The 288,358-nt window shown below is 44.2% G+C and overlaps 2 protein-coding genes, 2 long non-coding RNA genes, 1 other non-coding gene and 2 pseudogenes across 7 annotated transcripts; 1 reads left to right on the forward strand and 6 right to left on the reverse strand.

The window, feature by feature from the left end:
- The first annotated feature begins 690 nt into the window (after window positions 1-690).
- Window positions 691-992, forward strand: LOC125091866 (60S ribosomal protein L37-like; annotated as a pseudogene).
- A 21,887-nt stretch (window positions 993-22,879) lies between these two features.
- LOC125091865 (actin-related protein 2/3 complex subunit 3) lies at window positions 22,880-23,728 on the reverse strand. The gene has a single exon (XM_047715954.1). The coding sequence runs from the start codon at window positions 23,679-23,681 to the stop codon at window positions 23,145-23,147; it is 537 nt and encodes a 178-aa protein (XP_047571910.1). The 5' UTR covers window positions 23,682-23,728; the 3' UTR covers window positions 22,880-23,144.
- Window positions 23,729-25,405: 1,677 nt separating this feature from the next.
- Window positions 25,406-101,346, reverse strand: LOC125091869 (uncharacterized). Its single transcript, XR_007124775.1, has 3 exons — window positions 101,157-101,346; window positions 53,808-53,912; window positions 25,406-28,181 (listed from the first exon to the last, which is right to left on the reverse strand). It is a non-coding gene; the product is annotated as an uncharacterized LOC125091869 (long non-coding RNA).
- Window positions 101,347-115,876: 14,530 nt separating this feature from the next.
- LOC125092216 (uncharacterized) lies at window positions 115,877-122,256 on the reverse strand. Its single transcript, XR_007124848.1, has 4 exons — window positions 122,209-122,256; window positions 122,006-122,111; window positions 117,632-117,736; window positions 115,877-116,063 (listed from the first exon to the last, which is right to left on the reverse strand). It is a non-coding gene; the product is annotated as an uncharacterized LOC125092216 (long non-coding RNA).
- A 4,682-nt stretch (window positions 122,257-126,938) lies between these two features.
- Window positions 126,939-127,067, reverse strand: LOC125092545 (small nucleolar RNA SNORA65). The gene has a single exon (XR_007124999.1). It is a non-coding gene; the product is annotated as a small nucleolar RNA SNORA65 (small nucleolar RNA).
- Window positions 127,068-143,705: 16,638 nt separating this feature from the next.
- PLS3 (plastin 3) lies at window positions 143,706-229,085 on the reverse strand. Of its 3 annotated transcripts, none has more exons than XM_047716004.1 (17): window positions 228,990-229,085; window positions 185,273-185,356; window positions 182,115-182,195; window positions 169,494-169,657; window positions 162,490-162,619; window positions 161,643-161,775; window positions 159,987-160,068; window positions 158,680-158,845; window positions 155,986-156,128; window positions 153,414-153,509; window positions 149,355-149,550; window positions 148,105-148,183; window positions 147,208-147,322; window positions 146,845-146,978; window positions 146,372-146,495; window positions 146,029-146,153; window positions 143,706-144,926 (listed from the first exon to the last, which is right to left on the reverse strand). In XM_047716004.1, the coding sequence occupies exons 3-17, from the start codon at window positions 182,185-182,187 to the stop codon at window positions 144,794-144,796; spliced, it is 1,893 nt and encodes a 630-aa protein (XP_047571960.1). In that variant the 5' UTR covers window positions 182,188-182,195; window positions 185,273-185,356; window positions 228,990-229,085; the 3' UTR covers window positions 143,706-144,793. The 3 variants fall into 3 exon arrangements, with proteins under 3 accessions (XP_047571960.1, XP_047571962.1, XP_047571961.1); XM_047716006.1 differs by lacking the exon at window positions 228,990-229,085 and adding an exon at window positions 213,764-213,827; XM_047716005.1 differs by lacking the exon at window positions 228,990-229,085 and adding an exon at window positions 198,972-199,081.
- Window positions 229,086-237,448: 8,363 nt separating this feature from the next.
- On the reverse strand, window positions 237,449-237,926 carry LOC125092088 (60S ribosomal protein L27a-like; annotated as a pseudogene).
- Between the last annotated feature and the right edge of the window lie 50,432 nt (window positions 237,927-288,358).

A 288,358-nucleotide genomic window follows, 5' to 3' on the forward strand; every position in this document is an offset into this window, starting at 1 on the left:
TGGATCTCTAAGGTCTCAACCCCACTCTTGCCCCTAAAGCTGGAGAATCAAGAGGTCTGAAGATGGTGCTTAAAGCTCACAGCTGTTGGGTTGAGACACCCCCCCTCCCCCATATCCATCATAGATCATCGTTTCTGTCTCTCAAAGGAACAAGGCACATACTCCTGGGCATACAGCAATTCATTTTCGGCTTCAACTGTTCTGATAGCCTACTTCTGGAAGAACCTCTGGGATAGCTCATACTCTTTGCCTATCTTTTACCTTCTGAGGAGGGTGTTCTGGGAGCAAGTTTCCAGGCTCAGCTCTTCCCTCCACATGTACTCCCTGATTTCACCCCTCCTGGAAGGGTGTTGGGAAATCCACTCTCTGCCCCTTCATTTTATACCTGTGGACTTACGTAAGCATAGCCTTTTGGGGTTGAACTTTTTCCTGAGCTCCCAGGGCCAGGTCCTGACCACATGGTCTGATTGTTCCCTGGACCAAGGTGGTCTCGGTGTATCCCTCTGGCCACCTACAGAAAATGGACCCTGTACAGGAAATCCCACGAGAGTCCCCAGACAAGAGGACCCAGGCCATATACTCATACACTGAGAGGAAAGTTGAAGAATTGGGTGCTTCTGAGCTGTGACGTTCCCAACCAGTAGTGCAGAAAACAGACCTGGGCTCTTTGGGGTCTGCCGCAGAAACGAGATGACGAAGGAGACGTCATTGTTTGGAAAGCATTGCAATAAGATGTACACGTGTTGCTGCTGTGACTCGAAGGCCTGCCACCTTCAGAAGTCCACCGTGGCAAATGTGGCTATCCTGCCAAGCACAAGAGAAAGTATAACTGGAGTGCCAAGGCTAAAAGAAGAAAAACCACTGGGACCGGTCGAATGAGGCACTTAAAAATTGTATACCGCAGATTAAGACATGGATTCCATGAAGGAACAACACCTAAGCCCGAGAGGGTAGCTCTTGCAGCATCCAGTTCATCTTAAGGATTTCAGCGATTAGTCTCCCAATAAATGTCTGTTTTTCTTTTTGTTTTTAAAAACAACAACAACAAAACAACAAAGAAACCAGATCTGGGTCCCTTCATTCTGGAGGAGGATGTCCATCTCAGTATATTGATCCCATCCTGTTTCATCCTCTATCTACACCCTCTGTTGGATGAAATAAGTAGGGCTTTCTGGGATACTTTGGGCCTTGAAACCCAGATTCTCTTTATAGAGGGAGCAAAGTAAACAAAACACATTTCCAACTCAAACCTGCAGTTTACCTGCATTACTCTTTGTCTGGGTCTAGTACCAAATAATCAGGAAAATTTCCATCCTGTCTGCAAGATGCTTGCCCCCACCAAGGGGTGGCACCTGAGCTTGGGAGCCTCTGGTTCTGGGTTCCTCATGGCTCTGAGACCCCAGGGACCTTGCCAGCTGAGCTTGTCCTGAACCAAGGGCAAGGATCCATAGGCCAGATGCCCTGGAATGGAGCTTCAGCTCCTGGTTCTATAATATGGCCGCTGCTTAGGCCACGCCCCCATAGCGGGGGAGGGGAGAGGCCTGCATCCTGGCAGCCCAGTGCTGCTTGACGGTCAAGTCTGTCTCTATCCACCCTGTGTTGTTTCCCCACTGAATCTGGGGGTGTTCTGGGTCTGACCCAGAATCTTGTGGGTGTATCAGTCCCACCCTTTGTCCCCTCACATGCCTTCCTCCCCAGAAGAGAGGAAGGTTCTGCAGGCTTTGCTCAAAAAGTGTCCACCTGATGGCACTGTTGCTCCAGAAATGCTATGTATGCCTGCTTATGAGGTTTCTCTCTCTGCCCTTAAGGATCAAAAAAGGTTCCTGAAGATTCTAAGGCCAACGAAGTCCCCAAACGGGGTTAACTGTACTGGGATGTTGGGGGAAGTGGTATCTTAAATCTGGCTTCTTGATGGCAGTGGGAATATACCTATAATAACATCTGAAGGAATATATACATCTGTGGATTCATCCCACATCTAAGAGTTTTAAATGTGGCTATCCTGGGAACTGGGACGTTGTTTTCTCTGCACGCTTTTGTATGAATACCCATTTGGTTCTTGTAAGGTTTTATAGGCGAGATAAACATGACACCAGGCAAAGTGGGTGCAAGGCAAGATTTATTAAAGGCACTCTCCGGTGAAGTTTCAGGGCTCAGGAGAAGGGGAGCCAGGAAAGTTGCGCCGGGAGGAGGTGGGCACCCTCTGGCGAGGTTCCTTGACTCCGGAAAGAGGAGTGGGGGGAGTCGCACTGGGAGGGAGTTGGCGGTGGGGGGGGGTGTGTCTTTTATCTGTTTCCTGCACCTACCTGGGCATACAACCTTTTGGCGGGAGAGTCAAGGGTGAAGGAAAGGCGGGGGAGGAGGCTGGAAGATGGCAGACCCGGTGGTCATTTCCATTGTCCCTCCTGCACTCCCGGAGCCCTCCAACCCAACAGTTCTTTTTGGGGCAGAATCCTCACTTTTTGAGGACATTGATTCCATAGCAGTAACTGTCACCAGGACCTGGATTTCCTGTCTTCTCTGGGAGTTATTGCTTCTTGTCTGCATTTATCCAGCTACTTCATCCAGCTTAAGGGCTCAGGGGTAGGCCATTGTGGAGGAAGTGATGGGGACCCTGTTAGGTATGCTCGCCTCCAGGAGCTTCAGTCACTCTGCCACTGAGTGCCCCAGGCGGGTTGTGTGGGTTGGGGGTATAAGGGGTGGAGTCCAGGGTCTTCATCCACACAGTCAGATGACCTGGGAGAGGGCCACTGTTTAGCAGCCCCTCCTAGGAAGTCATCCTTGGAGTGTCTCTGTATTTTACCCTCAGAATACCCACTCATTCATTCAGGATTCTTTTTCCTTCATAATAGACACATAAATATGTTTATGTGTCCTGCATGTGTGTGTGTATTTATAAAATTTCCCCTCTGTTATTTTTCCTGTAACTGCCTTGGAGATGCCATGTTGGATAGAAATTTTGTCCAAAGAAAAGCCCTTCGCATTGCTTGGTGACGGCTCCCAAGTTTTCTCTCTGCCTTCCAACTCTCTACCTGCAGTGGGAAACCACATGTAGTTTTTCTTCCTGTATGCTACAGGGATTGCATGCAAAAGAAATCTAACAGACAAAGAGGGCATGTACATTCTGTTCTCTGACCCCACATGTCCTACGTAGTACTTTATACACTTTCACATTTGGCTGCTGTCCCAGCACTTAGGTATCCTGGCTTTGGCGCATTTGTGTCAAGTGAATGTCCTGGCCTGCTCGATCCTCCCCATTTCTTTTCTCATAGCTACCCAGTGTAGGGTATCCTCATTTCTGCCAGAGGGCTAGAGCATAGGTTATTTTACTTGTCCCTTCTCTTCGGACACTGGGTTTCTCTACTTCTTGTCTCCTTCCGTCTTCAACCAGCATACTGAGTCATGGTTACTGAAGTGTGGGTGTTTGTGACCAGGATACATACTCTTGTGTTAATGTCCACGTAGAGGAAAGAGGCTGGTAAATTGTAACTTGCCACATCCTTAAGGGAAAATGTCCACATTCCTGGAAAGTCAGTGTGGTGGATCTCAGTACAGCCAGAGAGGAGATACCTGGTACCCCTTTGAGTCAAATGAGTTGCTGCTCAGTAGAGGAGCCATTACTCCACTCTGGAGGAGGATGCAGGCCTGCGAAGATACCCATCAATATCCCTTCGTAGTCATTCAGGTCCAGAACTGAGGGGGAGAGCTATGAGTATAAATGCGAAGGTGATGGCTGTGGCTCAGAAAAGAGATTGTGGAAGATATCTTCAGTTTTCACCTAATGCATTGTATATGAGCTGCTTTCTGACACCCCTGAATGACAATCCATACAATTTTTGAAGGATGAGTGAAATTGATGTATACACCCTGTTCAGAAGTTTTGGTTGATCCCAGAGGTGGTAGGAATAGTAACCAGAAACACTCGGTTGCTTGAGTTGGATGTACACAGCATCCTGTTACCCAGAACCATGGTGGTCCCATACTGAATGAGCTCTCTCTGTTGTTGCAGTGGGGACAGAGTGAAAGGAAAGAAAGAGAAATGAAAACGAAGAAGCTAATGCTGATGTACTGGGTGAGTGAGTGGTCTTTGTTTTCTTTCTCCTTTTTCAAGAGAGTTTATTTAACCATAGGAAAAACACAGTGATTGTGGTATTTCAGCAATGCTTAAGAAGGACAGGCTCCCCAGGCAGGTTCCTGACACCAAGACACTTGTGTACTATATGTACCTGAGTTTCAGCCATGGTAAAAAAGGCTCTCAAGTCAGTTCCTGGTTGTGGAGCAGGAAAAAGGAGATGCATGCATGAGCATCTAGATCATCTCTGTATATTACTTACGGCAATCCATAGGAGGAATTCGAGCTCAGTGTCCTGCAGGACCAGGGAGAGTGGAAAGGGATTGGGCCCCAGTTCCTGTGAAGCCAGCTACTAGAGAACAGAACGTTTGGCTCCCCACTCCACTCATGGGAAGGAGCAGTCCCAGCGCCATGTGGGGAGAGGTCACTGGAGAGCTTTTCAAGAGAGCCAGGCCTGTAATGCCTGTTGCCATCTTTGCTTTCAGTGGATCCTTCCATACCTGTTCTTCCCATCATATCCTGATTGCTCTTGGGTCTAGCTTGCTGCATGTCCTCCTGCCAGGTCAGGGAATACTTGGGAACAAATGCTTGCTAGAATATTAAGAGAGTACATGTGTTAGGGGTTGTGGGGTTTGGGGAGCATAGTAGGGCAGCCAAATATAGATTTCTCTATGAGCTCTAATTTTCTCTCTTGACAAACCAAGGAACTTGAAAGTGTGAAGTCTTAAAGAGGTGTACTTCCATTCCTCCAGGTGAAAATGTTGCGTGAAGGTATGGCCAGAAACCAGACATGTTTTCTTTCTTCTAACTCATGTGCCTTTATACAAATGCCATGAGGATGACACTTCTTACTGCAGCTCAAAATAATTGAAGGCTTCTACAGGTGGGCTAGGGAACTTGTAGCACCATGCTTAGGTAGGGTTAGACACTAGTCTGCTCAATGTTCCTGCCTTAGCAAAGGGCAGAGGTAGGGTCCAAGCAGCAAGGGCAAGGTGCCAATTTTGAGTGAGCTCTGCTTTGAAAAGGAACTTGTTTGGCAATCCTATGATCCTTTTACAGAACATCCTGGACAGAGCTGTGTGTTCAAGTCAAGTTCTTCTATCTTCTAGGAGGGAAGATGCCACCTGTAGTCTATAAAAGGAGCATTGGGCCATGACACCCCCCACCTTCCCCAGTATGACTTTCTGTACAACAGCTAAGGAACAGTGAACGATTATGCTCCCTGATAACGGCCATACGGGAAAAAGAGGTAATGAGAACCTTGGGTGTGATTCTGTGTGCAACTCCTATCGTATTGGAAGTGACAAAAATTAGGAGTGTCAAAAGTTGAGATTCAGGGAGGGAGAGGGCGATGGGTGGATCAGTCAGTTGGGCGTCCGATTTGTTTTTTTTCTTTTCTTTTTTTTTTTTTTAAGATTTTATGTATTTGACAGAGGGAGAGACAGCCAGAAAGGGAACACAAGCAGGGGGAGTGGGAAAAGGAGAAGCAGGAAGCCCAACTCAGGGCTCTGTCCCAGGACCCCAGGACCCCAGGATCACGATCTGAGCCAAAGGGAGATGGTTAACGACTGAGCCACCCAGGCACCCCTGAGTGTCTCATACTTGATACCAGCTTGGGTCATGATCTCAGGCACTCAGTGGGGAGTCTGCTTAAGATTCTGTCTCCCTCTAACCGCCCCTCCCTGCTTGCATGCGGGCATGCATTCTCTCTCTCTCTCTCTCAAATAAATAAATGACATCTTTAAAATAAAAAGTTGAGGTTTGAGGAGTACCATCGAACCTAAAGCCATGTGGAAGTGCATAGAACTCTGTGCCTGTGCATACATACGCTGGTGTGGGAACAGACAGAATGCCCCTGTGATGTGGACACACATTTCTCTTCGACCATGGGTCTTGAAGACCTCCACTTAGTCCTGGGGGTTCCTTAAATACTGCGTTTTGCAACTCACTATAAATGAAACTGTTCCAAAAACCAAGAGTATGACAATTTCAGAGAGAGAAACAGTTAAGTGCAAACTCAGAAAATAAGGAAAAAGAACAGAAGATAATGTCATTGTCATTTCTTTTCAACCTGGAGCATATGGTAAGCGCAGTGCTCCTGGAGGCAGACATGTAGTGCTCTGCAAGTCCTCTAACTCTTGTCCGCACTCACATCATTAGGATAGATATCCGTCACATGGTGTGTAGCTCAGAAGCGGCTTCTCTCCCTACCTCTTTGCCTGACAGCAAATGAAGCACTAAGGGACCAATTAATAACACTGACATAACTCCACATATATTTCCGGATTGACCACAGTGAAACAAAAGTCATTTCTAGGAGCTAACAGAAACAATTTAAGGTATAAACTAGGGAAGTCCCTGATAGCGTACCCACACGCAGCTGTATACCAACCCCAGATGGAATGACAAAGATTGACCCAGATCCTGGCATGAGGGAAATTGCCATCTCACAGGTGGCATATACCTACTATCCACACTAACTCCTGTGTGCCACGATTCACAATGAATCATAAGTAACCCCAGCAGTGCACACACTCAAAACACTCATGCTCTACTGAAAGTACATATACCTCATAATTCACATGATAGCTAATGCCTACTGACTGCCGCAAAACATTGTGATTGTCGGACAGAGGCTACCACATCATATGGCCATCTTTACGGACTTAATATAGAATGCCCAAATCATGATGTGCCCAAAGGGAAACCTAAAAACTGGGAGTGGTGGGAACTCAAGCGAAGAAATAGCTTGCCTACTCAGGCTTCCAAAGAACCAGCTTTGGTGCTGGGTTCCAAGCCATTGCCCAGAGACTCGGAGCCTATGTGATGCTCACTGGGTGTGGTGGCCCTCATCCTTCCTTTTGGGCAGACTATGAGGAGCCAGAGGAGACGAGGCTCCCTACACCACCCAACCCGAGAGGCGGGAGGTCTCCCCCGGGAGAGCGGCGGAGACCTGGGAGCCGCCATGTTGCAGCCAGGGTGGACAGGGCTTGGCCTTTTTTCTTCGGCGAAGGGCGGAGGGAGAGGCCCTGGGGGAAGGGCCACTTGGCATTCGTGGTGCAATACTGCCATCAAGCGGAACTCTTCTGCGATCCCGGGAGCCCCCGGCTGCGGCCTGCCTGGGATGGAAGTGGGCGTCCCAGGCGGGACAGAAGGGGCCCTGCGATCCCAAGGTGCCTGGCCCTTTGGGGAGGCGCCTCCACACCGGTCCTTTGATGACCAACCCCGAAGCAAGCGTGGCATTGGGACGCGGAGGCAGGAGCCAGCCGGACCCGTTCTCTTGTTCTCTTGTCGTTGCCCTGCCTGCTGGGGGGGAGGGAGGGGCTGTTGACGAAGGGGGCCCAGAACGGGAAGTGTGCACACTCCCGACTGGAAGGCCCTGGGCGGGCCCTGGGCGGGCGGCTCTGCCTGGACTTGGGTGGGGGAGCCCTGGGGCCAGGCCTCCGCGGGACGTCAGAGGCGGGGAAGCCACGGGTGATGGCACTGCAGCTGCCCCGTGTGTGTCCGGAACCGGCTTCCTGGGCCCAGATTCCCTTTTTTTGGGGGGGGGTGGAGTGGGGCGGGGGGGTTCCGCGGTGCGTGGGGAAGGATGCTGCTGCTGCTGCTGCTGCTGCTTCTTCCACTTTGGCTCATACCCGGTTGGGGGTCCTGTCCCTCTTGGACTCTGCTCCTCTGGGTCGGCGCCACCACCGTCTCCCCCGCCGCCTCCCGGGTCCAGCGCACCCTCCAGGTCCCTTGACACCGGGTGGCCTGGGGATCACACCTGATCCCCGGAAGCGGGCACGGGGACGTCAGGGTCCCGCCTCCGTCCCCACCGACAATGGCAGCAGCCGTCCAAGTTCCCGTGCTGGTGGTTGCCGGGGCTTGCAGGGCCCTGGGCCCACCGGACCCATCCTGCTCCAGCTCCTTGGGGATGGGTCCCGGCGGCCCCGGAAGGCCCGCCCCCGGTCCAAAGGCCTGGCGCCCCGGGCCGGCTGGGTGCTCCTTCCCGCTCCGGGCTGGCTTCCAGCCCTCTGGTCCCGCCCAGACATGGCGGCCACCGGGGTGCCCAGCATTGGCTTCCCGTGCCCGACCCGCAGGGCCCCGGGGCCTGGCGCTCTGTCGCGCTGCCCATCTCCGGAGCCTCCCAGGTTGCCCAGGGCGGGGGTCGGGGTGGGGGGGAATCCTTGCACCTCGGGGCCCGTTGCGGGGACAGGTGGACGGAGGGCCCGTCGCCCGTCCCGCCTGGGACTCCCACGTCACTCCTGGGCCTCCCCACTCGGGGAAGGCGCAGCAGCGCGGGTCTCCCGGGTCCGTTCCGCTTGATGGCAGTATTGCACCACGTATGCCAACCGCCCCTTCCCCCACAGCCTCTCCCTCCGCCCTTTGCCGAAGGAAAAAGGCCACGCCGGAATCGGGCAAGAAATAAAAACCAAAACAAAACAACGTGGCCAGGCCAGTGTCCATCCTCCCTGCGTCCAGCATGGTGGCCCGCCCTCCCCCCCCCCCCCCCCCCCCCGCCTCGGCCCCACTCTGACGGGGTGGCGGGGAGCATTCCGCGTTCTGAGGCTCCTGGGAGCTGAGCCTGGTCCCCTGGGCAGCGGGCCCAGCCACGTTGTCCCAGATGGACCCACGTTCAATCCCCGGTGTGCCACGGGCACGAAGGAGGCTCACGGTCTGCATCACTGGGACCGAGCTTAGCGGAGACCCCAGCCGTCCCAGTAGCCCACGTGCGGAAGAGGGCCCGGGATGGGTCATGCCTTCTCCTCCTCCACACGTGTCCCCAAGCATCCGCACACGTCCACCACCGGCACCCCGAGCGCGTGCTTGAAGGGGGGCTCGTGCCGCTTGTCCTCACAGGTGTCAGCTCCCAGACAGCCCCTCAGCATTTGTGTGTGTTGGCTGGGGGCGGGCGGGGGGTGGTTTGGGGTAGGGGAGAGCCAGTGGCTGTGCGGGCTCACCTCCTTGGTGGCCAGAGCCCCCGGGGCACGGGGGTGTTGACAACCTGGATCTCCTTGTCCCCCAGGCCTTGCCCCCGAGCCCGGCTGCACCCGCGCGGTTTGGGCCCCGGCGCCCACAGGGGCCCCCGCAGGGGCGTTGGGTCCCCGGAACCGTCGGCCACCCTGCTTGCCTTGCCGTCCCCTGGGGGGCCTACCCAGAGGGGAGCGAGTGGGTCACCCTGGGCCCGAGGCCGGGGAGCCGGGCCTCGCTGGCCTCGTCTTGACGGCAAGTGGGGTGGGTGGGTGTCGCGGCGGTGACACCGCGGGAGGAGGTCCTTGAGGGCTGGGGCAGTCCCCGGGCAGGGTACGTGTAGCCTCTGCGGCGGGTGCCGACAAGGGCGCCGCGGGGGACCGTGCCCGGACGGTGCTTGGCGAGCCGCCCGCCAACCCAACGCAGCTGACCCCCTACCCGCGCCCCCCCCCCCCCCGTCACGTTACCCTCTCCCTGGCGTCACCCCGACCGTCCGACCGTCCGACCGTCCGACCGTGCGGGCGTTTGACTGCTCTTGGAGCCAGGCCCTTCCTTCGCGGGGCGGCGCATCCCCGTTGGGGGGGTCTTCCCGGGGCTCTGGCCTGCGGCTCCGAGGGTGCTCAGGCCTTCACTTTGTGGGCAGGAGGGGGACCCCTGCGACGGGTGGCAGGCCCCGGAGAGTGGAGACTGGCGGTTTCAGCCGGGGCGCGGCGGAGTTGGGGGTGCCGGTGGGCAACTGTCGGTCAGCCCGCTTGGAAGGCCGGGCAGGTGAGGGTGTCCGGGATGAGCCCTGGGACTTGAGGGCGGCCCCGGGCCAGGCGCTGGTCAGGGGAGCAGCGCGCGGGCGCGGGCAACCCTTTGAGGGGGGCAGGCAGGCCGGCCGGCGGGCGTGCGTGCCCGGACCGGTGCCACGGGGCCACGACCGGCATGGCCCGTGCCCGGCCGACCTTGGGAGGACGTGTCTCCTTGCGGGGCCGCTTGGCACCGGGTTGAGAGAGCAGAGGCCGACGGGTGCGTCATCTTTCTCCCCCTATCCCCAGACCGGGCCTCGGGCCTCGGGCCTCGGGGCGTGAGTCTGTCAGGGGAGCGGGGGGGGGGGGGCTGGGGTGTGTGTCCAACAGGGTGTCCTTCAGCCGGCGTTCGGCGTTGGTTCGCAGGCCCGAAGCGAGGAAAGGGACCGGAAGGACCCCCTGGAGGTGGAGGTGGAGGTGGAGGTGGCCGGGGCGTGAGGGTGGGGGTGTTGCGAGTCAGGGCTTATGCCTACCACGGGAGGGACAGAGCGTCTGCTCCCTGCCCCGGGAAGAGTGAGGTGTTGGGCCTCTCGGGCCAGAGCCCCCGGAGAAGCAGCCTCTCCTGTTTGCGGGGCGGGAAGCAAAAATGTTCCCCGGGGGTTGAAGGCAGGCGAGTCTCGTGCCATTCTCGAGGAGGCAGAGGGCTCCGGGTGCGCACCCTGAAGGGAGCACCGTTAAAGGGCCTTGGGCGCAGGGACTGGGGTCGATTCGGACGTCTGTCCTTGACCGCCGCTACCGGCGCCTGCTGTGGGGCGCGTGGGCCACCAGCTGAGGTTTGGGAAAGGGTGACATCCGGCTGTGGTCTACCACGTTTTCCGGGGTCGGCGGCCTCTGTGAGCGGGTGCGCGTGCATGCGTGTGTTCGAGTGAATTGGCGCGAGCGTGGGTCTGTGTGAGTACAAGTGTGTTTTCGAGGGCGTACGTAGCGTGTGTGTGCGCGTGTCGGCACGTTTTCCCTTCTCTTGTGCCCCAGGTCCGAGAGGCCGGTCGTCAGGGTGCAGTGGATGTGACCGGGAGGTGTCCACCCTGGGATGCGGGCCGATGGACGGGACAGAGGAGCAGCAGCGTCGTGCGTTGGCCTGGTGTCCCGGTGGGCTGGGAACGGCCCCGGGCCCGGAGGCGCAGGGGCGCCCCTGGGGGTTGCCCCTCCCTGGCCTTCCCCTCCGGCGGGAGCTGTCCAGAGTTGGAGCCTGGGCCGGCAGGAGAGGCGGTGGCGAGGGTCCCGGTGCCCGGGACCCCTCCGTCCTCTGGCCGCGGGAGGTGGACCTCACTGTTGACCCCACGGCCGGTGCCCGCGGGCCGCCGCCGACCTTGGTGCCTGGGCCCTCGGAGGCCTCGGAGGCCTCGGAGGCCTCGGGGTCAGGCGGACCTCTCGGTGGGTGGGGGGAGGGTCCTGACTGAGGACCCGGCACCGGCCGTCGGGGCGTGGCGGGGTCTCCGGGCCCAGGACCAGAACCGCGTGTGTCCCCGGGTGTCCCACAGAGCGGCGCGGGCCAAGATGGAGCCCCGGATGGGTCCGTGGCCGGGGCCGGGAGCCTCGGCGACCCTCGCTGGGCCCCCTGAGCCTCGCGCTTGCTTTCGGGCAGGCTACGAGGAGCCAGAGGAGACGAGGCTCCCCGCTCCACCCAACCCGAGAGGCGGGAGGTCTCCCCCGGGAGAGCGGCGGAGACCTGGGAGCCGCCATGTTGCAGCCAGGGTGGACAGGGCTTGGCCTTTTTTCTTCGGCGAAGGGCGGAGGGAGAGGCCCTGGGGGAAGGGCCACTTGGCATTCGTGGTGCAATACTGCCATCAAGCGGAACTCTTCTGCGATCCCGGGAGCCCCCGGCTGCGGCCTGCCTGGGATGGAAGTGGGCGTCCCAGGCGGGACAGAAGGGGCCCTGCGATCCCAAGGTGCCTGGCCCTTTGGGGAGGCGCCTCCACACCGGTCCTTTGATGACCAACCCCGAAGCAAGCGTGGCATTGGGACGCGGAGGCAGGAGCCAGCCGGCCCCGTTCTCTTGTCGTTGCCCTGCCTGCTGGGGGGGAGGGAGGGGCTGTTGACGAAGGGGGCCCAGAACGGGAAGTGTGCACACTCCCGACTGGAAGGCCCTGGGCGGGCCCTGGGCGGGCGGCTCTGCCTGGACTTGGGTGGGGGAGCCCTGGGGCCAGGCCTCCGCGGGACGTCAGAGGCGGGGAAGCCACGGGTGATGGCACTGCAGCTGCCCCGTGTGTGTCCGGAACCGGCTTCCTGGGCCCAGATTCCCTTTTTTTGGGGGGGGGTGGAGTGGGGCGGGGGGGTTCCGCGGTGCGTGGGGAAGGATGCTGCTGCTGCTGCTGCTGCTGCTTCTTCCACTTTGGCTCATACCCGGTTGGGGGTCCTGTCCCTCTTGGACTCTGCTCCTCTGGGTCGGCGCCACCACCGTCTCCCCCGCCGCCTCCCGGGTCCAGCGCACCCTCCAGGTCCCTTGACACCGGGTGGCCTGGGGATCACACCTGATCCCCGGAAGCGGGCACGGGGACGTCAGGGTCCCGCCTCCGTCCCCACCGACAATGGCAGCAGCCGTCCAAGTTCCCGTGCTGGTGGTTGCCGGGGCTTGCAGGGCCCTGGGCCCACCGGACCCATCCTGCTCCAGCTCCTTGGGGATGGGTCCCGGCGGCCCCGGAAGGCCCGCCCCCGGTCCAAAGGCCTGGCGCCCCGGGCCGGCTGGGTGCTCCTTCCCGCTCCGGGCTGGCTTCCAGCCCTCTGGTCCCGCCCAGACATGGCGGCCACCGGGGTGCCCAGCATTGGCTTCCCGTGCCCGACCCGCAGGGCCCCGGGGCCTGGCGCTCTGTCGCGCTGCCCATCTCCGGAGCCTCCCAGGTTGCCCAGGGCGGGGGTCGGGGTGGGGGGGAATCCTTGCACCTCGGGGCCCGTTGCGGGGACAGGTGGACGGAGGGCCCGTCGCCCGTCCCGCCTGGGACTCCCACGTCACTCCTGGGCCTCCCCACTCGGGGAAGGCGCAGCAGCGCGGGGCTCCCGGGTCCGTTCCGCTTGATGGCAGTATTGCACCACGTATGCCAACCGCCCCTTCCCCCACAGCCTCTCCCTCCGCCCTTTGCCGAAGGAAAAAGGCCACGCCGGAATCGGGCAAGAAATAAAAACCAAAACAAAACAACGTGGCCAGGCCAGTGTCCATCCTCCCTGCGTCCAGCATGGTGGCCCGCCCTCCCCCCCCCCCCCCCCCCCCGCCTCGGCCCCACTCTGACGGGGTGGCGGGGAGCATTCCGCGTTCTGAGGCTCCTGGGAGCTGAGCCTGGTCCCCTGGGCAGCGGGCCCAGCCACGTTGTCCCAGATGGACCCACGTTCAATCCCCGGTGTGCCACGGGCACGAAGGAGGCTCACGGTCTGCATCACTGGGACCGAGCTTAGCGGAGACCCCAGCCGTCCCAGTAGCCCACGTGCGGAAGAGGGCCCGGGATGGGTCATGCCTTCTCCTCCTCCACACGTGTCCCCAAGCATCCGCACACGTCCACCACCGGCACCCCGAGCGCGTGCTTGAAGGGGGGCTCGTGCCGCTTGTCCTCACAGGTGTCAGCTCCCAGACAGCCCCTCAGCATTTGTGTGTGTTGGCTGGGGGCGGGCGGGGGGTGGTTTGGGGTAGGGGAGAGCCAGTGGCTGTGCGGGCTCACCTCCTTGGTGGCCAGAGCCCCCGGGGCACGGGGGTGTTGACAACCTGGATCTCCTTGTCCCCCAGGCCTTGCCCCCGAGCCCGGCTGCACCCGCGCGGTTTGGGCCCCGGCGCCCACAGGGGCCCCCGCAGGGGCGTTGGGTCCCCGGAACCGTCGGCCACCCTGCTTGCCTTGCCGTCCCCTGGGGGGCCTACCCAGAGGGGAGCGAGTGGGTCACCCTGGGCCCGAGGCCGGGGAGCCGGGCCTCGCTGGCCTCGTCTTGACGGCAAGTGGGGTGGGTGGGTGTCGCGGCGGTGACACCGCGGGAGGAGGTCCTTGAGGGCTGGGGCAGTCCCCGGGCAGGGTACGTGTAGCCTCTGCGGCGGGTGCCGACAAGGGCGCCGCGGGGGACCGTGCCCGGACGGTGCTTGGCGAGCCGCCCGCCAACCCAACGCAGCTGACCCCCTACCCGCGCCCCCCCCCCCCCCGTCACGTTACCCTCTCCCTGGCGTCACCCCGACCGTCCGACCGTCCGACCGTCCGACCGTGCGGGCGTTTGACTGCTCTTGGAGCCAGGCCCTTCCTTCGCGGGGCGGCGCATCCCCGTTGGGGGGGTCTTCCCGGGGCTCTGGCCTGCGGCTCCGAGGGTGCTCAGGCCTTCACTTTGTGGGCAGGAGGGGGACCCCTGCGACGGGTGGCAGGCCCCGGAGAGTGGAGACTGGCGGTTTCAGCCGGGGCGCGGCGGAGTTGGGGGTGCCGGTGGGCAACTGTCGGTCAGCCCGCTTGGAAGGCCGGGCAGGTGAGGGTGTCCGGGATGAGCCCTGGGACTTGAGGGCGGCCCCGGGCCAGGCGCTGGTCAGGGGAGCAGCGCGCGGGCGCGGGCAACCCTTTGAGGGGGGCAGGCAGGCCGGCCGGCGGGCGTGCGTGCCCGGACCGGTGCCACGGGGCCACGACCGGCATGGCCCGTGCCCGGCCGACCTTGGGAGGACGTGTCTCCTTGCGGGGCCGCTTGGCACCGGGTTGAGAGAGCAGAGGCCGACGGGTGCGTCATCTTTCTCCCCCTATCCCCAGACCGGGCCTCGGGCCTCGGGCCTCGGGGCGTGAGTCTGTCAGGGGAGCGGGGGGGGGGGGGGCTGGGGTGTGTGTCCAACAGGGTGTCCTTCAGCCGGCGTTCGGCGTTGGTTCGCAGGCCCGAAGCGAGGAAAGGGACCGGAAGGACCCCCTGGAGGTGGAGGTGGAGGTGGAGGTGGCCGGGGCGTGAGGGTGGGGGTGTTGCGAGTCAGGGCTTATGCCTACCACGGGAGGGACAGAGCGTCTGCTCCCTGCCCCGGGAAGAGTGAGGTGTTGGGCCTCTCGGGCCAGAGCCCCCGGAGAAGCAGCCTCTCCTGTTTGCGGGGCGGGAAGCAAAAATGTTCCCCGGGGGTTGAAGGCAGGCGAGTCTCGTGCCATTCTCGAGGAGGCAGAGGGCTCCGGGTGCGCACCCTGAAGGGAGCACCGTTAAAGGGCCTTGGGCGCAGGGACTGGGGTCGATTCGGACGTCTGTCCTTGACCGCCGCTACCGGCGCCTGCTGTGGGGCGCGTGGGCCACCAGCTGAGGTTTGGGAAAGGGTGACATCCGGCTGTGGTCTACCACGTTTTCCGGGGTCGGCGGCCTCTGTGAGCGGGTGCGCGTGCATGCGTGTGTTCGAGTGAATTGGCGCGAGCGTGGGTCTGTGTGAGTACAAGTGTGTTTTCGAGGGCGTACGTAGCGTGTGTGTGCGCGTGTCGGCACGTTTTCCCTTCTCTTGTGCCCCAGGTCCGAGAGGCCGGTCGTCAGGGTGCAGTGGATGTGACCGGGAGGTGTCCACCCTGGGATGCGGGCCGATGGACGGGACAGAGGAGCAGCAGCGTCGTGCGTTGGCCTGGTGTCCCGGTGGGCTGGGAACGGCCCCGGGCCCGGAGGCGCAGGGGCGCCCCTGGGGGTTGCCCCTCCCTGGCCTTCCCCTCCGGCGGGAGCTGTCCAGAGTTGGAGCCTGGGCCGGCAGGAGAGGCGGTGGCGAGGGTCCCGGTGCCCGGGACCCCTCCGTCCTCTGGCCGCGGGAGGTGGACCTCACTGTTGACCCCACGGCCGGTGCCCGCGGGCCGCCGCCGACCTTGGTGCCTGGGCCCTCGGAGGCCTCGGAGGCCTCGGAGGCCTCGGGGTCAGGCGGACCTCTCGGTGGGTGGGGGGAGGGTCCTGACTGAGGACCCGGCACCGGCCGTCGGGGCGTGGCGGGGTCTCCGGGCCCAGGACCAGAACCGCGTGTGTCCCCGGGTGTCCCACAGAGCGGCGCGGGCCAAGATGGAGCCCCGGATGGGTCCGTGGCCGGGGCCGGGAGCCTCGGCGACCCTCGCTGGGCCCCCTGAGCCTCGCGCTTGCTTTCGGGCAGGCTACGAGGAGCCAGAGGAGACGAGGCTCCCCGCTCCACCCAACCCGAGAGGCGGGAGGTCTCCCCCGGGAGAGCGGCGGAGACCTGGGAGCCGCCATGTTGCAGCCAGGGTGGACAGGGCTTGGCCTTTTTTCTTCGGCGAAGGGCGGAGGGAGAGGCCCTGGGGGAAGGGCCACTTGGCATTCGTGGTGCAATACTGCCATCAAGCGGAACTCTTCTGCGATCCCGGGAGCCCCCGGCTGCGGCCTGCCTGGGATGGAAGTGGGCGTCCCAGGCGGGACAGAAGGGGCCCTGCGATCCCAAGGTGCCTGGCCCTTTGGGGAGGCGCCTCCACACCGGTCCTTTGATGACCAACCCCGAAGCAAGCGTGGCATTGGGACGCGGAGGCAGGAGCCAGCCGGCCCCGTTCTCTTGTCGTTGCCCTGCCTGCTGGGGGGGGAGGGAGGGGCTGTTGACGAAGGGGGCCCAGAACGGGAAGTGTGCACACTCCTGACTGGAAGGGCCTGGGCGGGCGGCTCTGACTGGACTTGGGTGGGGGATCCTTTGGGTAGTGTAGACCAGAGGCTTCTAGGGCCCTGAAAGTCATCATAATCTTAAATAAAATCATATAGCATGGTTTCTTGGTGGTTCCCCATTGTCAACCAAGCATCTGGACCTTTGGCGCAGTTTTATCTTTGCTGACTTTTCCTTTGGAATTTCTCTCTGAAGGTGTTTTTTGCATCTTTGAGCACATTCACCTTTCCTTGGTGCAAAAGTATGTTTGCCCTTTTTATTTGCAGTGCTTTTGATGTTTCTTTTTGTACCCGAACTCCAAGGCAAAGACTACCAAGTGGTGCAGAGTAGGACTTATCTTTCTGTTACAGAAACCGGCTAAGTGATGAACCTCAGTTGTACTCAGGAATAGATATGGAGCCTAACTACCCAGTGACAAAGGGATCTGACACAGAATGAGACCCGTCAGAGTCCAGAAGAGAACTACCCTCAGGACAAAGAAGTCAGGTTAAAGGAGACCTTCTTCTGAGCCTGAAATAGATTTAGTAGCTGAGATGCCATCTCCTGGGGTCTCCAAGGATTCTGGCTCAGGTCTTTCTCCAGAGCTCCTAGAGCTAGTTCTCTAAGTGTAGAGGGCAGGAGAGGAGCAAATAATTGAGGACACCATGGCCAGTCATTTGCATTCTTTACCTTTTTTAGCCACCTTCCCCCCAAAATTCCTGAGACTTCCATCTGGAGAAGGCACGGCCCTGGCTTCCATTCACCCCTGGTTCTCCAGGCCTCAACCCCATGCTTGCCCCCACCACTGGGGAATCACCAAGAGGTCTGAAGACACTGCCTAAAACTCAGAGCTACTGGGTTGAGTTGGACCACAGATGAAGACTGTCTGTCAAGGACAGAATTCAGGTGCATCCTCCCAGGCACATAGCCTTTTCTTCTAGTCCCTGACAGTCCTTATTGTCCACTTCTGGAAAACCCTCTGGGGTGGCTCGTGCTCTTTGCCTAGCTCTTACCTGTTGTGTTTTAGTAGGGAAGCAAGTCTCCAGGCTCAGTTTCTCCTTTCACACACACCCCTTGTTTTCAGTCCTCCTTGTAGGGTGTTGAAACCTGCTCCCTGCCCCTTCATTTCATACTTGTGAGTCACTTAAATATGTGTATAGGTGTTCTTATGTGGGCTTGTGCTTTGGGGGGTCAACCTTCTTTGCCAAGCCTTGGATCCAGGTCCCAACATATGCTGACTGGTCCCAGTTCAATGTGGCCTTGGGGAACCTGGCTAGGTCTGTCAGTGGAACATGTGACTTTGGATTTCAGGGTTGTGAGTTCAAGCCCCACATTTGGTGGAGAGCTTTAAAAATATGGTCTTAGTGTGCTATTCTGTGCAGGCTGATAGCTGCACCCACGGAGCATGGACCATGTGTCTTCCCCAAAGAAGAGGACCTATGTCATATACCCTTACACTGGGAGGGAGACCAAGAAATAGGGTGTTTCTGGGCTACAACATTTCGGACAGCTAGTGCACAAAAGAGTCCTAGATCCACCCAGTCCGGAATCTGATGTAGTGAAACTTGTCCCATTTTCTGTTCTATCCCATCATATCCTGAGTGGGTATCTACACCTTGTGTCACATGTGACAAGTTAGGCCTTCTCAGATACTGTTGAGCATGGCACCCAGGCTTTTCTAAGTGGGAGACAAAATACAGAATATAAAAAATACAACTCTAGCACTAACCTGCAATCTGAATTGCTCTTCCTTGTGTTGGTCTAGTACCAAATAATCAAATTCTTCATCTTTCCTGAGAAGTGCTGCCCCAGAGAGGGTAACCACCTCCTACCCTTCCCCAGTTTATGTGGTTTTTGAGCCTGGATCTTCCAGGTTTGGGTTTCTCATGGCCCTGAGACCCCACACTGACCATGCTTGCCTCTTCTTCATCAGAGGCAGGTTTCCACAGGCCAGATGTCCTGGGAGTAGGAGCCTCAGCTCTTTGTTCCCTCAACGTGGTGGCTGCTGAGGCCACACCCATGCAGTGTGGGGAGGCTGGAGGCCTGTGGTAGGCAACCTGGTACACTGGTCTCCTTGTTGGGTGAGCCCAGCTCCATCCACCCTGTGTCACTTCCCTCTCCAATTCTGGAGGCATGCCCATTTCCTGTGTCCAGCCCAGAATCTTGTGGGTGCCCCAGACCCACCCTTCCTCCATCACAGGCCTTTCTGTGTGGCAGCAGAGACAGATCCTGCAAGCTTTGTTCAAAAAGGTTCCATTTGATGGCACCGTTGCTCCAGAAATGACATTCTTGGTTGCTGTGGGGCCTGCGCTCCTCCCTTTCGAGGAAAAAGGGCTCATGTAGGCCCCAAAGCCATGTAACCCCAAATAGGGTTGCTCTATTGGGGTGTTGGGAGGTAGTAGCTTTTCCTGTTGGGCTTCCTATTGGCAGTAGGAATGTACCTGTAATGACATCCATAGGAATCTATGCAAGTGTGGATCCAGTTCGACATCTAAGAGTTTTAAGCGCATGTTTCCTGGTAACAGGGACCCTGTGGTTTTTGTTGTTTTGGTATACTTGTGAATAGACGTCCATGTGGCAGTGTTTGGGCAGAATCTTTGCTTTTTGAGCACATGGGTTCAAGGCAATAGGTGGCACAAGTTCTTAATGTCTCCTTTTGTCCTTGAGGTATTGCCTGTCTTCTTCTGTGCTCCTCCAGCATCTTCATCCAGTTTAAGGGCTCAGGAACAGGCTCAAGAGGGTGTAGGCCTCTACAGCAGGAAGAAATGACAGAGCCCAGGTCTGGTTAGAAGAAGGGAGGTGGGTTGCACAGGCTCACCTCCAGGAGCCTCAGGCAGTCAAATCAAAGGAGAAATCCTTACCCTTGTGTGATGGCCACTCCCAAGTTGTCTTCCTCTTTGATCCTCTGCCCCACAGTGGGACAGTGGGGACCACGTAATTTTTGTCATGAGATTTTTTTGTGTTCGACAATAATGAAGTGCATAGATACAGAGGACAATCTCCATTTCCATTGCTCTGATCCCCTAAAGCTCCTGTAGTAATAATACTTTTTGTATTTGACTGTTCTCATAGCCTGGAAGTCCCCTGCTCTTGGCACATCTGTACAAAGCCAATGCCCTGTTGTCGTTTATATTTCCAGTGCGTTGGATTCTTCCTGGGGGCCAAGGCATAGGCTATTTCAATTCTTTCTCTTTGGACACTAGGTTCTCCTTTCTTTCTTGCTATTCTTCTCTCTTCAACCTGGGGCTTTGGCACCTGTGGTACAGTGTCAGGCTGCCCTCCCATCCGGCCTGCGTGTGTCACCGTCTACTCCAGAACCCGGGGGCCATCACTGAAGAACTAGGTCCTCAGGCCCTGTCCATTGTCTCTTGCTATGGGGTGGTTCATCTTCCTCTTGACTCCACTGTCAGTGACAGTGGGATGCTGCACACCTACGTGTCTGGCTGCTAGATGTCTCCCATTTAGGCTCTCTCTGTGGGTACCTGAGCAGCTGAATTGGTTAAGGGTCCATCTCTTGATTTTTGGTTTGAGTCATGATCTCAGGTCGTGAGATCGAGTCCCATGTTGGGCTCTCCTGGGTGTAGAACCTGCTTAATAAGATTCTCTCCTTCTTCTTTACCCCCCCAACCCGTTCCTGCTCTCTCTCATCTCTTTCTAGAAAAAGAATGATAATAAGTAAAAGATAATACAAAAATAAAGTTGTTTCTTTCTGCCTCTGCTCCAGGCCGATGGCTGCACTAGACCAGACATGGGAAAACCCAGGAGTCTCCACAAAGAGGATCCAGTTCATATACCTATATGTTGGGAGGTTGCCATGGAATATGGTGTTCTGGGCTGCAAAGTTCCTGAACTGTGTGAGGAGAATACCTGGATTCTCTCATTGTGGGACATGATGTCCACCTCAAGGTACTAATCCTGGTCACATTTGCTCCTGTTCCCTCCCCTTCTTAGTGCATAGCCACACCCTTTGTCTTATGGGGCAGGTAGGGCTATCTGGGATGCCATGGGGCCTGGGACTCAGATTCTTTTTAGTGGGAACCAAAGTATACAAAAAAAACTCTAGCTCTAACTTGTGGTGCTCCAGCATTACTCTTCCTTATCTGCATCTAGTACCAAAATCATCAGGAAATTCTTTATTCTGTCTGTAGAATGCTGCCCTGACAAGGTGGCTGTTGCCTCCCCTTTGTCTTGTTCCTATGGTGTCTTGGCCTCGACACACCAGTCCTAGGTTCCTTGTTGCCCTGAGACCCTAAGGACTCCACAGGCCGAACTTGCTTTGGACTGAAAGTGGGGATCCACAGGCCAGATGACCTGGAGTATGAGCTTCAGTGCCTGGGTTCCTAACATGGCGGCTGCTGAGGCCACGCCCCCACAGCCTCCTGAGCCCTGCATTCTTTGCAGCTGGAGCTGGGCTCTCTCTATCCTGTGTTCTCTCTCATATTGGAGGTTGCCAGGTTGCTGCATCTGATCCAGAATGTTCTGTGTGCCCCAGTCCCACCCTTCTTCCTGTCATAAGATTTCCTCAGGGGAGCCACAGACAGCATCTCCAAGCTTCGCTCAAAAAGTGTCCACTTGATGGCAATGTTGCTCCAGAAAAAGGGTGGGGGTGGGGCATGTTAAAAGCCATCCATGCTCTTTAAATGGGGTTGACTCTACTGGGCTGTTAAGGCGGTCCTGGTTTTTTCCTTTGGGTTTCTTGCTGGCAGTAGGAGTATACATAGAGACGCTCAAGGAATACATATATCACCACATCTCAGAGTTTTAAGCTTGCATTTCCTGGCAAAAGGGACTCTGTTTTCTCTGTATTCTTATTGAATGGAGATCCATGTGGATGTCCTGGGGCAGAATCCTAGTTTTCCAAGGACACTGATTTATAGCAATAGATGTCGTGATGACCCGGATGATCCCCTATTCTTGAGGTATTGCCTCTCTTCTGTGCTCAACCAGGTACTGTATCTGGCTTAAGGGCTCAGGAGCAGGCCCTAGAATGTGTAGGCCATTGTGGCAGCAGGAAGAAATGACAGGGTCCAGGTCTGGTTAGAAAAGGGGAGATGGGTTGCCCAGGCTCACCTCCAGGAGCCTCAGGCAGTCATTCGGCCGTTGTGTGCCCCCAGGATGGTTGTGGGTGGGTAGGGGTCCATGGGACAGTGGCCCTGTGGCTCCACAGTTTTGACCTTAGTAAGGATCATTTGTTCAGCAGCCTTTTCTAAGAAGCTGTTCTTTTTTTTTTTTTTTTTAAGATTTTATTTATTTATTTGACAGAGATCATAGGTAGGCAGAGAGGCAGGCAGAGAGAGAGGAGGAAGCAGGCTCCCTGCTGAGCAGAGAGCCCGACACGGGGCTCGATCCCAGGACCCTGGGAACATGACCTGAGCCGAAGGCAGAGGCTTTAACCCACTGAGCCACCCAGGCGCCCCTAAGAAGCTGTTCTTGAGAGAATGTATTCTACCATCAAACCCCTAGTCATTTGTTTATTTGTACATACACGTGGAAATATGTACATATATATGGAAATATGTATTTCCAAACTCCTCTATTTTCCGTCACTGCCCTAGAGAGGCTACCATGGGTAGAAATTTCTCCCAGTCAAAGCAAAAACTCTTAACATGGCTTGGTGACCATTCCCTATTTGTCCATCTGTGTTCTAATTCCCTTTCTGCATCGGGAACGTCTTGTCATTTTTCATCATGTATGTTTTAGCATTGAATGCCACGGACAACAATGAGACAAAGAGGGCCATCTACATTTCACCATTTTTTGTTCCCACAGTGCTCACAGAATAATAACATTCTTTTGTTTTTGGCTGCCGTTCTAGCATATAGGGAGTCTTGGCACATCTGTGCCAGAGTAAACGCCCTATTCTGCTTGAACCTGTCCTTTTCTTTTTAAAGAGAGCCAGAGTGAGCACAAGCTGGGGAAGCAGCAGGGGAAGAGGGAGAAGCAGACTCCCAGGGAGTCCGACCTGGGGCTGATCGCAGGACCCTGGGATCATAACCTGAACTGAAGGCAGACACTTCACTGACTGAGCCATTCAGGCACCCCCTGTTTGTTTCTTAGTTTCTAAGAAAAGAAAGAAACTACCTGGGTAGGATGCCTGTGGCGGGTAGGAACAGAAGTTATTTCATGTGTCTCTTCTCTTTGGACATTAGATTTCTCTTTTCTTCCTCTTCTATGACAGGAGTGGCTCTGAGGCTGCGTACAAGTATCTGTTTACCAGAGTTCAAGTGTGTGTGACCGGAATACATTTTCCAATGTCAGTGTCCACCCAGAAGAAATCAGTTTATCAAACCGTAAGTCAGCCACATCCTAGAGTAAATGCCTTTATCACCAGAAAGTCAATGTGGTGCGTCTGTTTGGGCCAGAGAGGAGAAAGTTGGTGCCCATTTCCCCACATGTCACATGAGCTGCTGGTCAGTTGAGGATTGATTTGTAGAGGAGGATCCTAAGGATACAGGACTCTGAATTCTTTGGGTCAGGGTATGCCATTGATAGGGGACTAGGGATGCAGGTCTTATTTTTTTTTTTTTTTTTTTTGACATGGAATGTTAGAAATTTCTTTATTCTTACTTAATTTTTATTAAGCACCAGCTTAATACTACAGAAAGTTCAAATCACCCTTCAACAACCCATTCTTCCCTCCCCCACCCAAATTCTTGATAAAGAGCTCTTCGAGTGAAGAAACTTCTCTTCACTTGGCTGTCTTCTCTCTTCTGTATAAAATTTTATCAAATAAAGGCAAAGAACTGTGTACATCTTGCTGTAAAATGCTGCTCACGACTGTGGAAAGTGTCTGCCCAGGCTCTTTTCACTGTCCAGGTCCTGAAAGACTCTTGTTCATGAACTGTCTCTTCACAAAGCAAGTCCACCACTTGCTAGGTTTATCATTCTGAGGGTCAAAAACTTTCTCACAAAGTCTCAGTCCAGTCTCTTGTCTCAACTGCTGTAAGTAGGCCCTCATCACCTCGTCTTCCTGTTTGTTTGCCGGTTTGGCATAAATCGCATTAAGTGGAAAACCAGGCTCTCCAGGAATGGGAAAATTAGTGATTCCCAGCGTATACATTTCCTTTTCACCTTGGCTTTTGGAATTGCACTTTTGCAGTTTCTTTAGACACTCGGAAATGTAGAGAGTTATATATATCAAGGTTCTATCAGCTTCATTCTTAATCTCATAGTTTTTGAAGAAGACATTGGCCTTGAAGTAATAGATGGCTTCATCCACAATATCTGTATCTTTTGTCTCTCTAGGGGCGGGTCCTTTGAACTGACTTCTGATAGGCAACAGTGCCATGTTTCCAATGAGTTTGGTGTCCGGATCCATGAGAGATGAGTGGTAAGCCGGCATCTTGAAGGCGCCCGGGTTTCAAGCTAGACGAGGAGGATCTGCAGGTCTTATTTTAAAGCTTATTAGGTAAGATAGGCAGAGAGAGTGGTACCTAGAAGAAAATATGCCTTCGGCTGATAGAGCTTGCAAGGCAGTTCCAAAGAAAAGTGGCCTTCATCATTGTGAGCCAGTGTTTAGGGCTTGAAATGTCCATGTCGTTTGGTGATAAAATTGGGCTGGTCTGGTGGGAAATGGGGAAACCTGGTAATGAGTTTGGGATGGAGGGGTCCTTTCTGTCATGATGAAAATGTTATAAAATTGATTTTGCTGATGTGTATACAACTCTGAATATGCTAAAAACCATTGAATTGTTCACTTGAAAGAAGTGAATTGTATGAACATGTATTTTTTAAAAAGAGGGGACCTTAAATCAACCTGCTGACTTCTAATCTTAAAAATCAGAATATCAGCAAACTAACACAAAGCAAAAGCAGAAATAAGGTAGGGATAAAGGAAATACAGAATAGGAGAAGGAAACTAAACATCAGTTTTTTGAAAAGACTGATTAAATTGATAGATCTTTAGACTGAATGGAGAAAATAGAAATAAATGAAGTTAAAAATGTAAGGCAGGGGGAAATTGTGGTCTGTCTATGCCAGAGAAATCAGATGGGTGATTGGATTGTATTATGAACAACTGTACCTAACAAATAATAAGGCGAAATTAGTAGAAACATATAGGTTATCCAAAACTGACTCAAGAAGGTATAGATGATCTTAATAGACCTGTAGCAGTTCCATATTTTGATTAAGCAGTTAAAAATCTCTTATCACATACCATTCCAGGACAAGATGTCATCACTGGGAAATTTTACCACTTAAAGAGGAATTGGCATTAATCCTCAAATCTTCTAATAAATCAGGAACACATCTGTATTAGTGTCCTTCAGAGAAATGAAGCCAGATAGAGAGGCAGAGAGATTTATTTTATGAGATTGGCTCATGTGGTAGTTGAGGCTGAGAAGTACAAAATCTGCATGGTAGGCTGGCATGCTTGAGATCCATGAGATAGGAGTGTTACAGCAGAGAGGAGGTAGAATTCTGTCTTCCTTGTGGGACTTCTGTCATTTTCCTTGTACGACCTTCAACTGATTGGATAAAGCCCACCTATCTTGTAGATAGTAATCTGATTTGATGACTGAAATATTAATCTCATCTAAAAATACCTTCACTTCATAATTTAGACTGGTACTGGACGAAATATCTAGGTGCCATGGCTTAGCCACATTAACATACAAGATTAATTGTCTTAATATCCTATGTCATTCTTTGAGACCAGCATTACCCTGGTACCAAAGCCAGGCAGAAATAACACAAGAGAACTACAGACCAATGTATTGTCTGACTATACACAAAAATCTTCAGCAAAATGCTAGCAAACATAGTCCAAGCATATTTAAAGATTATATACCAGGAACAAGTGAGTTTTACCCAGGAATGCAAGGGTGGATAGCATGAGGAAATTAATCAGTGTAATATACACATAAATAGAATGGAGGTGAAAACCCACATGATCATTTTTTTTTTATTTTTTTAAAAAAGATTTTATTTATTTATTTGACAGAGATAACAAGTAGAGAGGCAGGCAGAGAGAGAAGGGGAAGCAGGCTCCTTGCTGAGCAGAGAGCCCGATGCAGGGCTTGATCCCAGGACCCTGAGATCATGACCTGAGCCGAAGGCAGAGACCTAACCCACTGAGCCACCCAGGGGCCCCTGATCATTTCTATTGATGCAGAATAACTCCTTGACAAAATACCCTTTTATGAGAACAACAAAAATAGGAACTTCTGCAGCACAATAAAGGTCATATGTGAAAACCCCATAGCCAATGTCATACTCAGTGGTGAAAGACTAAAATCATTCCCATGAGGAAGAGAAGGATGCCCATGATTGCCCCTTCCAAATTCTAGCCATAGCAAAATTAGGTGAGAAAAATAAAAGCCATCTGAATTGGAATGTCTTTTTGCAGATAACATGAAGTATCCCAAGAATACATACACACACTAAATGAATTTGGCCAAGGTGCAGAATGTTAAGATCAATATGCAGACATCACTTGTGTTTGCCATCTCTGCTTATGGCAGAGGAAAGTGTACACATAGACATGAGGAAGAGAAGGCACTATGAAAACAGAACAGAGATATGTGGCCATGAACCAAGGGATACCAAAAGTTCTGGAAGGTAAAGCCAAGAAAAAAATGGTCTCCTGTAGCCTCTGTGGAATATAGCCCTACCAACATTTCGATTGTGGACTTTGGCCCCCCAAAACTGTGAGAGAGAAATTTTTGTTGTTACAAACCACTCAGTTTGTGGTAATTTGTTATGGCAACCCTAAGAAACTAATACAATTATCCTTATACCACTTTAATTCCCTTGTATCTTCTACATGAATTTCATATTCCCTATGGTGTTTCCAATTATTTAGATAAATAAGGTGGTGAGTTCACAAAGGAAAGGGGAAGAGTCAGCAGTCACATTCTTTTAACATTATACCATACTTGTGCACACCTATGCAGTTAATGTGCAAATAATGACAACCAGTGCCTAGAAGGTGCCCTTAGGTCATTTGACTCTGTGGGAAAACCTCTAGTCAGGGTTTTTGCCTTTGATTATTTGACTCTCCAGAGAATCTGTTGCTGCTGTTTTAAGAATCAGTTCATGGAGTTCAGGTTTATATATTTATTTCTGCTTCATTTCATAATTTAGAGCAGACAGTATGACTGTGGAGCAGGACATCCCTGAACAAAGGTGATGGTGGTGGGTATATTACAAGTTAGTAGAGGTAAAAGAGTTGGAAGAGGAGGAGCAATTCCTATGGGCAGAAGTGGTGCTAGGAGAGCTGGTGATGGGAGGGCCCTCTATCTGCCTATGGGTATAGTGGAGAGGTCCTGGAATTTATGAGCAACCTCCAAATCCAAGTCCATGTTCCTATATTATAAATAATTCAGTGTTTAAATACTTTTAATAGAATATGTAGCCCAGAGTGCATAGCAGTAAACAGTTGTGACTTTTTATAGATTATATACTGCATATTAATTTATCAGCATTCAGTGATGTCACAGTACTTGCAAAGGAGTTGTATAGATATTTGATGAGCACTTCAAACACTACACAATGACTAGTTCTGCTAGCACTCTGATACTGAGAGAGTTGGCCTCCTTATCAAAGACCTTGTGAAATAGTACTGCAAAATAATGAAAACCTAGATTTCATGATAAACCTATGCAAAGGAGAATCCTTGGACTGTTAGACTAGTTGGTTCACATATAGATAAAACAAGGTCATGGGCTGATCCTACGGGAGTGGAGCACCAAGAGTCTCTCTTAGAGCAGTGGGGACTGAGATGTTTTCTAATACCAGTAACATTATAATAAGTAACAATACAACTTATCAAAAATTTTTCCGCATTTTCGATCCTCGTTGGAACTCCATAATGTAGTTAGGAAAAGTAGTTTGAAATCAGAACTCTACTTACAGAAGAGTTACCAAACTCTAGAAATTTAAATGACTGATGAAATGTCTTGGATTTAATCAGTTTTAAAACTTAGATCTCTTAATAAAGATTTTTTAAGTGTAATGGGATATTTTGGCATAGATAACTTTACATACCAACCTATCTTTTCTTTTTGCAAGGAAATACCATGGACCCAATTTTTCAAATCATCATGACAATTTCCTCTCATCGGTTTTGCTTCTATAACATATTCTGTCACAATATCCAGGGCAACTTAATGAGCTTTTTCCCCACCTGAAAAAGATACGTTGTTTTGAAAAAACCTTATTTATAGAGTTACTGAAACTAAAATGCGTAATTGCCAGTAAGTCTGCTTGTGGTCACATTTTCCTTCTGACAAGATCGTTTTCTTTTTTAAAAAAAGATTTATTTATTTTGAGACAGAGAGTGTGCATGAGGGTGGGGGGAGGTGCAGCGGACAGGAACTAAGGGAGAAGAACCACCAGTAGACTCCCCACTGAGTGCAGAGCCCTGTGGGCCTTGATGCTACCACCCTGAGATTACGACCTGACCCAAAACCACGAGTCGGACAGTTAAATGACTGAGCTACCCCAGGCACCTCTAGATTATTTTCTACCATTGAACTCAATGTGACAAGACAAAAAGTCTACGTAGCTTCATTACTTTGGTCTGATGTTGCTGGAATTCTGTTCCAAGGCCTTTGAATTTTTTTTCCTTGCAGCTCATCTTGAACTTGCAGTCAGTTTCTGAATTCTTCACTTCTCTGCATTAACCACTATGAATGTACACATAGTTTCAGGAAGGCCTTAAATAATATTCCATGTTAAATAAATGGAGGATTTTTTGCTTGCTGAAGTCTCAGACGCTCAGAAGTTCAGAGTTCCTGATTATTTTCATGACAGTTCTCTGCGGAGGCAGGGCTGGTGGCCATCATGGTAGCAAGATGAACTGTGCCCCTAACTTCAGGTAGAAAAACACTTCTCACTTCTGGAAAATAAAAACGAAAAAATGAGAGGACAGAGTAGTTTTTCTTTATATAGCATGAACACATTTATTGTTCTGCTGTTGAAAATTGATTGTACTTAACTTTTAAGACTTAATTAGAAAGCAAATCCTCATAATAAGTCCTTAACACCAAATGCTGGTGAGGCTGTGGGACAGTAGGAACTCCTGTTCATTCCCAGTGGTGATGCTCAGTGCCACTTTAGAAGACAGTTCTCGTACAAAACCTTTTACAAAGGTTTTATTTTTTTATTTGAGAGAGAGCATGAGTTCGGGGAGGGCAGAGGGAGAAGCAGACTTCCCCCTCAGCAGAGAGCCTGATGTGGGGCTCGATCCCAGGACCCTGGGATCATGATCTGAGCCGAAGGCAGACGCTTAACTGACTGAGCCACCCAGGCATCCAAAAGTAAACATCCTTTTACCATAAGATCCAGCGATTGTACTTGTTGGTATTTACCCTAGGGAGTTGAAAACCTGTCTGCACAGAAGCCTGTACACAAATGTTTACAGCACCTTTATTCCTAATTGCCAAAACATGGAAGCAACCAAGATGTCCTTCAGTAGGTGAATGGATAAATGAATGGTGGTACCTCCAGACAATGGAATGTAAATGGAATAAAAGAAATGAACAATCAAGCTACAAAAAGATACAGAGATGGGGGCACTTGGGTGGCTCAGTCAGTTCGGTGTCTGACTTCAGCTTAAGTTTTTGATCCCAGGGTCCTGAGATTGAGTCCCACATAAGGCTCCCTGCTCAGCAGGGAGTCTGCTTCTCCCTCTCCACTCATGGAGTCTCTCTCAAATAAATATTTTTAAAAGACCAGTAGTTACGAGGGATTCCACAGGGGGGATGAGATGAATTGGTGGAAACAGGAATATTTTTTTTAGGGCAGTAGAACTCTGCTATATGATAACGTAATGGTGGATACATATCCTTACGTATTTGTGAAAATCCAAAGAAATACACCGCAAATGTTGAACTGCACTGTAAACTGTGGACTTCATTACCCCTTGTAACAAATGGACCACAGTAATGCAAACTGTTAGTAATAGAGGAAACTAGAAAGAGGGAGTAGGTGAGGGATTATCTGTGAACACTGCACTTTCTAGTAATTTCTTTATAAACCTAAAACTACTCAGAAAAATAGTCTATTAATTTTTTTAAAGAACTATTAAACAGTTCAATTTCTTTACTGTATAACCTTGAAAAGAGATTGTACTGATAGAATGCTTTTAAATGAATGGACATTAATGCAAATTAGAATCTTTCTACTTCAACCTTCATTGTCTAGCATCCAAAAAGAGGTGCTACTGTGTATAAAATAGTTATGTCTTCTGAGATGGCTGAGGCAAACCACTTGTATGAAATGTTATAAGAATAAAGGTGGGAGGTTAAAATACAGTACTAGGCCAGAGAGAGCATCTGATGGGGTTGACAGGTTCCAGAACAGGTTCCAGAATATACCACCCCAAAGTATGTCTCTTTGGAACAGGACTGTTCTAAGCTAAAGGCCGTTGAGAACCAGCCAACATAGGAAAGGTTCCAAAAATGACACAAGCTTTCTCTCATAAAGGAAATTTCTATTGGTAAAGAGTTTCTCTTCCCCTCACCAGGGAGAGGAAGGCTATTACTATTTAATTTTTTCCCCAGATTTACTGAGATGTAATTGACATGTAACGTGGTCTAAGTTTCAGGTGTACCATATGATTTGATATATGTACATCAGAGGTAAATGTACATCTAAGGATATGATTACCACAGTAGAGTTAGATAACATGCATCACCACTACGCAGTTACCTGTGTGTGTGTGTGGGGAGAACTTTTTAAGATCTCTTGGCAACTTTACAATCACCATGCTGTTCATTAGATCCCTAGAATAAATAATTTTATTATTATTTTGTAAATATTTTATTTGTCAGAGCGGGCACAAACAGGGGGAGTGGCAGAGAGAGAAGCAGGCTCTCCGCTGAGCAAGGAGCCCAATGTGGCACTCAATTCCAGGACCCTGGAAAATATCTCACTTTGGCTTATCCCAGTCTTTTCTAGTATGTTGAAATTTCAAACACTCCCCAAAGTCTTCATTGTCAGTGACCTTGATTCCGGCTTCACCGAGAAGATATGAGCTTGATCAGCAGCTTTACTGCTATCCAAGTTTAAATTTTTCTGAATCCAGGGCACCTGGGTGGCTCAGCAGGTTAAGTATCTGCCTTCAGCTTGGGTCGTGATCCCAGGGTCCTGGGATCAAGTCCTGCATTGGGCTCCTTGCTCATCTGGGAGCCTGCTTCTCTTTATCTCTCTCTGACAAATGAATAAACAAAATCTTAAAAAAAAAAAAAGATTTCTCTGAATCCATATTCCCATTTCCCCTCCTAAAATTAGCTCCTTGTGTGTGTGTGTGTGTGTGTTTTCTTTTTAAGATTTTATTTGACAGAGAGATCATAAGTAGGCAGAGAGGCAGGCAGAGACAGAGGAGGAAGTAGGCTCCCTGCTGAGCAGAAAGCCCAGGACCCTGAGATCATGACCTGAGCCGAAGACAGAGGCTTAACCCACTGAGCCACCCAGGCGCCCCTCCTGTATGCTTTTTGAGCATAGTGCCCAAATAAACACACTGTCCACAATTTCCTTCTGTAATGGTTTATTGCTACATTTGTGGAGAGGCACATAATCTACTTGTAATTTAAAAATTAACCATACAAGTCCTATGTGAACGGAAAGAGGTCTTTTAGAAGTCCACTAATCCTATCCTCTTTCCTTAGTGATGCAGCTAAGATCTAAGAAATATAAATGACTTAAAACCACAACCAATTGGTGGCAAAGCTAAACTCAGATTTTACAATGAATTCATATTATTTTATTACTACTTTATATCGCCTCTTAAAAGGACTCAGAATAAGAGAAGGAATACAGATAGTCACTGGAAGAATGTAAGTTCTTCCATTTGATTACAGAATAAAATGGAGTAAACATTGCTAAGAGGGTTATTTAAAATGGAGCCAGGAGGACACTGAAAAAGTGGGACTTATATTTTCTGTCTCAAACTCCCAGAACTGTCACTGACTTCAGCTAAAAGCCAAGGCGTCTGCTGCGTGTTCAAATTGAACATATATGGGGGCATGCTGGTGGTTCCTTTGGTTAAGTGTCTCGCTCTTGATTTTGGCTCAGGTCATGATCTCAGCGTCATGAGATCAAACCCTGCATTGGGGTCATGGAGCCTGCTTAAGATTCTCTCTCCCTCTGACCCTCCCACACCCTGCTCACACGTGGGCACATGCTCTCTCTAAAATAAATAAATAAATAAATAAATATAATCTTTAAAAAACACTTGAACATAAATGGACTTTCTTCCTGGCACTACTCTTAACAACCAGTCACATTTCATTCAAGACAACTTATGTAAATTCCCTCTTTCCTCCTTAAAAACCTTTAGCTTTGTCTCTCCAGAACACACATTAAAAAAAAAAAAAAAGATTTTATTTATTTAACAGAGAGAGAGAGGAAACGTAAGTAGGAGGAGTGGGAGAAGCAGACTTCCCACCAAGCAGGCGCCCGATGCAGGGCTTGATCCCCGGACCCTGGAATCATGACCTGAGCCAAAGGCAGACCTTAACGACTGAGCCACCCAGGTCCCCTGGAGCACAATTTTGATTTCAGTTAACTCTGTGTCTCCCAGATTGCAAACCCTAAGACCCCCAGTAAACGTACCAATTTTATTTTGCAGATTGCAGTTCTGCCTTTCAGTTATTACATGGCATCAGGAGTGACCAGTCACCATCTCCAGCACCGTTGTGGATTTGAGTGGGTACCTATAAGCGTCTATTTCACTTATCTCTTCAGTGGCTTTGGGTCATGGTGGTTAAGTCCTCTCCGTCCTGAACCTCCCTCCGGTTCAGGCCTTTAGCTGGGTGTTCTGTCTTGCTGGCTTCCATCCTCACTCATATTTTGAGGAGAGGATTCTGTCCTCATGTTTCCTAGTAGAAGATTCCTGTTTAGTAGTCTTCTGAGTACTACTTCATGGGAAATCCTGCTTCTAAGAAAGGCTTTTATGACCAACCCTCTTCTGGGACTCCTGCAGGTTTTATGTTTAAAGAATATTGTCCTTCCTACTGTAAATTTTTGTCCTGTTGGATTCTTATTACCTTGGGTGATTTTTAAAACTACACTGGCAGGGTGCCTGGAGGCTTAGATGGTTAAGGGTCTGCCTTCAGCTCGGACCATCATCTCCAGGTCCTGGGATAGAGTACCATGTCAGGCTTCCAGCTAGGCAGGGAGTCTGCTTCTCCTTCTCCCTCTGCCTCTCCAGCTGCTTGTGCTCTGCCTCTCTCTCTCTCTCAAATAAATAAAACTTTAAAAAAAAAAACTCCACTGGCTAAAGATGGAGTAAAAATTAGCTCACTTGCATGCACAATTAGAAAAAGGCTATAAAGCCAAAAAAACAAAGCCAGTAAAAAACTTCTTTTAATTGGTATCTAGAGGCCTTAAAATGAAAAACAGAAATTTGCTTCCCTCACAGGCAGTTAGCTTTCAATTCAGATCTTTCCAAGAGGCTTTCAAAATTAGAAAAATAGGCCAAATCCTCATAAACTCCTTCCTTCACACTCATGCACTATACCATCTCCTTTTCCTCTATATCCATCCTTAGCTCAACTCCGCTTCTATGCTGGAGACCCTCCTCACCCCTCTTCAGATCCTACAGGACCTAAAGCTCCCCTTTACCCCCTCCCTTTCTTGCTGCCCCATTTAAGGTTAAGCCTGGGGAAGCAGGAGTTGCCTAGACTTCCTTCCCTCCCTGGTCAAAAGCTGAATTATGGACCATGGCTAAAGAATTCCCCAAAGCCACTGAAGATCTTCATAAATTTGCTGAGGAATTTGCCATTGTGATCAAATATGAACCTGTTTTTTTTTCTGATTTATATCAACTAATCATAATGCTAGTTGATGGAGGACAGGCTAGGAGCTGCATGCATCTTGCCCATTGGGGTAACACTAGACGATTTCTCCAAATGGAGAGCCACTTGACAGAACAGAAGCCCTTAAACTGAGAAAGACTCTGAAACTATTCCTGAGGCTTTCCCAGAATCCATAGATTGGGGGGGGGGGGGGTTCAACAGTGTATTCAAAAACCTGAAGAATCTGTTCTCAATTATTGTAACCAACTAGAGAGGATCTTTGCCAACAACTCTGGCCTTTCTGCTATTGATCAAACCAATTACACCATTTTTAATCCCATCTTTGTTGATGGCTTAGTTGAAGAACTATTACCATTCCTCATAAAGAAAACTCATTTAAATTGGAAGACTATGCAAACTCCTAATCTCATTAATCTGCAAATCCACTATTGAACTTATTCAAAGACTAATAAAAAGAAAGCCACCTAGATTATGAGCCTTCAGTTCCAACAGTTAAGAGCTAACCAAAGTAAACCCCCACTTCAGGGTTGTGGCGCTATTCCAAAAGGTACTTGTCATTACTATAAAAAGCTGGAACATTTAAAAACAGATTGCCTAAAACTGAGAAGACTGACTCAAGGCAAGGTTAGTCAGCTTTCCCTGTTTCCATTTCAAGTACTCCTTTCACCAATCTCAACAGTAGAGCTGCTCTGAGGACTTACAGAAGCAGCTTTATTCCTTTCCCCCTCACCACAGTTACATCAGTTTCCCCCAAAATATTGGTTTGGAGGAGAGGAAAAATCCCCTGTCTCTATTAGGGCTTTACTTATCAGTTTTAGCTCCAACCATCTTTTCCCATCCCATTCTATCTAGCTGGGATCTATTCAGAAACATTATCCATTTCTCCCAACACCTTTGGCTCCCATTCACTCACTAGATCAGGATTATCTTGAAGCCCATCAGGCACCCATCTCCTTTTCACAAAAGGGGGAAATATTTTTAAATACGGAACCCTGAAATCCAAATTTTCAAGAAAATCCCAAAACCTTAATATCTGTCTCCGTTCTTGCTCGAAAACCCCTGCCCTAGAGCCTCACCTAGCTCTGTCGCTGAGATATGACCAGTATCATGTCCATTCATTCTGCACTGCCCATCAAAATGTAAATTGATGAAAAATATGCACTAAGGCCATCCAAGGAATTAAACCTACCATTGAGGACTGTTTACAGAAAGGATTAGTTGTTCCTAGTCCTGTAACACCCTCATCCTCCTTGTCCATAAACCACATGGAAGAGGATAGAATTTTATACAGGACCTCGGGGCAAGCAATAATAATGTTATTCCTCAGCCCTCACACCTTGCTCACAACCATTCCTCCTAACAGCAAAACTTTTACCAGGTTAGAACCTTGCAGTGCCTTCAGCATACCTGGTGATCCTGAAAGCCCGTTCTTATTTGCCTTCATCTGGGAAGGGCAGTATACATAAACATTTATGCCACAGGGTTACACCACTTATTTTTCCAAATGCTGAAAGCTGACTTTCTTTTTTTTTTAGATTTCTGTTTATTTGACAGAGCGGTGCACACGCAGGAGGCGCTTCAGGGGGAGAGAGAGAAGCAGGCTCTCTGCCAAATAGGGAGCCTGACATGGGGCTTGATCCCAGGACCCCCAGGATCGTGGCCTGAGTCAAAGGCAGATGTTTAACTGACTGAGCCACCCAGGTGCCCCGAGAGTAGACATTTTAGATCTAGAATTCTCTGAAGGCTCTTCCCTGTTACAATATGTGGATGACCTGTTCCTTTGTTCTCCTTCTCAAGAGGCTTGTACCAAAGATAGCCTTCATCTTCTAAAGGCCCTGGCTAAAAATGGGTAAAGGTGTCTAAAGAAAAACTGCGGTTTTGTTTGCCCCAGGTTAAATACTTGGGACACCTTATTTCAAATCCGGGATTACTCCTTGATCCAGACAGAGCCCAGGGACTGTTGTCCTGCCTACCGCCAAATACCAGCTGTGCAGACTTAGGGGCTTAGCTAGATACTGCAGAAATCGGATACCTAATTTCCAGCCCTGGCCCAACCGCTTTTCTCTCCTCAAGTCTGACCAACCTGACCCCCCCTTACTTGAGACCAAGAAAGTCAAGAAGCTCTCATAAAAATAAAGCATGGCCTCTTGACTCCTCCAGCCCTGGGACACCCAAACTATGACCTACCATTCTTTCTCTTCACACATGAAAGAGAAGGGAATGCCCATGGCATTCTAAGGCAGTGAGATGGGGACCAGTACAGGCCTCTTGGCTCCTATTGCCAACAGTTGGATTCCACAGCCAAGGACTGCCACCCTACGTGAGAGCTTACAACTGCCACTGCAAATTAGTTGAGAGCACTGAAGAAATGGTCATGGGTTCCATACTGACTATATATGTTCCCCTTCAGCACTAATTCTCCAGTAGATGAACCTCTCACCCCCAAATACTCTTACATGCTGTCATTCCTTAAATCCTACTGTCCTGGGGCGCCTGGATGGTGCAGTCGGTTAGGCATCCAACTCTTGATTTTGGCTTAAGTTGTGATGGTCATGGGATCGAGCCCTGTGTTGGGCTCCGCACTCAGTGGAAGTCTGCTCAAGATTCTCGCCCCCCTCCCACTCATGCTTGCTCTCTCTGAAATAAGTAAATCTTTTTTTTAAAGGTATTGATTTATCTGACAGAGAGAAGGAGAAAGATTACACAAGCAGAGGGAGCAGGAGAGGGAGAAGCAGGCGTCCCACTGAGCCAGGAGCCTGACAAGGGCCTCGATCCCAGGACCCTGAGATCATGACCTGAATTATTAGGCTGAATTACTTACCTCAACCTAAGTCCCTCCCCCTGCTGCCACCCTGACATTGGCAGGACAGATCACTAACATTTATGTTAACAGCCACTGTGCTTTTGGTATTAAATGTGATTTTGATATGCTTAGGAAACAAGGAGCATTTTTAACCTCTGTGACAACAGATTAAAAACAGTTACGTTTTGGAACTCTTGGCTCAGATTCTATACAAAACCGTAAGGCTTTAGCCATTATCAAAATTCCTGATCATTCAGTGGCAACCATGGAGGAAGCAAAAGGGAATGTGGCCACCCAACACGCTGCCTTTGGAAATTATAATCCACTTTTACCAGCTGACTTTACTAAAAGTTTGAAGAAACACATAGAGAGGCCCAAGAAATTGACTCAGGAAAGGATTAAAAATGGCCTCATCAAGGCTGTTGATTTGATCTTCAGTGAAATCTTTGGTATGGGTCAAAGAGCAGACCAGTCCTCCCTGATTGCCTCCGAGAACAAATTCTTAATTATATTCATGAACTTACCCATTCAAATATTGGCAAGATGGTCTTTTGGGGAAACAATATTTTTGGAAACCATCTCTAAAAATAGCCCCTCAAGGGGCACCTGGATGGCTTGGTCAGTTGAGCATCAGACTCTTGATTTCAGCTCAGATCATTATCTCAGGGTCATGAGATCGAGTCCTGCGTTGAACTCCATGCTCAGTGGGGAGTCCGCTGGAGATTCTCTCTCCCTCTTCCCCTAATTCACTGCTTACACTCTCTCTCAAAAAATTTTTTAAAAATAGCCACTCCGGGGGCGCCTGGGTGGCTCAGTGGGTTAAGCCTCTGCCTTCAGCTCAGGTCATGATCCCAGGGTTCTGGGATCGAGCCCCGCATCGGGCTTTCTGCTCAGGGGGAGCCTGCTTCCCCCCTCTCTCTGCCTGCCTCTCTGCCTACTTGTGATCTCTCTCTGTGTCAAATAAATAAATAAAACCTTAAAAAAAAAATAGCCGCTCAGGGGAACCTGGGTGGCTCAGTGGGTTAAAGCCTCTGCCTTCAGCTCAGGTCATGATCCCAGGGTCCTGGGATCAAGCCCCGCATTGGGCTCTCTGCTCAGTAGGGAGCCTGGTTCCCCCTCACTCTCTCTGCCTCCCTCTCTGCCTACTTGTGGTCTCTGTCAAATAAATAAAAATAAAAAAAAAAAATTAAAAAAAAATAGCCCCTCAAATTTATGAGAAATGTCAGATTTGCCCTAAAGATAACCCTGGAAACCCTTCATAGTTCTAGGGGTCATTTTTCCTTACCCTCTGGACCCTTTGTGAGATGTGGCAATTGGATTTCATCTAGCTGTCACCATTGCAAAGATAGAAATGTGTTTTAGTAATGGTTTGTATGTTTTCTCACTGGGTAGTAGCTTTCCCTTATCACAGATCTACACTATCAGCAATAGGAAAAATCCTATTAGAAAAGATTGTTCCCACCTGGAGATACCCTTGGAACTTCATAGCGAGCGAGTGACCTATTTCACTGGATAAATATTGCAGGCCATTTGCCACATTTAGCCAATTATGTAACATTTCTATATTGCCTCTCCATCCTCTATTCTCCAACATTTTAGAACGAGCCGGTGGCATTATAAAAACCCAACTAGGATTTTTCCCACTTGAATGGCCAAAAGCTCCTCCCTTGGTACGACTGAATCTTAGATCCACTAACCCTTTGAATAACTGGAAGACCAGTGAGGTTAGCTCATGGTACATATGAACCTAGCTTTTACTTAAAGGTAAGATGATGACTTCTTGTAAGGTATCAATATAAACTCTTCAAAGAAATGAGAGAGTGGTAGAACAGTCTTTTCACAGTGCACTCCTAGGAGATAAAGACCTCAAACATCAACAGGCTGAAGGCTGGAGACATTGTTTATTAGAAAAGACCACCATAAAGATTCCCTCCAGTCTGGCTACAGGAGACCCCAGCAGGTATTATTGGCCAGTCATTGTGCTGCTGATGGAGAAGGCATGTACTCGTCGGTTCATGTTTCTTATTTTAAAAAGGCTTCAACATCTAACTGGACCTCAGACTAACCCCTTCTTGGAAAAGGAAGCAGATGACATCTGTGTAGACTGCCCTCACAAGATGCGGGGTCAGGCCAATGTTATGTTCATAAGATAGGTCACACCAATTCTTGTGAGGCCTATTTCTCTTCCCTTTCATTTCAATGTCTGATTGGGAAAACAATGCTATAATTCAAATGTCCCAATTCCTTGGTACTTCTGGAGACCTTTGTGTTAGATTTGTCACCATGCTCCCCCGGGTCCTTTATTGATAATAATGATCCCATAATGTTACCTATGTACAGTTTTTCCATGGTCCCAAATATTTCCATTAGTTACAGCAAACCACCTCCCTCTGTCACTTTTCATGTCAAGATATTCTTGCCTTAAGAAAATCCTCCATGCTTTATGCTCCTTCCCCCTACATTTTTTTTAAAGATTGTATTTATTTATTTCAGAGAGCCAGCTAGAGAGAGCCCACTCACAGAGGGAGAGGAAGAGAGAGAAGTAGACTCCCTACTGAACAGGGAGCCCCAGGTGGGGCTCAATCCCAGGCCCCTGGCATCATGACCTGAGCTGAAGGTAGACACTTAACCAACTGAGCCATCTAGGTGCCCTTCACTCCCCCTATATTAAAGAGCACCTCCTGGGTCAATAGAATTTTGATTACCCAAAAAAAAAAAAGGTGGAAACCCACTCCTTCCCTTCCTATGATTTCCACTGTACAAATTGTGTATCTTCCACTTTTCTAACAGAAACCTTTTCAGCTGGTCATCGCCATTATGTCAGTCTTTTGGATATTCCTACTTGAATGTACCAACCCATTATGCACCAAACCTCATGCTATCTTTCAGCAGCTCAGTGGTACTCTTTTACAAGAAATATGTTCTTTTAACCAAACCATTGGACCTTCAAAGTTCTCTGATCCCTGGCTAGATGCTCTCCCCCTTCTCCTTTACAAAAATGAGACCTTGGCATTCCATGCACCCCCCACAGTATACATCTTTGTGCATATGCCAACACTCTTTGGTCATTTGATCATTTAAATAGCTGGAGAATTACTGGCCAAGGCCTTTTGGGCCTTATTTTCCCTCTCACAATTCTCAGATTCCATCTGATCTCCCATCACATGAAGAAAAGAGACTTATCCATAACAGATTATCTGATGAAGATCCTTCTGATTATGAAGATAATAGCAGTGATCCCCTGCAGGCTTCTCCATCAATTATCAGTGACTGTTGTCTCCTTTGAGGTTTCTTTTTCTGGCTGGAGGTTGGTACCTTCTAACATGAGATCACATTGTAGAATTTAACTAGAACAGGTCTACAAATTGTATTGTTGTTGTTTTAATTTGTAGCCAACATATTATTGCCAAATTATATTACGCTTTCCCATTGTCGTTCTACTCAAAATGTCAAAATAATGGTTGCTCAGAGATCTGAAAATATTCATCAGACCCACTCACGAACAATGACAAGTGAAACTTCAGTTGACATAGCCTAGGATCCACTTCCTTAAACATCCTTCTTGCTCAGACGGAGCCTTAAGACTCGCACAGCAGGCATGACAAATATCTACCAACCAGGAGACTCCCTCCACCCCCACCCCCGAGATTTGATGGACCTGGAGTAGGCTTTTGGCCAATCAGGCATCACAGTGGGACTACAAAGCCAAGGTTGATCATTGATGCTTTCTTACATAAAGGAAGATCTTAATCAGAAGAGGGAAATGATAATGGAGAGAATAAATTGGGAGTTGCTAAGAGGGGTATTTAAAAATGGAACCAGGAGGGGGACGCCTGGGTGGCTCAGTGGGTTAAGCTGCTGCCTTCGGCTCAGGTCATGATCTCAGGGTCCTGGGATCGAGTCCCGAGTTGGGCTCTCTGCTCAGCAGGGAGCCTGCTTCCCTTCCTCTCTCTCTGCCTGCCTCTCTGCCTGCTTGTGATCTCTCTCTGTCAAATAAATAAATAAAATCTTAAAAAAAAGAAAATGGAACCAGGAGGACATTGAGGAAGTAGAACTTAAGTCTCCTGTCTCAGATTCTCAGAGTTGTTGCTGACCTTAGCTAAAAGTCAAGGCATCTATGGCATTGGTAGAATGGTCCAAAAGGACTTTCTGCCTAGCACTAGTTATAACAACCAATCATGTACAGATTAGTCCAACTGTAGCTATACCAGCACCAGTCACATTTCATCCAAAATGGCTTCAAAACTTTTGCTTTAAAAACCCTAACCTTGGGGCGCCTGGGTGGCTCAGTAGGTTAAGTGTCTGCCTTCGCCTCAGGTCATGATGCCAGGGTCATGGGATCAAGCCCCACGTCAGGCTCTCTGCTCAGCGAGAGTCTGCTTCTCCCTCTCCTCCACTCCCCCCGCCCCGTGCTTGTTTTCTCTCAAATAAATAAAATCTTTTTTTTTTTTTTTAAGATTTTATTTATTTATTTGACAGAGAGAAATCACAAGTAAGCAGAGAGGCAGGCAGAGAGAGAGGAGGAAGCAGGCTCCCTGCTGAGCAGAAAGCCCGATGTGGGGCTCGAACCCAGGACCTGGGATCATGACCTGAGCCGAAGGCAGCGGCTTAACCCACTGAGCCACCCAGGCGCCCCAATAAATAAAATCTTTAAAAACAACCCTAACCACCCCCCCCCGCAAGGAAACACACACATTTTATTTTGCCGGTTGCGGTTTTGCCCTTCCTGATCAACACATTCTAAATGTTGGTGAGGAGAGTACTGAAATCTCTTGATTATTTTTAGTGCTGCTTTTGCCAAAATACACGTTTACAGGAAGCTTTGGTAGATAGATACGTACAAGTAGGTCACATTGTGATTATCTAGTGAAAATGTCAGCCCCAAATTAAGTGGATTCTGAATTATCAAAGGAAATTTTGAATGTGCTACTACTTAAAACAAGAATATTATAGCATTAGACATATACTTTATCACCAATGAAACTGACAGCTTCCCACAAACATTTTATGCTCAAGCTCTTAGAATCTATTCTAGTAACTGGAAGAGTGAAGACATTTCTTTAGAAGCCCTGAAGTAATTTCTGTAATGCTCTGTAATGTAAGGAGTGAGTAGGAAAGGTGATTATTCCATCTCCATGGAAAATCCATTTTGAAGAGTATTTAACTTCCTGTATGTAAGTATGTTAGTACTTTATCTTCCTTCCTATCAGAAGTCTGAAAACTAGTTTTGATTTGTGCTTCAATCCTTCATCCTTCCCAACAGGAAAGAAAGAACTATACCAAAGTTTTAAGGATTCTACAATGCAAAAGAATGGAACTCTGGGTAGCACCTTATGTAATTGCAGCTTATATGAAACAAGTGACAATCTAAATGTAAATAATATTATACTCAAAAAGCTGGCATTTCTTCAAAGACATTCATCTGAGACATTAACATGGTGTGAAAGGGCACCCTCAATTTCACCAAGCCTCTACAAAGTAGGAGTATCATTTTTACAAAAGTGAAGTAGAAAATTCAAAGAAGGGGCATTTGGGTGGTTCAGTGGGTTAAGCCCCTGCCTTCTGCTCAGGTCATGATCTCAGGGTTCTGGGATTGAGCCCCTCATCGGGTTCTCTGCTCAGCGGGGAGCCTGCTTTCTCCTTCCCCTCTGCCTGTCTCTCTACTTGTGATCTCTCTGTCAAATAAATAAAATCTTTAAAAAAATGGAGTCTATGAAGTATAGAACTAGGTGGCCACCCCACCGTTCTCCACCAAACTCCTGTTATTAGGAAGTGAAGACTGAAGGAAGGCAGTGGGGATTTTCTGAAGTTCATTGCTTCTAACCAGATCCTTCCTGCTGGTGTTTTTCTCCCATATATAGTAGAGGTGATGAGGAAGCAACGGGTAGATTATAGTAAGCTTATTGGGAAAAATATCAGTATTCAGAGTTGTGTTTGGGGTCCAGAAATAAAGTACTCTCTAATGGAAACAGTATTTCAAAGGTTTTGCAAAAGAGAAAGGAGAGGATGTGTGATTAAATTAAAGCTATTTTATCTAACATTTAATGAGCCTTGTCACTCCTGAAATTCCAACTGCTGTTTTTGCTTGCTTACTTTACCTTTTGCTTAGTCCGCGCAAGAACTGATTTAAATTAAACAAAGTGATTACTAATGATCCCATCAGATCCCACGCATTAGGTAGCTTCCATCCCTGTAATTCTGCTATGCAGGGTATTGTTTTATTGCAGCACAGTATACTGATGGGCCTTAAAACATGTCACCCCAAAATACAGAACCGTGGCATATTGAATATTTGAAGAGGAAGAAGTTTGAGAAAATGGCAGAAACAGGTTGGTCTCTGACCTCGCCAACATCCCTTGCCTTACTTTCCGGAAACAGGTCTCAAGAAGCATCGTTATCTCTAAGTTAGAAAGGCTGCCAAGAATTACCCCCCCCCCATTTATTTCAATTACCTCATGAGCCCTGACCTATCAGACCCAGCATAAAAATATACAACTCTACAATTCCTTACAGAATTCCTGTATCCTATAAAACTTAAATAAATCTGCAAAAAAGCTGTGTTAACATGTCTTTGTCAGTTTAATTTTCAGACCCAGCCAGGGACCCCAAGAAGGTTGAGGAAAGCTTTTTCCTTTCGTAAATATGTTAACATGAAATTTATAATTTTATAGGTCATCTCCTTTCTATGTTTATTGCTATTAAAGAGAAATTGAACTATACCACACACAAAGCATAAGTTAACATACTCTTTAATTAGCTGACTTCCTGAATACAACACTAGGCTTGTCGAGGACCATAACTAGCATCCACAGTATATATTTTGATCACATTCTTAACCACTTTAAAGGATTCCAAATGCTTAAACTTCTGCAATTTTTTAATTCTATAAAATTTCTTCTGTGATTTTTTTTTTTTATGGGTGCAAATGTGCCAAAGACATGATGATTAAGACTCAAAATACCCTTAATATTTGATCTGGAGGAGAAAGCACTAAACCCGTACATGCAAATACAACAGGTGCATGTTTTAAAAATACATATGAAATTGCCTTAATAAATTGCTAGTTAGGATGAAACAAATAACTAGAGATTCGCTTTGGAGTAACAGTGTAGTTTTCATTACTATGTATATTATACTGAGGGAACTTCCAGATGTGATGGATGTGTTCCTTATTTTGATGGTGGTGATCATTTCTCAGGTGCAATGTCAATATTTATTGATTGTACATTTAAAATAGAGCAGTTTGTGTTAAGAAAAAAGCCCCAAACCTGTATATCTGTGGCAAAGCAACCAAGGATGAAGGTGGTTAAGTGATCAGGGCGAAGACAAAAACAACTGGCTTACTTTCTGTGCCCCAGCACTACAGGGACTAGTGTGAGTTTGTGGCCTGTGGGCTCACTGAGGTTGCAGGCTCCCTGTCAACCAGATCTTGTTTGTTGCTGACTACGCTTGGGAGTTACTATGATTCTGATTTTAATGGGACATTATTGCAGAGTTTCAAGTAGGGGTCTATATGATTTGAGTGATGAAAGACAAAGTCAAAAGGAACCAAAGCCCTGATGAGACTAACCACAAATGGGAGGGACACCAAGCACAGAAGAGAGGATGGGACCTGCTCTGGGCACCCCAGGCCTGATGGACCCATGCTGGGAAGACAAGTCCTTAGAACATTTGGCTTTGAAAATCAGGAGGGGCTTAACTTGTCTTAATTTGTGTGTTTTAATTATTGGGCTTAGCTCAGGGAGAACCAGAAGACAACAGGAAACTGAGTCCCCACCCTCAAAGAGCCACCTTTAACAAATAACAGGGCCAAGACATAGCACAAAAGCAGGAGTGTGAGAAGCACCTGAGTATACGTGATGGATATTTATTTACTCATCTCAAAGCATGTGCTGGAGGGACAGGGAGCTTTAGGAGATGTCTTCAGGAACAAAACTGTTGGCAGGCACCATTTCTCTGCTCTTACCCCATCCTAGGTAGCAGGATGCTTTCAAACCAGCCCAAACACTCCACCTGTCTTGCTAGGACCACGAACCCTGTCCCTGTGCTCCCTTGCAGACCTACCCTGTAAGAGCAATGCAACTTCTCAGGCATCTTCCCAAATAGGCTGCTGCCTTGACACACCCCAAAGGGAGCCCCAGGTGGTGAGGACTGATGCCACCCAAAGTGACTCCTGCCCTGGGTTGGGTGGGGGCAGAGATAAGCACACAAGACAGCATGCTTAAGTCCCAGCAGCCAAGTCCTTTAGCTGGCAGCACAGGGAGAGTTGCCCTGCTGTCAGGTGCAACTGCGGGCCCCAGCAGAAAGACTGGGGGCAGACTTCCGGTCTGACTGCTGGCCACACCCACCAACGAAAGCCTCTCGGGAGCAGGGACAGCTCGGGGAGCACATTGCAGTTTGGTGTGCATGCAACTGTATCACATGGACTTTAAGTGTGGAGAGCGAGCATGAATGTTGACGCTGCCAAATCACCAGCTGGTGGTGGCCTCAGGCCCCTCGACAGCACAGGACAAGACAGGACAATCTTGCGAGGTGCATCCATAGCATTCAAACCTGCAAATTCAAACCTGCTATTTGCATGCAAAGCATGCAAATAGCAAATGTGGCTCAGACACAACAGTAGGGCACAGTCAACCCACATAGGAAAACACCAATGCAGCGCCCGGTTCTGATGACCATGGGGCATTGTGCTACAGAGCACCACAGGCCCTCTTCTCCATAAGGGCACTACTTTCAAGCTCAGGAGACATAGCTGACCTTCTTTTTCTTTTCTTTTTTTTTAAATTTTATTTATTTGACAGAGATCACAAGTAGGCAGAGAGGCAGGCTGGGGGGTGGGGGGTGGGGGAGGGAAGCAGACTCCCTGCTGAGCAGAGAGCCAGATCTGGGGCTTGATCCCAGGACCCTGGGATCATGACCTGAGCCAAAGGCAGAGGCTTAACCCACTGAGCCACCGAGGCACCCCAACTGACCTCCTTAATACCTAGAAACAAGTACATACAAAATAAGGAGACCGAAGAATAGGCCCCAAATGAAAGAAGATGACAGAACCCTGGCAGAAACTAAATTCTGAAATGGAGATAAGCAATATATCTGATGAAGAATTCCAAATAATGGTCATAAACATACTCACTGGACTTGAGAAGAGTGGGGATCTCAGACCTTAAAGAGACATAAAACACACTCTACCCGTCTCCCTTAAAAACCCAGATGGGAACAGGGCCCAGATGCCATAATGCGCAAGTCTGGTGCAGTGATTTTGTGACATCAGCAAGCTCAGGGTCACAAGCTCTCACCAGTCCCAGTCATGCTGGGACACACACAAAAAGCCATAGTTTAAAAGGCCTGGAGGGAGGGACGCCTGGGTGGCTCAGTTGGTTAAGCGGCTGCCTTCGACTCAGGTCATGATCCCAGCGTCCTGGGATCGAGTCCCACATCGGGCTCCTTGCTCAGTGGGAAGCCTGCTTCTCCCTCTGCTTCTGCCTACCACTCTGCCTGTGCTCATGCTCGCGCTCTCTCTCTCTCTCTCTCTCTAACAAAAAAAAAAAAAAAAAGCCTGGAGGGAGGAGCCTGGGTGGTTTAGCTGGTTAAGTGAATGCCTTTAGCTCTGGTCATGATCTCAAGGTTCTGGGATCGAGCCCCGCAGCAGGCTCCAGGGAGCCCTCTTCTCCCTCTGCTTGTGCTCTGTCAAATAAATAAGTAAAACCTTAAAAAATATAAATAAAAGGCCTGAAGAGCTTGCAGGGATACTTTCTTCCCCTTCACCTTAAACCCTCAGAACAGAACAGGATCTGGCTGACAGGGAGCTTGCAACCTTAGCAAGTCCATAGTTCACAAGCCCATACCAGCCCCTGTAATGCTGGGGCACAGCAAGTAAGCCACAGTTGTTTTAAACCTGTCTTGTTTTTATTTTTCTTCTTGTTTCGTTTTTATTCTTTTTTTTCCTTTTTCTCAAATTGTATTATTTTTCATTTTTCTTATTATTTTACTTTCTGTAAGAAGCTATGGTTTAAAGGTACAACTAGCATATACCGCCACAACTCCAGTCAGCCAGCAGAAGTCACCAGGCACAAAGTCTACATTTGGGACAGCAGACACAGGGCCATTCCCTTCAAGTTTAGGAGAAGTACCTGTTCCACCTAATCCATACAAACAAAAAAAGTCAAACAAAATGGGGAGACAGAGGAATATTCTCTAAAACAAAGAAAAAGGAAAACCTCAGAAAAAGAACTAAATGAAGCAGAGATAAGCAACATGCTTGATAAAAGAATTTAAAGTAGTGATTGTAAAGACACTGAGCTGGAGAAAAGAGTGGAAGAATGAAATGAGACTTTCAAAATGGGTAGAAAATACAAAAATGCACCCATCAGAGTTGAAGCATACAATAACAAACACTAGAAGGAATCAACAACAGAGTAGCTGCTGTAGAAGAATGTATCAGCCATCTGGAAGGTAGGCAATGGAAAGCACATAGTTGAACAGCAAAAAGGAAAACAAATTTTTAAATGAGGATAGGTTAAGAGATCTCTTAGACAACATAAAACAAATGTTTGCATTATAGGTGCCCCACAAGAAGAGAGGAAGGTGTTAAAAACTTAATTGAAGAAATAACTGAAAACCTCCCTAACCTAGGGAAGGAATTAGACATCCAAATCCAAGAATCACAGTTCTAAACAAGATGAGCCTAAGGAGGTCTGCATCATGACACATAATTAAATTGACAAAAACTAATGGTAAAGGGAGAATTTTAAAGCAGCAAGAAAAATAAGTTACATATAGGAGAAACCCCAGAATGCTGTCAGCTGATTTTTCACCAGAAACTGCAGACCAGCAGGCAATGGCAGGATATATTCAAAGTACGAAAAGGAAAAAACCTACAACCAGGAATATTCTACATTGCAAGGTAATCATTCAGATTTAAAGGAGAGTTTCCCAGACAAAGATAAACACCACTAAACCAGCTTTACAAGAGATGTTTTTTTTTTTAAATTTTATTTTTATTTATTTATTTATTTTAAAGATTTTATTTATCCATTTGACAGACAGAGATCACAAGTAGGCAGAGAGGCAGGCAGAGAGAGAGAGAGGAGGAAGCAGGCTCCCTGCAGAGCAGAGAGCCCGATGTGGGGCTCGATCCCAGGACCCTGAGATCATGACCTGAGCCGAAGGCAGAGGCTTTAACCCGCTGAGCCACCCAGGCGCCCCTTTACAAGAGATGTTAAAGGGACTTTTTAAAAAATGTTTCTTTCAATTTAATTTAATTAATATAGCATATTAATAGTTTCTAAGGTAGAATTTAGTGATTCATCAATTGCATATAATGCTCATTACATCAAGTGCCCTCCTTAAAGCCCATTACCCAGTTATCTCATCCCCCAACCACTCCCTCCAGCAACCCTGTTTGTTTCCTATAGTTAAGAGTCTCTTATGGTTTGTCTCCCTATTTTCACCGAAAATTATTTTTCTAAAGGGACTTCTTTAAGTGCAAAAGAAATGGCCATCATTAGACATAAGAAAATGTTGAATAAAAATACAAAATATGACAACATATAATGGAAGAGAACAGAAGGAGGGAAATAAAAGACTCTTTGGTTTAATTTTTTTTAAGAATGTGTTTGAACTTAAATGACCATCAAATTAATACAGACTGCAATGTATTTACGATGTTATATAGGAGCCTCATGGTAACCAGAAACCAAATTCTAGGATAGATACTCAAAAAATAAAATGAAGGCCAAACATAACACTATAGAACCCGTCAATCACAGAACAAGGGAAGAAGGAACAAATAACTACAAAAACAACCCCAAAAAAGGTAACACAATGGCAATAAGTACATAACTACCTTTAAATGAAATTACCTAAATACTCCAATGAAAACACATAGGGTGGTGGAATGGAAGAAAAAAAAACAGACCCATCTATGTACAGCCTATAAGAGACTCTCCTCAGACCTAAAGATGCATACAGACTGAAAGTCAGGGGATGGAAAAATACTCCTCAGGAAACAAAAAAGCTGGGTAGCAATACTTGTGTCAGACAAAATGTACCTTAAAACAAAGACTATAATAAGAGACAAAGAAGGGCATTACATAATGATAAAGGGGTCAACCCAACATGAGGATGTAAGTCAAAAATGTCTATACACCCAACAGTGGAACATTGAACTGCATAAAGCAAATATTAACTAATGGACATAAAGAGAAATTGATGGTAATACAAAAATAGTAGTTGCCTTTTAACTCCACTTACATCAATGGATAGATCATTCAGGCAAAAAAAAAAAAATCAACAATAACTATTAATGACACCTTAGACCAAATGAACCTAACAGACACATACAGAACATTCCATCCAAAAACAACAGAATACCCATTCTTTTCAAGTGCACATGGAACACACTCCAGAATAGATAGTGTCAGGCCACAGAACAGTCCTCAGTAAACTTAAGAAGATTGAAACCGTACCATGCATTTCTTTTCTGATCACAGCGGTATTGAAACTAGAATTAAATCAAAAGACAAAGACTGCAAGAAACAAACATATGGAGACTAAACAACATGATACTAAACAACCAGTGGGTCAGTGAGGCAATCAGAGAAATCAAACAAACATGGAGACAGATTAAAATGAAAAAAAAAAAAAAAACTGGTCCAAAATCTTTGGGACGAAGCATAAATGTTTTAAGAAGTATATAACAATACAGGCCTAACTCAAGAAACTGGAACAACTTCAAATAATCTAACTCTACACCTAAAGGAACTAGAAAAAACAATGAACAAAGTCCCAGGTAAGTGGAAGAAAGTAAATAATAATGATCACAACAGAAACAAATTACATTGAGACTAAAAATCAATAGGAAATAGCAATGAAACCAGGAGCTGGTTCTATGAAACAGTAAACAAAATTGACAAACCCTTATGCAGATTCACCAGGAAAGAAAGAGAAAGGACTCAAATAAGTAAAATCACAAAAAAAGAAAAGTACAGGCGAATATCTCTGATGAACATAGATGCAAAAATCCTCAACAAAATATTAGCAAATTACATACGATATATTCAAAGGATCATCCACCATGATCAATTGGAATTTAATTCAGGCATGCACAGATGGTTCAGTACTCACAAGTCAATCAGCATGATACAAATGAAGGCTGAAAATCCTATGATCATCTCAGTAGATGCAGGAAAAGCATCTGACAGAATTCATCATTCTTTCATGAAAAATCCAACTAACTGGGGTTAGAGGGATCATACTTTAATATGATAAAGAACATATAGGAAAAACCCACAGCTAACATCATACTGAATGGAGAAAACCTGAGAGCTTTTTCACTAATATCAGGAACAAAATGAGGATGTCCACTCTTGCCACTTTTATTCAATATAGTACTGGAAGTCCTAGCTGCAGCAACTGGGCAAGAAAAAGAAGTAGGCATCCATACTGGTAAGACAGAAAGTTAAAGTGCCGCGTTAACTTTGCACCATGTTGCAAACAACAATATACATAGAAAATCATGAAGACTCCTCCAAAAAACTACTCGAAGTATTAAATTGCCCAGATATAAGCCCATGCTTATGTGACCACATATGATAAAGGAGGCAAAATGGTGAAAACATAGTTTCTTCAAATTAATGTTCCTCAGACAAGGAAAATAAACAAAAATAAACTCTTGGGATTACACTTAAGATAAACTTTTGCATGACCAGGGAAACCATCAACAAAATGACAAGACAACCTATTGAATGGGAGAAGATATTTGCAAATGATTGATCTGATAAGGGGTTAGTATCTAAAATATATAAAGAAATTAAACTACACACACACAAAACCCTCTCAAGTAATCCAATTAAAGAGTGGGCAGAGGCTCTGAGAAGACACTTTTTCCAAAGAAGACATACAAATAGCCAACAGACACATGAAAAGATACTGAACATCACTCATCAGAGAAATACAAATCAAAATCACAGTGAAATATCACCCTACAGCTGTCAGAATGCCTGTGATCAAAAACATAGGAAATAACAAGTATTGTCGAGGATATGGAGAAAAAGGACCCTGTTGCAGTGTCGATGGAATGATAAGTGGTGTACCTGCTATGGAAAACAGTATGGAGTATTCTCAAAATTAAAAAATACAAATACCATGTGATCCAATACTGCCACTACAGGATATTTACCCAGAGAAAGCAAAAATGCTAATTCGAAAAGATAGACGCAATATGCTTATTGCAACATTATTTACAACAGCCCCAATAAGGATGCAAACCAAGTGTCCATCCATAGATGAAATAATAAAGATGTGGTGTGTGAGTTTATATGTGTTTGTGTGTGTGTGTATATATATAATGAATTACTACCCAGCCATTAAAAAGTGGGATCTTTCCATTGGCAGCAACACTGATGGACCTGGAGGACATTATGCTGAGATAAGAAAATCAAAGAAAGACACGAGTGCCTGCGTGGCTCAGTCGTTAAGCATTTGACTTCGGCTCAGGTCGTGATCCCGGGGTCCTGGGATCGAACCCTGCATTGGGCTCCCTGCTCAGTGGGAAGCCTTCTTCTCCATCTCCCACTCCCCCTGCTTGTGTTCCTCTCTCTTCATAAAATAAATAAAATCTTTCTTAAAAATTATTTTAAAAATCAGAGGAAGACAAATACCATATGATTTTAGTCATATGTATAATTTAAGAAAAAAATGAACAAAGAAAAACACTTTTTTTTTCTTAGATTTTATTTATTTATCAGAGAGAGAGAGAGGGAGAGAGAGCGAGCAAAGGCAGACAGAATGGCAGGCAGAGGCAGAGGGAGAAGCAGGCTCCCTGCAGAGCAAGGAGCCCGATGTGGGACTCAATCCCAGGACGCTGGGATCATGACCTGAGCCGAAGGCAGCTGCTTAACCAACTGAGCCACCCAGACGTCCCAAGAAAAACAGATTTTTATTTTATTTTTTGACAGAGACAGAGCAGGAGCACAAGCAGAGGGAGTGGGAGAGGGTTTCTCCCTCTCCCCACTCTCAGAGGCTTCCCGCTGAGCAGGGAGCCTGACATGGGGCTCAATCCCAGGACTCTGGGACCACGACCTGAACCAAAGGCACATGCTCAATGAGCCACCCAGGCGCCCCAGAAAACTAGACTTTTAAGTAAAGAGAACAAACTGGTGGTTGCCAGAAGGGAGTTGGGTGGGGAGTGGGAGAAAGATAAAGGGGATGAAGACTTCTAAATAAATAAGTCATGGAAATGAAAGTATAGCAGAGGGAATGTAGTCAATAAGAGTTAAATAATGTTTGGTAACACATGGTGAACTATACTTAATCATGCTGAGCACAGAGTAATGTATAAAATTGTTGAATCATTATATTGTGCACCTGAAGTTAATACAACACTGCATTTTAATTATACAATAAAAAAATTTCTAAAAGAAATCCAATTTTCTTTATACTTCCTGTGGTATCTGCTAACTTCTGCACATGTCCACTTTTAAAAATTAATTTCCACAATATACATCAGTGTCCTGGAAAGGTCCATGACCATGCATTTTTAAGAACTCTTCATTTAACTGCCCCACATATTAGTTGAAGATCAAAAAGTAAAGAAGTAAAGAGATTTGTTCAAAATCAGAGCTGGCAGGTTGAGGAGCTCACAGGGGGATTTGGGTCCTGCCTCCCCCCTCTCCCCATGTACTCTCCTCTCTCCCTGCTCCAGCTGCAGGTTCACAGAGCTTAGGAACTGACACACGGTACACGAAGCCGGTGTCTGCGGAACCCTGACTGCTCACCATGTCAGCAGGAGAGACTGCCTAGGGTATGGTCCGTAGGAGGTGACAAACCTGTAACACCATTAGAAAACAGTCTCTTAGGACTCCTTCATCAGACTTGTAGAACGAGGGGCACCTGGGCGACTCAGTGGGTTAAGCGTCTGCCTTTGGCTGAGGTTGTGATCCCGGGGTCCTGGGATGGAACCCTGCATCGGGCTCCCTGCTCAGCGGGGAGTCTGCTTCTCCTCCTGCCCCTTCCCCCTCCTTGTGCTCTCTTGCTCACTCACTCTCTCAAATAAATCAATCTTTTAAAAACTTGTATAACATTCTAAATCACCTACATGTGTGTTACTGTTAAAATCACAGAATATATCATCATCATAAGTTACTCATCTTTCGCTATTACTGTGAGCCTGCCCTGTGTCACAGATCAAAAGAAGAACATAGAATTGGCATTCACATGGGTAGCTTTCGTCTTAGAAAGAAATGACAAGCGAGTTCATGCTCCAGCAGACTACATTTCACAGGGGAAGTTTCAACTTCATCCTTTTGATCCCATAGAAGATGACAGAAGCTCTTTTCCTCAGCAGTCCAGGGAGACAAACAGTGTTAGGTCTGTTATTAAACGAAACGAGACTGAGACAAAGTGAAAGTTATAAAGCTTTATTTTATGCCAAGTATTAGAAGTCAGACTGATTAGGGACGCCTGGGTGGCTCAGTTGGTTAAGCAGCTGCCTTCGGCTCAGGTCATGATCCCGGCATCCTGGGATCGAGTCCCACATCGGGCTCCTTGCTTGGCAGGGAGCCTGCTTCTCCCTCTGCCTCTGCCTGCCACTCTGTCTGCCTGTGCTCACTCTTGCTTCTCTCTCTATGACAAATAAATAAATAAAATCTTAAAAAAAAAAAAAGTCAGACTGATTGGCCAGGGGAACGAGACTGAAACAAAGTTAAAGTTATGCAAAGCTTTATTCTATGCCAAGCATTAGAAGTCAAACTGATCAGCCAGGGCCGTCTCCGAAGAGAGCGACCACCCCAGCTTACAGGCTCAAGAATCAACTGACTGACCGGTCAGGGCCGCCTCCGAAGAGAGCAACTCCTCCCAGCCTCACAGACTAACTTTCATAGGGCACAAGCCTGGCCATACATAGGCGGCCAATGAGATTGTAACATTGCATAGTCATGTTAGGTCACACGCAGGTGGCCAGTTGAATTACAATTTACCCTAGAGTAGCTGTTTGAACTAACCTATCACTCTGGTCAGAATTGGTGCTCAAGTTTGGCGCCCAAAAGGTGGGGTTTACATTCTTTTGGTGGTTAGGGAGATTGTATGTGTGCTTTTTACTGATTGGATGTCTCCACCTGGCCTGACTCGTCCTTGTCTTCTGGGCTCTGTTATCAGGAACTCGCTCACCTGGCCTTGTATTCTGGGCTCTGTTATTAGGAACTGGCTGACCGTATTTTACTGGTTTCCCAGACTTGCTTCTAAGTAAGTTTCTGGGGGGGGGGCAGGGTCAGTTTAAGTTTTACTGCACAAACAACAAAATGGCTTTTTAACCAAGATGGAGTCGCTCTGGCTAAATAGGTTCTTACAACAGGATCACCTCAAATCTTCCCTACTTCTAGGGTTAATGCAAGTATTATCAGGCTACTCCGACACCTTTAGAAGGCCTCAAGTTACTGAAAGAACACTGCCTTTCTTTGTCCAACCTTGAGCACTAAAAACCGAGCTATAATATTAACTGAAGTCTGATGAACACCTGATTCCTCCAAGATGTCCATGGCATCAGGATAAACTGGATTAAAGCATTTTTCAGAAAGTCACGCTTATAAATATCAAGGGGATAAAACACAAGGTACAATTTACATTCCACGCCTGTCAGGTGCATGAAATCAGCTCTGGTCGAATCATGGCCTCTTCTGGGCTTTGAGTTTGGAATTTACCAGATGGGTTAATAGTTCCATTCTCCCAGGCTCGTGATCTCTCACGATCATCATAACGAACCATTAGAGAGACTGAGCATACGTGGACATGGTGCTAACCAGATATGAACAGAGGAAGATCAGTGAGAGGCCGACTTTGACAAAGAAGCATATGTGCAGAAGGACAGCACAGCATCGGAGTACAATTGAGCCAACTTACTTACCTACCAGAAGTGTGAGGTCAGCGTCTGCTCCTGGTCTAACCTGGAACTGCGCGGTCCACAGCTCGCAGTGTAGATCACACTCCGGTTTTCTTCTAAAACTGTGACCTGAAAAGGAAAGGATTTTTGATTATGCTTGCCGCAGATGCAAATCAACTTCTCCAACTAAAGATTCTGCATGAAAAAGATGAAAATAACACCAGTCTTTCACTAGCCCTATAACAGAAACCCTTCTAGCCACCACACACCCGTGGGAGAAATAAGCCTGGACCTAGAGATGGTCTGGGCTTGATACCCTGCGAGCCTTTTGTGCTGTCATCCACTGTGACCATTTCATGACTTCCCACTGTAATTTGCTGGGATTCAGGGGCCAAAGATACAAATAAGCCCCTCTGCTTATTTAAGCCACTGTCCTTGAGGTTAATGAAATACATATCCTGTTAGCCCCATATCCACGGATACAGAAATGGTCCCCACTCACTATTTAATGATTCCAGTGAGGGATGAATATCCTGGCACTAGGAGGGGACAGTTTGGATTTTGTACAGCACTGTCACACAAATAGCTGTAAACAGCTATTTTCCAATATAAAACTGGACTGAGGGACGCCTGGGTGGCTCAGTCGGTTAAGCATCTCCCTTGGCTCAGGTCATGATCCCAGGGTCCTGAGATCGAGTCCCACGTCAGGCTCCCTGCTCAGCGGGGAGCCTGCTTCTCCCTCTGCCTGCCGCTTCCCCTGCTTGTGCGCTTTCTCTCTGACAAAGAAATAAAAGCTTAAAAAAAAATAAAACTGAATTGAGTCACGTGAGATGTTAAGCAAGGAACAATTTATACACATTTTCAAGAAAGACCCAATTTATAGAAGCATACATGATCAGGGGCGAAAAGATCTAACAGAGTAAGAGCTACGGGATATTCCCTCCTGTTGCAGCTTTCATCCCCAGCTCTCCCCCAGGGCTCTCCCCCTACCCCCTTCACCCCTTATGTCACCTCAATGAGGCCTTTGCTGTCCCATCTACGGGAAGATGCAAATTCCCACGGCCTCCCCAAGCCCTAACACCCCCTGCCTTGGCTTGGTGCATAGGCTGGATTACTATCCATCATGATATAGACATGCATCTCAATGAACTTATCTTTTCATGCTCCTCCACTAGAATGTGAGCAGAGATAGTTTTTTTTCTCTTTAATGCCTGCGTTTCCATTCTTAAAAGTAGCATCTGGCACACATTAGATCAGCAAATGATTCAGCTTTGGCTATCAGCTGTAAAGTTCCTGCCATTGCAGACTTGACCCTGTTAATTGCATAGTGGGCACCTTTCAGGGTCTCCTACCACATAATTGCATTCTCCCACTAAAGCCCATTCAAAATAGATTCCATTCACTTCAGTTAAGATTTTGAATATTTCCTCAGTGTGTTAAACAAATATCACCTTTCTCCAGTCAGAATTAAAGACAGAAGCAATTACAACTCTTGGTTTTTGTATTTTCTCTCATAGTCCTCAGATAAGTAGTCAAACCATGATTTCTTTATCCATTTTGGTTGGGAATCTTGATCAAGATGTCAGCGTAAGATGATCCAGCACTTGCCTCTTCCCGTGGATACACAAGGCTACAACTACATACAGGGCATCTCCCTCAGAGAACCATCTGAGCAGGAGCAGAACTAATCACAGCTAAAGATACAAAGAAGCAGCCACGTCAGGAAGGGTGGGAGGGGCACTGAGAGGGAAATCACTCGTGCACATGTCCTCCCTGAAGAGCAAGGGTTTCAAGGTCCACATCAGGCACCCCACACACACACACACCCTGGGGACCTGGAACAAAAAGATGAGACTCCATAATACTGGTCCTTGAAATCAGCTGTGCTTAACTCCAGGGGTGGGACTTCACTCTGGGTGCGCCACCGGGTGGTGGGAAGACGTGACTCTGCTTTTAAAAAGACCCATGCACAAACTCACTTGCTCCGAGACCCAGCAGGGAGACAGCACTTTGAAAAGTGCCTGGGCCACATGTGAAGGAGATTTACTGACAACTTTGAGGGTATTTGTGGAAGGGACAGGGATCTGTAGATACTTTCACCACGAATGGGAGCATTGGTGGGTGCCATTGTTTTTGCCTCCCTGCCTAGCTGGCCCGAAATGGGTGGGCAGCACTCCATCTCCCTTGTTGGAACTGCACACCCTGCCCCAAAGCAGCACCTCCAAAGCAGCTCCTGCCCCATCAAACTCATCAGCAACCATGGCTGGGAGAGCAGCCCCCTCCACGCATCTGGTGGGCAGCCTTGCCTGGGACTGACAGCCCTCCGAAACACCTCCTATCCCGGGACAGTGGGGGGCAGCACTCACCACCAGTGTGTCCATGACTGGCATAGATGGGCCTCATGGCCCAGGACACCCCTAGCAGTCATGGCCACAGCAAATAGGTGCATTCAGCCCACGTGGGACACCCCCGGGACATCTGGTTCTGGTGCACAGGGAAGATTGTGCTTTTGGCCCCCACAGGATGCGTTCTACATAAGACCACTCCTTGAAGCCAGGAGACATAGTCAATCTGCCTAATACACATAAACAAACAGGAGAGGGGCCCCTGGCTGGCTCCGTCAGTGGAACATGTGACTTGATCTCAGGGTTGTGAATTCGAGCCCCACACTGGAGGTCGAGATTACTTAAACAAACAAACAACAAACACATGAGAGAGTCAGGCAAAAAAGGGCACAGAGGAACATGTTCTAAATGAAAGAACAAGACAAAACCTCAGAAAAAGAACTAAACAAAGTGGAGATAAGCAATCTACCTGATAATGAGTTCAAAATAATGGTTATAAAGATGCTGGAAGTGAGAGAAGAATGGATGAACTCAGTGAGAACTTCAACAGAGAAGATTAACAGCAGATTAGAGGATGCAGAACAGCTCAGGAATCTGGAAGCTACGGTAGCGGAAATCATCGAAGTTGAACAGTAAATTTCTTTTTTAAAGTAAGGATAGTTTATTTTTTCTTTTTAAAGAGACCTCTGGACATTATTAACATTCACTTTATTTGTAGGGGTTCCAGAAAAAAAAAAGAAAAGAGCATGAAACATATTTGAAGAAATAATAGCTTAAAACTTCCTTAACCTGGGACAGAAACAGGTGCAGGAAGCACAGAGGCCCCTAATATGATGAATCCAAAGTATGTACTCAACAAGATATAATAATTAAAATGTGAAAATTTAAAGATAAAAATCTTAAAAGCAGCAAGAGAATACAACTAGCTACAGACCAAGGAACTTCCATAAAGCTATCATCTGACCTTTCAGCAGAAATTTGGCAGGTCAGCAGATACTGGCTTGATTTTACCAGTTTGGGTTGGCATAGTTGTTCTTGTAATTATTGTTTACTCATTAATATGGATATTTAACGCAAACAGAACATAACAAAAATTCCCTTTACCTACTGTAAAAACACTTTCTTCTACCCTCGTATTTTCTGTGGCTGGCTTAAAACTCAAATTGGATTAAGAATAAGAAGAGTAGGGGTGCCTGGGTGGCTCAGTGGGTTAAAGCCTCTGCCTTCGGCTCAGGTCATGATCCCAGCGTCCTGGGATCGAGCCCCGCATCGGGCTCTTTGCTCAGCAGGGAGCCTGCTTCCTCCTCTCTCTCTCTGCCTGCCTTTCTGCCTACTTGTGATCTGTCAAATAAATAAATAAAATCTTTAAAAAAAAGAATAAGAAGAGTAAAACAATTTTAATTATGTATAGAGAGGAAGGGGAGTTTCACAATTCTCTAGGAGCAATGCTCTTAGCACAGATATTTTTATTAATGGAAATTCCCTTTTAAAATGTAAATTTCTTTTAGAAGAGGTAGAGTTTCTCTTGTGCCTAATAGTTTCTGATTGTCTTTAGCTCAAAATAATCCATATGCTGAACAGGCATATTTTGGGGTGCATATTCTGAATATCTTCACCACCAAGAAAGCAGCTTCAAAAATAATCCCCATTTTTCTGTTTCTGATGGTTTTTACTGTATTATTTCAAAGCATATTGATGTCACCCAAAAGTGCTAAATTATATATACTCCATATAATCTAATGTATCATACACTCTAACACAAAACGCTTTAAAAAATACCATGATTGGGGGTGCCTGGGTGGCTCAGTGGGTTAAAGCCTCTGCCTTCGGCTCGGGTCATGATCCCAGGGTCCTGGGATCGAGCCCCATGTCAGGCTCTCTGCTCAGCGGGGAGCCTGCTTCCTCCTCTCTCTCTCTCTGCCTGCCTTTCTGCCTACTTGTGATCTCTGTCTGTCAATTAAATAAATAAAATCTTTAAAAAAAATACCATGATTGGGGGCACCTGGATGGCTCAGTCATTAAACGTCTACCTTTGGCTCAGGTCATGATCCCAGGGTCCTGGGATCGAGCCCCGATCAGGCTCACTGCACAGCGGGAAGCCTGCTTCTCCCTCTCCCACTTCCCCTGCTTGTGTTCCCTCCCTTGCTGTTTCTCTCTCCATCAAATAAACAAAATATTTTTTTAAAAAATACCATCACTGCATCTTACAAATATTAGTTATTCCCTAATGTCACGTGAAAACATGTCTATTTAATTTTATTATAAGCATCCTAGTAGAAATGAAGTAGTATCTCCATGTACTTTTAACTTCTATTTCCCTAATGACTAAAAATATTGAGCATCTTTTCTTATATTTATTGGTGTTTATAAACTTACATTTATTAGTGTTTCAAGACACACTACCCTTGGCATACTGAATTTCTTTTTTTTTTTAAGATTTTATTTATTTATTTGACAGAGATCACAAGTAGGCAGAGAGGCAGGCAGAGAGAGAAGGGGGAAGCAGGCTCCCCGCTGAGCAGAGAGCCCGATGCGGGGCTTGATCCAAGGACCCTGGGATCATGACCCGAACTGAAGGCAGAGGCTTTAACCCACTGAGCCACCCACGTGCCCCCTGAATTTCTTAAGCTGAAGGAATTTGAGAAATTGCATATGCACAAAGGACTTTCTGACCTTTTGCTGAAACCCTTATATGAGAGGTGCCCTCCATACCTGGAGGAAAGGAGCATCCTTCTCTCTGAATTAGAAGGGACACAGAGAGGAACCTGAATATGAACAGGAATTGCTGTTTCCCCCATTATACTACACTTAATTATACTGTATCCTATGATAACTTTCTGTGACTTTCCGCTTTTCATCAGACATAGCATAAAAACACTGTGCTTTAATCATTCTTAAGGTTCTCATTTTCTCATGACAACACCCAAGTCATTTAAATTATTAAATAAATCTGATTTCTTTTCTCTCGCTCATCTATCTTTTGTTACTAGAGTCCCAGTGGAGAATTAAGCATACAGTAAAAAAGTATTTATCCTCCCCTAAAGAGTAATGGATATGCACCCCAGGAGCCCTGTGTGTGAGTCCATCCTTGTGGCACTCTGGTTCACCTTGGCAAAGCCACTTAATCTCCATGGACCTCCGTTACTTCACACAATGAATACTCACGAAATGTGTCTGGCCGTGGAATAGGGAAAGGGGAAACAAGCATGAACTTGGAGCTCTGCACGAGTGAAATATCCATGATTAGCTAAAGTGAAGGACGAGAGAAACAAGGAGGAATCCCGGGTGGGACAGTGGAGATTCATGGCTGCAGGCTGTGTCTTGTAATTCTACCTGGGGCGGAAGCGGAAGCGCTTTTCACTTTCCACTGTCCAGAAGGTGGGGACATCTAGCAGAGCTTCCCCTGTTGTTCCCCTGTTCCCCAATGGGCTCCCCGCCCCCGTTGAAGACAGCTTTGGAGGTTGTTTCTTTCTTTTTTTTTTTATCTTAAATTGCAGTATGGTCGACAAATTGGTTTCCAGTGTACAACATAGCAGTTCAACAATTATATACTTTATGAAATGCTCACCATGTTAAGTGTAGTTACCATCTGTCACCATACAAACTTACTAAAACTTTATGTACTATATATTCCCTATGTAGCACATGTCATCCGTGTGACTTATTTCATAACTGGAAGTTAGTATCTCTTATTTCCCCCATCACTATTTGGCCTGTGCCCTGCAAGCTCTCCCTTCTGGGAACCACTAGTTTGTTCACTATGAGTCTATTTACATTTTTTGGTTTATTAAGATTCTGCAAGGAAATGAAGTGATACAGTTTTTGTCTTTGTCGGACTTCTTTCTTTTTTTTTTTTTTTTAAAGATTTTATTTATTTATTTGACAGAGAGATCACAAGCAGGCAGAGAGGCAGGCAGAGAGAGGAGGAAGCAGGCTCCCCGCTGAGCAGAGAGCCCGATGCGGGGCTCGATCCCAGGACTCGGAGATCATGACCTGAGCCGAAGGCAGCTGCTTAACCCACTGAGCCACCCAGGCGCCCCTTGTTGGACTTATTTCACTTTGCAATACCCATCCATGTTGTTGTGTATGGTAACATTTCATTTTTTTAATAATAGTAATAGCCTACATCTTATTTATTCACTCATCTATCAGTGCATGCTGAGATTGCTTCCAAATGTTGACTGTTGTAAATAATGTGGCACTGAACATCTTTTTGAAGTAGTGTTTTCATTTTCTGTGGGTAAATACCCAGAAGTGGAATTGTTGAGTCATGTGGGTATTTGTGTTTTTAATGTTTTGAAGACCCACCATACTGTTTTCCATAGTGGCTGCATGACATCGCATTTCCACCAACAGTACACAGGGGTGCCCTTTTCTCTACATCCTCACCAACACTGGTTATTTCTTGTCTTTTTGATACTCTCCATTCTGACTGGTGAGGAGTAATATCTTATTGTGGTTTTGATTTACATTTTCTTGATGATGAGTGATGTGCATCTTTTCACACGTGCCTATTGGTCATTTGTATGTCTTCTTAGAAAGAAGTGTATTCAGGTCTTCTACCCCATTTTTCAGTTGGATTAGTTTTTTGCTATTGAGTTGTATGAGTTCTGTATATATTTTGGATATTACACCCTTATTGGATATATCATTGCAAATATCTTCTCCCATTTAGTAGGTTGTCTTTTTGTTTTGTTGATGATCATTTTTTTTTTTAATTTGACAGACAGAGATCACAAGGAGGCAGAGAGGCAGGCAGAGAGAGAGAGAGGAGGAAGCAGGCTCCCCGCCAAGCAGAGAGCCCGATGTGGGGCTCGATCCCAGGACCCTGGGATCATGACCTGAGCCGAAAGCAGAGGCTTTAACCCACTGAGCCACCCAGGTGCCCCTTGATGATCACTTTTGCTGTGCAAAAGCTTTTTGGTTTGATGTAGTACCAATTGTTTATTGTTCCTTTTGTTTCCCTTGCCTGGCGAGACAGATCTGGAAAACTATGGCAAAGGCCAATGTCCAAGAGTTTACAGTCCATGTTTTCATCTAGGAGTTTTTATGGTTTCAGTTTTTACATTTAGGCCTTTAATCCATTTTGAGTTTATTTTTGTGTATGGTATATGACAGTCTAGTTTCATGCTTTGTATGTAGCTGTCCAGTTTTCCCAGCACCATTTATCAAAGTCTGCTTTTTCCTCACTGTATATTCTTGCCTTATTGTCATGGATTAATTGACCATAAGTTTACTTCTGGGCTATCTGTTCTGTTTTATTGATCTATTTGTCTATTTCTGGGCAAGTACTATACTGTTTTCATTATGGTAACTTTGTAGTATAGTTTGAAATCTGGGGTTGTGTTTCTTCCAGCTCTGTGCTTTCTGAAGATTGCTTTGGCTATTTAGGATCTTTATCTTTCCATACAAGTTTTAGGATTATTTGTTCTATTTCTGTAAAAGGTACAGTTAGTATTATGATAGGGATTACATTAAATCTTTGCATTGCTTTGTGCAATGTGAGCATTTTAACAAAGATTTTCTAACCCATGAGCATGGTATATTATTCCATTTATTTGTGTCATCATTAATTCCTTTTATGTGTCTTACAGATTTCACAGTACAAATCTCTCCCTCTGTGGATAAATTCATTCCTAGGCATTTTATTTTTTTGATGCAATTGTAAATGGGGTTGTTTTCTTAATTTTTCATTCCACTAGTTCATTGTTAGCATATAGAAACACAACAGTGTTCTGTATATTGATTTTTGTATCCTGCAGCTTTACTGAATTAATACTAATATTTTTTGGTGGAGAGTTTATGGCCTCCTATATGTAGTGTCATGTCATCTGCAAATGAAAACGTTTTCTTTCTACCTTACCAGTTTGGGTGCCTTTCATTTTTCTTGTCTGAATGCTGTGGCTAGGACTTCCAGTCCTATGTTGAATAAAAGTGGTGAGGTTGGGCATCCTTGTCTTGTTCCCAATCTTTCAGCTTTTTACCATTGAGTATGATGGTAGTTGTGGGTAATAAATAGCTTTTATTATGTTGAGGTATGGTCCCTCTACACCCACTTTGTTGAGTTCTTTATCAGAAATGGGTGTTGAGGGACGCCTGGGTGGCTCAGTTGGTTAAGCAGCTGCCTTCGGCTCAGGTCATGATCCCAGCGTCCTGGGATCGAGTCCCGCATCGGGCTCCTTGCTCGGCAGGGAGCCTGCTTCTCCCTCTGCCTCTGCCTGCCATTCTGTCTGCTTGCACTCGCTCTCTCTCCCTCTCTCTCTCTGACAAATAAAAAAAAAAAAAAACTTAAAAAAAAAAGAAATGGGTGTTGAGGGATGCCTGGGTGTCTCAATCAGTTAAGGGTCTCTTTTTCTTTTTTAAGGTTTTATTTATTTCATTGAGACAGAGAGAGCACAAGCAGGGGGAGGGGCAAGTTAGAGGCAGAAGAAGACACCCCATTGACCAGGGAGCCTGATTTGCGGCTTGATGCCAGGACTCCAGGATCATGACCCGGGCTGAAGGCAGACGCTTAACTGACTGAGCCACCCAGGCGCCCCGACATCCATCTTTTAATTTCAGCTCTGGTCATGATCTCAGAGTCCTGAGATCAAGCCCTGCAACAGGCTCCATGGTGTGGAGTCTGCTTGTCCCTCTCCCTCTCTTCCTTCCCCCTCCACCAAAACTTGCTCTCTTTCTCTCTCTCTGAAATAAAATCTTTTTTAAAAAGAGGATTCCGGGGTGCCTGGGTGGCTCAGTGACTTAAGCCTCTGCCTTCGGCTCAGGTCATGATCTCAGGGTCCTGGGATCGAGCCCCGCATCTGGCTCTCTGCTCAGCAGGGAGCCTGTTTCCTCTCTCTCTGCCTGCTTCTCTGCCTACTTGTGATCTCTCTCTCTCTCTGTCAAATAAATAAATCAAATCTTAAAAAAAAAAACCACACACTTTAAAAAGAAAGAGGATTCTCTTACTCCACCCCTCGTCCTGCTCCCACTTTAAAAAAAAATTAATGGATGTTGAATATTGTCATGCTTTTTCTACTTCTAATAAGATGATAATATGATTTTTATTCTTTTTTAATGTGCTGAATCATGTTGATTGATTTATGGATACTAAGCCGTTCATTCATCCCTTGAATAAATCCCACTTGATTGTGATGAATGATCTCTTTAATGTATTGTTAAATTTGATTTGCTGACATTCTGCTGAGGATTTTTGCATCTAAGTTCATCAGGAATAGTGATCTATAATTTTGTTGTTTTTGTAGTGTCCTTCTCTGGTTTTATAGCCAGGGTAACACTGGCCTTGTAGAATGAAATTGGAAGTGCTCCTTCCTCTTTTATTTTTTGGAATAACTTAAGAAAGATATATCTTAACTCTTCTTTAAATATTTCATAAAATTCACCTGTGAAGCCATCTGTTCCTGGACTGTTGTGTGTTGGGAGCATTTTTATGACCAAATCAACATAATTAGTAGTTGGAAGTTTTCAGATTACTGATTCATTTTGGTTGGCAGTAATTGGTAATTTTGTTTGTGCTTGATTCAGTATTGGAAGATTGTGTGTTTCTAAGAATTTATCCCTTTCATCTAGGTTGTCCAATTTGTTGGCATAGAATTTTGAGTAGTAGTCTCCTAATCCTTTCTGTTTCTGTGCTGTCGCTTGTAACTTCTTTTATTTCCGATTTTATTTACTTGAGTGGTCTTTCGTTCTTTATAGGTCTGCTAAAGATTTATCAATTTTCCAGGGGCGCCTGGGTGGCTCAGTGGGTTAAGCCGCTGCCTTCGGCTCAGGTCATGATCTCAGGGTCCTGGGATCGAGCCCCGCATCGGGCTCTCTGCTCTGCAGGGAGCCTGCTTCCTCCTCTCTCTCTACCTGCCTCTCTGCCTGCTTGTGATCTCTCTCTGTCAAATAAATAAATAAAATCTTTTAAAAAGATTTATCAATTTTCTTCATCTTTTCAGAAGGTACCTGGGTTTTTTGAGATTCTCTGTGTTGACCTGAAATGGAAAATTGCAAGTGTGGCCAGGAAAAACCTCACAAGGTTCCAGTTTTGTTCTTTCCCTGCTGCCCTGGAAATTCCCCTCCACTTCTGCTCAAAAAGCAGGGAAATGGGTATATAAAAGGGCTGTGAATCAGAGCCAGAGCCAAGGCTAGGAGGAGCCCCATGTCACCAGTGATGGCGTGGGGTACCGAGCCTGTGCAGGTCCTCTGTAAGAGTGGAATGGAGGTAGGAGACTCAGTGACATTAGAGGTGGACAACAGGCCAATTGTGCTGCCCTGGGGTTCATGCAGTGTGTGCATTCCTTTTTCTTTTAAACTGAAGTATAATTAACATACACTGTTCTGTTAGTTTCCGGATACACTATAATGATTCAGCAATTTTATACATTACTCAGTGGTCATCAAGATAAGTGTACTCTTAATCCCTTCTTAAGTTTTGAAGTTTGAGGTGTACAATACAATGACTCAGCACCTCCATACAATACCTTGTGTTACCCACAGCAACTGCCCTCCTTAATCCCCATCCCCTATTTCCCCTGTCCCCCACACCCCTCCCCCTCTGGTTTGTTCTCTACAGTTAAGAGTCTGTTTCCTGGTTTGTCCCTCTTTTTTTCCCCATTGCTCATTTGCTTTGTTTCTTAAACTACATATGAGTGAAATTATATGGTATTTATCCCTCTCTTGATTTATTTCACTTAGCATAATCTTCTCTAGCTCCATCCATGTCTTTGCAAATGGAAAGATTTCATTAGTTTTATGGCTGAGTAATATTCTTTCATGTTTATATATGACTTATTCTTTATCCTTTCGTCAGTCAATGGACACTTGGGCTGTTTCCATAATTTTAGCTTTTGTAGATAATGCTGCTGTAAACATTGGGGTGTATGTACCCCTTTGAATTAGTATTTTTGTATTCTTTGGGTAAATACTAGTAGTGCAATTGTTAGATCAATCGTAGGGTAGTTTTATTTTTAACTTTTTGGACAACCTCCCTACCATTCTCCACAGTGGCTGCATCAGTCTGCCATCCTACCAGCAGTGCAAGAGGGTTCCCCCTTTTCCACATCGCTGCCAACACCTGTTTCTTGTGTTGTTGATTTTGGCCATTTTGACAGGTGTGAGGGGACACCTCATTGTAGTATTGATTTGCATTTCCCTGATGATGAGTGACGTTGAGCATCTTTTCATGTGTCTGTGGCCATCTGTGGGTCTCCTTTGGAAAAATGTCTATTCATGTCTTCTGCCCATTTTTTATTGGAATATTCATTTTCTGGGTGTCGAGTTTTATTTTTTTTAAAGATTTTACTTATTTATTTCACAGAGAGGGAGAACACAAGTAGGCAGAGAGAGAGAGAGGGAGGGAGCAGGCTCCCTGCTGAGCAGAGAGGCCCAATGCGGGGCTCGATCCCAGGACCCTGAGATCATGACCTGAGCTGAAGGCAGAGGCTTAACCCACTGAGCCACCCAGGGGCCCCTGGGTGTCGAGTTTTATTAGTTCTTTATGTATTTTGGAACCTAACCCTGTATCAGTTATGTCACTTGCAGTCATCTTTTTCCATTGTTTTTGGGGCAGTTGTAAATGATATTCATCACTTAATTGCTTTTTCTGCTGCTTCATTATCGGTGTATAGAAATGCAAGATTTCTATATATTGATTTGTATCCTGCAAATTTACTGAATTCATTTATAAGTTCTAGCAGTTTCTTGGTGGACTCCTTTGGGTTTTCTGTATATAGTACCAGGACATCTGCAAATAGTAAAAGGTTTACTCTGTCCTTGTCAGTTTGGATGCCTTTTATTTCTTTTGTTGTCTGATTGCCATTGCTAGGACCTCCTTTACTATGTTGAATAAAAGTGTTGAGAGTGGACATCCCTGTCTTATTCCTGACCATAAAGGAAAAGCTGTGTTTTTCCCCATTTAGCATGATAATAGCTGTGGGTTTTACATAGATGGTCTTTATGATGTTGAGGTATGTTCCCTCTAAACTTTGTTGAGGGTTTTTATCATCAATGAATATTGTACTTTGTGAAATGCTATTTCTGCATCTACTGAAGTGATCACGTGGTTCTTGTCATTTCTCTTATTGGTGTGATGTATCACATTGATTGATTTGCAAATATTGAATCACCCTTGCAACCCAGGAATAAATCCCACTTGATCATAGTGCATGTTTTTTTTTTTTAAGATTATTTATTTATTTGACAGAGAGAGAGAGAGGTCACAAGTAGGCAGAGAGGCAGGCAGAGAGAGAGGGGGAAGCAGGCTCCCCGCCAAGTGGAGAGCCTGATGCGGGGCTTGATCCCAGGACCCCGAGACCATGACCCGAGCTCAAGGCAGAGGCTTAAACCACTGAGCCACCCAGGTGCCCCTGTTTTTTTTTTTTTTTTTTTTTTAATCTACTGCTACATTTGGTGTGCTGGTATTTTATTGAGAATTTTTACATTTTTGTCACCAGAGCTATTGGCCTTGGTGTTCTTTCTCGCTCTTGCGCTCTCTCTCTCTTTTTTTTTTTGGTAGTATCTTTATCTGGTTTTGGGATCAGCATAATGCCTCATAGAATGGATTTAGACATTTTCTTTCATTTTCTATGTTTTGGAATGGTTTGAGAAGAATAGGTATTAACTTTTCTTTAAATGTTTGGTAGAGGGGCACCTGGGTGGCTCAGTGGGTTAAAGCCTTTGCCTTCGGCTCAGGTCATGATCCCAGTGTCCTGGGATCAGGCCCCCCGTCGAGCTTTCTACTCAGTGGGGAGCCTGCTTCTTCCTCTCTTTCTCTCTGCCTACTTGTGATCTGTGTCAAATAAAAATAAGTAAATAAATAAATGTTTGGTAAAAGGGAAAGATGAATGGGGAGAATCGGAGTGTGAACAAACCATGAGAGACTATGGACACTGGGAAACAAACTGAGGGTTTTAGAGGGGAGGGGGGAGGGGGATGGGTAAGCCTGGTGATGGGTATTATGGAGGGCACGGATTGCAAGGAGCACTGGGTGTTATACACAAACAGTGGATCATGGAACACTACAACAAAAGCTAATGATGTACTGTATGGTGGCTAACATAACACAATAAAAAAAAATGTTTGGTAGGATTTGCCTCTGAAGCCACCTGGCACTGGTCCTTTGTTTTTGGGAGTTTTTTGATTACTGATTCAATTTCTTTGCTGGTTATCAGTCTGTTTATGTTTTCTATTTCTTTGTGTTTCAGTTTTGGTAATTTATATATTTTTAGGAATTTACCCATTTCTTTTAGGTTGTCCAATTTGTCATACAGATTTTCATAATGTTCTCTTAGAGTTGGTTGTATTTCTGTGGTGTTGGTTGTTAATTTCTCCTCTCTTATCTGTCATCTTATTTATTTGGGTCCTTTTTCTTTTCTTCTGATAAGTCTGGCTGGAGGTTTCTCGATTTTATTAATTTTGTTCAAAGAACCAGCTCTTGGTTTCATTGACCTATTGTTTGTTTAATTTCTGTATCATTTATTTCTGCTCTAATCTTTATTATTTCCTTCCTTGTGCTGGTTTAAGCTTCATTTGTTCTTTTCTAGCTCCTTTATGTGGGTGATCAGGTTATTTGAGGTTTTTCTTGCTTCTTGATGTAGGGCTTGTATTGCTATGTACTCTCCTCTTAGGACTGCTTTTGCTGCATCCCAATGGTTTTTGGACCATTTTGTTTTCATTTTCAGTTGTTTCCATGTATCTTTAAAAATCTTTTTTTTTTAATTTCCTGGATAACCAATTCATTGTTTAATAGCATGTTGTTTAACCTCCATATGTTTGTGGTCTTTCCAGATTTTTGGGGTTGATTTCTAGTTTCATAGTGTTGTGGTCAGAAAAGGTACATGGTATGCTTTCAGTCTTTTTGTATTTGTTGATAACTGTTTTGTGACCTAATAAGTGATCTACTCTAGTGAATGATCCATGTGCACTTAAAAAGAATGTGTATTCTGCTGTTTTAGGATAGAATGTTCTCAGTCTATTTGTTAAGTCCATCTAGTCCAGTGTGTCATTCAAAGACATCGTTTCCTTTTTTATTTTGTTTACATTATCTTTCCATTGATGTAAGTGGGTTGTTAAAGTCCTCTACTATTATTGTATTATCCGTGAGTTCCTTCATGGTTATTACTGTTTTATATATTTATAATTGTTATATCTTCTTGTTGGACTGTCCCCTTTATTATTACATAGTGCCCTTCTTTGTCTCTTGCTCTGCAGTCTTTGTTTTAAAGTCTAGTTCGTCCCACATAAGCTTTGCTACTCTAGCTTTCTTCTGACATCCATTTGTATGACTCATATTTCTCCATGCCTTCACTTTCAATCTAAAGGTGTCTTTAATTCTAAATTGAGTCTCTTACAGGCAACATATACATGGGTCTCGTTTGTTTTATCTATTCTGACACCTTTTGTCTTTTGAGTGGAGCATTCAGTACATTTACATTCAATTTAATTATTGATATATACATATTTATTGCCTTTTTATTACTTGTTTTGTTTCTGGACATTTTCTCTGATCCTTTTTTGTGTTTCCTTCATGTCTTGCTGATTTTCCTTAGTGATCTATGTGGATTTTTTTTCTCTGTTCTTTGCATGTTTCTTGGTAGTTTTTGCTATATGGTTACCATTAGGTTTGTATAAAACCTTTTCTGCATCTAAGAGTCTTCATTAAGTTGATGGCTGTTTAAGTTTGAACCCGTTCTTTTCTTCTCTCCTCCTCATGTTTTAGGTATATATTTTTATGTCCTTTTTCTGTGAGTTCCTTGCCTTAATTTTTTATAGAAATATTCCTTTAAAAAAAGAAATATTCATTTTTACTTCTTTAGTATTTCCTACATTTATACTGTCACATTTGGTCTCCTTTCCACTCAGAGAGTCCTCTTTACTGTTTCTTGCAGGACTAGTTTAGTGATCATGAACTCCTTTAATTTTTGTTGCATCTGGGAAACTCCTTATCTGTCCTTTTATTCTCAGTGATAACCTTGCTGATATAGTATTCTTAGCTGCAGATTTTTCCCATCCAGCGCTTTAAATACATCATGGCACTGCTTGTTGGCTTGCAAAATTTGTTTGAAAAATCTCCTAGCTTCATGGGTTTTCCCTTGTAAGTTACTCACTTATTTCGTCTTCCTACTTTTAAGATTTTTTTCTTTATTAAAAAAAGATTTTTTGGGGTGCCTGGGTGGCTCAGTGGGTTAAAGCCTCTGCCTTCAGCTCAGGTAATGATCCCAGGGTCCTGGGATCGAGCCCCGCTTTGGGCTCTCTGCTCCGCAGGGAGCCTGCCTCCCCCTCTCTCTCTCTGCCTGCCTCTCTGCCTACTTGTGATCTCTGTCAAATAAATAAATAAAATCTTTAAAAAAAAAGGTTTTCTTCATCATTATATTTTGTGAATTTAATTACAATATGTCTTACTGTGGGCCTGCTTTTGTGGATTTTGTTGGGAGTTCTCTTTGCCTCCCGGATCAGGATGTCTTTTTCCTTCCCCAGGTTAGGGATGTTTTCAGCTATTATTTCTTCAACTTTTCTGCCTTCTTTTCTCTCTCTTCTTCTAGGACTCCTACAATACAACTGTTTTTACATTTGATGGAATCACTGAGTTCCCTAAGTCTAGTCTCATTTTGTATAATGCTTTTCCCCCCTTTTGTTCAGCTTCACTGCTTTCCATTAGGTTGTCTTCTGGGTCATTAATTTGTTCCTCTGCTTCTTCCAGCCTGCTGTTCATTGCATCAAGCCTGTTTCTAATCTCATTGATTGAACTCATCTGTGATTGATTGATTCTTAACTCTTTGGTCTCTATGGTAAGGGTCTCAATGATGTCTTCCATTTTTTTTTAAAGATTTTATTTATTTATTTGACAGACAGAGATCACAAGTAGGCAGAGAGGTAGGCAGAGAGAGAGGAGGAAGCAGGCTCCCTGCCGAACAGAGAGCCCAATGCGGGGCTCGATTCCAGGACCCTGGGATTATGACCTGAGCCGAAGGCAGAGGCTTTAACCCACTGAGCCACCCAGGTGCCCCTTGACGTTTTCCATTCTTTTATCAAGTTCAGTGAGCATCCTTATGATCATTGCTTTAAATTCTCCATCAGGCATATTACTTCTGTTTTGCTCAGATCTATAGCTGTGGCCTTATCTTGTTCTTTCATTTGGGATAAATTCCTCTTTTTTTCCTTTTTTTTTTTCCCCTAAGTCTCTGCATCCTTCTGTGTGTTAGAAAAGCCAGTCATGTCTCCTACTTCTGAAAGTAATAAGAAGAGGTCATGTCTTTCCCAGGTCCTGGTGCTCCAGGTAATAATATTTCCAGTGTGTTCTGCATGTGTTCTGCTGTTGTGTTCTTGCTAATCTGTTCTTCAGGCCAGTCATCTGCCGATGCTTTCCTTGCCTCCTGGTGGCAGTGTCTGGTTCCTGTCCTAAATGTGTCAAGTTTTAACTAGCTGTGCTCTGGTCTGCTTGTGAAATGAGGCCAGTCACCACCCCCACCAGAACGGAAGCCCTACGGAACTCTCTGGTCAGGAGACATAGTGTGGGGGGGCCTGTGCTGATCTTCCCACCAACAGTGCAGCAGGGTTCCTTTTTCTCCATATCCTTGACAGCACTTGTCATTTATTGTGTTTTGATTGCAGCCATTCTTGCAGGTGTATGGTGATATTTCACTGTAGCTTTGATTTGCATTTCCTTGCTGATGAGTGATGTTCATCTTTTCATTTGTCTGTTGGCCATTTGTATGTCTTTGGAAAAATGTCTATTCGGGTCTTGTGCCCATTGTTAATCAGATTATTTGGGGTTTTGGTGTTGAGTTGTATAAGTTCTTTATATATTTTAGATATCAACCCTTTATCAGATATATCACTTGAGAATATCTTCTTCCATTCAGCATGTTGCCTTGTTGTTTTGTTAGTTTCCTTTATTGCACAAAAGCTTTTTTAAGAGTTTTGTTTTTTGTTTTTTTTTTTTTTTTTAAGTAAACTTTACCCCAGCTTTGGGCTCAAACTCATGACACCAAGATCAAGTGCACGAGGTAATGTGATTCAAGAAGTGCCTATTTGGTTTTTTGGTTTTTTGAAGATTTTATTTTTTAATTTTATTTGAAAAAGCACATCCATGAGTCGGGGGAGGGGCAGGCAGAGGGAGAGGGAGAAGCAGGGAACCTGATGCAGGGCTCGATCCCAGGACCCTAAGATCATGACCTAAGATGAAGCCAGACATTAACCAACTGAGCCACCCAGGGGCCCAAGAAGTGCCTGTTCTTGGAAACCTGGTTCTCCCCTCTGGGAAGGGAGAAACTAAGGACGTCATAACATCAGGCTTATGAATGATACAAACTTACACTGTTTTTTGACACTACTTGTTTAAACTTCTTTCAGTTGTAAATAGTTTTGTAAATTGTCAGTATTAATTTTCCCACTTTATTATTCCATGACAGACATTATTTGCCCACTATCAGGAGGGAAAAATAATTTTCTTTTTACGAGTCTAAGTTCTTGCTGAGGCCGCTATAACAAAAGACAGATGAACAAGAGTAAACAAACAGGTTTATTAATCTTTGTATCCTCCCTATGACACCTGGGGGTCCCCAGAGGTGAGCAATACAAAGGCTTGGTTACAGCTTGAGTTTACATAGTATTTAGCAAAATTTTGGAGTAATTACATGATAATAGAAAAAGACCTTGAGTTTCCAGGACAATAAATTGTGAGAAGGCAAATATATCAGAAACTAATGGTAGATAAGGGTCTGCTGGTAAAATCCATTATGCAGATTTCTCTAGTGCCCTCTCTAGGCTAAGGGACTAATGTTTTCTCCAGGGAATAACTTTTCTCCTTCCCTGTAGAGATAGAGGAGAGGACATCTTCTTAAAATTTATGCCCTACTTTTAGGCAAATGGGGAGACGGCTGGGAGCTTTGCTTGTATAGGCTTCTGCTTAACTGCCTTCAACTCAATAGTCTTTATACCAAAGTGGCACATTTGGAGGTCGCGTATTCTGCCTCCCTTCAGTATAAATCCATGCTGTGTTTATTTGGTTACGTATGAGATAAAGTTCATGTTTGTTTCAAGCCCTGAGCAAATCTGAAGAAAGTGTAGATTATATCATTACATTTATACAAATAAAAGACAATATATGCACATATATTTGTTTCTTGTATGTATATCCAGATAGCTATGTCCTCTTAGTCATTTACACATGGTTTAAAAAAAAGGTTAAATGATCAGACTATGCATTATGTTTACTACTGGACAATAGGATTTCGAGGAAGTTCTTTCAGACAGATCTCTATACGGGGTTTTTTTTTTTTTGGTACACAAACAGGGAATTTTAATTATGACTTTTAAATGTAGCATTGTATTAAAAAAATGGTTGCCTAAGAGAACATAACACAGAAATGAATTTTTGAACAAAAATAATTATAGCTTCTTTCCCATGTGTAGCAACAACACATGGAAACCCTAGAATTCTCTGGGTCCTTCTGCAAGTGATAACAATAATAGTGGTTTATGTTTTCATCTTTTTACAGATCTGTGAAATAGGAGGATCTGAAATGAGGATGCCCTTTATCAACTAATGAAACAAAGAAGCTTGCTAAAGAAATTAAAATTTAGGCTAAAGGAAGACTCTATAAAGGAAATTATGAAGAGAATTCTATTTACAATACCATAAAAAAATACTAATGAATAAACCTAACCAAATAGGTGAAAAAGTTGAATACTTAAAACTACAAAATATTGATGAAAAACAGTAAAGAATACACAAATGTATGGAAAGACATACTGTGGGATAAGATGTCAGCAGTACCCAAGGCTATCTTCAGATTCAGTGCAATCCCCATTAAAATACCATGATGTGTTTTTGCAGAAATAGAAATCATCCTAAAATTCATAAAGGAATTTCAAGGGACTACCAAAGACTCAAAACAATCTTGAAAAAGAACAAAGAGGATTCACAGACCCTGATTTCAAAATTTGCTAGAAAATTGTTACGCAATAATCAAAACAGCATGGAACTGCCATGAAGACAGATATATAGAACAATGGAGAAGACCGTAGCCAGAAGCACAACATGATGTATATGAGCGAATCATTTTCAACAACAATACGAATACCTCCCAAGGGTGAAACACAGTCTCTTCAACAAGTAGTGTTTGGCCAACTGGATATCCACATATAAAAGAAAGAAGTTGGGACTCTTATACTACACTAGATATAAAAATTAATGCAAATTATGTTAAAGCCCTAAATATAAAAAGCAAAATTATAAAAGAGCTAGAAGAAAACATGATTAATATTTTATTGACATTTGGACTTGGCAGTGATTTCTTGGATATGACATAAAAAAGACAGGCAAAAAAGCAAAAATAGACAAATGAGACTACAAACTAAAAACTGTTTTAAGTCGAGGAACTCAAGAGTGAAAAGACAACGCATGGAATGGCAGAAAATACATGCAAAACAAATTATTGATAAGGTATTAATACCTAAAATATATAAAGAACTCCTACATCAAAGAAACAAAAAATAACCTGATGAGCTAATGTCTAAAATTTTCAAGGGACATTTCTCTCAAGATGATGTACAAATCACCAACTAGAATATAAAAAGATGCTTATCATCACTAAACTAGAGAGAAGAATAAATCAAAACCAAAATGAGATATTTACTACCTTATACACATTACCATGGCTATTCTTGAAAATAAAAAAAATCTTGGTGATTCCACATACATGTGGCAAAATAACGTGGATAACTTCACGGAAAAACAAAGCAGAACGACAGATGGCTATGGTTGAAGGGAGAGAAAACAGGGTTGTGTTGTATGAAGGATATAGACATAACTTGTGCAACATGGACAGATTCTTACTATCTATACTGGAACATTAAGAACATATTGAAAACTAATACTTAGTGCAGCAAAAACTGGTTATATACTAAGTTTTAAATTATGATTATTTTCAAGAAAAACAAAATTCTCAATGTAGACTACAATATTATAAAAAATGGTGGAAAAATAAAAAACATTTTTCAAGGTGAACTAAAAAGACTTCTGAAAAGAAATTCCAGAAAGGAGGAAAATGCAATAATGATACTTATTTCTAGATGACAAGATTACAGTACTGTGGGTACAAGAATAATCATTTTCTGTCTTTATTCACAGATAATGAGAATATTGATATTTCACCTAAAATTTAAAATAAAAATAGCATTTTTTTTTAAAGATTTTATTTATTTATTTATTTGACAGAGAGAGATCACAAGTAGATGGAGAGGCAGGCAGAGAGAGAGAGAGGGAAGCAGGATCTCCGCTGAGCAGAGAACCCGATGTGGGACTCGATCCCAGGACCCTGAGATCATGACCTGAGCCGAAGGCAGCGGCTTAACCCACTGAGCCACCCAGGCGCCCCTAAAAATAGCATTTTCTGTAGTGAAGCTTCAATAGCATGTTTACACAGTCAAGATATCAGCCTCATGAATTTTCAGGAAGCAAACAGTATAATAGAAACCACTGTAGGATGCCCAAGCAGCCTGGACTTGGGGCAAGACGCAAGAACAGAGGTTGAAGACTTAGTCTGGAGGCTGTCAAGGTAGGAAGATGGGTGCACTATGAAACTGTGACGAGTCCGTGTTATTGAAGAATGGATGTGACTCTGGGGAGAGGGCCTGGACATGGCTCACCAGAATCTCCTGATGCATGCTGGTAGACTGTGCCCTGAACCAAGCTGCATTGCTTTAGTTTATATACAAAACAGAAGAATGTGCTGGCTGAAGTGGACACCCCGACTTGAGTTCCAGGAAACACTGCTTTGTGACCTCATGGTTCAGCTCTTGCACAAATTCAGGAAGCAAACAGGTGATGACATGAAGTAGTTTTGAAGATAATTAAGAATCCAGAGTAAGATCATATACCATTTGAATGTATGAAATTGACACATCTTTTTCCATCCAAGTGATGTGTGAGAGTTGGTGCCCAGAAATGATTCTATTATTTTAGGGATGGGAGCACGCTGCCAAGACAATGTGGACTATTCACAGAAGATGGTGTCCATCAAAAACTAATAACCTATCTGCTGCCACCAAGTGTGCAAAAGTAAACACAACATAGTCAAGTATACTTCGCAATTTAACAGGAAAACCTTCTTCTAAAACAGACACACTATTCACATGGAATAATTTAAAGCAATTGTTAACTCACTGGTGGAAAAAACCATTCTTCAAAAAGACAATGCAGTTTTGGGAAAGCAAGACTACATTTACCCTATTTGGTTATCCTAAAAATGATATTCCAAAAATACAGTTTTTTAGCTTGAAAAATGAAGAAATAATGAACTCCGTTTCTCTGCAAATGCATATGTGTATTCTATAATATCTGCAGTATCTTCATAAAAAATACAACCTAAGAATGAAAATCAATTCACCCTCAATTAAAATGACCTCAATGAAAAATATATATATAAATATACTTTAATATTTTTATATTTCTCCTAAAATGTACAAATATTTTTGAATGTTGTTTATGATCATACCTTGTGATACATAAAACTACTGCAAAACTACATTGGATAATGGTTATGAAAATGAACTGAAACAAAGAAAATAGAGAGCAAGACAAATACCATACACACTTAAGTGCTTCTTATAAAAAAGAAATATAAAGCTTAAAAATGCCTATTTGACAACAACCACACTAACCATGAAATATTTAATGACTGGGAAAAAAAATGTCATTTACCAAGATACAGAAACCATCTTTCCCCAAAACAGAACGCGATGAGGACGATTCCTTTGTGCCCCTAGCATTCAATAGTTAACCGGAGTGAGACACAAGAGCTATAAACCTCAAGGAAACTGAGGGTAACATACAACCCCTAACTCTAGACACAACTGGAAAACTCCTCCGACAATTCAGCCATCCACTTAAGAAAGTCACAGCAATTCTAACTAGATCTACAATGACTTCTGCTTGATAGCAGTAGAGCACCACGTATGCCAAGTGGCCCTTCATCCAGGGCCTCTCCCTCCGCCCTTTGCCAAAAAAAAAGGCCAAGCCGTGTCCACCCTGGCTCCAACATGGCGGCCCCCATGTTTCTCCTCCTCTGGCTCCCGTGGATGTGGGCGGAGCTCCTGAGGTGACAGGGAGCGGGGAGCCTCGCTCCTCTCTGGCTCCCCTTGACCGGCCTGGCGTCCAACCCCAAGGCCTAGGCTCAGGAGCCCCAGCCAGGGTCACCGAGGCTCCCGGCAGTGGCTGCGAACCCATCCGGGGCTCCATCTTGGCCCGCGCGGGACACACGCTCCTCTGGTCCGGGGCCCAGAAGCCCAGCCACGCCCCGCCGGTCCATGCCCGAGCCTCAGCCAGGACTCCGCGAGAGGCCAGCCTCAGCCCGAGGCCTCCGAGCACCCCGACACCAAGGGTGGCGGCGCCAGAGGCACGGCCCGCGGGCACCTGCCGTGGAGTCAACAGCAAGGTCCACCTCCCGCCGCCGGAGGACAGAGGGGTCCCCGGGCACCGGGCCCTTCACCGCGGCCACGGTCTCTGGACAGCTCCCTACGGAGGGGCAACGCCCACGCGCGCCCCTGCGCTCCAGGACCCGGGCCGTTCCCAGGCCACGGGTACTGCAGGCCAACGCAAACACTGCAGCTCCCCTTTCCCGTCCATAGGCCCAGAGGCCACGGTGGACACCTCACGGTCACATCCACGGCACCCTGACGACCGGGCTCTCATGCCTGGGGCACTGGAGGAGCCAGAATTACCGCAAACACGAACACGAGCACACACGCACACACACTCACTCACTCATATTGTCTCTCTCACACGCACCACAAAGACGCTCGGAAACACCCTTAGCGTCTCGCAAAATGCACGCTCGCACTCCTTCCCATGATCACGCGCGCGCGTACACACACACACACACACACACACACACACGCGGCATCCCCCCCGGAAAGAAGGGACATCACTGCTGCATGTCACCCTTTCCGTCCTCAGGAGGTGGACTACACGCTCCACTCACCTGTGCAGGTGAATGATGGACGTCTGTCTCTACTGCCCTCTGATTGCCCAAGGGCAGAAAGGTGCACCTGTCATCCAGGCGGACCCGTCGCCCTGCTCTCAGTGCAGCTTCAACCCTTGGGGACCATTTTTGCTCTCTCCCCTGCAAACCGGACGGGCTGCCTCTCCCCAGAAGTCTGGCCTGAGAAGCTCACCACCTAATTCTTCCTAGGACAGTAGATATTCCGTCCCACCCGTGGAAAGCAACACCCCGCCCCCCTCGGAACAACTACCCCCCCCAAAACACACACCACTAGCACTACCACCACAGCCACCACGACCACCAAGGACACCAACCCTGCTCACGTGGGAGACTCACGCCCAAGGGCTAAGGGGGAGGAAGGACAGGCACCCGAGGGGCCCCGATCTTTGACCTTGGAGCCCAGCGTTCGGCAAAGGGATGTATCCTCCCCAAGACATCCCCGCACGGGCCCAGATGGACGGGTGGCACGGGCCCAGAAGGACGGGTGGCACCCGGTGGCACGTGTCCAGGCCCGCAGCTGCCCGCCGAACCCCGGCGCCGCCCACGCGAAAGGAACTACGGCGGCCGGCGGGCGCGTGAAGCCGCCGAGCGGCCGCGGCCTCTCTCGGGTGGGCCCGCGCCCGCGCGCTCGTCTCCTCCGACGCGAGCCTCACCCGGACTGGCCTCAAGTCCAGAGGGTCTTCCCGGACACTCTCCCCTGCCCGGCCCTGCAAGCGGGCTGGCAGACAGTTCGCCCGCCCCCGCTCCCCCCCACCAACGCCGCCACTCCGCCGGCCAGTCCTGCCCTGCCACCCCACCCCCCAACACCCCGGCTGGAAACCCCAGTCTCCACTCTCCGAGGTCGACCACCCACTCTAGGGATTCCCTCCTGGCCACAAAGTAAACGCCTGAGCACCCTCGGAGACACAGGCAGGAGCCACGCAAGACCGCCAAGGCGGGATGCGCCGCCTCGCCAAGGAAGGGCCTGGCTCCCAGAGTAGTCAGCTGCCCGCACGCTCCGACGGCCGGGGTGGCGCCAAGGGAGGGTAACGCGGGGGCCCCCTATCTCAGGGGGCTTGGCCCTGGGTTGGCGGTCCCTTTCCCTAACAGTGTCTGTGCACGGGCCCCACTGTATCCTGACGCCGCCCACGTCGGAAACGGCGACAGTGGCGATGGATACCCCTGGCCGCAGACCGCTCAGCCCTCAAGGACCTCTTCCTGCCGTGTCAGGCCCACTTTGCCCACCTAGAGTCAGGAGTAGGCCAGCGAAGCCCGGCCCCCCGGCCTCGGGCCAGGGTGACCCACTCGTTCCCCCTGCGGGGAGGCACCCCACGCGGCAAACAGGGCAGTCGACCGTGGACGAATCCCAAACTCCGCGGAGGTGGCAGTTGGCTCCCGGCTCTCACGCAAGACTCAAATCTCCGGGTCGAGACCGCGGTGGTGCAGGGGGTGGGGGGTTTGGGGGGTAAGGGGGTGGGGGTAAGGGGGTGGGGGGTGGAGTCTGCCGGCAAGGAGGTGAGCGAGTAGCCACGGAGGCCTCTAGAAACACTACCAACGCCCCAGCCCACCAGAACCACCCCACCCCACCAAACAGGGAGCGCACACAGCTTTCCGGACACTGACTTTGGTGTGAGCAGAAGGGCCAAGTGGCTGCCTTGGGCAGTTGCTGGGGGAATTGGGGGTAGCGGTGTGTGTAGGCCTGGGGCGGGGAGGGGGGCAGGGCGGGGCATGGCCGCCGGGGGTGGGTGGGTGCGGGGGGTGGGTTGGTGAGGGACCAGGGCGGAAGGTGAGGGACCAGGTGCCGGCCCTGGGGTGGGGGCGGGGAACGTGTGAGGTTGCCAGGAGCAGGCCAGGCTCGCGCCCCCCCCCCCCCCCCCCCCCCCGCCCCCAGGACCTTCTTCCACAGGTCTTGGGCTATTGGGAGAGCCTGGGTCTCCGCTAAAGTTGGCCCTGGAGATCAAGAGCCTGAGCCTCCTTTCGGGCATGGACAGGCAGGCACCTGACTGTGGGTGCACCGAGGCAAAGGGGGCTGGGCCCGCTGCCCGGCCCTTACTGCCGCCTCCTCAGGCCGTTCCGTTGATGCCCGGCTGCGAAGCGCGCGTGGCACTGGCACGCGGAGCCGGGGGCCGTTCCTCGTCATTGCCCTGAAGACTCTAGAGCCATGGTGGAGAAGGTGGCCCACAAAACGAGCTGCGCCGATGCAGAGGCTACACTTGCTTGGGGGAGCACTGGGGTAGGCCTCTCTGGCCAGGCTAGGGGAAGCCCCGGGAGACGGCACTGCAGCTGCCCTGTCTGTGTCACCGCAACAGCTTGGTGGGCCCCGGCCTGGCTCTGGTAGTGCAGGGGGTGGGCGGACGAGGGGGTGGGGCGGACGAGGCCACTGCTGTTGCTGCTTCCACTTGGGATTGACCCAGGACCGGCCTGTCCCTTCGGGACTGGGCTCCCCGCCGGACGAGCCCCACCCTCGCGGCCCCCGCCCCTCCTCCGGAGACCACCTCCAGGCCCCATGACACCGGGTGACCAAGCAGCACACCTGATCCCCGAACGGTTGACAGGGACATCGGGGTCCCGCCTCCACGCCCACCGCCAATGGCGGCGGCCTCCCAATGCCCCAGCCCATGCCCGGGCCGGTCTTGGCCGGGCTTGCAGGCCCCTGGGTCCGGACAAGCCGATGCTGCTCTTGCTCCTAGGGAAAGGGCCAGGCGGCCACAGGCCCAGTGCCCCCGGTCCCCCCTGGATGTTCCTTCCCCTTCGGGGTTGGCATCTCCCGCTCCGGTCCGCCCAAACATGGCGGCCGCCAGAGCCCGAGCCTTGGCTTCCCGTGCCCGACCCGCAGGGCATCCGGACGCCGCGCTGGGCCGCGCTGGGCCCCGCTGGGCCCGGCCAGCCGTCCCTGGAGCCTCCCAGGTGGTCGGGGCGGGTGGGGGCGGGGCACTACGCATCCGGGGCCTTTGGGGAGGCAGGAAGCAGCCCCCACCAGCTCCCATCCCGCCGGCGCCTCCCGGGGACGCCGCTTTGCGGGGCTCACGGGATCCCCAACGAGTTCCGCTTGATGGCAGTAGAGCACCACGTATGCCAAGCGGCCCTTCCACCCGGGTCTCTCCCTCCGCCCTTTGCCAAAGAAAAAAGGCCAAGCCGTGTCCACCACGGCTCCAACATGGCGGCCCCCATGTTTCTCCTCCTCTGGCTCCCGTGGGTGTGGGCGGAGCTCCTGAGGTGACAGGGAGCGGGGAGCCTCGCTCCTCTCTGGCTCCCCTTGACCGGCCTGGCGTCCAAACCCCAAGGGCTAGGCTCAGCGAGCCCCAGCCAGGGTCACCGAGGCTCCCGGCAGTGGCTGCGAACGCATCCGGGGCTCCATCTTGGCCCGCGCGGGACACGCGCTCCTCTGGTCCGGGGCCCAGAACCCCAGCCACGCCCCGCCGGTCCATGCCCGAGCCTCAGCCAGGACTCCGCGAGAGGCCAGCCTCAGCCCGAGGCCTCCGAGCGCCCCGACACCAAGGGTGGCGGCGCCAGAGGCGCGGCCCGCGGGCACCGGCCGTGGAGTCAACAGCAAGGTCCACCTCCCGCCGCCGGAGGACGGAGGGGTCCCCGGGCACCGGGCCCTTCACCGCGGCCACGGTCTCTGGACAGCTCCCGCCGGAGGGGCAACGCCCACGCGCGCCCCTGCGCTCCAGGACCCGGGCCGTTCCCAGGCCACTGGTACTGCAGGCCAACGCAAACACTGCAGCTCCCCTTTCCCGTCCATAGGCCCAGAGGCCACGGTGGACACCTCACGGTCACATCCACGGCACCCTGACGACCGGGCTCTCATGCCTGGGGCACTGGAGAAGCCAGAACTACCGCAAACACGCACACGAGACGCACGCACACACACTCACTCACTCTCATATTGTCTCTCTCACACGCACCACGCACGCACGCACGCACACTCACTCACTCTCATATTGTCTCTCTCACACGCACCACAAAGACGCTCGGAAACACCCTTAGCGTCTCGCAAAACGCACGCTCGCACTCCTTCCCATGATCACGCGCGCGCGTACACACACACACACACACGCGCGCGCGCGCGCGGCATCCCCCCCGGAAAGAAGGGACATCACTGCTCCATGTCACCCTTTCCGTCCTCAGGAGGTGGACTACACGCTCCACTCACCTTTGCAGGTGAATGATGGACGTCTGTCTCTACTGCCCTCTGATTGCCCAAGGGCAGAAAGGTGCACCTGTCATCCAGGCGGACCCGTCTCCCTGCTCTCAGTGCAGCTTCAACCCTTGGGGACCATTTTTGCTCTCTCCCCTGCAAACTGGACGGGCTGCCTCTCCCCAGAAGTCTGGCCTGAGACGCTCACCACCTAATTCTTCCTAGGACAGTAGATATTCCGTCCCACCCGAGGAAAGCAACACCCCGCCCCCCTCGGAACAACTCCCCCCCCCAAAACACACACCACCAGCACTACCACCACGACCACCACGACCACCAAGGACACCAACCCTGCTCACGTGGGAGACTCACGCCCAAGGGCTAAGGGCTGGGGCCCGCACCTGCAAGCAGGGGGAGGAAGGACAGGCACCCGAGGGGCCCCGATCTTTGACCTTGGAGCCCAGCGTTCGGCAAAGGGATGTATCCTCCCCAAGACATCCCCGCACGGGCCCAGATGGACGGGTGGCACGGGCCCAGAAGGACGGGTGGCACCCGGTGGCACGTGTCCAGGCCCGCAGCTGCCCGCCGAACCCCGGCGCCGCCCACGCGAAAGGAACTACGGCGGCCGGCGGGCGCGTGAAGCCGCCGAGCGGCCGCGGCCTCTCTCGGGTGGGCCCGCGCCCGCGCGCTCGTCTCCTCCGACGCGAGCCTCACCCGGACTGGCCTCAAGTCCAGAGGGTCTTCCCGGACACTCTCCCCTGCCCGGCCCTGCAAGCGGGCTGGCAGACAGTTCGCCCGCCCCCGCTCCCCCCCACCAACGCCGCCACTCCGCCGGCCAGTCCTGCCCTGCCACCCCACCCCCCAACACCCCGGCTGGAAACCCCAGTCTCCACTCTCCGAGGTCGACCACCCACTCTAGGGATTCCCTCCTGGCCACAAAGTAAACGCCTGAGCACCCTCGGAGACACAGGCAGGAGCCACGCAAGACCGCCAAGGCGGGATGCGCCGCCTCGCCAAGGAAGGGCCTGGCTCCCAGAGTAGTCAGCTGCCCGCACGCTCCGACGGCCGGGGTGGCGCCAAGGGAGGGTAACGCGGGGGCCCCCTATCTCAGGGGGCTTGGCCCTGGGTTGGCGGTCCCTTTCCCTAACAGTGTCTGTGCACGGGCCCCACTGTATCCTGACGCCGCCCACGTCGGAAACGGCGACAGTGGCGATGGATACCCCTGGCCGCAGACCGCTCAGCCCTCAAGGACCTCTTCCTGCCGTGTCAGGCCCACTTTGCCCACCTAGAGTCAGGAGTAGGCCAGCGAAGCCCGGCCCCCCGGCCTCGGGCCAGGGTGACCCACTCGTTCCCCCTGCGGGGAGGCACCCCACGCGGCAAACAGGGCAGTCGACCGTGGACGAATCCCAAACTCCGCGGAGGTGGCAGTTGGCTCCCGGCTCTCACGCAAGACTCAAATCTCCGGGTCGAGACCGCGGTGGTGCAGGGGGTGGGGGGTTTGGGGGGTAAGGGGGTGGGGGGTGGAGTCTGCCGGCAAGGAGGTGAGCGAGTAGCCACGGAGGCCTCTAGAAACACTACCAACGCCCCAGCCCACCAGAACCACCCCACCCCACCAAACAGGGAGCGCACACAGCTTTCCGGACACTGACTTTGGTGTGAGCAGAAGGGCCAAGTGGCTGCCTTGGGCAGTTGCTGGGGGAATTGGGGGTAGCGGTGTGTGTAGGCCTGGGGCGGGGAGGGGGGCAGGGCGGGGCATGGCCGCCGGGGGTGGGTGGGTGCGGGGGGTGGGTTGGTGAGGGACCAGGGCGGAAGGTGAGGGACCAGGTGCCGGCCCTGGGGTGGGGGCGGGGAACGTGTGAGGTTGCCAGGAGCAGGCCAGGCTCGCGCCCCCCCCCCCCCCCCCCCCCCCCCGCCCCCAGGACCTTCTTCCACAGGTCTTGGGCTATTGGGAGAGCCTGGGTCTCCGCTAAAGTTGGCCCTGGAGATCAAGAGCCTGAGCCTCCTTTCGGGCATGGACAGGCAGGCACCTGACTGTGGGTGCACCGAGGCAAAGGGGGCTGGGCCCGCTGCCCGGCCCTTACTGCCGCCTCCTCAGGCCGTTCCGTTGATGCCCGGCTGCGAAGCGCGCGTGGCACTGGCACGCGGAGCCGGGGGCCGTTCCTCGTCATTGCCCTGAAGACTCTAGAGCCATGGTGGAGAAGGTGGCCCACAAAACGAGCTGCGCCGATGCAGAGGCTACACTTGCTTGGGGGAGCACTGGGGTAGGCCTCTCTGGCCAGGCTAGGGGAAGCCCCGGGAGACGGCACTGCAGCTGCCCTGTCTGTGTCACCGCAACAGCTTGGTGGGCCCCGGCCTGGCTCTGGTAGTGCAGGGGGTGGGCGGACGAGGGGGTGGGGCGGACGAGGCCACTGCTGTTGCTGCTTCCACTTGGGATTGACCCAGGACCGGCCTGTCCCTTCGGGACTGGGCTCCCCGCCGGACGAGCCCCACCCTCGCGGCCCCCGCCCCTCCTCCGGAGACCACCTCCAGGCCCCATGACACCGGGTGACCAAGCAGCACACCTGATCCCCGAACGGTTGACAGGGACATCGGGGTCCCGCCTCCACGCCCACCGCCAATGGCGGCGGCCTCCCAATGCCCCAGCCCATGCCCGGGCCGGTCTTGGCCGGGCTTGCAGGCCCCTGGGTCCGGACAAGCCGATGCTGCTCTTGCTCCTAGGGAAAGGGCCAGGCGGCCACAGGCCCAGTGCCCCCGGTCCCCCCTGGATGTTCCTTCCCCTTCGGGGTTGGCATCTCCCGCTCCGGTCCGCCCAAACATGGCGGCCGCCAGAGCCCGAGCCTTGGCTTCCCGTGCCCGACCCGCAGGGCATCCGGACGCCGCGCTGGGCCGCGCTGTGCCCCGCTGGCCCGGCCAGCCGTCCCTGGAGCCTCCCAGGTGGTCGGGGCGGGTGGGGGCGGGGCACTACGCATCCGGGGCCTTTGGGGAGGCAGGAAGCAGCCCCCACCAGCTCCCATCCCGCCGGCGCCTCCCGGGGACGCCGCTTTGCGGGGCTCACGGGATCCCCAACGAGTTCCGCTTGATGGCAGTAGAGCACCACGTATGCCAAGCGGCCCTTCCACCCGGGTCTCTCCCTCCGCCCTTTGCCAAAGAAAAAAGGCCAAGCCGTGTCCACCACGGCTCCAACATGGCGGCCCCCATGTTTCTCCTCCTCTGGCTCCCGTGGGTGTGGGCGGAGCTCCTGAGGTGACAGGGAGCGGGGAGCCTCGCTCCTCTCTGGCTCCCCTTGACCGGCCTGGCGTCCAAACCCCAAGGGCTAGGCTCAGCGAGCCCCAGCCAGGGTCACCGAGGCTCCCGGCAGTGGCTGCGAACGCATCCGGGGCTCCATCTTGGCCCGCGCGGGACACGCGCTCCTCTGGTCCGGGGCCCAGAACCCCAGCCACGCCCCGCCGGTCCATGCCCGTGCCTCAGCCAGGACTCCGCCCGAGGCCAGCCTCAGCCCGAGGCCTCCGAGCGCCCCGACACCAAGGGTGGCGGCGCCAGAGGCGCGGCCCGCGGGCACCGGCCGTGGAGTCAACAGCAAGGTCCACCTCCCGCCGCCGGAGGACGGAGGGGTCCCCGGGCACCGGGCCCTTCACCGCTGCCACGGTCTCTGGACAGCTCCCGCCGGAGGGGCAACGCCCACGCGCGCCCCTGCGCTCCAGGACCCGGGCCGTTCCCAGGCCACGGGTACTGCAGGCCAACGCAAACACTGCAGTTCCCCTTTCCCGTCCATAGGCCCAGAGGCCACGGTGGACACCTCACGGTCACATCCACGGCACCCTGACGACCGGGCTCTCATGCCTGGGGCACTGGAGAAGCCAGAATTACCGCAAACACGCACACGAGACGCACGCACACACACTCACTCACTCTCATATTGTCTCTCTCACACGCACCACGCACGCACGCACGCACACTCACTCACTCTCATATTGTCTCTCTCACACGCACCACAAAGACGCTCGGAAACACCCTTAGCGTCTCGCAAAACGCACGCTCGCACTCCTTCCCATGATCACGCGCGCGCGTACACACACACACACACACGCGCGCGCGCGCGCGGCATCCCCCCCGGAAAGAAGGGACATCACTGCTCCATGTCACCCTTTCCGTCCTCAGGAGGTGGACTACACGCTCCACTCACCTTTGCAGGTGAATGATGGACGTCTGTCTCTACTGCCCTCTGATTGCCCAAGGGCAGAAAGGTGCACCTGTCATCCAGGCGGACCCGTCTCCCTGCTCTCAGTGCAGCTTCAACCCTTGGGGACCATTTTTGCTCTCTCCCCTGCAAACTGGACGGGCTGCCTCTCCCCAGAAGTCTGGCCTGAGACGCTCACCACCTAATTCTTCCTAGGACAGTAGATATTCCGTCCCACCCGAGGAAAGCAACACCCCGCCCCCCTCGGAACAACTACCCCCCCCAAAACACACACCACCAGCACTACCACCACGACCACCACGACCACCAAGGACACCAACCCTGCTCACGTGGGAGACTCACGCCCAAGGGCTAAGGGCTGGGGCCCGCACCTGCAAGCAGGGGGAGGAAGGACAGGCACCCGAGGGGCCCCGATCTTTGACCTTGGAGCCCAGCGTTCGGCAAAGGGATGTATCCTCCCCAAGACATCCCCGCACGGGCCCAGATGGACGGGTGGCACGGGCCCAGAAGGACGGGTGGCACCCGGTGGCACGTGTCCAGGCCCGCAGCTGCCCGCCGAACCCCGGCGCCGCCCACGCGAAAGGAACTACGGCGGCCGGCGGGCGCGTGAAGCCGCCGAGCGGCCGCGGCCTCTCTCGGGTGGGCCCGCGCCCGCGCGCTCGTCTCCTCCGACGCGAGCCTCACCCGGACTGGCCTCAAGTCCAGAGGGTCTTCCCGGACACTCTCCCCTGCCCGGCCCTGCAAGCGGGCTGGCAGACAGTTCGCCCGCCCCCGCTCCCCCCCACCAACGCCGCCACTCCGCCGGCCAGTCCTGCCCTGCCACCCCACCCCCCAACACCCCGGCTGGAAACCCCAGTCTCCACTCTCCGAGGTCGACCACCCACTCTAGGGATTCCCTCCTGGCCACAAAGTAAACGCCTGAGCACCCTCGGAGACACAGGCAGGAGCCACGCAAGACCGCCAAGGCGGGATGCGCCGCCTCGCCAAGGAAGGGCCTGGCTCCCAGAGTAGTCAGCTGCCCGCACGCTCCGACGGCCGGGGTGGCGCCAAGGGAGGGTAACGCGGGGGCCCCCTATCTCAGGGGGCTTGGCCCTGGGTTGGCGGTCCCTTTCCCTAACAGTGTCTGTGCACGGGCCCCACTGTATCCTGACGCCGCCCACGTCGGAAACGGCGACAGTGGCGATGGATACCCCTGGCCGCAGACCGCTCAGCCCTCAAGGACCTCTTCCTGCCGTGTCAGGCCCACTTTGCCCACCTAGAGTCAGGAGTAGGCCAGCGAAGCCCGGCCCCCCGGCCTCGGGCCAGGGTGACCCACTCGTTCCCCCTGCGGGGAGGCACCCCACGCGGCAAACAGGGCAGTCGACCGTGGACGAATCCCAAACTCCGCGGAGGTGGCAGTTGGCTCCCGGCTCTCACGCAAGACTCAAATCTCCGGGTCGAGACCGCGGTGGTGCAGGGGGTGGGGGGTTTGGGGGGTAAGGGGGTGGGGGGTGGAGTCTGCCGGCAAGGAGGTGAGCGAGTAGCCACGGAGGCCTCTAGAAACACTACCAACGCCCCAGCCCACCAGAACCACCCCACCCCACCAAACAGGGAGCGCACACAGCTTTCCGGACACTGACTTTGGTGTGAGCAGAAGGGCCAAGTGGCTGCCTTGGGCAGTTGCTGGGGGAATTGGGGGTAGCGGTGTGTGTAGGCCTGGGGCGGGGAGGGGGGCAGGGCGGGGCATGGCCGCCGGGGGTGGGTGGGTGCGGGGGGTGGGTTGGTGAGGGACCAGGGCGGAAGGTGAGGGACCAGGTGCCGGCCCTGGGGTGGGGGCGGGGAACGTGTGAGGTTGCCAGGAGCAGGCCAGGCTCGCGCCCCCCCCCCCCCCCCCCCCCCCCCCCCCGCCCCCAGGACCTTCTTCCACAGGTCTTGGGCTATTGGGAGAGCCTGGGTCTCCGCTAAAGTTGGCCCTGGAGATCAAGAGCCTGAGCCTCCTTTCGGGCATGGACAGGCAGGCACCTGACTGTGGGTGCACCGAGGCAAAGGGGGCTGGGCCCGCTGCCCGGCCCTTACTGCCGCCTCCTCAGGCCGTTCCGTTGATGCCCGGCTGCGAAGCGCGCGTGGCACTGGCACGCGGAGCCGGGGGCCGTTCCTCGTCATTGCCCTGAAGACTCTAGAGCCATGGTGGAGAAGGTGGCCCACAAAACGAGCTGCGCCGATGCAGAGGCTACACTTGCTTGGGGGAGCACTGGGGTAGGCCTCTCTGGCCAGGCTAGGGGAAGCCCCGGGAGACGGCACTGCAGCTGCCCTGTCTGTGTCACCGCAACAGCTTGGTGGGCCCCGGCCTGGCTCTGGTAGTGCAGGGGGTGGGCGGACGAGGGGGTGGGGCGGACGAGGCCACTGCTGTTGCTGCTTCCACTTGGGATTGACCCAGGACCGGCCTGTCCCTTCGGGACTGGGCTCCCCGCCGGACGAGCCCCACCCTCGCGGCCCCCGCCCCTCCTCCGGAGACCACCTCCAGGCCCCATGACACCGGGTGACCAAGCAGCACACCTGATCCCCGAACGGTTGACAGGGACATCGGGGTCCCGCCTCCACGCCCACCGCCAATGGCGGCGGCCTCCCAATGCCCCAGCCCATGCCCGGGCCGGTCTTGGCCGGGCTTGCAGGCCCCTGGGTCCGGACAAGCCGATGCTGCTCTTGCTCCTAGGGAAAGGGCCAGGCGGCCACAGGCCCAGTGCCCCCGGTCCCCCCTGGATGTTCCTTCCCCTTCGGGGTTGGCATCTCCCGCTCCGGTCCGCCCAAACATGGCGGCCGCCAGAGCCCGAGCCTTGGCTTCCCGTGCCCGACCCGCAGGGCATCCGGACGCCGCGCTGGGCCGCGCTGGGCCCCGCTGGGCCCGGCCAGCCGTCCCTGGAGCCTCCCAGGTGGTCGGGGCGGGTGGGGGCGGGGCACTACGCATCCGGGGCCTTTGGGGAGGCAGGAAGCAGCCCCCACCAGCTCCCATCCCGCCGGCGCCTCCCGGGGACGCCGCTTTGCGGGGCTCACGGGATCCCCAACGAGTTCCGCTTGATGGCAGTAGAGCACCACGTATGCCAAGCGGCCCTTCCACCCGGGTCTCTCCCTCCGCCCTTTGCCAAAGAAAAAAGGCCAAGCCGTGTCCACCACGGCTCCAACATGGCGGCCCCCATGTTTCTCCTCCTCTGGCTCCCGTGGGTGTGGGCGGAGCTCCTGAGGTGACAGGGAGCGGGGAGCCTCGCTCCTCTCTGGCTCCCCTTGACCGGCCTGGCGTCCAAACCCCAAGGGCTAGGCTCAGCGAGCCCCAGCCAGGGTCACCGAGGCTCCCGGCAGTGGCTGCGAACGCATCCGGGGCTCCATCTTGGCCCGCGCGGGACACGCGCTCCTCTGGTCCGGGGCCCAGAACCCCAGCCACGCCCCGCCGGTCCATGCCCGAGCCTCAGCCAGGACTCCGCGAGAGGCCAGCCTCAGCCCGAGGCCTCCGAGCGCCCCGACACCAAGGGTGGCGGCGCCAGAGGCGCGGCCCGCGGGCACCGGCCGTGGAGTCAACAGCAAGGTCCACCTCCCGCCGCCGGAGGACGGAGGGGTCCCCGGGCACCGGGCCCTTCACCGCGGCCACGGTCTCTGGACAGCTCCCGCCGGAGGGGCAACGCCCACGCGCGCCCCTGCGCTCCAGGACCCGGGCCATTCCCAGGCCACGGGTACTGCAGGCCAACGCAAACACTGCAGTTCCCCTTTCCCTTCCATAGGCCCAGAGGCCACGGTGGACACCTCACGGTCACATCCACGGCACCCTGACGACCGGGCTCTCATGCCTGGGGCACTGGAGAAGCCAGAACTACCGCAAACACGCACACGAGACGCACGCACACACACTCACTCACTCTCATATTGTCTCTCTCACACGCACCACGCACGCACGCACACTCACTCACTCTCATATTGTCTCTCTCACACGCACCACAAAGACGCTCGGAAACACCCTTAGCGTCTCGCAAAACGCACGCTCGCACTCCTTCCCATGATCACGCGCGCGCGTACACACACACACACACACGCGCGCGCGCGCGCGGCATCCCCCCCGGAAAGAAGGGACATCACTGCTCCATGTCACCCTTTCCGTCCTCAGGAGGTGGACTACACGCTCCACTCACCTTTGCAGGTGAATGATGGACGTCTGTCTCTACTGCCCTCTGATTGCCCAAGGGCAGAAAGGTGCACCTGTCATCCAGGCGGACCCGTCTCCCTGCTCTCAGTGCAGCTTCAACCCTTGGGGACCATTTTTGCTCTCTCCCCTGCAAACTGGACGGGCTGCCTCTCCCCAGAAGTCTGGCCTGAGACGCTCACCACCTAATTCTTCCTAGGACAGTAGATATTCCGTCCCACCCGAGGAAAGCAACACCCCGCCCCCCTCGGAACAACTACCCCCCCCCAAAACACACACCACCAGCACTACCACCACGACCACCACGACCACCAAGGACACCAACCCTGCTCACGTGGGAGACTCACGCCCAAGGGCTAAGGGCTGGGGCCCGCACCTGCAAGCAGGGGGAGGAAGGACAGGCACCCGAGGGGCCCCGATCTTTGACCTTGGAGCCCAGCGTTCGGCAAAGGGATGTATCCTCCCCAAGACATCCCCGCACGGGCCCAGATGGACGGGTGGCACGGGCCCAGAAGGACGGGTGGCACCCGGTGGCACGTGTCCAGGCCCGCAGCTGCCCGCCGAACCCCGGCGCCGCCCACGCGAAAGGAACTACGGCGGCCGGCGGGCGCGTGAAGCCGCCGAGCGGCCGCGGCCTCTCTCGGGTGGGCCCGCGCCCGCGCGCTCGTCTCCTCCGACGCGAGCCTCACCCGGACTGGCCTCAAGTCCAGAGGGTCTTCCCGGACACTCTCCCCTGCCCGGCCCTGCAAGCGGGCTGGCAGACAGTTCGCCCGCCCCCGCTCCCCCCCACCAACGCCGCCACTCCGCCGGCCAGTCCTGCCCTGCCACCCCACCCCCCAACACCCCGGCTGGAAACCCCAGTCTCCACTCTCCGAGGTCGACCACCCACTCTAGGGATTCCCTCCTGGCCACAAAGTAAACGCCTGAGCACCCTCGGAGACACAGGCAGGAGCCACGCAAGACCGCCAAGGCGGGATGCGCCGCCTCGCCAAGGAAGGGCCTGGCTCCCAGAGTAGTCAGCTGCCCGCACGCTCCGACGGCCGGGGTGGCGCCAAGGGAGGGTAACGCGGGGGCCCCCTATCTCAGGGGGCTTGGCCCTGGGTTGGCGGTCCCTTTCCCTAACAGTGTCTGTGCACGGGCCCCACTGTATCCTGACGCCGCCCACGTCGGAAACGGCGACAGTGGCGATGGATACCCCTGGCCGCAGACCGCTCAGCCCTCAAGGACCTCTTCCTGCCGTGTCAGGCCCACTTTGCCCACCTAGAGTCAGGAGTAGGCCAGCGAAGCCCGGCCCCCCGGCCTCGGGCCAGGGTGACCCACTCGTTCCCCCTGCGGGGAGGCACCCCACGCGGCAAACAGGGCAGTCGACCGTGGACGAATCCCAAACTCCGCGGAGGTGGCAGTTGGCTCCCGGCTCTCACGCAAGACTCAAATCTCCGGGTCGAGACCGCGGTGGTGCAGGGGGTGGGGGGTTTGGGGGGTAAGGGGGTGGGGGGTGGAGTCTGCCGGCAAGGAGGTGAGCGAGTAGCCACGGAGGCCTCTAGAAACACTACCAACGCCCCAGCCCACCAGAACCACCCCACCCCACCAAACAGGGAGCGCACACAGCTTTCCGGACACTGACTTTGGTGTGAGCAGAAGGGCCAAGTGGCTGCCTTGGGCAGTTGCTGGGGGAATTGGGGGTAGCGGTGTGTGTAGGCCTGGGGCGGGGAGGGGGGCAGGGCGGGGCATGGCCGCCGGGGGTGGGTGGGTGCGGGGGGTGGGTTGGTGAGGGACCAGGGCGGAAGGTGAGGGACCAGGTGCCGGCCCTGGGGTGGGGGCGGGGAACGTGTGAGGTTGCCAGGAGCAGGCCAGGCTCGCGCCCCCCCCCCCCCCCCCCCCCCCGCCCCCAGGACCTTCTTCCACAGGTCTTGGGCTATTGGGAGAGCCTGGGTCTCCGCTAAAGTTGGCCCTGGAGATCAAGAGCCTGAGCCTCCTTTCGGGCATGGACAGGCAGGCACCTGACTGTGGGTGCACCGAGGCAAAGGGGGCTGGGCCCGCTGCCCGGCCCTTACTGCCGCCTCCTCAGGCCGTTCCGTTGATGCCCGGCTGCGAAGCGCGCGTGGCACTGGCACGCGGAGCCGGGGGCCGTTCCTCGTCATTGCCCTGAAGACTCTAGAGCCATGGTGGAGAAGGTGGCCCACAAAACGAGCTGCGCCGATGCAGAGGCTACACTTGCTTGGGGGAGCACTGGGGTAGGCCTCTCTGGCCAGGCTAGGGGAAGCCCCGGGAGACGGCACTGCAGCTGCCCTGTCTGTGTCACCGCAACAGCTTGGTGGGCCCCGGCCTGGCTCTGGTAGTGCAGGGGGTGGGCGGACGAGGGGGTGGGGCGGACGAGGCCACTGCTGTTGCTGCTTCCACTTGGGATTGACCCAGGACCGGCCTGTCCCTTCGGGACTGGGCTCCCCGCCGGACGAGCCCCACCCTCGCGGCCCCCGCCCCTCCTCCGGAGACCACCTCCAGGCCCCATGACACCGGGTGACCAAGCAGCACACCTGATCCCCGAACGGTTGACAGGGACATCGGGGTCCCGCCTCCACGCCCACCGCCAATGGCGGCGGCCTCCCAATGCCCCAGCCCATGCCCGGGCCGGTCTTGGCCGGGCTTGCAGGCCCCTGGGTCCGGACAAGCCGATGCTGCTCTTGCTCCTAGGGAAAGGGCCAGGCGGCCACAGGCCCAGTGCCCCCGGTCCCCCCTGGATGTTCCTTCCCCTTCGGGGTTGGCATCTCCCGCTCCGGTCCGCCCAAACATGGCGGCCGCCAGAGCCCGAGCCTTGGCTTCCCGTGCCCGACCCGCAGGGCATCCGGACGCCGCGCTGGGCCGCGCTGGGCCCCGCTGGGCCCGGCCAGCCGTCCCTGGAGCCTCCCAGGTGGTCGGGGCGGGTGGGGGCGGGGCACTACGCATCCGGGGCCTTTGGGGAGGCAGGAAGCAGCCCCCACCAGCTCCCATCCCGCCGGCGCCTCCCGGGGACGCCGCTTTGCGGGGCTCACGGGATCCCCAACGAGTTCCGCTTGATGGCAGTAGAGCACCACGTATGCCAAGCGGCCCTTCCACCCGGGTCTCTCCCTCCGCCCTTTGCCAAAGAAAAAAGGCCAAGCCGTGTCCACCACGGCTCCAACATGGCGGCCCCCATGTTTCTCCTCCTCTGGCTCCCGTGGGTGTGGGCGGAGCTCCTGAGGTGACAGGGAGCGGGGAGCCTCGCTCCTCTCTGGCTCCCCTTGACCGGCCTGGCGTCCAAACCCCAAGGGCTAGGCTCAGCGAGCCCCAGCCAGGGTCACCGAGGCTCCCGGCAGTGGCTGCGAACGCATCCGGGGCTCCATCTTGGCCCGCGCGGGACACGCGCTCCTCTGGTCCGGGGCCCAGAACCCCAGCCACGCCCCGCCGGTCCATGCCCGAGCCTCAGCCAGGACTCCGCGAGAGGCCAGCCTCAGCCCGAGGCCTCCGAGCGCCCCGACACCAAGGGTGGCGGCGCCAGAGGCGCGGCCCGCGGGCACCGGCCGTGGAGTCAACAGCAAGGTCCACCTCCCGCCGCCGGAGGACGGAGGGGTCCCCGGGCACCGGGCCCTTCACCGCGGCCACGGTCTCTGGACAGCTCCCGCCGGAGGGGCAACGCCCACGCGCGCCCCTGCGCTCCAGGACCCGGGCCATTCCCAGGCCACGGGTACTGCAGGCCAACGCAAACACTGCAGTTCCCCTTTCCCTTCCATAGGCCCAGAGGCCACGGTGGACACCTCACGGTCACATCCACGGCACCCTGACGACCGGGCTCTCATGCCTGGGGCACTGGAGAAGCCAGAACTACCGCAAACACGCACACGAGACGCACGCACACACACTCACTCACTCTCATATTGTCTCTCTCACACGCACCACGCACGCACGCACACTCACTCACTCTCATATTGTCTCTCTCACACGCACCACAAAGACGCTCGGAAACACCCTTAGCGTCTCGCAAAACGCACGCTCGCACTCCTTCCCATGATCACGCGCGCGCGTACACACACACACACACACACGCGCGCGCGCGGCATCCCCCCCGGAAAGAAGGGACATCACTGCTCCATGTCACCCTTTCCGTCCTCAGGAGGTGGACTACACGCTCCACTCACCTTTGCAGGTGAATGATGGACGTCTGTCTCTACTGCCCTCTGATTGCCCAAGGGCAGAAAGGTGCACCTGTCATCCAGGCGGACCCGTCTCCCTGCTCTCAGTGCAGCTTCAACCCTTGGGGACCATTTTTGCTCTCTCCCCTGCAAACTGGACGGGCTGCCTCTCCCCAGAAGTCTGGCCTGAGACGCTCACCACCTAATTCTTCCTAGGACAGTAGATATTCCGTCCCACCCGTGGTAAGCAACACCCCGCCACCCTCGGAACAACTACCCCCTGTCAAACACACACAACCAGCACCACCACCACGACCACCACGACCACCAAGGACACCAACCCTGCTCATGTGGGAGACTCACGCCCAAGGATTAAGGGCTGGGGCCGCGCCTGCAAGCAGGGCGAGAGAGTACAGGCATTCAAGTGGCCCCGATCTTTGACCTTGGAGCCCAGTGTTCGGCAAAGGGAAGTATCCTCCCCAAGACATCCCCGCACAGACCCTGAAGGATGTGTTCCTATGGCACGGGTCCAGGCCCGCAGCTGCCGGCCTCCCCTGGCGCCCTCACGAAAGGAACTAGGGTGGCCGGCGGGCGCGTGAAGGTGCTGACCGGCCGCTGCCCCTCTTGGGTGGGCCCGCGCCCATGGATTTGTCTCCTCTGACAGGAGCCTCACCTGGATAGGCCTCAAGTCCAAAGGGTCTTGTAGGGTACTCCTGGCCTTGCTTGTGGGCTTGCAGACAGTTTGCCCCACCCCCTTGCCTCGCCCCATCCTCCCCCCCCCCCCCCCCCCCCCCCCCCCACCTGGAAACCCCCAGTCTCTATTCTTGGAGGTCTGCCAAGCACTCTGGGGATTTCCTCTGGACCACAAAGTAAAGCCCTGAACACCACGCCATCCATAGTAACTGAGCACCAAGGAGCTCCATAAGGTAAGCCAGATCAATGTTCCTGCCAGTGGCCATGAACTTATCAGAGGCTACATATTTTAGAAGTGACTTCTGCAGAAATCACCTTGCAGGTTAAGTTGATGCCACCACCCCGGTTTGTGGTGTTGGTAGTGAATCTTCTTTTCAGGGTTTTGGATGGCTCCCTGATAGTAATTTTGAAGTCTGTAGGGAGAGTTTTTGTCAGGAATCATCTGGTATATATCATAGTCATATTGGGATTTATTAGTGGTTTAGGGTCATTTTCATTTCCTTATTTTACTCAAGGTCTGAATTAAGTACATTCACCTCTTTTTTCAGTGTAAAAAAGCCCAATTTTTATACAATAGTAAATGTGCATGTCCCCTTTAAATGTTATAGGTAGGACGCCTGTGTGACTTAGTCAGTGAAGCATCTGCCTTCTGCTCAGGTCTTGATCCAAGGGTCCTGGGATCCAGTGTGCATCAGACTTCCCTCTCAATGGCTAGTCTGTTTTTCTGTCTGCCACTCCCCCTGCTTGCCTGTGCTCTCTCTCTCCCTCTGCCAAATAAGTAAAATCTTAAAAGAAAATATGTCTGTGTGTATATATATAATTGTAAAAATTTTATCAAATAGTTTTAATACTATTTAACTATTTAAAATCATAGAGCCAATAATACCGTTTGAAAACTTTGACATAGCGTGTGTTTTATCAGTGGTTACTTTAAAAAAAAATATATATATATATATATATTTTAAAGAGTTTATTTATTTACTTGAGAGAGAGAGAGAGCATGAGAGGGGAGAAGTTCAGAGGGAGAAACTGACTCCCCGTGTAGCTGGGATCCTGATGAAGTAGAACTAGATCCCAGATCCTGGGATCATAACCTGAGCTGAAGGCAGTTGCTTAACCAACTGAGCCACCCACAGGGCCCCTTAGGATTTTATTTATTTGACAGAGAGAAAGCGCAAGCAGGGGGAGAGGCAGAGGGAGAAGAAGATCCCCATGGAGCATGGAGCCTAGAGGCTGATGCGGGGCTGGTTCCCAGGATGCTGCGATCATGACCCCAACCAAAGGTAGATACTTCACCGACTAAGCATCCAGGCTCCCATGTTACCTCCTATTTAGCAGCGAATATATCTCTTTCACTAGTCCAGGAAATATAAGCGCAATAGAAGTATATTAAGGTTTGGGGATTTTTTTTTTTATCCCCTTTAATGTCTAGGTCATAGGTTCCAGTTAAAATCCCTCTTGTTATGTATTAATAAGGGGATCTGCATTTTTTCAGTATGAACTGATATATTCAACTCCTGAAGTCAAATCAAATTCTGTTAACCACATTACTTTTCCATCATAATCTATTTGGTCCCCTTTTCTGTCATTCTAGTCTATTCTAAATTCCTCCTGTTTACGAATTTACCTGGGACCTCAAGCATGGTCTACATTGTCCTTCTTCATCATATCCTGCTGTTAATTTTGGTGAAAATGACATACTGAGAACATCTTGCTCAGCATTGGTAGGGACCATGAGTTCATTTCCAATAGGAACTTGTTGCTAATTTAATAAATAAGTTCATAGCACTTTTCCCTACTTTATATTAACTTTCAAAATTTTTACAGTCATCAAAGTGTATAAAATGAGAGATTTAGTTTTCAGTCCACCTCCAATGAAGTGTTAAAAAATGTAGTGAGGGGCACCTGGGTGGCTCAGTGGGTTAAAGCCTCTGCCTTCAGCTCAGGCCATGGTCTCAGGGTCCTGGGATCAAGCCCGGCATTGGGCTTTCTGCTCAGCAGGGAGCCTGCTTCCTCCTCTCTATCTGCCTGCCTCTCTGCCAACTTGTGATCTCTGTCTGTCAAATGAATAAATAAAAAAAACTTAAAAAAAATGTAGTGACATTTCAACTGTGCAAGAATGAATATTATAATCTTCAAAACCAAAAGACAACTGACAGATTGGGGGAAGGTATTTATAAATGACTCATCAGATAAAGGGCTAGTATCCAAAAATCTATAACGAACTTATCAAACTCAACACCCAAAGAACAAATAATCCAATCTGAAAGGTGCAGAAGACATGAACAGATATTTCTCCAAAGATGACATCCAAATGGCCAACAGACACATGCAAAAAAGCTCAACATCACTTGGTCTCATGGAAGCACAAATCAAAACCACAATGAGATGCCACCTCACACCATTCAGATGGCTAAATTAACAAGTCAGGAAATGACAGATGCTGGCGAGGATGCGGAGAAAGGGGAACCCTCCTACACTGTTGGTGGAAATGCAAGCTGGTACAACCACTCTGGTATGGAGGTTCCTCAAAAAGTTGAAAATAGAGCTACCCTACAGCCCAGCAATCACACTACTAGTTATTTACCCCAAAGATACAAATGTAGTGAGTGATCCAAAGGCGCACTTGCACACCGATGTTTATAGGAGCAATGTCCACGAACAGCCAAACTATGGAAAGAGCCTAGATGTCCATCGACAGATGGATAAAGATATACAATGCAATATTACACAGCCATCCCCCCCCCAAAGAGAGAGAGAGAGAGAAAGAAATCTTGCCATCTGCATGACGTAGATAGAACTAGAGGGTACTATGCTAAGCGAAATAATCAGAAAAACATCATTATCATATGATCTCACTGATATGTGGAATTTAAGAAACAAGGCAGAGGATCATAGGGGAAGAGAGGAAAAAATGAAACAACATGAAGTCAGACAGGGAGGCAAACCAGAAGAGACTTTTAATTACAGGAAACAAACTAAGGGTTGCTGGGTGGGAGGGAGGTAGAGGGATGGGGTAACTGGGCTATGGACATTGGGGAAGGTATGTGTAATAATGAGCACTGGTATTTTATAAGACTGATGAATCACAGCCCTGTACCCCTAAAACAAATAAATACAAGTAATACATTATATGTTTTAGTTGAAATTAAATAAAATTTTAAAAATAGAATAAATATTATAAGGCCAAACATTTGAAAGACATTAATATATAACTTTTTTTATAAATGACTTTTTTTTATTTTTTTAAAGATTTTATTTTTATTTAACAGAGAGAGATCACAAGTAGGCAGAGAGGCAGGCAGAGAGAAAGGAGGAAGCAGGCTCCCCGAGCAGAAGAGCCCGATGTGGGGCTCGATCCCAGGACCCTGAGAACATGACCTGAGCCAAAGGCAGAGGCTCAACCCACTGAGCCACCCAGGCGCCCCAATATATAACTTTTTTTTAAAACTTTTTTTATTTATTTGACAGAGATCACAAATAGGCAGAGAGGCAGGTAGAGAGAGAGAGGGGGAAAGCAGGCTCCCTGTTGAACAGAAAGCCCATTGCGGGGCTCGATCCTAGGACCCTGAGATCTGACCTGAGCCGAAGACAGATGCTTAATCCACTGAGCCATCCAGGTGCCCTAATTTATAAACCCCCCCCCAACTTTACCCAACCAGTGCTAAAAAATCTGATCCTCAGAGGGGTATGCTTCAAAAGTTTTAACCTTTTGAAGGGTTGATTATATTATGGAGAATATACCATTCCCTGATATTGAGAAAGTTAACAACTATCTTGGTTACCAAAGCTTTACTGATTTGTAAAACCCAATTCCATGAATAAATGGCTAGTTAAAAATAAAGTTGAAAGGATTTTAACATACCAATAATCAAAGATTACATGCTTAGGCATAAACTAAAAGTTACATGAAAATCTACTCAAGGGTAACCTTAAAATTCCTGAATGATGGAAAACTAGATTTTAAGAAGAGTAAAGTTGTACCGTATTTTTGAATAAGGAGACTTTGCCTGATGAACATTTCAATTTTTCATCAGTAAACTCATCAATCTATTCTTCTTTTAAAAGAGATTATTTATTTATTTGACTGAGAGAGAGAGAGAAAGAGCAGGAGAAGGGACAGAGGGAGAGGGAGAAGCAGGCTCCCCGCTGAGCAGGAAGCCTGATGCAGGGTTCATTCCAGGACCCTGGGATCAGGACCTTAGCCAAAGGCTTAATGGACTGAGTTACCCAGGCACCAGTCATCAATCTATTCTAATGCTAAGAAAAATACAAAAGACTTTTAAATGTTCTGTTGTTTGTTTTCATTGTTTGTAAGGGAAAATAAACAGGCAAGAATATTTTGGAGAGTTATGACAATTGACAGTCATGTCAATTTTGAGAACTGGTCTTGCCACATGTGAAACTATACAGTAGAACACAAAATCCACGAACTGACCTGAAGTCACACAAGAATTTAGAATATAAGGCAGCCTCCCAAATCAGTAAGAGTGGTGTGCCTTGGGATAAAGGGGTAGCCATCTACAATAGGCTGTTGGTTTCACAACACAATAAACCAGGATAAACTTTACATGGAACTCCAGAAGTCCTAGAGGAAATAATGTGCACCTTCCCTTATAACCCTGGAGCAGGAAAAGACTTTGGTACCTTTGACTTAAAAGTCCACTGAAAGGGGCATCTGGGTGGCTCAGTGGGTTAAACCTCTGCCTTCAGCTCAGATCATGATCTCAGGGTCCTGGAACCGAGCTGCACATGGGCTCTCTGCTCAGCGGGGAGCCTGCTCCCCCCCCCCCCCCCCGCCTGCCTCTCTGCCTACTTGTGATCTCTCTGTTAAATAAATAAATAATAAATAAATAATTTTTTTTTTTAAAGTTCATTGAAAAAAATGGGTAAATGTGAATACACAATGTTAAAGAAAAACCATAATCAAAATTAGAAAAGCAGGGCACCTGGGTGGCTCAGTCGTTAAGCGTCTGCCTTTGGTTCTGGTCATGATCCCAGAGTTTTGGGATGGAGTCCCACATGGGGCTCCTTGCTCAGTGGGAAGCCTGCTTCTCCCTCTCCCACTCCCCCTGCTTGTGTTCTCTCTCTCTCTGTCTCTCTGTCAAATAAATAAAATCTTAAAAAATTAGAAAAGCTGTGCGAGTAGTCTTCCTAATATACAGCATGAACTTCTGCTATCATTTAAGAGGAAGATTAACAACTAGCAAACAGGAAATGACATTAACAGTTCTCAAAAATAAACAAGACTCCTAAATTTACAAAATAATTCCTCAGGCACTCCTATAAGGGCAACAGAAACAGAAACTACACTTCTGTATAATTTCGTACATATTTTTTTTTAAGATTTTATTTATTTGACAGAGAGAGAGAGAGAGATCACAAGTAGGCAGAGAGGCAGGCAGAGAGAGAGAGGGGAGGAAGCAGGCTCCCTGCTGAGCAGAGAGCCCGATGCGGGGCTCCATCCCAGGACCTGGGATCATGACCTGAGCTTAAGGCAGAGGCCTTAACCCACTGAGCCACCCAGGCGCCCCTAATTTCGTACATATTTTTAATTCCCAACCAAGACCTGCCCATCTGAGAGGACTAGTATTTAATTACCTGCCATTTCCAGATCTCCCTTGGGTCTGCATTGTTTCAAGGGCCCCCAAAGTCCCCTTTACCCATGAAATGGTCAACATGTAGACAACATGCTGCCCTTTGTATGAAAATCCCTGATTTATCTCGACTGCCTTCCCTTGTCATCCCAATTTCTCTGCAGAAGTCATTCGAATTTTTCAATTTTGGAAATAAGGCCAATCCTCAGCCGCACCATCAGCAACAAGCAAACAGTGTGTACCGGCCACCCCCTGCCCCAGCCTTATCGGTGGGGTCTAAAAGTAACTACATGAATTGTTTTCCTTCTGGCCTTTTAAAATCCACCTGTGATTTGTTTACCTCACTCATACTTTGTATTACCATTACCTTTTATTATCTTTACTAACCTGACACTATTTCTTTCATTAGTAGACGGCATCCTCCTTTCGGATAACCCCCATTTCACAAAACTGTAACTCGATTAAAACAGTAAACTACCAGCATTTCCATCACTCGGGGAGAGTCCCTGAAGATTTGGGGGCGTTTTTCTTCCACGTGGCTAAATGCACACGTGGAAATGGAACTATAGTTTTGTTTGTTTGGTTTTTTAGGTCAAAAATTCATTCAAGGAAATACTACTTCTCTCGGGGTACATTCGGAGGAGCCCTCCATCCAAACCAACCAAGCGGAACCTCCTGCGGCCACGCAGATCGGGAGGAAGGGCAGGGGAGTGAGGGGAAGGAGGAACCCTGGAATCCGCGGGCCCACCCGCAGCCACAGGGAGACGCTCCCGGGCCCACTGGCCGGCCGCGGAGGCCCCAGCGGCGCTGCGCCGACGCTCGCCCTCCTCCCTGCGCCCGGGCACAGAACTGAGGCGGCGGTACCATCCCGGCGCTCACGCACGACCAGCCTCGCCCCAAAGCCGCACCCCGGCCCGCCTCGGGCACCCGCGCCTGCCTCCCCAAGCCGCCCGGGCTGCCAGCCAACGCCGGCCCAGGTCGCACACCGGGCACGGGCTGCCTACACGCTGGGGGACAAGGATGGTCCTCCGGCCTGGAAGGGCCACCCAAACCCGGCCCCCAGCCCCGGGTCCCCTCCCGGCCGAGAAAGGAAAGGAAAGAAGACAAAGGCCAAGGGGCCCACCTGGCGGAGGCAGCACGCCGTCGGCAAAGACCCAGTTGTACCCCGTACGGCAGTCTTGGGGCACCTCGGGGCCACCGTCGCATCTCTAGTCCCGAATAGGAAGCCACCACTTGCGCTCAAACTTGAGCTTCCCTTCATTGTTCCTGGGAGCCGGTGAGAGTTGAGATACTCCTGCAGCGCGCGCGGGGAGCCAGAGAAATCTAACGTCCACCCTGCCAGCCCCGCCCAGCCTCGAGGTGGGGCGTCTTCCGCAGGTCCCGCGTACTAGAGGGGGCGGGCAGAGGCGCGCGTGAGAAAGTCGGAGGAGAGGCCCGCCTAATGCCATTTGCAAAGGAGATCTAATTTTGACCCCTTGCAGAGTCCCTGCCAGCTAGAAAGTAAGTAAATGTAGAATGTGCTAGTACAAAGAACCAGGAATTTACCGTTCAGCAGTCGCAAAACTGCTTAGAGGGAAAAGAAATTTAAATAAATACACTTCCAGACGATGTTACAAGTTTGCACCATTCATCTCTCCAGGTGAGAGTCGGGATCTGAAAAGCTGGCACTCCTTCCGCCCCGTCATCTCCCTCCCGCCCTTTGCCAAGGACCTGCTAGGGAGCCAGCGCTCCTTACGTGGGTAGGGTGTGTGTGGTGTGGTGGTGTCCACACGGCCTAGGTGGATGGGGATGTGCTGGGTCTGAAGGAATCACAGCGACTGGCAGGTTTCTTCTGCCTGACCGATGTCTTGGTTCATTTCTTCCTAAGTATTGAAGGGGGAACAGGTGGCTCTTGCAAAAGAATGCTCCCTTAATGGGGACGCGTGTAGATGACCAGCAGAAAAGGAACCGAACAGGTGATGCTGCCCCTCAGAGATGAGGGCTGTTACTTTGGTGCGTGAATCCTCCAGCAGGCAGTTCCTTAAGGACAGAGGGAGGCCAGGAAGCGAGAGAGAAGGAGATGCATATAAAAATCTTTTAAAACAGTCGTCTAAGGAGCTCCCTAGGCCCATGGGTAAACTCAGCTATTGGGTTAATAAACAATGGACTGTGAAAATATGTGTTGACTCTTTTTTTCATTGACAAATGCAATCCTTGCTCCATTACTTTTTTTTTTTTTTTTTTAAGAAAACATCATCATGACTACACGTGTTTCAAGGGAGATCTGAAGTCACCCCTGCCCACATCTGCATTGCCCCCTCAAGACCACCTGCTGTCTGGCTGCTCCCAGCCTGGCTCAAGCTCTGACTCACAGCCCCGTTTTTCTCCCCCATTCCCTAGTTGTTTGAGCTGAGGAAAGGAATACAAAGAGGACCCTGAGGGGTTTCGTCCTGGTCTGGCAGCTGCCTTTTTGCATTTCAGGTCAACACTGGAAATCTCTCGCAAACCCCTGCTGCTTTCCACTCCCAGGGGTTGGAGAGAGGGGCTAATGCTCTGCCACACCTTCCCCACCAAGTAGGGTGGAAAGTGAAAGAGCTTCCCCCTCTTCCCTCTCCCCATCACCCCACCCCCCACCCCCCAACATGCCCACCCCGCCTCCCCAGGTGGATCCCTAGGCTCTGGATCTCACCTGCCCCTCTGGATTCCTCCCTGGGTTTCCTGTCCTTCACTTTAGGGAGTAGGGGTCATTTCCTCAGGCAGATATGCAAATCAAAGCCTTTCCTTCTGTCCCCATTTCCTGGACAGACACAAATTCAGTAACTACTCACCACTCATTGTACCAGGAGACCGAGATCTAGATGGCTTTGCCTTCCTGAACCGGGGTTGTGCAGGACGGGTTCATACTCACGGGGCTCTCATGCTGCAAATCCATTGCTCTCTCCTCGCAAATGACCAAAAAGCACAGGAAAAGATTCTCAACATCATTAGAGAAATCAAAATCACAAGAGAGACCACTTCACACCCACCAGGACAGATATAATGAAAAAATGGAAAATACCATGTGTGATAAGGATGTGGAGAAACTGGAACCCTCATACACTGCTGGTAAGAATATAAAATTGTATAGAGACTGTGGAAAGCACGTCCAGCAAAAGTTACACTTAGAGTGAACACATGACCAGCAATTCCACTCCTGGGTATATTTAACAGAGAACTGAAAACAAATATTCAAACAAAAACTTGTACATGACTGTTTATGGCAGCATTTTTCATAAAACCAAAAGGGGGAAACAGCCCAAATGTCCATCAACTGATGAATGTTTAAACAAAATGTGCTATCCCATACCATGGATTTTTTAAAAGATTTTTTTATTAACTTATTTTGGGGGGGGTAGAGAGAGGAGCAGAGGGAAAGGGAGAAGCAGGGTCCCCGATGCGGGGCTCGTTCCCAGGACCCTGAGATCATGACCTGAGCCGAAGGCAGATGCTCAACCTACTGAGCCACCCAGGCATCCCCATACCATAGATTTTTATTTAGCCATAACATGAAATGAAGTACTGATTCTAGATAAAACACGGATGAACCTTGAAAACATTATGATACATGAAAAAAGACACCAAACAACCCACATTATAAGACCTCATTCACTAGAACAGGCAAATCTATAGAGATAGAAAGTCATCATTGCCAAGGGCTAATGGGAAGGAGATGTTGGGAGAAAATCTTTTCCTCTATCATTTAAATTCAGTTACTGGGGTCTGCAAATTAATTACCAGTAAATTAACAAAAGAAGAGTTTATTATGCTGGAGCTTTTTAATGAAGAGGTTCCCTAAAGAGCTTGAGATAGGGGTTTATATACCAACTTCACAAGAGTGCACTTCAAAGGATGGAACTTTCTTATGAGGTTTGCTTATGCAATCTTTCGAATATTCTAAGACTCAAGATCAGGCCTCCCTGATTAGAGACCCCATCCGCTGAATGGGGGTGGGTACGTTGTGGCAGCCCTCTCTCATAAAACTCTGCTGGAGCACCTGGATGCCTCAGTTGGTTGAGCACCTGCCTTTGGCTCAGATCATGATCTCAGGGTCCTAGGATTGAGCCCCACATCCGGCTCTCTGCTCAGCAGGAAGTCTGCTTCTCCCTCTCCCTCTGTGCTCTCCCTCTCTCAAATACATGAATAAGACTTAAAACAAAAAAACCAAAAACCCTGTTTTAGCCAGATATAAGGAATTCAGACAAAGCTTCTGCCACACTTGTTATCTCAGGTGTTTTCACTTTGAAGCTATCGTTACACAATTCAGGTGGGTTATCAGTCCCATCAAGAGAATGGGGAATGACTAATAATAAATATGGACTTTCTTTTTGGGGTGATGAAAATGTCCTAAAATTTATTATGATGATTGCTGCACAATTTTCTTTGTATTCCAAAAAAAACAGTGACTGGTGTACTTTAATGTGGTGAGTTACATGTTACTCGAATGGCGTTATCAATTTAAAAAAAAAATGTAACCAGCATATCAATTCAATAAAATTTAGGTAAAACATTTTTAGAAAATTGTACAGTGTGAGTGAATCAAGGTAAGAATACTGCAATCCACTGATCGGTGTTTACATCACCAAAAATGTGAGCAACAGATGTCAGGTACATTCTGATATAATATAATCAGAGTACAAAGTGTCGACAATAAAATGTTCTGGCTAAAGTAATAGATCTTAAGTGTAACCAAGTTCATAGATGTCACTTCAGGAAATTCTGTTTCTCATGCAACATGGCCAGCACGAGAATACATACAGAGAAATCTAGAATGTCAGTAATTCTACAGGACAAATAATTCAGTCTTTTCATCAAAGTTGTGGCAAGAAAAAAAACAGGGTGGGCATGATTATCAATGAAAAGAGGATTATGTCATATTTCAGCCAATGCTATCTATGATCCTCATCCTCGTTTGCATCCCAGTAAGAATAAATCAAATTTAAAAGACACATTCAAGGGGCGCCTGGGTGGCTCAGGGGGTTAAAGCCTCTGCCTTCGGCTTGGGTCATGATCCCAGGGTCCTGGGACGGAGCCCCGCATCGCAAAGTGGGCTCTCTGCTCAGCAGGAAGCCTGCTTCCTCCTCTCTCTCTCTCTGCCTGCTTCTCTGCCTACTTGTGATCTCTGTCAAATAAATAAATAAAATCCTAAAAAAAAAAAAAAAGACATTCAAGTCCAACAGGTTCATTATACATGGATGTTTTCATGTGGTATCAGGGAATAATTGTAATTTTTGTTAGATGTAATGGTCATATTTTGATTTTTTAAAGCCCTATTTGTTAGAGTTTATGGTACAGTAGAGTACATGGAGGAAATACCTTCCTTGAATTTATGCATGAGGATATATGATATCTGGAATATGCTTTGAAATGTGCAAGCAAAAAATTAAATAAATGAAACATAATTGGCAAAATATTGGTCCTTGTTGAAGCTCGTTGGTACATAGAATATTTGTTATATTTTTATATCTGCTTTGTTTAAATGATCTATTTTTTAAAAGATTTTATTTATTTATTTGAGAGAGAGGACATGTGCAAGGGCAGGAGAGGGGGGCAAGGAGAGAGGGAGAAGCAGGCTTCCTGCCAAGCAGGGAGCCCCACGTCAGGCTCTTGGGATCATGACCAGAGCTGAAGGCAGATAGTTAAACGACCGAGCCACCCAGGTGCCCTGAATGTTTCATGTTAAAGAACTAAAAAGATATACAAAAACAATTATGCCAACCAAGACTGATAAAATAGTCATATTTTGAGTATGTTATTGAGGTATATGGATAAAATACCAAACTGAAAGTGTTGATCATGGTTATATTTACAGAACTGTGATTGGTTGCGTTTCCATTTAGGACTGAAGACAGGTGATTTTTTTTAAAAACGTGTTTTTAGGGCGCCTGGGTGGCTCAGTTGGTTGAGCGACTGCCTTCAGCTCAGGTCATGATCCTGTAGTCCTGTGATCGAGTGCCGCATTGGGCTCCCTGCTTGGTGGGGTGTCTGGTTCTCCCTCTGACCCTCCCTCTTCTCATGCTCTCTCGTTCTCAAATAAATAAATAAAATCTTTTTTTTAAATGTGTTTTTAGATGTTAAATAAAAGCCACACCACACATGGGGCTTGAACTCAAAACTCCAAGATCAAGAGTCAAATGGCCCACTGACTGAGCCAACCAGGTGCCCCCAAGTGAGTTTAAGCACAGTAGCTCCCCCTTATCAACAGTTTCTTTTTGCCCAGTTGGTTACCCATAGACAGTGGTAGTTCAGAAGCAGATGCCCCATGTGACATAGTGTCAGAAGGTCAACAGCAACCTAAATGCTACATTGCCATGCCTATTGTCGTTGCTGTCACTTCATCCTGACATATAAGTATTTTATCATCCTCACTGGAAGAGGAAGAATGAGTACAGTACAATAAGATATTTTGAGAGAGAGAGAGACCACATTCACAACTTTTATAACAGTATATTGTTATAATGTTTCTACTTAATTATTAGTTATGGTTAAGCTCTTACTGTAACTAATTTATAAAGTAAACTTTCTCATAGATATGCTAGGAAAAAACATGGCATGTATAGGATTTGGTACTATCCATGGTGTCAGTCATCCACTGGGGGTCTCAGATCCTGTCTCCCACAGATAAGGGGAGCTACTGTATTATAGGCATATTTGAGAGCTTAACTGTGGGGCATGGTATCTAACGGACCCTTTTATTAAAATGCAAACATGTGGAAGGAAATTCTGAAAGACATACATTACATGGTTAACAGGTTCACTACTAGGAATGGCATTAAAATGAGGGCAGAAGGCCAAGGTGATTCATTTTTGCTGAGCACATACTATGTGCCAGACACCATTCTTTTTTTTTTTTTTTTTAAGATTTTATTTGTTCATTTGACAGACAGAGATCACATGTAGGCAGAGAGGCAGGCAGAGAGAGAGGAAGGGAAGCAGGCTCCTGCAGGGCTTGATTCCAGGACCCTGAGATCATGACTTGAGCCGAAGGCAGAGGCTTAAACCCACTGAGCCACCCAGGTGCCCCCAGACACCATTTTTTTTTTTTTTTTTTAAATTTACTTCTGTATATATTTTTTTAAGATTTATTTATTTATTTATTTGACAGAGAGAGATCACAAGTAGACAGAGAGGCAGGCAGAGAGAGAGAGAGAGGGAAGCAGGCTCCCTGCTGAGCAGAGAGCCCGATGCGGGACTCGATTCCAGGACCCTGAGATCATGACTTGAGCCGAAGGCAGAGGCTTAAACCCACTGAGCCACCCAGGCGCCCCCCAGACACCATTCTTAATGCTAGAAACACACTGTGAAGGTGGGGGGGAGGAAATCCCTGCTTGCATGGGGCTCACGTTCTAGTGGGAGAAAAGGAAAAAATAAGATCACTGAGACTCATGTCTATATATATATCATGATGGATAGTGATCCAGCCTATGCACCAAGCCGAGGCAGGAGGTGTTAGGGCTTGGGGAGGCCGTGGGAATTTGCACCTTCCCGTAGATGGGACAGCAAAGGCCTCATTGAGGTGACACAAGGGGTGAAGGGGGTAGGGGGAGAGCCCTGGGGGAGAGCTGGGGATGAAAGCTGCAAAGGAGGGAATATCCTGTAGCTCTTACTCTGTTAGATCTTTTCTCCCCTGACGGATCGTCGTGTTCCCTCCAGTTTCGATGCAGCAGGTGCTGTGTTGTGTTTTGGCAGCACGGGCAGGTTTAGGGCCAGGATTACTCGGATGGTTTATGTAATCAAGATATGGTTCAAGACCTTTGCCACTTTGAATAAACTGAAGCTCTAGCCCTGCATACTAAGCATGTATGCTTCTATAAATTGGGTCTTTTTTGAAAATGCCTATAAATTGTTCCTTGCTTAGCATTTCACGTGATTCAATTCAGTTTTATCTTATTTTTTTTTAAGCTTTTATTTCTTTGTCAGAGAGAAAGCGCACAAGCAGGGGGAGCGGCAGGCAGAGGGAGAAGCAGGCTCCCCACTGAGCAGGGAGCCTGACGTGGGACTCGATCTCAGGATACTGGGGTCATGACCTGAGCCAAAGGCAGACGCTTAACAGACTGAGCCACCCAGGCATCCCTAAACAACTGTTTTAAAAGATCTTTATAGGCATCTCTCTCTCATCCTGGCTCCCTCTCTGTCCTTAGGGAATTGCCTGCTGGGAGGATCCACATGACCTTTTAAGTTCCTTCCCTTCTCCGAATCTACACGTGTCTCTATTATAGAACCATTATTTTGCCCGAGTGTGATAAAAACACAAGAAATAAATCTAAGCAGTAACACCTAAGGCTACACACTGTGGAAGAAACAGACTTTGCAGAATTAGTGCCACCAAGTCTTTAAACAAACAATGGCCACACAAAAACACCAAAGGAAGGAGAGGAGAGGGGATCTTGTATCAAAGGCAGTTCTAATACAATATCTTAAATGTCTGCTTTTCTTTTTTTTTCTTTTTTTTTTAAGATTTAATTTATTTATTTAACAGACAGAGATCACAAGTAGGCAGAGAGGCAGGCAGAGAGAGAGGGGGGAGCAGGCTCCCCGCTGAGCACAGCCCGATGTCGGGCTCGATCCCAGGACCCTGAGATCATAACCTGAGCTGAAGGTTCTGCTTTAGCCCACTGAGCCACCCAGGCACCCCCAAATGTCTGCTTTTCAAAAACAATGACATGGGGCGCCTGGGTGGCTCAGTGGGTTAAGCCGCTGCCTTCGGCTCAGGTCATGATCCCAGGTCCTGGGTTCGAGCCCCGCATCGGGCTTTCTGCTCAGCAGGAAGCCTGCTTCCTCCTCTCTCTCTGCCTGCCTCTCTGCCTACTTGTGATTTCTCTCTGTCAAATAAATAAATAAAATCTTTAAAAAAAAAAAAAAACAAAAACAAAAACAATGACAAAAACCAAAATAGATGCAACAAAAGGGTAGTGTAACCTACACACAGGGGCAAGAATAGGCCATCAAAACCACCTCTGAAGGGTGACAAATGGTAGATTTAGAAGACAGACACTGCCAATCAGCTCTTATATATACAGTTTAAAAATTAAGGGAAACCATCTGAAAGAAGGAAAATAATGCATTCTAACAGCAAGTCATAAAATACAGGATATCGATAAAGAGATACTATAGAAGAAGAAGCAAATGGATATTCCTGAGTTAAAACTTACATTAACCAAACTGAAAAAATCCACTAGAAGAATTAGTGAACTGGAAAACTTATTGTAAGAGTGTATAATCTGAACAAAAGAAAAAATGCAATCAGAAAGAATCACATGGTCCCAAATCTTTGGGATACAGCAAAAGTGATTCTAAGAGGGAAGATTATAGCAATACAGACCCATCTCAAGGAGGAAGAAGAATAGCAACTAAAAACAGAACCTTACCCCTAACAGAGCTAGAAGAAGAAAAACAAACAAAACCCAAAACCCGTAGAAGGAAGGAAACAGTAAAGTTGAGAGCAGAAATAAATGAAAGAGAAACTGAAAAAAGCAATAGAATGGATAGATGAAACCAGGAGCTGGTTCTTCGAAAAGATCAAGAAAATTGATAATCCTTAAGCCAGACGAGAGAGAGAGAGAGAGAGAGAGAGAGAGAGAGAGAGAGAACCCAAACAAATCAGAAAAAGGAGAAAGAACACCACAGAAACACAAAGGATTATAGGAGACTGTTATGAAAAATTGTATGCCAACAAACTGGACAATCTTGGAAAAACATAGATAAATTTCTAGAGACATAAAACCTCCAAAACTGAATCAAGAAGAAATAGAAAATTTGAACAAACCAATTACCTGCAAGGAAATTGAATCAATATTTTAAAAACTCCCAACAAACAAAAGCCCAGGACCAGACAGCTTCATAGGTAAATTCTACTGATGTGGGAAACAGAGCTAGAAGGAAATGGACATAAAATTAAATGTCTCTGTAACCTGCAGCCCACTGACAAAGACTTGAGGCAGGCAGAGTATAACATTCCTTCAGGAAGCTACAAACTGTCTTAATGTTAATGCCGTACTAGTGGGGAAAACAACCTTAGCTTGACAATAGCAAGGCCTCGGGTTTCCTGTGAGTTTCCTTTAGCATATGAAAGATATGTCTCCAAAGGCAAAGAAAACAAAAGCTAAAATGAAGTTTTGGGACTTCATCAAGATCAAAAGCTTCTGCACAGCAAAGGAAACAGTCAACAAAACAAAGAGGCAACCCACAGAATGGGAGAAGATATTCACAAAGGACACTATAGACAAAGGGCTGATATCCAAGATCTATAAAGAACTCCTCAAACTCAACACACACAAAACAGATAATCATGTCAAAAAATGGGCAGAAGACATGAACAGACACTTCTCCAAAGAAGACATACAAATGGCTAACAGACACATAAAAAAATGTTCATCATCACTAGCCATCAGAGAGATTCAAATCAAAACCGCATTGAAGGGGCACCAGTGTGGCTCAGTCAGTTTAGCATCCAACTCTTGGTTTCAGCTCAGGTCATGATCTCAGGGTTGTGGGATGGAGCCCCTTGTGGGACAGCGCACTGGGCACATGAGATTCTCTGACTCTCACTTTGATTCTCCCTCTGCACCCCCCACCAGCCCCCCTCTCTCTCTCAAATAAATAAATAAATACATACATAAAAATCAATCTTTAGGGGTACCTGCGTGGCTCAGTGGGTTAAGCCTCTGCCTTCGGCTCAGGTCATGATCTCAGGGTCCTGGAATCGAGCCCCGCATAGGGCTCTCTGCTCGTCGGGGAGCCTGCTTCCTCCTCTCTCTCTGCCTGCCTCTCTGCCTATTTGTGATCTCTGTCAAGTGAATGAATAACATCTTTAAAAAAACACACACACACACATTGAGATACCACGTTACACCAGTTAGTATGGCCAAAATCAACAAGACAGTAAACAAGTGTTGGAGAGGATGTGGAGAAAGGGGAACCCCCTTACACTGTTGGTGGGAATGCAAGTTGGTGCAGCCACTTTGGAAAAACAGTGTGGCGATCCCTTAAGAAATTAAAAATAGAGCTACCCTATGACCCTGAAATTGCACCACTGGGTATTTATCCCAAAGATACAGATGTAGTGAAAAGACGGGCCATCTGTACCCCAATGTTCATAGCAGCAATGGTCACGGTCACCAAACTGTGGGAAGAACCAAGATGCCCTTCAACAGACGAATGGATAAGGAAGATGTGGTCCGTATACACTATGGAGTATTATGCCTCCATCAGAAAGGATGAATCCCCAACTTTTGTAGCAACATGGACTGGACTGGAAGAGATTATGCTGAGTGAAATAAGTCAAGCAGAGAGAGTCAATTATCATATGGTTTCGCTTATTTGTGGAACATAAGGAATAATACAGAGGACATGGGGAGATGGAGAGGAGAAGTGAGCTGGGGGAAATCGGAGGGGGAGACGAACCATGAGAGACTGTGGACTCTGAGAAACAACTGAGGTTTTTGGAGGGGAGGGGTGTGGGAGGTTGGGTGAACCTGGTGGTGGGTATTAAGGAGGCATGTGTTACATGGAGCACTGGGTGTGGTGCATAAACAATGAATTCTGGAACACTGAAAAGAAATAAAATAAAATAAATAAAAATTTTAAAGAAAAAGCAATAGAGAATGGTTTCAGTTAAAAAAAAAAAAAAAGTCCTTTGGAAACTTTCTCGAATCTTTACTTCCCCCAACCCCAAACTCTATGATCAGTTGCTCCTTAGGATCGTGGGGCAGCAGCTCTTCCCGTCCCTGGGTCCTATCCCCGTGTTTTCACTTAAAACCACTTTTTTGCTCTGAAAACATCTCAAGAATTCTTTCTTATCCAACTTCTCTGGACGTCACCAAGATTCCAAAACTACATCACCACCAGACATTTAAAGAAGACTCAATACCTATTCTTCTCAAACTATTCTGAAAATAGAAGAGGAAGGAAAGCTTACACACTCATTCTAGGAGGCCGGCATGACCCAGATACCAAAACCCAGATAAAGATAGTATAAAAAAAGGAAGAAAGAAAGAAAGAAAGAAAGAAAGAAAGAAAGAAAGAAAGAAAGAAAGAAAGAAAGAGAATATTACATGCCAGTATCCCTGGTGAACACAGATGCATAAATCCTCAACAAAATATTGACAGACTGAATCCAACAAATCCATTAAAAAAAATCAGTCTCTGAAATCAAGTGGGATTTATTTCTGGGATGCAAGTGTGGTTCAATATTCACAAATCAATCAACATGATACATGACATTAAAAAGGGAAATTATGGCGGCACCTGGGTGGCTCAGTCAGTTAAGCATCCAGCTCCTCATTTTGACTGAGGTCATGATCACAGGGTCCTAAGATTAAGCCCAGCATCTGCACTGGGTGTGGAACCTGCTAGAGATTTTCTTTCTCCCTCTACCCCTCCCCACTTGCACATATTCTCTCTCTCAAATAAATAAATAAATAAATAGAAAGGAAAAAAACATATTATTTCAATTGATGCAGATAAAACATTTGACAGATTATGATAAAAGTCTTCAGCAGAGTAGGCTGAGGTGGAACACACCTCAACACAATAAAGGCCATCTATGAAATACCCCCAGCTACTATATTCACTGGTGAAAAAGTGGAAACTTTTCCCCTAAGGTAAGGAACAAGGCAAGGATGTCCACTCTCACCATTTTTATTCAACATAGCGCTGGAAATGTCAGATACATTACTGCCTGTGCTCTCTTCTACAGTTTTTATGGTTTCAGGTCTCACACTTATGCCTTTAATCTACTTTGAGTTTATTTTTGTGTCTGGTATAAAAAAGTGGTCCAGCTTCATTCTTTTGCATGTAGCTGTCCAGTTTTCCCAACACCATTTATTGAAGAGACCACGTTTTTCCCATTGTGTATGCTTATCTCCTTTGGCATAGATTAATTGATCATACAAACTTGGGTTTATTTCTGGGCTTTCTATTTTGTTCCACTGATCTATGTGTCTATTTTGTGGGAGTACCATACTGTGTTGATTACTTCAGCTTTGGAGTATGTTTTGAAATTGGTATTGTGATGCCTCCTGCTTCCTTCTGTTTTTTCAAGACTGCTTTGGGTATTTGGGGTTTCTTGTGGTCCCACAGGAATTTTAGGGTTATTTGTTCTAGTTCTATGAAAAATGCTATTGATAATTTGATGGGGATTGCATTAAATATGCAGATTGCTTCTAGTAGTGTGGACATTCTAACAATACTTGTTTTTCCAACTTATGAGCATGGGCTATCTTTCCATTTTGTGTTCGTTTTCCATATTATGTGTTTGTGTCATCTTCCATTTCTCTCATCAGTGTTTTATAGTTTTCAGAGTACAGGTGTTTCGCCTCCTTGGCCAAGTTTATTCCTAAATATTTTATTCTTTTTTGTGCAATTGTAAATGGCATTGTTTTCTTAATTTCACTTTTGTTACTTCATTATTAGTGTGTAGAAATGCAGTGGATTTCTCTATATTGATTTTGTACCCTGAGACCTTACTGATTTATCAGTTCTAGTAGTTTTTCTGTGGAGTCTTAGGGTTTTCTATATCTAGTATCATGTCATCTGCAAATAGTGGAAGTTTTACTTCTCCCTTACCGATTTGGATGCCTGTGTGTGTGTGTGTGTGTGTGTGTGTGTGTGTGTCTGATTGCTGTGGTTAGTACTGGAAATCCTAGAAGAGAACACAGGCAGTAATGTATCTGACATCAGCTGTAGCAACATTTTTCTAGATATGTCTCCTGGGACAAGGGAAACAAAAGAAAAACAAGCTGTTGGGACTACATCAAAATAAAAAAGCTTCTGCACAGCAAAGGAAACAATCAACAAAACTAAAAGGCAACCTACAGAATGGGAGAAGATATTTGCAAGTGTCATATCCGTTAAAGGGTAAATATCCAAAATATATAAAGAACTTGTACAACTCAACACTCCCTGAAAAGTTATTCCATTAAAAATGGGCAGAAGACATGAACAGACATTTCTCCAAAGACAACAACCAGATGGCCAATAAAAACATGAAAAGATGTTCAACATCTCTCATCATCAGGGAAATGCAAATCAAAACGACAATGAGCTGTCACCTCACACCTGTCAGAATGGCTTTATAAAGTCAAAAACAGAAGAGACAACAGGTGTTGGAGAATGGAATGTTCTGAATATATCTGGTAAATCCACCTGGCCCAATGTGTCATTCAAAGCCATTGTTTCCTGCCAATTTTTTGTAAAACTCAAGCTTTAAGCCCCACCGGTTGCTAGAAGTCATAAAATTTGGCCCCACTCGCTTTCTAAGCTAATTGCTATGGAGATTCATTCTCCCCATGTGCCCCGTGTGTTAGTCTCTCTCATCCTTCTCTCTGAACATGGCTCTCTCCCCACCATAGCGGCCATTGTCCATTTCTCTCCCAAACTATGTCTCTGCACTTCCTACCTTCTTCTGTTTGGCCTCTTATCGAGACCTTTAGTTGGGGGAGTTCATTTTCAGTCTTCAGGTCAATTTCTGGGGTATTGAGGCAAATGGGAAGTGTCATACAGTGCCAGGGAGATTATACATTGTGACCAAATATTTAAAGTACATTTTAGCAAACACATGTTTTTTGTTTTTATTGTGTTCAATTAGCCAACATATAGTGCATCATTAGTTTCTGATGTAGTGTTCCACGATTCATTAGTTGCATATAACATGTGCTCATCACAACATGGTGCCCTCCTTAATACCCATCACCCGGTTACCCCATCCTCCCACCCCCCTCCCTTCTGTAACCCTCAGTTTGTTTCCCGGAGTCCAGTGTCTCTCACTCTGATTTGTCTCCCTCTCTGATTTCTTCCCATTCAGGGGAGGTGGGTGGGATGATGAATGAAATAGGTAACAGGGATCAAGAGAACACTCATTTTGTAATATACAATATAGTGGCAAATCACTATACTGTGTACCTGAAACTAATATAACACTGTATGTTAACCATACTGGAATTAAAATAAAAATAAAGAGTGCCTGGGTGGCTCAGTGGGTTAAAGCCTCTGCCTTCAGGTTAGGTCATGATCCCAGGGTCCTACGATCGAGCCCCGCATCGGGCTTTCTGTTCAGTGGGGAGCCTGCTTCCCCCTCTCTCTCTGCCTGCCTCTCTGTCTACTTGTGATCTCTGTCTGTCAAATAAATAAATAAAATCTTTAAAAAATTAAATTAAAATTAAAAAGCATAGTGTCTTATCCTGGATTATCCAAATGGGCTCAAAATTCAACCACATATATCTTCATAAGAGAGGGAGGAGGAGTTTACAAACAGACACAGAGGGGATGGCCATGTGAACATGGAGCAGAGAGAGATGCAGCCACAAGCCAAGGAATGCTAACAGGCTCCAGAAACTGGAAGAGGCAAGGAGGAGATCGTCTCCCAGAGCCTCCAACGGAGTGTGGCCCGGCCAGCACCTTGATTTTGGACTCTTGGCCCTTAGAATTGACAGAAAAGACTGTGTTTTTAGAAGCCATCCAATTTGTAAGCATTTATCATGGCAACCTTAGGAAACGACTACGTTTATCCTTATACGACTTTATGGATTCTTTCTTTGCTATATGAATTTTATATCTCTTTGGAGTTGACTCTATGGAGTTTCCCATTAAGATACTGTCTGATAGAGAAACGTAAGATGATGAACCCATGAAGGAAATCAAGAGTCGGCAGTGTTATTTTCTAACATTATATAATACTTACCCACAGGTATGCGGTTTTCCTACATTAATGACCACTGATGGCCAGAAGATGCTCGAGAACATTCTACAGTCAAACTTTTCCCTTTGAGTTGATTCTTACAAAGGAGAATCATGCACCCCGAGAATAAATGCACAGGATTCAGGTTGGTCATTTTTTTCTGCTTTATTCCGTAAGACACAGCCAATGGTGATTTTGGAGGAGGTCTTCCATCAAAGGTGATCGTGGTGATGATGGTTTACCACTTATTCTAGGTAAAGAAGCTGGAGAAGGAGGAACAACTCCTCAGGGTAGAGATGGCGCGGGTAGAGATGGTGGTGGGCATGGCCCTCTATCTGCCTGTGAATATGGTGGAAAAGCTCCTGAAATTTAAGGGCAACCTGAAGGACCATGCTCCTATAACATAACGAATCCACTGTCTAAGTGCTGGCAATCAAATATGCAGCAAATAATTCGTAACAGTAGACATTTGTGTTTTCTTACACATTCAAGGTGATAGAAGCATTTTATCATGCTTTTCGATACTTATTACCATTCAAGGATTTAACAGTATAGGCAAAAGACTTCTATGGACATTTGATCAGCATTTTAAGCTCTACACAATGACTGCATCTGCTAACACTTAATGCTAGAAGAGTTGGCACCCTCATCAAAAGCTCTGTGAAACAGTACCCCCAAATGATGCAAAATTAGGTTTCATGATGAGCAAATACAAAGAGGAATCAATTTCCACAGCTTGAGTCTGTTAGACTAGTTGGTTTGAATATGGATAATTGATATAAGGTCTCAAAATAGGGATGATTCCCATAAGGTCTTGGTTTGTTCCCCTTGGGAGCCATTAGCTTTAAACAGTCTGTCCCACAGTGCCAATGACCCAGCTGTCTTCTAACAATGTCAGTTATAGCCATTTGCATAGTAATATGCTTATCAGAGTTTTTACACCTATTATCTCTTTTGCTCCTCATTATAACTTTGTACCATGTGTAGGGGAAGTTTCATTTCACTTCTTGTGGATGCAGAAACTGAGACTGTCAAGATTTAAGGGACTGAACAATGTTCGTGCCATTAGTGCAAAACATGATTAGGACTTGACTGCAGTTCCTCACACATCTAATTCAACTCCCTCCCTTTCTTTCTTTCTATTTTTTAAAGTTTTATTTATTTGAGGAGCAGCAGAGGGAGAGAATCTCAAGCAGAGTCCCCACCAAGCGTGGAGCCCCATGCGGGACTTGATCTCACAACCTATGAGATCACGACCTGAGCCGAAAACCAAGAGCTGGACGCTTAACCGACTGTGCCCCCCAGGAGTCCCCCAGCTCCCTTTCCGTGAGGCTACCTCCTCATGAATGCATGTCATCTGTCATGAGCTGAGGATAAATCCTCAGGGGTGAAAAAAAGAGAGAGTAACCGACTTCTCAGAGATGTGAAAAGGGAAGGAGGATCAGAAAAATAAATATCGTGGAAAATTATAAAATATTACAATGAAACAGAATGAATCAGGGAAAAGGCTGCTAGATTGGGCCATTTGGAGTTCAGTGGCAACTTTCAACATAAGTTTTTAGTAGAATGGCAAAAAGACAAATTTAAAAAACAAACAGCGAGTGAGCATTTCCTCTGTTAAGATGCAATCTTCAGGTTTTGGATATTCCCTCCAAACATAAGCTGACCTGAGGACTGTTCTCAGCCAGCTGAGGAGTTCAGTGCAGTTTAAGACACTGGTGCCCGAGTCTCTTCTACATATGAACATGGTTCACTGTCTTAGGAAATCAAACCTGAAGAGTTATGTAGATGAAAATGTTAATTTGCCAGAAAGTCTGCTTCTGGTCCCATATTCCTTCCATCCAACAAAATAATTTCCTGCCATAGGACTCGCCGTGACACGACACAGTATGGTCTAGTTTTGTTACCTGGGTTCCCTGTTGCCAGCATTTTGTTCCAGGTTGATTGATCTTTTTTTTCTTTTTCTGCATCTTGGTTTAAACTTCTTTTCGGGCTCTGAATTCTTCATTTACCTGCAATGATCACCAGCATAAATGTACACTTAATCATATAGTGTCAAACACTATTATGTATGAAATACAGCATTACATTTCAGATCCACAGTCATGATTATTTTCACGACAATTAAGGACCCATGTGGGGGTGTGGCTAGTGTTGCTGGTGGTAGTGGGTGTAGTGGAAGGAATGAAGAAAAAGGTCTCCAACCAAAGGCAAACTAGCTCATTTTCACTTGTGGAAAAGAAAAGTTCTGCATGATTTATCACGGACATCTTTACTATTTTCATTGTTTTAGCCATCCCTACTTGAGTCCTGGAAAATGTCCCATAAGGTCTGATCCAAAACTTTTCTAGTCCATTTAAATTTCAAACCCACCTAAGAGCCTTCATGGGCAGATGACAGCCTTCCCAGAAGATGGAGGACCTCCAGTGTGAGATGGTTTAACTTGGCTATTATCCATGTTAAGATTTCTCTGAATCCACACTCTTATCTACCCTCCTTGAAGCTATCTTCTCCAAGTGGTTGTGTTTTTTTCCCCCTCCCATGCTTGGTGCCTATATAAGCACACTGTCCACAATTTCCTTTTTTATGTAAATGGTTCATTTGTACATTTTCAGAAAGGCGCTCAATCGTTCTGCTTGTAATTTAAATTGGTTTAACAGTGTGTAACCACACATAAAATCAGAGTCACAGGGATGCCCGAGTGGCTCAGCCGGTTGGGCAACCGCCTCTGGCCTAGGTCATGATCCCAGCCAGGATCTGGGGATCAAGTCCCACATTGGGCTTCTTGCTTGGCAGAGAGCCCGCTTCTCCCTCTCCCTGTTGTTCCCCCTTCTTGTGCTCTTTCTCTGACAAATAAATAAAATCTGATAAATTTCTCTTAAAAAAATAAAAAAATAAAAATAAAATAAAATAAATTTCATTTATTTATTTGAGAGAGTGAGAAAGAGAACACAAGCAGGGGGAGTGGGAGAGGGAGAAACAGGCAGAGAGCCTGACGCAGGGCTCGATCCCCGGACCCTGGGATCATGACCTGAGCCGAAGGCAGATGCTTAACTGACTAAGCCACCTAGGCGCCCCTAAATAAAATCTTAAAAAAAAAAAAAATAGAATCACACAAATCTGAAATATGTAAACTGGGAGGGGCCTTATTAATTCACTAATCTTATTCTCTCCTGTTAATGAAGGAGAAATGAAAGTCTGAGGAGAGTAAGTGACTTACTTGAAGCCACAGCCTTTCATAACAAAGCTGAGACTTCTTAGGACTTCCTGTAATTACTTTATCTTGCCACTTTAAATGACTCAGAATAAGAGAAGCCATGCAGGGAGCCACTAGAAGAACATACAGACTTTCATTTTAATTTTAAACATTGGTGATGAGAATAAATCACCAAGCACTGAAATCTAGTTTTCTTAAAATTATTTTTCAGGGCTGTTTTTCTTAACACATGTGTTTTTAAAAGCTGTGACGGGGGGGGGGGGGTGGTTGCCTGGGCGGCTCAGTGGGTTAAGCCTCTGCCTTCAGCTCAGGTCATGATCTTGGTGTCCTGGGATTGAGGCCTGCCTGGGGCTTTCTGCTCAGCGGGAGCCTGCTTCCCCCCTCTCTCTCCCTGCCTGCTTGTGATCTCTCTTTCTGTGTCAAATAAATAAATAAAAATCTTAAAAAAAAAAAAAAAGCTGTGATGGGACGCCTGGGTGGCTCAGTGGGTTAACCCTCTGCCTTTGGCTCAGGTCATGATCTCAGGGTCCTGGGATCAAGCTCTGCATCCGGCTCTCTGCTCAACCAGAAGCCTGCTTCCCACTCTCTCTCTCTCTCTTTCTCTCTCTGCTGCTCTGCCTACTTGTGATCTCTTTCTCTGTCAAATAAATAAAATATTTTAAAGAATAAAAAGTAACATAAAAAATAAAAGCTGTGACAGATAGGGGTGTCTGGCTGAGTCAGTGGACCATGTGACTCTTGGTCTCCGGGTTGTGAGTTTGTGCCCCACTTTGGGTATAGATAGAGATTCCTAAAAAAATCTTACAGAAAAGCTGTGAGAGCTCATCATCATTTGCTTCATTCTTATGGTACCCGCTGACAATGCCAGCCCCAAATTAAGCTGATTCTAAGGTTCTCTTTTTATTTATTTATTTATTTTTAAAGATTTTTAAAAAATTTTTTTGTTTGACAGACAGAGATCACAAGTAGGCAGAGAGGCAGGCAGAGAGACAGGCAATGTCGAGTATATATATATTTTAAAAAGAACCTAATTGTAGTTATGCTTTCATAACTAGATTTAGGAATCTAGATTTAAATTTAAATTTAAATAATATTAACATAGTAATCAATCTGGCATTTGTTCAGCAACAATTATATAAGTCATTCACATGGGAAGAAAAGGCAAATTCAAATTCCAGCAAGTCTACATGAAATAGCACTATCACAATTTTTTTTAAAGATTTTATTTATTTATGTATTTATTTATTCATTTAGAATGCAAGCAGGGGGAGAGATGGAGGGAGAGAGAATCTTAGGCATGGAGCTAGACGCAGGGCTTGATCTCAGGACCCCAAGAGCATAACCTGAGCCAAAATCAAGAGTCAGTTGCTTAACTGACTGAACCACTGGCACGTCCTAAAATTTTTAAATTAAATACTTCAAGGAAACCAAGTAAGGTCACTCTAAGCAGGGAAAGGAGGAGAGATATACCATTTTGTTGTTATCTAGAAGAGTGACCTTAGAGACCATGGCAGACAGAACAAGGTTACTAGCTTGCAATTCTACAAAGAACCCCCTATTGAAAGGAAGTGCAACCTGAAGGAATGCAGTGCAGCTTCGCCACAAAGCAGGGCACATGCCACACACACAGCTGACGCCCCGGGAGCGCCTGGTTCTGGTGAGTAGGGGACACTGCACTCTAGGGCACTGCAGGACCTCTACTTGGCAAGTCCATTACCTTCAAGATCAGGAAATGTCGGAGATTTTCCTGATACATAGAAACAGACAGACCAAAGACACAGAGAAATATGTCCCAAATGAAAGAACAGGACAAAATCACGGCAAAAACGCTACATGAAATGGAACGAGAAATTCAGATACATAAAAGCTGAAGGGAGTTCATTACCATTAAGTAAATCCTTTAGGTTGAAATAAAAGGGTTCTAGACTGGAACTCAAACCCACATGAAGATCTAAAGTTCTCCCATAAGGCTTTTCAGAAAACCCAAATCCTGGAAACAATTCGAATGTCCAGCAACAGGTGAATAATAGGTACATAAATATATCCATACGAAGAAATACTCAATAATAAAAATGAATGAACCATTGATGAGGATACACAATGGATAAATCTTGAAAGTACTGTGCTATGTAGAAGGAGCCAGAAACAAAAGGACTATTGATCTATGATTCCACATATATGACTTAAAAAAAAGACAGAGCTGTATGGACAGAAATTAGACCAGCGGTTGCCGAGGGCAGGAAGTAGAATGAGATCACAGACTACAAAGGAACCTGAGAAGACTTTCTGGAGTCATAGTAATATTCTACATGACTGAATACTTTTGTCAAAACTTGTATAATTGTGTACACATTGAAAGTGAATTTTGCAATAGGTAAATTACACCTCAAAAGAAATGAAGGTATACGAAATGAAAGTTCATGCCGAGACCCACACACATAGGTACCTAGCTTTATTTATAATGGCCCAAAGCTAGAAACACTCCCACTGTCCAGCAGTCCAGGGAGACAAACAGGATCACCTCAAATCTTCCCTACTTCTAGGGTTAATGCAAGTATTATCAGGCTACTCCGACACCTTTGGAAGGTCTCAAGTTACTGAAAGAACACTGCCTTTCTTTGTCCAACCTTGAGCACTAAAAACCGAGCTATAATATTAACTGAAGTCTGATGTACACCTGATTCCTCCAAGACGTCCATGGCATCAGGATAAACTGGATTAAAGCATTTTTCAGAAAGTCACGCTTATAAATATCAAGGGGATAAAACACAAGGTACAATTTACATTCCACGCCTGTCAGGTGCATGAAATCAGCTCTGGTCGAATCATGGCCTCTTCTGGGCTTTGAGTTTGGAATTTACCAGATGGGTTAATAGTTCCATTCTCCCAGGCTCGTGATCTCTCACGATCATCATAATGAACCATTAGAGAGACTGAGCATATGTGGACATGGTGCTAACCAGATATGAACAGAGGAAGGTCAGTGAGAGGCCGACTTCGACAAAGGAGCATATGTGCAGAAGGACAGCACAGCATCGGAGTACAAATGAGCCAACTTACTTACCTACCAGAAGTGTGAGGTCAGTGTCTGCTCCTTGTCTAACCTTGAACTCCGGGGTCCACAGCTCGCACTGTAGATCACACTCTTTGGTTTCTTCTAAAACTGTGACCTGAAAAGGAAAGAAAGGATTTTTGATTACCCTTTGCCGCGGATGCAAATCAACTTCTCCAAGTAAAGATTCTGCATGAAAAAGAGGAAAATAACACCAGTCTTTTACTAGCCCTATAACAGAAACCCTTCTAGCCACCACACACCCGTGGGAGAAATAAGCCTGGACCTAGAGATGATCTGGGCTTTATACCCTGCAAGCCTTTTGTGATGTCATCCACTGTGACCATTTCATGATTTCACACTATAATTTGCTGGGATTCAGGGGCCAAAGATACTGATCAGCCCCTCTGCTTATTTAAGCCACTGTCCCTGAGGTTAATGAAATAAATAACCCGTTAGCCCCATATCCACAGATATAGAAATGTTTCCCACTATTTAATGATTCCAATGAGGGATGAATACCCTGGCACTAGGAGGGGACAGTATGGATTTTGTACAGCACTGTCACACAAGTAGCTGTGAACAGTCTATATAAAACTGGACTGAGGGACACCTGGGTGGCTCAGTCGGTTAAGCACCTGCCTTTGGCTCAGGTCATGATCCCAGGGTCCTGGGATCAAGTCCTGCATCGGTCTCCCTGCTCCATGGGGAGTCTGCTTCTCCCTCTGCCTGCCACTCTGCCTGCCTGTGCTCTGTGCTCTCTCTCTCTCTCACTCTAACAAATAATTCAAATAAAATCTTTAAAAACAAAAACAAAAACAAACAGTTGTCTAAGGAGCTCCGGAAGCCCATGGGTAAGCTCAGCTAATTGGTTAGTAAACAATGGACTGTGAAAATACATTGGTTGATGTTTCTTTCATTGACTAATGCAATCCTTGCTCCATTACTTTTGAAAAGAAAACATCTTCATGACTATGGATGTGTTTCAAGGGAGAACTGAAGTTACCCCTGCCCACACCTGCATTGTCCCCTCAAGACCACCTGCTGTCTGGCTGCTCCCAGCCTTGCCCAGGCGCTGATGTCACCTTAGGGTGGAGACTAGCTTGACTTGCAAACCTCCAAACACTGTTGTGTTTTGACATTAAGAAAGGGGCGCCTGGGTGGCTCAGTGGGTTGAGCCGCTGCCTTCGGCTCAGGTCATGATCTCAGGGTCCTGGGATCGAGGCCCGCATCGGGCTCTCTGCTCAGCAGGGAGCCTGCTTCCTTCTCTCTCTCTCTCTGCCTGCCTCTCCGTCTACTTGTGATCTTTCTCTGTCAAATAAATAAATAAAATCTTTAAAAAAAAAAAAAAGAAAGAAAGGGAAGGTTGTATATTCCAGTTCCTTTCTCAGCCCCAAGTCTGGACCATCCAGAGCTGGGGCTGATTTGCTCCCGTTTTGCCTCTGCTCAGGTCCTTAAGAATTACCTCACTTCAGCGCCCTAGCTCCGGGCCTCTGGTCTAGCCACTTCCAGCCTCGAGAACTTGCTTCAGAGCTGCCTGAAACCAGTGCCTGATTGATTTAAATCCCAACCAGGGATGTTTCCTGGGGAAGTTGGCTATAAAGACTACATGTGTTGGAATGTGGCTTAGACCATGATGGATTTCCATCTTTACTATTCTTTTCAATATTTTTCAATTTTTTTTTAAAGATTTTATTTATTTATTTGACAGAGAGAGATCACAAGTAGACAGAGAGGCAGGCAGAGAGAGAGAGAGAGAGGGAAGCAGGCTCCCTGCTGAGCAGAGAGCCCGATGCGGGACTTGATCCCAGGACCCTGAGATCATGACCTGAGCCGAAGGCAGCGGCTTAACCCACTGAGCCACCCAGGCGCCCCAATATTTTTCAATTTTTTCAAAGATTTTATTTACTCGAGAAAGAGAGGGGGAGAACAAACTGTGGGGGTGGGGAGGCAGAGGAAGAGGGAGAAGTCAGCCAGGTGCCCCTGCATCTTTACTATTCTTGGTCAATGTCCCCTACTGACTATTTAAATTGTAACATTAGGTATTTCCCCCCCCGCAAATTCTTAGCATCTTCATGAGTGAAAACAGTAGGCACTCTTGATCCGTCTCCTGGCACTATTATGTCCCGGGAAAAACAACAGGGAAGCGAAGGGACATCCACACCCCTTCAGTAGGACACCTCGGTGATCATAACTACTTTTTGAGGGACACTTCTGGTCACTTTGAACGCTAGGAACCCTTGACATTACCCTGAGCAGGACACTGTGCAGGAGAGGGGGTCAGAGGGGCTTGGATTATGGTAATGGGTTTTTCTTCTTCACGCCCCAAGAATTCCCCCTTGGGGTGTCTCTTAACCCACTGGAGCCAGTTTGGATTGCAAGATTGATTGATTTTTTAAGATTTTAATTATTTATTTGACAGAGAGAGATAGCAAGAGAGGGAACACAAGAAGGGGGAGTGGGAGAGGGAGAAGCAGGATTCGCACTGAGCAGGGAGCCCCATGTAGGGCTCGATCCCAAGACCCTGGGATCATGACCCGAGCTGAAGGCAGACGCTTAACAACTGAGCCACCCAGGGGCCCAGGACTGCAAGATTTAAAGAAGAGAGGACATCTTCTGCAATAACGCATGGCCTCAGTACTCCTTAGTAGATGAGGCAAAAATGGTCCATGAATGTGTCCTTAACCTTCAGTTCTATTTCTGTCGAGAGATCCTGTATAGGCCTCCCTCTTTCTCCTGAGTTACTCCTCTCTTCTTTGTTTGCTTCTTTTATGTGTCAGATCTGGAATACCTCTTGAAAGGACTGAATGAATAGAGTCTGACTCTTGTTGAGTGGGGGAGGTTTTCTCCCTCATTCATTCTCCGGGTTAATGACTATGATCACTGGAGCCAATTGTCTGGCTAGTCCAGCTCAGGATGGGACTTAACCCAAGCAGCTGCTGAAACTCCTTTTTACCTAGGGGAGGTTCTCTGTCTTCTCTGGGCCAACCTGGACTGCCTAGTCTCCATTTTTGTTGGTGGAAATAAAACCCATCTGCTCCTCTGTCTGAGCTGACCAGCTTTAGGACTGGGAGTCCTCTTTCTTCTGTCCCGGGTTGTGGCTGCTGGAAGCACCTCAGCTCTTCTGCAAAGCCTCCCCCCCCCCCCCCCCCCCCCCCCCCCCCCCCGGCTTACCGGCCCCCGCCACACCCCCGCCACACCCACCCCCAACCTCCGTGGTTTCAGCACCAAAGTCGGCGGAGCTTGTGAAACCCTCTGCCATCTTTGGTACCTGCTCTTCCCCTCCTTGCTAACAAACACCGTAGAGCACCAATCCCTGGACTTGAACCGTCCACTTCAGATTTCCCCACAGGTGCCCCAGGTACAAAGTGACAGTGGGGCACAAATGGCTTGACTTTGAGTTGCCCCAGGTGCAACATATTCAGTATTTAAGCCAATTTAAGTTTGTTAGTTTAATTAAGGTTAAGTGTGTCTTTAGAGTTACCAGCATTAAACAGAAAACTTTTATTCTACCAAGGTTTAGTGATGGTCAAATAAGCTCATGTCATCGCGGTTCAAATTTGTCAGCAAAGGGATGCCTGGGTGGCTCAGTCGGTTAAGCATCTGCCTTTGGTTCAGGTCATAATCCTGGGGTCCTGCGATCATGTCCTGTGTGGGACTCCTTGCTTGGTGGGGAGCCTGTTTATTCTTCTCCCCCCACCCCCACTTGTGCGCTCTCTCTCTCTCAAATAAATAAATGAAATTTTTAAAAAAATGTTGGTTAATTTTGTCTGTCTCAAAGTTTTCATGGCTAATTGTTAAAAAAAAGAACAGGGGCGCCTGGGTGGCTCAGTGGGTTAAAGCCTCTGCCTTCAGCTCAGGTCATGATCCCAGGGTCCTAGGATCGAGCCCCACATCGGGCTCTCTGCTCAGCAGGGAGCCTGCTTCCTCCTCTCTCTGACTGTCTCTCTGCCTGCTTGTAATCTCTGTCTGTCAAATAAATAAATAAAATCTTTAAAAAAAAAAAAAAAGAACAAAAACCAAGTAGGTTGAATAAATAAAACAGTTGAATGGATTTTTAAAGTACACTGGTATAAAATTCAAATTCTGCATTACTCTCTGTTAAAAAGTCCAAGTTGTCTTGGATGGTTGGTCTGCTATCCATAAGAAAATGTAAATAAAGTTTTTTTTTTCTCTTTTATCTGCGCAGAAAACCAGGGTGTCTATATTTTGTCTTTATCTGGTCTTTCATTATTTGAGAAAGTTAAAACTTCTCAAGTTTTTAATGGAGTTAAGTTTTGCTAACAAGTTTAGCTTCCTGTAGAAGCCCTTATTGCCACCTTGGTTAAATGTAAATATTAAATTTATAATAATCTGTAATCCTACTTAGCATATGCTTTAAAACTTTGAGGGATTTTAACAAACTTCCCTGAGACACGAATTGTAAACGAAGTCTTTTTGACTCCTCAGGCTTGTTTATTTGGTATGTGAAGTTACTGTGGAAGCACGGCAAACAAGTAATAAGCTGTGGTTGTATTTTTTGGATGAATGCCATAACTGTTATAGAAATGGTCTGCAATTCCCAAAGTTTTATTTTATTTTTATTTATTTTTATTTTTATTTTTATTTTTTTTAGATGTCAAATGATCCTTTATTGAAATAATTCTCTTCTGTAGTTAACTAGCTGGGCATTCCACGGCACCACTGTTGATGTCATCTATGATGTCATGAGGGTGGCGGCCATCAACATTGCAGCCCACAGACTGGGCGGTCCCAAGGATCTCTTTAATGGTCCCAGAGAGTTCTCTGGCTAAAGATCGATGCCGCATCTGTCGGGCAATATTGACGATCTCATCGAAAGTGATATTACCACTGTGCTTAACTGCAGAGAAGAAAAAGTGTTAAGCTTGGTCACAACCCAAGGCCAGAGCAGACCACATCACGTGCTCCCTCGTCTTTATTTCCAGGCTGTTCCCATGCTTTCGGCACAGAGTCATCCACATGAAGAACAACCCTGTTTCCTAAGCTGGGGTTTACTCTCAGCTCACCACTGGGCCGCACCGGCCAACAGAAACTGATCAGGTGCAGTGGTGGGTAGCTATTTATTTTTATTTTTAAAGATTTTATTCATTTATTTGACAGAGAGAGAGAGATCACAAGTAGGCAGAGAGGCAGGCAGAGAGAGTGAGGGGGAACCAGGCTCCCTACTGAGCAGAGAGCCCGATATGGGACTCGATCCCAGGACCCTGAGATCACGACCTGAGCTGAAGGCAGAGGCTTTAACCCACTGAGCCACCCAGGTGCCCCTAAGATTTTATTTTTAAGTGATCTCTATATCCAATGTGGGGCTCAAACTCACAACCCTGAGATCATGAGTTACACACTCCACCCACTGAGCCATCCAGGCGCCCTGAAATTCCTAAAGTTTTTTTTTTTTTATATATGTTCTGGTATAAGTCTGTTCTAATTACTGAAGTGTTATGTGTTACAGAAATAACTGGGTTTCCTTGTCAGCCATATTATAATGAACTTTTGAATCATATATTTAACTATGACCATTTTTTAAAAAGACTATCTACTTATTTAAGAGAGAGAGAATACGTGGAGCTCAATCCCAGGACCCCAAGATCATGACCTGAGCTGAAGGCAGACACTTAACTGACTGAGCCACACAGGTGCCCCAACTGTGACCGTTTTTAAAAAATCTTTTTTCATTCATCGTTATTCTGATGTCCTTGCAAAATGTGTTTCTTCCTCAAGGAGAGGGACTTGTTTTTACATACAAAGGAGTCGTGATTTGGCTGTCTTTGATAAAAATGAGTGTGGTTATAGAGAGAAAATGTGTTTCAGTAACACATCTTTGTAGATATTAGATTTTAATACTATTTATTATAAACTAGACTAGATCCTGAATTCTTCTGGTTTCCTCAAATAGCTGGCTACGGCTCTCCAAATTCAGGTTTCCAGTCTTCTTCCATTCTCTTGAGTTAAAGTCATTAAAAACTAAAACTACCCTTTTTCCGAAAACCCTGAGAACTGATGCCAGATGGCCTGAAGTCAGCTTCGGAGAAATTGTCACAAAATGCACGTATAAGAGCGCCTGGATGTCTCAGTGGGTTAAGCATCTGCCTTCGGGTCGGGTCATAATCTTAGAGTCCTGGGATAGAGTCCTGAGCTGGGCTCCCTGCTCAGAAGGGAGTCTGCTTCTCCCTCTCCCACTCCCCCTGCTTCTGTTCCCTCTCTTGCTGTGTCTCTCTCTGTTAAGTAAATAAATAAAATCTTTTTAAAAAATGTAACATGGTTGCTAAAAGGTATGGAAGCTCAAATCGGTGCTAAGCCATCCCTCCCTCTCTTTTAATGATTGGTTAAGCTTCACTGGATCAGAGGAGGATTTTTGTCAGCTGTCAAGGATCTTTTTATTGGGCTTCTTTTTCTCATAATAATATTAATCTTATTTTGTTTCCTCTGCCAACTTTCTGCCTGCTGCTGAAACTCCTTCACTGCCATAACTTCAGGCCAACTGCTGATCATTTGGCTGCCTCTGCCTTTCCTAACTCCTACACCCCTGCTGACCGATGCCGACACACGCGTAGAGACAGCTCTACACCCCTATTCAGCAGGAAGAAGTTACAGAAGATAAGTCCTTCCACCCTTGGCAACCTTAAAGATTTAAGAGTCAAAGTTGCTCAGGAGGGGAAATGAGGAGAACAAAAGCAAGAGAAATGTAGCTTAAATTAATTCTTACAACTTGCAGCCCCCTGATAAATACCTGAGACGTTCAGAGAATGACATTTTTAAGGAACTCATGGCTGCCTTAATGTGGATTTAAAAAAAAATGTTAAAGAAGTTTTTATTTATTTATTTTAGAGAGGGAACGAGCATGAGTACAAGTAGGGGGAGAAGAAGAGGGAAGAGGGACAATCAGACTCTACACTGACCTCGGATCTCGATGCGAGACTGGATCCCCCAACCTTGAGATCATGACCTCAGCAGAAATCAAGAGTAGGAGGATTAACCAACTGTGCCATCCAGTCGCCCCATGTTGGTGTTTTATTAGAAACTAAATACAACTGTATCTTGACAATAGCCAGACCTCCAAGGTCTTGTAAATGTCAATTTCAACATAGAGAAATTCCTTAGAAACTGATGTTATCTCTATTCCCCCCCTCCCTCCCAACACTTAGAAGTATATAATCAGTCACTCCTCACAATCACAGTGCAGCTCTTTCTGCTCAGGAGTCCTATCCCCATGTTATAATAAAAATACTTTTTGTACCATAAAACATCTCAAGAATTTTTCCTGACCACTGGACTTGGTGACCCTGCATCCTGTAGACAGATTTTGATTTTCAAATTCAATACTCAGTGCATCAAAGTCACTCCTTCCTGCATCTCCTTTTTTTTTTTTTTAATATTTTACTTATTTATTTGACAGAGATCACAAGTAGGCAGAGAGGCAGGCAGAGAGAGGAGGAAGCAGGCTCCCTGCCAAGCAGAGAGCCCGATGTGGGGCTCAATCCCAGGACCCTAGGATCATGACCTGAGTCGAAGGCAGAGGCTTTAACCCACTGAGCCACCCAGGCGCCCTCCCTGCATCTCCTTTAATTCCACAATTCTCTCTGGCCTTCTGGGACACAAATCCTGGCCCCCTCCAGCTTGGCTGCACCCTTGTGGGTCGGGGGGGTGGTGGTTAAAGAGGCTAGTCTGGAAGACTGTGCCTGAAATCTGCATGCCCACCTATTGTGCTTTCAGAATGCTGCTGTCTGAATGTATGCCATTGTGATTTCAGGACAAATACGAACACATGTAGTCATACATGGTGGTGGTCAAAGGAACCTCCGCTTCAATGTCAAATCAAAGTTTTTCCCAGATGAAGACTTTTGTTTTCCCATCAAAGGCAGACTATTCCTGGGGCGCCTGGGTGGCTCAGTGGGTTAAAGCCTCTGCCTTTGGCTCAGGTCATGATCCCAGGATCCTGGGATCGAGCCCTGCATTGGGCTTTCTGCTCAGCAGGGAGCCTGCTTCTCTGCCTGCCTCTCTGCCTACTTGTGATCTCTCTCTCTGTCAAATAAATAAATTTAAAAAAAACCCAAAAACCAAGTCTTAAAAAAAAAGAAAGCAGAATATTCCAAAAGTTTAAAGTGTTCCTTGCATTTTGAAATACAGGAGGCTTTCTTCTTCTTATTATTCCATCCAAGCACCAGGAGCCTGGTGAACTTGGGTTCTGTACATCTTGATTTCAAGCTCAGACAAGCAAGTAGCAACGCGCAATTTGGCCACTAGATGGCAGGAGTGTCCAAGGTTAGCATCACAAGAAACTGTCTCAGAACACCCCCACGTGGTCACTCTGGCGAGCCGCAGGCAAAGCAAGAGGAATTTACCAAGTTTTGGTGAAAAGGAATTCTTCATGCATGGGTCTTCCCAAGTCTATCCTTATCTTGAGAATGACGTTAGCAAGTGTAATTCTGATCTACATGGTTTCCACATTGATAAGTCTATCCTGTTTACATCCTGTCTCCACGGTAAGGACCCCTCTAATCAGCAAACGAAATCAGAGCTTTTTAAAAAATGGAAATGAATTAGGGCAAAGACAGAGGCTCCACTTTGTGGGAAAATATCTTTCAAAGACAGTCTCCAGGAATACCCAAGCAAGTTTCCTGAGCTCATGTGATTTCAAACATGAACAACTGATCCAAATTTCATTCAGTTCAATTATCCACAGTTACTTGTTTTGTTTTGTTTTTTTAAACATAGAAACTATTCTCATTCATTCACTCATCCATTTACTTATTTATTTGAGTAATCTCTACACCCAACCTGGGGCTCAAACTCAAACCACACCATCAAGAATCACATGCTCTCCTGACTGAGCCAGCCTGGTGCCCCACCGATCTTTTTTTTTTTTTTTTTAAGATTTTATTTATTTATTCGAGAAAGAGAAGGAGAGGGAGAAGCAGGCTCCCCAAGAGCAGGGAGCCCACTGTGGGGCTCCATCCCAGGACCCTGGGATCATGACATGAGCTGAAGGCAGATGCTTAGCCGACTGAGCCACCCAGTCACCCCTCCCACCCCACCCAAGTTTGATCTTTGGTGCATTTTCTCATTGCTTTCCTTATAAACTACCTGGAGATGAAAACAGTTGTTTCCAGTGTCTGAGAACACCAGGACCACCGAGCCTTGTAATAAAACAGATGGGATTTTTTGGTTTGTTGAAAGAACCATGAACTGTCTCTATAAAAGGGTATTAGAAAGGATTTAATTTAGGATTTGAATTTGTAAGAAATGGTTTTATAGAGAATTTAAAGGATTAGTGCTTTGTTCTTAATTGGATGCTGTGCTATAATAAGAAATAAATATTTGGTCTTTGTCTTTGACTGCTGGCACACTCTTTCTAGAACCCTTGGACTCTCCCGGGGGGCGGGGGGGGGGAGATGAGTGTCATATATATGCTAATGAGAAGACTGGAGTCTGGGGGCCTGTAGTTCAGGGCTGGTCCCAGAAAGACCAAGGCATGATTAGAGGGTTGAAACTGACCTCCAAGGAGGGGAAAGGGACTGAAAAGTGCATTGGGTCCCTCTCAGGAGTGTAAGCCGGCATCATCCGATGTGTTGAGGGTCTGGATAGAGCAACAAGGCAGAGGAATGTGAATTCTCTCTCTCTTTTCTTGAAGTAGGGCTATCCATTTAATCCTGTCCTTGGGTATCAGAGCTTCTGGTTCATGGGCCTGCCAGCTCTAGGAGTTTTCGACACTATAGTCTCCGCAGAGCAGAAAGGTAATTCAGACAGAGGATCAATTGCCGGTGAGTACTCAGGTCAGTGAGGACAGGATGGGCAGTAAGAGTCACATCAGCTTTACCCTCTTGTTTGAGGTTCCTCTTGTATCTTTCTTTTCTTTTCTTTCTTTCTTTCTTTTAATCTTTCGTTTTTCATTAGCCTCTTGCAACAAATCTTCCAAAGAAGCTATTTCGGAACTTTGAGGTCTTCTAGAGGCTTTTGCATGCCCACTAAAATAGGTATCCCATTCTGCTTGATTTGGGAACATTTTTTTTTTTTAAAAGATTTTATTATTTACTGAAGAGAGAGTGAGAGAGAGCGTGAGTAGGTGAGGGGAGCGGTAGAGGGAGAGGGAGAAACAGATTCTCTGCTGAGCAAGGAGCCTGATGCGGAACTCGATCCCAGGACCCCGGGATCATGACCTAAGCCAAAGGTAGACGCTTAACTGACTGGGCCACCCAGGTGCCTCAAAGCAGTCTGAACTTCTTGTCTTAATTTATTTCCCTACATCCCCCAGTGGTTTATGCTGTGGACTTGCCTCAAGGCTTTGTGAATCCCCTAACGGTTGCCATCTGGCTCTTAGACTGAGGGATACCCATTATTTTCCCTTGTTGAAATAGTCCTAACTTAGACTTCCTGTTTCTGGCTCTCCGGCACAACTCCTGAGACTGGTAAGGACCTTCCAAAGCTTCTTACTTTGTAGATGAGTTCAGCCACACACCCAAATGGTGGGGCCCACGAAGTCCCACCTGGAAAAATTCTGCAGCCTCTCCTACCCCCAATTTTTCATAGCCTGTGAAAAATCTGGAGTTTCTCACACCCCAATCTTCCACCCAGAAGGATTAGGACAAACACACTCCAGGAGTGCAGAATGCAGAAGCAGAGCCGGATGCGAAAGAAGCTTACCGGAGGTTCCTGAGTCGGTATCTTCGCCCCGGCACTGGGGAGCCCTCCTCGGCATCTTCAGCCACTCTCCTCCGGTTCCACCTCATCGCCCAAACCGGGAAACGACATTTGGGCAGCGAGTCTGATGTCCTTGATTCAAAGGGAAACGATGCACGGTTTGGAGGTGGCCAGTGCCTCCCATAAGTGGTGAAACCCTCTTCCTGAGGATTTTGGGCAAGAGTAAATCTTACATTGAGCTTTTGAAGAGGCAGCTCGGACACAGGGCACGATGGGGAATGGAGGAAGGCGATTTCCTTAGAAAGGCTCTCCGGTCCTGTTTTCTGGGGGAAGGTAGAGCAGCTAAAGCTGAGTCGGAGGGCTGGAGCAGGAGTACGTGTGGTTTCCTTGACAGGTGTTTCTCCTAAGTGCAGGCAGACTTACATTTAAATTTGTGATGTGGGTTAGCCCACTGGGGGGGACCTCCGTTTTGTGGGTCCTGATGTACAAATCAACCTTATCAGTAGGTACGGCAAGGAGTGCTTAAATTGCCATAGCATAAATTGTAACATAAATTGCTCCTTGACCAGTTAAGAGGCAGTCGAGGACTGTGTATGTGATGCTCCATAACAATCCTAACGAGTCTAGACTAGTTTGGCTTTCAGAGTTGAAGCTGTGTTACTTAATGATTTTTATTAGGGTCATGCCAAGTTTTGGGCCATGTTTGCCAGTGATACTGTCCCTAAGGGGGGGAACTGCCACTTACACAGTATGCATAAAAACAGAGTCAGTTATTGGCTTTTAGGAGTTGTTGTTGTTGTTGTTAATAAGCTTGTGGGGTGCCTGGGTGGCACAGTCAATTAAGTGTCTGACTCTTGGTTTGGGCTCAGGTCATGATCTCAGGTGCTTGGGATCGACCCCCTAGTCGGGCTCCCGTGCACTCAGCACGGGATCTGCTTGAGATTCTCTCTTTCTCCCTCTGCCTCTCCCACTCTCTCATATAAATAAATCTTAAAAAAGAAAATAAAATAAGCTCATATGTTTGGAAGTTTCTGGTAGTATTTTTTCCAGAGAAACATGATCCACTGGAGTGATGGTACTTTTCAATATCTAAAAGTACACAGCTGGGGCTCCTGGGTGGCTCAGATGGTCAAGCATCTGCCTTCAGCTCAAGTCATGATCTCCAGGTTCTGGGATCGATCCTCATGTCGGGCTCCCCGCTCAGTGGGGAGTCTGCTTCTGCTTCTCCCCCCTGCTTGTGCTCTCTCTCTCTCTCTCTGACAAAAAAAATAAATAAAATTGGGGCACCTGGGTGGATCAGTTGGTCAAACATCTGCCTTAGGCTCACGTCATGATTCCAGGGTCTTGGGATCAAGCCCCACAATGGGCTCCCTGCTCGGCGGGAAGCCTGCTTCTCCCTCTCCCACTCCCCCTACTTGTGTTCCCTCTCTTGCTGTGTCTCTCTCTGTCAAATAAATAAATAAAATCTTAAAAAAAAAAAATCAGAGCAGTTGCTATGGCCTGGGAAGAAAATGCACAGAATTTTGCTCTCCTTCAAGTTCTAGAAGACCATAGAGGTGGGCACCTGGGTAGCTCAGTCAGTTAAGCAACCGACTCTTGGTTTCGGCTCAGGTCATGATATCGGGGTCCTGGGTTCTGTGCTCAGCATGGAGTCTGCTGGAGATGGTCTCCTCCTCCCTCTGCTCCTCCCCTGCTCATGTGCTCTCTCTCTTTCTTTCTAAAATAAATGAATAAAACAAAAGACCATAGGTTGCAAAAATTATAAGTTGAAGACAAGGGAGATCACATTAGTGTTTTAAAGAATGTGAAAGTATAATAATAATATTAGTAGAAGGGGGAAAGGACAGCAAAGGAGTGTGGAAAAAATCAGAAAATTAATCTCATTCTGTCATCTTGGGTGGCACCTCTCCACTTCTAAAGTCAGCAGCTTGTTTTGTTGTCTTGGACATAAGTTGCCCACTTCTACTGTCAGCAGCTTCTGGAGAATTCCTAAGAGCCTTCAGTTTAAGGTCTTCTGATAGAATGGATTGCAGTGTGTGGGAGGAAGTGATGTATATCTGTTAAGTTAGAGGTTTTATAGCCTTACAAAAACCCAAGTGTCAATATCTTGGAGTTTTACTGATACGCCGGTTGTTGACAATACCAAGAAACATGGTATTTTTTTAATCGAGGCCCAAGGAAAGTATTATACCTGTTGTCTGTTTTGGAAGACCGAATCTCCAGGTAGCAGATTGTGCAGAGAATTATCCAGGTGTATATTTTGACAATGTACGTTGTATTCGATAGTCATAAAGCTGGAGAAATTTTGTGAGTCTCTAGGAATATTCAGTTATGTTACCCTGTAATAGAGTAGATTCTGGGATTGGAAGTAAAATTCCCAAATGCACGAGGCAACCTTTTATTACGTTATTAGGAGAAAACTTGTATCCCTGAGAGGTTTGATCTTATTGCTGTCAAGTTCAAGGGTTTAGAGAGCTTTGCTAATTATAAGTTTAGAACTCTATTAATTGCCTTTATTTTTCTGAATTAAAATAGGATAAGCACAGAGGAATTTCTGAGTAAAATGTGCTACTTCAAAGGATTTTAGGGGCGCCAGGGTGGCTCAGTCGTTAAGCGTCTGCCTTCAGTTCAGGTCATGATCTCAGGGTCCTGGGATGGAGCCCCGCATCGCATAGGGTTCCCTGCTCAGCGGGAAGCCTGCTTCTCCCTTTCCCTCTTCCCCTGCTTGTGTTCCCTCTCTTGCTGTCTCTCTTTCTCTGTCAAATAAATAAACTTTAAAAATCTGTCAAATAAACTTTGAAAATCTGTCAAATAAATAAACTTTGAAAATCTTAAAAAAAAAAAAAAAGGTTTTAGAATGCCAATACCAGCAAAATGTGTGTCCCTGTCACCAGAGTGTTGTGGCCACATTATCTCTGCTATCGAGAGTGGTATCATGAAGCATTTTTGCTAAAGTTCGTTTTTTAAAAGATTCATTTATTTATTTATTTGACAGACAGGGATCACAAGTAGGCAGAGAGGCAGGCAGAGAAGTAGGGAAGAGGAAGCAGGCTCCCTGCTGAGCAGAGAGCCCGATTGGGGGCTCAATCCCAGGACTCTGGGATCATGACCTGAGCCGAAGGCAGAGGCTTTAACCCACTGAGCCACCCAGGCGCCCCCTAAAATCCATTTTTATCATGGTTTTCTTCTTAGATAATGGCAAAGCATCTCAAGATCTTTCCACTCACCATTTATTTTGAGGGGGAGGTCAGGAAATCTCTTTGTTTCTAAGCTATGTTGACATCCTGGACTAACCTGAAATCATATTTACTATTGATGTAAAATATCCACTTTCGTTAAAAAAAAAAGATTTTATTTATTTATTTGAGAGGGAGAACAAGTGGAGGGGAGAGGCAGAGGGAGAGGGAGAGGCAGACTCCCCGCTGAGCAGGGAGCCGGACACTAAATAAAATCTTTAAAAAGAAAAAAAAAGAACTATCATATTCTATTTATGCTTAGCTAACATAGAAAGTTAAACTCTTCTGTCAAGTTTATCATCATCATTAGGACATTTGACAGACAGACAAAAACTCTTATAGCAGTTTTGACCTCATTAAAAGTTAGGAAAATGTATTCTTGTTGTCCTTTCTTGTATAGGACTGAGGAGCAATCTTTGCATTCTCTAAGGGCCATTTCAGGAAACCCAGAGATAGTTTAAGCACAAAAGACATCTTAATAATTTTATTATGTATTCTGAATTTGGAGCCTGGGTGTGGGGAAGACAAAATCAAGAATCGCTCTTCGAGACAAGGTTTAAGTCTTAAGTATCTAAAGACAAGGCATATTTGCAACCGACATTGCAAAACCAGACTCGATTACAGCGAGTTGAAAGCCAAGCAGCCGCGCAGTGTCTCATGTTCGCCAGGAGGGGGAGATGTTGGCTCATTTCCGGGATTTGGACCTCATTCATGGGCGGGCCCCCTTCATCACCAACCAACACAGAAGCTATTGGCGGTCTATGAATTTGTTTATGCTCAGAGAGAACAAGACTTAACTGTGAGTGCGAGGCCAGCTCCCATATGTGAGGGGCTATTTCCACTTTTCATCGGCGATATTGGACTATGAGAAGACTGTCTCACACGTATTTTAAGTCTAAGCGGCCAAGCCTTACGAGGAGCCCCTTCCGTGAAATGTAATGAACATAGCATAGTTTTGAAATGGGATTTTGAAACCCGGAAACAAGTATGGGTCAAATCGGGATCTCAAAAAGGAACATGCAGGATTTAAAAACAAAAAACAAAACAAACAAACAAAAAAAAACCACCTACTCAGCCCTTTTCTCTCCAGTCCAACTTGTCAGAAACTAATCACCAGCTAAAACATCCTTTCACATTGGGGATTTTACTGAGCACCATTCCTAACCCCTACACGTTCTACCACTGTCAAAATGTATACTTTCTGACTTTGTGACCCCACCTGATACAAACTTCCACTGTTACATTTTACTTTATGATAAGTGTTTGTGTTCCAGATACACAACTCTAGAGCTCAAGAAAAAGAACGTGTTTCATTCATCCTATTCAGGACTTAGAGCAGGTCTCTATATTGTCCAATCGATTAATTATGAATGAAAACATAGTTTAACAGTAGACTCAACAGAAAAATACAACTTTGAAAGCTTCTCCATCTTTGGGAAGTATGTTGAATAAAAAGTGGCAAAACAGGGGCGCCTGGGTGGCTCAGTGGGTTAAAGCCTCTGCCTTCGGCTCAGGTCAGGATCTTGGGGTCCTGGGATCGAGGCCCGCATCGGGCTCTCTGCTCAGCAGGGAGCCTGCTTCCTCCTCTCTCTCTCTGCCTGCCTCTCTGCCTGCTTGTGATCTCTGTCAAATAAATAAATAAAATCTTTTTAAAAAAAAAAGTGGCAAAAGAGGAAGACTGAAGTCCTGAGTTCTTCACAGAGGGACATTTCATAAAGTGAACAAACTCTGAAAAATTGGGGGCGCCTGGGGGGCTCCGTTGGTTAAGCATCCTACTCGGTTTCACTCAGGTCATGACCTCAGAGTTGTGGGATCAAGCCCTGCATCAGACTCTGCATTCAGCAGGGAGTCTGCTTGAGATTCTCTCTCTCCCTTTGCCCTCTGCTCCCCACTGCCGCTCTTCCATGTAAGTCCCAGGTGGGCACTCTGTCTCTCTCTAAAAATAAATAAATCCTTAAAAAAAAAATCTGAAAAATTCCTCTGGAGTCACTACAGTTCCTACACCTGGTGTTGAATGGTTTCATACAAAAAAATATTTCACAAATACTATGTTTCCCAGTAAGTGGTGGTTGTCTCCATCTTGTTGGTCCTTTAAATATACTTTCCCATGTAGTGCTCCTAGGAAGGTATATACAGGTGTATAAAGGACAGATGACCACTTCTCATTAAAAAAGCAATGATTGTTTTTGTCTTGTTTTTAAATTGACTTTATTGTGGTAAGAATATTTAATATGAGATCGACCCTCCTCATAAATTTTTATTTTTATTTATTTTTAAAAAGATTTTTATTTATTTATTTGAGAGAGAGTAAGAGAGAGAGAAAGCATGAGCAGGGGGAGGAGCAGAGGGAGAAGCAGGCTCCTGGCTGAGCAGGGAGTCTGACATGGGGCTCGATCCCAGGACCCCAGGATCATGACCCAAGCCAAAGGCAGATGCTCATCCTACTGAACCATGCAAGTGCCCCTTAATACATTTTTAGATTGGAGGAAAACTTTTCCTATTTGCAGATTACATACAGGATTGTAGAAAATCCCAAGGAATTTACCAAAAAAAAAAAAAAAAACCCAAAAAACAAAAAACAAAACAAAAAAACTCCAAATAAAAGGAAATACTTATGTATAAACTTAAAAAAAAAACCATATGGACTTTTATACTAAAACTTTTTAAATGCTGATTGAAAATCAAAGACCTAAATAAATGGCAAGATTTACCATATTCATGGATTGGAAGAGTTAACCTAGTAAAGATGTCACATCACTCCCCAAATCATCTATAGATCTCACACAATTCCTATCAAAATTCCAATAAAAATTTTTTTGTAGACATAGAAAAGCTTATTCTAAAATGTAGATGGGGGGGTGCCTGGGTGGCTCAGTGGGTTAAAGCCTCTGCCTTCGGCTCAGGTCATGATTCCAGGGTCCTGGGATCAAGCCCCACATCGGGCTCTCTGCTCAGCAGGGAGCCTGCTTCCTCCTCTCTCTCTCTCTCTGCTTCTCTGCCTACTTGTGGTCTCTGTCTGTCAAAATAAATAAATAAAATCTTTAAAAAAAATTAAAAAAATGTAGATGGAAGAGCAAAGGATCTAGGATAGCTAAAACAATTTTGAAAAAGAAAAATAAACTGGGAAGAATCATTTGACCTGATGTTAAGGCTTATTATGTAGCTACATTAATAAAGACAGTGTGGAATTGACAGAGGGCTAGATGCATAGATTGATAGAACATAATAGAGAACTTGCAAATAGACCTAGGGGTTAAGGATGAAGGGTGGTAGCAGTGACTTTAAAAGGGTAGCACTAGGGAGCATTGATTGTGTTGGTTGTTCCATGAATCTACACATGATACAATTGCACAGTAGACACACACACACACACACACACACACACACACACACATGAATGCATGTAAACTGGTGAACTATGGATAAGCTCTGGATTGCACCAGTGTCAATTCTTTGTATTTTCCTGTTGTTTTTTTCCCCGAGTTTTCACTGTTTACTCCTTTTTAGCTCCTGGGGTTTTTTGTTTTGTTTTGTTTGAGATATAATTGACAAATAAGATTATATTACTTCCAGGTACACAGCATAATGGTGTAGTATTTGCCTATATTGTGAAATGATCACCACAATGTCTAGTTAAAAGCCATCACCATGGGGCATTTGGGTGGCTCAGTTGGTTAAGCGTCTGCGTTCGGCTTGGGTCATGATCCCAGGGTCCTGAGATCGAGTCCCATATTGGGCTCCCTGCTCAGAGGGAGCCTGCTTCTCCCTCTGTCTGTGCTCTCTCTCTCTCTCTCTCTCTCTGTCAAATAAATAAATAAAAATAAATGATAAAAAATTTAAAAAAAAAGAAACAAATGGGTTGGGAAAAAAACACACCACTACCACACATAATTACAAAATTTTTCTTGTGATGAGAACTTTTAAGATTTACTCTTCGAGCAACTTTCAAATACACTATACACTATTTTCAACTATTGTCACTATGCTGTAGGTCATATCCCATGACTTATTTTATGACTGGAAATTTGTAATTCTTGATCCCCTTCACCCATTTCGCCCACGTTGTTCCCGATATTTGTACTATAGCTATATATTATTATTGGGTTAAACATGATAAAGGGTGTATGGGACCATTTGTTCATTTTTTAATACTTCCTCTTAACCTATAATCATTTCAAAATAAAAATGTAAAACGACTGAACCTTGGAAAAAGTCATGTTACCTTTTCAACTGTACCCATTTAACAAACCCCACAAACTCATACCGTGTGCTCATTTATACCAAGTTTGGAAATATTATTTTGCCTTATTAATTGCCAAGAATAATTTTTCTTTCTTTTTACTATCAGACAAATCCAGATTGTGGGGCATTCTTTTTTTTTTTTTTTAAGATTTTATGTATTTATTTGAGAGAGAAAGAGAGCATAAGCAAGGGACAGAGAGGGAGGGAGAAGCAGACTCCCAGCTTAGTGGGGAACCTGACATGGGGCTCAATCCCAAGACCCTGGGATCATGACCTGAGTCGAAAGCAGACACTTAACCAAGTGAGCCACCCAGGGGCCCTGTTTGTGGGGCATTCTACAACAAAACTGGTCTGAACTGTTAACAAATATCAATGGCACAAAAGACAAAAGAAACTAAAGATTGTTTCAGTATCTTAAATCTTACAGAACAGAGACTTGACAATCAAATACGAAGTGTACATTTTTATTAACATCCTTAAACATATTTTTGGTATAATTTGGAAAATTTGAATGTAGACCATATTAAGTATATCTATGTTACATTTTGTTGTTATTGTTTTTTTAAGATTTTATTTATTTATTTGTCTGACAGAGAGAGTACACAAGTGGGAGGAGGAGAGGGAGAAGCAGGCTCCCATGTGATGCGGGGCTCTATTCCAGGACCCTGGGATCATGACCTGATGCTTAGCTGACTGAACCGGATTGAACCACCCAGGTGTCCCTCTATGTTACATTTTGGAGATAGGTTATATCTCCAGTATATCTCCAAATACAATGTTATTGTAATTATGTGGGAGAATGTCCTCGTTCTCAGAAGATTCATGCTGAAGCATTTAGGAGTAAAACATCACAAGGTCTGCAACTTACGTTCAAATGGTTCAGCAAGAAACACACAAAGGAAAAACACACACACACACACATACACAAACACACAAGGAAAACAAATATGTCAGAATGTTAACAATTGGTGAGTGTAGGTGAAGAATATATGTGTTCACTGTAGTACTCTTCTCGGGAGGTTAAGAAAGTGTTATCTGTTATTTGCCTAATTATGGTAATAATAGATTTCAAATTTTAACTCTCCCGACATTATATAAATATGTAATATACCATACAATTCCACTCCTCTGCGGAATTTAAGAAACAAAACAAACCAACAAAGAAGAAGTGACCAACAAGGAACAGACTCTTAACTATAGAGAACAAACCGATGGTGGAAGGATAGGACAGTTTCCAGTTTGACTGTAATTACCACATTGCCCTCAACCAACTGTAAACGGATCATTCTTCCATCTGGGTGTTAGAGAATGCCCGTATTCACAGACCTTCATTAACAGAAAATTTATCGATTACTTTTTTTTTTTTACTCCATGAAAGGCAGTTCATAAAAAAGGCAGTTCTCTCAAACATATATTGTGAAGTGAAAGAACCAATCTGAAAAGGCTACATACTTTATGACTGTAACTACAGGATATCTGCAAACGATCAGTGGTTCCCAGGGGTTGGTGGATGGGGACGGATGCATAGGCAGAGCACAGAGGAGTTTTAGGGCAGTGAAACTACTCTCTAGGACGCTGTAATGGTGGACAGGTCATCATACGTTTGTCAAAACCCACAGAATGTACAGTGCCAAGAGGGAACCCTGATGCGAAACTGTGAACTTTGGGTGATTATGATGTGTCAACGTAGGTTCATCAATTTTGAAAATATTTATCTGTTTATTTATTTATTAGAGATAGCGAGTGGGCACATGAGTGGGGTTGGGGGTGCGGGAAGGGCAGAGGGTCAGGGAGAAGCAGGCTCTCCGCTGTGCAGGGAGCCCGATGCTGATGCCGGTCTCGATCCCAGGACCCCGGCATCGTGACCTGAGCCTGAAGGCAGACGCTTAATGACTGAGCCACCCAGGCGCCCCTAGGTTCATCAATTTTAACAAATGTACCACTCCAGGGGAGGCGTTGATAATCGAAGCAGCTATGCATTTGTGTTGGGGGGTGGTACCTGACAGCTCTGTACCTTTCACTTCATTCTGTTTTGAACCTAAAGCTGCTCTAAAAGTAAATTCTACTTAAAAAAAAAGCAGTTCTCGGTTTCAATGACATAACCCTCCTTGCTTTTGAGAATCAGCATTCCCTTTTTACATTCATCAGCCAATTATAATTTTTTGAATTGGGTAATCAAATCCTTTGTCCATTTTTCTTTATTTAAGATTTTATTTTTCAGTAATCTCGACACCCAGCGTGGGGCTCGAACTCACAACTGTGAGATCAAGAGTCACATGCTCTGCTGACTGAGCCAGCCAGGGGCCCCTGCCCATTTTTCTAATGGAACTTTTTCTTTTTTAAGCAGAAGACAGGTCGTTAGATGTGATTGTCCTTATCAGTTTCTCTATATGTTTGCAGAAGACTTGCCTTTTACTTACTCATTAAAGCTGCTTTTATATTAAGAAAATTAACCTATCATATGGACCAAATGTTTGTGTCTCTCCACCAAGCTAATCCCGCATGTGATGATATTAGGAGGTGGGGCCTTTGGGAGGTGTTTAGGTCATGAGAGTGGAGCCCCTTATGAATGGGATTTGTGCCCTCACCAGAGACCCCAGAAAGCTCTCTTGCTCCTACCTCCATGTGAAGTTAACAGCTAGAAGGCCTTCTATGAACCAGGCAGCAAGCACCTTGATCTTGGACTTTCCAGATTGCACAGCTGTGAGAAACAAATGTGTTGTTTATAGGCTACCTAGTCTGTATTCTGTTATAGCTGCCCAAATGCACTTAAGGCAATGGGACTAAACTCCCCACCCCCGTCCCCGGTCATCTATATTTTGACTTTGCTTATTGTATTGATTTATATAAGTTTCTTTTTTTTTTTTTTCCAAAGCAGAATTATCAAATTTCTTATTCTTTTATTTTAGGTCTTTGGGGTTTATGTCATACTCAGAAAAATCTTCCTTACTCGAGCTATAAATACAGTTGTTTATACCATCACCATGCAGTTCATCAAGGAACTGGATTACATATTACTCATTTGCACAAAGCCTTAAAATGGTACCATAAACCACTGGTTGTCAACTAGGGATGATTTGGCCCCACATGGGACCTTTGGCCGTGTCTGGAGACGTATTTGTTCTTTGCACTGGGGCTGTGCTAAGGACATCTCGGGGGTAGAGGCAGGGAGGCCAAGGAAAACTCCTACCATGCACGGGCCAGTCCCCCCGCCCCAGCAAGGAGTCAGCCAGCCCCCAAAATGTTGATGACCAGAAAGATAAGAAAACCTGCCAGAGACCAACTCCCGTCACTGGTTATTTGGCTCCCCCATTGTTCAGGTCTTTTGTATATCACAGAACACTGGAAAGATGGAGTGAGAGGGAAAAAAGAAAACGGGAGGGACCGGATAAGGAAGTTAGAGTAAGTTGGAGAAGGCCCTCTGACCCCACTGGGGCTCTCCTTCATTCAGCTCCAAGAGCTTAGATTGAACAGACATCATTTTGTACAGTACATCAGAAAAAGAGAACATCGGGGGGAAAAATCTGGCAAACATGACTGGCAAACCACGAAGGGTGGAAACACGAGGAGACTACTTATTATGCAAATGCCTTTATTGGAACTAATACATTGCTACCAGATTACATCACTTTTCAGAGTTAGAGTAACATTATGATCTTGGAAACTATAGCAAACAGCTTGACAAAGCAAGAGTACATTATGTCCTACATACATATTTTATTTTTTAGTGACCACATCTCCTTGTTTTAGGTGGAAAATTAGAAAATTTATGGTACACTTAGCACGCTTGGCCTACCGTCTCCTGTCTACATTCTGAGCACGCTCTCTCCTCAAAAGTGTCATATTCAACAGCATTTTAAATCTAAAGAGAGAGTTTGACGATACAAGTTTTTAAAACAAATAAGCATATATGGAACCAAGTGTGTGAAGACAAAATATGTCAGCTGTTTACAGCTTGGGTGTGAGAGGGTAGGTGCAAAATCAAGGTACACTTTTTCTCTACCTACAATGTATGGTTTTTACGTACTTGGAGACCCCTTAAAAAAAGTAGCAAAATCATCAGTCTTATTTAATGTAATCAAAATATTCTTAAATGTACAAAAAAGATCACGTAGAAAGAATACTGTAAAAAGATACTGATCTTAAGAATAAAAGAATATGAAAAGCTTCTATTACTTCTGCCAATGTTCTGTACTACAAAGATAAGCAAAGGATACTCTTATCCAGATACCCTCTGAGCCCGGTTCTCGAATAAGAACTAGCATCCTGGATGGAAAAGCAAAGTTATGGTCTAAAGTATTCATATCCAATCATCTAAGCAAGTCCCAAGAGGCGGACATTCTAAGGGGGCGGCAAAGATACACAGAAACGACATACAGCAATGGGAAATGTCACGGGCAGCGATCTAGGAGGAGAGAGTAAATGATCTGGCCGTGAGTGCATTTCAGGTGTGCCTGACAAATCCAGCTGTGACTATGGGAAAGAGGAGCTGTCGCCATTAAAACTCTTCCCCTGTGAGCTCTCAAGATGAGGAATCTTGTTCATCAAAACTATGAGTCCTTGCAGTGACCATCAGTTCTTTAAGCCATGACCGCTTCCCCTGGAAAGAGCTGACCTGCTAATCATGCACCTGGGAGCAAGGCTGTTTTTACTCGAATTGGTTATTTTACACCCTCTTCATTCCCCTGCCCATCAAGCATGCAAACACAGTCATGACCATCTTGGGCTTTACTTCCACGAGGTCTTCTGGGAGAGCGTACACCCTGGCTCCGATTCTTCTAGCCATTGACACGGCGTACCTATTGTCAGAGGAATCAAAAATCAAGACAAACCTCTTGTTAGTCAAGGACGTGACAGGAGACATCTGTTTCTTCTTGTAAAATCATTTGGCTGGGAGGGGAAACTTTCATATTGAAACTTTGGAGCAGTACCATTTGAGTTTTTTGAGGTCACTCTTAAGTGACCCTGGTTTTTTGGCTCTAGGACTTGGGGACGATTTTATTCACCCCTTTTCTGCAACGAGAATTAATTTTGAAGCTGATGTGATACAAAGATGAGAAAAAAAAATTATCATTATCATTTTCTCCCCACTGAGCAGGGAGCCTGACATAGGGCTCGATCTCAGGAGCCCAGGATCACGACCTGAGCAGAAGGCAAATGCCTCACCGACGGAGCCACCCAGGCGCAAGAAACTTTCAAGACATAGTTTTCAGTGGAGGCTTAAGTATCCTGCTCATTTAGGGACCAAGATAATAAACTCAACATATGTAGGAAAGGGGATCTGTGCACAGTAAAAAAAAAAAAAAAAAGACATCAGTAAATAATGCGTTTTGAAAAAGAGCAAGACAGAAGAATATTCTTATCTATGGCATGAATATTCTTAGCCTATCTTCTCCTTGTTGTCAGATAAAGTATATTATTTTGGTAATTCCCTAAAGCAACAGCTGATCAAGTGCCTATGATGTCAGGCACAGTCTAGGCTCTTATATCTTGTATTCATATCAAAATCTCCAAGATAAGTATTATTGCTCCCATGTGTACTGATGAGGGGTCTGAGGCTTGGAGAGGTTTCCCTCAGGTGACACCACTCTTTTTTTGTTTTGTTTTGCTTTTTAAGATTTTTAAATTTTATTTATTTATTTGAAAGAGAGAAAGAGAGAGAGAGGATGAGCCAGGGGGAGAGGCAGACTCCCCACTGAGTAGGGAGCCCGATGTGGGACTCGATCCCAGAACCCTGGGATCATGACCTGAGCCGAAAGCAGACGCTCAACCGACTGAGCCACCCAGGCGCTCCTAGGGCACCACCATTCATTAAGTGGCTGAACCTGAGCGAGAATGCAGAGCTGCCTGGCTACCCAAAGCCCATGGGTATTAATCATTGTTATCGTCAGTGTCTCTTACTTGGCATTATTGTGCTTGTCGTCTTCTGTCAGATTGCCACTCTTAACAAGGTCATAGTTTATGCAGCCCGGCTGGATGGCATCAATTAAATCCACAACGGCCAAACTGGAGCTGATCGTCTTGTCCTAGTGCCAAAGGACAATAAATCCGAATTTCCGGTTTGTACAAGTTAACACGTGATTACTTGTATCAAGTTGCCACGCACCGAGCCCAGCAGGTGAAGAGAAGCTCGTCGTTAGCCCAACACTAAATCACACTAATCAACCAACTAGAGGCCGTCCTTCAAAATTACTGATCCTTTCTGGCAAACAGAACAGTTAATCATCTAATATGCGATTCTTACCTTAAAACTCTGAATGGAAGTTGATTTTCCAGCTTCACTCAATGTTCTGTTCACCCAGCTCACAATGATGTCATCATTGGCTTTCTGCCCATCTCCAAGGTCTTCCAGAACATTGAGGGTATATCTAGAAGGGGAAGTGAAAGAAGAGGTCCCAAGCTACTTCATGAGGAAAAAACCCAAAATTCACCTTTTGTACTAGTCTGACAGTGGCCGTGACCTAAAGGCAGTTGTGCTCCGGCCGGCACTCGGGTGTAATGAATGCATGTCAGCACTCTAGCTAAGAGGTCTTTTTTCAAACGGATACACAGGCTGTTCAGCATTTTTCCAACTATCCATCACTTAAGCTCACTTCAGAGTCTAAATCCAAAAGTTTCCAAGGTATAGTCATTGACATGTCTCTCTGAAAATGACAAGGGCCGGATCACAGACCGCTAGGACAGTGGTGCTTGAGCGGCTAAAACTGGGTACCATACCTTCTCATCAGCTGCCAGACTAAAGCTAGAGTCAGGGTTTGGTTTCCATCGTTCAGGTCTTGCCCTCCGATACCAACCAGGGAGAATTTGGCAGGATGCTTCCCCAATTCAACAGCATAGTTGCAGTTTTCCAGCTGTAAACCCACAAAAAAGCAAACGGTTGAGGATTTTTTTCCATCGGCTTCATCTGTACACGTGAGCGAGTACTGAGTGCACGCGATGCTGGGTACTTAGCACATCGGGATACGTGAGACACAGCTCCTGTTCTCAGGAAGCTCAGATGCAAGTTTCCCAAGCAAAAGAAACGAACTGGGACTGAAAACAGTTGCCTGTAACAATTGTATGCAGTAACTTCCGATCTACCTTTTTCATGTTGGCTCCGAGTTTTGGGTATGGAGGTTTATTAACCTTACTCCAGTCAACAGGAACTTTAATTCGTTCATACAACTGTAAGATTACAAGGGCATCCTGCAGGTCGCTAAAGAATAAAATAAAGAATAAAATAATAAAAATAATTTCATCAGTGTTTTCAGACAGCTGGGCCTTTGTTTTCTTAAACACAGTAACAGTACACTGGCAACTGAAACCTATAAGACCACAGATAAGACCCACGGCTCACATTTTCTAGCAGTCTGTGCTAAAAATAGAGCTCACACCATCCCATTCACTTAAAATACTTGAGAGCTTCCGGTTTGCGAGGTACAACTCTAGAAGCTGGGCATATAGGATGAAAACCTGTGGCCTTACACCAGACTCAAAGAGAGAGTGACAATAAACAAGTTATGGATCGATAAATAATTTGATTTGGGGGCGTATATACTTGCTATGAAGATGAAAAGAACCGGGGTTAGGGTTACAGAGTGTTAGGTGGTGGTCAGGGTCTGAATCTGAGGATAGTAAGGGAGTAGGGCATTCTAGGTGGACAAGAACGTTCCAGGCTGAGAGAACAGTGAGTACAAAGGCCTCAGGACATCATGGACAGTGCACTTAAGTCTTTTCCCGGTCTCTGTTACAAAATATAAAGGATCTGTTTCGTAGGGTGTCGGAAAGACATTCATACACTCCTTCTCTTAATGATCATGTAAAGAAAGAATCTGGGCTTCTGTGTATTTGGAAAATGATAATGGATGTCACCATTCAACATCTTCCAACCTCAATGACCAGTGTAAATGAACATCCAGAAAATGTTTAGAACTATAATTCTTTCTGCAGCATCCATTCACGCTGTTCCTAACTGATAGTAACAGTAGAAAGGCTTACGCATAGAGATGGTTTACATGGGGATTAACTCCAAGAGAATTCATCCAGTTACGGAAGGTTCTTTCTTCACGAGTTTCTCCTATTAAGAATATTTACAAAATTTAGATATTAATTAAACACCTTTTATACATGCATATAATATCAGTTCTAGCTAAGATGAATTCATTTCCTCTGTACAAATCTAGAGGTTTTCTCTAATACGAATCTCCAAATATTTTCTCTAAATACATTCTCTCTAGGTATAGGCTTATTTAAAAATATTTGCTGATTTATTTTAGAATTGAAGAATACAACTTTATAACCAGTTAAACAATTTAGAGATTTATGAATTTTATATAACCTCCTCCCCCTTCTAAGGCTTCCCCAATATCTCCCCAAATCCCCATACCTCAAAAGTAACTGATGTTATTGGTTTTACCTTTAAATAAATTTGGGGGGTCAAACTTTGGGGCGGCGAGCATATGAACCCTCTAGACTCATGAATTTACACCTTCCCTCTACATATTTATAAATTATAAGCTACACACAAGCACTTCTTTTACATGCCTATATTACAGCTGCAAGTTACATGAAACCTGAAAAGCATAAAATTTAAAAATTTTATAGTCCTGCCAGTGGATATTCGAGGAATGACTATTACATTTGCTCATTTTTGAATCTTATACTTCATGCATTTATAATCTGGAAAAGGTAAACTCTACCTTTCCCAAATTCAAATAATTGCCATACGCTAATCATTTTAAAGATTTTATTTTTAAGTAATCTCCACACCCAATGTGGGGCTCAAACCCACAACCCCTATATCAAGAGTTGTATGCAATACCAACAGAGCCAGCCAGGCCCTCTGTATTATGGTTTTTTGAGTAGGTGAATAGAAAAGGAACGGGGGCTAATTCTGTCTGGTTAGTCTGACTGTGGAAGAATGAAATAATATTATAAATTGATAGGTCAAATTTAATGCATATATACATTTTTCTGGTGAGGGGTTTAGAAGGTGATTTATTTCTAAAATATTAAAATAAAACTGGTTTACTAAGCTAGGTGAACCTTGACTACTTTACAAGGTTCCCAGTATCATCTCTTTCCATCAGCTGCCACTTTTGACTCAGCCCTCGGGTCTACTTCCAGCAGAGATTTGCTAAAGGAAAGTGGGGAAGGAAATTTATTAGGCCAAGATCCTAGAATCATCGTGGCCTATGTATTTCTGGTCTGTAGTCCCGCACATTAGAATGTGAGAAAACTTCAATTACCTTCCAATAGAGTCCAGTCAATGTCCTGGTTCTCGGGCTTGGTTAGTGCCGGGTATTTATTAAACAGGTTAGCCACAAAGGCTAAATTCAGTTTGGGGTTTCCACTGACAACGTCAGCAGGGGTGACAAACTGTCTGCACCCCAACTTGTCTGCTTGTTGAAGCATACTCTCAGCTCTCTTCAAATCATCTGTTTCCTGTTGAAGTAAAAGAAGAAGCCATCTTTTATTTTTTTTAATTTTTTTTAAAGTTTCTTTTTTTTTTTTTAAAGATTTTATTTATTTATTTGAGAGAGAGACAGTGAGAGAGAGCATGAGCGAGGAGAAGGTCAGAGGGAGAAGCAGACTCCCCATGGAACTGGGAGCCCGATGCGGGACTCGATCCCAGGTCTCCGGGATCATGACCTGAGCCGAAGGCAGTCATCCAACCAACTGAGCCACCCAGGCGTCCCAGAAGCCATCTTTTAAAAGGCTATACTAAAAACATAGACCTGTTTCCCTACAATGATAGGCTGGATATACAATTCTACTTTCTCTTAGCCGATATACGGTACTTATTATAAAATTGTTTTGAATGCAACAGCAAAAAAAAAAAAAAAAAAAAAGTTGGTGGTATTTGAGTGCAGTACCTCAAAGGCACGCTAGGTGGAACCAGATCATTTATCGAAGGACAGTACATTTAATTCAAATGGGATTACATCGCTCCTGTGAAAACTCATCAAGAAAAAAGCTAAAACTGTTGAGATTTTTCAATTGGGCCCTAAGGAAGGTGTAAGACTGAAAAGGGTAGAGAAATTATGAGAAAATATTTAAAAGATAATCATCAAGAATAGCAGTTTCCAATAATTTAATTTCAGGTTTAAACTGCGTATTTCAAATTGTAGTTTTCCTTCTCAAGGATTTTTTTTTTTGGGGGGGGGGGTTACGGTTTGACTTAACTTTTCCACCCAGGCAGAAGCAGAGTTGCTCATTTCTGTAAAGAATACTTACTTCCAACTAATTCCCATGACTCCTAACTTGTTACCTGTCTCCCAACCTCCCATTCCTCCTCACCCCCTCCAAGCCACCCCAAAAGATGAGTGCCCAGCTCTGGATTAACACAGGGTTTGGTGAAGAATTTAAGTTATCCAATCATTTCAGCCTGATGTAAAAAGTATAGTTTCTCAAACACCCACTATGCCTACCTCCCAAGGCTAAAAGTAAAAATCCTGGAGCTGTGGGAGGAACGGGTGCTTTTGGATCTGTTTCTAGTGACCTACACTTGGAAAGGAACAGAGTGGCAATCTGGGCACTTCCTACATATACACGGTACAGTTTCGCCCAGGGGCAAACGTAAGCACTTCTGCAGAACAGTGTCATGGGAGGAAGGGTTTTACAATCTGGTGGGAAAAAAAGAGATAAAGATAAATGAAACTTGAGGAATGTTACTTTTAAACTAAAGCTGCCCAGAATGTATAATTTGACAATCTTAGCTTTGTCTTCAATGGGTGATGCTATCTTTAATTAGTTTTTTAACCCCCAGTGAGGTGCCTTGATTGTACAAGACTCCAGAACAATGTGTATTCATTGTGTTACCCTTGCTACCTTCTGCAAAACAATCAGTAACCACAGTTGTGTGGATTCAACCTTTCTTCAGGGTTCTCTCTGAGTATAGTGAGTTTCTCTCATAGAGCCTATTTTATTTCTTGTAACCTGTCAGTTATTACTTTAATATTGTTTGCTTTATGCTATTTACCAACTTTAAATAGTCAAATATACAATAATGAAATATAAATAATCAAATAAAAATATATATGAAAAACTAACTTCAGCCCCTACCTCACACCATATGCAAAGTTAACAACAAACATACTATATTTCTAAAGGTAAAACCTCAAACTATAAAACTTCTAGGAGAACACGTAGGAAGAAATATTAGTGACCTTATGTTAGGCTAAAATTTCTTAGATACAACACCAAAAGCATGATCCATAAAAGAAAAAAATGACTAAATCAGACTTTGCCAAAATTAAGAACGCCTGTTCTTTAAAAAACATTGAGAGAAAATATTTGCAAATCACATATCCAATCAAGGCATTGTCTCCAAGATACATAAAAACACTCAAAACTTGCTAATAAGAAAACAAACAATGCAATTAAAAATGGGCAAAATGTTTGAACATGGTGATATATAGATGGCAAATAACCACATTAAAAATATTCGACACCATGTGTCATTAGGGAACTACAAATTAAAACCACAATGACAGATCATTTGGCACCTGTTAGAATGATTCAAGTTAAAAGGGCTAACCACACTAAAGTATTGCTGAGGATATGGATGAACCGGCACTTCTGTATACTGCCGGTAGCAATGTAAGATGTACAACCACACTGAAAATGAATTGGCCGCTTCCTAACATACCCGATTACTCAGCCATTTCATTCCTAGGTATTTACCAAAGAGAAATGAATGCATATATTTATACAAAGAGTTCTCTATGAATCTTCAATAGCAGCTATATCTGTAATAGTCCAAACTGGAAACAATCCAAATGCTCATCAACAAGTACATGTGCAAACAAATGGCGGTATATCCATTCACTGGAATATAATTTAGCAATAAACAAGGAATGCATTTATGATACATGTGACAACATGAGTGAATCTCAAAATATTACACCGAGTGAAAGAAGCTAGACCAAAAAAAAAAAAAAAAAAAAAACCCATACTGTAGGCGTCCATTACATAAAACTTGTAAAAACTCAAATGAATATAAAGCAAAAGAAAGCAAATGAGTGGTTGCCTGGGATGGGGGAGTATAGGATGGGAGCCAGAAGGCATTACAAAGGATCATGAGAAAACCTGATGTGATAATGGATATAAAAAAAAATTAATCATCAGTCAATTAGGCCCTAAAGAAGGTAATAAAGCTGGAAAAGATGAAGAAGGACACTGACTGACAAGGGAAAAGTGTAAGCAAAGGCTCAGAGGTAAAATGAGTGTTGGGGGAGGGCGTGGGGGTGGAGACTAGCGGGAAAGAGCACTCGCTGGCAGACGGGGAGCAAGACCATGTAGGGCCTTAAATGCTAAGTGGAACACTTCAGACTGAAGTCTAGAGTCAATGGGGAATCCTTGAAGGATTCTGGGGAGGGAAGAGACAAAGGAGTGTTTGAAGATCAACCAGGGAAGCATGAACAGAGAAGAGCGGTCTTAAAATCAGCATCAGTTAGCATACTGGTGCCATTTACGCAGGCCCAAGGTCACCCGGCAAGCCTGTGTGGACAGCTGCCCCATGCACAGGACAGCTCTTGATCCATACCAAGTCACCTGAACCAAAGAGTCTCACATCCCACATCCAGACAGAAATAGAAATACACAAGTTGGTTACAAATTCAGTTCTGATAAGGGCATTGTAAGTGGTTTAGCCCATGTTATCTACTCGATCCTACTGGCTACTGGGCTAGAAACATGGATTCTCTAAATTAGTACAATGCATTCTATACCTAATGGGTACAAAGAACGCACCAGGGGATCATAGAAACTTAAGACTAAATTGTCTAGTCCAATTCCTTCCTTTATGGATGAGCAAAGTGAGATCCAATTTGGCGAAGAAATCTGTCCAAGGTCACTGAACAACTGAGTGATATAACCAGGGAATATGGTCCATGAGTAAGTCCCCAAGTTGGATCTGCAGTTTGTAAACATAGTCATGTTACTCTCAACACACGAAGACTACAAATGCGTATATGACTATCTTGTCATTACATCTCTCACTGTGATTATAATCCAAACACTTGGAAAAGGTTAGTTTCTAGCACTTATTTCCCAACCCTGGCTTTGAATATTTTATGCAATCAATACAAGCCAATAGCGCCATCGTTATGGAACGCATTAATAAACTACCAAAATACACCAAAGCTCATCTTTCGGTCTTTGAATTATACCCACAGCAATAAATTTTAAAATAACGCTCAAAATTTTTAACACCATTACATGCAATTATCAAACTTCTTGTTATTGAGAAGAAATTGACAATCACTTTGTAAGACTGCAGAATTCAAATGAACACTTATACTTACATTGAAACCTGACATATTAATATCTATCCGCGGTTCACCTTCCTTTTGTCCTTTTGGTGCAATTTGATTGAGAAGGTGGAAATAGGCTTTGGAATCCTATAAATGAATTGAAAATCTCAGTGAGATCACATCTACAAAGAATGAATGCATCCCATTGTCCTATGTTTGGAAGGATATTTTCACGGGATTTTGTGAGAATATATGGCACAAATCGCTGTCTTCTAATCTAACAGATCTTTCCCCCAGAAAAGTTCAGCCATCTGGCCTACTTTCTGCCTCGAATATGGATAACTGGATTTTATCATGACTTTATAACAGATTAACATTGCCAATACAATAAAGCTAGTAAACACATAACTAGTTCTGTACCTTCACTGAATTACTGAAGTCAATAAGCTTGGCAGATAAAACAAGCAAGAAAAGAAAGGAGGAGCAGAAATCCAGGAAGCGTAGGGAAAGAGAAAATAGACAGGTTACATCATTACGAAATACAATATATACCATAACCTATGGAGAAGAGATTAGCTATGTTAAAGATGTATTTAACTGTAAATTTAAATGACATTTTTAAAGTAACACTTGAGTTGGTGAAGTAACATTTAACCCTGTATGACCTGAACATAGTTAACTAAACAAGATATTTATTTTAACTAGGCTCCCAATGCAGGGCTTGAACTCACAACCCTGGGATCAAGACCTGAGCTGAGATCAAGAGTCAGACGCTTCACCGACTGAGCCAGCCAGGTGCCCCCGAAGATTTTCTTTTTGTTTTAAGCTCCTGAACTCATCCATTGTTTGAATGGTTTTACATGGCTCGGTGGATTCAGGCTGTGTGGACCCTCCACAGAGGACAACTTGAAAACCACGGCACTGGGGCAAACACTTCATAACAGTCTTCAACCATGTCAAGTAAGCATCTGCCTTGAGGGGACAGAAACTGGGGTCAAAACTCCTTAATCCTGCTGAATTGGAAGATGACCCTCCCAGCAGTGATCAGATTCTATTACTGAACCTTGACAGTCCAGACAGGCTTATAAGGAACGTCTCTCCTAGCAAACTCTGTAGATAACCGGCACCATAATCACCTGGGGGAAGCTGTTCAATACACAGGTGACTGGGTTCAGCCCCAAACCTACCAAATACGAATCTCTGGGAGCTGCATCTTACAGAAGCTCCCTGAATGAGGTGGATACAGAATGCCGGAAATGACTCTAAAAGAGGGGAAAATCATGCCAGTGAAATCCACTTCAGAGCCATTCATGAAATGCAAAGCCAGATCCTGCCATTAGCAGGCACAGGATTTGCCTTCCCGTAATGGCGCATTACCGTTGTGAAAGCACTTGTGCTTACAATTTCTTCCTAATGGTGCATGAGCAGCTCATAATCTAATCCTCTGCCCTTGACAAGAGTGGGTAAAAAGAGCGGACTCAGCAGGGTCTTCTCTCCCAGAAAGGGCTTTACAGGGCAAAATTACACTTGGAGTATAGACCAAATGGAAGCCTTTCTTTTTCACATTACTGAACAATCCTTTGCTTTTTAAAAAGATCCACGGCAGGCTCCATTTTTAAACAATATTTCCTTTTGTACCTTTCAAAGAGGTCCCAAACAGAAAATCCATTTAAGAGTGGTTTCTGGGAACACAGCTCGTGCATAAAGCAAAAATATACCCGACCAAACATCTTGTGTAAGTTAAAAGAAGAGGTAGAAAGCCTGCTGGTTTTGTAATTTGGGAGCTATCCTTAACTATCCCTGGTGAAACCAGTAATGCAAACATCCCAAGGCTCCCTCTCCCCGCTGAGCACATCGATAGGATCACAGACTATCGTTTTCATAGCCCTGTGGGTCAGTGACATCTGGTGAAGATCCTTGAATTTGTTCCCTGTGTCCCAACACTCAGATTTGGGAGAGAGTGGAGTCAATGAATGAGAATTTTTTTTTTTTTTTTTGCTATCGTAATTTTGGGCCCCCTCTTTGGGAAGCTTCCAACGTCTCCTTCCTCTGCTAGCTTTTTCCTTACTGCCTTTGAGATGTGAACGCCAAAAATGTAACACAAGAAATGTTTGAAGGTCTTTTATGTGGCGGGTCTTGGGGTTAGAAGTGGGCTTTGGTAGGAGGACCGTAGGGCAGGGCTGAGGTAGGAGAGAGAGCCATATGTAAGAGCTCATCACTACCCTCATGAACTCAATGGCTAATGGTGGGAGCACATGATGGAAAGAAGCCAAGTAAGAAAGGAGGAGGAGAATCCTGGGGCCCTTTCTCTCTCTCCCAGGATTTACTAACAGGTACCCTGAGGTCTGGGAAAGGCAGTTAGGAAGAGAATGGTCATGGCCCACCCTTTGGTACTCCATGTTTAACAGGGAGCAGAACAGAAAGCGTTAGGACTGTAATATTTTGACCATTTGCCACAGAAGGAGAGTACCTTCTAGGTTTCAGCTCTCCTGAAATCTACCATCAGGGCCAAGGGCCAACAAGGTCTGGCAATATCCTGGCAGGATTTTCCCTCTGTCTGGCTGGTAGTCACCCAAGCCATCGTATACATGCCCAAAGGCATGACGGTTCTTTGCATGGTTACCTTGATGTCAGCACTGAAGTTGTTGATTTTCTGCCAGCCTGAGTTTTCCAAGTGAAAGTTCGCCCATCTGAGCAGAAGCTCCTCCGGAGACAACTTCATAAGCTCCTCCAAAGTCTCACCATCTCGAAGTAAGGCAGCCAAGGCTAGAAGGAAAAAAAAACCCACAACCAAGATATTACATGACAATGGTCATTACAAGTTCATTCGTTCTTTGGACACTCTGTTAGGTAACAGAGGGACAATAACTGGTCTGACCTAGTTCCTCATTTTCAGGTACTGTCACTCTAATAAAAGATAATATATTAGTAGATAATTATATGATGATGTAGATAAAGACACTGTTATGAGAATATATAGCAAATATATACTATATTTTATTAGTCTTTATGTTCCAAATGGCAAATAAGTTACAGCTTTTAAAACAGTTTACATTATGACATATGTTTACCTTTTTTTTTTTAAAGATTTTATTTATTTATTTGAGAGAGAGAGAGTGAGCAGGGAGAGAAGCAGAGGGAGAGGGACGAGCAGACTCCCCACTGAGTGCAAAGCCCAGCTTGGGATTTGATCCTACAACCCTGAGATCCTGACCTGAGCTGAAACCCAGAGTCAGACACTCAACCAACTGAGCCACCCAAGCGACCCCTAAACTGTCCTTGTTTAATTATGTTAAAATTAGAGATTTGGGGGAGCATGTTTAAAATGGTGGCATCTTTATACTTAACCTTTTGACTATACTTAAACTTATGGTACTTATATTTAAATGTAATTAATGGACTCTCGAAGGGGTAAATCTATTTTTTTTAAAGATTTTATTTATTTATTTGACAGACAGAGATCACAAGTAGGCAGAGAGACAGGCAGAGAGAGAGGGAGGAGGAAGCAGGCTCCCCTCTGAGCAGAGAGCCCAATGCGGGGCTTGATACCAGGACCCTGAGATCATGACCTGAGCCTAAGGCAGAGGCTTTGCCCCACTGAGCCACCCAGGCACCCCGGGGTAAATCTATTCTTAAAAATAGTTTTATTTTTTAAAATAATCTCTGAAGCCAACATGGGGCTCCAACAACCCCGAGATCAAGCGTCCCACGTTCCACCAACTAAGCCAGCCAGCCGCCCCGGGTTAAATCTATTTTTAAAGGGATATAATTTAGCTTAACATTTTCTATAGCACCTAACATATAAAAGCTGCTCAGTTATTTTTTGTTGTTGAATTGAATGTGAAGAAGCCAAGGGTTCCTGGTAAGTATTCCCTATGGGTACTAGGTAGAAGCAGGGGGTGTCTGCACGGAGAACAGCTGAACTTCCAGCATGGTTGCAGGAGTACGTCATGTGGTCCCTAAGGCAGTAATTACCTCCCCTGAAATAAAAGGAGGTTTCCCTTGAACAAGAAGACTGAAACTGCCTGATTTCTGAAGAGGTCTAAGTGATACCTTTATCAGGCAAATTTCATCTCTCATGGACTCCGCCTCATGCCACGTCATTCTGATGCTGAGGGACTTAAGCAAGGGTAGAAGCAGCAGGTCACTTGTCCAAGACCATCTTTTTGCTCCCCATCCCCACCACGTCAGAGGCCAGAGAGGATTAAACAGCCTGACATCTGTGCACCTGAGACCTTGTCAAAGAAAGGTTATTTGATTTATTCCACACGCCAATGTGATTGTATTTGCCTTTCTGAACGGACTTCAGCTTTTTTTTTTTTTTTAAGATTTTATTTATTTGACAGAGAGAGACACAGCAAGAGAGAGGAACACAAGCAGGGGGCGTGGGAGAGGGAGAAGCAGGCTTCCCGCAGAGCAGGGAGCCCGATGTGGGGCTCGATCCCAGGACCCTGGGATCGTGACCTAAGCCAAAGGCCGATGCTTAACGACTGAGCCACCCAAGTGTCCCTGGACTTCAGCTTCTTTAACAAGACAAACACCACCGTGAAGAAGGCCAGCAATGAGAGTAATCGTCTTTGTTCAAATATAGTTCAAATATAGGTACCTTTGAGCAGATTGAAACAAAGGCAAGGGCAACAGTCTCAAAAGTGCAAAAAAGTCTTATCATGGATCAATGTGCAAAATAATAAAACCATTGACAGACATTCTGGGGGACCTTGAAAAGACTGAGAACCCCAAAGAGATATTTCCCAGAAGTGACAAGGATTGAGAGTGTGATTTCTGGAATAAAATAGGAATATCTGGAGTGGTGGTTCATAGTTAAAGCGTTGCAGGAAGAGGATCATGTAGAATTGCCCAGGACATAAGACAATTGTATCATGTGTGCTTACAGAATCTACAAATCCATGGTGTGATGGGAAACCCCATGTTGTAAGAAGTTCAGAAAAAGTGACCATCAAGTGGGGTAGATTAGTTTGATGAGGTCTCAAAATCCAGGGGTGAAGATGGGGCGGGAGTTGGGCAGACAGATTAGAAATGAAAAGATACCCAGACTGGGGACCTTGGGAAAGTTCCTTCAACTCTGTGCTTTTGTGTCTTTATTATAAAATGAATTCTAAAGCACCAGGCAAATGTGAATTACTACTAAAGACGAAAAGTTGTAATTAGACTGTTTCCCACATCAACACTATAGCATTACCTTCTGTTAATTCTAGTTATCATCTAATCGCCTCAATTAAGTGAAAGCACGACAGTCTGTGTGACCAGGAAAAATACCCAATAAACAACTTTCAAAATAATGACTGTGTTCCATTACCTTCATTCCTGCTTAATTCAATGTCAGCAAACAACCCGATCTTAATAATCTGCCAAAGCAGTCCCAGAACCAGATGTGGTTTCCCAGCCCGCAAATCCTCCGCACCGATGTTCACAACGTGACACCCAATGGCAGAAGCAGAGTTCAGGGCCAAGTTTAAGTTTTCCTGCAAGAGAGCCAACGTACACATTTGCTTCTTGACCTTTCCAGTTTTTAAGAGTCTACTCCCTTTACTGAAAATAATGCTCAACGAGGAAATTAATTTCAGCCGCACATGATCCACAGAAAACAAAGTCCAGACAACCGACTCCAGACTTTGGTGTTAAAGGCATAGCTAAAACAAATCTCAGCTTTATTATTGTTACTGTCTTTTCCAGAATTCCGTGGGAAGTTAACTTGGTATTTTTATTTGGTCTCTTTTGAAGTACATGGACATTGTCACGAAAAGAAAAGGCTGAGTGACTAGAGTCAGGCTCTCCATGCGGGTTAAGGGTCGCATTTCTGTTTTCTTTTTAAAGATTTTATTTTTAGGCAATCTCTATACCTGGGACTCCAACTTGTAGCCCTGAGATCAAGACTTGTATGTTCTACCACTGAGCCAGCCGGGTGCCCCAAGAGTGGCTGTATTTCTACTTTTTTCCCCAAGATTATCTATCTATCTATCCATCTATCTCTCTATCGACAGAGAGCGTGCGCGTGAGAGAGACCAGCAGAGGGAGAGGGAGAAGCAGACTCCCCGCTGAGCAGGGAGTCCCTTTATCCCAGGTCCCGGGATCATGACCTGAGCCCAAGGCAGACGTTTAACCAACTGAGTCACCAAGGCACCGGAGTCATTGTATTTCTAAAAATGTCTAAAAGAAGGGTCTAATCCATGCACCTGAAAAAAGTTCTAGAATTGTAATCTCTGCGTCCCAAGAGGTGCTGTTTCCCGAGGGAATTTTGCTATTTCAGAGTGTAATACTCACTCGACAGAAAAGAAAAATGCTCCATTGCTTAAGCATGCTAATTAATTAAGAGCTTAAATATTTTTGCTTATTTCTGCATGCTTGAACACAGCATGTAATGAGAAGAACACAGGGCTTTGGAGTTAGTCCTGGATTTGAATTTCAGTTCCAATGTTAACCTTGGGCAAGCTCAGGAGCCTGAGTCCCAGCTCTCCTCTGTCAAATCTGGGTAATAGTCCTAAACTCAAGAGTTGTTAGAAGAATTAAATGGGAAGACATGAAGGGCAGAACTGATGGGCTACAGAATAGGATCTCACAAGGCCTTTCCGTTTCGGGGAAGAGGGCAGGGATATCCATTTGTACCTGAATGATGAAGGGTGTCAGTTTCTTCTTGTTGATTGCTCTTTCATCAATTGTATCAGGAACTGAAAGGTTGATCATTTTACTGAAACACAAATTAGCAGGGAGTTGGTTTACTTTTAAAGAGCCTGTAAATATTCACAAATGTTTTAAGGCACATGACATGTCTCTCATGTAATCTGAAAAAAAATCAGTGCAATATATGACTTTTACCATGTTGATCACACACACAAAAAACTATACATGTGAAAAATGCACATAAAAAAAAAAAAGACCAAAATGCTTACAGTAGTTGAGTATTTCTGAGTTGGGGATTGGGGCATACTTTATCATTTTAATTTTTTGTATTTTCCCATCATTTTGTAAAGAATGAATAACTTGGATACTGGAAAAACCCTTACTGCATACATTTTAAAAACAGATAAAATCCCACATGGAAATTGTGTCTCTTTCTCGATTGTAAAATTCACAAATAAGAATGACCATTTATTCACAAGGAGGTCAATTTCTTGAGCATGAGATTCTTTCATTCACCATATTTATTGAGAGCCTAAATGATGAGCTAGGCACAATATTTGGTATTGCTAATCCAGTCGTGAGATAAAGAAATGTTCTGCTAATTAGAATAGAATCTGTGATTTCTTTGGGTAGAATCTCATTTGGTAAAATCTGGATGAAGACACTAACATTTTAGTGTCTAACAGTTTAGTGCCTATGTGATTCCACACAGGGAAAGCCATGCTTCTTTCCATGTCAGATTTTTTTTAAAAATATTTTATTTATTTGGGAGAGAGAGAGAGCACAAGCAGGGGCGGGGGGTGGCGTTGCAGAGGGAAAGGGAGAAGCAGGCTTCCCGCTGAGCAGGGAGCCTGATGTGGGGCTCGATCCCAGGACCCCAGGACCATGACCTGGGTCGAAGGCAGACGTTCAACGGACTGAGCCACCCGGGTGCCCCTATGTCAGATTTAAACATCAAATCAACAGCATCATGTGATTATCTCTCTGTACTAAAACACATGGGAGAATTAGTTCTTTAGTGCCTATACATGGACGAAATGGGATTATCTTATGGTTTTTAATGGGGATCATAGTAGATGCAGCGTGAAATGCAAAGGGGTTTGAATATTCTGACTGCATTTGGGTTGCTCTTACAAGCTCCTGAGCGGCAGAGGCAGAGGACCAACCCAGGCCGACTGATTAAGGAGCACATGCTTTTAGACCATCAACGGGACAAAGTGTTGATCATCTTACATCCTTTCTACCAAGATACTGTTGGCTCTGGGGCAGCAAGGACCAACACAGTTTTCAGAACTAAGTAACTGGAGAATGAGAACTGAAGAGGAAGCTTTTTTTTAATATTTTGAAGCTACGGTACTTTAAAAATAAGTGGACACTGACATACTTAAGTCCAACAAAGTTGTCATGTTCTGCTTGTACTTCAGCAGAAATCGGAAGCTGGCAGCTTCCTTATAAAGCGGTTCCCAGTCTAAATGAGTGAGTTATAGATTTGTATCTTGGTGGTACTTTCTCAGACACACCCAGATGACTTTCAGTTCTGTTTCTTGAGTTGAAGCCGTCAAGCACCCAGAAACCAATAATATATCAATTATGTGGAAGGCTGTTTTGGAAATCGGGACACAAAATCAACCAACATCTTACCAGAGCACAATTCCATCACCAACAGCTTTGAACAGGTCGTCAGTATTCGGGTTCATGGGTATTACATGTCTGCAATCAGGATCATTTTCCAAAGCTTTGTTTATCCAGTTAACAAAGGCATATTTTTCTTCCTCTATAGTCATGTTGAATAACAAGAAATTAGTTCACACTCTAGGTTGACTCTAAAGCCTAAAATAATTTGTACAGTAGTATTGAAAGTTAACGTGTCACAAACATGAGTTCTCCCCTTTGGAAACCCAGATACTTGAATACAACATGGCTCTTACGAAGTACAAAATTAACAGCAAAAAACAGAGAGAATGAGCAGGGTTAACCGATCCTTAGAAAAGTTAGTTACCAAATTCTTTTTTTTTTTAAAAGATTTTCTTTATTTATTTGACAGAGAGAGATCATAAGTAGACGGAGAGGCAGGCAGAGAGAGAGAGAGAGAGAGAGGGAAGCAGGCTCCTTGCTGAGCAGAGAGCCCGATGCAGGACTCGATCCCAGGACCCTGAGATCATGACCTGAGCCGAAGGCAGCAGCTTAACCCACTGAGCCACCCAAGCGCCCAGTTACCAAATTCTTTAAAAAAACATTACTTACATTCCTGTAGAGTTCTACTATAATAAAGCCGATCATTGCTCACATCATATAATATGTCTTGCAAGCTAACAAAGCCATACAATAAATACTTACAATGCCGTTACGGCAAGTTATTAGTTCCAGGTCTAAATACACACCACAGTGGGCTTCTGCTGTATTCTTAATTAGGAAGCAATGTTTCTCTAGCGGCCCTCCTTAGGTCATTGTGTTACCCTGATGCACATGGAAGTCATACTATTATTACCTGAGTAAGAATGCTGCGTTCCTTCACTGGACAGCTCGGAAGTGCCTCCCAGAGCACAAATCCCTTCTTTCCTGTTGATTGCCTTGCGGAAGGTTTTAGCAATATCGCTGCTTTTTACCTCTTGGAAAATCTATGAATGAAAATATGTTGTTAATTCACAATTTGTTTTAAATCAGGTGCAACGATAAGCCCTTCTATCTTCTTTTAGACTCTGCTCACCTACATTTTCCCATATGGGTGGTGAGTCTTAAAAGGAGATGGAAAACTGGGATTGCACTTTTAAGATGCTAAATAAATACTACAATACTGCTACTGAAAATGAAGCCAGACAGTCAATTGCACACACTTGTCAAAAATGTTAAGTGCCACATGCATTGAATCCGCTTTAAGCCACCAACTAGTGTGGTTCAAAGGCATAGGTAAATCTGCTAATTTTCTACCAACAAGTAAGGCTTTGTTCGTTCCCTGGAGAGAAAAAGCTGAAGGATCCCCCTTCTTTAACCACAATTCTTAATGCAAAGGAAGACGAAAATTTAATGATTCAACAAAAAAAAAACCTCTTTGGGGGGTACAATGGTAAGAGCTTGTTCAATCAAAATTTAGAGTAATCAGGTGAAAAAATGGGTTGAGTTGGCAGCAAAAAGACAGCTTTGGAGAATAAACACAAAAAAAGAGGCTTTTCAGTAACTGTCTTGAGTGTTTATGAAATCTAGCTTTTCGTCATGAAGAACATGGTGAACAAAATGAATGTGTGCATTCTAATTGTAACAAAGCAGATTTCATACCCTTTCCTAACTGCCTGATTGAATGAATGGATGTTCTAAAACAGGTTTTATTATTATTTTTTTTATTTTTTATTTTTAGAGAGAGAGAGAGCGAGCACAGGCAGACAGAGTGGCAGGCAGAGGCAGAGGGAGAAGCAGGCTCCCCACAGAACAAGGAGCCCGATGTGGGACTCGATCCCAGGACGCTGGGATCATGACCTGAGCCGAAGGCAGCTGCTTAACCAACGGAGCAACCCAGGCGTCCCTGAATGGATGTTCTAAAGGACTATGCAGCTCTACATACTTTTTAAAGATCTCTCTATATTTTCTAATGATCTATTTATTAGAGAGAGAGAGCACAAGAGGGGAGGGACGGGGGGAGGGAGAGGAAGAGAGGATCCTCAAGTAAACTCGCTGCTTAGTGCAGAGTCCGGAGGCGGGGCTGGATCCCAGGACCCTGAGATCATGAACTGAGCTGAAGTGCAGAGTTAGAAGCCCAACGGACTGAGCCACCCAGGTGTCCCAGGACTAACTATATACTTTTAAATACTGGAACTCACCTAAGCCCAAACTTGTTTCTTTCTTTCTTTCTTTTTTTTTTTAAAGATTTTATTTATTTATTTCACAGGCAGAGATCACAAGTAGGCAGAGAGGCAGGCAGAGAGAGGGGAGAAGCAGGCTCACTGCTGAGCAGAGAGCCCGATGCAGGGCTCGATCCCAGGACCCTGGGATCACGACCTGAGCCGAAGGCAGGCGCCCCCCCAAACTTGTTTCTGATCTACCAATGCACATGGCTAAAAGGTAGCTACTTCCAATAAAATCAGAGAAAGATGTAGCATCTTCAAAAAAATTTCTTTAAAAGGCACACCTGGGTGGCTCAGTCAGTTAAGTGTTTGACTCTTGATTTCAGCTTAGGTCATGATCTCAGGGTCGTGAGATCACGCCCCGTGCATGGCTCCATGCTCAGCAGATTGTCTGCTTGGGATTCTTTCCTCCTCTCCCTCTGCCCCCCACATTGTACATGTGTGCTCTCCCTCTCTTACTCTGTCTCTAAATAAATAAAATCTTTTTTAAAAAAGGTGTTTATAACACATAAGTGGACTTACAGAAGGAAACATTCTACCCTAATGGAAGAGTTGCTGAACAAACAGAACAGGAGTCAAAGGCCTTTGGCATTATTGACAGTTACTTACACACACACACACACACACACACACACACACATCTCAGGAGGTACAGCCCATGTTTGAAGTTCATAGACCAGGGTCACAATATGTAGCAGTTCAGGTTGTATCTATGAGAACAGACACGAAGATAAGTTTGAAATCCAGCCCCATGTGCCACTGACCAACCCCTGTGTCCTGCATAAGACATCGGTCCAAAAGCTGGGAGGACCTTTTCTATTTAGGTTTCCCAGGAGGGAACCTTTTTGTCATTAATCCACAAATCCATTAATCCAAATCAGAGAGACAGAGATTTTCTGTAACTGGTGTAAAAGTTGTTACAGGTGTTGTGGGTGGCCCTCTCTCTCGAAGCCATGCTTTTTCCTCTTGCCTTTCTAAAATCCTGACTTTCCTTGGACTTACAAACCCAATTTTATTTAGGAAACTAGGGAGTAGTTAAGTTCCACAAGATCAAGCTTAATTTTCAGAGCTGTGATTTCTCTGCTCTACCTATAATGTCAGAGGTGGAATTTCAGAATGGGTGTGCACGTGTGCGAGTGTGTCTATGTCTATTTATGTCTATAGATACATATGCACAGACTAAATATTGCACACAGCTGACAAAATCATCTTCCCTCCTTTCTGGCCATTATACGGACTCCTGTTAGGTATCGATAACGTAGAGCTGACTACTCAGGCGCTCTGGGCAATTTCTAAATCATGGAAATTATTTTTATGCGCACTGATTTTTTATTTTTTATTTTTATTTTTATTTTTTAAGATTTTATTTATTTATTTGACAGAGATTACAAGTAGGCAGAGAGGCAGTCAGAGAGAGGAGAAAGCGGGCTCCCTGCTGAGCAGAGAGCCCGATGTGGGGCTCGATCCCAGGACCCTGAGATCATGACCTGAGCCGAAGGCAGAGGCTTTAACCCACTGAGCCACCCAGGCGACCCCGCACTGATTTTTTAAATCCAACTTTCGTTTCATTTCGTTTACCTTAAACTTCTGAGCCAAGATTATATGATAAAATGGTGACCAGTGAATGTAGCAGTCTTCACTGTGATGCGTTTGGTTCCCATAACTCCCCTTTGAGAACTATATATCTGCTTAGTAAAAACGCAATATTCACTATTCTACCCCACTCTGAACTCCACATTATTTAGACATTGTCTAGTAAATTAAAACCTGAAATGTGTGCTCTCCCTCATGACTGAGGTACCATAAATCAATTGCATGACCAAAAAAAAAAAAAAAAAAAAAGCATACAAAATGTTATTGCCTCAGAAATGACCCATGAAAAGCTATTTTTTTATTAGGCTTATTTTTGCCTCAAGATCGTTTCCTTCTAAAAATTAGATTGGTTTCCATGATCACAACTGCAGCTAAAAAATAAATCCAAATTTATATATAGCATGGAAAAAAGGAACAATACAAATAATAAGTTAAAAAAAAAAAAAGAATGTCTACTGTGTAATACCCTAATGCCATTACTTACGTCACTGTAGTTAAGCTCATGCTTGGGAACGAAAGCAAAGTTGCAATTAAATCTGTTAATTTTTAATTGCTTTACAGAGGTTATGGGACCTTCGTTTTCTAAATATTTTTAAATAAATGTTTCCAGCCATGCTCAAACTTTCAGGTTCACGGTATTTTTCCTCTGTTGCGCGTAGATTTAAAAAAAAAAAAAAAAGCAAATTAAAAGGGATAATTGAAGATTTACATCTTTTCAATGGATTCACCACAGGAGAACTTGCATTTTGTTTTCTACGTTAGGGAAGAATTGCTCCAGCGGATGATAAAGTTATTTGAGTAGAAAACCCTGGCTTAACAAGAATCTCTGAAATCAGAGATAACACAAGGCCAACTACTGTGCTGAAGTCTTCTCAATGAATCTTTTCAAAGCTGCCCGTTGTGATACTAATGAGCTCACTGTTAGTGTTGTTTTCCCTCAAGGAGGAAGGACTGGCTTTGTCATGCGTGAGCAAACTCCTGGGGACCCTGCGGCTCTGGTTCTATGCATCCTCCCCTTATGGAATGTGTATATATATATATATTTCTTATTCCTTTTTAAAGTTTCGTCACCTTTCTAGCTCTTTGCTGGACTAGCAGCCAGACAAAGCAATCCAGAGGCATAATGACTTAGGAGGAAGGAAAGATTTCAGAAAGAATGGCAAAATATTGACTGGCTTCCGGGGTTTGAGGCTTGCTTCCAAATGTTTCCAAAGTAGTACACTTGAATTTTTTCTTTTCTTTTTTTTTGGAATCTGTTGTAGGCCCAAGCTTAGTAATAATGGGAAAAGAACACTGCTTTACAAAACAAAACAAAACAGAACAGAAATCACTACCCCCAACAGCTGACATCTACATAGCGTTTGCTATATGCCTGGCACTGTTCTAAGCACTTTACTTATATGAAGTGATTTCATCTGATGAGATTACTGCTCTTAGCAAAAGTCCTAGAACTGGTCAACAACTTAGTGCCATTAGGCAAGAGCAAATTTCTCGCTGTGAAAACAAGAGTTTAATGCAGACATCTCTGCTGAAAGGAAGGGCTATACCAGTCTTTTTAAAGATATGGGTAAAAAAAAAACCCAAAACCCCACCATTACCTTGTAGGTGTAAAAATCCAGTAATGTCGTTTTGAGAGACTTAGAAGAAACAAAATCCGGGTGTTAAATTTAACTTTAACATTTGAAGTGTACATATAACTTAGGGACTCTTTTCTGCCCTATATATATTCTTCTCCAAAATTAACATAAACTGATTTTGTCTGTAGGCTGCTTTGCAATTAACACCTCTTATGCAGCAATTTAAATAAAAAACCCCAAGATGCAAGAACACGTTTATTTCTACTTATGTTAACACCTGATAGGAATAACTCCCTTGCTTTTTCACAGATGACAAAAATCTACCCATATTTTGACAATTTCTAAGATGTCTCATCAGTGACAAAGCAGATGGAAGCGGACGGACATTTGCTCAGACATCCGTCTTTCAGGCCGGTCATGGCTGTATCGTTCTGAAACTTCAGGCAGGTTATTTTACTGTCCCTCACATTTCAAATTTCTTGAACAGAAGGGAACTAACTGGAAAAAGCCACTAGTCCTATGTGTAATGTTGGGGAAGCTACTTCCTTTTTTTAGGACTCCAGGCTTTTATTTTTGATTTGAAAAATGAAAAGCGTATACTGGGGCGCCTGGGTGGCTCAGTGGGTTAAAGCCTCTGCCTTCGGCTCAGGTCATGATCCCAGGGTTCTGGGATCGAGCCCCGCATTGGGCTCTCTGCTCAGTGGGGAGTCTGCTTCCCTTCCTCTCTCTCTCTCTCTCTCTCTCTGCCTGCTTGTGATCTCTGTCTGTCAAATAAATAAATAAAATCTTTAAAAAAAAATGAAAGAGTATAAACATATTGATTTCTTCCAATTAAAAGAAATGTACATTTTAACCTAAAATGTCCTCATTAATATTTTCTCAAAATTCCTAGCGATGCCAAAATTAGTACGCATGTCATTTACTTTTTAAGAATATACTAGGGGAATCAAACCTTCTCCCTTAAAAGCCTCTGACAGCTCGGATGGGAGAAGCTGCAACATTTCAAGACCTACAAAATTAAGCATTTCCCTAAGATCATTTTTCTCAAAGACGCTTTCACAATTTTGTCCTTAATAATACTGGCCACACTGCAGATCTTCACGATTTAGGTCCGTTCTTTCTAGCAGACTAAAATTCTGGGCAGTAAATTATCTCAGAAATTAATCCATTATAGTTAACTACTGCTCTAAGCTGCTTTAAATTCACAACTCAACATGCAGTTCCAAGGGGAGCACGTTCACATCAGAGACATGCAAGTGCTCATACTGCAAGTCAATTGCAACTTACTATTGAACACAGAATTCAAAACAAAAGGCTTTGGCAATAACTGAAGACAAAAAACAGTGGGTAGGAAATCAGTATTTCCAAAGAAGCCGGCAAGAACGCCATCATGACACATGTCTACATTTTTAAAACAGCAGCCCTCCCCGCTGTGCCAAATGCTCTCAGCTCTGGAGACATCATTAGCCAATCTGCTCTTAACAATGTTCTAAAGGAGTTAATTCTAATGGGAGAGATCATAACAGAATTTCACTGGCTATAGGGAGCCTCAGTTACCATGGAAAAGGAGGATGAGAAAGCTGGGAAGTTGGTGAAAAATGAGGCAACTAATTACCTGTTTGTAACCCAGTAAAAGGAATGCCTAATTAGATCTAGAAAAACTCAGCCTTAAATTAATAAACCCAACCAATAAAATCTTCAGGGTGTTCTTCATGGACGACAGAGGCAACCGCTACATCTCAAATACTCCTGTCAATGGCTCTGGACTGAAAATGGCACCGGTCACCTCGCTCACTGGCAGCTATGGTGTCAAAGGAGGGCTACAGAACCCCTCCCCAAGCACTGAGTGCGAACTCTAAACTCGGTGCTTGGAAGTGGAAGAATTAAGTCAGCCCCGAACCCTGAGGAGTATCTGATGATACTAGATATTTTAAATGCTGCCTCCAATGGACTAAAAAGATACGCTTCTAACTTTTAATTATCAAAATTATTATCCTCGAGAAAGTCGTCCAGTTAAATACTACTAAGACAAGAGTCGCAACCATCTTCTTTTAATCAGAAAGCTCAAGTCAGGAAGCTTCCAAGACTGTGAGTCAGGGTGTAGCATTAACTAACATCTGGGAGCACCCTATTCCCCAAGGCAGACACCAAGGGAGACGGAAAGAGCACTTCAAGGACGACACTTAGCACCTTGAAAAATCCCCTTTCAGGAAGCCCTAGAGGAAATGGTTCGCCTTTCACAGCAAGTAGAGTAGCGTGATGTAGCTTCGATTCTGTCAGTGTTCTTTTTCCCAATTTGTTTGCTAAGATACTCTAATGGCTAAGAGAACCCAGGACACTTGGTGGGATGACGGAAACTTTATTAATCCTAACAGTACTGATACGAAACATTTAGCAACTTCACAGGATTGACTACTTTTAAGATCCCGCTAGACAAAGGAACAGTCATGACTCCTTATACTAATGGTGGACTTTCACATACTTACATAAACAAATTCATCGAAACTTATCTTCCCATCTTTATTCCTGTCACCATCCAGCATGAGTTTTTGAATAATTTCTCTCACTTTATATCCTGGTAATGGCATATTGGCCTCCTTGAAAAGCTCATGAAGTTCATAGTCACAGATGAATCCGTTGCTGTTGAGATCTTTGTAAAGAGGGAGAGCAGGCAAAAAAAGGAAAAAAAAATAGAAGAAATAAGTGAACCTCTTGGAGTAGTCTTGCGATGAGCATTCGTCTTCATTTGAGACTCAGTTCCTACTAAGCCCACCTGAATACAGTGTTTGCTCTTCTTACTGTTTGGTACCTAAGGTTGTTTAAAAGGGAAACGCAAATTTTAACAGAAAGAGCACAGTTTTACACCATGTTTTCTGTATTTTAAACAATGTATATGTAGCTTCACTTAAAAATAGCATCCCTGGGGTGCCTGGGTGGCTCAGTGGGTTAAAACCTCTGCCTTTGGCTCAGGTCATGGTCCCGGGGTCCTGGGATCGAGCCCCGCATAGGGCTCTCTGCTCAGCAGGGAGCCTGCTTCCTCCTCTCTCTCTCTGCCTGCCTCTCTGCCTACTTGTGATCTCTCTCTGTCAAAGTAAAAAAAAAAAAAAATAGCATCCTTAATATTAACAAAGCAGAGTTGCCTAATAAATTATTTTTCAATCATGAAGCTGACAGGACTTCTAAAAAATAATTAATAGACTACGTACCAATAAAACACCGCCATGGTAGAAAACAGTTTTACATCCCTCATTCTTCCATTAGTCTGGTAGAACAGTTTATGAATGGATGCTGATTATATTACAAAGCACACCTGAAATTAAACTACCCTCTTCGACGCCACTTTTTTCCAAGAGCTAATGTAAATAAATATGGAGTTCATAAAAATAAATGCAGTCCCGAGTAATGCAAACGTTTACCATGACTCTATAAATAACCTTTTTATTTTTGTGCTAGGACCGTTCTAACAGAGTGTATATCTTAAGTGCTGATGATGCTTAGTCTGAAACTATTCAAAATGAAAAAACAAAAAACAAAAAACAAAAAAACTGATCAATGACCAGAAGTTAATTTACTGAGAAAGAGGGTTAATGTCCTGAGGGCTATAATCTCTTGGGCATATATAGTTTTAAGAAACCTGGACTTTCGCCAGAAATTTCTAATACCTACTGTTTCAACAGTGCTTTTCCTTAGGTTCCTCCACTGAATTTCACGCATAAATTTATTACAATAAAAGGATACAATCTCAATAGAGAAACCAGAGCACTGTTCAAGAAAATGTATTGTGAAATTAATCTATCTGATACGTTACTTTAAAACCTGACTGGGTGCTGTTCTGGGAATGGGGGTGCTGCTGGGATTGATAGAGAAGTCCTGTTATTCTAATGACAACTACTAAGCAAATAACATCTAAGGTGAGGTAAGACTATAAAAATATAATATAATGAAATATAACTTAAGTACTGTGCTGAAAAATAAAGCAGGGAAAGGGGTCAGACTGGGGGCTAATTCCCCCCCACCCCCCCTGCCCAGGGAGCCTTCAGGAATGTTTGGAGACATTTTTGGTAGCTAAGACTGGAGGCCAGGGTGAGGGGTGGTGTGAGGAGGCTCCTGGCATCCAGTGTGTTGCGCTGCCCAATACCCTACGACACATATGACCCCCTCCCGCAAAACAGAATTATGCAGCTCAAAATGGCAGAGGTCAAGGATGGCCACTTTGACAAGGTTATATTTGAATGAAGACTTACATGAAGCAAGGGAACGAATCGCAGATATCTAGGGGGAAGAGATTTCGAGTAGAGGAAAGAGCAAACGCAAAGTCTGTGATATGGAAGAGTGTCTGGTACGGGTTGAGAACAGCAAAGATCCAGTAGGACTTGAGCAGAGTAAACAAAGGAGAGAGTCAGGGATGAGGCTAGGGAGCTTATCGCATATACTCTTATAGATCATGGAAAGTACTTGGGAATTTTTTTTTTTTTTTTTAAGATCCTGCTTATTTATTTGAGAGACAGAGAGAGAGAGGTCAAAGATAGCAAGAGAGGGCACACGTAGGGAGGAGAGAGGAAACAGAATCTCCACTGAGCAGAGAGACCAATGTGGACTCCTCCCAGGACCCCAGGATCATGACCTGAGCCGAAGGCAGATGCCTAACTGACTGAGTCACCCAGGCGCCCCACAGATCTTATTTTAAGTGTAATCTAAGTATAATTCATTTCAGCTAATTTTTGTCAACTATTAAAATATTAAATATCCTATATAAAACCATTTCCCCAACATTTTGAGGGCTGATAAAATTCTATATTTAATTTTAGTGAAGTATATTTGTAGATTCAAACAAATACTCTTAAATCTAATTGGCACATTTAAATCTACCAATTAGAGTATCTATACTTCTCAAACATTATCCCCAAGCTACCCCAAACTTCTGAAAATCATGAATATTTCCTTCGATAAAGAGTGCTTAATTTCCCTAGGGCACATCTTCGCTTTCTTTGCTTTGAATTAATAAAAGGCCATACATCAAACACTTTACTAGTAAAGTGTTTATACGTAGAAGTCAATCCAGCAACAACTTCTGCAATTGCTAAAAAGAACAAAGTAATCCACATGGTACTGTGGCAGGATTTTAGCAACTTTTGATGAATGAAATTCTTGAGTTTAAATATACCTCCTCCCATGCATAAACTAATCTGTTTCTCCCATTTTCTTTATAAAGTTAAATAGAGGGGTGCCTGTGTGGCTGAGTCCACAGTCATAAAGTGATTGGCTCTTGATTTCAGCTCAGGTCATGATCTCAGGGTCATGAGATCGAGCCCCACAATGGACTCTGTGCTAGGTGTGGACATTCTCACTCTTGGGGTGTCTGGGTGGCTCAGTCAGTTAAGCATCTGCCTTCGGCTCAGGTCATGATCCCGGGGTCCTGGGATCCAGTCCTGCCTCAGGCTCCTTGCTAAGTGGGGAGCCTGCTTCTCCCTCTCCCACTCCCCTTGCTTGTGTTCCCTCTCTTGCTGTGTCTCACTCTGTCAAATAAATAAATAAAATCTTAAAAAAAAAAAAGATTCTCGCTCTTCCTTTCTCTCTCTCTCTCTCTCAAAAAAAAAAAAAAGGTAAAACAGAACTCATTACTAGGGTGTAAGTATGGCATAGAGAAAGATACACAGCATGGCTGAAAGGATACAAGTGGGAGTAATGTGACATAGGATTTGCATAAGTCACCTCTCTAGGTCTTCATTTTCCCATCTGTAAAAGATGTCTTTGGATCAAACGATCCCCAGATTCCCTTTTGGACTCTAACACTCTGATTCTAAACTTGAGTAGTCAAGACTTCACAAACCACACACACACATGCACGCATACACTTTTAAAAATATTGGAGGTAAAATTGTAATACATAATAAAAACAAATATATAATAATAACATTCTGATCAGTACTGCATCACATCACCTAAATATAACATTCCTTCATTTTTAGATCTTTTAGGAAAAGATGGCTTATTCCTTGCCACTATCAAAACTTTGTCCACTTGGGGGGTGCTGGGGTGGCTCAGTTGGTTAAGTGACTGTCTTTGGCTCAGGTCATGATCTCAGGGTCCTGGGACAGAGACCCAGCATCTCCCTTTCCCTCTGCTGCTCCCCCTACTTGTGCTGTCTCATGCTTTCTGTCAAATAAATAAAAATAAAAAAGTCTTAAAAAAAAAACCCAAAACACAACTTTGTCCACTTGGCAATTTCTGATAGAAAAATATTTTATGGGCTGCCTGGGTGGCTCAGTAGGTTAAGTTGCCGTCTCTTGATTTTGGCCGAGGTCATGATGTTGGGGTCCTGGGATGGGACCTATGTCAGGCTCCACACTCAGCATGGGGTCTACTTGATGATTCTCTCCCTCACCCTCTGCCCCTCCCACTCATGCTTTCTCTCTCTCTCTTAAATTAATAAACAAATCTTTTAAAAATATTTTTAAATTTTAAATTAAAAAAAAATTTTTAAAAATATTTTTTAAAAATATTTTAAATTTAAAAAATATTTTTAAAAAGATTTATTAATGTATTCTACTTTACCCTGACTTCTGAAATGATGTATCTGAGCATAATTTATTTTTTTTATTTTTTTATTTTTTTAAAGATTTTATTTATTTATTTGACAGACAGAGACCACAAGTAGGCAGAGAGGCAGGCAGAGAGAGAGGAGGAAGCAGGCTCCCTGCTGAGCAGAGAGCCCGATGCGGGGCTCGATCCCAGGACGCTGGGATCATGACCTGAGCTGAAGGCAGAGGTTTTAACACACTGAGCCATCCAGGCGCCCCAATTTACTTATTTATTTTTAAAGATTTATTTACTTATTTGGCAGAGGGCGACAGCGAAAGAGGGAACACAAGCAGGGGGAGAGGGAGAGGGAGATGCAGGCCCCCCGCTGAGCAGGGAGCCTGCTGTGGGGCTCGGACCCAGGACCTTGGGATCATGACCCAAGCAGAAGGCAGACGCTTAATGACTGAGCCACCCGGGTGCCCCTCTGAGCATAATTTAACCTGTGATTGACTCCAGTTTTGACCTAGCATAGAACAGGTGCTTAATTGTTCCTTTTGTATTCTCAGTGATCTAACAGAAGCAGAAGGCAGAGATTTTTAAAATAAGTATTGGAGAACGGTGAATTCAAAACGACATGAAACCAGCCAGGGCACCGAGAGTCTAGGCCATTTGCCAGTTTATCAGCCTTAGGTAGAATAGAGGTGTAGGCAATGAAGAGAATTAACATTTGCCTGAGCCCTTTCTGAAATAACCTGTTGGGCATTAATTAGAAGACAGCTCACTGACGTGATTAAAAGATGCCAGGAAGTACCCACCCTAAAATATAACTAACATAAAATAACCATGTGTGGAAACTCCATTTTGAAGTAAGAGTGGTAATACACAGATGCTGTTAGTAACCAACAGGACCATTTTAAAGGGGGCTGGAGGGGCAGGACTTGGTCAGAATGCAGCAATCTTCCTTATTAGGTTGCAAATCTTTTGACCTTAACCCCAGTACGTGGCCCAGTCCCTTGCATGTAACAGGCGATGGGAAAAGACCATTTTTGTAGGACCACTGATTCTCAGGTATTAACCAGGAAAACAATGTTCTAATCTAACGAGCATTTTAAAAACAGAATTAAACAAACAATAAGGAACACATACAGAAATAGCACTGAAAGACCGAATGGCAATTCACCAGGAAACCATAACGACAGAAATATCCCTTAAATAACATTCAATCTCATTCCCTTTGTTCTAATCCTGTCCCCACCCTGGCAGCCTTCAGATCTGTAATTTGGTTTTCTAAGTGAACACACCCACAGAGGAGTACCCTGGTAGAAAACCAGTGATGGCTGTCAGGTCAGGAGTTCCGTTCTAAATGTAGAAACCTGCTTTGTCTGTATTAAGAAATACTGTGTGCACTTGGTTGGCAGAAGGCAGCCTCCAGAGCAAATGGAGAACCTACTGTGTGGCCAGCACTAAACTAGACACCAGAGATACAGAAATTAATCACAGGGACTCTCCTGGTTCTTTTATTTTTTCTTTCTTTCTTTTTTTTTTTTTTTTTAAAGATTTTACTTATTTATTTGACAGAGATCACAAGTAGGCAGAGAGACAGGCAGAGAGAGAGGGGAGGAAGCAGGCTCCCGGCTGAGCAGAGAGCCCAATGCGGGGCTCTATCCCAGGACCCTGGGATCAAGACCTGAGCCGAAGGCAGAGGCTTAACCCACTGAGCCACCCAGGCGCCCCCGGACTCTCCTGGTTCTTACTTGCAACTGCAGCTTTAAAATCCTTGTGAAAACAGGAGTCACTTGGAATACCTAGCTAGCCTCTATCTTTCCCAAGAGGGAAAAAACATCATTGAACATATCCATCGCGTTTTACATATTTTAAAAGTTTTGGGTGCCTGGGTGGCTCAGTTGTTAAGCGTCTGCCTTCGGCTCAGGTCATAATCCCGGAGTCCAGGGATCGAGTCCCGAATCGGGTTCCCTGCTCCGTGGGAAGCCTGCTTCTCCCTCTCCCACTCCCGCTGCTTGTGTTCCCTCTCTCGCTGTGTCTCTCTCTGTCAAATAAATAAATAAAATCTTAAAAAAAAAAAAAGTTTTACCTACTCTGCTGTTTTCCTATAATTTATCAGCAGATCTAGCTCATACTACCTCCCGTAATCAAAGACATTTTAGTGTTAGTACTAGTAAATTAGAGCCAGCCTTTCTTAGAACTCCTAAATCGTATCTTTTTGAAGACAACAATTTCAATTTCAATAAAAAGGCAGAGGGAGCCTAAAAAGGCAGCTTGCAATTAATTTTACAAAATCTCCCAGCTGGAAAAGTACTTGAAAGACAAAATAGGGTGCAATTATTTTTAAAGAGTTTTATGCTAATTTTATTTCCAATCCCCCGCCAAAACACACGCGCGCGCGCACGTGCGCGCGCGCGCACCCCCCCCCCCCCCTAAACTATTATCAAAGATCTAATATGCTGTGCTTTGGAAAGCCAGAAAATGAAATAGCACAATGGCATTTTAGAAAGCTTCCATCTTATCGGTGACATTATTACTGGGAGCTCAAAACGAGGTTGGGCGGTGATCTTTTTCTATTCGGAGTTTTGACATAAACATGAGAATTTAATAATAAACTGACCCCAAAAACACAGAACTGGATTGAAAACAGTCTGAACAACTGGAAACTAACATCACAATGTCCTGGCATAATGGCAGCCCTCTATTTTCTCATTAAAGCTGCCGATATTCTGGAAGCCCTTTCTGGCTCATTTGCCACATCTTCATTAAACTACACATTGGCATGGGGTCAAACAGGTTCTGCATTTCGAAGACTCCTATTTTCAACCGCTTGATAAACTAGATACTATCCTATAGGCTGTACTATCTAGAGCATTCTTAATGCTTCTGTGGAAGCAAGTCTCAACTTTTGGGTTCAGAAAATAGGGTCAGTAAGGAGTCGACATTAACAAATGGCAGGAAAAAAAGAAACTCCAGACACATCCCCACTGAACAAAGTTCCCGCAGAAAGTAAACAGCTAAACATTCAGGCCACTGACCAAGTGTTCTTCTTTTTAAAGAAAAATCACTACACTTAAAAAAAGAAAAATCACCAGCAGGGTCCCAGTGCTACACCGAGAGGCCTGTCTTTCATACTGGCTGCTGAATTCCTCAGAAAGAAACCAACTGTTTGTAACAACAGATTCTCTCTGTCTGTTGCTCTGTCTCTGTGTGTGTGTCTCTCTCTCTGATGACACGTGTAGGTTCACATCTGCATTCTGTTTTAAAAGAAACCCCATTATGCTCTTGTACCAAGTATTATTTAAAATGCCAGTTAACTCTCTCAACACCCTCCCCCAAGTAACCTTAAAGTAAATAAACTTATTATACAGCCGTGTTCCTGCAGAAGTTTGAATCACACCAAGAATGCATATCCTTAAAAGGAAATGTTTTCCCTCCCCTTGCATCCTGTTATTTAAGCTATTTTAAGTACTTGTCTGGAGAACGCTGAGCCAGAATTCAAGTGGTTTTGATTTTAGCTGTTCTACACTGCCCATGTCCAGGTGGTACGAGGCGAAATCTATCACTTCAAATGCATTTTTTGGAGTGCTACTTCGTCTTATAAATCTGACAGTAAGAAAGACTGGGATTTCCTTTGAGCCCCAGGTTCTGTGTGTGTGTGTGTGTGTGTGTGTGTGTGTGTGTATTGTTTTAACCATCCTTGAATCAGTCTAAATCCAGTGTCTCTATAAAGAGGTTGCATATGTGTGTCCTCATCTGTAACACACATGCAACCTCTTCACTAACCCATCACGGACAGTGCGCATTAGGACTTAAAGAAGAAAACCAATCAAGTACAGATCCACATCCTTTCAGAAAACCTGGGTTAAAAGTTCCATTTAGTTTAACCAACATACCCCAAACATTTTCACACTAAAAAACAAAAACAAAAACAAAACAAAACCAAAAACAAAACAAAAGCCAAAGACAAAAGGAATCTATGCGTCTAACAGGAATGGATTTACACACATGTACGCATGCACATACGCCATCTCCAATGCCCGCGAAAGCACACGAAATATTGACTTGGAAGACTCAGCCAAAAGACTTGTGTAGAAGAATTTATATTATATTCTATCCTAAGATCTAAGCAGTAAAGTTGAGCTTTCATTAGGCATTAAAACTTCAGAAAAGGCAGCTGCTAAACGTCTCCAGATGCTTCACTAAACGTGAGTTTTGCCTTTCACAGCTTACACCTTTTGAGGTAGCTCATTCCAGCAAATAGAAGAGACAGTTTAATGAGTCCCAGCTCAGGGTAGAAGTGAGGTCGCTATCTAAGAGTTCATCCTAATGGTGGATCCTCAAAGGTGGAGGTCAAGGACGGCTGAAGGCCAGGCAAGGTTAGAAGGCTGAAACCAGGCAATCAAAAATGTCACCTATCGATCATTTTCCAACTCAAAATTTCCAACAATTTTGGCCACTGGTTCCCACCTACTGCCACTCTCCCACTTTAAAAGTACACACACATCTCCGCACACGTGCACTCTTGCTCAGAAGCCCACCCATCCGCATATGTGTACGTCTCCAATCTTCCACGCCCCCAGAACATAGTCTGCAGACCATCCCAAGGCCTTCGTCCCCAACAGTCCACTGAGAATTAGCCAGATGGCTGAGTGAAATAGCACTGGTTAGTTTATTTTTTTGGCTGGCCTGTAGGTTTTATTTTTAAGTCATAATTAAACAAATATGCACTGGTGGACTTTTATTGAATACTAAAAGTAAATTAAACTAAACCACTGTGCTGTTTGTGGCATCATCCTGATGTGGGTTTTATGTACTACAGAATATCAAGTAATTGGAAACAACTCAACTTCCTGAGAGGAGAAAATCACCATAACCAAAACTTTTTGACTTCGTGTGGTAGGCAGCCACAGAGGGATATACCCACAGTATTCCTCGTCATTTACGAAACCCCGTTATTCTTTTATTTCAAAGTGCTGAATTTGTGGGGGCTTTTTTTTTGTTGTTTTGTTTTGTTTTTTTAAAGCTCAGTAGCAATTGCTTAGGAGAGAAAAAAGTCAGATGTCAGTGTTTGTGGGACTAAAGCCAATCTGAAAAGATTTACATTATGTGAATTTATCTCTATGACAAGTAATCATCCAAATGACTTCTAGCTTCCATAACAAGATTAAATTCTCAGATTGTGTAAGACATTTTATAGTTGGTAAAATATTTACTTCCTAAGTACTCTGAAAGTTTTATTTATTCTTCTTTAGAAAGAACTTATGCAGCATTTACATTAATAGGGAAACATTATGAAGTAGGAAAAAAAAAAAAAACAAAACCAGAGCCAAGGCTTCTGCTATCCTTGTGGGAAATACTGGAAACAAATGTTGAGAAAATTAAAATAATTAAATGAAAATATACTGCTGGGAGCTTAACACTAAGCAGGTGCAGAAAGTTGAGTGAAAGGAGAACTTTAAGTCTTAATAGTCCATTTATTGCTAGTAAAGAGAATTTCAAAGCACTATTAATTGATTGGACAAAACCTATGGTTAGTGGTAATTACAGAGATTTTCCTCACACACTGTGATTTTGCTGAATTTCTAAAGAGATAATCAAGGCTATTATTGTTAATAGATGGGAAAAATCACATAATGATTTCCATATTTTGTCACAACTGAACAGAGACAAAGTGGTCCTCCCTGCCTCCCCCCACCAATAAGAAAGAACTGTCCTTGACAGGAAAGTAAGTTCTAGAGCTTGTTTTTCAAATCAAGTTTCCCTGAAGGAAGAAAAAAAAAAAAAAAAAAAAGATTTCCATAACACCTTTGACAGTTGCCTGAGAGCTCCGTAACTAATAACTACAAACTACAAAGATTTTAAAGGAAAAAAATCAAAAGATTCAGCTGGGTCTTTAAACACTTTTCGAAAAGACAGACTCCACACAAGCCTTTATTATGCCGAAAAAAAAAATATAAATTTTATGTGCTACAATGTGATGGCCAAAACCTCTAGCAATAAATCCCACCATAATGAAAATCTTCATAACAAAGGCCCTTTTATTTTTTTATTTTATTTTATTATTTTTTTAAAGATTTTATTTATTTATTTGACAGAGAGAGAGATCACAAGCAGGCAGAGAGGCAGGCAGAGAGAGAGGAAGAAGCAGGCTCCCCGCCGAGCAGAGAGCCCGATGTGGGGCTCAATCCCAGGACCCTGAGATCATGACCTGAGCCAAAGGCAGAGGTTTAACCCACTGAGCCACCCAGGCACCCTGACAAAGGCCCTTTTAGTCTACAGTGGGTAATGACAAAGTCCCAGTATGTGAAAAGACTACGTGTAATTCCTTGGGATTCAGTCAATTAAATATTTATTGTGAACCTAACATGTGTGCAGCACTGAGCCAGATACTGAATAATATACAAAGCAGGCAGAAATTGGGGACTCCCGAATTTCCACATAGAGCACACAGAGTAATAAGAGCCTGCATATCTTAGGAATGAATATATGCCTGTTAGGGACATCAACAGCATGTATGGTGTGATCTTGTGCCTTTGGGAATCTGTCTACCCTACCCCCTCCAAGATGTAGGATTTAAAATAAGACAGTAGTTCTACCATGACCCTTTCTTGCAGTCCGAGTTGATCCCTCACGTAGGGCAATTTAACCCTGGTTTCTCCATGGCGACAACTGGTGAGCACTTTTCATATCATTAAAGCTTGTCAGGAGCAATGAAGCTCTTTTCCTGATTAAGAGTATTCAGTTCTGTCAGGTAAGCCACAACTGAATAGCTCGACATTCTAAAAAGCTACTGCACACAATTATTTCCAAGATGCTTCTCATGAGAACAAGGCCTGTATTCAATAATAAACATTTTTTTTTAAAGGAAGCAAGGCCTTGAAGATTCAATAATGGCCATAGTAAAGTCCTGGTCTTATCCAAACTTCTATTCATAAAGAAACAAATGAGGCTGTCCCCAACACTGAGGGAGGATTATAAGGAGGAAAAAAAAAAAAAAAAGAAGGTTCAAAGCATATGCAATCCTAAACAATTCTGATAAGGCTATTTCTACAGAGCAATGAGATTTTAAAAAATTTGCAGCCAACAATTTACCTGCTTGTTTTCTCCTAAGCAATCTTGTATCAGATCGATAGTACTCTTTCTTACAGTTGGTAGTATCTATGGCCAGTTAATAGGTTGCTTTTTTTTTTACATACACACACAGAAAAGTGTGTTAGAATAAGGCCTATCCAATTTTTTCTACTCAGAATTCTGATGAGATTGTGAACAGTCACTTTGGTTGTGGGAGCGGTCATTATTCTTCCCAAGGCAAGCTGTTACTTACTAAATGCCTTCACAGAAAATGTTGGCCTTGAATCCATGGGGATAGAGATGGAAGCTTCCTTACTTTTCTTTAATGAGATTTGCATCACAGGTCCCAGAGTCAAGTCTGATTTAAATAACAAATCATTATGATCTAACTTTATACCTTTTTTTAAAATTTTTTTAAAGATTTTATTTATTTATTTGACAGACAGAGATCACAAGTAGGCAGAGAGGCAGGCAGAGAGAAAGAGAGGGAGAAGCAGGCTTCCTGCTGAGCAGAGAGCCCAATGCGGGGCTCGATCCCAGGACCCTGGGATCATGACCTGAGCTGAAGGCAGAGGCTTCAACCCACTGAGCCACCCAGGCACCCCTAACTTTATACCTTTTCATCAAGGAGACACCAAAGAGTAGTTTACCTCTCTAAGCCCCTGTCGACTCATGTGAGTACACGTGTCAATAATCGGTTCTTACCCTGTTTTCTCACCAGCTTTGACTGATTTGACCTGAGCACTGAAATTTGGAATATAAATACTACAAACTCCATAGCAACTAAATTCCAAGACATGTTCAATGAGGTTTAAGGAAAAACCAGATGGCAATCTATGTCTCCCCATGTAATGCTGATACTAGAACATAATGTGAGAAAGCAGAACGGGCTGCATTATCCAAAGGCGTAGAAGATCGATGGAAAATGCAATAAAGCCAAGCTAACGAGGTAAAGGTAAAACATCATCTAATCATCATCTGACATCTTCAGCAGTCTCACACACCCCTCTGAGAATATGGTGAAAGCTCCAAATCTTTTCCTCGGAAAAATAAGATACACAACGCAATAACAACACAAAATGTGTCCCAAGTTTTCAGGAGCCAGGGTAGACTAAAAACCTTGACCATAGTAGACAGATGTAATTAGAAATAATAGTTTAGGGGCGCCTGGGTGGCTCAGTGGGTTAAAGCCTCTGCCTTCAGCTCAGGTCATGATCCCAGGGTCCTGGGATCGAGCCCCGCAACAGGCTCTCTGCTCAGCGGGGAGTCTGTTTCTTCCTCTTTCTCTCTCTGCCTACTTGTGATCTCTCTCAAATAAATAAATAAAAATCTTAAAAAAAAAGAATAGTTTAGGGCATAGCTTCTAAAACTTTACCCCATTGATTTTAACTACCTTGCCCTAAGGTTTGTGATTAACCATTCATATGATTTTTTAGAGAATTAACCTCCATCAGGGCCAAACAAAAATGACTTTACTATAGTTGAAGCTATTAAAAAAAATTACTTACCAACTTTTGCAAAGGCCTCTTTGAGTTCATCAAGCTCATCTTTGGAGATCTGAGTGGTAGCCATTTCCTCCATTTAAAGATCTAAGAGAAACCAGAAAGGTTTAAGACTGAAAGAGGTTTGTGATGTTTATACTATAAACATTCCTATGAAAGTCTCATCTTGAGGTAATTTAAACAGAACAGCAAACTGCTAAAGCCATCTCAATACATTTCCATATTTACAGCTAAAGCCATAATAAAGAAAAACAAACACAGGAGAAGGCTTTTGGTAAACTTTATTTACCAAAAGTTATTCAGAAAAAAAAAAGCTCTGAATCCTCCTTTCAAGGACAAATTCTTAGAAAGGAAGAGCCAAGGTACCTAGTAATGACAGGAAGAGATACATACTAGAAATCTGTGGTTATACATGTTACAACTGAAAGTCCAAATTTTGTGACTGAAGGTGGAGGGAATATGTAACTGTTCTATTAAGCCCTTCTCTTGCTCCTTCTCTCTTACTGGCTGCTTCCATTTTTTCCAGCTTTATTGAGATGTAACTGGCATATAATAGTGTATAAGTTTAAGGTGTATAACATGATGATTGGATACACTAATATATCATGAAATGATTACTACAATAAGGTTAGTTAGCACATCTGTCATCTCACATTGTTTCCCATTCCCATTCCACCTCACCATTTCTTCCCATTAAGTCACTTAAAAATCATTCAATGTGAAGGAGTGCCTGGGTTGTTCAGATGGTTAAGCATCTGCCTTTGGCTCCGGTCATGATCCTAGGGTCTTGGGATTGAGCCCAGCATTGGGCTCCCTGCTCAGTGGGGAACCTGCTTCTCCCTCTCCCACTCCCCCTGCTTGTGTTCCCTCTCTCACTGTCTCTCTCTCTCTGTGTCAAATGAATAAATAAAATCTTTACAAAAATAAGAAAACAAACAATATAATATTCTTGATTTTGCCTCTTGGCTCACATTTGTGATCTGGACCTTTACAGAAAAACTTTACTGAACCCTGCAATAAAGAAAGGAGGTCTGTTTCACAATGGGTAATCCCCAAATACAAACTTATCAACAACTTTTGGATGGAAAGCCATGAAAATGATGACGTGTTCTCTGCGTTTGGTTGGGGTTCTTTTTTGTTTTGTTTTGGCTTTTTCTTTTTCTCAATCTTTTGTGAAGACTTTACTTTTAGAGAACACTTAGGTTCACAGCAAAACTGAGCAGGAAGTAGAGATCTCGGTCCTCGCACACCCCGTTATCAACTTCCCCCAGCAGAGGTGGCTCCTTTGCGACAGTCGATGACCCTACACTGACACATCAGACTTGCCCAAGTCCGTGGTTACACCTTAGAGTTCATCTGTGGTGTTATACATTCTATGGGTTTGGACAAACACACGATATCATGGATCTACCATTACAGTATCAAAGAGGATAGTTTCATGGCCTTAACTGTGCTCCTCTTTCAAAAAAGTACTCTGGGGGCACCTGGGTGGCTCAGATGTTAAGCGTCTGCCTTCATCTCAGGTCATGATCCCAAGGTCCTGGGACTTGAGGTAATAATCCCAGGGTCCTGGGATCGAGCTCCACATCAGGCTTCCTGCTTAGCAGGGAGCCTGCTTCTCCCTCTCCCACTCCCCCTGCTTGTGTTCCCTCTCCCGCTGTGTCTCTGTCAGATAAATAAAATCTTTTAAAAAAGTACTCTGTATGTTAAATTTCACAATCTATATAAAACACAAATTAGAGATTGTTTATTTAACCCTTTTCAATATTTTTGTTATTAGTTAAAAAAAAAAAACTATCCACCTGTTGTATGTAAATGATAAATCACTAAATTCTCCTGAAACTAATATACACTCTATGGTAACTAACTGGAATTTAAATGAAAACTTGAAAAAAAAAACCATCTGCTCACCAATTCATCAAGAGAGAGCTGGGCTACACCTGTCCTTTTTAGAGCCAGAATTGTTCTCTCTTGAACTTACCACAGTCCCAGACACATAGGAAAGCACTCGATGAAACAGCTTTTTACTAAATTCATCCATTCAACAACCGCGTGCCAAGCACTACGTCAAATAAATTCATATTTGTATTAACTCCCTGAACCCTGACAATAGCCTTAGGGGGTATATATTCTCCTCTTTTTTCTTATAACTTAGGTTCAGAGAGACCATGGAACTGGAATTCACACTCAGCTTTCTCAAATCCCTGGGATGTTTTCAATCAACCATATACCATGAGCTATGTTTCCACCACAACACAATACCCATTTCTAAAGACTGGTTATTTTCAAAAATTAAATAAAAAGACTTTTATTTACTTATTTTTAACCATTTTATTATTAGTATTTTTTAATTTTTTAATTTTTTTAAGATTTTATTTATTTATTTGACAGACAGAGATCACAAGTAGGCAGAGAGGCAGGCAGAGAGAGAGGAGGAACAAGGCTCTCCACAGAGCAGAGAGCCCGACGTGGGGCTCGATCCCAGGACCCTGGAATCATGACCTGAGCCAAAGGCAGAGGCTTTAACCCACTGAGCCCCCCAGGCGCCCCTATTAGTATTTTTTTATTATGTAAACTCTACCCCCAGTGTGGGGCTTTCAAATCCATGACACTGAGATCAAGACTCACATGCTCCACTGGCAGAGCCAACCAGGCACATCCAAAACAGACTGTATTTTTCTAATTTTATTTTACTTTTTAAAAGATTTTATTTATTTATTTGAGAGAGAGAGAGAGGGGAGTGGGGTTGGGGGTGGGGGGTGGGGAGAAGAAAGGGAGAGGGAGTAGCAGATTTCCCCCAGAGCAGGGAGCCCCACGCAGGGCTTGAACCCATGACCCAGAGATCATGACCTGAGCTGAAGGCAGATGCTTAACTGACTGAGCCACCTTGGTGCCCCCAAAAAAGAGTCTTAAAAAACAGAAAACAAGGGGTGCCTGGGTGGCTCAGTGGGTTTAAGCCTCTGCCTATGGCTCAGGTCATGATCTCAGGGTCCTGGAATGGAGGCCCACATTGGGCTCTCTGCTCAGCAGCCTGCTTCCCACCACGCTCCCCCCGCCCCTGCCTGACTACTTGTGATCTCTCTCTCCTGTCAAATAAATAAATAAAATCTTAAAAAAAGAAAAGAAAAGAAAACAGAACTTGCTTCCTCATAAACTTTTCTTACCTGTGATGTTAAAATCTCACTCAAGAGGGACAAACTTCTCAGTAGATAAGCTGGGTGAATCACCTTTCCAAGTAGTCTGAAGCTCTAGAAGGTAAAGGAAGATCTTCAGTTAGATATGAAGCAGGCATTTGAAAAATTAAGAGTAAAAAGCTATTTTTCATATGTTAACTTACAATCTAATGATGGGACTTTTAAAAAGCATCCTTTATTTTACTATTATGATGTTTAACACTTCTGATTATGAACAGACTATATAGGATTTACTCCAATTTTCTTTATGCAAATTTTAAGTAGTAATGTTTTCAGTATGAAATTATTAATCATCCCCATGAACGATACCACACAGAATAATGGGACACAAAGTTTGAAAGTGAGACCATCTCAGAAAATCCAAAACATGTGGCCTCTCCTGTGTCTCTAAAGGTCCTTCACAGTTTGGGCAGTTTGGGCATCAGTAATGATCTAAAGTGTGTGAATTAAAAAAAAAAATAGAAGACAGGTGATTTTCTTCTCATACTACCTTATCCCTTCTTTACGAAAGAGACCATGAGACAAAGATGGTCCTAGATACAGCTTCCTCTCCTGTCCCACCCTTCAACCTGCTGACTAAACCCTTCTCCCCGGCTTCTCCCTTTCACAGGCAGAAATCTCTTTCCCTCTTCTTCATACTTCTCCCCAACATAGACACACACCTCTATCCTCACACAGTTATACCAATATTTTAGACATCTGTTATATGCCTAATTCCTGCCCTCAAGGAATTTACAATCTGGGGAAGGCAACATAAAAATAATTATAATTTGACACAAAGGGAATTAGTGGCTGCAATAAAGGTATAGAAGGGAAAGGCTCTGGAGACTTTAAAAGATCATTAATTTCTTTTCAAATAGGCGAGGAAAGAAATAATTTTGTTCTTCCTACAAAGTTAGGAAATACTTAGATCTCACAGAAATGATTTCAAAACAGCCATTTACTTAAAAAAATAGTATTACAGATGGTAACTACACTTATGGAGGTGAGTACTGAGCAATGTATAGAACTGTCGAATCACTATGCTGTACATCTGAAACTAATTATAGGTCAACTGTACTTCAAAAATAAAAATTTTAAAGATCAATATAATGCAACATTAATAAAACTCAAAGTATACTTTCAAGCTTTCTCTTTTCTTATTCCTGTCTAATTGTCTTTTTTTTTTTTAATTTTGAGAGCGTGTGCATGTACACGCATTAGTGGGAAGGGGGCAGAGGGAAAGGGACAAGCAGACTCCCCACTGAGCTCAGTGCTCCATCCCACAACCCCTGAGATCATGACCTGAGCTGAAGTCAGACACTTAATGGACTGAGCCACTCAGGAGTCCCTGTCTAATTGTCTTAATGAAAGCCTAAAGTGAGTTCTTTTAACACTGAAGGGGAGCAGACTATATCACCCCAAAATATTCCTCCTTGGCATACTAATTATTTTAAGCTGGTTATTTTTATTTATTTATTTATTTTAAAGATTTTATTTATTTATTTGACAGACAGAGACCACAAGTAGGCAGAGAGGCAGGCAGAGAGAGAGGAGGAAGCAGGCTCCCTGCTGAGCAGAGAGCCCGACGCGGGGCTCGATCCCAAGACCCTGAGATCATGAGCTGAGCCGAAGGCAGAGGCTTTAACCCACTGAGCCACCCAGGCACCCCGGAAGGCATAGTCTTAAATCTGCATAACAAGCTTACATTGTTTTCTGTCCCATAATTGACTCCCCACGCCCAGCATCTTCTTTTGTCTTTAGCTGAAAGTGGCATTTAAGGTGGTGGCTTCAGCCATTTTAGGGAGTTACTCAGTTTTCCTGGGTCTCTCCCATGGATACACGAGGTATGCAGGTTATTAAGCTATTGTTTTTCTCTTGTTAATCTGTTTTATGTCAATGTACTTACAGCAGCCAAAGAACCTAGGAGGGCAGAAGAAAAATTGTTTCCTCCCCAACAACACCTATAACTCACAGGAGACTTCAAGAGGCACATACAAGAAAGAATAAAAGGAACTAGAATATGCATATATCCCCAAAATAACATCGCCAGGTAAGTTGGTCCAGGATAACAGAACTGCTAAATTTAGGAGTCTCTTGCTTAAATAAACTCAATTTCATTGATTTATAATTATTTGAAATAAATGCTGCCCTGAGACACCTGAGCTAAATCTAGGAAATACAAAGTCAAATTTAAAAGCCTCACAGTAGATGATTTTGTGGATAAAAGTCACAATTTTTTTTGAAGATTTTATTTATTTGTCAGAGAGAAAGAGAGCAAGAGAGAGAGCACAAGCAGGGAGAGCTGTGGCAGAACAGGCAGAGGGAGAGGGAGAAGCAGGCTCCCCACTGAGCAGGAAGCATGATGGGCGGGGGGCGGTGCTGGATCCCAGGACCCTGGATCATGACCTGAGCCAAAGGCAGGTGCTTAACCGACCCAGGCATCCCAAAAGTCACAATTTTTGAAGTAGCTTATGTAACGCAGGCCTTTTCCCATCATGAATAAAAAAAGCTTTTTTCTTAAGACTACTAGTAGATATTTGATGGTATCTTTAAGGAAATTAAGCGGTTAAGTACTATCGTGGGGGGAAAAATATCACACTTAAGTAATTTAGTAAAGACTGCCAGTAAGTTTTTAAAATGAAGATTTCAAAAATCTCAATCGTACAAGTTAAAATTATAGATGCTCTATTCCTCTTCATGGGCCATTCATTGCACTTTAGGACTTTCTTCCCTCAAAGCAACTAAAACATCCTAGACTGGGGCTTATGAAGCAAAACCGAGGATGTGACATCATTATTGCCCTGTACACGGGCAATAGTTGTTCCTTACTCAAGGCTGTAGGGTGTTACAAAGGCAAGATGGAAAGTCTTGAACGTGTGATCAGAAAGCATCAAGCAGGGTCCTGGTTCTGCTCTCTCCTAGCAGGGTGTCCATGAGCAAGTTAAATTCATCTGGCCCCCAGTGTCCTCATTTGAAAGTAGCAACAATACCCCTTCCCCAGGGTCCTCATGAAGATTAAGGATGGCATATGTGAAGACATACTGTAAACCATAAAATATTATATAGTAACTTCAAATCCTTAATGAAAGAAAATAGGGAGTGGCACCTGGGCGGCTCTACCGGTTGGGCGTCTGCCTTCCGCTCGGGTCATGAACCGGGGGGTCCTGGGATCGAGCCCCCCATCAGGCTCCACATCAGATTCTGTGTCTTTGTCTCTTTCTCCCTCTGCCCCGCATGCCCACCCCTGCTCGTGTTCTCTCTCTCTCTCTCTCAAATACATAAATAAAATCATTAAGAAAAAAAAAAAGAAAAAATGGTGGAATAAATGAACGTCTAAGTAGTTGTGAGAGGCTATATAAAAATAGGCGTAAGTTCTAATAAGAACCTTTTCAATGGGGTGTATGAAGTTTTTCCATTTGCCCTATAATTATTGACTCCGGAGTATAAAGATGTCCTGTGTACATAAAAATTATAAGCCTTTACTCAAAGTAATTTAAGGAGGATGGGCCCCACGAAAACCTGTCAGCCACTTTTCATCCATGACTCAATCTGGCTCCTTCATTAAGGCCAGTTTCTAACTACAACTTGAAGAGTGGCCAGGAGATAATGGCAAAAATGCAAATTTTACTTTAAATATTTTGGGGCCACTTTTAAAAATCACTAACAGCTTGTCAATACTATCACAGTCCTCCCAATCTGCACATTGTCATCAGTGATGAAAAGTAAAAGGTAAAGAGGTAAAAAGTAAATTTACTTGCTGAATAAAAGTTTAACTTCAAGTTCCCAGTATGTAATTGACAGGCCAAAAGAATGTCTGGCTTTTGAAATACGTCCTTTTCCCCAGTCTGTCTTCCCGAAAAAGTGAACTTTATTTACATGGGAGAGAGAAAGAGAGAGAGACAAAGTGTGCTGATATTAAAAAAAAAAAAAACATAATATATATATATATATATATATATATGTATATATTTTTCCTTCCATTTAAATGTAGCCAATGAAATACTAATCAAAAGTAAAAGGGCGCCTGGGTGGCTCAGTGGGTTAAGCCTCTGCTTTCTCAGGTCATGATCTCAGGCTCCAGGCTGGGATCGAGTCCCACATCGGGCTCTCTGCTCAGCAGGGAGCCTGCTTCCCCCTCTCTCTGTCAAATAAATAAATAAAATCTTTTTTTAAAAAAAAAGTAAAAACTCCCAGGGTCTCTGCATATTTCTGAGTTTTCTCATCTGCAAAGCACTTCGATCTGTCCTAAATTCTGTTTTCTCCCTAGCTCAGGAAAAACAACAACAACAACAACAGAGACACAGATCCTCTCCCTCCCTAAACATCTGAGACAAAGGAAAACAGAATTTCCCAAAAGGTAATAAAACAAAAAGCAAACAAAACCTTGTTTGTTGGTTTTTTTCATAAAAGGATATGGTGTTCGACTGGGTCTGAATTCAGGGCGTCACCCATAGAGAAACCTTAGGCCAATGAAGTCATCTCTAATTACAGAGTTGGACTAACAATGCGGCAATTATGAAACCACTCCACCGGCTCATTTAACTACACTGAAATCCTGAACACAAATTTTTGCTGAGAAAGGTGTACGTACAACTAACTACCTGAAACTATCAGGCAAAAATTCTGGAAGGTATTTGATGGGAGAGGAGGAGGGGTGCCTGTTTTCACCCCCTACAGCGATTCACTGGAGGAATGCAGCCACTGAATAATCCATTTACTAATCTTTGTCACTCAGCAGCATGTGGGGCGGGACCGCAGGGCACACACACGCTGGGAAACTCATCCGTGGAAAATTGGGAGTCGACTATGAACTCTGTATTTCTTTTTCTGGCAACTAAAAGGGAACTGCAAGAGAAAGGCAGAGGATACTCATTCAGCCAGAGGCTCTAACCCAGCCACTAAGCAGGCCAGGTAAAAAAAACGACTGGGAAAGCAAGGCTGGTTACTTAAATCAGAGCTTTGGCAAGCTCACATCAGGAAGAAGAAGGAGAGCGCGACAAACGGTGGACAAAACATGGAAGAATACAGTTTCACAATAAATGAAAAAAAAAAAAAAAACCCAAACCTGTAGCCACGGCTAAGAGTGAATAATTCAACAGCGGTCAACAAGAAGGGGTGTATTAGTCACCTTCCTTTGTCCAAATCAGGCACTGCTCTGAAACACCCACACTCCACATACTTACCCGCACCGACAGAAACTGCCGCCCTTTCTCCTCCCTCGTTAGGTAAGTCAGTAGCGCTGGTCTCCAAGTCACATGGGTGTTCAACACCCAGCTAGAGCTCCCCTCCTCTTCCCATGATTACTCAAGCTCCACACCTGCCCTTCCAAATGACTTTCTAGAAGGTTTCAACTTGATTGTCTACCCTATTCACTCACTTATTCATTTATACCCAGTCCTTAATTGAAAGCTTAGTGGGTACCAGGCAATGTGTCAGGTGCTGCACATTTAGGGAATTAGGAACCCCAGGTTCTCTTCTCTCGAAGAGCTTACTGTTCAGTGGGAAAATCAGACAGAAAAACAAAGACATAATATTAGTGCTGTCATGCCATTAGAGTCCTATTTCCTGAGTGGTGGAACGAGAGCCATGGGGGTCAGGAAAGATTTTCCAAAGATGACTTTTGAACTTTAATCTCAGAACGTAAGTAGGAATTCCTCAGACAGACATCCCTGGTGAAGGCATTCCAGATATAGAGAGGTGAAGAGAAGATTCTATTCTGGAGGCAGAGAAACAAGTGTTGTTGGAGCACTATGCCTGGGGTTTAGGACAAACATGATTGAGAGTTGAAGGCCAGGGTCCACCATAGAAGGACTACACTTGGGGCGCCTGGGTGGCTCAGTTGGTTAAGCCTCTGCTTTCAGCTCAGGTCTTGATCTCAGGGTTCTGGGATCAAATCCTGCACCGGGCTCCCTGCTCAGCACGGAGCCTGCTTCTCCCTCTTCCTCTGCCTGCTGCTTCCCCGGCTTATGCTCTCTCTCTCAAATAAATAAAATCTTAAAAAGAAATTTACAGAGGCTCCACTCAAAATCCGGACTTGACCCTCTAGCCAAGGGAGAAGGAAGCTGAGTGAGGAGGATTCCAGTCAGGAAAGTCTGAGTGTCTATACTGAACTTCCCGCCGCATTAGTTCCCATTTTCAGCTATCTTCCCCTGCCAAATCCCATATCCCTTTCCAATTCCCCACTTAGCTCCATCTCCAGGTTTACAAATTTGAGACTGAAGTTTGGCCACAAGAAACAAAGGGAGGGCGAAGTAAATAAGCAGTCTGGATTCTTCCATCATACCCCTGGATCGCCATGTGTCTGACCTATTCCAAAAGATTCTGCGTTGGTCTATCTCCAGTCTTGTGTCCCTCCCAAGGTAATCTGCACACTGCCAGCTCCCTGGAGAGAAGATCTACCACCAATTCTACCAAAAAAAAAAAAAAAAAAAAAGCCCCACTTCTCCTGCATGACATACAAGTGGTTCTGTTTTGATACCTGCCTATCTTTCCAATGTCACTTCCCCTCACGTGCATGGTCTCCTTGACCCACACTCTAGAAAGATTCCATTTCCCAAGCAGGCCACCAGTTTCCTACCCCCTGTTCCTTCCCCTCTGTGCTTCTCTCCAGTGGAATGCTCTTCCAAAGCATCTTTAAGGAAGCCCCACCTGAGATCCCAATCCTCTCTGCCCAGGACCGGCTCTGTTTTCTTCTCCGACAGCCAGTGCAGGCTTGTTTTTCCGTCGGCGCCTAGGTATCAATGTCTGAGTGGGAACATACGGTCCCCACGAGGATAGCATTTATAACAAAGCTCTTGGATAGAAGGGGCCATACCCCATTCATCTTCAAATTCCCAGCCCTGATCACAGTGCCTACAGAGTAGGTAATAATAATAATTAAGACAATATAATAACATGCCATTGTAAGTTTACATGATAGCTGACATTTACGGAGGACTTATTATGTACGTGTATTCTGCGACATGCTTTATATACATCATGTAAGTTATATCCCAGAAAAAAACTCTATAAACCAGGTGATACTGTTACTCCCATTTGACAGAAGAGCAAGTGAGTTCAGAGAGGTTGGGTAACTTTCCCAAAGGCACACAGCTCTTGAGAGGTAGAGCGAAGTCTCAAGCCCAGGTCTGCCTGCCACTGAAGTCTCAACCATTTTGCTATGGAGGCTCCTCAACGACAGCTTATTGGATGGATTTATTTCCCCAACAAGACTTTAACCTATTAGAGTGGAGACACAGCTTACTTATCTCTGTATTTACCATAGCCCTTAGAATAATGCACAAACACAGTGCATTTTCTTTCTATCTCTTTTTCAGAGAGAGACAGAGTGCATGCAAATGGGGGAGGGGAGCGCAGAGGGAAAGGGAGAGAGAATCTCAAAAAGGCTATCCACCCGGCACGGAGCCAGACATGGGGCTCGATCTCACAACTCTGAGATCACGACTGGAACCGAAATCAAAAGTCAGCCTCGTAACTGACAGTCACCCAGGCACCCCGACAAAGCATTTTCAATACATCTCTTCTGAATAAAAAATGGCCCACAGCTAGTGCCCATCCCCCTACTGATCATGTCTGTTCCCTTATAGGAAGCTATCATTGCTTATGCCTTAAATAGTTTATCTAATCTCTACCTGATATTCAGGTCCTCTAGAGTGGTCCTACTGGACACATCTAACCAGTTTTACATCTCGACAACACTCACAATCAGCTTTTTGATCACAGCTGGTCTCCTGAGCTGGTCCTGTTAAGACCTACATTAGGACCGTCTGTTTTATCCTGTCCCTCTTCCTTGTTCCCTCTCTTCTGCCAAGGACTCCCTCTCCTGCATCCACCTGTCACGCTTACAACGCCCTCCTCATAATTTTCCTTCTCTCCCTATCCAAATCCTACTCACCCTTCAAGGTTCAGCAGAAGCCTTACCCTCCTCCCGCAAAGCACGTTTCCCAATGCCTCCAACCCCTGGCACCCTTCCTCTTCAAATCCTGCAGGCTTTAGAATCCTGTGACAAAATCTGGCCATTTCATGATGGCCTTCCTCCTCTAGTCATGTACGTGGATGTGAGAACCGTCAGGCTGGGGCATCCATCATCCTTCTTGATTCAGTTCACCTACCTCTCCCACATAGCTCCTCAAACATGCTTCGAGAATAATCTTCCCCAATAAAAGATTCCTTCTTTGACTAAGAGCACACAATTGCTTACCTAACTACTTGCTCTGCTGGTCTCATCTCGAGATTGTTTGTATCTCAGGAACAGAGCCACAACTCCGTCTTCCTCTTCTATACTCCCACCACAATGATCCACTGTTGGATCCCAGGTAGAGAGGCATGGCTCAAAAAATATTCCAGGGGCGCCTGGGTGACTCAGTGGGTTAAAGCCTCTGCCTTCAGCTCGGGTCATGATCCCAGGGTCCTGGGATCGAGCCCCACATCAGGTTCTCTGCTCTGCAGAGAGCCTGCTTCCTCCTCTCTCTCCCTGCCTGCCTCTCTGCCTACTTGTGATCTCTATCTGTCAAATAAATAAATAAAATCTTTAGGAAAAAAAAATTCCAACTGACTGCACGGTTCTGAGGGTGGTGATAATTCCCAGCATGCCCGATATCCAGTGAGTACTGAAACCGTCATTGGGAGGAAGCAAGTACCTAGGGTAGTTACATGATTTTGCCCAAGGCACAGAGCTGTGTAGTAAACATTAAATTAAAAGAGTATGTGTGAGGGGCACCTGGGTGGCTCAATAGGTTAAGCCTCTGCCTTTGGCTCAGGTCATGATCTCAGGGTCCTGGGATCGAGTCCCGTATCAGGTTCCCTGCTGAGCGGGGAGCTTGCTTCCCCCGCTCCCTCTGCTGCTCCCCCTGCTTGTGCTCTCTCTCCTTCTCACTCTCTGTCAAATCAATAAATTCTTAAAAAAAAAAAAAAAGAGTATGTGTGAGTGAAGGTAATGAACTACCCTTCCCATAAAAGCAAAAACAAAGAGGCTACACACTGCTTTGTGGGAAGAAGGCTCACGCCTGGGAGAGCCTACCCAAGATCCTTGAAAGGCTCCTAACAAACGTGACCATGCAGAAATAGGCAGTTACCAGAAAACACAGACAGTGACTCCCCTACCTAATACTAACTTTTGTTACTTCAAGGGTAAGGGGGTTCCCTTGATCCTTGAACTGAAATCACAAAAACTGATTGTGGAAAACATACAGAATATAGGAAACAGATTCAGTGAAGATCACGTACTATGGAATTCTCAGGGTTCTTTCTTTCAAACATTCATGTTAAATGGGTTACCGACAATAAGACAGACCGTGCTTTTAAAAAGTAAGGACACCAATGCTTCCTTTCTCCCATGGTCCATTCCCCCTTCCTCAATATGACAGGCTTGTGCTTTACGGGATTGAATGACTTCATTTCAGCCTCTTAAATGCTAAGTATTGTGAACAACCACTCCAACCGTATCAGTGCTAATAACTTAGTATAAACATAACCAAACACTCAAGTATCTACGTGAGTTACTTTTTATTTGAAGAATTCTTTCCGTATGTAAACCATCACTCTGACACCCATAGTTTTTGTTTTGTTTTGTTTTTGTTTTTCGTTTTTAGTAATTAGTTCTTAAATTTAATAGCGCTTCCTTTTAGAAAATTTCAATGGAGGGGCGCCTGGATGGCTCAGTGGGTTAAGCATCTGCCTTGGACTAAGGTCTTGATCCTGGAGTCCTGGGATCGAGCCCCATGTCAGGCTTCCTGCTCAACCAGGAGTCTGCTTCTCCCTCTCTCCCTGCCCTCCCCCTGCTCACTCTCTTTCTTTATCTTGCTCGCTCGCTTGCTCCCACTCTCTTTTCCTCAAATAAATGAAATCTTAAAAAAAATTTTCAATGGAATCTTGGAATCTTTAAGACGTTATGTGCATCTTGCTGAATTTAATGATTTGTTGCTCTGAACTTCAAACAAGTGAGTCGAACTCTAAATGCCCTCATGTGCCATGGGTTCCTAGTCCTGACAGTTTAGGGAAGGTTAGAGCGCTAAGAAGGGGTGACAGATTTTACTGTCGATTACAAATTGCTTCCGATAGCCAATGTGGAGAGCAAAGTTGTACAAGAGCAATATTCAACACGTACGGCATACTTCATTCACTGAGGCTGTCTTTCGGGCCTAGGTCTTTGGCTGATTCTACCTGACATTTCAGCCACAAACTGGTCAAACTGAACAGAGGACACGGCTAGATGACCCCAAGTAAAACAGACAGCATTTTCCCATGAGGCACTGCTGTATATGCCATTAGGTTATAGGGTGTTGAGGACTCCTTATATACTCTCAGGGTGTTGAGAGTAAAGCAACCGGCCGACGACATAAATCTGGCTATCTTTAGCAACTATGTTTCTATAATTCATTTGGATTAAAATAACATGAACATGTTACTTCAGGTAATACAGTGTATCATTTCAGGGACATTTGTGGGGTGACCTGAAAAACCTTACCTGCTACTTCCATGACAGAACAGGTTTCAAACTACAGATGGATGGAGAAATGAACTTTGGAAGGCTTATCAGTGACTGAAGGCTAACATTCCCCTTTATCCCCACCCATGGAGCTACCCACCTACAACTGCAACTTGGCCTTGGAGGTACCCTTGAATGTTTAAGGAGACTTAAACATTACTATTTAATGTGCCAAAGAGATTGCTATCTCCTGCAAGTATGCTGCTCCAGCAACCCTTGAGATGCAGGAGGGAAGGGTAGAGCTTTTATTAAGAAGTGCAGGCACGCAAACATGGCTGTTACTTGGGAAGTCATGCATGGCAACTGCATAGAGTTAATGAAACTAAGCAATGTTAGCCCTCTACCGACTTCCCTAGCCCTTACGAATAATTAAGCCATCGCAAATTCTCTTGTTCGCATTGTTTTAAAGATTCTATTTATTTATTTTGAGAGAGAGAGAGCATGAGCAGGGGCAGGGAGAGAGGCAGAAGGAGAGGGAGAAGCAGACTCCCCACTGAGCAGGGAGCCAGAGGCAAGGCTCGATTCCAGGACCCCGGGATCATGACCTGAGCTGAAGGCAGACGCCAACCCGACTGAGCCACCCAGGCACCCCCCCGTTTGCCTTGTTTTAAAGGAGATGCCCCATTGAGTCCTAGTTGGTCACCACTAACTCCCCTTCTCCAATTCCTGGAGCCCCACCCTCTTTCATTGTGGGATGACCACCTACTTCTCTATTTCTTCCACCTGTCTGGGAACTCCTTGAAGGCAGGGCTGGTATCTTATTTGACTTTGTTATCTTGGCTCGCCATAAGCACCTACTAAATGTCTGTTGAATAAATAAAATGATGGAGGCAAGTAAGGAAAGTGAACATCCTTAAGCAGAAAGCAGGCTAAAGAGTTGTCTCCTGTGGTTTTAAAAAATGCATATTCTATTAGAGAAAGCAGTGAACAAAACAGTCAAGACAAAATAATGTTCCCGCATTCTTCACATGCAATTGGCCTATCAGCATGCTTTAGCTATCTACTCTTGTTTAATGCTCCAAGATACTACAAAACTACTCAAGATGTTTGCAGCCTGTCCTTTGAATTTAGCTGAAAGTCAAACAGAAAGGTTTTTTTTTCCCCAGAAACTGTTTTTACTTGTTACAATTTTGCAATCAAATAATACCCATCAGACACAAATCGTCCTTTGACAAACCCGCAATTTATAGGTAAAAGTAATGTTTGGAAAAAAACGTAAATTGCCCTAAACTAAATTTAGCTACATTTCAATGTTTTATTATGAAAATTTCAAATAAACACGAAAGAGAAAATAGTACAATAAACACTCATAAACCCACCATCCAGATTGTATGTTTATCAGGATTTCCCCACAAACTACTTCATCTCTTCTCCCTTTTCTGTCACTTTCTCTCCTGAATTACTTTATTTAGTTATTTTTTTTAAGATTTTATTTATTTGACAGAGAGAGATCACAAGTAGGCAGAGGCAGGCAGAGAGAGGGGGAAGCAGGCTCCCTGCTGAGCAGAGAGCCCAACGCAGGGCTCTCTGGAGATCATGACTCAAACCGAAGGCAGAGGCTTAACCCACTGAGCCACCCAGGTGCCCCTCTCCTGAATTACTTTAAAGCAAACCCAGACAGACATCTCATGAATTTGCCCTACATAGCTCTCTTAAGAAATGAGTTCATTTTCTGGAATTACCTCTATTCTATTCTCAAATCCGGCATAAGCTAGATTCTAATTGATCTTTTTTTCAAGTACCAATACCTATGAGTCACTTAAATGCCCAAGGGTGCCCAATCCTGTGTCATTTCCTGGACGGATATCAAATACTTCCATTTAAAGTAAACGTTTCCTCTTTTTGTACTTAATAGAGAGAGAGAGAGGTAAGACCTTAAAGTAATGGCTATTTAAAAATAAGTTAGTAACTTTTCCAATAATGGAAACATTCAATTCAATTTAGTCAGTCTGAAGACATTCTTTACATTCTTAAGTCAAGAGTTTTACAGATATTTTACATATGTCCTAATCATATTCTAAAAGCCCCTTTCCCCTTGACAAATACTAAATCAAAGCCAAAGATAAAATAACAAAGTGACACCTCTCCTTCTCCCACCAATAGCCAAGCTTGTGTGAACTCTTTGGATGGAAACAGCACACTCCCCTTTACAAGGGTCTGAGCCCGTCTATATTTCCTAAGTGAACACTGACACTTTCCCCAAATATCTGAATAATTCATGAGAAAATACATTTGCTGCTAATGAAATTAATTAACCTTCACATCGGAGGGGTATTTCATTGTTCTTTCTATGAAAATTAACATTGAAGCCAAGGGCAACCTTCAGGTGTGTGCGTATGCGTCTATATGTGTGTGTGTGTCACACACACACACATATACACACATACACACATCACAAGGCAAGATCAGACTAGTTAACACACTTCAATTCAAAACAAAATATCTGTTAGTCACTGAAAGTACCTCCTGCAATGTTCTCAAATTGAGAAAACACTTTTTACTGCATAAGCACATCAGAGTCGAATATCTAGCTCTGCTGAAAAAGGGAGAAAGAAAACACATGTGATCACCAATGGATGGAAATCCCTGACAAGTCTGTGGGCACTGGAAATCACCATTGCTCCCACGTTATAGTAACAGCACCCAAGTTTCAACACCAGTGATTTTCATGCACCTTGTAAAATAGAAATAAACAGTAACATGACGTTTGTCACAAGTCATTTCATAAGAGCAGAATACTGGTCTAACCGTAACCAATTCTGTCATGACAGCTACCTCATCTTTTCCACAGAATTTTGAAGAACCATTTATGGATCAAAGGCATCAAAGACATCCACTCCCCACCCCCTGCAATCCATAAAGTAATAGTTTCTGTCATTTAAACCTCCGAGCCTCTAACGTGACAGATACAGGTATATAATTAAGATCTCAAAACCAATTTTTTAAGCAAGTACAAAGCCCTTAGAATATTCCCCAAATAACGAAAAGGCAGAATATAAAGACAAAATTTTAGATTTGAAAAACCTCAAATATTTTCTCTCGTACTTGGTCCTCCTCGAGTAAGGAAGGTTTAGAATGCATCTCCAAATGCTTGACTACCCAAACACAGAGTAAGACTCTCAAACTTCTGAAATAAATTTCTGCTTAAATATTCAGTCATCGAAAAGTTAGAGCCTAACAAAATAGTATTAAAATAGTTACCCTTCTGCGACGAGAGCAAACCTGTTTCTTTCTCTCTTGCAGCACTAATAGAAGGAACCTCCCACGCCCAGAAAGCCAATCTGGAAACCCAACATTCTTCTTACAATTGCAACTTTGGAGAGCAAGTCACAACACTTCCTGCTAGAAAAAGAGAACACCCTGACAAAGGAATGATACAATGCTTACGAATCCCCTTCCAGACAGCCTTGTGGGATTCTGCCAAATATTAATAAATTCTAACTTTACGAGGTTTAGCAAAAAGTTAATTTTTTTTTTTTTTTTTTTTAAATTCCAGCTCCGCTGAAATCCTGCAAGAACACAGGGGAATTTAAAAGTTGGTTCAGGTCAAATAGCTACAACCCATATACCTATTTAGAGCTTGAACATTAGCCAAGTAACCTGCTTATTTTAGAACACCTGGAACCAGCTTCTCCCCAGTGCCCAAGTCACTTGTCCACAGGAAAGTACAGTACTTAGAAAGGCAAATGAATGGTTCTCAGACGAATTGCGTTCTCTATTGTTCATTTCAGTCTATACCTATTCGTGCCTTCATACAACATTTATGCTCCATAAGCTACGTGTTGTAGCGTTTATTGCCAAGGATTTAGGTCTTGTTTTCTTTCGAAAAGGTCAGCTATTAAGTGTGGGAACTGTATTTTCTACAGGCATGGCACAGGGGGAGTAAGCCAATACTCGGCCAAACGGAATAACTTTCTATTCAGGGGCGGTCCCACAGAGTAGTGAAGGGCTGTGTGAGTCCTTGGGCAAGTTGCTTATGCTCCCGTGCCTCTGTTTTCTCATGTAGGGATGATAACAGTGACGACTTCGGGTAATAGTCACTATTTTCTACGTTGTTGGGATGGTTAAGTAAGTGATGCAGTATGTGTTCACAGCTGAGATCATATCCTTGCACATGAAAGGCGTTCAGTATGTGATAACTGGTAGTCTTCCTATTGAAATTTGCCTTTAAACCAATCGAGCCATTCCAGTCAGTCAATTGCTAAATTAAGCAACTGGTTCTCTGCGAGTGCCTTTTCGGGGAAAGAACAGAAAATCCATAGGGGTACTGTGCTAGGCTCCAGAGACCACTTCTAGGGATGCCTGGGTGGCTCAGTCACTTGGGCATCTGCTTTCAGCTTGTGTCATGACCCCAGGGTCCTGGGGTCAAGTCCCACATCGGGCTCCTTGTTCAGCGGGGAGCCTGCTTCTCCCTCTCCCTGCAGCTCTCCCTGATTGTGCTCTCTCTCTCTCTTTCTCTCTCTGACAAATTAAAAAAATAAAAATAAAATTCTTAAAAAAAAAAAAGGAGACCATTTCTAATACTGACATGGGGCAAGTTGATCATCTGAAAGGAAAGGGAGCTCAGGGCAAGCGTCAGGGTCTTAGGAGTCTGCCAGATGTGAATTCTGTGTGACCTCACACAACTGCTTAGCTTCTCTGAGCCCTAGGTTCATATCTGTATAGATCGAGCTCATTCCATGTACTTCACAGGGTTACTGTAATGAAGGAGATGACAGAAGTATGCAAGTGTGTCTGGCTCTGGCGAGGTGCTAAGTGGCAGACATTATTATAACCTTTCTGGGATATAACACGTGTCATACCGTCTGCCCTATTCACCTAATATGAACGAAGTGAGATCAGAGACACTCCAGCCCTTTATAAATACTCCAAAGCAAACCAAGGAATTTTCTGACAACATACTGAACTCTCAAAACAAGGAGGCAACTCCGACTGCACTCGCTTGTAAAAAGGTTCAGGGTAGTCCATGTTCGGAGGCAGACGGTCCTCCTGTCCTCATCACGGACCACCACTAGAGGACCCTGGATTACATGTTGTCTCCTTAATGGAAACACTTTATTTTGTCAACCACAAAAACTGCATGAAATAGCAAAAGGCACAAAATCCGGAACAGAAGGAATATAGTGGCAGGAGCCAAAGGATGTGTTTTTCTATCTGTCTCTGGGGCTGACTCACTACATGAAGCCCCTTCAACCTTCTGGAGTCTCGATTTCTCCATTTGTGAAAATAAGCACAGCACTATCCGCCTGCGGCCTGCCAGGGAACACAGGACACGGTAAGGATGTCTTGAACACTTGGAGCTAACTGGTAGGAAGGAGACACTTGGATGTGTTACCATGCGTTTTACAGACAGAGAAAACCGGGGTGCAGACAATTGCCTCAGGCGAGATGACAGTATCTGCCTTAGACCCTGAACAGTGGGTTTTCCCAGCCTTCGCTTTTCTGCGCCACACTTGTCACTCCCAAACACTTGGATGGGTCTGTCTCAAGACAGACCTCAGGACTGTCTCTGGACCTCTGGACCTCTTCAATAATAATGCTCCCTGGAATCCACTTCTCTTGACCTGCCCGTCCATGGCCATCTGGAGGGAATGTGTCTCCTTTCTACCTTTGTGAACTCTAAAGCTCTTCTGTGATCCCAGGGCGATCCCGTCAACACCCAGTCTCTGGTTTTAAAGTCTATCGACAGCATCACAGGACTCATGTGAACTGCAAAACCTCGTGAGGTCAAGAAAGTTCTAGGGATGGATGGATGGATGGATGGATGGATGGATACTCCCTTCAGAAAGGCACATCTTCTCCCGAGGAACCATGAGGCCATTTTCTGAAAGACTGTTCTACTGCATCAGTAGTTGAACCAGTTTCCGTCTGCGGCCCATTTTGTAACCTCAGTGTCTCACCCTCTGAGGTATGTGTGGGTGTGCAGGGCCGGGGTGGGGTGAAGTGGGGTGGGGGGCGGGGCGTGTTAGCGCGTGTGCCTGTGTGTGACTCTTGTGTGGGAACAGAAGCTCTGTTTGTACTGTGGGTAGTGAAAGTCAGGGTGAGAACAGAAAATGGCGGCAGGCGTTGTGGAAGACATTTCACGTCTTCTCTAAGCAGGCCACACATTGAAAACCACTTTGGCGCTGCATTCCAAATTCATCGTGATGAACGTCTGGATGGTACAACCAGATCCATAAAGTGAAAAGTTCACACATGTGCACCTTGGGACACACACACACACACACCCCTAAGGGTGGAAAGGAAGGAAAGAGGCACACCCGAAGTTGCCTGAGAGTTTCACAGACGTATCAGGGTAACTCTCATTCAAACGTCATGCTCTCCACCGCACCCAGTACCGAGAATATTCTTTCCATGTGTGACATAAACCCTGGAGGCCTCTCCCACTGTGCTTAGACACACCTCAGTAACACTGACCTATTGTCCTCTAACACAACAGGATTTTACCGATCTGCGTACCTTATAAGGCAAACAAACAAACAGTAACACTCACACTGCAGCATCGAGGCAAAGGGATTGTACATAAATCATAGGCAGGGAACTGCTACTGTATTTTGGACTATACTGGAAAGTTTAGGAAATTTATACTAGGAGTAATATTAGGTACACGAGCTTCCGGCAGCACGGATGTGTCTGCTTTAACAAGCAAGCGTGTCTGGTTTATGTTATCATTCTTTTCATATTTGAGGTGGAAATCAGCCACAAATACATCTTAATTATTTCAGTATTCCAAGGGATGTCTCCTCAACAGTAAGGATTACCTCTGCATCTGTGTAACAAAGTAATCGAAATCTTAAAATAGGATGCCTTATTACACATTAAATTATATACTTTGTCCTAATGCACTAAAACAAAAGGCTGCAGTAAGTAGAAGGTAGTTTTAAGCATTTGATCCTCCAAAAATAGCTGAACTATATAGACAGGGCAAGGAACTGATTTAAAAGTCATCTGTTGTGACTACAGTTAACAATACTGAACTATATATCTGACGTTTGCCAAGAGAATAAATCCTAAAAGGTCTCATCATAAGAAAATCTCCATGTGAGGTGTTGGATGTTTACTAGCCTTTTTGTGGTGATCATTTCACAATATATACATATATCGAATCATTATGTGGTATCCCCGAAATTAATGCAATGTTGATGCCAATTACATCTCAAGAACACTGGGGGGAAAAAGTCATCTGTGTTCCGTTCATAGCTAGTAAAACCACACAAAGGAACAACTCAGATGCTATCCACCTTTCTATCCTGAGGGTCTCTCATTCAAAAAAAGAAAGAAGAAAAGGAAACAGGAGAGAAAAAAGGAAAGGACCAGAAACAACAAAAGCTCAGTTCAACAATTCCTACTCAGGACCTGAGGACCCCAAAGAGTTTTTTGATATGAGGGTTAGATCTATCAAGCCATCCATCATATTAGAAACTACAACTGGGAAAAAATTTTAAGGTATAAATAAATGTTAACATAAGAAACTTCTTTAATGAAAATCACTAGATTCCCCCCTCCCCCGGCCCCCTGGCCGCCCCAAATGAGTGGAGAGTCTATTGTTTACATTCTTGCAAACTGCTTTATCATTTAACTTAAAACAAAGACAAGTGGATTTTCACATCTGCCTCTGCACTCAATGCTGTTTTAGGTTTAAGTGTATTCAGAAAATAAGGCCTTGCACAGATACATTGTTGAAAGAAGCATTTTAAGAGCCCTTTCAGATAATTACGGATATTCTTCCTTATAATGCTACACCAAAACTTGAGAAGTGGTAGTTTCTTAAATGTTAGTTGCAGTGTGGAATTTGATACCATCCAGATGAATTTTTCCTACTCTGTTACATTAAAATCCATGGTCTATGTGTTGCACATTAAATGGGCCTCTTGCTATTTTAACATCATGCATGGGTCATTTGGAACAATATTGTTTGACTAATGCAGATCTTCCAAATGTTGTTCCACTTCATTTTACCGTATCTAACAAAACACTTTCATTAAAACACCACCGATCAGAAAAATCTAAGTATTGACACTCAGCGGCTGAGGCAAGTTTTCAAAATTTTGAATTTTTGCTCAAGAGCTCTAATTTTATCTTTGGCAACAAATACTCTCAGTTGTTCGCCTGGTAGTAACAGGCCCACTTGGTTCATTTTTAGAAGTTTTTAAGTAATCTCTATACCCAGTGCGGGTTTGAACTCATGACCCAGAATCAAGAGTTGTGTGCTCTCCCAACCGAGCCAGTGAAGCGCCCCTTGCTTGGCTCATTTGTGATAAAATATCTGCCACATACTCACGTCTGAACAATCAGTTAACATGTCATTCCATCTTTTTCTTAAAATTGTATTTATTTGACAGAGATCACAAGTAGGCAGAGAGGCAGGCAGAGAGAGGAGGAAGCAGACTCCCTGCTGAGCCGAGAGCCCCAGGCAGGGCTTGATCCCAGGACCCTGAGATCATGACCCGAGCCGAAGGCAGAAGCTTTATAACCCACTGAGCCACCCAGGTGCCCCTGTCATTCCATCTTTCAAGTAAAAATGGTTTTCTGTTTTGAAAAGATGCGGCTAATTTAGCTTGCAGCTCAAACAACCGCACGCATACTTTTCCTCAGGACAACAAGGGTACACAAGAAAAGCCGTATGTATCCTTCCCATCTCATCACACAGAATATTAAAAGATGTATGCCCAAGAGCTCAGAGTTAATAAAATTAGTTTTTCCTGCTTCATGAATGACATTCATAAATGAAACCCATGTGGTAGGTCTTTAAGGGTATGGAGTTGAATACAGTGACCACTCACAGAGGGCCCTGCCACCGCCTCGCGTCTTGCTAAGGTGCTAGTTTTACCACCAGGGCTTTGGTACCACTGCTGCAAACGTCAACACTGACGAAAAAGTAAGTAACATCTTAGTGTCAGTGTGCAAGTAATTTTGATCCCTAAGGGCCCGTAGGCCAACATGTTTTTTTGAGAACTGGTACTTTATTTAGTAACATTTATCATGTAGTCGTCGAATTTTAGAGAGCCAAAACATATAAAGTGTGCACTTTTAAAAAGTATTTATTTTAGAGGGAGAGAGAGTGTGCATGAGCAGGAAGGGCAGAGGGAGAGAGAGAGAGAATCTGAAGAAGACTCTGCACTGTGTGTGGAGCTTGATGCAGGGCTTGATCTTACAACCCTGAGATCACGATGGGAGCTGAAACTGACAGACACTTAACGGACGACTGGGCTGCCCAGGCACCCCAGATGTGTAGGTTTTGACATGAAATTTCAAAACTGAGAATAAATTGCCAGAATTGCATGGAGCGGTTTCCATGTGAGTTCTGTGGCTGTTGAATTATGAAAAGAAAAATGAATGCGTTGATACCAGTTCTGAGGGGATCATTCCATAGCTTACCCATTCCAAGGCACATTTGGCAGAATCAGGCTCATGTCTGTAAGACATGAATTTATCATGATAGTGTAGTTGAGAAACTTCTAATAATTTTTTTAAAAAGATTAAGAATGACAATATATCTGTTATAACACTGTTACAAAATCCCCAGCTCATGGGTGGCACATCAGATTTTTTTTCTGATAAACAGTGTTTCTCTGACATAAGCTAAAACAGAAAGCAAGGGTTTGAAAGTTAAATTCTGTGTGAAATGCAGAAAGTATTACTATTTTAAAATATTAAAAACTGGGGTGACTGGGTGGCTCAGTGGGTTAAGCCATTGCCTTTGGCTTAGGTCATGATCTCAGGGTCCTGGGATTGAGGCCCTCATTGGGCTCTCTGCTCAGCAGGGAGCCTGCTTCCCCTCCCCCTCCTCTGCCTGCCTCTCTGACTACTTGTGATCTCTCTCTGTCAAATAAATAAATAAAATCCTTAAAAAAAAAGTTACAAAATATTAAAAACTGCCTGCCCAGCTCAGTCAATGGAGCAGTGACTCTTGATCTTGAGGTCGTGAGTTCAAGCCCCACATTGGGCTTAGAGCTCATTATTTTTTCTTTACAATAATCTTTTATTATTTGCTTATGGATAAATCTCATTTTTTATTGATTATTTTTATTAACATATAATGTATTACTTGCCCCAGGGGTACAGGTCTGTGAATCGTCAGGCTTACACACTTCACAGCACTCACCATAGCACATACCCTCCCCAGTGCCCATAACCCAACCATCCTATCTGTGTACCTCCTACCCCCTGGCAACCCCCAGTTTGTTTCGTGAGATTAAGAGTCTCTTATGGTTTGTCTCTCTCCTGATCCCATCTGGTTTCACTTTTTCCTTCCCTACCCCCAAACCCCTGACTCTGCCTCTCAAATTCCCCATATCAGGGAGATCATATGATAATTGTCTTTCTCTGATTGACTTATTTTATAGAGCTTACTTTAAAAAAAATAGAAATAAAATATTAAAAAACTAGGTGTGCTGTGGGGCGCCTGGGTGGTTCAATGGGTTAAGCTTCTGGTTTAGACTCAGGTTGTGATCTCCTGTATGGGGATAGAGGCTCATGTCCCAGGGCTCCACGCTCAGCAGAGGGTCTGCTTCTACCTCTCTTGCCGCCCCTTCCCCACACTCACATGTGCTCTCTCTCTCTCAAATAAACAAATAAATAAAATTAACTAAAACTAGGTGTGTTATAGTACTTATGAGTAATACATGGGGTATTTTAAAGCAAATCCCAAACAACAAATAAAAAGGAAGGGGAGCAAAAAGATGGAGATAAGAACATCAAATATTGATAATTGTTGAAGCCTGGGGCTGGGGGGCGGAATTCACTATGCTATTTTACATTGTATGTTTGAGAATTTCCATCAAAATATGTTTTAAAAAATTCCATGCACTTGTAAGAGAATATTCAGTACACCGGCAAGCACAAATAAAATTCCTGGCTCACAGTCATTCACGGAGACAAACAACGAATGAGTGTGCACTCAGTAAAAGGCGTTGCACTAGAAGGCTCGGGAAACATAAAGGTTATTAAGATGTTTCTATCCACACTCAAAGGGCTCACTCAGAACGTCTGTATCCATATATGTCATGAATTCCCTAAAATGGGTACAAAATGGGTATAATGCCTCTGCCCCGACCGTCCTTAGAGGCACCTACACTACGCAAAGCCAGTCATCGCAATGCAATTTTCAGAAAAGAGAAAGGACAAAGGGCAGGAAAAGAAAATACAAAAAAGAAACTAAGAAGCTAGGAGACGAGAGAGTCTCTCTGGAGTTCTTCTCTAAAAGGAAATGAACAAGGGATGTGAACGAACATGGGCATGACCGTGTCATGTTTCCACCACAAGCCATCATCTTATTTCGCTGCAGGACAGGAACCATCATGTCATATCCTTTGAGTCAGCACTTGTACTACTCACATAGGCAAAAATAACTAAGCAGTGCATTCATTTTCCACGGAGAACACTAAGTATTCTAGAATCCTTCAAATGACTGAAGGCAACATTTATGAATGCCAAACGTGAGGGTTACCATGTCCCTTTCGCCACATCCCTCCACACGACTTCGGCCCGTCCTGAAGAATAAATGCACATGGTAAACTAGTAACATTCCTCAGTTACTCAAAGGATCTGATGATAACATTAATAAACGAAAACTAAAAGTGGCAAGCAAAAAGTCAATTATTTCCTTATCAGGCTCCAGCTTCTTACCATAGAGTCCGAACAAATGGTCAGTTTTTCCCTACTCCCGCTTCAGATAAAATGTGTAAGTGTTCTCAAAACTCCTGCAATGAAAGTCTTGAAAAGCTGAAAGTATGAAGTGATTTAAAATTGCTCTACTGCTTCAATATTTAATAATTATTAAGCTCTAGGAAGGCATTGATTTGTCTGCTTCCTTTACCAATCTATCTCAAGCATCTAGAACACTGCTTGGCACACATAATATATGATATCGACATTGCATCCAAAAGGAATTAAACTCATGTGCTATAGGGGTTTATCACATAACCAAGAACAAACTCTGAGCACTTGTAACGCAAACCAAACACATACACATGTAAGAGGCATCCACTCCCGTCACATTGGGTGACTCTACAAAATAACAGAATTCCTGAGAGCCAATCTGGCAAAACAAACGGTAGGTGACATCTTCCTAGGGGCACCGAATCCACAGTCATATCTGAATGAAATATGAAGGGAAGGATTCTTAAAATTCTCCGCTTCTAGAAAATTCGGGCCCTTCAGAGAAAAGCAATGGAACACAAAGTAGAAAGAACTTTGAATTTTATCAACTTTCCCCTCAAATTTACCACACAAAGAAAGAAAAATCTCACTTAGCTGTCAAGACCCCACCGCTGATAGTTTTCTAAACTTTAAAACAAGTACTTTTCCACCTCACAAGGAATACCGAAACCTTCCCAAGAAAGGGCGGCTTTAGCATTTCCTGCCGGCCTGCCCTAGTCCCAGATTAACCTTGTCAGTTCTTAGGAAGACATATAAAACCCCTTTAAATGACTAATTCAGATGAAGTGGTAACATGAAGCCATAGTTTATATGACGTTCGTTTCTACTTGTTACCAGATGTTGCCATCACTTCAAAGTGTTAAATGCATTCATGAAGGGTCTCAGATATATTTGCATGTGAAATATTTTCTGACTTCTACTATTACTGTGGAGACATGTTCCCAGGAAAAACTGTTGGCTCATTGTCTAATAAAACGTCTTTAAGATTGCCAGTATTAAAAAAAAAATTAAAAAAAGAAAGGATTGCCAGTATTCACTTTAAGAACCACCAAGTACTCTAAGTGACTCTCCCTTCCACATAATTCTTGCAAGCACCTATATACACAGTTTCAAAACACAACACAAATTAATCCATTTCATTGCTAGTTTGTCATGAACAGTCAGCTTAAAGGTCTAGGTTACAAATCCAAATTTTTGTGTATGTATACCTTTGGAATATTTTAAGCAAGTACATAGTCCCCAGCTTTATCCCAGGTTAGGGCTCCTTTCCTAGGTATCGTTCAACAACTGCACAAAGTTTTCTGCTTCTATCCATTCTTTTATGATTACTTTCTTTGGTTATGTTGCCGTTAATTTTTATTAGCTTAATTAAAAGATTTTTTTGCATCTCCAGAGAGAGTTTAATTCGACAACAATGGTTGCTATTTTCCACACATAATGGTCATTTGTTAAATTTAGCCCAACAAAGAATCCTTAACACAATGTAGGGTTATCCTTAAGACTGGCCGCAAAAATACTGTGGTCTAATAAAATGTTATCTGCCCTTACTATTCAAACTTGTGGGCGATGCCCCATAAATGTTATTAATTATATTTTTGCTGAGATGCCCCAATTTTATTTCTCTGAGGACCAAGCTGAACCCATAAGCATTACACTATGCGGGCTCTGGTTTTTAGAGACAAAATTATAACTGACCAGAGTGCTGCTTGCTCAATATTTTATTTGGCAATCTGTTAGCTGGTACAACTAAAAAGTCTCATTATAATTCTGCCACAAAGCAAATGGCTTGTATGGCTTTCGCTTGCTAAAAATCACGTTGTTAGCAAAAAGTCACCCACACCAGGGTAATTTCTTCCCTCTCTCAGTCTGTCCCTCTCCCTGGTACTACCGCTACCTCGGAAGTTGGCTAAAGCCTCTAGCAGTGTTCTTTCGATGGGCTTAACGATTCTAAGAATTCACCGCTTTAAAGAATGCACTTTTAAGTCTCTCATTAGACCGAAATACAAACAAGCGCAGATAACCTGTATGTGAAAAAAGAAACCGGAATATCCATTTATGATGGGTGCCATTTTTTCATTGCATTCTTCCTTAAATTACACGTTTTATCGATTATGGGGAAGGGTATGGTGCCTGAACAAAGTTAGGTGTAGGAGACGGGGGACAAACAAGGGCTGATATCAGTGGTAATGACGACACTAAAACTATGAGCCATAGGTTCTAACTTAGGCTCTAATGAATTAACTTAGTATTCATTATTGAGAAGTTAATTCTGCTAACTGTATTTAAAATAGAATAATTGGACTGTGATTTTCAAATTCCTATCTAAGCCTAACCCCTTAATACCACATACATAATGTTATAGGCCACCAGTGATATATTTTTTTAAAGCGATAAAAGCTGATCTAGAATAGAAACAGGATGGGAAAGATCGCCAGAGGTTTTTTGGTGTCTCCACCCTGAATCAGTAAGCAGAAAGAAGGGTGGAAAAGCTTTATCTTGAGAAAGCAAGACAGAAATGAATGCATGATCTCATTCACTTTCCTTCATCCAAAAGCAACAAGGTGACATTTTCTCTTCCATTCGTCTTCAGCCCTAATCAACAGTCTCCCGCTTTTTTTTTTTACACCTAAGAGTAAGTTTCCAAGTGTCCTATTTGAATTAAGAGGTATATGAGATTCCATTTGTAAGTTTTAAGATTTGATTTTGCAGAATCAAACATCAAAGCATGAGAATGCACAAAATTTTCCATTTAAAACTTTTTGATTTATTATTCGTGAACAAACTCATCTCAAACTTCAAAACCCTAAATCCCAATGCTTTAGTGGCATAGTCTATCTTGCTATTCGAGGAAATGCATTTGTTTAAAACAACCGGAGAGGTAAACCATAATTTCCTTAAGGCAGAACAATAGGTTTAGGAATCTTGTACACAAAAATCTAATGCAGGGTTGGGAGGCTGGGGTGAGGTCTTAAAAATTCTGGAAGTAAGCCATCAAAAAAGTTTTAAATTAAAAAATGGATCAATCGGGGCGCCTGGGTGGCTCAGTGGGTTAGGCCGCTGCCTTCGGCTCAGGTCATGATCCCAGGTCCTGGGTTCGAGCCCCGCATCGGGCTTTCTGCTCGGCAGGGAGCCTGCTTCCTCCTCTCTCTCTGCCTGCCTCTCTGCTTACTTGTGATTTCTCTCTGTCAAATAAATAAATAAAATCTTTAAAAAAAAATGGATCAATCATTTAGAACCTGAAAGTTATGTATCTAAATCAAGAATGTGACACTCCTTTGAAAAAAAGGAAACTTCCAAATTTGGCAATCAAAAAAAGGCATTCAAGTTATGTCTGAAGAGAAATGACCAATTAATAGTCATTCAATGATTTAAAAATCATAGCAGTTGGGGTGCCTGGCTCGCTCTTGATCCCAGGATCATGAGTTTGAGCCCCACAATGGGTGTGGAGATTGCTTAAATAAATAAACAAACCTCTAAAAAAGGGAAACAAAAAATAAAAATCATAAAAATTGGGACCACCGTAGAAAATAAGACCTAGTGTGAGACCATAGAAAACATTAAATTGTCTTCCTTACTGGAATTACCATTGTTGACTTAATTAACATTACATATGCAATCTCAAAATTCTAATTCATTAATGCAATTTCTATCAACATTCTAGCCAAGTTTGGGGTAGTCACAGACCAGCTTATTCTAAAAACTTATGTGGAAACAAAAGAGGTCTTAGCCCAGGTGAAATATATTGAAAAATAAAGTGGGTGCAATCACTCCACTTGGTATAAAATCCTATCTTGCGGCTACAGCAACCAAGACAAGGTGGGATTAGCAGAGCAACAGACATAGAATGATAGAACAGACCAGAGAATCCAGAAATAGACCTACACGAATATGCTCAACTGATTCGTAACAGGGGTGCAGAAGCATATCAGAGAAGGCAACTGAAGAGCCATTTAAAAAGAAAAAAAAAGAACTTTAACCTAAACCTCATACCTTCACACAAAAATAAACTCAAAATGGGTCTCAGACTTAAATGTGAAGCATAACAATATACAACTTTAGAAAAGACATTTGAAAACTTTCCAGAACCATGTCTGGTGAAGGCCTGTCAGATATGATGTCAAAAAGACAATCCATAAAATGAAATAGTGATAAATTTGGCCTTGTCAAAATAAATACTTTTGTTCTGTGAAAGACCTTGGTTCAGAGGATGGAAAGACAAGTTACAGACTAAGAAAATAGCTGTATACCACATATTGGACAAAGGATTATCATCTAGAATACAGAAAGACCTCTTGCAACTCAACATTGAAAAAATCCAGTTAGAAAAATAGGCAAAAGACAGGAATAGATATTATACCAAAGAGGATATACAGGTAGGAAAGAAACACATAAAAAGATGTTCAACATCATTAGCCACTGGGAAATGCAAAATGAAACCATAATAAATCACTACACACCTATCTGAATGGCTAAAATTAAAAAAAAAAAAAAACAGAGACAACACCAAATGCTGGCAAGGATGTGGAAAAACCGTACCACTCCTACATTGCTCATGGGAGATTAAATGGCACAGACACTCTGGAAAAACACTCTGGCAGTTTCTTACAAAACTAAACATGCAACTCTCCTACAACCCAGAAACTGCACTTTTTGGGCATGAATCCTAAAGAAATAAAAACTTACATTCACACAAAAACCTGTATGCAAATGTTTACAGTAGCTTTATTTGTAATACCCAAAGTTGAAAATGGCCCAGATGTTCTTCAGTGGGTATGTGGTTCATAAAACTGTAGTACTTCTATACCTTGGAACACTACTCAGCAATAATAAGGAAGTAATTGTTGCTACAGACGGCTTGGATGAATCTCCAGAGACTGAGGCCCAGTGGAAAAAAAATTCCCCAAATTACATACCCTGTGATTTCATTAAATTTTTTTTAAAAGATTATTTATTTATTTGACAGACAGAGATCACAAGCAGGCAGAGAGACAGGCAGAGAGACAGGGGGAAGTAGGCTCCCTGCTGAGCAGAGAGCCCAATGTGGGGCTCAATTCCAGGACCCTGAAATCATGACCTGAGCTGAAGGCAGAGGCTTAACCCACTGAGCCACCCAGGCACCCCTTCATTAATTTTTTTAAGAAGATTTATTTATCAACTTGAGAGAGTGAGCACAAGAGGGAGGGGCAGAGGGAGAGGGAGAGAATCTCAAGCAGACTCCACACTGAGCGTAGAGCCTGAGGCAGGGCTCAATCTCACCACCCGAGACATGACGTGAGCCAAAACCAAGTTTGTCACTCAACCCGACTACATCACTGAGGCACCCCTGTGATTTCATATATATATATATATATATATATATATATATATATATATATATATATTTAAATTATTTATTTATTTGTGAGAAGGGAGAGAGAGAGCACAAGTAGGGAGAGAGGCAGGGGGGAAGGAGAAGGAGACTCCCCACCGAGCAGGGAGCCCGATGCAGGGCTCTATCCCAGGACCCTGAGATCATGACCTGAGCTGAAGGCAGATGCTTAACTGACTGAGCCACCCAGGCACCCCTCATTTATGTATTTTTGAAATGACAATATTACAGAAATGTAGAACAGATTACAGTTTCCAGCGGTAGAGATGGAGGAGGGGAGAAGGAGGTTGTGTTGTTATAAAAGGGTAACAAAAGGGATTCTAGCAGTGATGGAACTTGGCTTTGACTCTGTGCTATGGTCTTGCAAGAGGTTCCCACTGGGGGAAACTGGGTAAAGGGTACACAGGATCTTTCCAAGTTCTTTCTTACAAGTACATGTCTACAATTATGGCAAAGTAAAAATTTTTAAAAAAACCTAATTCAGACTTAACCACAGAATATAGTATAATTTTTTTAAAAAAGATCTTATTTATTTATTTGACAGAGAGAGACACAGCAAGAGAGGAAACACAAGCTGGGGGAGTAGGAGAGCGAGGAGCAGGCTTCCCGCTGAGCAGGGAGCCCAATGCGGGGCTCAAGCCCAGGAGCCTGGGATCAGGACCTGAGCCGAAGGCAGAGGCTTAATGACTCAGCCACCCAGGCACCCCCAGAATATAGTATCATTAAACTGATAAGAAAAAGAGAAGAAAATCTACTTGCAATAATTCCATATTACGTCTTCAATTATTTCCGCTAATCTTGCAAAAACATTACTGACATAACTCTTAACATAATAGCCTTAGCATAGACAGTCAGTTCATGATTCCATTAGAGTATCTGATCTGGGTCAAAGATTCTTTTTCTTTTTCTGTTCAATAACAAAATAAAAAGCTGAAATAAAGGAGAATTTCAGAGCTAAACTTACCGATGTAAGGTAATTTAGGCATCTTTTCTTGGAATTATTTCCTTCAGTGGCACTTCTCCCCAGATATTCATGTGGCTCACTCCTTGATCTCCTTCATGGCTTGCCCCAAACATCTTCCTGTCAGTGAAGCCTTCTGTGACCAACTGATTTGGAAATAGCAATGCCCCTCTTCCCACTCCCTTAGACCCTCAATCCTGCTGTGATTTTCTTCACATTACCGTCAAATACACTATATCATTTTAATTTTCTATCTTCCCCCAGTAGGATGAAAACCTCATAAGGGTGGTAATTTCTGTCTGTTTCAAAGTTATCGCCAGTGCCTAGTACACTACCTGACCTATAGAAGGCATTCAGTAAATATTTGAATAAATGAATGACATGGAATTTTGTGTATGTATGTGAGGAGTAAAACAAAGAGGAAATACTGGCTCTCTCAGAGTGACAAAAGCCACTTTAAAAGAAATCAAGAGTGATAAATCCCATAACGTATATCCAATATATTGACACTAGAGTTTTCAAAATCTTTTGGATACATCACAATATAGGAAACTCCTTTAAGATCAGTAATTGGACTGCAGTTTTGTTAGCGTTAAGAGTAGTCTGGACTAGAGGCATCTGGGTAGCTCAGTCGGTTATGCATCTGCCTTCATATCAGGTCATGATCCCAGGGTCCTGGGATTGAGCCTGGCATCCAGCTCCTTGCTCGGCGGGAAGCCTGCTTCTCCCTCTCCCAATACCCCTGCTTATGTTTCCTCTCTCACTGTGTCTCTCTCTGTCAAATAAATGAATAAAATCTTAAAAAAGAAAGAGAGAGAGAGAGAGAGAGAGAGTACTCTGGACTGAATATATGACCTAGAAAAATAATTTACCACTTAAAGCCATCACTAATGGATTTCCATTAGTGATAGAAGAGCTGGCCGAGTTAAACCAAGCTGCTTAAGTTATGCGTGAAGTGTGTGTCCTAGAGTTCATGTTGACTTGAACGACTTGGCATCTGCCATTTTGTTAATACCTGAAGAAAAATACCACTTAGTATAAGGGAATCCAGAGAGCAAGAGGCCTTCTCAGTAAACAAAGTTGGACTCTGAATGCGGTGTTTAGCTTTATGTAAGAAAAATGATGAATTAGGTATCAGGAGATCCCACCTTCCATCACTGTCCTCTACCACTGTATGCTGGGGCAAGACAAAATCAACTAGACCTCTGTAACCTTATCTATAAAAATCACTGGTTGGATTAGACTCTGAGCTCTTCAAACAATGGCACATCGTTTTATTTATCTTGCTGGTACCAGTGCCTGGCATACTGCTGATAATTAATAAAGGCCTGTTAAATGAATTAAGTAATTACATAGGAAGTTCTAAATGGCTCTCCTGGAAATTATATCTTCTCTTGGCTGAACCAACCTCCTCTCTCAGGGAGGTCTGTCCTTATGTAAGGGTTCCCAAGATATGCACTGCCCATAAGGCTAAGGAGATGGGGGGTGAGGCAGTGCCTGGATGGTTAAGTATCCAACTCTTGATCTCAGCTCAGGTCTTGATCTCAGGGTCATGAGTTCAAGCCCCGCATTGGGCTCCATGCTGGGTCTGTAGCCTACTTTAAAAAAAAAAAAAAAAAAAAGACTAAGGAGACTGGGTCCAGAAACTTCTCTGTGGGTTGAATCCAGAACATAATGGGAGATGTGGGTTCTAGGTATCATCAGCTATTTTGACCTGATATCATGCAGGTGAATCTGAGGTGGTCAAAGGTGCTTGAAAGAAAAACTCTGCTCTGAAACTGAAGGGGATTCTTTTTATCATCCTTTGATAATTTCTTATTCTCATATTCTCAGTAGGTAAAGAATCCCTCAACTTTTACATCAGACTTCCTAAATGTGAAACACCAAGCTCTCCTGAAAATGGCAAGCATTAAATGTACTTATTTATGGACGCATACACAAGAAACTAGTTCAAATGGTCAGCTCCTGGAAAGGGAAATGGGGGACTGGGGTCAGGGGCAGGAGACTCATTTTCTTTTCTTTATGTTCCTTTGTAGCTTTTGAATTTTGTTCTGTGAACAGATGTCGCAGTTGAGAAGCAAATTAAAAAATAAACATATCAGATGTGCTCAATAATGGTCTAGGTCAACGGAAACTGTTGTGCTTCAAAGTGTTTATCATTTACTTGTGCACTACTCAATACTTAATAGTACGTGTTTGATAAAGGTGTATAAACAAGAAATTTTGTATAGATCTATTGTACAGTAAATTTTAGAAAAGGTGATTACACAACTTTATAGGCTTTCAATTCAAGTGAAAATATTATGAAGGAAAAAAGATTTGGCAACAAGTTGATAATATGCTATTAAACATAAGGAAACCAAAAATTAGCTACATTGAGACGTGGAAATCTGAATTGCTCAGAGTGAATCAAGCCAAGATTTACAGTAGCAGCCGAGTCACGATAAATGAAAAGTCATCTTGTCAATAGCACCTCTACCCCATTAGCTGACCTGTGGTTAGACATTTAATATGAGCATTGTCCATTATTCCTCATAGCCAGAAAGCAGAAACAGTCCAAACATCTAGCAACAGACAAATGGACAACCAAAGCACGGTACATCCATACAAAGGAACATTATGCATAATTATTATTATGTAAAAAGGAAAGACGTCTTTGTCCATGCTTCAGTGTGAATGAACCTTGAAAACACTATGCTAAGTGAAAGAAGCCCATCACAAAAGACCACGTGGCTATATGTTCCATTCATATGGAAATCCAGAATGGGGGAAATTGATGGAGACAGAAAGTAGATTGGGGTTGCTTAAGAACGGGGAGGTGGGGAGGTGGGAGGCTGGGGAGAGTGTGATAGCTCAAGAATATGAAGTTTCTTTCTGAGGGGATGAAAATGTTTTTGAAATTGACCATGGTGATGGTTGTACATATCTCTGAATATACCAAAATCTGCTGAAACTCTACACTTCACTTAATAAAACTGCTGCAACACATAAAAAAATATTAGTATGTCCCACTTTCTTCTTTGAGTCTGAAATTAAGCAGTTATCACAATTCAAGGGCCATCCATGACATTCACTCCTGACCACTGATCTAAAAAAGCTGAAAGAGAGAGAAGACCAGGGAAATCATTTGCCTAGTCTTCTTGTAGGGTTCACACCATTCTGTATTTTATTTGGTGTGATTCATCAGTTACGAATTTGCTGGTTATGTTTTCACAATTTAATCTTTATTGACCAAGGCCATTCATGGCCAATTATTTTTCGCTCTTTTTTTTTTTTTTTAAAGATTTTATTTCTTAATTTGACAGAGAGATCACAAGCAGGCAGAGAGGCAGGCAGAGAAAGAGGAGGAAGCAGGCTCCCTGCTGAGCAGAGAGCCCGATGCGGGGCTCGATCCCAGGACTCCGAGATCATGACCTGAGCCGAAGGCAGCGGCTTAACCCACTGAGCCACCCAGGCGCCCCTATTTTTCGCTCTTTTAAATGTATGTATGGAGACCTGGCTTGTGCCAGGTACAGCGCAAAGAGCTAGAAGAAAGGGGTTTCCCCTCGGGGTTCCTTTTCCTCTCTCCCCAGAAGCACAGGTCTTTCCATGGTACCTCCAGACACTGTCCAAAGAGCATCTGATGCCCTCCCACCAAAATAGAAGGATGAGATTTGGAATCCTGGCTTTTCCTGCTCCTTTTAACGTCTGTGACAATCGAGAAGTTCAAGGGAGGAAATTCTGGTGCAGTTACTTGCTCCTGCTATTGAGTCAGATAAAACTCACAGCAATACCGTGTTACAGAAAGTACAAGAGCCACAGGTACGAGTCATGGCTTATCAGCGTTTTCCAGGGCTTCTGCACACACGGCTGTTTCCACAGCTGCAGATCCAGCTACCGCAGAACTCTGCGCTGTGCACAACATCTACAATTTAGTAAAGCTGGAAAGAATTTTATTTTTGTAAAAACTAAATGGGGTGTGGCTCATTTTCTTGCCAAAGGGCTATTTTATTCCAAGACACTGCTGTCTGCTGACCTTCATTTATAGGCTGAGCAATGTTCTATTTAAGTAAAATTAACTCATAGTGGGCACTTTTTTTGGGGATGCAATAATTATTGCAAAGAAATAACAATGTTTAAATTTGATTTGTTCTTAGTTTAGATTTGATTATATTGGGTTATAAATGAATGTCTTTGTTCACACACGGTTTAAATTTAGAAATTATTTTATGTCGAGAAAAAGGGCCATATTTAAGTTCATTTTCTACATGTAAAGGATATTTTTAGGGTTCGTGACATCCAATATTTTGTGTTTTTTGTTCTACTAGACTGCAGGTGTCTCTTACCCACCTTTACAGCGAGGGCATCTAACAGTCTTTGTTGGACATTTCATTTCACTGAATGAGGAAACCATGCCACAGAGTAATTAAGGCATTGTCTCCGTTACTATCCCTGGTTAACTAGTACTTCATCTGTAGTTCATACTATTTCAATACATACTTGGCAACTTTGGTCACATTCGAAAGCTTTCCTGAGTTTACATCTATTTATAAATGGCCTAGAGGACTTCTTTTATGTGATTCTTACATATTTCGAGGTACCTGACTTGACATAACATCATTCTCTTCTCTTTACACAAATCTCTGGTTAGGGAAGTTTCCCATCTTTGGCTTACACCTATAAATATATTCTAGTTTCCTTTTTTTTTTCTAGGAAAAAAAAATGCTGGAACACTTGGCTTAGGATCAGACACCAAATATGTGGGTTGGCTTACATTTTAAAACATGCAAATCTATCAGTATTACTTTTTGGTTATCTATACTAATGATAATTTGGCTATCTTTGTTTTTTAGTTATTATAAGACAAAATACGACATTTTAATTATTCATAGCCACTTGTAAAAATGATTTCGACTGTAGCTTTAAACTGGAGACCCACAAACTGCTCAGAATATTTGTAGAATGTGTCAGTGTCCTTCATCATTTCCTGGTTTTTGCTTTTGAAAACCTCCACTAGAGGAAACTAAGGGCATCATAAATTTAAGATTAATGTGTTTTGGATTCACCCATTTCTAAAGGCTACATGTCATCTTGGGAAAATGTTGATTTCATTTATAACCCTCTGTCTTCCCAAACACTTTAAGTTCTCACTAATTTATTTTCTCTTGTCTCCTGTTTTTATAAAGGTACACTTCTTAACATTCACATTTCTATTTCTCCTACTATAGAAACACTGAAGACTTTGAAGCTTTTTTTCCTCTGCCCCCTCTCCCAAATCAAGGATCAACATTACCTATCACTACCTTTCACCATTATCGAAGCTGTATTTGTTAAGAGCAGAGGGTTTATAATGTATGAATAATGTTTCCAATTTTCCTTTGAGGGCAAATTCTTTAAGCCTTCAGGTGGCATAGCCTCACAAAAGAATAAATGAACTGGTAAACGGGTTTCCTAGCTAAGTCAAGAATCTTCTTCAACCTGGAACTTTGTTAAAATCTTCCCTATCCATAATAAAAAGCAACAGAAAGCAATATTTTTATAATGCCATTAAATAAAGCAGAAAAAATAAACAACCTTAGTTTGAATGGTGATACGTAAGGAAAAAGTGTTTGAATTAGAGGAAAATGAACAGAAAGATATATACATACCTAACAAGGTCATCTAAGGCAACATTCACTGACCTATAAAAGGGGAGTATTTATTGAGCACCTACTATCTGCTAGCTTCTTTATACATGTTTTCATTTGATTTGAAGGACAACACTGAAAACAAGTGGTATTAGCCCCATTTTAGAGATGGTGAAACTGAGGTTTAGAGGAGTTACAGAACTTCCCTAATGTCACAGAGATGGTAAACAGCAAAGCCCTTGGAACCCATATTTTATGCTAAAATCCATTCTGACAATAAAGCATAATTGTAGATGATCATGCTGAAAAGAAAAAAAAAAAGAAGGTGGTAGGAATGAGTTCTCAGGTCAGACAAATTTTCTTTTTTAAAGAATTATTTATTTGAGAGGAAGTATGTGTGCATGAGTGGGGGGAGGGGGAGAGGGAGGGAGAAGATCTCAGGCAGACTCCCCGCTGAGTGTGGAGCCCAACAATGTGGGGCTCAATCTAAGGACCCAGAGATGACCTGAGCTGAAACCAAGGGCCCAGAGGTTCAACTGACTGAGCCACCCAGGCGCCCCAGGTCAGACAAATTTTCTATATCACTTCCAGGTCATCATGCTATGCCCAGACCAACATAGACCTTATAGAGACTGGTGACCTGGTGGAAGGAGAAAAATATCAGGGAAGGGTCTGTGAAACAGCATGGGGTGAGTTATGAGAGGGACATGCAGTGTACAACAAGCCATTCAAATCTACAAAGTATTTGTTAAGTGTTTGCAATTTGGTGAGTCACCATACACCGAACTTAGGCACAAAATAAGTGGGAGTATCAGAGTTTCTACCACTGTTGGATCTCTGCTTAGTTATTTAGGCAATGTGAATGAAATATAAAACTTCGAATTTATTGACTGATGTCAAGGTAATTTAAGGTAATTTAATGTTGATTTCATTTATAACCCTCTGTCTCAGGCGAGACGGAAAAAAACCTATCAAGAAACACATTCATTTAACCAACTCCAGGATTGAAAGTTCCTTTAGGATACTGAAGGTTTACGGTCACAAATAAGCTCTATATACTTGAACTGAGTTTTAAAGCAACCTAAAATCTAAAGGCAAGTTAAAAACAAAACCTGTCTCCCTTCCCCCATTAACAGTTCCGTTTGAAAAAAATAGACTTCCTATGATTGTATACCCCACAGGATTCTCCTTTATCCTGGCTTTGCACCTGTTAAGTAGATCAGAGGAAACCAAAATATTTCCAAGACATATACTTTACCTAAACTAGCTTCAGTTTAGAGTCAAATACCATACACTATATACAGAACAGGTTTTTGTGTTTTTTGGGGGGGGAATACCACTGTTTGAAATCAAGGCCTATTTTTACTTAAGCCCATGTTTAAATTTCAGAGATTGTCAAAGAACTTCATCTTTAAAAACAAAAACCTTGCAATTTCTCTTCTAATCTTTATCTCAGAGAAATAATCAGAGTTGCAAAATGGTTTTTGCAAGGATATTCACCGAAGCATTTAATCTATAAGATACGGAAACAATATAAACTTACAACAACCTAGAATTACTGAAAGAAGTTATTAAATACCCATTATATGGAATATCATAATAATTTTAAAAATTTTCAAAAATATTTGATTACAGGGGCACCTGGGTGGGTCAGTCGTTAAGTGTCTACCTTCAGCTCAGGTCATGATCCTGGGGTCCTGGGATCGAGCCCCACATCGGACTCCCTCCTCAGTGGGAAGCCTGCTTCTCCTTCTCCCACTCCCCCTGTTTGTGTTCCCTCTCTTGCTCTCTCTGTGTCAAATAAATAAATTAAATCTTTAAAAAAAAATTTGATTACAGGAGCACCTGGGTGGCTCAGTCCATTAAGCATCTGACTTCTGCTCAGATCGTGATCTTGGGGTCCTGGGATCCAGCCTCCCTACCCAGCTCCCTGCTCAGCATGGAGTCTGCTTCTCCCTCTCTCTTTGCCCCTCCCCCAGCTCATGTGCACTCTCTCAAATAAATAAAATCTTTTAAAAAAATTTTGATTACATGAAAACATGTAGTAGGAAGTGAAAAGAATGGAATACAAACTGTATGATTCCAACTTTTAGAATATGTAACTTTCTATACTGGAAATAGATAAAAAAAATATGAGCAGGTGGTACAATTATGAATAATTTTAATTTTCTTCATTGTAAATCCTTTTATATTTTCCTCTAAAATGTTTACAATGATTTTGTATTTTTTAACTCAAAGCGAAGTGGTTAAAAACATTTTAATTGTGTGCTACTTAAGATACTTCTCTAGTAGATTAACTAAATCATACATATTGGCCATTGTAGAATTTCCCATCATGTTCACTTCTAGAAAACACTATGCAGTCTATAATGGTAATTCGCCCTGACCTGAAATACAAGCTCCCGAATGTCAAAAAGAATGATAAGAAATGGGGGCGCCTGGGTGGTTCAGTGGGTTAAGCCGCTGCCTTAGGCTCAGGTCATGATCTCAGACTCCTGGGATTGAGCCCCGCATCGGGCTCTCTGCTCAGCAAGAAGCCTGCTTCCTCCTATCTCTCTGCCTGCCTCCTCCTCTCTCTCTGCCTGCCTCTCTGCCTGCTTGTGATCTCTCTGTCAAATAAATAAATAAAATCTTTAAAAAAAATAAAAAAAATAAAAAAAGAATGATAAGAAATGACAAAACTGGAAGTACAAAAGCTGATTAAGAAATACAGAAAAAAAGCCTACAGATTATATTAGTCTATGAAAGATAATGTATTACTCAGTGTCAACAGCAGAATGTCAATCTGAGTGCAACACTATGTAATTAGAGCATATAATAAATATTCAAAGCTATTATACTGACCTCACAAATTTTATTTTATTGAAGAGGAAAACTATATATATTATATAAAAATTACATATCTACAAGCAGCTTAAAAGAATCAGAGTTAGCTTTTCAATAAAAGCACTACGAGATTACAAAAAATAACTTGCTACTGAATCTTTTAAACCAAAGACAGCAGAAAGAAGAGCTCAGACTTTATAAAAGAAATTGACTTCTATGAGCAAAAGGAACCCACTCTTCAGAACTAGTCACATGATACCAAGTTATTTCAAAAGTTCTTTCACTCAGATATTTCTGCTTATTTATTTCAATTCAGCACTATCACTTTACCAATGATATCTTCACAAATACTATCAAATACCACATGACTTCACTCATGTGTGGAATTTAAGAAACAAAACGAACAAAGGAAAAAAGAGAAATGAAAGAGAAGTCTTAAATGTGGACAACAAACTGGTGGTCGCTAGAGGAGGGATGGGGGAAACAGGTGAAGGGGATTAAGAGTACATTTATGGGGACGCCTGGGTGGCTCAGTTGGTTGAGTGTCTGCCTCTGGCTCAGGTCATGATCGCAGGGTCCTAGGATGGAGTCCCTCTCCCTCTGCCCCTCCCCCTGCTTGCACTTTCTCTCTCTCTGGCAAATTAAAAAAATAAAATCCTTTAAAAAAGAGTACATTTAATGGTGATGAGCACTGAATAACGTATAGAAGTGTTGAATCACTATATTGTACAGCTGAAACTAATAGAACACTCTATGTTAACTATACTGGAATTTAATAAATAAGAACATAATTTTAACCAATGAGATAAAAATGCATTATAATGCAAAGAATGACAGAGTTAATGAACCATCATAGAATTGGCCAGATGACAATAAACACTGGAAATTAATCCAAGGTTAACAGTTTTAAGGGTGGGAGTTGAAAAGGACCCCTCTGGCAGCCAGCTATCCAATAGGCTTCTCAAATGCAGATCTACATTAACTTTTCATCTTTTCTGTGTTAATGAGGGCATACCAGTTAAATATACAGATTATCTCCTCCATTAGGAGCTTTTCCAAACCCGCACTTCTTTAAAGGGCAATTATAAGGAGAAGCACTTGCCTTTTTGTGAGTTTTACACAAGACCTCCCATTATGGGCAGACACAAAACTAAGAATGAAGTAGGATAAGCCAACGGATTCTGTAAGATTACCAACAAACACTAAAATACTGCTCAGTAGTTACTTCAGGAGGAGGGGGAAAAAAACAAAACCACCCATCATAGGAATGGCTTTCACAGGGTATCTGGCACAACATTTGAGGGGGAATAAAATTATAAGCAAGCAGTACATATAGGTTTTTATTCTTGTTATCAGCCAGAAATAGATTATGCCTGGCTTTATTTCTCCTTTGCTTGTAAACGTGGATAGCTGGAGAATCTCTGCAGGCGACTACAAGTGGGGACGAGACTTAAGTGATGAGGACTGTGCCATTTCTGCAAGGTCCTGTTAAAGTTTTAGTGTGTCAATGACAGACTACGACAGTACTTTGAGTTTATATAGCACCTGTCTGCTAAGAGCCAAGGCTCATTTATCCTTTCAGCATGGCTGTGACATACACAGATTGGAAACAGATGGCTTGATAAAGCAAAATCCAAACTCGGACACAGGAGAGCTTGTGTGATTTACTGACGGTGGCCTATATGCCCTAACTGCAGAGGACACCAAGCCCTTGGATTCCACATTTGATGCCTTTTCCAATAAATGACACTCCCTCCTTACCCTCAAACAACCTTTTAGACCGTTAAGAAAAATTAAGCTTTCTTGTAATACAAAATCGGTAGGTTTAATGCACCAAAGTCCTCGCTAAAGAGTGATGTTCATGGTACCTCTATATTTTAAAGAACTAACATGAGTCATGGAATAGGCCACTGGTGATCGTCTTCCTGCACGGCTACCAATTTGCTAACAAAGTAGTTAGCTTGGTTCTACACAGGTGCGTTAAAATTTGAAAAAATCAACTAATTTTAACTGAAATAAGCCAGACTATGACTACTGGGGGGAAAAAAAAATCCCGGCAAACCAAAAACCTTGAGCCATGCTCTCACTTGTACGAATGGCAAGATGCATAATGTACTCGATGTTAGTTATCCATGTAATAATTTTAAGTGACTTTCTCTAGGTCGAACTATAAGTCAGTAGCACAGCCTTGTCTAAAAGTTAGTTCTTCTGAAAGCAAGGCCAATGTAGTTTTCCCTTAGTATTTCACATTTCACTTAAAAGCATGTTTTTTCATCCCTAAAACATTTTATACTAACATTTGTCTTTCAAGTGCCAAGATTAAGGCAAATTAGATATTACTAAACATATTGAATTTGACAGTGCCTTACCTTCATAACTACAGTGAGTTGGCCCCAAGAATTAGGATCTTCTGAGACTGACATTTCATGATTAGACAGTATTTTATATTTCTAAGCCATAACTATAACCAAAGTTGTACCATAACTAAAAACAGCTAGTCCTGACCATTGGTATCTAAAACAGCTTCCAGGGAGCTCCTGGGTGGTTCATTTGGTCTGCCTTCAGCTCAGTTCATGATCCTGGGGGCCTGGGAATGAGCCCCAGAGCCCCACCTGGGGCTCCCTGCTCAGTGGGGAGTCTGCTTCTCCCTCTCCCTCTGCCCTTCCACCCACTTGTTCTCCCTCTCTGCAATAAATAAAATCTTAAAAAAAAAAAGAACTTCCAACTGTGTAATGTATCTAAAAAGCTTCTGAAACCTCCCAACACACTGAACAAACATATATATATGGTAGATCACTCTCTAGAGAAATTACATGGACTCAAACCACGATCTAGCTGTTTTCGTTCAAACTGTGTTTTATTAGTTTCACAGCTCAAATTCTTCCCTCTCTGCATTACTTTTAACCAACAGAAAAATTATCACATGAGCAAATATGAAATGATTTTAAAAACAGACACCCAAGTTGTCGTGTACCGATAATAGATGCTTAGTTTCAGTTTTATGCCAGCTACTTTTGGAATCTGTGCTGAACAGCAAGAAGAGTTTAGCATTCACATGGTGCCTAGATGGTGCTCGTGATACGCAACAGCAGATTCCGGAGCTGATCATATGTGGTAAGACTATCACGTCAGTATATTTCTTGGAAAGGCAAGCAGAAATGATGTCTAAAACAGAACATGGAATAATGGAAAGTGGACTTTCTTCCTTTTTTTCCCTGTCAGTTTCACCAGAAAGAATCACTTTAGTTCTCAGGCAACATGGCCAAGCTACCCCTTCTTTTCAGCAACAGTCATGTGGTTTGCCTAGGAGCAAAATTTCATTTGGTTTCTGATAGTGCCTTGGATACTGACATTCTGCCAGTATAAATAGTCAAGTCTAATGTGCATGTAACCATTTGTAGAAGAGATGTAATCTCAACCAAAATATTACTCACCAGTTATAATTAATCCTTCTACCCCAAATGTCATAAGCCCAGACATTTTTAGCAATGCAATCTAAATGATGGCATCAGACTGGAGACCCTGGACTTCAATGTTGATTGTCTGTACTACATCAAGGCAGAGCATAATTTGTTTGGCTCCCCACCCCGGGTAAAGAGAGAGGTTGATAAATTGCTAGATCTAACAGTAGAGATTAAGAATTAGACTCACAACCCCCTAATCTTAATAAAAACCCGAGTTCATTAAATGATACCCCCCCCATTAAGTCAGTAACAAAGTCAGTGGTTTTAAATGAGTGGACATTGGAAGACAAGAAAATGTTCCACAGACTAAGAGCCTAGTGATGATCCTGTTTTGACATGAGTTAATAATATATATATATATTTAAAGATTTTATTTATTTATTTGACAGAGAGATCACAAGCAGGCAGAGAGGCAGGCAGAGAGAGAGGAGGAAGCAGGCTCCCTGCTGAGCAGAGAGCCCGCGGGGCTCGATCCCAGGACTCTGAGATCATGACCTGAGCCGAAGGCAGCGGCCTAACCCACTGAGCCAACCCAGGCGCCCCGAGTTAATAATATTTTAAAAAGAGTTTATCTCCCTACCACTTTAACCTCATTTGATAGTTAGCTGTATTCTCTCTTTGAGGTTACAATATGTATTAGGAGTTCAATCTAAAATTCTATGATCACGTCACTTCCACTAGGGGGTTCTATCTACCAGTATAGTTAATTTCAATAACTCAGGTGCTGCTTAATTCTACTTTGAGCTAATCTGTGCCACAAGTCTAGCCTTGAGGTCAGAACTCTATGCTTTCAAGGAGTTCTAGTACTTAGGCTCAGAAACCCCAGCCCAGCACAAAAATGGAGTGCTCAAGTCATTCCGAGGTTGCGAGGTTGCGGCAGTAGACTGAGGTTTTTGTTTTTTTGTTTTTTTGTTTTTTTGTTTTTTGCCTAATGCATACAAAACCAACATCTCTTAAATGTTCCCCGTTTCATTTATAGCTGCCCTAGTTTCAAGGCTGAATATGTATCAACTGGATCCATTTTTGTAAATAAGTAAAGCTTTTAAACTTCTGACCTCAGAGACTCCTCTGCCCATTTCTATACTCTGCAAAATATAATCTGAATACCAGAACTGCCACGTTTTTTCCAACAGAAATCTTAACTTGGGCCACATGGGCCAGTCCTGGTCATCACCAGAGCTGTTTCGGGGGGCCTCTAGTTATTCCATCAAGACATTGACAGGCAAAACCCAACCAGTTCGATTGGTCAGATTTAGAATCCACTGTTCTTGTGCCTCATTTCTGATCCAATTAATTGCAAACCACAAATAACCGGTGGTTAATTTTAGTCAAGAAATGATCCACCACCTTTAAGTAGATGCCTAATAAAGAGAACAGTTCAACTAGAATATAGGCCAGAACCAGGAATATGGGTAAATCCTAATTTTTTTAACACTATCTTATGGACTATGGCTTCAAAACTATCATCTAGGGATGAAGTGTGTGTGAATTAAAGGTCGATTTTCCCAGAAAATAATTAGTAAGATTTTTTTTAAATTTAGGAAAGCCACCAGGGAGATATATGTCCGGCACAAACAGATTTCAAGCCCTTATTTTAAAAACTGCTACCGTTTTTATTTTGGATAAAATCGGAGCACCAAATTCCCTTTCTGTTCCCTTTCTCCAAGTCCAAGTAGAATTCCCTGGAGTAGAGGCTAGTTCACACTCTCCCTCTCGTTTTCTTTCTTCCTTTCTTTTTTCTTTTGTTGTGGTAGTTTTTGGAAAATGGGCTTCAGCCATTACATTCCAGTTTTCAAGGCAAAAGAAGTCATGTGACCATTACCCTAGGGGCATCAGAGACTTGGGGCACGTGATGCCAATCAGCAAGTGTGGGACTTCGGCCACTTCGCTGGAATTCACTGGAAACCGCATCTCCAGGATCCAGTTGAGGCTCTCAAACACATTGTGACATCATTAAAGTGGCCCGAGTGCTTACTTCTCAGGAGCTTGCCATTTCACTTCATGTTTTCTACCTGCTGTGGGGCCAGCCCGGCTCTCTTCCCCATCCCACCCCCTCCCTCGTAACAGGTCAGGCACCCCCAGCATCCCCTCCATCGGATCCTAAATGGCGAGGCTCTCCAATAGTTAGTTCCAAGCCCAACCTGCACCCCTGGGGATGGTGTGCAGATCCGGCGGGGAGCAAGAAGCCGCGAGCGCGTCGGGCAAATGTCAGATAGCATTAACCCCACTCCACCTCCCAGCCTGGGATCCTCTGCAGTCCTGGAGCCGGGCCGGTGGAGCCGCCAGCGCGCTACCAGCAGTAGCGGCGGCGGCGGCGGCGGCGGCGGCAACTTTGGGACTGGCAAGAAGCCAGGGCGGGGGTGGTCAGCGTCCCCCCGCCTCTTATTGGAGCGCTTAAGTACTGCGAGTGGAGGAAAGTAAACAGCGTCAAGTGCAGCTGGGGGGGCGGGGGCAGGAGAGATCACCCCCCTCCCACCGCCCCTGCCGCCCTGGTCCCCGGGAGCCCCGAGAGGTCCCGGGCTGCCACGGCCCCGGCCGCGCGCTCGGAGCTGCAGAGCCAGAGGAGCCGAGCAGGGAGTGGACAGAGGGGTCCAGGGAGATGGGGAACCGAGAGGTTCTGCCCCGGTGGCCCGGAGATGTTGTGCTACTGAAAGGGAAAAAAGTGCTTACTCATAGGGAGACGCGGTGCAATCGCTGCGCTCTCGCTAATGGCCAGGGAAGCAAGCGGGAGGCCGGCAGCCGGAGCCCGCCCGGCTCCTTCCCTGGGCCAAGGCAGCGGCTCAGAGCCCCGGAACTGGCGTGTGCCCGAGAGGTCACCCGAGGCGGGCGAGCGGGGGCCGGAGGCGTCGCAGGCTTCGGGCTCCGGGATTTCCTGAGTCCGGAGCGGGAGGGGGCGGGGGGCCGAGGGGAGGGTAGCAGTAGCTGGGGAAGGACGACACAGGGAAGTTAGGCGCTCGGTTTCCACTTCGGGGCCGCCGCCACGGAAAGGGAGAAGGACAAGGGTTGGCGTCAAGGACTGCAGCCCCAGGTAAGCAACAAGTTACGAGCAACTAGCGAGAAAGCACCATCCCGGTGGTTAAGAGCAGAAAACGTGTTTGCGGCGGGTGGTCGTGGGGGACACTGTCACTCCCACCCATCCTGGATGCCAACGACCCGCTTTAGCGCCGAAGGTGCCAGGACCGAAATTTCTGCAGCCCCCTCTCCGCTCCGCGTCCCCCCGCGCGGGGCAGGTTCCAGCTGAGGTTCCCGGAGATGCTCTCCGCTGGACCCACGCCTGCCCACGCCCCGGGAACCCGCTCCCGTCGTGCCCTGGCGTGCCCACAAAGCACTTACATAAAGTCGCAGAGTCCCGGATCTGGCCCGACAGCCTCCGACCAACGAACCCAGACAACTTCTGCCTCTTGGAATCTTTGCGGCAGTGGTTCTAAAGCCAGCGCTCCCTCCCTCCCGCCTGCCCCCTCCGCCCCTCGGCCGCCGCCATTGGCTCGGGTGGTGCTCACGGTCGGCCTGGGAACCTGGAAGGGGATTGGGCCGCAAGCCTGTCACATCAACTGGGTGGGGAGCCCGGAGATGAATCCACTGGCACCCTGGAGGGATGGGGGCTCTAACTCTGCGGCGGGGAGCGGAGACCGGTCCCTCGCGCCTGCTTCTCCCTCTCCCTGGCTAAAAAGTAAGAGATTAGAAGTCCACGGTGCCTGGCTCTGAATCATATGCAATAATAAAATAAAATAAAGTGGAATAAATGGAAAGATAGGAATGTTGGGAATGGGCGTTTGAAAGTCACCAAGTCCCTATTTAAGTCCGAGGGTACAGTTTCTCCCCGGAATAGTAAAGAGAGTCTCGGCCAAAAAGGACCATTTACTAGCAGTTTCGTCTGCGCGGATCAGCTCAGGTGTGAAACCTTAGCAATCTTCCCTTTTCCCTTCGGAGGTCTAGGGAGCAGAATATGGGCAGGACGGGCCTCTCAGGTCTTTGGTTTGGTGCCAAGTGAATTGTTGACCAAAATCACCTGTCAGTTAGGGTTGTCCATACGGAAAGCGGTGAGAGGTCGAGGTGGGAAGGAATGGTGGGAGTAACGTCGTTCCATTCGTTGGGAAATGGATGTCAGTTCTCATCAGTATCCTTCCACCAGAGAAAACTTGGAGACGTGCTCCTGCTTCCCAGAATACCTTTTCTGTTCCCCAGAGTCCCTTTTCTTCTTTACCCATGAGATTGCCTCCATCCATATCATAGCTTGCTTCTTGCGTTAATACACGGGGAGGTTTCCCCTGCCTATCTGCGTTCCAATCCTTTGGCTCACTCCAGGTCAGCTCGGAGGACCAGAGTTGGAGGGATTCTCCGGGGTCAGGACAAGTGATTGGCTTGTGGGACAGCTGTCCAAGAGAAAGTCTAAGCCCTTTCCCTTTCCAGTCGTAACTATTTGGTTCAAGAAATGCGTACTTGGATTTTTTTTTTTTTATAAATTTAAAATTGGTTCAAATACATCCCATTTTCCACGCATTTTGGGGAAAATGCTAAATTAAGAGTGGCCTGAAAAATTGAATGCTCTTGTAAAGAAACCCCCACTTGATCTGCTATTATGAACTTCCTTAAAGAAATTAACCTGTAGTGAGTACTGGGACTTAAATGGGAAGGCGTAGAGGAGTTCATAGACTGCCTAAAAGCTAGATAAGCGGAGAAGGATTTGGCACGGGCAAAAAAGCCTCGTTAAATATTTATTAATGATTAACCAACCAGAAGGACTTATGAAAGGCACAGGAAGGTGAAAAAGAAATGAGAGGACAACTGTGCTTTCAGAAACATTACATTTCTGTTACGAGAGATTTCATACCAGGTCAGGTTGGGGTCGCGGCAAAAATACATATTTCAACACGTTGCCGTTAGCCTGACCCACACACATTGACAATAGGCTCCAGAATGAGATTTCTGACTTCCGATAATTGTCCGGAGGTTTGCTATGGTTTCTGGAATTCTTTGCACAGAATTTCTAGACACAGTAAATATGGTACTTTTTTTTTAGAAAAGATTTTATTTATTTGACAGACATATCACAAGTAGGCAGAGAGGCAGGCAGAGAGAGGGAGGCAGGCTCCCTGCTGAGCAGAGAACCCGATTGGATGCGGGGCTGGATCCCAGGACCCTGAGATCATGACCTAGCGGGAGGCAGACGCTTAACTGACTGAGCCACCCAGGTGCCCTTGGTACTCCTAACTTTTATCTGTGAGTCACCACAGAAAACTTCCACCTGCTTTTAGACTTAGACTTAGCAGTTTCCTGAAGGAACTCGGGAAGCATCGTTTTCGATGCCTCACTTACTTCATTTTCTACTTTAGTTTATTTTTCAAGTTTTGGAATTTAGAGTAAGTCAAAATATTAAGAATCCTATGCATATCCTCTTTTTGCTTTCTTGTTTCTCAACCAGAGAAGCTTCCGTCGAAATGTTAATAAGAGTCTTTGTTCACCACTAACACTGCAGATGTCAGACTTCAGCCAAGAGTTTGTTGCCAAGAAACATCACTTTAATGGCAGTGCAGTGGTCTATAGTCTGAAAGCTTCAGGGTGTCCAAGCGGGGCCCTACTCATGACCTCAAGAGAAAAAAAGGTGCCTTAAACACGGAAGCACCTCTTTGGATGCTAGTTGAGATTTCTAGGTAACAAGCTCAGCAGTATAATCCAGGTCAAACTGCATTTTATTTTATTTTTTTTTTTAAAAAGATTTTATCTGTTTATTTGACAGAGAGAGCCTGAGAGCACTAGTGGAAGAATGACAGAGGGAGAAGGAGAAGCAGGCTCCCTGCTCCCTGATGAGGGACTCGATCCCAGGACTCTGGGATCATGACCTGGGGGGAAGGCAGACGCTGAGCCACCTGGGCATCTGGGCAGAACTGCATTTTCATGAATATTATTAAAATAGGCATTTTGGTGTAACTAAGCTACCTTTGTGTTGCCCCAAATCTGAAAGACATCTTCAAAGATTAGCGTTTTCTCTAAGAAAGTAGCCTCAGACTCGAAGATTTATTCAAACTTCATTTCTTTCTGATCTTGCACAGCATCAATTTAACGCCCACAGGATCATTCACAGACAAACCTTGAATTGGTCGTTTCTCTATCTTTGTAAAAAAATTTGTGGGCAGAAGACCTCCAGCATCCTTTCTAGCTCCTTCTAGTCAGGACAGAGGCCCTAATTCATCTCAGAACACCTTGCACAACAGCCTGGCCTGTAGCAGTTCAGTAAATGTTTATTGAACTAATGGTTATTTTATGATTCTATTCTTGTAAAACCAAAATCAAAACAAAAAGTATATGTATATATATATATATATGTCTCTCGCAGATTCTGTGAATCAACAGCCTGTAAGTTTTCACCCTTTCCTTCCATCTCCAATTTTTAATTCCACAGGCCTTTAAAATAAATAGCTTCAAATCAATATCACAAAATTTTGAAAACTGTTTCTTTTTTCCTGTATTTTTTTCGACATCAGACGAGGCTCTGGTCTCACCCTTAGGTTTTATCTCTGTCCAATGTATCTTTCCTCCTTTCCCCAAGCATACCTTCCTTTTCTTTGCTCTGCTTTCTGTATATCTTGCCAACGCTCTCACCAGTCCAGTTCACAATTTATTATTTGCACATATTCTGAGTTTTTTTCCCTGACAGTTTCTTAGGGTAAATTCTCTGTTTCCCTTTTACCCATTTTTTTAAGCCTTCTTTCTATAGCCCATTAAAATGTGATTTTGCTACAGAACCATTATATGATAGAAGAAATCAAGAATCTCGATCAGTTCAATACATTCCTTCTGATTCATTATTGTTTTCTCACTGTCTAAATGTGTAATTGTGTACCAATCTATTTTAATTAATTTCTTCTTGATTTAGCTGTTCATTTCCAGGAACCAATATATTTCGCTTTTATCTTATGTTTTAGAATGATAATTCGATTCCATGTTATGATATTTTAGGTTCTTGGATTAATCCTTGATTCCTCTTTTTATTCAACATGTTGTATCTGGTTAAAAATACAGCTTATATAAAAAAAAGAAAAATATATATAGCTTATATGATAATATCCATAGTGAATAGTGACATATAATTTCTTTAATAAGTGTGATTTTAAAGATTTCTCTTATTCTTAAATATTAGGCATGGAGGTGATCTTGGTAGACCTGTAAACTTCTTAAGATTTTTTGACCCAGAATGTAATAATTGCAAGTTATTTCCATTGTTTACTAAGTGAAAGTGGTTTTCTTTTTTTTTTTTAATTTTTTAAATTTATTTGACAGAGAGAGAGAGAGAGATCACAAGTAGCAGAGAGACAGGCAGAGAGAGAAGGGAAGCAGGCTCCCTGCCAAGCAGACAGCCTGATGTGGGACTCAATCCCAGGACCCTGAGATCATGACCTGAGCTGAAGGCAGAGCAGAGGCTTAACCCACTGAGCCACCCAGGTGCCCCGTGAAAGTGGTTTTCATGTTTCCAACTCCAAACACATGAATGTTAATTCCTTGAATAGGCATTTTCAAATATTTCTCAAGTCTCAGCAGTTCCTATCAATTATCAATCTGAATGTCTGTTGAAACCTTCCAATTTTCTTATAAGCACATTTTCATAAAGAAATTATTGTGACATATCCAAGAGTGTTTACACATTTTCACTTGTTAAAAAGAAGAACAAAAGACCAAAAAAGTCAAATGAAATGTCTTTACTAGGATTAGGATATATTTGATCAACTTTAACCTTCTATTATGTAGACCCAATAAAGGTCACTATCCATCCTTGGAAATGCTCAGAATTAAACTGTTACCCTCAGGTTTCCTGTCAAATATATCATTAATGGACAATATTCTTTTAAATGCCTATTATGTTCTTGGCATTGAATTAAATTTTATGGGGCGCCGGGGTGGGGTGACGCAGTCGGTTAAGCATCTGACTCGGTTTTGGCTCAGGTCATGATCTCAGGGTCCTGGGATCCCCAGCCCCACTTTGGACTCCACACTCAGTGCAGAGTCTGCTTAAGTTTCTCTCTCCCCCTGCCCCTCTCCGCTCAAATAAATACATCTTTAAAAAGTGAATTAAATATTATAAGCAACACAGAAGAAGTATGGTCCCAACACACCTGGAATTAATAGTCAAAGAAATCAATAGCAAAACCAACGTAGATTAAATACTGAGACAATAATGCAAGATAGAATATACAAGGGATGCTGTAGGAATTCTGGAGAAAATGGGAATGATTAGTACAAAGCAGTCCGAAAGGCATCTTTGGTGCAGTGGGACTTGAGTTTGGTTTTAAAAGATGCATAAAACTTGATAAGGCTAAGTGGAAATGAAAGGCATTCCATTTCTAGGAGAAAAGCAAAAGGACAGCTTTGGGTGAGTTTCTGGGATTGGGCTTCCTTTATAGGCTACCACTTCGCCATCTGCAAAACAAAAGCTTTGAATTTACCTGTTTTAAAGGTCCAGTGATAACATCAGTTAAATCAGGAAAATCAGTCAGTTAAATCAGGAAAAAGGGTGGCTTGACATCTCATCTATTTAATCCACTTCAAAGATAAAATATTTGCTATATTTCCTTTAGAGACAGAACAGACTTCTGAATCTTGTTTTACAGTGATCAAAATTGCAAATTACAGAAGATCTTGCCTTTTTTAAAAAAAAAGATTTTATTTATTTATTTGAAAGAGATCACAGGTAGGCAGAGAGGCAGGCAGAGAGAGAGGAAGGAAATCAGACTCCCTGCTGAGCAGAGAGCCCCGATGCCGATGCCGGGGCTTGATTCCAGGACCCTGAGATCATGACCTGAGCCAAAGGCAGAGGCTTTAACCCACGGAGCCACACAGGCGCCCCAGATCTTGACTTTGGATACAGCAATTTTGACAGTCGTTTTAGATATTGCCCTGTTAGTCCCTCCTGTGAAGTTTACATAACTAATTAGCACATGTCACAGTTTAGTTCTAGAGGAATAATGAACATGCCTGTAAATTACGGGGCAGGGTATGTGGGTACACTAGCTCCTGTACATATCTTGACTTCACTATTTTGCGTCTCTGGGTTATAAGAGCATTCTTTTGGATGAAATATTCAACCTAACCCTGCATCAGAACATAATTTCAAATACTGAAGGTTTTCCTATGAGAAGGGTCTGTTAAAGATATACTACAGACTTTCAGAATAAGTTGTAGAGCATATTTCAAAATTCATATCCATAGATTTCCACACCACTAATCGGGCTCCTCAAGAAACAGTCCTGTCTAACCTATTATGTTTGGTTGTTTGATTCTCCACTGTTAGGCTAGATTTTGGTGAATTTAGGAGTGTCTGTCTCTGTGTGTGAGTGCGTGTGTACATGTGTTTGTGTGGTTGTGTGTCTGTGTGTGTGAATGTGAGAGAGAGAATATAATCAGATTTTAAAATGCTATAAATATTTGAGTCTGTGTCTACTAAATATGCAAAATGTGACTTTGAAAAGAGATTGACAGTGTTGCAAGATGGATGAACTTTGAGAACATGGTAAATGGAAGAATCCAGTTACAAAAAGACCACATACTTATGTGATTCCATTTATATGAAATGTACAAGAAGGGAACATTCATAGAGATAGCCATGGAGGAAAATGGGGGAGTTACTGCTAATGGGGTTCCTTCTTGCGTTCATGAAAATGTTCTAAAATGGATTGCGAGGGGTGTCTGGGTGGCTCAGTGGGTTAAAGCCTCTGCCTTCGGCTCAGGTCATGATCCCAGGGTCCTGGGATTGAGCCCCGCATCGGGCTTGCTGTGCAGCGGGGAGCCTGCTTTCCCCTCTCTCTCTGCCTGCCTCTCTGCCTACTTGTGATCTCTGTCTGTCAAATAAATTAAACATAAATAAATAAATAAATAAAAATAAATAAAACAGATTGCGATAATGGTTGTACAACCCTGTAAGTAACACTAAAAACCATTGATCTGTACTATTTAAGCAGGTGAATTGAATGGTACTGGAATTACATCTCAGTAAAGCTAGTATTAAAAAAGAAATTGACACAATTAAGCTGCTTCAACACAGGAAAACCATATTAATGAGGATATGATGTGTGAGGGCAAAAAACACTTATTATATGGATCCGTATTGCAAGAGACAAGCTACACTCATAAATCAAAAGTATTTTGGAATATAAAGGATTCGATGTCCTGGTCAAGTGTGAGCCCTTGTTTGCCACTGTCATTGAAAGAAGGACAAAGTGCTTCGATATACCACAAAAGAAATTTCAATGTTGCAAACACATTTTAAGCCAACCAAATAAGCCAGAGTCAGAACCCAGACAGTGAAAGATGATGTATTTCTTTTGATATTTTTAGAAAAGTTTAATTATGTGACTGTATTGGTTTAAAGATTTAAATTGTGCCAAGATTTTCATAAAAAATTGCAGTTAGAAGATCTGGTCTAAATAACCAAGAGTTTCCTTAGAAAGTGTCACAGAAATTTCATCTTGAATCAGCAAACATCTCTGATAATTCAGAACCAAGAATGCTTTCACTGTTTGTTTCTTTATAAATGCCATAGGGTCACCTGGACAAGGGTGTAAACGGAATGTCAAGTTGTCCATTCAGAGAAGCATTCCTGTTCACACACTGGGCAACATTATAGGAAAATATATCTCATTTAGGGGATGGAATGGAATAGGTCTATAATTAACTAAACTTAACTACGCTTTTAAAAAAGTTTGAAATATGTGGGAGTCCTCCGGAAAGGACATCATGTGAAATGAGATCAAACTCTTAAGGAACATTGTAGCTCAAGTATCAGCAAACATTCATTATCTATAAAGGACCAGATAGTAAATACTTTTGGCATACAGTTCCTACAGTCTTTGTTGGAGCTACTCGATTCTGCTGTTGTAGTACAAAAGGAGCCACAACCAGTAAATAAATGGGCATGCTGGTGTGCCAATAAAACTTTATTTCAGTAGATTGGGCTGGTTTGCCAGTAGACCCCTGTCTGGGTTCCTGTGTTTCCTCCAATATGGATTTGGCATCTGTATGAATTTGTGTTCTTAAAGGGATATTTAAGTAAGAGTTAATTCATGGGGAACCTGGGTGGCTTAGTTGGTTAAACTTCCGACTCTTGATTTCCGCTCAGATCGTGACCTCAGGGTCATGGGATCAAGTCCTGTGTCCAGCTCTGCGCTCAGTGTGGAGTCTGCTTGTCCCTCTCCCTCTGCTCCTCCTGCTCGTTCTCTCCCTCTCTCTCAAATAAGTAAATGAATAAAATCTTAAAAAAAAAAAAGAAGAGTTAGTTGGCAACTGGACATAGGAAACGTTTAGAAATTAGCACCCATCCCTCATTATAATCTTAGGTCTTCACAATCTTTAATCCCAAGCAATAAACAGATGGTTATATTCTACTCTCATTTCTTTTTCAGCTTTCAAATTTTAATATAATCACAATGACAAAATTGTACCAAGGGGGGAAAAAAGGACAAATCTACAGTGATCCCTTATTGAGCTCTTCAATGTGGTGGGACTTGCACTCAGAACTTGATGTATTAAAAAAAAAAAAGAACTTGATGTATATTTCCTCATTTCACACTAGTAACTATTCCACCAATGGACATACTATTATCCCCATTTTCAGATGAGAAAGCTAAGGCTTACAGAGTAAGTAAACTTTTACACAAGGTCATTTGGCTTATAATACAGGAGCTGGGTGGGGTACGGGAGCGGGGAGGAGAGAATTACAGGCAATGTTTGCTACTTTATCCCAAGAAATAAAGCACAGGAACAGTTCATTAAACATCAGCCCAACTGCCAACCTTGACTCAGCTTCAAGCTACCAGGACACAGGCCCCACTCCTCCCCCCGACCCTGTATCTTCTCAGCTCGTCTACTGAAGAATTTGGCCTTCACGATGACAGGCTGTTTGGGAAGCTTTGCCGCCCCCAAAACTTTGTAGTAGCCGGATCGCCCACATCAGTGATAGGAGCTGCCCCCGTGTGGTTTTGGCAGCATTTCCCCGTGTCTGCTTCCTGACCAAGGTCCACAGTTTATGAAGGTTGACGGTAGGGCAGAAGCTCCCATTCCTCTTTACGTGGTCGTGATGCCTCAGACCAGCTTTGCCAGAGGAGCCTGGGTGATATTTGTGGAAGCTGATCCTGGGTGACGCTTGCCGCCAACATCCCCCTAGCCTCCTGGGTGCTTCCGGAGCTTGCCCACGGGGCAGTGGCTGTAGCTCCCGTGGCTCCCCTGGCTCCCCTGGGTCCCATGGCCCCGATGATTCCAGGTCTTTCTGAGTCTGGATGGCATGTCCGCAGCCCCGATGAAAGAGCTAGGGTGGCATTTTGAGGATTATAATTTTCTTTCTATGTAATTCAACTTTAAGTGTGGATTTGCAGATATGTTAGGCATTGCCATAACTTGTGCCATGGAGCCGGCGGGGGTCCCTTCCAGCTGCTAGTTTCCTGGACCAGGGAAGCCAACCAGAGGGTAGAGGCTGAAGTCAAATAGCGTGTGGGGTATAAGTGCGTCTCCAGAGCCTTGCACCTTACAGAGCAAAACTAGGGCCAGGACTGACGGAGACCAGGAACTCTGTCAACCAAAAGAAATGCAAAATCCAAGCTTTAAGAACCTCATCTGAGGGGCACCTGGGTGGCTCAGTGGGTTAAAGCCTCTGCCTTTGGCTCAGGTCATGATCCCAGGGTCCTGGGATCGAGCCCCGCATCGGGCTCTCTGCTCAGTGGGGAGCCTGCTTCCTCCTCTCTCTCTGCCTGCCTCTCTGCCTACTTGTGATCTGTCAAATAAATAAATAAAAATCTTTAAAAAAAAAAACACACCTCATCTGAGATGAGCGCTTGACAAGAAGGCCAGGTAAGATAAAGGAAACCTGACTAGTAACTAAGCAGAGAGCTAATTTGGACTGCGATTTGAGTCTTCTGATTAATTACTCTGATTTTAAGAGGCGTGGAAGGAACTGCATTATTCCTTGGGAAGATGGAGGGAATTATTTACATCATTAGAGGCAAGTCAGTGTCTGCAAAGAGGTCATGTGTCAGGTCATTCGGCCACACAATGGAAAGACTTCATCTAGTTTACTTCCTTGGTTCCCTTCTCTTCCCTACCTTACTGTTGACTATACAAAATTCTTTCCCTTCTGTAAACGGACAATGAAGCCCTTTGTCTTCATCAAATCTGTGAATGAGATTCTGGTTTCATTCTTCCCAATTTCTTTCTTTTCTTCTTTCTTTTCTTTTTTTTTCTTTTTTTTTTACCTTGATTGAAGCAGGTACTGCTCATTAAAAGGGCATAATCATTCCGGGTCATTAGAATGTACAACTTTAGCAGAGCAGAAAACCCCAAAGAGAGAGGTAGAGGTAACAGATTGCAAAAAAAAAAAAAAAAAATTGGAATTACTTCCTTTCAACCCAGCTGTGAATACCAGCCTCTCCGACCTGCCAGCGACATATGGTTATGTGTTGGAGCTCCCCAGGTGCACAGAATAGATGTGCAAGACTCGAACCATTTGTTCAAGATGCTTTCTTCTTTAAAACTTATCTTGGGATATTTAAAATAGTAATATACATCATTCTTTTTACCAGAAGTGACTCAGAACATTAAGGTCGTTCCTATGCTTTATTTTCCATTTTGAATCAAATATAAATTTTTCAAAAGTGAATCAATACTGCCATTAATATTTATATCAACCCAGTTTGTGTGTGTGTGTGTGTGTGTGTGTGTGTGCGCGCGCGCGCGTACGTGTGTAGAAAAGAAAATCCTCTGAAGGATGGAACAGCTCAGCCTCCAAAGAGCAGGTCAGAAAATCGGACTAATTGAGTGCTTATCGGTAGCAGTATCATTTTTTCCAAATGTCTCATAGCATTTTGTAAATAATTAGAAATACAATTTCAGCTTCTAAAAAGAAAACTGGTGCATAATTTATAACAATGTTTATGATGTGTATGAAAACACGAAATGTTATATAAATACAAGAAAGACCTAACTATTAGTAGGATTTTTCCAATTACTTTATCTAAAATGAAAGTGCAGTGCTCGGAGCTAATTTCTCTGTTTTTGGTTATTCCAACTGAAGAACCTTTAATTATAATGCTTTGGTGCTCCACAGAAGCATATGCTTCTATATAAGATAGAAGCATATGAAATATATGCTTAAACATTTAATGTCTACAAACGTAAATTCGACATCTTTAACCTCAACGCTGGGTGCAATTCTTTTCTGTGACCCCTGAGATCGGTCATTACAATTATTGCCCTGAAGGCAAAACAGAAGTCTCATGAAGTGACTATAGGTTTGCACTACTCAGCCACTCAATCTTTCTTAAAAGAATTATTTAAAACCAATTAATTAACATATAAAGTATTATCAGCAACTCAATCTTTGTTGCCAAACATTTTCTTTTATTTTCTAGCACAACTTAACCTATTTTTAGATCATTTAATGAGATGTAATTTTTTGAGAAACACGTGTCAAGGTGTATGCAGATCTTGGCAATGTTTTTTGGGATATGTAAATATGCAACTACATAAATACAATACAGTGGTGATGCAAAGTCAAGGTTATTTGGTCCTTCTCTCCATATTTGCTTCAGATAGCTATTCTCTTATCATTGCTTGAGTTCTGGCATATTGTCTGGAAAGCTGAGTGACAAATATTCATGATATTTTAAAGTAATTGCAAGTAAAAAATGGTTACACTGAGAGTCATTTTATTTATTTATTTTTCCTGAGAGTCAATTTTAATTCCTTCTTGGATTTTCTTCCCTCTTAACATGGTGGGGTCATAAGTTTCTAAAAACTTTAAAAAGTTATTATTGTGCCTGTTCCAGGACCTTCTTGGAAAGGCATAAAAAAGGAACAATTTCTCCTTTTCTAAAATCAAACGCAAATGATCAGATATGTAAACCTTAACATGCAAATTAGTGAAACATTCCACAAATTTTCTGCTGCCACTTCCCACCCCCTCCCCACATTCTCTTATACCCTAGCCAAACCAGAAATTTCATCATTTCCCAAATATGCCTGTATACCTATACAATCCAGTTTTAGGGGTGGAATGGAAAACATGTGTGCTTAGGAGAGAGTCAGAACTTTGTTTGAATCTGCCTCTTACTATCTGTGTGGCTTCAGAAAAATCACTTAGTATCCATGTGCCTTATGAAAATTCAGAGAATTTGTACTGCCGCACAATGCTGAATCCTGAGCCGTTCAAGTCCCACATCAAATGACATGTCTTTGGAGATGATTTCTCCAGCCCCTCCAGGCTGACCAAATGGTTCTAGCTCCACATTTCCACAGCATCTTACACCTACCTCTCAGAACACTGTGTTGCCATTGGTAATTTATTTATTTCCCCAACTATGTTTAGGAAGCTCTTTTAGGGCTATGATTTTACCTTATTGGGCTTTGTGTTTCTATTTTCTGAGTTCCAAGTATACGATAGAGAGACTAAATGTTTGTTGAAAGATGAAGAGATTGAGTTGTCTGCCAAAGCTTTTCTAGAATGTAGGATTTGACCATACCTTTTTTTTTTTTAAAGTAATCTCTACACCCAACATGGGGCTCGAACTCATGACCTTGAGATCAAGAGTTGCATGCTCTACCAACTAGGCCAGCCAGGAGCCCCTTGACTATACTTTTTAAATCACATATTTTCCCCACTAAACCACGATACCTAAGAGAAGCCCTCTTTCCTTGTATTCATAGCAGTGACACAGTGCCCGAATCAATAAATGTTGAATTAATGTAGGCAAGATCTGTCATTAGGGCTCTTCCTCCTATTCTTTTTTTTTTTTTTAAGATTTTATTTATTTATTTGACAGAGCAAGAGAGCATAAGCAGGGGAGTGACAGAGGGAGAAGCAGGCTCCCCGCTGAGCTGGGAGTCCAGTTATGATTACGGGCTCAATCCCAAGCCCCTGGGATCATGACCTGAGTGGAAGGAAGACGCTTAACTGCTTAACCGACTGAGCTACCCAGGCGCCCCCCTCCCCTACCTATTCTGTATTTGAGTAACTCTCCTTCTCCTACTTCAGGATCTCCTCCCACTACAGGATGCTTACAATATCTGTCTTTCCGTGTTCTCAGTTTCTGCTTTCTTTTGCTAGTACCAAAGGATAGGTTTAAATTAGGTAAACTCATCTGTGCTAATGTTTCAATAGCTAACTCCTTGCTCTCTCTCCCAATCAGTGCCTCAATGCAGCTGTACTGTAAATGTCTGGGCAAATGACGGTGTATCTGGCTTCATCACAGCCTATTTGGGAGGAGGGGGTGATTTGGATGCATAGTCCTTAAAATATCTTCCAAATTCCATTGTATATGGTGACTATCCAGTGTGTTAGTTGGCATGTCTAGCCCTGGGCAGAGATGTGGTAAGTTAGAGATAGTGCACCAACCTGTGAAATATCTTTTTTTTTTTTAACTTGTCCTTTTACATAGAGCATTAATTAGAGAATTAACCTCATCATGTCTAATTGCCTGCTCAAATTTGGGAATGCTCGAGTCATGACCTCCCATGGAGCTAGGAGAAAAATCTTAGTTCTACCTCCCTTCCAGATTATCTAATGTGACCCCCAGTTCATTTTGTTTGCCCAGCAACCAAGAAGGGATCATCTTCCGTGCTGATTTTCATGTGAAGAAATTTGTGTTCTAGGTGGGTACTCAGCTAACAAGTAGTATACTAGAATTAGCTGCTTTAGGAGTCTGTCAAGCTGACTGATGCAAAGTTGACTGTGACCAATACAAAATTAATATGGATGCCTAAGTTTCCTTAGTATTGTCTCACGCAAAGCTGGTCTTCGGTTGGTCTAGCCTGTGTCATCAAGAAAGGAGTAAGACATTTCCCTTACAATTACAATTTTAAATTTTTGAAGGAAAGCCTTTTCTGTTAAAATAAAAAACCCTCATAAATATTAATGGTGTTATGTTGATCAGTTGATGTATCAGATAGTACAAGGAGAAACATTTTTAGTCTCAGAGTCTTAAATGAGAATGTAGCTAGACTAAGGATTGTTAGTAAAATTTTCCTTTTACTTTATCCCAATACTTGCCTTATCTCCCTTCAGACATGTGTTCCCGGAGACTGTTGTCTTTACTCCATATCCTCGTCTTTCAATTAGGGAGACAGATAAGCAGTTGTCTTGAGAATATAAGGTCACTGACATTCCATAAGAGGATTCCAGTGTCTTCTATAGAAACAAGTGGTGAGTGTTCTCTGTCACTTGCAAACTATAAATTCATTAAGTTGACAACTTTTCCTTCTTTATGTTATGCTTTCAGAAGGACCTTTGAAATACCATTTGTTGCAGTTTCGGACTCTAACAGTAACATATGATCATTGTAGAGATTGGTAGGACAGAAAAGAGAAGAATAAAAATCTCGACACCTAGAGATAACAGATGTTAGCGTTTTGATGTATTTATTTACAGCTCTCTAATGTGTGTAAAACATATTTTTATTGGGATTCTATTAGATATAAAGTGCTTCATCTTGGGTTTTCAGTGTCCTTACATCTGAAACATTTTCAGGTACCATTAAGTATTTGAAAACATTTTAAACTGCTAGATAACATTTTGTCACAACTGTACCATACGTTGTTTATTAAAAAGAATATCCTTTTATTGTTGGACATTCAGTTTGATTCCAATTTTTCCATCTTAAAAATAATTCTGGACTTTATCTTTGTCTTAATTTCTGATTGCTTCATTAGACTAGAATCCTACAACAGAAATTACTTGGTCTAAGTGTGTGATTTTTTTTTTTTTTCAAAAAACACTTATGAGGGGTGTCTGGCTGGCTCAGTGGGAAGTGCATGCCACTCTTGAACTTGGGGTAATAAGTTTGAGCCCCACATTGGGGGTACAGTTTACTTAAAAAAATATATATACAGGGGCGCCTGGGCGGCTCAGTGGGTTAAGCCTCTGCCTTCAGCTCAGGTCATGATCTCAGGGTCGTGGGATTGAGCCCCACATCTCGACTCGGGAGCCTGCTTCTCCCTCTCTCTCTGCCTGCCTCTCTGCCTACTTGTGATCCCTCTCTCTCTGTCAAATAAATAAATAAAATCTTTAAAATATATGGGGCGCCTGGGTGGCTCAGTGGGTTAAAGCCTCTGCCTTCAGCTCAGGTCATGATCTCAGGGTCCTGGGATCGAGCCCCACATCAGACTCTGCTCAGCAGGGAGCCTGCTTCCTCCTCTCTCTCTGTCTGCCTGCCTCTCTGCCTACTTGTGATCTCTGTCTGTCAAATAAATAAATAAAAATAAAAAAAATATATATATATACACATACATGATAATAATTTTCAAATTGTTTAAAGAAAGATTGTATCAATTTACCTGCCCACCAGCAGTATTTGAAGGTGCCTGTCCATTTCACTGATGTCTCTCCCAAATAATTATTTGAAAGTTCTTAATTTCATGGACAAAAATGATATATATCACAGTATTTTATTTTATTATTTGATTTTAAGTATGCTGTACGTCCAACGTGGGGCTTGAACCCATGACCCCGAAATCAAGAGGCACAGGAGCTTGACTGACTGAGCCAGCCAGGCGTCCCTATCACTGGTATTTTAAAATATTGAACCTTCCAAAATATGTATTCACTAGGTTCTTGAACTTGTGTCCTGTGTATTTATACCTGTTCCTGTTCTTTAGCCATTTTCCATTTTGATTTTTGTGAGCTTTTTAATACTTCAAATCTATCATCACTTTTTAGAGTCTGTTGCAAATATTTTCCCTAGCCCGTGTGGCTGGTCTCTTAGGTTTTCTTATTTAGTAATGGCTTTTGAGCTTCCATTTTTTCCATTTTTGTGTAGTCCAAGTCTATTGATTTTTCCATTTGTGGTTTCTTCCACGGCTTATATGCTTAAAAATTCCATTCTTATTCAGTAGATTTTTTGGGTTAGCTTTAATTAGTCAGATTTATAATTTTGAAGGCAATGGATTTGTTCTACACAACTGCAAATATAGCTATTGCCGCTCTTTGTTCTTTTTAAATATTTTATACATAGACTTGGAAGTGTTAGTTACAAAAGTAGGAGCAGCTGTAATTCCTTTTGAACAGGACCGTGTCTGAAGAGAGGGATTCTTAAGAAGTCTTTTGAAAAAAAAAAAAAAAAAGACTTGAAATGTTGACATTTTATCGCAGTGAACAACGGTGTTGATTGAATGTTCCACATTATTCACTTCACATTGTTTAAGGGCTCCGTAACTCAAGGCAACACAACACTCAAAATGAAGACTCCCCTAGCAATTTTCACATCGAGGATTATCTTATTTCTGAATACCTACAAGGGCGCTTCTCCAAGGGTGGTCTTTGGACTCCTTTTCAAGATGGAGATTCCTGTGTCCTCCCTCCAAACATAACAAATCAGATCCATCGAGGTTGAGGTCTTAGAATCTGCATTTTAACAAGCATCCCAGATGATTCTTGTGCTCACTAAAGTTTGAGACTCTCTGAGCTAGGAAGGAACATTAGTTTAAGAAATGGATCCGTGGGGGCACTTGGGTGGCTCAGTTGGTTAAGCACCTGCCTTGGGCTCAGGTCATGATCTCAGCATCCTGGGATGGAGCCCTGTATCAGGTGTCCTGCTAGGCAGGGAGTCTGCTTCTCTCTCTCCCTCTGATCTTCCTCCCTGCTTGTGTTCTCTCTCTGTCTCAAATAAATAAATAAAACCTTTTTTTTTTTTAAAGGTAGGTTTAAAAAAAATAAAATGAGGATAAGAAGTACTTGTGCCCAACCATACAAGATGGTAAAGACTGGGGGAAATATAAATTTAACAGTGTCTTGCAAAATTCGTAGCCATTATTGTTAGTGATAGAATCAGAGGAAGTACTGGTGGTGGTCGGCACCCAGATGATGTGGCCCCGGGGTACACAGACTCAGTGTTGACAAGTGTAGAGTTCAGGGTCAAGAAATCCTGTCCCGGAAGGACTTGAAGTCGGGGCGGGGCGGGGGGTGGGGGGAAGTGTGGTGGGGGGGAGGTGTGGTGGGGGGGGATTGGAGGCAGGGTGGGAGGGGGTTGGCGAGCGGAGGGAGAGAGCAATACATCCCCTGAAACTCAGCTGGCTTTGTGAGACTGAAATATTTGGTCAGTCAGTGAGGGAAATGCATCACATGAGGTATTCAGCCTGGAGGAATGGCTCCCTTCTCTGGAGATGCATTCTCTTTCATTTGTACCCCGCACACGACATTCATCCCTTTATGCTTTCCTATTGGCTGACCCACATTGGAAAGAACAGAGCTGTCAGGCTCTTTCAAGGGTCTCAGTCTTACTGAGCAATGTGACTAACAGCCACCAAGTTCTTTCATCACTCCCCTTCCCCATTCAGAACCAGGATCATGTCAGGGTATGAGGTTAGGGGACACCCGGAAGAGGTTCATAGAATTAGAGGATTGGGCACTCTGGGGCTTGAGGGAAGGTGGAAGGATTCCAAAAAGTGTGTACTTTTTTTTGTTGTGACAGCCTCAGGAAATGGGAGGTATGCTGCCCCCCCCGAACAATCTGATTTCCTTTTTTACTTCTTTTCCCCGTAGGATTTCAGTTGCCTTTATTGCAAAGTTAATACATTCCAGAGTGATTAAGTCTCAGTGGGTAATAGATGATATAGCAGTAAATAGAGATACACATAGTTATTTAAACCAGCCGGTTGCAAACTATTCATTAAGCCTAGTGGAAAGAGATGGGCTTCAGTCTGTTGGGAGCTACCTGAATTATTTCTGAGTTGGAATTCCGTGTCAATTTCTTACTGTTTGATCTTGAATAGGATGTCTATGGGCCACCATCCTATACTTCTGGAAAAGAAAGATAACATTGTCTACTCAAATAGTTATTTGAGGACTCAATCGGATATAACAGTAAAAGAACCCGGTGTATTGACTGGTTCACGGTAAGGGCGCAGTGTCCTTTTTTAATTGGTTAATCAAATTTCAACCATTGTTTTTTTTCAATTTCCATACTCCTTATCTGATTTTTTTTTTTAATTTTATTTATTTATTTGACAGACAGAGATCACACGTAGGCAGAGAGGCAGGCAGAGAGAGGGGGAAGCAGGCTCCCTTCTGAGCAGAGGGCCTGATGCGGGGCTCTATCCCAGGACCCCGAGATCATGACCTGAGCTGAAAGCAGAGGCTTTAACCCACTGAGCCACCCAGGTGCCCCTCTGATTTTCTAATATAGTACCTCAACTCCTTGCTATAGTCCTCTTCCTCTGGGGTCTGCTTCCTTCCTGGTTTCAGCTTTCTTCGCAGCATCCAGCCCAGCTCTTCCTTCCCTTTCTCTTTCCCTTTCATGTTTCCTCTATCCTTCCCACTTTCATTTCTAAGGAAGTGAGGTTCTTTTTGTTTTGGAATCTAGGACCATTTCTCTCTAGGTGGAAAATTCTGTCCTCAGTGTCCTGAATACTGAATATATTCTTTCGGTCTTCTGCTCAGAGGAATCTCTTTCAACTAGCCTCCCACATTTTTTCCCGGCCCCTTCTCAAACTTGTTTATTTTGCATCATTTATCCTGTTTTTGTTTTTGTTTTTTTAATACTTTATTTATTTATTGGGGCGGGGTGGGGAGAGAGGACAGAGGGAGAATGAGGAGGAGGAGCAGACACTCCACTGAGCAGAGAGCCCGATGTGGGACTCAATCCCAGGAAACTGAGATCATGACCTGAGCCGAAGGCAGACGCTTAACCAATTGAGCCACCCAGGTGCCCTATCGGGCTTTTGTATCTCAGGTTTTTGAAAATCTCCCCCCACCCCCCACCCTCACTCCAGAGTAACTTATTGTAGCCTTCATGTTTTGTCATCCTCTTCCGGCTATATCCGAGTCTTCCCATAGCTATATAAGAACAGGCTGACCAAAAGCCTGACAAATGATGAATGATATCCCAACCAGGCTAGAGCTTTCACTACTCGATTTTGAGCATATGACAAGAGACCTGTTCTAAGACTCTAGAAGACACTGCACTGTGGTCAGTACTCACTTCAGCTAAACCTCTCTGCTGAACCACAGGGGACCAAGGAGTTACAGACCCAGCTGTGCTGAGCACTACTTACTTTTTAGACTTTGTCAGCGGGGAAACTCTCAAAACCTCTCTCCTCTTTCTCTCTGCATTCAAGTAGCTCCCAATAATAGACATGTAAAGTCTTTTGAGTTAGTGAGACAGGAAAAAACTCCTTTCTGAGATATTTGCTTGGAAGCCCCACACATCTGGGTATGATAGGGCTGGAGTTTAGTACAACCTAAAAACAGTTCCTACATTCACTCATTTAACAAATATTTATCGAGAACTTAGGATATCCAGTGTGAAGTTCTGGATGGGAGGATGAAATGAGTTAAATTAAGTAATTTAATTCTGCCGAGATCTCACAGAGTTGGGAAAGGAAGGCGAGGCACAGGCTGCCACGTTATACAGCATAAAGGGATGAATGTCGTGTTCGCGGTACAAATGAAAGAGAATGCATCTCCAGAGAAGGGAGCGATTCCTCCAGGCTGAATACCTCATGTGATTCATTTCTCTCACTGACTGACCAAATATTTCAGTCTCACGAAACCAGCGGAGCTTCAGTAACAATATCTTGAAATATTTCAACTCAATGTAAGGAAAAAAAAATGAAATTCAATTGTCCTAACAATGAGCGTAGTGTCACTGGATGAGGGCAGCCCGTGGGCACCAGAAGACCTGACAATTGCTGTGCTTCATCTGTGAAGCCTTTTTTCTTTTCCTCAGGTTGTGGAAATAAAATAAAACAGTCCTCCAAAGAGCGAAGTTGAGAATTTCCAATTTTGTCCTCTAATAAACGGTTTGTTGGCATTGAATAGAAGAAAAATAATGATAGGTCTTTTGGCACCAAAGCATAATGACCCTTGTGGCCTTTCTCCTCACTCTGTACCCTGTACTTTAGATGGTAAACAGCAATTTGAGTGGCAATATTGAAAAAGATTTTAACTCTCTGTTGCTCAGCAAGCATGAAGCCGACACAGAGCCCACATTGTGCTCACTGAGCCAGGACAAATAGCAAAGGAGTGGTCCTCGAATTTCCCCCTGTTCCCCAAGTTCACTGAAATAGAAAGCCTGGTATCCATAGATATAGGGCCTTGATTGAAAAGGACAAGAATCCATGCGTAGCCAGAAAACTTATAAACCTAGAACTTACTTTGACATTGATATTGAAACTGCATAGAACTTAGGCTCTAATTTCTATAGGTGAAATTATTACCATCCTAACCTTTAGAAAAGTAATAGGACAGCCAGAGTTCAAATTTTCTTTACAGTCAAGGGAAAAAAACGTTTTTTCTCCATATAGCTGTGTAAAAAGTCTTTATCCTTTAAAGAGTTTTCAATTATATAACCTGACTCCCAATTTTAAATGCCACAGGTGTGATGGAGTAGCACCTTAATAGGGTTGCCAGAGTTAGCAAAAATCAACCAACAAACCAACCCTCACAAAACTACAGGATACTCAGTTAAATCTGAATTTGAGATAAACAACAAATAATTTTTTAGGACAAGTATGACCCATGGAATATCTTGCAACCCTAACCTGAGGGGGCATTGCTTGATCATATGACATTCCAGTGGGCTGGTTAAATTTTAGAGGCAGATTTGCTTTAAGAAAGAGTATGTGAGTGAGAGAGAGATGGGGGGAGAGAATCTTCAAGCAGACTCCCTGCTGAGCGGGAGAGCCTGACACAGAAATCAATCTCCAGTCTCCGAGATCATGACCTGAGCTGAAACAGAGTCTGATGCTCAACCGACTGAGCCACCCAGGTGCCCCCAGGTTTGCTTTTCATCCCCAGTGTTCATCTTTCCCTCGTCCTACATGTTTCCTCAACATACAAGATTTGAATGAATGGAAAGATCTTCTGTGAAGACCGTTCATTTCATAAATGAATGATTTTAATGCTTTCTACCATTCTGCAAAAAAAAAAAAAGTGAACAAAAAGCCTCTTTTTTTGGCCCACTTTTTGTGCTGTCCCAATGGCTCTTTACTTGTTGATCTGAGTTGCGTCATTTAGAGCAAGTCCCTCAACTATAAGTGTCTCAATTTTCTGTTGTTCTTGGTCTGAAGGCTCAACCAGATGAGGTGGGGCTGAGGTGAGGGAGGGGGAGAGTCTAGGAACTGAGTCAAAAAAGTAGAACTAATTAAAAAATTTTTTTTAAGATTTTATTTTTAAGTAATCTCTATACCCTACATGAGGTTCAAACTTACAACCCTGAGATCAAGAGTCTCACGCTCTTCTAACTGAGCCGGTCAGGTGCCCCAAAGTTGAACTATTTTAAGTGAGAATTTGGAGAACACCCAAAAGGAACAGTTAGTGAGCCAAAATGTAGACCTCAACATGGGATTTTCCTTTAACTAAAGAATCTCACTTCCCCAGATAGTAACTCTTGTCTGATCATTTTAGTGAATATTCAATTCACACCTCCATCAGAGAGTTTAAAAAATGTATGAAAAATTGATGATTCTGCATTTAGTTCTTATTAATTTTGCAAGTAAAAATGCATCTTCACAGTTGAATACTTTGATGTCAGCTTCCAGGAATCCTTAATTTCTCCTTATCTCAAAAGGATACTGGGGGGCACCTGGCTGGCTCAGTTGGTAGAACATATGACTCTTGATCACGGGGTTGTGAGTTCAAGCCCCACAATGGGTATAGAGTTACTTAAAAAGAATAAAGGAGGCTGGTTCCTTGCACCTCAGGCTATCCCTGAAGGCAGATTCTAAGTAGACAAGTTGTCTGAATGAATATGAATAAGACAGGCTCATCTCTAAATTTATAACAATTTTGGGAGGGGCATCAAATTATCAAACAAATACTGTAAGAAAGATTATAGACTTTCAGTAGTTGCTTAACTCTATCATAAGAAACCTTTTAATGAAACCCTGAGACAGCTTCTCAAAGTTTTAAATCTATTAAACACATGCATTACATATTAATATGCTGATTATAGAATATTCTTTTCAATAAAAAATCTTGATAGAGCTTTGCATGAAAAATTCATTAGCTTGGTTTAACTTAGTGTACATCCTCAAAGATAAAGAACCACATATTTTAACATACCAGAAGTTCTAGTCAGACAAAACTGGGTGACAAGAAGAAATAACATGTATCTGATTTGGAAAGATAGAAATAAAGTTATCGGTATTTGCAGATTACATGACCATATATGTAGGAAGTCCTAAAGAATCTACCAAATAAAGTTAGTTAATAAGTGAATTCAGCGATTTATGTGTCTGATTTGGGTTCAGTACCTATTGTCTTGATGATTACAGCTATGGTACTGGCACAAAAACAGACACATAGATCCGTGGAATAGAACAGAGAACCCAGAAATGGACCCTCAACTCTATGGTCAACTAGTCTTCAACAAAGCAGGAAACACTGCCCAATGGAAAAAAGACAGTCTCTTCAACAATGATGTTGGGAAAACCGGGCAGCCACATGCAGAAGAATGAAACTGGACCATTTTCTTACACCACACACAAAAACAGACTCAAAATGGATGAAAGACCTCAATGTGAGACAGGAATCCATCAAAATCCTTGAGGAGAACACAGACAGCAACTTCTTTGACCTCAGCCACAGCAACTTCTTGCTAGAGAGATCGCCAAAGGCAAGGGAAACAAAGGCAAAAATGAACTATTGGGACTTCACCAAGATCAAAAGTTTTTGTACAGCAAAGGAAACGGTCAACAAAACCAAGAGACAACTGACAGAATGGGAGAAGACATTTGCAAATGACATATCAGATAAAGGACTAGTATTCAAAATCTATAAAGAAATTATCAAACTCAACACCCAAAAAACAAATAATCCAATCAAGGAATGGGCAGAAGACAAGAACAGACATTTCTGCAAAGAAGTCATCCAGATGGCCAACAAACATATGAAAAATTGCTCCACATCACTCAGCATCAAGGAAATACAAATCAAAACCTCAGTGAGATACCACTTCACACCAGTCAGAATGGCTAAAATTAACAAGTCAGGAAAAGACAGATGTTGGTGAGGATGTGGAGAAAGGGGAACCCTCTTACACTGTTGGTGGGAATGCAAGCTGGTGAAGCCACTCTGGAAAAGAGTATGGAGATTCCTCAAAAAGTTGAAAATAGAACCAACCTATGACCCAGCAATTGCACTACTAGGTATTTACCCCCAAGATACAAAAGTAGTGATCCGAAAAGGCACGTGTACCCCAATGTTTACAACAACAATATCCACAATGGCCAAACTATGGAAAGAGTCTAGATGTCCATCAACAGATGAAATAATAAAGAAGATGTGGTATATACATGCAATGGAATATTATGCAGCCATCAAAAAATGAAATCTTGCCATTTGCAATGACGTGGATGGAATTAGAGGGTATTATGCTAAGCAAAATAAGTTAATCAGAGAAAGACAATTATCATATGATCTCACTCATATGTGGAATTTAAGAAACAAGGCAGAGGATCACAGGGGAAGAGGAAAAAATGAAACAAGATAAAACCAGAAAGGGAGACAAACCATAAGAGACTCTTAATCTTAGGAAACAAAGTGAGCATTGCTGGAGTTAAAGTGGGGTGGAGGGATGGGGTCAGTAGGTGATGGGCATTGGGGAGGGTATGTGTAGTAATTAGCACTGTGTGTTATATAAGACTGATGAATCACAGATCTGTAGCCCTGAAACAAATAATACATTAAAAGTTAGGCCCACCTGGGCCCCTAATGACTGGGTGGCTCAGTCATTTAAGTGTCTACCTTTGGCTCAGTTCATGATCCCAGGGTTTTGGGATTGAGCCCCACAACAGTTTCCCTATTCAGTCTGCTTCTCCCCCTCCTCCCCACTCATGCTATCTCTGTCTCTGTCTCTCTCTCAAATAAATGAATAAAATCTTTAAAAAATACATTATATGTTAATTAATGGAATTTAAATTTAAAAAAATAATAAAAATTTTAAAATAAGGGAATTCAGCAAACTTACAGGATATGAGGTCAACATGCCAAAATTAATTGCATTTCTGTACACTAGCAATGAACAATCCAGAAAGGAAATTAAGAATTCCATTTACAAAAGTATCAACATGGATAAAATTAAGAGTAGATTTAACCAAGGAGCTAAGAACTATACTCAGAAAACTACAAAACACTTTTTTTTAAAAAAGCTTTATTTATTTATTTGACACAGAGAAAGACACAGCGAGAGTGGGAACTCAAGCAACGGGAGTGGGAGAGGGAGAAGCAGGCCTCCTGCGGAACAGGGAGCCCTATGCGGGGCTCAATCCCAGGACCCCAGGATCATGACCCGAGCTGAAGCCCATGGACTGAGTCACCCAAGTGCCCCTACAAAACACTTCTGAAAGAAATAAAAGAAGCCCTAAATAAATGAAAAGTCATCCTATGTTGATGGTTCAAAAAACTTAATATTAAGATGGCAATTTTCCTCAAAATGATCTACAGATTCCATGCAATCTCTATCAAAATTTCAATTTTTTTTTTTTTTAGAAATGTAAAAACCAGTCCTCGAATTCATAGGGATTTGCAAGGGGTCCCAAATAGCCAAAACAACCTTGAAAAGGAACACTTTTGGAGACTCACACTTCAGATTTTAAAACTTAATACAAAGCTACATTAATCAAGAGTGTTGTACTGACATGAGGATGAATGTGTAGATCGGTCAGCAGAATAGCGGGTCCAGAAATAAACCCTCACATTTATGGTCAACTGATTTTCCACAAGGATGCAAGAACATTATTCAATGGGAAAGAGGAATCTTGAACAAATGGTGTTGGGGCAACTAGATATTCACATATAAGGGAATAAAATTGGATCTTTATCTCACATTATATTAAAAAAATTACCTCAAAATGGATCAAAGACCTAAATGTAAAAAATAAAACTATAAAACTTTTAGAAGAAAACAAATAAGGGAAATCTTCATGACCTTGGCTTTGGTGATGGTTTCTGAAAATATGACACCAAAAGAATAAGAAACAAAAGAAAAAGCATATAAATTGTATTTCATAGAATCTTTTGTGCATCAGAGGACACCATCACTTGGGTCGCTCAGTGGGTTAAGCGTGCGATTCTTGGTTTCGGCTTAGGTCATGATCTCAAGGTCCTGAGATTGAGCCTTATGTCAGGCTCCCTGCTCAGCGGGAGTCTGCTTCCCCACTCTCTTGGCCCCTTCCCCACATTCGCTCTCTCTTCTCTGAAATAATTATATAAAATCTTTTAAAAAAGCAAAACAAAAAACAAAGGGCACTATCATGAGTTTGAAAAGACAAGGCACAGAATGGGAAGACATATTTGCCAATCATATTTCTGATATGGGTCCAGTAATCAGAAATTGAAAGTTACTGTTACCACTTAACAACAAGGACGTTCGTTCCTTACAAAATACTAGAATACTAGGAATAAAAAGAAACTCTCAATTTGACAAAAAGCATCCACAAACTGTAGATAACATTATGCTCAATGGTAAAAAACGGAACGTTTTGCTGAAGATTAGGAACAAGATGAGGCCTGCTCTTTCCACTTCTCTTCAATGTACTGGGTGTTCTAGCAAGTGTAATCAGGCAAGAAACAAAGGGCATTCAGACAAGAAGGAAAGAAATAAGGCTATCTTTATTCACATGCAACGTGACCATCTGTATAAGATATGGAAACTACAAAAAATATATTAAGTACAATAAGTGAGTTTAACAAGGTTGCCGGATATAAGATAAAAATAGAACATCGATGTTCTTTCTGTATACTAGCAACTAACAATTGAAAATTGTGATTCAATGAAATACCATTGGTAATAGCCTCAAAAAACCTCATGAAATACATAGGTGTAAATCTAACAAAAGACGTTCAAGATCAGACTGCTGAAAACTATAAAACACTACTGAAAAAAATTAAATTACAAATAGAGATATATGGTGTCCACAGATCCGAAGACTCAATTTAGTCATTTTGTCCATTTTCTCCAAGTTAAATATATAGAGCCACATAGATTCAAATTGATAGGGGAATACAAAGGATCTAGAATAGCTAAAAGAATTTGGGGAAAACAGTACAAAGTTGGAACAGGAAGAATATCTGTTTTCAGGGGCGCCTGGGTGGCTCAAGTTGGTTAAGCATCTGCCTTTGGTTAGGGTCATGATCCCAGGGTCCTGGGATCGAGCCCTGCATCTGGCTCTCTGCTCTCCCTCTCCTTCTGCCTCCAATCTCACCTGCTTGTGCTCTCTTGCTCTCTCTCTGTCAAATAAATAAATAAAATCTTTTAAAAAAAGAATACCTGTTTTCAGAACTCATTATTAATCTATAGTAACCAAAACCCTAAGGTACTAGTATCTTTACAGTGGTTATTTTTAGAAACATTAGCCCAATGGAACAGAATAGAGGGTTCAGATAAGCCCACCAGTATATGGACAGCTGATTTTTTAATAACCCATCAAATGCAATTCAGTGGAGAAAGGATAGCATTTTCCACAAACTATGCCAGAATAATTAGATATCCATACATGAAAATATAAATGTGGGTTCATACCTCTTTTTAAATGTGAAAATTAACTCAAAATGGACCTATACCTAAATGTAAAATCTGCATATATAAAACTCCTCTAATAGAGGAGAAAATTTTTGTGTCCTTGGATTCAACAAAGGTTTTTTAGACATGACACCAAATGTACAATCCATACAAACGAAAAGTTGATAGAATGGACTTCATCAAAATTAGAAAATTCTGCTCTTTGAAAGACACTGTTAAGAGAATGTAAAGACTAGTCACTGGGCGAAAATGTTTGCATTACAGACAATAAAGACTTGCATGCAGAACACATAAGGAGAAAAAAAAGAAAAAGAAAAAAAAAGAATGCATAAAGAACCTCTCAAAACTGAATTGTAAGAAAACAACCCAATTTAAACAATGGGCAAAATCTGAACAGACAATTCACCAAAGGAAATACATGAATGGCAAATAGGCACATGAAAAGATGTTTATCATTAGTAATTAAAGAAATAAAAATTAAAAACACAATAAGATACCAGTATACAGCTATTCAAAGGGAAAAATGAAAATGACCAACCATACCAAATGGTGGCAAGAATGTGGAAGATCTGGAATGTTCATATACTGTTTGTGGGAATGTAAAAGGGTACAACCACTTTGGCAACCAGTTTGGCGGCTTCTCAAAAAGTTAAACATACACACACTGTATGATATACCTATCCAACTCCTAAGTAATTATTTCAGAAAAATCAGGGACACTTGGGTGGCTCAGTTGGTTGGGCATCTGCCTTCAGCTCCGGTCCTGATTCTAGGGTCCTGGGATTGAGTCCCGAACCTGCTCCCTGCTCAGTGGGGAGCCTGCTTCTCTCCCTCTGCCCCTGCCCCTCCTGCTCCCCCTCCCCCTGCTTGGTCTCTCTCTCTCTTTCTCTGGCAAATAAATAAATAAAATCTTAAAAAAATAAAATAAAAGTATATGTCCATACAAAGACTTGTATGTAATATTCAAGACATCTTTATCTGTAAAATAGCCCCAGCCAGGAAACATCCCAAATAGCCGTGGACAACAAAAAGATAAACAGGGGCACCTGGGCGGCTCAGTGGGTTAAAGCCTCTGCCTTTAGTTCAGGTCATGATCCCAGGGTCCCGGGATCGAGCCCCACATTGGGCTCTCTGCTCAGCGGGAAACCTGCTTCCCCCTCTCTCTCTGCCTGCCTCTCTGCCTGCTTGTGATCTCTGTCTGTCAATAAATAAATAAAAAATCTTTGAAAAAAAAAAGATAAACAAATTGTGAAGTATGTACCCAATAGAGGGCTACTCAGCACTAAAAAGAAATGAACTTTTGATACATGCAAAGAAATTTTTTTAAAGAAAATTTTATTTATTTATTTGAGAGAGAGAGAGCGAGAGAGAGCATGCAGGTGCATGTGGAGGGGGAGTAGGGGCAGAGAGAGAGGGAGAAGCCGACTCTGTGATGAGCAGGGAGCCCAATGCGGGGCTCAATCCCAGGACCCCAGGATCATGACCTGAGCTGAAGGAGGATGCTTGAATGACTGAGCCCCCCAGGGACCCCACAATAAAAATTTGGACAAATCTCAAAATCATCGTGTTGAGTGAAATGAACTAGACAAAAAAGAGTTCAGACTATATGATTCTATGTATACATAAAGTATTAGAATATGCAAACGGATCTATAATGACAGAAAGCAGATCAGTGATTGTCTGGGAATGTGGAAGGTGGGCATTGAACCTGGCGAAAGGATTCCCATAGGGCACAGGGAACTTTTTGGGGGGTGCTAGATTTGTTCATTGCGTTGATTGTGATGACGATTTTGTATATATATGCATGTGTCAAAACTTATTAAATTGAAAATAAAATTAATTAAAAAACTTATTAAATTGTACAATTTAAATGTATTCAGTTTATTGAATGTCAAATTATATCCTAAAAAAGTTGCTAAAAAATTAGATATCAGCTTATGATATTCTTTCCTGAAAAGCTTTCACAGTGAATGTCATATAACCATCTTGCTGGCATTTCTATGTTAAATTGAAGCCAAATGACAGGCTTCCCTGGGTGAACACATTGTACTTTCCCTGAATTTTACTAGTTATCATTTCATATTTTTAAATTTTTTAAAAATTTAAGTTCTATTTAGTTAACATATAGTGTATTATTAGTTTCAGGGATAGAATGTAGTGATTCATCAGTCGCATTTCGCACCCAGTGCTCGTTACCTCAAGTGCCCTCCTTTATGCCCATCACCCAGTTACCCCATCCCCCCACCTACCTCCCTCCAGCAACCCTCAGTTTGTTCCCTATAGTAAAGAATCTCTTATGAGTTGTCCTCCTCTCTGTCTTTATCTTATTTTGTTAAAAACAAAACAAAACAAAACAAAACAAAACAATGAGAGCAGAATGGCATACCCCGTGTTCTGAAAAGCTGAAATAATTAGAGGGCAAGGAAACTTATCAGAGAGAAATGACTTTACTTAGCTGGCAAAAGAAGTCAGATATTGTCTCAAACAACAAATGGAGGGACATACCATGTTCATTGGTTGAAAGACTCAATATTGTCATGATATCAATTCTCCCAAATAATATAAGGTAGATAACAAGGAGAGAGGCCCCCTACCAGGCATTCAGTGAATTGTTATTCTTGCTATCACTTGAAAATCAAAAAGTTCTATAAAACAGAAATCATTATATACTTCTGGCAGTAACCAGTTAAAACTTGAGACAGGGGCATCTGGGTGGTTCAGTGGGTTAAAGCCGCTGCCTTCGGCTCAGGTCATGATCCCAGGGTCCTGGGATGGAGCCCCGCATTGGGCTCTCTGCTCGGCAGGGAGCCTGCTTCTTCCTCTCTCTCTCTGCCTGCCTCTCTGCCTACTTGTGATCTCTGTCAAATAAATAAATAAAATCTTTAAAGAAATAAAAAAATAAAACTTGAGACAGTCTTTTGAAATTGGAAGAACACTACACTGGAAAACTGGAGACCTACTTGGGTTCTAACAGGTCAGCATTTAGTTTTGTGATATTAAACAAGTCATTTCCCCTCTCTGAGCTTAAGTTCTCCATGCATGAAATACGATTGTGAATAGATGCTCACTCCTGTTCCATTTCTAATTCTTACCTAAATCATTGAGGGTTTAACATTAAATGTATTACAAAAAATTTAAGATACTACCTCACTAGTGCAAACAGCAACATGGAAGAACAGAATAAAATGCTTTATAAATGCAGGCAAGAGTGAACTTTTTATCTGAATCATTTCAGATAATTGTCTTAATTGTCCATTGGCTATAGATTTATCCACAGCGTGTTAATGTGCTAGTCATAAAAAAATCAAATAAATTCCCCCAAATTTTGCACTTTCCCAAACCAAATGATTAAGAGTAATCAAAGTACTAGTCTTTATGGTCTGATTAGATTTTTAAGGCTTTCATAAGGCAGACTACAAACTGATCATTGCAAGGCCTTTAAAGTAGCATTTAAAACAAGAGAATGTGCAGTTTTATTCTTATGCTAAATATTTCGACTCTCTTTCGAGGACACATATAGCTTTATATGCAACCAAGTATATAACCAAATTGTCAGTTTATGTGTCTTATCAATAATGTTATTTTCATTTCCCTACACTGATTACTTTAGCACATTCAGGTGTTGAAGTCTAAAATCATGAATCTTTTCTTTGAATATGTCTATATTTTTTCAAAAGAACAAAAAGTTCCCACCAACAGTGCATGAAGATTTCTTTTTCTCCATTTCCTCACCAACACTTGTTATTTCTTTTCATTCTGATTTTAGTCAATCTGACCAGTATAAGGCGATATCTCCTTGTGGTTTTGATTTGCATTTCCCTGATGATATGTGACTTTGAGCATCTTCTTATGTGTCTGCTGGCTGTGTTTCTTCTTTGGGAAAATGTCCATTCAGGTCCTCTGCCCATGTTTCAGTTGGATTGTTTGTTTGTTTGTTTGTTTTTGGTGTTGAGTTGTGTAAGTTCTCTATATATTTTGGATAATAACCCCCAATCAGATATATCATTTGTAAATATCTTCTCCCGTTCTGTAGGTTGTCTTTTAGTTTGTTGATGATTCCCTTCACTGTGCAAAAGCTTTTTATTTTGATGTAGGCCCAATAGCTTATTTTTGCTTTTGTTTCCCTTGCCTTAGGAGACATAGTTAGAAAAATGTAGCTATGGTTGATGTTGGAATAATTACTGCCTCTATTTTCTTCTAGGATTTTTATGGTTCCAGGTCTCTCATTTAGGTTTTTCATCCATTTTGATTTCATTTTTGTGTGTGGTGTTAGAAAGTGGTTCGGTTTCATCCTTTCACATGTAGCTGTCCAGTTTTCCCAGCACCATTTGCTGAAGAGACTGTTTTTTCCCTATTGTACATTCTTGCCTCCTTTGTGGGAGATTAATTGACCATGTTAGTGTGGGTTTATTTCTGGGCTCTCTACTCTGTTCCCTTGATCATTGTGTTCATTTTTTTCTGACTAGTACCATACTGTTTTGGTTACTACAGTTTTGTAGTAGATCTTGAAATATGGAATTGTGAAATCTCCATCTTTGTTCTTCTTTCTCCAGATTACATTGGTCATTCAGGTTTTGTTTTTTTTTTTCTTTTTTGGTTGTTGTTGTTCCATACAAATTTTAGTTCCATTTGTTCTAGTCCTGTGAAAAATGCTATTGGTATTTTTATAAGGATTGCATTGAATCTATAGATTGCTTTGGGTATTATGGACGTTTTAACAATATTTGTTGTTCTGATCCATGAGCGTGGAATGTAAACTGGTGCAGCCACTGTGGAAAACAGTATGGAGGTTCCTCAAAAAATTAAAAAATAGAAAACCATAGGATGCAATAATTCCACTAATGGGTATTTATTCAAAGAAAATGACAATACTAATTTGAAAAGATATATGCCTCCCTATGTTTATTGCAGCGTTATTTAAAATAGCCAAGATATGGAAGCAACCTAAGTGTCCGTTAATAGAAGAATGGAGGGGCATCTGTGTGTCTCAGCCAACTGAGCGGCCGGCTCTTGGTTTTGGCTCAGGTTGTGATCTCAGGGGTGTGAAATAGAGCTTCAAGGTCAACACCATGATCAGCAGGGAGTCTGCTTGAGATTCCCTCTCTCCCCCTCCCTCTGCCCCTCCTCCTGCTCAGTACTCTCTCTCTCAAATAAGTAAATAAATCTTTAAAGAAAAGATGGATAAGGAAGATGTGAGATATATCTCTGTATCTCTCTATATAGATGAATAGATATCTATGTCTCTATCTGTCTTTCTATATAATGGAACTTTATGCAGCCATAAAAAAATGATGAGAGTATGTCATTTGCAACAACATGGATGGGCTGAGAGGGTATTATGCTAAGTGACATAAGTCAGACTGAGAAAGATGAATACCATATGATTCCACTCATACATGGAATCTAAAAAACAAAACAAATGAATAAACAAATGAAAACCAGAATCAGATCTGTAAACACAGAGAACAAACCGATAATTGACAGAAGAAAGGGGGTTGGGGGATGGGCAGAATGGGTGAAGGGGTGTGGGAGATACAGGCTTCCAGTTACAGAATGAAGAAGTCACAAGACTAGAAGGCACAACATAGGGAATATAGTCAATGGCATTGTATAGTGCTGTATGGTGACAGAGGGCAGGTACACTTGTGGGGAGCAGAGCGTAATAGAGCATAATGTAGAGAGAAGTTGAATCGCTATTTTGTGTACCTGAAACGTAATACTGTGCTAGCTCTATTCAAATGAAAAAATTTAAAAAAAGAACAGAAAGTGATGTAACATTCACTATTCTATATAGAATATGAGTCTTGGAATTGGTGATGTGTTACATAATCGTCCTTTTTGCAAAATTTAGAATGAAACCTAAACTTTTTTTTCTCATTCATGCATGTCAGTTAACCTGTTCCATTCAGCTACTTATATCTGGTGGCAAAATTTTGTTTATATTTAGTTAATTTGCTAAATGACTGCTAAGTGATTTAATATTCATAGACACCTATAGATAGGGATATTGTTCTATTTATATTCAGAGAGGTCAAAACTGTTTGATGGTTACAATTTCAAGAAATATGAAATACGAAGTATGTTGCTTCATTTGTATGTTTTTAGTGAATTTGAAGATTTCATTAAAGTTGACAGTTTTGTATGTGTCTAGGTCTCCTCAGCGTCTTTCTGTGGGTAACAAACTTCTTCATGTATATATATTATTTTTTTCCTCTTCTTCTTTACAATTTTTACAGAGGCAAATTTCAACTATGGGCCGATGTTGTTTCTGCATTCCAGTTTGATAATGAGCCTTAACATTATGCCATTTCATTCCATTAAAAGAGTAAAAATACCTACTTCCAAAGCAAATGGCTCATAAAGTAATCTGAGTGATGGAGAAAGAACAGCTCCCGGGCCAAAGTGAAAATATCTTTCATCACAGATGAAGTAGAATCATAGAAGTCCTCCATCTGCTTTTGACAGTTTTCTTAAATAAAAATCCCCTGGGGTCCCTCACAGGATGTTTGATCACTAAGGTTTTAAAGCCTGAAACATGATTAAATCTACAAGCGGGGCAGTCACAAAAAGAACCCTATACTTTCTTCAAATTGGAGGGAGGTCGGCATTCTATCACGCCTACTCCATTGGTTACCCTCAGTCTAATACATTTCTTTATAATATTACAAACATTTAGATATTTTTCTTCCAAATAAAAACTTTCCTAAAATGTACAGTATACAATTTGTTTTAGGAGGTCAAGGTGGTTGGTCCAGGGGATCCTAAGCAATAATAAAGCAGTCTACCGTGAAATAAGGAGCCAGACTTCAGTCCGAATGCGAGCTTCTTGGCAAAATTACTAAGTAGTATTGCAAAAAGCCTCTCACTTTTCTGATCAGAGTTGCTGTGAGGGCTGAGCACAAAAATTTCAGGAATACCTTTTTCCACCATACAGCATTGTGCAAGTATGAAGTGTTTTCTCGAAATAGTCACCTAAAGGAATGTTCCCGACAAGTCGTGTCTGTTCCAATGGGTTGTCCAAGCCATACCATAGTTCTCTAATTTCCTCCCTTCTCCTTCTTTTCAAGCATTTTTTTTTTAAAGATTTTATTTATTTGAGAGAAAGAGAGAAGCAGACTCCCAGCTGAGCAGAGAGCCCGATGCCGGGCTCAATCCCAGGACCCTGAGATCATGACCTGAGTTAAAGGCAGACGCTTAATGACTGAGCCACCTGGGTGCCCCCAAGCAGGTTTTAAAATGAGAAGTTCTGAGCTGTCACATCACATCCAAGGAAAGGGGGGGTCAAAAGTCCTTAGAGGGGCACCTGGGTGGCTCAGTGGGTTAAGGCACTGCCTTCGGCTCAGGTCATGATCTCAGGGTCCTGGTATCGAGCCCCGCATCAGGCTCTCTGCTCAGCGGGGAGCCTGCCTCCTCCTCTCTCTGCCTGCCTCTCTGCGTACTTGTGATCTCTCTGTCAAATATAAATAAAATCTTTAAAAAAAAGTCTTCAGAGACTGTTTCCTGAGGAGAGCTGCCCAAGTGTTGCTTTGACTAAAATAGTCCAGAAAATGTTGAACATCATTAAGAAAAATAGCAGGAGAAAGAAACCCCAGTAAGCAGTCATCCCACTAATTTGTTCATCCTGGAGGTTGTTTTGGTAGCTCAGGGCTGTGTGTAAGACAGGAATAATAGGGTTAGGAAGATGCAGAGAAAAGCAACTCAAATAATGATAGGGATTAGAGAAAGCAAGGCGGGGGTGGGGAGAGGTCACACATAAAATGACAAGTTTTCTTCATGAAGCTGGCTAGGGGAAGTGCCATCTGAGAGCCATGTGGCTGGCGGTCTTTGTGACTGGCACCTGGCCAGAGCATGCATGCTACGGTTTCTCCCTCAAGTGGCCTCAGCCTTGGGGCTGAAGTTTTGTTCTTCCATTTTCCTCTGTGGTGTTCAGCTGAAACATCCGGAGCCTCCCTTAGCAGGAGTTTCTCATTACAGGATGGGGGGACGTCAGGATGTCTTTGCGAACCGGTAAGGGGCAGGTGAACCGTCTTATTTAATGAGCCGGAGAGCTCATTATGGTTCATCAAGGTACTGGTTTGGTTCCCCCTCCAGGACAGTTGACTGACTTTGCAGGCTCCATGTGTTTCAACCGAGTTACATACGTCAGAAACCGCCCAGGGGAACGGCGGTGCTATGAATCATTTAGCACTTAATTTATCTATTGTGTAAAATCAGAATGGCCTATGTGTGCTTCTTTAATACAGAAAACGATCGAACAAACAACAAAAATGCATCGGTAAATAGAAAAGTGCTCTTGGTTTTACATTAATTTAAATTTCTTGCACAGAGAGGCATCCCGACGTGGAACAGGCTCAGAGGCCAAGGTTGGCTTTAGTTGGTTGCCAAGAGGCAGAGGCAAATAACCGCTTACGTAAGCATCTCCATTAGGCAAGGCCAACCCCATTGTTTACAATCCTGCTTCCGTAGTCTTTATTTCCAACACGTCGCTTAGTCAGACCCTTCTCACACTAACCTTGTCATCGTACAAATCACTGCCTATATACAATAGAAAGAAAAAAAAGAGATCTTAGCCTGTCACGCTTCCATTCATCTCTCCCCACCCCGTCTCAATATTTTCTCTTCCTATGTGCAACCATTACAACCAGTGATTCCCACCTCTCCTGCTTATTCCCCTCAACCAGAAAGAGCTGCTGCTGCTAGTCAATTCCGTGCCTTGGTGTAATTTAGGAAAAGACACCCTCAGAACACAGACCCAGCCCATGAAGAACAGAGCGGGGTGGGGGTTGGCCATCAGCCCCATTTCCCATTTCATTCTCTCCCACAGGTGCCCCCGGTGCTGTGAATAACAGAGCACCTTCGAGACTAGTGAAGCTAAACAAGTTGATTTTTGGGTCAGTGCTAATGAACCGACAGTGGCTGTCTTAAAAAAAAAAAACAAAATAAAACATGGTGTTGAGAGGGATTTTGAAGTTGTTTTCAGGCTCAACAGATAAAATGTATTGCAAGCAGTGACGAATTGTCGGGGTGAGGAAAATGGCATAGATGTGACAGAAATTGGCTCTGGAAGGACTAGAGGCTTCCAGCCTGTGCTGAAGGGGTGTGAGGCTTGGGATAGGCAGAAACTGGTATAAAACGTGGGCCTAGACGAGTTCTGTAATTCATAGACTATTAGCTGGCAGTGCCCTTGTGATAAAGCATCTGGCTGAGCCAGTGTTTATTAGAACTCGGCTATACAAAATTATTTCTTGCTTAAATAAATGAATGGCATCTCGGTGTCATTTTATTGTTTATTTGTTTTAGATTTTATTTTGAATAATCTCAACACTCCACATGGGGCTCAAACTTAAAACCCCAGATCAAGAATCACGTGGTCTGGGGCGCCTGGGTGGCTCAGTGGGTTAAGCCGCTGCCTTCGGCTCAGGTCATGATCTCAGGGTCCTGGGATCGAGTCCCGCATCGGGCTCTCTGCTCAGCGGGAAGCCTGCTTCCCTCTCTCTCTCTGCCTGCCTCTCTGTCTACTTGTGATCTCTCTCTGTCAAATAAATAAATAAAATCTTAAAAAAAAAAAAAAAAAGAATCACGTGGTCTACTGACTGAGCCAGCCAGGCACCCCTCGTTTTACTGTTTAATGGAAACTGATTTTTATCACCTTTAGCCATAATTCCAAGAAGGAAGCTTCAATCTCTCCCTCATTAAGTCTTAAAACGGATGGTGTTGTACAAAGTGTAGCCTTGTCCCTTTACTGAGCTCACTCTACATGACCGCCAGAGTGACTCTTGTACAAAAGCCACTCTTTTGCTTAAAAATCTCCAGTGGCTGACACTCACAGTAGAAGACAAAGTCCTGGTTGCCTGGGTGCCTGGGTGGCCCAGTTGGTTAAGCATTCAACTCTTGATTTTGGCTCAGGTAGTAATCTCAGGGTTGTGAGATCGAGCCCCGTGTCGGGCTCCATGCTGGGCATGGGGCCTGTTTAAGATTATCTCTCTCCCTCTGCCCCTCTCCCTGATTCTCTTCCTCTCATTCCCCCCCCCCCATGCCACCCCCTTCCCCGCCACCAAAAGGACAAACTCCTGACCCTATTCTGTAAGGCCTCGTAGGAAGGCTCTGCATCTCCCTCCCTATGACATTCTCTCCTGCTAATTCCACTGAGCTTCAGTCACACTGACCTTGCTTTTCCTAGACACAACTGGACTTATGCATGGATGTTCCCTTTGCTGGAATCCGTGATACCAGACATAAGCATGATTTTCTTCCTTGCCTATTTAAGGTCCTGATCAAATGGCACTTTCTCACTGAGGCATTGTCTGAGTTTCTCCTGTCCTCAATTCTTATCTTCCTTTTTTTAAAATAAAGATTTTATTTATTTGAGAGAGTGACATGTGTGCAATCAGGGGGAGGGGGGAAGGGAGAGGGAGAAGCTGACTCCTCCTGAGCACGGAGTCTCATGTGGGGCTCGATTCCAGGACCCCAGGATCATGACCTGAGCTGAAGGCAGAAGCTTAACCGACTTAGCCACCCAGGCGCCCCACATCTTCCTTCCTTGTTGAATTTTTCTCCATAGTGCTAACCATTAAATGCCATGCTACATGTTCTCCTCATTTCTTTCTATTTCGTGTGTATCTATTTCACCAACTGAAATCGCAACTCCATGAAGATAGGGGCTTTTTCTCTTGAACAGTATATGGCACATACAAGGTGCTTGGGATTTATTTTTGGAATGAATTAAAACCGCTCTCTCTGCAGCCACTCCCCCAACTTTTGAACTTTTACTTTCCCATGGAATCTTTCTGGTGCCTCATGAAATATTTCCTCCCCAAGTCCTAACCACCTGAATAAGTTTTCCTCAGTGGCAATCTCTTACTTTTGTTCATGTACAATTTTTTTGTTTATCTGAAATTCTAATTATGTATTTTTCTGGCAACTCGACTATGATGGACATAGGTATTATTGAAAGGGCATTTTTAAAAGATTTTATTTATTTATTTGACACAGAGAGAAAGATCACAAGTAGGCAGAGAGGCAGGCAGAGAGAGAGGGGGAAGCAGGCTCCCTGCTAAGCAGAGAGCACGATGTGGGGCTCGATCCCAGGACCCTGAGATCATGACCTGAGCCGAAGGCAGAGGCTTAACCCACTGAGCCGCCCAGGCGCCCCTGAAAGGGCATTTTTAACTGAATTATTTTCTAGAAAAACCCTATCTAAGAGGGAACGTTAGCAAACTCTACAAAGTACAACAAATGAGATACACATAGACTATCTCACTATCTTCAAGAATACCAGAAATTGGGGAATATTCCCTTGAAATTTAAAGAAGTGGCTTTGAAGTTCTTAAGAAATTGAAAAGCTTTACCCAGTAATAAATATATGGAATTTATTACTCCCAGGAAGAGATCTAGCCAGAAAATTTCTGAAAGAGATGTTTGAAGTTTTAGATATGTTCATGTACAGTAGTGGGAATCAAATAAAAATGATAAAACACCCACTATATTCTGGGAATTCACAATCCAGAGTTGAAGATACTGTCCCTGTACTCTGTCTACTAGTAATACAGATAAAACTCAAAATGACAATATAGTATTTAGAAGGAAAGTAGAAATGAATAATAAAGTACAATTGCAGTGTGTGAGGGGAAAGCATGGTTAATTATCTAAACTGGGATAAGATGGGGAGCGTCCAGCTGGCTCAATCAGTGGAGTGTGCGACTCTTGGTCTCTGGGTTGCAGGTTCGAGCCCATGCTGGGTGTAGAGATTACTTAAAAAATAAAATCTTTAGGGGCACCTGGGTGGCTTAGTCGGTTGGGCATTTGCCTTCGGCTCAATTCATGATCCCCTCTCTCTCTCTCTCTCTCTGGCATGCACCACCCCCATGCTTGTGCTTTCTCTCTCTCAAATTTATAAATAAAATCTTTTAAAAATCCTTAAAAAAATAAAGTGGAGGAAGATGAAAAATAAGGGAAAAGCTCTCTAATAGATGACCCTTGAACAGGTATAGTTTCTATATAGTAAAACCCATTTAAATACAATTTAGTTTTTATTTTATTTGTATAGATTTACTGAGGTATAATTCACATACATTAAATTTTAGCCTTTGGAGGTACACAGTCCTATAAATTTTGACAAATTTACTCAGTCATAGAACCACCCCCAGAATCAAGATCTAGAGTATTCAAAAGTTGTTAAGAGAGCACATCTTCAAAGTTCTCACCAGGCAAAAAAAGGTAACTGTGAAATGATGGGTGTATCAGTTGATGTCTTTGTGATCGTCATTTCACTGTCTGCTCTTACATCAAATCGTCACATTGTACACCTTAAATATATACAATGTTATATGTTAATTATATTTCAATAAGCCAGAAAAAAAATGTCTAAAGAGTATTTTCTCTACCCAAAAGAGTTCCTTCATGCCCTTTTGTATTAGTTCTCTATTGTTGCCAAAAGAAATTGCCACAAACTTAGTGGTTAAAACAATACCTACTTATTTTCTCACACTTTGGTGTCAGAAGTCTGGGATGGTGTTGGGGGCTCTTTGCCTGGGGTCTCACAAGGCTGATGTCAAAGTGTTGTCCAGGTTAAGTTCCTTTTTGGTCTGAGTAAAAACGTCTTTCAAGCACATTCAGGTGATTGGCATGATTCCTTCCCATGTGGCTCTAGGGCTGACGTCCTCGTTTCTTTGGCATTTGACCCCCTCCACCTTCAAGACAGTAACAGAGAGTTGAATCCCTCTTGTGCTTTGAATCTCTCTTCCTCTTCTGCTTTTAAAAGCTCATGTGAGGGGCGCCTGGGTGGCTCAGTGGGTTAAGCCGCTGCCTTCGGCTCAGGTCATGATCCCAGGTCCTGGGTTCGAGCCCCACATCGGGCTCTCTGCTCAGCAGGGAGCCTGCTTCCCCCTCTCTCTCTGCCTGCCTCTCTGCCTACTTGTGATTTCTCTCTGTCAAATAAATAAATAAAATCTTAAAAAAAAAAATAAAAGCTCATGTGATACATTAGGCCTACCTAGATAATCCAGATGTATCTTGTTATTTCAAGGTTAATTGGATAGTAACCTTAATTACATCTGCAAAGTCCTTCTTGCCATTCGTGGGTGTCAAACCAGGGTTGAAGGTTATGGGGGTCAAAATTTGGTTTCTCCCAACTTCTGTATCAACCCCTTAGTTCCATTCCAGCTTTTGGCAACCTCCGATATGATTTCTGTCCCTGTTGTCTTAAATGTCATATAAATAGAGTCATACAGTATATACTGTCGTCTTTTGAGTCTGGCTTTTTCTTACTCTGCATAAGACCCTTGAGATCTCATCACAATATTGTTGCATGGATAAACAGTTCCTTCTTGTTGCTGGTTAGAATTTCATTGTATGGATGTATCGGTTTATTTGACCTGTGGTCTTGGCACAAATGCAGTCTAAGAATATGAAGAGTGGTTACATTTGGTTTAGGGGAACAGGAAGAAAATAGAAGCTAGGACCCTCTCAGCAATCTCAAATCGCCAGTAGATTCACACATTCAGGGGAGGACCTGATCCTAGGAAACGGTCTATAAGAAATAAGAAATTTTACAAATGAGAAAAGAGAAGTTCCAAGAGTTTAATTAATGGGCCCAAATCACACAGCTGGTCAGTGCCTGAGGCTAGACTTAAACTCACGACCGTCTGACAATAATTCAATTCGTGATTCTCAACTATTTTTCTGACATGATAAAAGCTATAAACCTAGTTCCGGAAAAAATAAACTTATACGAATGAGTTCCAGCCCCAGTTTAAGAACATCCTGTACTGGGGTGATATTTCTAGCTATGCGGGTACCTTGGAGTGATGATTTCTCCTCAAACATCGGACTAGAGATCAGGGAATGTCATTTGCTAATGAAGGCATCTCCTGAACCCAATGGGATGTTTTAATGGGTTAGCAGTGGTCAATAAACTTTTTCTTAAGGGACTAGAAAATAAATATTTTAGGTTTGCTTGTATATGGTCTTGTATATGAGAACTACTCATCTTTGCAGTTGTAGACCATATGTAAGTGAATGAATGAGCCTGGCTGGGTTCCAATAAAACTTTATAAAACTTGGTTTTGGGCCGGGATGTCTGGGTGGCTCAGTCCATTAAGCATTTGCCTTCTGCTCAGGTCATGATCTATGGGTCCTAGGATCCATCCCTGTGTTGGTCAGACTCCCTGATCAGTGGGGAATCAGCTTGTCTTTCTCCCTTTGCCCTGCCCCCCACCCCACTAGTGTTCTATGTCTCTCTCTCAAATAAATAAATAAAATCTAAAAAAAAAAAAACCCCAAACTTGGTTGTGGGCCTTTAGGCCATAGTTTGCTGACCCCCAGATAAGAGAGTGCCCACACTGTGAATAAAGCTGTAGAATCTAATGTGCATGCTTGTACCTTCTTATGCATTTATCTCTAATCCCCTAAGGCCAATCATAATCACTCCTAGTGATAAGATAAATGCACAGAATATTACTGCATGTGGCATAATTGAAGCAGGAAGACCTTGTTTCAGATTCTGTCATTCACTGCCTTGTGTGACCTTGGTCCTGTTACTTTAACTGAGAGTTAGCAAAATGGAATATAATACCAGTAAAATGAGTATTAATAATGGCAGCCTGGCGGGGCGCCTGGGTGGCTCAGTGGGTTAAAGCCTCTGCCTTCGGCTCAGGTCATGGTCCCAGGGTCCTGGGATCGAGCCCCGCATTGGGCTCTCTGCTCAGCAGGGAGCCTGCTTCCCTTCCTCTCTCTCTGCCTGTCTCTCTGCCTACTTGTGATCTCTGTCTGTCAAAAAAATAAATAAAATCTTAAAAAAAAAAAACAAATAACGGCAGCCTGGCAAGCTTGCCGTTAAGCACATGGCGTGCATTCAGTAAGGCCTGATAAACTGAACTGCTCAATGAATTCCACCTCCCTGTCCCTATTCCTGTCTTCTGACCATCCCATCATAACACAGGGCGCCATCTTGAACCTGAATGGTCTTGACTCTAAAAGTCAGGCTCCTCTGGGCCAGGCATAGCAGGAGGTTTGATAAGGCATTAAACCTTAAGAGGTCTCCAAAGAAATAAGTCATCCAAAGTGAAAAGGGCGCCCTGTAACTTGATGGCCAGTGTTAGGGGCAATCATGCTAGATTCTAAGCCCCCTTCCCCATGGTGCCTGCCACAGATATCATCGGACCAGGCCCCAGGAACCCATGCCCGAATCCTACAGCAGAGGATCTCTAATAAAAGAACAAGCAAAAATGAAAAGAACTCTACTGTAGTGTGTCAGTGACCTCCGTGCCAATAGTTTGGGCAACCCCTGAGGTGATCCACCACTGGCTTCTGTGGCATTGGAAGATGGCATCGTTTTTACTGGCCACTGACAGTGTGTGTGTGGACCCTGCTGGCCACCCGTCATACCCTTGCCAGCACCAGGAAGAGTCCTACTTGCCGTTGGCCATGACAGCATATATAGCAAGGCAGACTATAGAAGAAAAGAAGAGAATGGGAGCTATGTGGTGACTGTGAGTACCAGATACCAGAAAGCTTGTGAGATGTCTTTCTGATTTACCAGAGGGCCTTTTGTGTGTGTGAGTGTGTGTGTGTGTGTGTGGAAGGGCAGGCCAGAGGACATACAGGAATGTGTGGGTATGGAATGGGAGCAAAGTTCCTAGAGAGTGCATGGGATTGGAGCCAGAAAACCATTCCCTTGTGATTTTCCCTTTTCTGCAAAGCTCGTGTGATCATGGAAACCCCGGTGCAGAACAGTAGTATTTACTCTCCCAGAAGAGTCTGTATTTCATAACCCTCTGACCTTGGGATGTGGATTTTTTTCTCTCAGCAATATCTTTCCTCATGTGGCTTTTCTTTCTGAAGATGCTAGTCGTTCTCAAACTTGCTCAAGTGTCAGGAGGACTTGGGAGTCACGTTGCTCTCTGTGGGACTTGGACAAATGGCATTTTTTCATCTGATTCTGTCACGTAGTGAGAAGACTAAACTAAGAGCAGTATCCCAGCACCGGCCGTCTGGGGGCACTTACTATGTACCAGGCACTCTGCTAATTCCTTTACCAGCATGGCCTTACTCTCCTCTCCCTATAACCCTATAACCCTATGTCCTGCGCGCTATGTGAAGATGGAGGCTTGGAGACATTCAGAGACTTGACCAGGGTCACCCAACCAGGAAGTGACAGAAACCGAATTGGCATCCTGGATTTCAAAGTTTGGGTCTACGGCCTCCCCCTATGAATCATCTTGCTAATAGAGAACACGATTATATGACAACTGGACAGTATAAAACATACCCTCTAGCATATGGATTCGAGTACACCAATGAGCTGATGAAAACAAATGTTTGGCTGAGGATCCTCTGTCAAATAAATAAAATCTTTTAAAGAGAATACACTATAGCAACAGTTGTCTGGTCCCCTCGGGCTTGTTTACAGTAATTAGCTGTACTTCCTTATCTCTCAGAGGTTCATTTAAAAGCATCAGTTGACACCAAATGATGTATTGTTTACCCTTAGCTGCTAATATGAGAAAGAAAAGAGAATTGAGAATTGGTGCTCTTAAGGGTGCACTTTCGATTACTTCAAGAAAGTGTTCTTTGAAGAGAAAACTTATTTTATTTATTTTTTTTGAGAAAACTTATTTTAATCATTCTTTTTCAAATCCCCTCACAAAACTTGAGATCTTCACAGTTTTAAAGAGCAGAGTGTTGGAGATGTTAAGTAGAAGGGTGTCTGAGACTTTTCTTTTAACACACTTTCCTTGGCCAAAATGCCAGGACTACACAAGTAATAGAATATTCCCCCTTTTTTGTCATCGTTTCTCATTACCATTTCTCAGAGGCTGAAGATTTGCTCCTTCTGGCTGTTAGTACCTCTCCTCAGTATTGACTTTTCTGCCTCACCATGAAGGACGCATGAAAAGCCACACTGAAAAATCTCAGGTTCCAAACCATAGCCAGGGAAACAAATGATTGTTGTCTAGATAAATCCAGAGTCAAGCCTAAGTTGTTTTCTTAGTTTCTTTCTTCTCTCTCTCTCTCTTTCTTTCTGAGTGGGGGGAGGGGCAGAGAGAGAGGGAAAGAGAATCTCAAGTAGACTCCTCGCTGAGCAGGGAGCCCAGGGCAGGGCCCCATCTCGCAGCCCCTGACACCATGACCTAAGCTGAAACTAAGAGTCAAATGATTAACCAACTGAGCTACCCAGGTGCCCCCTTGTCGTCTTAGTTTCAACCTCCTTCTCCTTCAAGCCAACCAGGCAACTATGAAGCCCCTGGTAAGTATAGAAAAACAGGTCTTTGTGATAGGACTTCAGGCACAAGCCTAAGATTCTACACCAGTTTGAGCATAGCAGCTGTCCTGACAGCCCAGCTGGACTGGTCTCCTCCAAACACCCTGAATAAAACCTTAGCCTGAACATTTGACCTGGGTTAGGTTACATGAGCTGTTGGAATTGATTGCCCAGGTTGGCCATCTTGCTTTTTCTCTGGCCTGTTCTTATTATGTCAGTCCTTTGTCTTCTTGTCTTCTCATGGTTTACACTTGACTCAGTATCCTCTTAAATTCTATGTTGTTTGCACATTTGCATATTACTGCCCATGAACCAGCAGCCATATTGCTTGCGTTTTCTCCAACATACAAAAATTGCTTTTCTTTGGATAAAATGGAGCTCCATAGACAATACAGTTGGTTCTTGGGAGGCACTAGTCATCACATCAGTGCCTAATGTCCTTGGTGCATAATATCAAAGAAACAAACCTCTGAGGTTTCGGACCATTTCGTGTGCATCAAAGCCCCAAGAAGACAGAAGGGGTGTTATAGGGAATGTATGGCTTTTTTTTTTAAATAAAGATTTTATTTATTTATTTGAGAGAGAGAGAAAGAGAAAGCACAGGCAGGGAGAGGGGCAGAGAGAGAAGCAGCTCCCCGCTGAGCAAGGAGCCCTACAAGGGGCTCAATCCCGGATCAGGACCTGAGCCAAGGGCAGATGGTTAACTGATTGAGCCACCCAGGTGCTCTGGGGAATGTCTGTTTTTTAACCTAGCCTTAAAAACAACACTTTAAGAGCACCTGGGTGGCTCAGTCAGTTACATGTCTACCTTCAGCTCAGGTCGTCGTGATCCCAGGGTTCAGGATCGAGTCCTGCATTGGGCTCCCTGCTTGGCAGGGTGTCTGCTTTTCCCTCTGCCCTTTCCACCTGCTTGTGATTTCTCACTCTCTAATAAATAAGTAATATCTTAAAAAAAAAAAAAAACCCAGCACTTTTAAAAAAAATGTCAAGCAAAAAATAACTACAAAAATTTTTAAAAATTAAAAATCTTGGGCGCCTGGGTGGCTCAGTGGGTTAAAGCCTCTGCCTTTAGCTCGCGTCATGATCTCGGGGTCCTGGGATCGAGTCCCACATCGGGCTCTCTGCTCCGCGGGGAGCTTGCTTCCCCCTCTGCCTGCCTCTGTGCCTATTTGTGATCTCTCTCTCTCTGTCAAATAAATAAATAAAATCTTAAAAAAATTAAAAATCTCAAGGAGTGAACTGAAAATCTTATTTTTCAGTGCAAAGATTCCTGTATGGCGGGGTCATAAAGTATTGGTTTAAATTATTTCAGGGGAACCTAACTTGATAGAAAAAAAGTATGTGAGAACACAGGCTAATTGAGACATAAGGTTCTCCCAAGGGAAAAGTTAAATACCAATGTCATCGTATCTGGAAAGTTCCACACTTGTCAAAGTTGTTGCCGGGTGAGAATGACTCTCTTTCACAATGGCTTGCTGCACTGAAGCATCTTTTGTTAAGCTGAAAGTACTTTACCAAAAAGTTTCCTTTAACTAAAATTTCTAAAAGACCATTCAGAGAAAAAGCAGCTAGACATTTGCGTTTAGCAGTTTTCTTTTTAGATTTTTGAAACTGTGATCAGATGCCTAGGCTTCGTGCCAGATTATGAAGACTGAGCTTCTGTGAATGACAATGTAATCGTAGAATCCCACTCTCTAAAATCCATATTTGGCCCTGACCTTTCACCTTTTGGCCAGGTCAATGTTTTCAGCTGCCTATAGCTATCTTTTTTTTTTTTTTTTAAAGATTTTATTTATTTGACAGAGAGAGAGAGATCACAAGTAGGCAGAGAGGCAGGCAGAGAGAGGGGGGGGGGGAAGCAGGCTCCCTGCTGAGCAGAGAGCCCGATGTGGGGCTCCATCCCAGGACCCTGAGATCATGACCTGAGCTGAAGGCAGAGGCTTTAACCCACTGAGCCACCCAGGTACCCCTGCCTATAGCTATCTTTATTTGAGTTTCTCACATTTGAGTCTCCTCGAACACTTTATTTAAAAATAAAGTCAGCCTCTTCCTAGCTTTCTCTTCCTCTTGATGGTATTCATCTGTATTTCCTACCTTGAAATCTTGGTGTCATCTTAGACACACATCTTTCCTCCCTTACACGGGCACTGATGGAGCCATCTACCATGAGCCAAGTACTGTGCACAGTGCTAGGGCTGAGTACCAGCTCTCCAGGGGCTCTATACTCAGATTACTATTTTTTTTCTACACCCAGATTCTGAGTTGTACTGTTGCCTGATTTACATGAAGGCACATAGAAAACAATAAATTATAATATTGCCAATGTAGTGGTTTTTTTTTTAAATAAATGTGTTAGATTCATCTTCTTCTCCACTTTCCACTGTGTAAATCCCGGCTTTTAAAACCTGATGTTTAAGATATTGTAATAGCCTTTCCTTGTCTTCAAAGAGCATCAGTGGTTACATGTGATCATTTTAGTCTTGTTATTTAGTCGGCTTGCTGAGTTTGCCCACGTTTAGGCATAAATTTATGCGATTTTAGAAAGATTATTAGCTTCTTCTGCCTTGTGTCAGATTCTGCAGAAGCAGGGATTCAGTTGTAGATGATATCGAGGGAATGTTCTTTAGGAAACACCTGGAAGAGAGTGAGAAAAGCAGGATAGGGAAGGGAAAAGAACTAGAAAAAGATGTGGTCTTAGAGAAGTCCAGCCTTGGTCTGATCGACGAGGTTAGGGCTCTGGAGCATAGAGCACACTGCAGAAGAAGTCAGAGTGGGTCAGAAGGGATGGGACACCCCCGCTCGCCGCGTGGGACATCACTTCCTGGAAGAGGCAACTCTTCTTGACAATCAGAGAGCAGTTGCGCAGAGAAAGGGGCCGTGAGAGGTTCACGGCCAACTCTTCAGCAGTTGTAATAGGACACCATGGTGAGCTCTGGCAGGGGTGCTAATGGGGCTGTCTGCAATGGTTGTTTTCAAACTTTAATATCTATCAGATCACTCCGTGGACATATTAAATCAGAGACTGCTGGGCTCCAAACTTGGGGTTTCTGCTTCATTTGGCTTGCCTGATGTGAGCCCAAGAATTTGAATTTGTATCAAGCTCCCAGGTAATATGGATGTTGGTGGTGTCAAGATCACGCTTTGTGAAGCCCTGCTCTATGTAGAATAATGTTTTATAATGAACATTCGATCCACCTTGATGAATTTAATTAAATCCTGCACAGGACTGCCAAATAAAATACAGGATGCCCAGTTAAACTTGAATTTCATATAAATAACAAATCATTTATAGTATAAATAGAACTATTATGTATATTTATATGTAATATAAGTGTAATGTAAATACAAAGTATATATAAATATGTCCCTAATATTGCAAGGGACATACTGATACAAAAATTATTATTTATATGAAATTCCCATTTTAATGTAAAACTATTTGCTAAATCTAGCAATACAAATCCTACTGTTATAAGTAGAAATGTAGAAAAGTGTTGTAAGTGTCAAGATTGGTGGACTCATGATAAAAATGAAAGTAATGAATGCCATCAACAAAATGAAAAGCAACCTCCTGAATGGGATAAGAGATTTCCAGATGACATATCTGATAAAGGGTTAATATCCAGAATATATAAAGAACTTATACAACTCAACACCCCCAAAAGTAAAAAACAATCTAATCTAAAAATGGACAGAAGACTTGAATAGAGGGGGCACCTGGGTGGCTCAGTCGGTTAAGTGTCTGCCTTAGGCTCAGGTCATGATCCCAGGGTCCTGGGATCGAGCCCTGCATGGGGGGGGGGGTCCCTGCTCAGCAGGAAGCCTGCTTCTTCCTCTCCCACTCCTCCTGCTTGTGTTCCCTCTCTCACTCTCTTTCACTCTGTCAAATAAGTAAATAAAATCTTTAAAAAAGACTTTGAATAGACATTTTTCTTTTGAAAAGACTTTTGAATAGATATACAGATGACCAAAAGACACATGAAGTGATGCTCAACATCACTAATCATCAGAGAAATGCAGATCAAAACCACAATGAGATATCACCCTACCCCTGCCAGAATGGCCAAGATTAAAACAACAACAAATCACAGGTGCGGGAGAGGATGTGGAGAAAAGGGAAGCCTCGTGCACTGTTGGTGGGAATGTAAATCAGTGCAACCACTGTGGAAAACAGTATGCAGGTTCCTCAAAAAATTAAAAATAGAGACAGCTTATGATCCTGTGATTCCTCTACTGGGTATGCGCACAAAGAAAATGAAAAAAACTAATTTGAAGATACATGTGCCTCTAGGTTTATTGCAGTATTATTTATAGTAGCCAAGATATGGAAGTAGCCCAAGTGTCCATCAATAAACGAATGGATAAAGAAGTGGTGTATATATGCAATGGAATATTACTCGGTCATAAAAAAGAATGAGATCTTACCATTTGTGACAACATGGATGGATCTAGATGGTATTATGTTAAGTGAGATAAATCAGTTGGGAAAGACAAATACCATACAATTTCACTTATATGTGGAATCTAAAAAACAAAACAAAACAAACAAAAAACCAAACAGACTAATAAATACAGAGATCAAACTGGGTGGTCATCAGGGGAGGTGGGTAGGTGGGTGGATGAATAAAATAGGTGAAGGAGATTAAGAGATACACACTTCCAGTTATGAAATCAATAAGTCACAGAGATGAAAAGTACAGTATAGGGAATATAGTCAATAATATTTTAATGTTGTATGGTGACCAACGGTGACTAGATTTATCAGCATTGAGGAATCACTATACCATACACCTGAAACTAATATAACATTGTTAACTACAAGGACAAAAATTAAAAATTAAATAAATTAAAGGAAAAAGAGAATAAAAAATTTCAAATCGGTGAGAAATGACCAGTATGTGATTGGATGACTTCTGTGATAGAAACAACTATGAATGATAAAGAGCAAGTTATGGAAGATGGAAGATGTTCTGTGCTTTTGTGATCCACAAAAATCAGTGAGAGGACCTACAATTTTTTAAAGAGATTATTTCTTTGAGAGACAGAGCAAGCCAGAGCATGGGGGAGGGTTGCGGGTAGGAGGAGACAGAGGGGTCCTCTAGCAGACTCCCAACTGACCATGGAGCTTGACAGGATGGGGGGAAGGGGCTCGATCCTATGACCCTGAGATCATGACCTGGGCTGAAACCAAGAGTCAGATGCTTGAATGACTGAGCTTCCCAGGTGCCCCAAGGAGCTGCAAATTAATTGAGGAAATGGAAATCTTGTGAACAAGGGACTAAGGGCCCAGCGTTTGTGTCATATGCCTATTGGTGTAATAGTAATTGAGGAGAAGGCTAGTTTAGAAGTTTGTTGAGACCCTCAAAACCTAAACATGGTAAAAATGGTGTGGATGAAAAAAAATTTTTTTTTGGCATTGATTCAATCTGCTGACCCTATTTTAACACTATAGGCCCCATCTCGTACCTTCCGCCCTGGCAATCCCAATTTCTCTTACCCTGCTTTATCTTTTCTTCTCCTATAGCCCATATTTCCTTACAATATATCATATACCTACTTATAATGCTTATTGTCTGTTCCCTGCTGCTAGGATGTAAGCTCCATGAGGGCAAGGATCTTTACTTTGTCCACTGGTGTGTCTATCTTAAGGAGTTCAGAACAGTCTACTACACATACTAAGTACAGTTGACCCTTGAACCCAGGGCTTAGGTGTCGACCCCCGCCCCCAGCAGTTGAAAATTTGCTCATAATTTTGCACTTCCCCAAAACTACTAATAACCTAATGTTGACCACAAGCCTTACCAATAACACAAAGAGTTCATTAACATGTATTTTGTGTATGTAATATATATGGTATTCTTTTTTTTTAAGACTTTATTTATTTATTTGACAGAGATCACAAGTAGGTAGAGAGCCAGGCAGAGAGAGAGAAGAGGAAGCAGGCTCCCTGCTGAGCAGAGAGCCCAATGCGGGGCTCCATCCCAGGACCCTGGGAACATGACCTGAGTTGAAGGCAGAGGCTTTAACCCACTGAGCCACGCAGGCGCCCCTATATATGGTATTCTTATGATAAAGTAAACTAGAGAAAAGACAATGCTATTAAGGGAATCATAAGAGAAAATACATTTATAGTACTATACTGTATTTTTGTGTTTTTTGTTTTTTTGACAGGAAGAAAGAGAGAGGGGGAAGGAGGAAAGGAAGAGAGAGAACTTTAAGCAGGCTCCACGCTAGGCATGAGGGGCTTGATCTCATGACCCTGAGATCATGACCTAAGCCAAAGCCAAGAGTCAGATGCTTAAGTGACTGAGCCACCCAGGCGCCCCTGAGGACTTCGAATTTACACAGGAAAGTGCGATCAGACCGTGAAGGGCTAATGCAGTTGCTAGAGTTCTTGCAATCACAGGGGTTTGGTGTTGGGAGAAGGTATTTATCTTAACAGATTTTCAGTGTATTCAAAACTGGCCTGTTTAGGGAAAAGATGCCTGATAGAACATATCAACAACAGGAGACATGTGTGTTTGGTTTCTGAGCCGAGAAGGACAGACCCACAATGACTTGGCCTTTGGCAGAAGGTTCTGGAGCATAAACCACACAGCAGTGTTGTTTGCTGTAGAGGCAAGGGAAAAGCCGTTTGAAGGTCTTACCAATCTCTAGCTAGGGGCCAGTTCCAAACGCTGCTGGGTTTGGGGGAAGGGGTGTCACCTTCTTGGTGAGCAGCTCCTATCAGCCCCAGGCAATTCTCCAGAGAACAGAGGCAGCTGTGAGCCCTCAGCGCCCCAACACTCACAGCAGCTGCTTGTAAATGTTTCCAGAGACAGCAAAGTAAGCCTCTCTCTCTCGACTTCTGAACACAGCAACTTAGAGCTCTTTTGGATTTATCCTCTCCTTGACTGTAGGAGTATTTGTATTCAGGCAAAGGGAGGAGAGAAGGTTCTGTTGGAAGTATGAATTGGGAGTATGAATTGGGAGAGGGGAGGCAGGTGTAGCTGGAGTGGGGCTCCGTGGGAGTGAAGGGTTAAGGCAGAGACACTGGCGAAGTGGGTGGGAAAGATGGTCCTGTGGCTGGCCTGGGTGGAGTTCCTGTTTCTGGCTTGCAAAGGGACTAAATTGGTGACACAATGGTTCCAGTTTGCTTCATCCTCGGCAAATTTGGGGGCCAAGAACCCCTCCAAGCTGCAGGTGGGTTTGAGCAGCCCCTCGTTAATTCTCCATTTTTGACAGTGGCCTTCGAACGTTTTCACTTGCGTAGCCTCTACAGGAATCTTGGAAAAATTATATGCTCTGTAACCTAACGTTTACACCTAACAACTATTTATGGAGGGATTTATGAAAGTTCAAATATTGTGAATGATGTAATTTCTGGCATATTGCAAATATTGACATTAAAAAAATAAAACTGTCACATCCCTCTTTGAAATGTATTAAGTGGAACCAAATACCATAGCGTTTGATATCCTCTATGAACGACTTACAAGATACTTGAACGAAAACGAACTCCTTTTCTTTTTTTTTTGAACGAACTCCTTTTGAACAGTCAGAAATTTTATATCCTACCTTTTTTCTCTTGAACTCTTTTCATTCTGCCCCCACAGAATTGTATCCTAATGCAATATGTTTTTATTCTTGGGAGTCTTTGATCATCACGACCTACTTTCTGCCATGAAAGCATGTATAAACTCACATTGTAAAAAATGCTCATTTCCTGTGACTGTCAGGCTTTTGAGTCTTTGGGACTGTTTTCATTATAACCAGTAGTACACGACTGATTAAGATAACACAAATATAAAACTTTATAATTAATAAACATAAAATAGAGTATTATTGGGAATATATCACTTAAGTGGTAGAAGAGGATTTTTTAAAAAATGTAGTTCATTTATCTGTGGATGAATGTTGCTTATTTTTAGATTGAGACCCAGTTCAGCATTTTTAAAATAAAGATTTTACTTATTTATTTATTTGAGAGAGAGTGTGTGAGTAAGTGGGGGTGGAGGGGTTATGATCAGAAGGGGAAGGCGAGGTAGGGGGAAAAAATCTCAAGCAGACTCCATGCTGGGCATGACCCATGACCCTACGGTCATGACCTGAGTCGGATGCTCAACTGACTGAGCCGCCCAGGTGTCCCCCAGGTTCAGCATTTTTAACAGAGAAAAGTGTTGAGAAATCTTTTTTTTAACCTAATTAGATGGCAAAGAATGGAATTTGCTTAAAATAATATCATTCAATTGAGCACTTTTTGAATAATATCTTAAAAAATTACTTACTGATGTATCATCAAAATTCTATGTAATGATCTATGAAATGACAACTTGGTTAAGCCCTCCTCTGATTCTGTTGATAGCAAGGCATTAAAAACTACTAGACTTTATAAAAGTATTTTTTTTTTATCTCATCATCAAAGTGATGCATTTCTCAGTGTCTACACCAATATTTCCAAAGGTGCCTTTGTCTGGTCTCCGGGAGATTTTTTCACCTTGGGTACCAAGGTAAGCCTTGAGATAAATTAGAAACATGCCTTTCTTTTGTAAAGTGGGACAAGAGAGGGAGGGAAAGTCGAACCTCAGGTATGTTCTCATGGAGATCAAGTTTAGGAAAGAGCACAAGTAGAAGTTACAAATCTGGTAATTGGTTAAAAATAAACACACAAAGAAAACCTGCCTATGTGTCTCTTTAACATCCGCATGTATCCTAGAAGTATGTGCTGTTTGAACAACTTTGACCCATAAAACAGAATAATATGAAAAGCAGGGGACTGGAATAAGAAGAAAGGCATTATCCCTACTGACCCCATACAGACACTATAATATACACTTTTAAAAGAGTCAGTGTTGGGGGCGCCTGGGTGGCTCAGTCGGTTAAGCGACTGCCTTTCGCTCAGGTCATGATCCTGGGGTCCTGGGATTGAGCCCCACATCAGGCTCCCTGCTCAGTGGGAAGTCAGTCTGCTTCTCCCTCTCCCTCTGCTGCTCCCCCCTGCTTGTGCTCACTCTGTCAAATACATAAATAAAATCTTTAAAAAAAAAATAAAAGAGTCAGTGTTGAGGGGTGCCTGGGTGGCTCAGTTGGTTAAGCATCCAACTCTTGGTTTCAGCTCAGGCCATGATCTCAGGGTCGTGAGATCGAGCCCTACTTTGGGCTCCATGCTGAGCGTGGAATCTGCTAAAGTTTCTCTCTCTCTCTGCCCCTTCCCACCTCTCTCTCTCAAATAAACAAATACATCTTTTTAAAAAAAGAGTCAGTGTTGAGTCATTGTGATATGGAACCCCAAAACTCATACTCAGCCTGAACTCAATCTGCATACATTACTCGTATCCTTGGGACAAGGGGTTCATTTACTTATATTCAGACTAACGTGTAGAGGACTGGTACAGAGGTAGGGGAGGACTGCAGAAATGCAAGTGACCCTTCGGACCAAGGAACTCAGTAAAGAGAGGATGGGTACCATAATTGAAGTTAGCCATTTCCATGGTTTCCCAGATTCTTCATAACCGAAGGCTTAGATACATCTCTTTGAAGTGCGTTAGGTGGTTGGTACCTGGCGCAGAACTTGGATTCAGAAAACAACAGGCCTATATCAGGCAGCTCCTGTCATTCTTCTTCTTCTTCTTCTTCTTTTTTTTAAGATTTTATTTATTTATTTGACAGACAGAGATCACAAGTAGGCAGAGAGGCAGGCAGAGAGAGAGAGAGAGAGAGAGAGAGGGGGAAGCAGGCTCCCTGCTGAGCAGAGAGCCCGATGCGGGACTCGATCCCAGGACCCTGAGATCATGACCTGAGCTGAAGGCAGAGGCTTAACCCACTGAGCCACCCAGGCACCCTCCTGTCATTCTTCTTTATGTGGTCTAATGATCCACATTAAGCCTTATTCAGTGATCTGGGCTTCCATAGACTAAGTTCTGCCCCAGCAAGTTTTTAACTGGGTTCTGTAAGGATTGATAGATAGGTCAGCATGCTTCAGAGTTCTTGCAAACTATGACATATTTTGTCAAAATATTTAAACTGCCTGAGGTATCAAGTCATCATGTCTGTTTTAAACATTAAGCTTTAGAGAAAGATTTAGTTGGCAAAAAGTGCTCTTTTGCTGAACACACACACACACACGTGCATACATGTGTACCAGTAAAGCCATTCACTGAACACACACTTTGACTCATTTGTGCCCTTGCACATGTTGTTTCTTCTGCCTGGGAACATGAGAGCTCATCTCATTAGAGTGTCCTCTAACCTTTCCAGAAAGTGTTTGCTATTTTATTTTATATATTTTTTAAGATTTTAAAAATTTATTTGAGAGAGACAGACAGAGATAGTGAGAGAGAGAACACAAGCAGGGAGGAGAGGGAGAAGCAGGCTCCCCACTGAGCAGGGAGCCCAATGTGGGCCCTGATCCCAGGACCCAGGTTGGGATCATGACCTGAGCTGAAGGCAGACGCTTAACTGACTGAGCCACCCAGACATCCCTGCTATATCTCTCTCTCTCTCTTTTTAAAAAAGATTTTATTTATTTATTTGAAAGAGAAAGAGAGAGAGCATGAGCCTGGGGGAGAGAGTAGAGCAGAGGGAGAGGGAGAAGCAGACTCCCCGCCGAGCAAGGAGCCTGATGTGGGACTTGATCCCAGGACCCTGAGATCATGACCTGAGCTGAAAGCAGCTGCTTAACTGACTGAGCCACTCAGGTATCCCTCTTTTAGGTAGTATTTTGTATTTACTGTTATTATAGAGTTTCCCATGTTGTCTCATAGCTGTATTATTATATGTAGTGGCAACTCAATGTTCTAAATATTACTTGAATCTGCCTTCTCTTCTCCATTCTCTCTACAGATGTGTTCAGTGTACCCTCATCTCTCACGTGGATTATTGCAACAGCATCCAACTGTGACTTTTTTTCCTATTTCTCCATACTGCTACCACACTTAAGGTGCTATTCTGACGGTATCATGCCCCTGCTTACAACATTTTGTGGATTCCCACTGCCCTAAATGATAAAGCCCAGGACTCTTGGACGAGCTGAGTTGTCCCTGATTTCTTCCTTAGCTTCTTTTACTCTGCTCCTTACCCTTCCCTTGAAAATTCTGCCCCAGCCATGAGGAATTACTGATACTTCACCCAATAAGCCGTGTTATCTCAAGGATTTGTGCCTTTGTAAATGCTGCCTCCCCTACTTGAGATAGCCGTTCTCTAGTATGTAGTGAAGTTAATTCTTGTAGATCCTTTGGAATCCCACTTAGATTTCACTTCCTTTAGGAAGCTTTTTTGATACTGGAGTATTTTCCTTTTGTGATCCTGTAGTTCTCTTCCATCCTTACTTAGCATATTTTATAACTGTCTAGTCTCTACCACCATAAGATTCAAGTCTTGGGACACCTGGCCCAATAGGTTAAGCATCCAACTCTTGATTTCAGCTCAACTTATGATCTCAGGGTACTGGGATTGAGCCTCACATTGGGCGCTGTGGTCAGCGGGGAGTCTGCTTGAGGATTTCTGTCCCTCTCCCTCTCCCCCTGCTCACTCTCTCTAAAATAAATAAATAAAATCTTTTTAAAAAGTCAAGATTTTATTTGAGAGGATCATGAGCAGGGAGAGGGGCAGACGGAGAGGGAGAGAAAATCTTAAGCAGGCTCCCCGCCCAGCCTGACATGACCCTGAGATGATGACTTGAGCTGGGTACTTAATGGAAAGAGCCACCCAGGTGCCCCAAGACTCAAGCCTTAAGGACAGGGACTATATCTTAATCATCTCTTATCTCTATTGCCTAGTACAATGCCTTACCCAAAGTAGTTGCTCAATGAATAGCTTTTGAATGAGTAAGGAATGAATGCTTAGTAGGGGGGAATGTATGCCTGGCCTAAGGCAGGCTTAGGGGATCTGCTTTATTTGGTGTCCTGAGTCACAGGGCTATAGAGTGTGACATAGGGAGCCAGAATGTGTTTGGGCTCTGCCTGGAAAGAGATAGCTTGGTGTAATTTACACAAACTTCGGAAGTTACTGCTATTAAAACTAGATTTAAATAGAGCTTCAGTGTCGAAGAACTATGGCCGTCTACCCTACGGCATAATCAATAGCAAAACAAAGGCATTAGGAAAATGAGATTGATGAAACTCTACAGAAGAAAGGAATCTGGGTGCTATGGAGACGAAGCAGCAGTCACAGCTGTTGACTCTAGGGGACAACAGAACAAGAGGGGGATAAAAAGAGCAATAAAAGGCCATTGAAAGCACACCTGTTACAGTAGGAGACAGGCCTTGGACAGTATCCGGTTACATGCCTGGGACAATTTGCCTCTTATTTATTTTAAACTCTGAGAAATCTAGGGATAAATTTGGATAAGATGGGGTATTGTTCTAACATTTCCTATTGGCCACATCCTTTCTGTATTACTGGACAAAGAAATATATATAAATATAGCTAAACACAAAGCAAAGACAATTCATCTTTTAAAATACATGTATGAATTGTAAATAATGAAAGAAAAAAAAAGAAAATTAGTGAGTTACTCACCCTCCAACTCAATTGCCATCTCACTGTTGTCCTTTTGTGATGTCCTGTCTTGCCATCAAATAACATTTTTGAGAAACCTTATCATCTTTGGCCTCGCAGTTGACTTAGGATCCACAGGAGTCTAGTTTGAGAACATAAGTACCATATTTTAAAGATTCCTGAAAATAAGTGGATAGCTTAATGAAAGAAGTAATGCATACAAACAACCACAAATATTTAGATAAAAATGGAAACACTCAGTCAAAAATCTGGATTTATGTCAACATGATGACAGAGTAAAATTTCCATTTTTTTCATGCAACGTTTTAGCCGCAGCCGTGTGGACACGGCAGAAATATCTTTTTCTCAGTTATTCATTTCTCTGTATAGAGGACATCCTTGCCATATCAACAAGAACAACAAATTTTGATTATGTTAATTCATACCAAGAGGCAGGTCTTAACAGAAAGGGCTTCCTATAGGACTTCTATATTTTTCTGTGTGGTGTGTTTGCTATTAGGTGAACCATCTATAGTTCATGTAGTTTCAGTTCTAGAGGCATTCCTTCCTTCCTTCATTTGAAAATTAAACTGGGAGTGGGGGGAGAAGGTATGGAAGAATATTTCAAATAGAAGAGCATAGGCATGGGATCTGAGCTGGTAAGGAACTTGGCATGTTGGAGGATGGAAAAGAAGGCCCGGCTAGGGATGCCTGGGTGGCTCAGTGGGTTAAGTGTCTGCGTTAGACGGGACTCCTTCTGCTGGCTAATCCCCCTGCTTGTGCTATCTCTCTGTCTCTGCCTCCCTCTCTCTCTCCAACAAATAAATCTTTAAAAAAAAAAAAAAAAGGCCAGGCTTATTTCAAGGATAGTGAGCAAGGGTGAGAATTTGGGCTTTACCCTAAGAGTCATAGGAAACCACTGAAAGGTTTTCTTGTTCAAGAATGTATCAAGGGGGGCGCCTGGGTGGCTCAGTGGGTTAAAGCCTCTGCCTTCAGCTCGGGTCATGATCCCAGGATCCTGGGATCGAGCCCCACATCAGGCTCTCTGCTCAGCAGGGAGCCTGCTTCCCTTCCTCTCTCTGCCTGCCTCTCTGCCTACCTGTGATCTCTGTCTGTCAAATAAATAAAAAAAAAAAAAAAAAAAAAGAGTGTATCAAGGGATGCCTGGGTGGCTCAGTGGGTTAAGCGCCTGCCTTAGGCTCAGGTCATGATCCCAGGATCCTGGAATCGAGTTCCGCATCGGGCTCCTTGCTCAGTGGGGAGCCTGCTTCTCTCTCTCTGTCTCTGCCTGCCACTCTGCCTGCTTGTGCTCTCTCTTTCTGACAAATGAATAAACAAAACCTTAAAAAAAAAAAAAGAGTGTATTGATCTGATTTACATCTTAAAATGGTCATTAAAGGGGCACCGGGGTGGCTCAGTCAGTTAAGCCTCTGACTCCTGGTTCTCACTCAGGTCATGATCTAGTCTTGAAACTGAGCCTGACATGGGCTGGGTTAGGCTCCGTGCTCAGTGGGGAGTCTGCTTCTCTCCCTCTGCCCCTCTCCCTTGCATGCACAAGTGCATGCGCATGTGCACACATTCTCTGTCTCTAATCAATCAATGAATCATCCCCCTACCCCCCCCAAAAAAGGCCATTAGATACGCAGTGTGCAAAATGAATTGGAGGGCTGGGCAGGAGTAGAGCTAGAGGCAGTGATACTTGTTGGCTCACTTGAATCCTAGTAACGAAGATGGAGAGAAGTGGGCAGATTTGAGAGAGATGTCAGAGGTAGAATAAAGAGAATTTAGTGATTACTCAAAGGCAGAAGAGGGACTGTAATGTTGAAGCTGACTCCTGGTTTTCTGACTTGAGTAATTGGGTGGATGGTGGTGCCTTTAACCAAAAAGAACAGGAATTGGGGGAAGCCAGTATATGTCCTGAGGATGTTTGTTGTCCTGTTGAATTTTGGGTGCCTCTCAGATCCCTGGGGTAGGCAGTTTTTAAGCTCAGTATGAAAATGTAGGCTAGTGTCCCTGGCAAGTAACTGAAATCCTGGGAATGAATGGAATCATCTAAGGAGAAAGTTATTCCCTGAGGAATGCCAACAGTTAAAGTCTGATAAACATGGAAGAATCTGGGGCACCTGGGTGGCTCAGTCAGTTAAGCGTCTGCCTTCAACTCGGGTCATGATCCCAAGGTCCTGGGATCGAGCCCTGAGTCGGGTTCTCTGCTCAGCAGGGAGTCTGCTTCTCCCTCTTCCTCTTTTTTGCCCCCCCTTACTGGTTCTCTCTCTCTCTCACTTGCGCTATCTCAAAAAAATAAAAATAAATAAAATAAAATCTTTTAAAAAAATGGAAGAATCAACAATACAAATACAAATACAATGAAGGAACCCAGAAAGATGCCAGAGGACTGACCAGATAAAAGGAAGAAAACTGAAAGAGGGTAAAATTGAGGATGAAATGAAGGGAAGACTGTCTCTCTCTCTCTCTTTTTTTTTCCCCAAAGTTTTTTTTTATTTAAGTAATCTCTACACCAAACATGGGGCTTGAACTCACGACCCTGAGATCAAGAGTCATGCGTTCTTCTGACTGGGCCAGCCAGGTGCCCCAGGGAGACTTCTTCAAGGACGCTATGATCTTCTATGAGGAAGACTGAAAAGGTGCCACATGCAAGATTTTCTCTGACCAGCAACCACTTGAGCCCTTATACTTGCAGCTTAACAACAGGCATAAATACACAGGCAAGTTCTACAGAACTGGGGCAATATGGAGAAAAATTATTCTCCTCTCGAATCTAATAAAGCTTATGGAGAAATGCCCTGGGTATTTTTCCACAGGCATATGACAAACTATTTTCCTGTCTTAGACAGGAGCATTAGGCTTCCTATTTATGATTTATTAGCACCCACATGTGCCAAACACACTGGAACTCAACAAAAAGAATTAGATTCTCTTCTAAATGAGAAAGAACTACAACTTCAGGGGAAAATATCCACAGGGACACAGATATTATGTCTGTATTTTCAAGCAGGCACAGGAGAAAGCTCAAAGAGTAGAAAACACAGAAAAATGGTTCTTGAGCTAAAACTCCCTAAAGTTTGTGGATTTCTGGGAATACGAAACTCTTTCAATGAAGAGTATAAGCTGTATACAAAGGTTGAGTCCAATTAGGATTGGATAGCAAAGATGATCTTGCTTACTTCAAATGAGTTAACTGGATGTTGCCCGAAAAAAGCTTAAGTTAAAAAGGAACTTTCTAGAAATGCTGTGACTAAGATTCTGACAGATGTGAATAGCAGGAAGAAGCATCCTGTGGCAATTCAGAGGGAAAAAAAGAAATGGAAAAGGGGCCAAATAGATACGAACTGCTGATTAATGTACTTTGACTGAACTATGAATTCAAATTGTAGAGATATCATTTCAGAAAAACAAATCTCTCCTAACAAATAAAAATTACACACTGTTGAACTTCTAAGCCCATGCTATCAATATAA

This window comes from Lutra lutra, chromosome X, assembly GCF_902655055.1.
Source record: "Lutra lutra chromosome X, mLutLut1.2, whole genome shotgun sequence".
In the NCBI taxonomy this organism is placed as follows: domain Eukaryota; kingdom Metazoa; phylum Chordata; class Mammalia; order Carnivora; family Mustelidae; genus Lutra; species Lutra lutra.

Excerpts from the sequence above, each read along its gene's own strand:
- LOC125091865 (XM_047715954.1), bottom strand. The coding sequence starts at position 23,681 with ATGCCGGCTTACCACTCATCTCTCATGGATCCGGACACCAAACTCATT.
- PLS3 (XM_047716004.1), bottom strand. The coding sequence starts at position 182,187 with ATGGAGGAAATGGCTACCACTCAGATCTCCAAAGATGAGCTTGATGAA. Across the intron at positions 158,846-159,986 it reads TGACACCCTTCATCATTCAG|GAAAACTTAAACTTGGCCCT; the intron begins GTACAAATGGAT and ends GCTCTCTTGCAG. Across the intron at positions 149,551-153,413 it reads TTAATATGTCAGGTTTCAAT|GAAACAGATGATTTGAAGAG; the intron begins GTAAGTATAAGT and ends TTACTTCAACAG.